This window comes from Musa acuminata, chromosome BXJ3-2 (genome assembly GCF_036884655.1).
Source record: "Musa acuminata AAA Group cultivar baxijiao chromosome BXJ3-2, Cavendish_Baxijiao_AAA, whole genome shotgun sequence".
Classification (NCBI taxonomy): domain Eukaryota; kingdom Viridiplantae; phylum Streptophyta; class Magnoliopsida; order Zingiberales; family Musaceae; genus Musa; species Musa acuminata.
Window position 1 is genome coordinate 28,393,630 of NC_088350.1, and position 225,285 is coordinate 28,618,914.

The 225,285-nt window shown below is 38.9% G+C and overlaps 26 protein-coding genes, 1 long non-coding RNA gene and 2 pseudogenes across 61 annotated transcripts; 17 read left to right on the top strand and 12 right to left on the bottom strand.

Annotated features, from left to right (window-relative positions):
* Positions 1-1,083: 1,083 nt before the first annotated feature.
* LOC103975763 (trihelix transcription factor GTL1) lies at positions 1,084-4,998 on the top strand. Of its 2 annotated transcripts, none has more exons than XM_009390841.3 (3): positions 1,084-2,038; positions 2,657-4,205; positions 4,300-4,436. In XM_009390841.3, exons 1-3 carry the CDS (start codon positions 1,662-1,664, stop codon positions 4,300-4,302), a joined length of 1,929 nt encoding a protein of 642 aa, XP_009389116.2. In that variant the 5' UTR covers positions 1,084-1,661; the 3' UTR covers positions 4,303-4,436. The 2 variants fall into 2 exon arrangements, with proteins under 2 accessions (XP_009389116.2, XP_009389115.2); XM_009390840.3 differs by having other exon boundaries at positions 1,088-2,038; positions 4,296-4,998.
* A 2,770-nt stretch (positions 4,999-7,768) lies between these two features.
* LOC135583038 (kinesin-like protein KIN-7F) lies at positions 7,769-14,881 on the top strand. Of its 4 annotated transcripts, none has more exons than XM_065139959.1 (14): positions 7,769-7,989; positions 8,098-8,747; positions 9,146-9,235; positions 9,312-9,412; positions 9,528-9,641; positions 9,720-9,801; positions 9,883-9,950; positions 10,045-10,110; positions 10,202-10,326; positions 11,436-11,763; positions 12,331-12,435; positions 12,508-13,374; positions 13,835-14,163; positions 14,259-14,881. In XM_065139959.1, exons 2-14 carry the CDS (start codon positions 8,501-8,503, stop codon positions 14,578-14,580), a joined length of 2,844 nt encoding a protein of 947 aa, XP_064996031.1. In that variant the 5' UTR covers positions 7,769-7,989; positions 8,098-8,500; the 3' UTR covers positions 14,581-14,881. The 4 variants fall into 4 exon arrangements, with proteins under 4 accessions (XP_064996031.1, XP_009389114.2, XP_064996034.1 ...); XM_009390839.3 differs by having other exon boundaries at positions 7,836-7,989; positions 8,475-8,747; XM_065139962.1 differs by lacking the exon at positions 8,098-8,747 and having other exon boundaries at positions 7,966-7,989.
* Positions 14,882-15,027: 146 nt separating this feature from the next.
* LOC103976299 (expansin-B18) lies at positions 15,028-17,016 on the top strand. Its single transcript, XM_009391499.3, has 6 exons — positions 15,028-15,209; positions 15,575-15,735; positions 15,818-16,021; positions 16,100-16,212; positions 16,277-16,470; positions 16,544-17,016. The coding sequence occupies exons 3-6, from the start codon at positions 15,841-15,843 to the stop codon at positions 16,872-16,874; spliced, it is 819 nt and encodes a 272-aa protein (XP_009389774.2). The 5' UTR covers positions 15,028-15,209; positions 15,575-15,735; positions 15,818-15,840; the 3' UTR covers positions 16,875-17,016.
* Positions 17,017-28,064: 11,048 nt separating this feature from the next.
* On the top strand, positions 28,065-29,105 carry LOC135631586 (expansin-B18-like). The gene is made up of 4 exons (XM_065139320.1): positions 28,065-28,224; positions 28,304-28,416; positions 28,509-28,702; positions 28,778-29,105. The coding sequence occupies exons 1-4, from the start codon at positions 28,065-28,067 to the stop codon at positions 29,103-29,105; spliced, it is 795 nt and encodes a 264-aa protein (XP_064995392.1).
* A 3,743-nt stretch (positions 29,106-32,848) lies between these two features.
* Positions 32,849-33,886, top strand: LOC135586280 (expansin-B15-like; annotated as a pseudogene).
* A 628-nt stretch (positions 33,887-34,514) lies between these two features.
* On the bottom strand, positions 34,515-35,812 carry LOC135630939 (squamosa promoter-binding-like protein 8). Its single transcript, XM_065138266.1, has 2 exons — positions 35,185-35,812; positions 34,515-35,106 (listed from the first exon to the last, which is right to left on the bottom strand). The coding sequence occupies exons 1-2, from the start codon at positions 35,685-35,687 to the stop codon at positions 34,653-34,655; spliced, it is 957 nt and encodes a 318-aa protein (XP_064994338.1). The 5' UTR covers positions 35,688-35,812; the 3' UTR covers positions 34,515-34,652.
* Positions 35,813-37,061: 1,249 nt separating this feature from the next.
* Positions 37,062-41,237, bottom strand: LOC103976298 (coatomer subunit alpha-3-like; annotated as a pseudogene).
* A 781-nt stretch (positions 41,238-42,018) lies between these two features.
* LOC103975760 (uncharacterized) lies at positions 42,019-50,085 on the top strand. Of its 4 annotated transcripts, none has more exons than XR_010494162.1 (5): positions 42,019-42,385; positions 42,515-42,629; positions 45,853-46,162; positions 46,402-46,460; positions 47,367-50,085. It is a non-coding gene; the product is annotated as an uncharacterized LOC103975760 (long non-coding RNA). The 4 variants fall into 4 exon arrangements; XR_010494163.1 differs by having other exon boundaries at positions 47,406-50,085; XR_010494160.1 differs by having other exon boundaries at positions 45,853-46,460.
* Positions 50,086-50,146: 61 nt separating this feature from the next.
* Positions 50,147-51,635, bottom strand: LOC103976297 (ethylene-responsive transcription factor ERF039-like). The gene has a single exon (XM_009391498.3). The coding sequence runs from the start codon at positions 51,447-51,449 to the stop codon at positions 50,802-50,804; it is 648 nt and encodes a 215-aa protein (XP_009389773.2). The 5' UTR covers positions 51,450-51,635; the 3' UTR covers positions 50,147-50,801.
* A 1,335-nt stretch (positions 51,636-52,970) lies between these two features.
* On the top strand, positions 52,971-60,402 carry LOC135631806 (putative lipase ROG1). The gene is made up of 10 exons (XM_065139726.1): positions 52,971-53,262; positions 54,152-54,219; positions 55,630-55,700; positions 55,787-56,029; positions 58,348-58,511; positions 58,621-58,676; positions 58,769-58,821; positions 58,899-59,019; positions 59,833-59,918; positions 60,056-60,402. Exons 1-10 carry the CDS (start codon positions 53,162-53,164, stop codon positions 60,125-60,127), a joined length of 1,035 nt encoding a protein of 344 aa, XP_064995798.1. The 5' UTR covers positions 52,971-53,161; the 3' UTR covers positions 60,128-60,402.
* A 379-nt stretch (positions 60,403-60,781) lies between these two features.
* On the top strand, positions 60,782-63,227 carry LOC103976296 (nuclear intron maturase 2, mitochondrial). The gene has a single exon (XM_018822495.2). It carries the CDS (start codon positions 60,832-60,834, stop codon positions 63,028-63,030), a length of 2,199 nt encoding a protein of 732 aa, XP_018678040.2. The 5' UTR covers positions 60,782-60,831; the 3' UTR covers positions 63,031-63,227.
* An 8,840-nt stretch (positions 63,228-72,067) lies between these two features.
* LOC135631587 (putative invertase inhibitor) lies at positions 72,068-72,604 on the bottom strand. The gene has a single exon (XM_065139321.1). It carries the CDS (start codon positions 72,602-72,604, stop codon positions 72,068-72,070), a length of 537 nt encoding a protein of 178 aa, XP_064995393.1.
* A 643-nt stretch (positions 72,605-73,247) lies between these two features.
* On the top strand, positions 73,248-82,824 carry LOC135583060 (BOI-related E3 ubiquitin-protein ligase 1-like). 8 transcript variants are annotated; one of them, XM_009390832.3, is made up of 8 exons: positions 73,250-73,459; positions 79,047-79,122; positions 79,399-79,481; positions 79,573-79,636; positions 80,754-81,349; positions 81,484-81,542; positions 81,618-81,967; positions 82,051-82,824. In XM_009390832.3, exons 5-8 carry the CDS (start codon positions 81,303-81,305, stop codon positions 82,546-82,548), a joined length of 954 nt encoding a protein of 317 aa, XP_009389107.2. In that variant the 5' UTR covers positions 73,250-73,459; positions 79,047-79,122; positions 79,399-79,481; positions 79,573-79,636; positions 80,754-81,302; the 3' UTR covers positions 82,549-82,824. The 8 variants fall into 8 exon arrangements, with proteins under 8 accessions (XP_064994319.1, XP_064994320.1, XP_064994323.1 ...); XM_009390833.3 differs by lacking the exon at positions 79,573-79,636 and having other exon boundaries at positions 80,754-81,120; positions 81,201-81,349; XM_009390834.3 differs by lacking the exon at positions 79,573-79,636 and having other exon boundaries at positions 80,754-81,112; positions 81,201-81,349.
* Positions 82,825-83,738: 914 nt separating this feature from the next.
* LOC103975757 (uncharacterized) lies at positions 83,739-87,194 on the top strand. Its single transcript, XM_009390830.3, has 6 exons — positions 83,739-83,988; positions 84,088-84,159; positions 84,281-84,376; positions 84,912-85,529; positions 86,053-86,124; positions 86,720-87,194. The coding sequence occupies exons 1-6, from the start codon at positions 83,863-83,865 to the stop codon at positions 86,954-86,956; spliced, it is 1,221 nt and encodes a 406-aa protein (XP_009389105.2). The 5' UTR covers positions 83,739-83,862; the 3' UTR covers positions 86,957-87,194.
* Positions 87,195-94,006: 6,812 nt separating this feature from the next.
* On the top strand, positions 94,007-105,781 carry LOC103975755 (heterogeneous nuclear ribonucleoprotein Q). 6 transcript variants are annotated; one of them, XR_010494595.1, is made up of 13 exons: positions 94,007-94,141; positions 94,287-94,584; positions 95,209-95,747; positions 95,827-95,916; positions 96,008-96,247; positions 96,440-96,968; positions 97,047-97,366; positions 97,466-97,569; positions 97,651-97,748; positions 97,832-97,908; positions 97,977-98,076; positions 98,266-99,127; positions 101,551-105,781. XR_010494595.1 is itself a non-coding variant. In XM_065140362.1 (12 exons), exons 2-11 carry the CDS (start codon positions 94,320-94,322, stop codon positions 98,073-98,075), a joined length of 2,361 nt encoding a protein of 786 aa, XP_064996434.1. In that variant the 5' UTR covers positions 94,007-94,141; positions 94,287-94,319; the 3' UTR covers position 98,076; positions 101,551-105,781. The 6 variants fall into 6 exon arrangements, 1 of the variants encoding a protein (XP_064996434.1); XR_010494594.1 differs by having other exon boundaries at positions 94,073-94,159; XR_010494593.1 differs by having other exon boundaries at positions 94,094-94,205.
* Positions 105,782-106,464: 683 nt separating this feature from the next.
* Positions 106,465-114,857, top strand: LOC103975754 (COP9 signalosome complex subunit 7). 4 transcript variants are annotated; one of them, XM_009390823.3, is made up of 9 exons: positions 106,465-106,787; positions 106,942-107,017; positions 107,724-107,812; positions 110,469-110,558; positions 110,759-110,803; positions 110,900-110,970; positions 113,483-113,615; positions 113,860-113,965; positions 114,557-114,857. In XM_009390823.3, the coding sequence occupies exons 1-8, from the start codon at positions 106,626-106,628 to the stop codon at positions 113,929-113,931; spliced, it is 738 nt and encodes a 245-aa protein (XP_009389098.2). In that variant the 5' UTR covers positions 106,465-106,625; the 3' UTR covers positions 113,932-113,965; positions 114,557-114,857. The 4 variants fall into 4 exon arrangements, with proteins under 4 accessions (XP_009389098.2, XP_009389096.2, XP_018678151.2 ...); XM_009390821.3 differs by having other exon boundaries at positions 113,874-113,965; XM_018822606.2 differs by having other exon boundaries at positions 106,467-106,787; positions 113,857-113,965.
* LOC103975753 (uncharacterized) lies at positions 113,960-120,209 on the bottom strand. Of its 2 annotated transcripts, none has more exons than XM_018822605.2 (10): positions 119,889-120,209; positions 118,734-118,861; positions 118,538-118,651; positions 118,287-118,432; positions 118,065-118,179; positions 117,909-117,989; positions 117,242-117,379; positions 116,787-116,874; positions 115,665-115,775; positions 113,960-114,100 (listed from the first exon to the last, which is right to left on the bottom strand). In XM_018822605.2, exons 1-10 carry the CDS (start codon positions 120,130-120,132, stop codon positions 114,084-114,086), a joined length of 1,182 nt encoding a protein of 393 aa, XP_018678150.2. In that variant the 5' UTR covers positions 120,133-120,209; the 3' UTR covers positions 113,960-114,083. The 2 variants fall into 2 exon arrangements, with proteins under 2 accessions (XP_018678150.2, XP_009389095.2); XM_009390820.3 differs by lacking the exon at positions 113,960-114,100 and adding an exon at positions 115,280-115,526 and having other exon boundaries at positions 118,580-118,651.
* A 1,054-nt stretch (positions 120,210-121,263) lies between these two features.
* LOC135631156 (ribose-phosphate pyrophosphokinase 1-like) lies at positions 121,264-126,484 on the bottom strand. The gene is made up of 8 exons (XM_065138600.1): positions 126,234-126,484; positions 125,916-126,092; positions 124,204-124,452; positions 123,861-124,004; positions 123,552-123,719; positions 123,085-123,154; positions 122,663-122,744; positions 121,264-121,536 (listed from the first exon to the last, which is right to left on the bottom strand). The coding sequence occupies exons 1-8, from the start codon at positions 126,363-126,365 to the stop codon at positions 121,356-121,358; spliced, it is 1,203 nt and encodes a 400-aa protein (XP_064994672.1). The 5' UTR covers positions 126,366-126,484; the 3' UTR covers positions 121,264-121,355.
* Positions 126,485-127,215: 731 nt separating this feature from the next.
* Positions 127,216-137,652, bottom strand: LOC135631780 (AP-2 complex subunit mu). Its single transcript, XM_065139659.1, has 13 exons — positions 137,296-137,652; positions 136,689-136,866; positions 135,479-135,569; positions 133,911-134,005; positions 133,645-133,734; positions 133,519-133,567; positions 133,270-133,408; positions 132,221-132,337; positions 130,596-130,686; positions 130,387-130,529; positions 128,339-128,453; positions 127,628-127,672; positions 127,216-127,547 (listed from the first exon to the last, which is right to left on the bottom strand). Exons 1-13 carry the CDS (start codon positions 137,376-137,378, stop codon positions 127,467-127,469), a joined length of 1,317 nt encoding a protein of 438 aa, XP_064995731.1. The 5' UTR covers positions 137,379-137,652; the 3' UTR covers positions 127,216-127,466.
* A 499-nt stretch (positions 137,653-138,151) lies between these two features.
* On the bottom strand, positions 138,152-141,897 carry LOC103975750 (uncharacterized). Of its 2 annotated transcripts, none has more exons than XM_009390815.3 (6): positions 141,703-141,869; positions 139,773-139,850; positions 139,588-139,663; positions 139,351-139,424; positions 139,171-139,238; positions 138,152-138,291 (listed from the first exon to the last, which is right to left on the bottom strand). In XM_009390815.3, coding segments are annotated over exons 1-6 (324 nt in total). In that variant the 5' UTR covers positions 141,730-141,869; the 3' UTR covers positions 138,152-138,290. The 2 variants fall into 2 exon arrangements, with proteins under 2 accessions (XP_009389090.1, XP_009389088.1); XM_009390813.3 differs by lacking the exon at positions 138,152-138,291 and adding an exon at positions 138,357-138,901 and having other exon boundaries at positions 141,703-141,897.
* A 651-nt stretch (positions 141,898-142,548) lies between these two features.
* On the bottom strand, positions 142,549-152,263 carry LOC135632147 (pentatricopeptide repeat-containing protein At5g13270, chloroplastic-like). Of its 2 annotated transcripts, XR_010494616.1 has the most exons (8): positions 152,070-152,263; positions 150,926-151,528; positions 149,416-149,531; positions 144,581-147,044; positions 144,403-144,468; positions 143,383-143,491; positions 143,205-143,306; positions 142,549-143,003 (listed from the first exon to the last, which is right to left on the bottom strand). XR_010494616.1 is itself a non-coding variant. In XM_065140611.1 (4 exons), the coding sequence occupies exons 2-4, from the start codon at positions 151,479-151,481 to the stop codon at positions 144,588-144,590; spliced, it is 3,129 nt and encodes a 1,042-aa protein (XP_064996683.1). In that variant the 5' UTR covers positions 151,482-151,528; positions 152,070-152,263; the 3' UTR covers positions 144,486-144,587. The 2 variants fall into 2 exon arrangements, 1 of the variants encoding a protein (XP_064996683.1); XM_065140611.1 differs by lacking the exons at positions 142,549-143,003; positions 143,205-143,306; positions 143,383-143,491; positions 144,403-144,468 and having other exon boundaries at positions 144,486-147,044.
* A 10,060-nt stretch (positions 152,264-162,323) lies between these two features.
* Positions 162,324-170,393, top strand: LOC108952209 (inositol-tetrakisphosphate 1-kinase 1-like). 2 transcript variants are annotated; one of them, XR_010494501.1, is made up of 4 exons: positions 162,324-162,478; positions 162,552-163,985; positions 166,545-168,460; positions 169,950-170,393. XR_010494501.1 is itself a non-coding variant. In XM_065139678.1 (2 exons), exon 2 carries the CDS (start codon positions 162,606-162,608, stop codon positions 163,647-163,649), a length of 1,044 nt encoding a protein of 347 aa, XP_064995750.1. In that variant the 5' UTR covers positions 162,324-162,478; positions 162,552-162,605; the 3' UTR covers positions 163,650-164,037. The 2 variants fall into 2 exon arrangements, 1 of the variants encoding a protein (XP_064995750.1); XM_065139678.1 differs by lacking the exons at positions 166,545-168,460; positions 169,950-170,393 and having other exon boundaries at positions 162,552-164,037.
* A 670-nt stretch (positions 170,394-171,063) lies between these two features.
* Positions 171,064-179,625, top strand: LOC103975746 (probable inactive shikimate kinase like 2, chloroplastic). Of its 3 annotated transcripts, XR_010494195.1 has the most exons (9): positions 171,065-171,355; positions 173,021-173,211; positions 173,312-173,506; positions 175,190-175,251; positions 176,618-176,684; positions 176,769-176,887; positions 177,953-178,129; positions 178,635-178,815; positions 179,488-179,625. XR_010494195.1 is itself a non-coding variant. In XM_065138303.1 (8 exons), the coding sequence occupies exons 1-8, from the start codon at positions 171,104-171,106 to the stop codon at positions 178,736-178,738; spliced, it is 1,155 nt and encodes a 384-aa protein (XP_064994375.1). In that variant the 5' UTR covers positions 171,064-171,103; the 3' UTR covers positions 178,739-178,942. The 3 variants fall into 3 exon arrangements, 2 of the variants coding, with proteins under 2 accessions (XP_064994375.1, XP_009389081.2); XM_065138303.1 differs by lacking the exon at positions 179,488-179,625 and having other exon boundaries at positions 171,064-171,355; positions 176,630-176,684; positions 178,635-178,942; XM_009390806.3 differs by lacking the exon at positions 179,488-179,625 and having other exon boundaries at positions 178,635-178,942.
* A 2,313-nt stretch (positions 179,626-181,938) lies between these two features.
* LOC103975744 (histone-lysine N-methyltransferase ASHH3) lies at positions 181,939-189,231 on the bottom strand. Of its 4 annotated transcripts, none has more exons than XM_065137874.1 (14): positions 189,041-189,231; positions 188,761-188,897; positions 188,441-188,533; positions 188,132-188,231; positions 186,693-186,771; positions 186,429-186,600; positions 186,271-186,351; positions 185,976-186,153; positions 184,741-184,768; positions 184,491-184,584; positions 183,112-183,163; positions 182,941-183,031; positions 182,259-182,297; positions 181,939-182,189 (listed from the first exon to the last, which is right to left on the bottom strand). In XM_065137874.1, exons 1-12 carry the CDS (start codon positions 189,050-189,052, stop codon positions 182,966-182,968), a joined length of 1,092 nt encoding a protein of 363 aa, XP_064993946.1. In that variant the 5' UTR covers positions 189,053-189,231; the 3' UTR covers positions 181,939-182,189; positions 182,259-182,297; positions 182,941-182,965. The 4 variants fall into 4 exon arrangements, with proteins under 4 accessions (XP_064993946.1, XP_064993944.1, XP_064993945.1 ...); XM_065137872.1 differs by having other exon boundaries at positions 188,441-188,552; positions 188,756-188,897; positions 189,041-189,228; XM_065137873.1 differs by having other exon boundaries at positions 182,259-182,341; positions 188,441-188,552; positions 188,756-188,897; positions 189,041-189,228.
* Positions 189,232-193,592: 4,361 nt separating this feature from the next.
* On the top strand, positions 193,593-197,402 carry LOC135631997 (low-specificity L-threonine aldolase 1-like). 3 transcript variants are annotated; one of them, XM_065140224.1, is made up of 10 exons: positions 193,593-193,752; positions 193,993-194,474; positions 195,280-195,391; positions 195,731-195,781; positions 195,952-196,023; positions 196,091-196,223; positions 196,406-196,464; positions 196,578-196,678; positions 196,987-197,053; positions 197,146-197,402. In XM_065140224.1, exons 2-10 carry the CDS (start codon positions 194,032-194,034, stop codon positions 197,185-197,187), a joined length of 1,080 nt encoding a protein of 359 aa, XP_064996296.1. In that variant the 5' UTR covers positions 193,593-193,752; positions 193,993-194,031; the 3' UTR covers positions 197,188-197,402. The 3 variants fall into 3 exon arrangements, with proteins under 3 accessions (XP_064996296.1, XP_064996298.1, XP_064996297.1); XM_065140225.1 differs by having other exon boundaries at positions 193,601-193,752; positions 193,999-194,474; XM_065140226.1 differs by lacking the exons at positions 196,987-197,053; positions 197,146-197,402 and adding an exon at positions 196,881-196,968.
* Positions 197,403-197,791: 389 nt separating this feature from the next.
* LOC103975742 (UPF0481 protein At3g47200-like) lies at positions 197,792-200,041 on the bottom strand. Its single transcript, XM_009390802.3, has one exon. It carries the CDS (start codon positions 199,604-199,606, stop codon positions 198,032-198,034), a length of 1,575 nt encoding a protein of 524 aa, XP_009389077.2. The 5' UTR covers positions 199,607-200,041; the 3' UTR covers positions 197,792-198,031.
* Positions 200,042-201,588: 1,547 nt separating this feature from the next.
* LOC135631996 (calcium-dependent lipid-binding protein-like) lies at positions 201,589-212,165 on the bottom strand. The gene is made up of 11 exons (XM_065140223.1): positions 211,801-212,165; positions 210,789-210,890; positions 209,873-209,923; positions 209,033-209,153; positions 208,026-208,144; positions 207,755-207,853; positions 206,404-206,484; positions 206,229-206,314; positions 205,061-205,286; positions 203,273-203,440; positions 201,589-202,267 (listed from the first exon to the last, which is right to left on the bottom strand). Exons 1-11 carry the CDS (start codon positions 211,903-211,905, stop codon positions 201,863-201,865), a joined length of 1,563 nt encoding a protein of 520 aa, XP_064996295.1. The 5' UTR covers positions 211,906-212,165; the 3' UTR covers positions 201,589-201,862.
* Positions 212,166-213,443: 1,278 nt separating this feature from the next.
* Positions 213,444-219,693, top strand: LOC135631931 (PGR5-like protein 1A, chloroplastic). Its single transcript, XM_065140087.1, has 11 exons — positions 213,444-213,682; positions 213,793-213,908; positions 214,015-214,111; positions 214,225-214,325; positions 215,014-215,070; positions 216,292-216,368; positions 217,094-217,145; positions 217,941-218,051; positions 218,145-218,242; positions 218,341-218,412; positions 219,423-219,693. The coding sequence occupies exons 1-10, from the start codon at positions 213,511-213,513 to the stop codon at positions 218,408-218,410; spliced, it is 951 nt and encodes a 316-aa protein (XP_064996159.1). The 5' UTR covers positions 213,444-213,510; the 3' UTR covers positions 218,411-218,412; positions 219,423-219,693.
* Positions 219,694-220,641: 948 nt separating this feature from the next.
* Positions 220,642-224,187, top strand: LOC135631932 (protein SPA, chloroplastic-like). Of its 2 annotated transcripts, XM_065140089.1 has the most exons (6): positions 220,642-220,893; positions 220,974-221,057; positions 221,132-221,183; positions 222,564-222,720; positions 223,909-223,956; positions 224,064-224,187. In XM_065140089.1, exons 1-5 carry the CDS (start codon positions 220,657-220,659, stop codon positions 223,928-223,930), a joined length of 552 nt encoding a protein of 183 aa, XP_064996161.1. In that variant the 5' UTR covers positions 220,642-220,656; the 3' UTR covers positions 223,931-223,956; positions 224,064-224,187. The 2 variants fall into 2 exon arrangements, with proteins under 2 accessions (XP_064996161.1, XP_064996160.1); XM_065140088.1 differs by having other exon boundaries at positions 223,909-224,187.
* Positions 224,188-225,285: the final 1,098 nt, after the last annotated feature.

The following is a 225,285-nucleotide window of genomic DNA, read 5'->3' on the forward strand; positions in this document are numbered from 1 at the left end:
GGATTCAACACGGTTTTATCCTTTGAAGATTTGAGTGTTGTTAATCCAATTGAGATGCCGTAAGCGTTGGGGATGACTCCTCCTTAATCATCAAATGGACAGCGAAAGAAACGCTTCAGGGGAAGAAAAGAACAGAGCACAAGTAGAAGACACGTCCGAAATGAATCGCGACAGCGACAGTAAATGGAGGAGGAGATGAAGGAGAAGGCTCCATTATTACTTGACCGGATCAGGGATGGGAGCACCTCGGGGGGCCGCGGGTCCCACCCTAATAACTCAGCCCTCGCCCCACCATCCACAGAAAACAAACACAGGTCACATCTCCCACGTAACATGGGATAAATCCATCACCCATCTTTTCTTCTTTTTTTATTTTTCTGAAGCTTTTTAGCAGTAATGTGTTCCGATTCCTACTTAAGATAGTCACACTTTTTTCCTCAAACATGCAGAGGGGATAGGAATTATTCGGACGCTACAACCTTTTGGCATGAAGGAGAAGGGTGCCATTAATTACATGGCTTACAGAGTGGTGTAACATGGCATGTTGTGGGTTCATTTTGTGTGGGATCCGCAATAATCGCCGGGCACGTTCTAACCCTAATCCTCCACAGCGAGGAGGCCCACAGCAACAGCTGTTGCACTGTGTTCTTGTCTCCCCCTTCCTCGCCTCCTCCTCCTCTTTTTCCTCCTTTTACGCCTGTGTTACGTATGATCTCAATAAGCTTTCCTTTCGAAGCTGGGCCATCGGGCAACCAGTTGTTCATTAGTGTCTCACTGCAGTCCAAGAAGCTACAGTGAAACTTGGGTTTGAGATGGTGTTCTTGGGGTAATATTATGACTTGTGGGGGAAGGGGAAGGGGAACTTGCATGCATGATGTTACCATGTAGGCCCAGGTGGGGACAGGACATGTGAGCGAGGGTTGGATTCACTCGATATCATATTCCATACTGACGGTGAAAGATTACTGGGCTTCTATTACAGTGCTGCTCTTTCTTGCACAGCTCTCTCTCTCTCTCTCTCTCTCTCTCTCTCATACACATCCATATTGCATGTCTTCTCTCTCATCTCTGTCCTTTGGGCTTCAACTATTATTAGGCACAAGGTAAGACCCCCCCTGACAGCGCAGCATCTGGTTTGTTCCATCGTTCGCCATCTCTTCTCTCTCACACATCAGCATCATCATCATCTGCAACCCCTATCTTTCTCCCTCGAACCCACTGTACATCTCTCTCTCTCTCTCTCGCTCTTCTTGGTCTTCATGGATCTTTCTCTCCCTATCTCCACCTTCTAACCTCTCGGCTTCAGCCTATCTTCTTCATAATTTGCTGAATTGCTAATTGTCTTAACACAGGAAGTCTTTTTGCTTTCTCTCCTGTTGTGTTTCCTCCTTTCTTCTTCACCCCTCCATGGACTGAACCCTTTGCCAGTTCTCCGACTGCCCCATCTCCCGTTTTCCTCCTCTCTTTCTTCTGACTGAGGTGAGCGAGCGAGAGAGAGAGAGAGAGAGAGAGAGAGAGGAAGGAGAGAATTCAGTCCAACCCTGAGGTTACAAGCTGTGGTAATAGAAAGTGGAATCATAACAGCTAGCAGATTTGTCACTGCTCCAAAGTGTTGAGGAAGGTCGAAAGGAGAGAGGAGAGAGGAGAATAGATCCAAAGGCATGCAGCAGCAAGGAGGGTCCAGATACGGAGTGCCGCCCTGCGAAATGACCCCGTTCTCGCCCGAGCCGCCCGCTTCCCGAGCACACCTGCTTGGAATTCCCGGTCCCGAGCCGCTCCAAGATCCGCCGCTGGCCGAGGCGCCGTCGCCCTTAAGCAGCCGCCCCCCGGCGGCGAATTTCGATGAACTAGCTCCCGGCGCCGCAGGAGGCAACTTTCCGGAGGACGATGGCGAGGGGGGTGAGAGAGGCGGCAGTGGCGCGACCGGAAACCGGTGGCCGCGCCAGGAGACGCTCGCCCTGCTGCAGATCCGCTCCGACATGGACTCCGCCTTCCGGGACGCCACCCTCAAGGGACCGCTTTGGGAGGAGGTCTCCAGGTAACGTCGCTCCGGCTTGCCAACACCATCACGGATCTCTGATGCAACCATTGAAATGTCTAACGGTTTCCTTGGGAATTGACCTCGCCACCAGCATCAGCGAGATTCCTTTTCTTCTTCGTTAGAGACCAAGTAACTATCTGGCGTGGGGTTCGTACCACGGACTCCACTGCTGGAATGGTTGCAGCCGCTGAACTCCCCTTTTTGGGGGGAAGGAACCAGTCCTCTAATCTCTTCTTCGAGCCCCTCAGATCTCTACCCCTCGTTTCCCAGTGCGTCATCCTATCTCTTTCCTACATCATTCCATTTTTCAGATCCCAACCAATCCTTATTCACCAAATTATATCTTTAGATCGCTGTTTAAGATTCCCAGATGCTAAATCTTGCATCCCTCGTGGACGACTTATTGCTTTCAACTTCTTGCTTTCTCCCTCGTCATCACCAGCTTCTTTGGGGGAGTTCGAGTCCGTGGGTGCGGGTCGAGGTCTTAATGCAATCATGACCGTCTCATTTTTCTTGCTTTGTGTTGTTGTTGCTGCTGCCGTCCTCTCTTTGCGTCCTGACTCTTTTATCCTCGTCTTCCGCGCCGTTGCATAATTGCTGCTGCCTTGTCTACAGGAAGCTGGCGGAGCTGGGCTACAAGAGGAGTGCCAAGAAGTGCAAGGAGAAGTTCGAGAACGTGCACAAGTACTACAAGCGCACCAAGGACGGCCGCGCCGGTCGCCAGGACGGCAAGAGCTACCGCTTCTTCAGCCAGCTCGAAGCTCTCCACGGCGGCAGCAGTGGTGGCGGAGGAGGCGCCACTGGCATGGTGGGCCCACCCGCCAGCAGAGCTCAGCCTATCTCTGCCGTAGCCCCATCGACGCTTACGGTGCCCACTAGGGCGGTCGTCCCGGAGCCAACCCCTCCCCTTGGCCCGCATGGAATCTCCAGCTCCGCCGCCGTAGGTATCAGCTTCTCGTCGAATTCTTCGTCTTCTGCGTCGTCTGAGTCCGACGACGAGGAGACCGAAGAGGCCGGGGAGAGCCAGGAAGGGAGGAAGCGGAAGCGCGGCGGCGGGGACTCGGGAAGTAGCAGGAAGATGATGGCATTCTTCGATCGGCTGATGAAGCAAGTGATGGAGCGGCAGGAGGCCATGCAGCAGCGGTTCTTGGATGCCATAGAGAAGAGAGAGCAGGACAGGATGATCCGAGACGAGGCGTGGCGGCGGCAGGAGATGACGCGGCTCAACCGCGAGCAGGAGCTCTTGGCGCAGGAGCGGGCCATGGCCGCGTCCAGAGACACCGCCATAATCTCCTACCTTCAGAAGCTAAGCGGCCAGACGATCCCGATGCCCACCATGCCTGCTACCCCTGTGTCGCATGCACCGCCGCCACAATCAGCCGCACCTCCACGAAAGCCACAGCCTCCACCGCCGCCGCCGACGACGCAGCAGCAGCAGCAGAGACCGCTCACTTCGGTACAATCACCTTCGAAGCAGCATGTGGTTCAGAGTGACCACCACATCACCGAGATGGCACGGCATCAGTCATCATCGGGGACAGAGCTCGTCCCCAATACGGAGCCTCAGGATGCAGAGGATGGCGCAAACCTGGAGCCCATGTCGTCGTCCTCGCGGTGGCCAAAGACGGAGGTGCATGCTTTGATCAACCTCCGGAGCGGTCTCGACTCGAAGTACCATGAGGCTGGACCGAAGGGACCACTGTGGGAGGAGATCTCAGCCGGAATGCAGCGCCTCGGCTACAACCGGAGCGCCAAGCGGTGTAAGGAGAAGTGGGAGAACATCAACAAGTACTTCAAGAAGGTGAAGGACAGCAACAAGCATCGACCCGATGACTCCAAGACCTGCCCTTACTTCCACCAATTGGATGCCCTCTACCGCAACAGGCTCCTCGGCAGTGGCAGCAACGTGGGCACTCAACGTCAGGAAGGCCAAGAAGTCAATCCCGCTTCCAATCAACAGCAGAGTGGCGCACCAATGAATCTGTCATCAACGCCCCCTCTTCATCAACCTGCCGCAGAGGCCGAAAGCAAGAACGAGAAGAACTGCAGCAATAACAGTGGATGCGATGGGAATTCTGAGGGTGGCGGCGGTTCAAATGCCATACAGGCACAAACTGGCAATGGAGGACTTCCATCGAGCTTCTTCGACGAAGGGTTGAAGAAGGTAAGCGCCACTCCACCTTTATCGCTCCCTACGAACCTTTGCATCTTTGCTGGAGATATCATAACGTGGTGGATTGATGCCGCATTGAAGACAGTAGTCATTGCGAAGGAGCCGATGGGGCAACAGCAAGCTGCGTTCAATGACTACGATAAGTTAAATGAAGCTGACAGCGACAACATGGACAAAGACGAGGAGGACGACGATGACGATGATGAGGACGGGAAAATGCAGTACGAGATACAGTTCCAGAGGCAGAACGTGAGCGCCGGCAGCGGAGGAAACACGTCCACGGCCACTGCGGGCTCCTACTTGGCAATAGCTCAATAGATTTGGTATACCGAAAGCTCTCGATCTTCTACCTTAACCACCACTGCAAGCATCAGAACTACTATAGCGTGTTGCATGCTCGACATCAAACAGTTGATCGATGACGACGACGTCGACACATATCATCTCCTCAATCCATCCATTGCTATTCGTTGATTTGTTTGTGGAATAAGAACCCTCTCAGGGTCAACGGTGGGGACAAAAATCAGCACGAAGGCACAGACAGCATTCACCAAGGGTAAAGAAGAGTCCATAAGAGAGAGAGAGAAGTAGAGACAGAGAGATGAGGTGAAATGTGTACATGGCCTGTACATTGAATTGCTGAAACCAGGGGAGTCTGAAGACGATCCTCACTGTCTCTACATCTCAATCTTTTCTCTTTCTCTTTTCCTTATTGACATTATTGAACCATTGTGAAGGTCTCCAGTATTGGTTTGTATATGGAATGTGACAGTGTAAATTCCTATTCCTCTTGCCACCAGTGTTTGGTCTTGAGAGTTCAGCGAGGTAGACAAAGAAGAAAGAGAAGCATGAGATGAAGGATTGGTGGGGGCAAAAGTATGATAGCAGCTTGTCCTGACCAAAAGAAATCTATAACAGAAGTCAGCATGTGTGTGATGGATTGGTGAGAGAAAAAGAGGAGTTGGATTGACTTTATGAGGGAAGACGGAGTTTGCAGGCCGCTGCTGATGCAAATGTGATGCCCAAAATCTTTCTCTCTCGCTTCTGTCACTCTCCCTCTCTCTCTCTCTCTCTCCCCCTTTTCCCTTTTTCTCTTCGAGCTCTCTGTTTCATGGCAACAGGAGGAGAAAAGAGAGAATTTGTCAGTGAGACCAGAGTGATTAGGTTTCCCAAAATGCCCGCTTTGAGATATCTTTTATGCGTCTGATTGTTTTCGCTTTATGAGCTAATATAATTTGTTTTCGGGAAAAAAACCAAAAGCTACATCGTTCCACGATAAGTGATGTGACTGTTCCCAACTCATTTCATCTCACTGAGTTCTATCTGCCTTCTTTCTTGCTCACTTCCGTGCTTGTCATGACTGACGCTCCAAAGTCAACATCTGAACACTGACCACCGTACACGTGTCATTCCAATAGGGGGTGACCCTCATCACAGTGGGACCCATAGGAAAACAAAAAATCCAAATGGGAGAGGGTCCCATCGCCCCTCTCAATTAAACCAATGAAAGTGTTTTTGATTTTTAATTTTTTATCAATTTAACGAAAATACCCTCCGTCCTTCACCAGCTGCATCCGACGGTCGTCATCGCGAGCGGCGTCGCCCGTAACCGCATCCCCCACATCCCTTCCCCATCGCCCGTCGGCTTCTCTTCTTCTCCCTTCCCCTTCCATCGTCGCCCGTCCCTCCCCGTCGCAATGGGAACAAAAGGGTAGAGCGGAGGCGGGCAGCGAAGAGGCGATGGAGGCACTCGTTCCTGCCTCTATGGAGGCGGCGGCCTCACTATGGGAGGGGGACAAAGCTATCGCTCCCGAGGGGCGCTGCACAAGCCGCGCGATTGTGAGACATCTCCTCCCGCTCGTCGTGATCCGCGTCGGAGACGCTGCCCCTCGGCAACGAGTCGAATGGCCAGGTCCACCCCTTGGTCATGTACATCCGTCGCCCCACCATCGTCATGTTGTACTATACCATCCCCCACCGTATCGTAACTATCGATGCCCACCGGTCCGCCCTCGTTTCATAGCACTCCACCGCAGAGTGGGCTATGCTATCTCACAATGGGACGGATGCGGTGAAGGCGACGACAAAGATGAGTAAGAGCATTTATTGGATTGCAAAAAAAAAGATGTACTATCGATGAAAAACAAAAAAAAATCACCTAAAAAACAAAAAAATGATTTTAAGAAAATTTACATATATATATACATTATTTCAAGATGATATATTAGGATACATTCTCATTTAAATCCTTTCCTTTTTTGTATTTTAAAAAAAGATTGTTTTCATTTTGATAGTGGCATCTCAACTGTTTTCTTTGAAAAATAAAAATAAAAAACATACGAACAGATCTTTCCCTTTCTTCAACCTAACAAGTATTTTTATATAAACAATTATGAAAATAACGGTAACAAATTAATATATATGATCCCAAATAATCGAGATTTGTGACCTTATCATTTTTTATCTACGATTAAAAATAACGGTCACGAATTATTATTATTCTTTCCTAATAATTTAAACTTTATGGATCTACGATTACTAATTAATCATTTGAAATTGTACCATCTTTTTGAGTTTCATTCTAAAAAATAAATTGATTTACTGACGAAAGATGTCATTTTCTTAATCTTTAATGTGTCATTTTCTAAATCTTTAAGCGATCGGTTGAAACTAAGATACATCAATCCTGTGTGGCCATAGAAATAGACAATACCAAAGGGTCATTTAATCCTTCAATTTGTCTGTTTCTATCCATCATGTTCATAGACAAATGGACATCATTGTAACTTGCTACATACATAACAGTGTGTCCTACGCATCCCATGTTGTTCCATCAGCTATTAATTTATTCGTCCATAAAAAATAAAAATAAGGAGAGAGTGCACCAAACCAGAATCTATTTATTTATTTTTCGAAATAAATAAATAACCCAAAAAAATAAAAAAAAATATCATTTAATTCATTTTTATGTCAAATACTGACCGTTAGACAGGGTGTGCGAAGCACGTGCGCACGTACGCCGCCTTTCGCTCGTCTCGTCACGTACTGCGGAACCCCCGACACTTACCTTACCTCTCTATCGGAGAAAGTTATGGACCCCAAGCGGGACCCACTTTCCTTTGCGCTTCTCGGAGGCAGTGCGAAGCCCGTCCCGCTTTTGAAACCAACAGGGCGCGTCCCACGAGTTGCCACTTCCGCAATGCCATGTCGCCGTCCGTTACCCTACCCGACGTACCTGATCTTTAATTGGAGAGAGAGCGCGGGACCCACTTGGTACAAAACGTCGGACGTAGAATGCGTGACCGGGAAACGTGGTACTATTTTATTTTAGGTTAACCAACGAAAGAAACAACATCAAATGAGACAGAAACTAAAGCATTAACAAATTGAGTTCACATGTTCAAATCTTAGAGGTTTCTATAACGAATCATCTATTCATTTATATTATTAATACCTTTATCCAAGAGGTGAATTTAAATTAAATAAATGATCATTAAAGTCGTTTAGATATATGTATTTATTTTATTATGAATATATGAAGAAAATGGACAAAAGAACGACTCATCCAAAACTGACACAGTAATGTCCTGCTTTGAACAAAAGAAGAAGTGGCAGAGACAATCCCCCTCTCCCTCCCTCCCTCCCTCCCTCTTCAAAAGCCGAGCACAGCATGGGCGGTCTCCTTTTTAGATCTCAGAAAGAGAAACAGCCTGCTCTCATCCCACCAGAGATGGAAGAAGAATCTGGTCACAATGCCTAGGAATCCTCATCTCAGGTACCTCTCCGTCTCTCTCTCTCGCTCTGACACACGGTCTCAGAGGAAATGGTTGTTCCCAGTGAAAGCTACATCTCAGAGTAGTGTGATTGTGATTCTTTTGAGTAGGCTGCCTGCCCTTGTCACCGCTCAAACGCTGCTGCCAAACACCGTCTGATTCCCTTCTCTGGCCTAGCGAGCTATTTCCTTGTTACTCCTGTCATAGGGTTTCTTAATTCGGAGGCCGGCAACCCTCAACAGAGTTGATCAGAGGTTGTGGCCGGCATTCGTTGATGTAATCTCGGCCTCCTGTCAGCCTCATGTCTGACATTTGAACCACCGATCTGGTGTGTTCGAACATCACCCTCTAACGACCTGCCTCCTGCCTTCAACAGCAACTCATCGACGATCCTTCGCCTCTGAATTGAGGATCAGATTAGGTTAGGATGCGTCCTTTGTTCATGCTTCGGTTGGTTCTTGTTCCCTAAGTCGAGTGCTTGTTGCAGATGGTTGTGGATGTCTGAGGCGAGGAATGGGGGCGGGTGGCGGGGAGGAGATGGTGCCGTGGGAGAGGGCGGAGGAGAGCCTGGAGGTGGCGTCGGAGTTCGGCGGGGGTGGGAAGATGGAGAAGATAGTTGTTTCGGTGCGGCTGCGGCCCTTGAGCGAAAAGGAAGTGGCGGAGAACGATCCGTCGGATTGGGAGTGCATCAATGACACCACCGTTATTTTCAGGGAGAGCCTTTTGGAACGGTCCATAAATCCTACTGCTTATACGTTTGGTGTGTTTGCTGCATTCACAATTGCTTTCCTTTTCCCCTGTTCTCTACATCCAATTCATTTGCAAAATGAACTTGAGATGATTTTTCACTCTGTAAATGAAATAGGTATTCTAACTAGCACAATTAGATTCTCTAGTGGGGTTTGTTTTTGCTAGAATTTTTAGAGTGCAGCAAGAATTCCAGCCTCTTGTTTTGATTGCTTGAACATGGATTTTGTTCCATCAAATTGTCCGAAACTGCATCGTCTTAAACACTAACATATGACTTTTTGTGGCTTCGGAATCATCCTATCTTATAATGTTTGGTATTATCTCTTGGATGCTAAAGCCTAGCTTTTTCTTTCCAGAATGTCCGTATTGATATTCTTGATGTTGGGTTTTTTTAATTCTTGCTAACAGACAAAGTATTTCCAAGTGATTGCACCACAAAGCAAGTATACGAGGAAGGCGCTAAAGAAGTTGCTCTTTCTGTAGTTACTGGCATTAACTGTAAGTGTAGTTGCCTCAGTCTGCATTCTCAAGATATTTTAGAGAACATAGAAAGATTGATATATTTGATTTTCAGCTACTGTTTTTGCTTATGGGCAAACGTGCAGCGGGAAAACATACACAATGACTGGTATAACTGAGTATACCGCACAAGATATATATGAATACATACATAAGGTAATGTAGAATATTATGTGACTGTCCTAATATTCCAATTTGCATCTTATATGTGCCTGTGGCATAGAGAAAATTGTTTCTGTTTTCGCTGCTAGTCGTTTCATTCCTTTTGCAGCACGAGGAGAGAGCATTTGTGCTGAAGTTTTCAGCAATAGAGATATACAATGAAGCTGTGAAAGATCTACTCAGCACAGATTCTGCTCCCCTTAGACTTTTAGACGATCCAGAGGTGATGTGCCTCGCCTAGATGTTTAGTTAACCTTCCTTGCCTGTTTACTTGAAGGTGAAAAAATATGTCATTTGGCAGAAAGGAACTGTAATCGAAAAACTTACAGAGGAAACCTTAAGGGACTGGAACCACCTTAAGGCTCTCATTTCTGTGTGTGAAGGTGACCAACCAGAAGTTTGTTTAGAGAATAAGCATTTTGCTAATTGAGATGTACTTACCGGTGTCATTTTTCATTTTCTAGCTCAGAGAAAGATTGGGGAGACCTCTCTAAATGAAACAAGTTCCAGATCTCATCAAATTCTTAGATTGGTTTGTTCTTCTTTATCCTAATAATTGAATAATCTGCTGTACTATTTAGAAGAGAAACAATTTATATTTTTCTATGATTAATCGATTCTTGCAGACTATTGAAAGTTCTGCTAGGGAATTTTTGGGCAAGGACAACTCAAGCACACTTGTGGCTAGTGTGGTATGAAAATCTTCTTATGCTTTGTTTATAATAACTCTAAATACACTCAAGAGAGATTAGAGAAAAAACATATTCCATTCCCTGTTTGCAGAATTTTGTTGATCTGGGAGGGAGTGAACGTGCATCCCAGGCATTATCTGCTGGTACTAGGCTGAAAGAGGGTTGCCACATAAATCGAAGCTTACTAACCCTTGGAACTGTTATTCGCAAGTTGAGGTTGTTGAAAATTCCTTTTTCATCCTTTTGCTTCATTACTGATGTAACTAGATCTTGGTTTTCTTCCTTTGAAGCTAAATTGCTTATGCATGTAACATGCTTGATGCATTTTATTTGTACTGCAAGTTATTTCAGCAAGTTGAGATTTACTATGTTAGATTCCTTTACATATCAGTTTCTTACGATGTGGAGTGCTGGATTGATTTTCCTCAATATAATTAAATAGATCCATTGTCCCAACTTGAATACAAATCACTACATTTAAGCCTGCTGCTATGAGTTAAAAGTTCCTTTACTATTGTTTATTTTGACGCTTCTAGGAAATTTCATGCCATATTTAATCAGCCTGATAATGTTTTTATCTTAGATTTAATAAGTGAACAACTGTTAATGTGCTGATAATGATCTAGTGCTAACTGTTATCACTGAGAATAATTCTGAGTTCACTATTAATAACTTGACCCAGAAATGATATGTAGAAATATGCATGAACTTTAAAGTTTTTCTAAGACATCATCTTTATGCATGGAAAGGTTATTTGTTTCCATCCTTGTAAAGTTTGCTTTAAAAAAAAAAAAAAATTTCCTTTTCTCCTTGTTCTGTCCTTGCCTGATCAACCATGTCAGGATTATTTCTGGGTCACCAACTGTGTTATCTGTTCTAAATCACTTGTGCAATGTGCTGATTGAATAATATATTACTAGATAAACTCTATCCAAGCCAAAATCATAAAGTAGAGACGCTTACTTCCTATTTATTTGCAGCACACAAATTTGATATTTAATAACTACTGTCTGTATTTTCTGTAGTAGTATAAGTTAAAAAGTGAATGAATTTCCATGTGCATGTATAGTTTTGTTTCTGCCAAATCATCATAGTAAAATTTGTTTAGGAATGAAGGTAGAATCAATTACAATGAGGCTAACACTATAATATCACACACACAGATGTTTTTGTTAGCACTATATGATTTTGTGGATTGGTTTATGATCCACAACTTGGTCATCTTCTAGGATCTTGAAGTATGTAAGAAGTCTAATAGTATTATGATAATCGATATTAAACAATTTCTACTTCATTTACCAATATACTTGTCCAAATTGGCACAGCAAGGGAAGAAATGGGCACATTCCATATCGGGATTCAAAACTCACACGAATATTGCAACCATCCTTGGGGGGTAATGCAAGAACTGCTATTATTTGCACAATGAGCCCTGCAAGAAGCCATATTGAGCAATCCAGAAACACACTTCTATTTGCAAGCTGTGCAAAAGAAGTAGCTACTAATGCACAGGTAAATATAGTTATGTCTGATAAGGCATTGGTTAAGCAGTTGCAGAAAGAAGTTGCCAGATTGGAGTGCGAATTGAGATATCCAGGAATATCTCCAAGGGTGGAAGCCTTGTTGAGAGAGAAGGATGCTCAAATCAAAAAGGTACTGCATAATCATCTGAATTTAGCCTGATGTTTTAAATACACTCTTCTTATATGCATCTTCTATATTTTATTATAGTTTACATTCTCGCATCTACTTAGTTCTAATGTTGGTGCGACAACAAACCTGGAAATGTTGAGCAATATACTTTGTACCTGTTGATCTGGTTTTTGGTTCCTAGTCTGATTCTACTTATAGCCATGATTGGGACCTTGGTATTGACTATGCATTGAACTGCTCCGTTGTTCTCAACTTCTTGGGGTTGGCTGCACAGATATTTTTGTGGTTGTTGGGCTCTGTTTAGCTCACTAGTCAAACTAAGAGCATTAATTTTTTTTTTTAATTTGGAAATATAGTTTCTCTCAAACATTTTTTTGCTATTGTGACCTTAATGTATTTTGTGATATGCAAGTGATTGCATGTTGAGACATTCTATTTGCTCAAGAACAAGACATCTGTATTTAGAAAGGATGCATACTTTTAGAATAGTTTTGCTAATATTTTCAGTACTCACAGCTGCAAGAATCGAACATCACTGACAACTATTAGTTATAATTGACACGACAGATGGAGAATGAGATCAAGGAGTTGATCAAGCAACGTGATCTAGGTCAATCTCGACAGGAGGGTTTGCTGGAAGTTGTTGGCAAGGATCACTTCTCAAGCCAATGGGTATTTGCTCTTCCTTATGTTCACATTTTTTGTCAGTAGTGGGGCTCTTGATATCTCTTTGTTTCTCTCCAGGGTGACTTGAGCCAAACGTCATTACTCAATTTACCTCATTCATGTGATGATTTGCTTTTGGTGTCTGAGCCTTTAGACATTGCTGATCACAGTCTAGATTTTGCCTCCACACAATTTGTGACATCACACAATCAGCACTACCTGCAAACACACAACCAGGATGCTCTATCACCAAGGCACTCAGTGGCAAATCTCAAGTTTATTGGGTCAACTGAAGATCAAGGTGAGGAAGAGATTGATAAAAGCCTCTGTGAACGATTTGAGGAAAATTGTGAGGAAGTCATCTGTATTGAGATGAATGGGACATGTAGAAGTGAAGATTCAATTTCCTTGTTAACTGAAGGAAGAAATAGTCTTCAACACCCGAGTACAGTTTCCTCAGGACATATAGATGGAAATCATAAAGCTGGGGAACGGAGGGATCTGGGATCACCAAGTGCTGATCCCATCACATTGGAGCAACATCTTCACAATGTTAGGAAGACACTGATAAGTCTTGTCAAGGAATATCCTGATGAATCATCTCCATTGTCCTCATGGCAAGATTCAAGCTTTAGAAGTTTTCCATTGGGTAGAAGTAGAAGTTGTAGATCAACACTCATGAGCTCTTCATCTTGGCTTCAGGAAGATGGTACACCACCTAGCACATCTCTAAAAGAATTCCGTGGAAGGCCTGAAGGATTTCAAAACAAACTATTTTCTTCAAATTTTGGTGCCAAAATAAAAAAACTGTCAGCAAGAGTATTTCAAAATTCTGAAGATAGCAAATCTTTTGATGCACAGAGACAAACAACTAGCAGATTTGATGATTATGTAGAGCCAGAGATGGCTCAAGTTCATCACCGGAAACAATTTTTCATTGATCAGGTACATAACTGTGATAAATGATTTTCTTTTCTAGTCGTTCTTGCTAGCATTTTCATCTCGTTACATAATGATGCAAAGTATTACCCTATTTTAGTTTTTATGAGCTAACGTTTTCTTGAGGCAAAATGGGTTCTTAGTATTGCAACCTAGTATTTTCATGCTTGAATTATGTCCATCTTAATCTCTCGTACCAGGGTCCTCTACACAACAAATATGAACATGCTATCAGAATGTGCTGGCAAGTTGCCTTGCCATCACAAATATTCTGTCAACACAGAGAGAAAAAATAAGAAAAAAAGGAGGAAATTTTATTAAGAAAAGGAAAAAAAAACTCATTAATATATTCTCTTATATATTTAAAATTAATAATGAACATGAAATTCAAGTGTTTTCTTATCTGTTGGTATAACAACTATCTTCGATGATGTTGCATTTTCAGTAACGTATTGCTTGATGATAGGGGACTGAACAGAATGTATTTGAAGACTTTGGAAATGAGGGTACCACCAAGGATATTGGTCTGGAACCAACTCTAGATGTGCTGCAATCGCCTTCAGTATGGTCTCAGGAGTTTGAGAAGAAGCAGCAAGAGATAATTAAGCTCTGGCATGATTGTAATGTATCCTTGGTTCACAGGACTTACTTTTACATGCTCTTCAAAGGTGATCCAACAGACTCGATTTACATGGAAGTGGAACTAAGGAGGCTATCCTTTTTAAAGAGCAATTTATCTCTGGGAAATGCTGATAAAACAGCAGAACTCGGTCAGAGTTCCACATATGCGTCAAGGTTTTACCTTTCACTGTGCTACTCTTTCCTCATCTTATTTTCATGTGAACATCGCCGCAATTTATTACTGACACAGTTTATTTCCTGTTTGACAGTTTGAAATTGCTACGGCGTGAAAGAGACATGCTTTGCAGGGAGATGCAGAAGAGTTTGTGTGCTGCTGAAAGAGAGAGCCTGTACATAAAGTGGGGAATTGCATTGAGCTCGAAACAGAGAAGGCTACAGCTTGCTCGGCGCCTGTGGTCTGACCCCAAGGACCTGGAGCATGTAAGAGAGAGTGCGTCTGTTGTGGCAAGAGTGATAGGACTCTTTGAACAAGGGCAGGCCCTCAAGGAGATGTTTGGGCTTACATTCTCACCTCAACGATCTAACCGCAGGTTCCACAATTGGATACATGCGTTGTCTCATCGGAAGTAAAAGGAACGTGCACCTTGGCCACTCATTATCTTCTGCAACATGGAATCAACGGATAACATCTTCTTTTTCCTAACCTTTTTCACCACATCATGATTCTTTAGCTTTGATTTGATAGACGAGGCTTAGTTGCAGTTACCCAGCCATCTAATTATGATGTATGTTTAATGCTATTCTCTGCTGTTGCTTGTTCTTTCACCAGCAGCAGGTTTGTAATGGTGCCCTGAGAACCGTGAAAATGGTCTCCTTGTTTAGTTGTTGTTGTTGTTATTATTATTATTATTATTAGTCTGTCGAGATTCAATGGATTGACTCGTTCAATATTATCTGATTAAGCAAGTAAAGCTCTCGATGACATATTGGTATATGAAATGTGAAGGATAAGAAGCCTAAACTGGGCCTATGACTACGGGGCCTCCTACGTCCGGGCCACCACGACGAGCAGCCGTCCGATGGGGCGTTGATGTGATACGTGAGGTCGATTCAACGGCCAGCAATCCGCCATCATCGGCTCGGTTCGTGGGGCGGACGGCTCACTTTCGAGACCCCGGATTCAGCGGGGGTAACGTGTCCTCTTCCTCCATGCACACCATGCAGTTTTCACCTACGCTTCATTCTTCAATCATTTTCAGGTAAATTATTCTACAACATATTATTTCTAGTCTCTAAAAAATAAATCTACTGTAGTGGAATCTGTCTTTTTAATTTACTGGATATTCAAATGAAATTAAATGTTTTAAGAGATTGGGAAATAATAATAGAGTCGACTCAAAACGATTCGCCATTAATAGTAATAGATTAATGAATCTTCTAACATATCTAGGACAGCTGACGTGTCCTTCTATCATAGATACGAACAAGTTGGGAGAACATTTGCAGGAGGGAGAGGCATAAGTTCTTTAGGCTCTATTAACTGCATGTACAACAGGAAGTGCTTAAGAATAGAAGATTTGGTGATTTATGGGTATTCTTTACAGTAAACATTTTCTCTGACCAGATCGATTAGTGTGCATTGAAGTTGTCAAAGTCCATAATCACGGCAAAAGTTCATCCTCTTGCTGATCCACCAAGCCATGCATCGTTAGATGCTTACTTAGAAATGCCATTTAGTAGCCTTCAACTCAGAATTTGCGGCTGAGATACTGCGAATCAACTGAGGTAATACATCGATCCAAACTATAAATAGTCACAGACTTCTCATCTCGAACCACAACCAACCCTTCTCTTCTTCCTCCTCCAGCTCCAAGCATTTGCTTAGTAGCCATGGCCTTCTCACTTCCTCATCACTCTTCTCTTCTTGTCTTCGTCGCACTGCTAGCCTTCCTTTCCCTCCTTGGCCCATGCGCCTGCCGCAAACTCCTCAACTCGTCTGCCGTAGCCGGGGCCACCTGGTCCTCAGCCGGAGCCACCTGGTATGGAACAGCCAACGGCGCCGGAAGTGACGGTAATATTCTGGTGTTGCATTCTGAATTATACCCGAGATCACACGTGAAATCTTATGCATGTATGTGTGTATTCATAGGTGGCGCATGTGGATATGGTGGTGCAGTCGCTACGGCTCCGTTCTCGTCCATGATAGCAGCAGGAAGTCCTTCGATCTACAAGTCGGGCAAGGGATGCGGTGCTTGCTATCAGGTACACACGCTTAGCTTGCTATTTCATCTGCTTCATGGATGCGTTAATGATCTGATATGATCAGGTTCTGTGCACGACGAACGACGCGTGCTCCGGAGACCCGGTGACCGTCGTCATCACGGACGAGTGCCCCGGCGGGCCGTGTCTTGCCGAGCCCGTCCACTTCGACCTCAGCGGGACCGCCTTCGGGGCTATGGCGAAGCCTAGCCAAGGCGACCAGCTTCGCAACGCAGGCGTCCTTCAAGTACAGTACTCCAGGTGAGAACCCCAACCCTAACCAAGTACTGCAACACGAACACCGTACCCTTACACACTCCCTCCGGCATCGCAGAGTGCAGTGCAGCTACCCGGGCTTCGACGTCACCTTCAAGGTGGATGCGGGATCCAACCCAAACTACCTCGCCGTGCTCATCGTGTACGAAGGAGGGGACGGGGATCTGGCGGCCGTCGACATGCAGCAGGGGGCGTCGGGCTCGTGGATCCCCATGCAGCAGTCGTGGGGCGCGGTTTGGAAGCTGAACTCGGGGTCGGCGCTTCAGCCGCCTTTCTCGTTCCGGCTGACCTCGGGCCTCTCGGGGAAGACCCTAATCGCCACCAACGTCATCCCCGCCGGGTGGCAGGCAGGGAGCACCTACACCTCCACCGTCAACTACAACACCTAATACATCTAAAACAATGCACTAAGTTACTGCTTATATAAATATCCATATGTTGATGCTGAATGCTTCGTGTATGTGTGTGCGGCTGTTACAAGTATACGTTCTCGATCGTGTACGACTGTATGAAGCCCATAAATAAGAAGTGTGGAAGGAAGAGGAGATCAGTTCGTATGTTCTCCCTCCGTTATCCGAATCAAGAATTCGTGTAATGCATGCGTTTGTGTGTCTTCTTTCTTCGCTTGTTCACAATTAATAACAAAAAACAGCAATCGTTGAAGCTAAATATATTCTTGACAAAAAAATCTAAATCGTTGGAGATATTAGAAGAAAAGGATATTCAAAATCAACATAAAAATTTAGCAATCAGATCAAACACTACTAAGTAGCATTAGAAAATATTCATGTAAGAGATGAGATGAAATAAAAATGTATATCACACGTTACTAGTAATCGAAATTGTCAGGTTAAATATATTAAATTAGGTCCATAATTTAATGTTTAACTTTATATATGTCATCAAATATCAAATTTGTTGGTGAACATGTGTGCCGTGGCTGATGAGTCAGCACGGTCTGGTCCCCAGGCCAATGTCGAGAGTCGAAGGTCGGCTCGATGGGTCGTCGATGTTGATCGATCGCATGTCGGGGTATGGATGTTGGGACGATGGTCACTATCTCCTGGTAGGGACGGTAGCGACTCAGGATGTTCGCTCTCCTCGTCGAGAGTCCTTGGACGTCGGTCGGGTTGTCGGAGCTGCCTGGGGAAAGACGCCTTCTTGATCAGGATGATCACGTCTCGGGCGTAACTGCTTTCCTGCACAAAAGGCCCTCGTCGGGTAGTTCTCGACTTTGGCCCCTCAACGAGTAAGTTAGTGGTCTGATCTCTGTTTTTTCTTGCCTCTCCCCCTGGCCAGATGCCGGCCAGGGGATTTTATACCACCTCCTGGCGGTTGATCCTCGAGGGGGAAGTTATTACCTTTGTGCGATCGTCGTCCTAGAATGCTTGGATCAGCGGGATAGTACCTTTGCGCAGCTGCCGACCCAGGGCACGTGAAACAATGGGACAGTGCCTCAGTGCAACTATCGCCCTATAGCGTGTAGGACGGCGTCAGACGACGACGCTCTGGATTTTCCGAAGCTTACTGGTGGATGCCTTGGTACGACCTCTAGGTCGGCACACGAGAGCCCTCCTTTGTTGACCTGGTGATGGCGTGGCATGGCGTTGACTTGCAACAGTGGACTTGTATCCCAAAATTTACCTCATCACTTCTCTCCTCACCCCGCCCCACCCCACCCCCAGAGCGTGCCATGGGGTCATTGCGAGAGGGCGAAGGGCGCGCTTGGATCGGAGTGCTGTAGATGCATCAATTACTGGTGAGGGGAGTCGAGCTGGCTCGTCATGGAGCTGCTGGGTGGGAGTCGTAAGTTGAGAGCCGATCTGACATGACTCGGGCAAAGATTGGACTACCGGCTGAGTGACTGTTCTCGGGCTTAGGTTTAGGGCCGACTAGTCACAAGTCGGGAGCCGATCTGGCGTGACTCAAGCAAAGACTAGACTTGTTAGCCAAGTGACTATTCTCGGGCTTAGGTTTAGGGCTGGCGAGTCGCAAGTCAGGAGCCGATCTAGCGTGACTCAGGCCAGACTGGACCTATTGGTTGAGTGACTATTCTCGGGCTCAAGTTTAGGGCTAGTGAGTCACAAGTCGAGAGTCGATCTGGCGCGACTCGGGCCGAGACTCGACCTGTTGGTCGAGTGACTATTCCCGGGCTCAGGTTTAGGGCCGACGAGTTGCAAGTTGAGAGCCGATCTGGCACGACTCGGGCAAAGACTGGACCTGTTGGCGGAGTGACTGTTCTCGGGCTCAGGTTTAGGGCCAGTGAGTCGTAAGTCGGGAGCCGATCTGGCGCGACTCAAGCCGAGACTGGACTTGTTGGTCGAGTGACTGTTCTCGGGCTCAGGTCTAGGGCTGGTGAGTCATAAGTCGGGAGCCGATCTGGCATGACTTGGGCAAAGACTGGACCTATTGGCTGAGTGACTATTCTCGGGCTCAAGTTTAGGGCCGGCGAGACGCAAGTCGGGAGTCGATCTAGCACGACTCGGGCCGAGACTGGACCTATTGATCGAGTGATTGTTCTCGGGCTCAGGTTTAGGGCCGGCGAGTCGCAAGTCGAGAGTCGATCTGACGTGACTTGGACCGAGACTAGACCTGTTGGCCAAGTGATTGTTCTCGGGCTTAGGTTTAGGGCCAGTGAGATGTTCGGCGTCATGCCGGGTCACGTGTGTGCCATCGTACCACGTGGCGTGCCATGTGGAGCAACACAGGTTTTGGCAGGAAATTACTCGAGCTGCTTCTGGCAGGAGGCTCGTTGTCATGCGCGATCTCTTGGCGGGAGTTTCGAGGCTGGAGAATTTGGGGAAATCCCAAGAGTCACGGTGGGCTTTGAATGTCGCGCTTATCTCTCTCCTTGGGGGGCCAAAACGTCACTTCGTGGTGGGTTTGCTTCCCCTTTATAAGCTCCTCCCAGAACAATGGTTGCTACTTTGCTCATCCTTTCGTTCTGCGCCCCAGCTCATTCCAACCTTGAGAGGTTAGGATGTCTCCATCTTCCTCTTCCTCTTCTTCTTCCTCATCTTCTTCTTCTTCTTCCGGGGGTCCAGGGGTTGAGGTTGTCAGCTTATCTTTAGGTGGCGAGCCTTCGAAGGCCGCAGGGAGTTCTACCGCGCTTGGCAACCACAAGTTGTGGCATGATGTAGACTTGGTGGTGACCGAGGAACTTTTAGGGGCACTTCGAGATCGCTATTGCATCTCGAAGTGCTATGGTGTTTACGCCCCTCAGTCCGGTCAGCGTCCATACAATCAGTTTCCCGACGGATTTGGGCTGACTGTGGGTGCCCTCGAGGCAATACTGTGGTTCCCTTTGCATCCTGTTATCGAGGAGTGCCTCCGTAAGTGGGGGATATCGCCATCCCAGATAGCGCCGAACTCTTGGCACTATTTGGTGGCTTTTCTCGGGGAGTGTCGGGGAGCAAGGATTGAGCCGACCAGGACCCTCTTCCTGGCCAACCTCCGTTTGTGTAAGGGGCGAGGCGGGTATTACCTGACCGCCTGTAGCGGTTTTAAGATCAGCGATGCTCCTTCCAACAACAAGGGTTGTAAGAGTCGCTTCTTCTTCATCAGTTGTAGTCGGGGGTGGGGTTTCAATACCGGATGGACTTCCCAAACCATCAACAATGTCCCCCCGTTTCTTTCTATCGGAGAAACAACATACGTGAATCGATTAAGGGGCATTTTGTCCTCTTCTCAGGCAATCAAGGAGATGACCGAGGAGTGGTTGGTCAAGGCGGGGTTAAGCCCAACCACTAGGGGTATGGTCATTCGCATGTTATGGATCGTCCGTTCATCCCGAGCTAGCTGACCGATCGGGCTTTTGTTTGTAGAGATGGTGGACCTCCAGTTTGTCACGGACTTAGCTGGTTTTACCTAAGTCGTGTGGCACCCTTGCGTGTCCGTCCGTCCGTAAAGGTTAGCCTCCCCAAAACCTCTCACGGTCCCTTAGAACCTACAAAAGAGAAAACGGGTTAGAGAAAGTGCCTCACTCAGGATCTACAAGCAAACATTTTCAAGAAACACTTTATAGATAATGTAAATTATAAACAGACTTTATAAGCTCTAAACGGTTACACAACAAAGGGTTAAAATGATCCACTATAGACCAAATATCTCTCACAAGTGTCCACATGACACAAACTTTATTTATAAGCCTAAGAAGGCCACCAAACCCAACTAAAATGGGGTTGTTAAGCCTTCGACTGTCCCTCTACATGTTGTGCAAAGTATGAAAAAACCAAAAGACACGGACATACATAAGTATTACATTAAACACTATGTTTAAAACTTTGTCTGTGACAAGTCGGTGAAGAGGACGCCTAATGCCAAGGCCGTCGCACCACCGTCTTCGGGTGGATTCTAAGTCCGACCTTCGCGCAGGGCCAGCATTACACCATGGCACTGATTGATCACGTCCATGATGCTAAAAGGATGATCGAGCGCCTTCGGACTCTAACTCCGCTCTTCGCATGGAGATCTTGGAGCTAAAGGTCGGATTGGGCTTGGAGGCCGTCGCCGCAGCCGAACAGCGTGCCTCGGCCTTGGGCGAGGAGGTGACTCTTCTGAAGGCCGAGCTGGAGGAAAGTCAAGTGTGTGTTCGGACACTTGATGATGAGTTGCTGACCCTCTCACGGGACGTCGAATCTGCCAGATCTTTTGCCTGGGCCATTGAGGAGATTATGAAGGAGGAGCGCTTGGTGCTACCCGAGAAGATCAATGGGGTGATCGCTGACTACAAGTCGTCCCCCGGGTTCGAGCGCGGCCTGGTTAGGTCGGGGCATGTGACATATGAGTTCGGGTACCGGGTGGCTTATGCTCGCTTTCGGGCGAGGTACCTGGACCTAGAACCGGAGTCAGACCCGTTTGCTGACCAACCGGAGGATTAGAGCGTCGACATGCCAGCGAACGTCCCTTTCGACGACGGGCCCGAGACTCCTCCTCCGAACTAAGAGTTGTACCCCCTTTTTATTTTTTGGCTTTGGTCGGGTCAAAATTTGAGATTGTATTGCCCGACCACAATGTATATTTCTTTTCATCAATGAAAAACCATCATTTCGGCATCCTGACTTCTTGTCCTGCCCAATCGCGGATGTGTATGCTTCTTTTGATTAATGAAGCATGTCTTTTCGGCACCATGACCTTTTGTCTTTATGGATAGAATCTCTTCAAATTTGTCGCATTCCATGTCCTTGGTAAAGGGTTTCCCTCCATAGTCTCGAGGCGATAGGTCCCTTCTCAGACCACGTCGTAGACTCGATAAGGGCCTTCCTAGTTTGGCGCTAGTTTTCCCCTCGCTCGAGTCGGGTCGCTCACCTCAACCTTTCGAAGGACGAGGTCTCTGACCTTGATCGGTCGCGGGCGAATTTTACGGTTATATATCTGAGTCGTAGTCTTTTTGTATACCAAGGTATGTAGGTGTGTTCAGAGGTAGAGGTGGGGGCCTCGGAAGTGATATCTCGGGTCGGTCGGGTCTTCTGCAAGGCTGTGTTGGTGGCGCTAAAGCCGCTCCTCGGACCGGCTCTATCCTTGACCTCTTTATTATCTTTGTGCCTTCCTATCATTAGGGCTTCGACAGCGATGTATTGGTTGGTGTGATGTAGCATCTCGGGGATGGTCACATGCAGCTTCTCAATCAGTGACCAGAAGAACCTCGAGGGTCTCAGACTCATTAGAAACGCATCCATGATTAAAGAAGCATGAGCGTTCGGAAATCCCCAAATTTCAGCGGCAAAACATGCCACGAATTGGGAGAGCGATTCATCTTTGCATTAGGATATCGTGAGTAGGGTGGCGATAGAAGGCTTGGGTCACACGCTAGCCAGGAAGTTTTGCTCAAACTCCCTTCCCAACTGATCAAAGGATGAGATCGAGAATGGGCCTAGTTGGCTAAACCATGCACGTGCCGGTCCCCTGAAGGTGGTCGAGAATGCCCGACACATCAGCGCATTGGAGGTGCCGTAGAGGGCCATCTGAGCCCGAAACGCGGTGACATATTTCGCAGGGTCGGAGCCGCCGTCGTATGTTTCTAATGCTGGTAGCTTGAAGTTGAGCAGTACAGGCTTGTCCTATACTTCCTGAGTGAAAGGAGATCCACCCAAGCTACCATCGCCCATCTCGCCCCTTGACTTCTAGAACTCACGCTAGAACTCATCCAAGCGCCGATTGACCATGGATAGTTGGGTCCTGAACGAGTCATCCGTCGAATCGGACGATATGGTGTCAGACTTGGGGTGGGGCGGAGCGATCTGACAGGGCACGAGCGTGCTTTGCTCGAGTAGGCCTCTCGGGCTTCTCCCATTTCGAGTCACTCCCTGCTTGGCCTTTGTTGCATCGGGTCGGTCGGGGGAGCTGTTAGTTGTACAATCTATGGCATGAGCAGGACGATCGTCTGCATCATTCTTGCCAAGGCTTGCACTTGCTTGGCTAGGCCAAGGAATGCCTCGGGCAACACGACCGAGAGTCTTGCGGTATATCCGGGGGGACAAAATCCCGGATCATTGAGCAGTCACCAATAGCGATCTGGCGTCGAGGTTGAGATCCCCCCATCTCTGCGGGCAGGGAGGGGCTGATCCCCAAGGCCGAAAGGGGGGTGATCGACCAATGGTTCTTCCTCAGGGAGAACTCTTGTGGGATACTCCTGCAACATGGCCCTCCTTGTAGTACCAAAAATATTGGTGAATATGTGTACCGTGACTGATGAGTCAGCACGGCCTGGTCCCTAGGCCAATGTCAAGAGTCGAAGGTCGGCTTGATGGGTCGCTGATGTTGCTCGATCGCAAGTCGGGGTATGGATGTTGGGACGATGGTCACTATCTCCTGGTAGGGATGATAGCGGCTCAAGATGCCCGCTCTCCTCGTTGAGAGTCCTTGGACGTCGACCGGGTTGTCAAAGCCGCCTGGGGAAAGATGCCTTCTTGATCAGGATGATCATGTCTCGGGTGTAATCGCTTTCCTGTACAGAAGGCCCTCGTCGGGTGGTTCCCGACTTTGGCCCCTCAACGAGTAAGTTAGTGGTCTGATCTCTATTTTTTCTTGCCTCTCCCCCTGGCCAGATGTCGACCAGGGGATTTTATGCCACCTCTTGGTGGTTGATCCTTGAGGGGGAAGTTATTACCATTGTATGGTCGCTGTCCTAGAACGCTCGAATCGACGGGATAGTACCTTTGCGCGATCGTCGTCCCAGGATGAGTGAAATAATGGGATAGTACCTTTGCGCGACCGTCGTCTCAGTGCAGTTGTCACCCTGTGAAGCATAAGACGATGTCAGACGACGTCGCTTTTGGTTTTAGACGTATCGAAGTATGCCTTGTACGGACTTTGGGTCGGTGCACTAGAGCCTTCCTTTGTTGACCTGGTGATCACATGGCATGGCGTTGACTTACAGCAGCCGACTTGAATCCTAAAATTTACCTCATCAAAATTCACACATTGCGTCAAATTGGCTAAGTGGGTGTGATGCATAAAGTTGGAGATGATGCAATGTAGCAATCCAAATAAGTTTCCTTATAGGAATGCAAGGTTTGAACATGAACATTTAATTGTTGTAGAATATTTATTACATAAATAATTTTCTTTAAAATAAATTTATTTAATTTATTTAAAATAATTTCCATAATTTATTTAATAAATTCAATAATTTCTTTAAAATTCATAACATTCCCTCCAATATATATATATATATATATATATATATATATATATATATATATATATATATATATATATATATATATATATATATATATATATATATATATATATATATATATATATATATATATATATATATATATATATACAAAACAATATCAATGTACAATGATACCCTGAGATTCTTAAATCGTTCTTCCTACCATATCCAAAAATGAGCTACTCCTCAACTCTAAAAAAAGAAGGAATAATATATGAATAAATCACATCTTATTAATATACTAGCAAGATTTATTGTAAATGAATATTCAATAATGCTTTCTAAATATGTACAAATAACAAATGCTTTCTTTATATTGATATAATTTATAAAATACATATACTTTACATGTGTTTTAAATCATGACTTATGAACATAAAAGGAATGTGATATATTCAAATCAAGATATATTTAAATGTATTTTCATAATCAAAGTGTAAGCATAACTAATGTCATATATCAAATCGTAAATAATTATAGTGCAAAATACTATAATTGATAATTCATAAATATATTTAAGAGTTCATGAGTATAAATATAGCTAATATATCATAACAGAAGACATAATAATATTAATGACTACGATCAAAGTTATATGTTCCAATGTATAACTCAATCCATATCATAGTTATACTAACCGGACAAATTTCATGTCACAAGAAATAATATACCAATTACTTTTTACAAAACTAAGGGTTTTAATTTTTTTTTTGCTTATAATTTCAAATTTAATAAAACAATATATCATTTAAGACCAACAATATTAAGATATTTTTAATTATTTTTAAATATAATATTGAACATATACTTTTGTATAAATTCAGATAACATAAATTAATAAATGCTTATAAAATAATATATAACAATTTAAATCATATTTTTTTTAAAAAAATCAATGTATAAATTCTTTTGTAATATTTTAAATAACAAAATGACTTGTAAATTGCATTAATCATGTTCATTTACAAATTTCAAATATATGCATTATTATTTTCGAAAATCGATTAGATGAAATCATCAACACTTACTTGAATTGTATATCCTCAACAGAAACATATAATTTTGATACTTCCTTTCATATCCTTTGTTTCTAAAATAATAATTTTTCTTTCTTTTATTTCTTTCACAACATAAATATCAAATCAACTAATCAATCTATAAACCTATAGACTAATATAATTAAGAGAGTAAGCGAATTCAAAAACGTACCTAACACAATTTTTTCTGAACTTGATTTGAATTTATTTGATATCAAATCAGGTCTTCAATAAAGTTTTTCTTATTTTTCTTCTATTTTTTTCCTATTGTTCTCATTCTTTCTTTCTTTTGGCAGTCGACCACTCATCTCTTCCTTGTCCCTTCTTTTTACTCTTTTCTTCCTTCCCTCGTTAGCTTCTTCTTTCTTTTTTTCCTTCTTTTCTTTCAAATTTTTCTATAATTGCTTTTCTTCCTTTCTTTCCTCTCCTCTCTCACCCTTCTGTGGTCTCTTCTTCTCTCCCTTCCCTCCCGCTTCTTTCTACTTTTGTTCCTCTGAGGCGAGTGATAGAGACGATTAAATGGAAACTTTTATAATTTAATTCTTGGTAATTTATATATTTATAATTAGGTCATTGGATAAAATTAGACATATTACATCCCCTCTTGTTGTTTGGCTAAGCCTTCATATTTTCTTTAAACCCTCTAGCCTTTTGCTTTGACTCTCTCACCACAAAGGTTCAAAATGGCTTTCTCTTCCTTTTTTTTGAGGTCGAGTACTTCCCTTAAGAGGGTCGCAAGTTCAGTCATCCAATCCTTGATGCATTTGTCCCCCCTCTCTTTCATCAGTCTCACTGTTTTCTCCTCAAAAGAGGTTAGGGTTATCGAGTCAGAGAACACTACTCCTTGGAGGGTAGATTCTTTGAGCGATGGAGCGTCATTTATCATAACATGCTTCATTGAATTTGACTTCACGATCAACTTTGAAGGCCTCATCAATCTTAGATCTCGATTCTTCATTCCATTCAAATTCGATCTTATAGTTACACAGCCTAGTGATCAATCATATATATTAAATCACTATCTCCATAGTTAAACATATGTATTGGAAATGGCTTCGGCTTCCTTTTCACTTGTTCTTCTTCGTAGAGGCAAGATCCTACGTACATAGTTAATAACCAACTGATGATGTTATCTCGTAGTCTTTCTCACATTGTCAAATATTATCCCAGTGTTATCCATATTTGGGAGAGTGATTTTTTAGATTTGCCTAAACCACTCGGAAGTTTGCTAATGCCCCTCGAGCAAATTGGTAGCAACTCTCCCAAATTACTTGTGCTTTATCGAATTTTGTGTGTACCTCTCATACAGGTGAATTGAACATCCAGGGGTGATAGGATGTCGATGGCCCAATAGGATCCCCTACTACTGAGAAGAAAAAGGTTGTTGTCCCAAGCAATAAGTGTGTGGCGAGCGAATCAGCACCACCCGTTCCTTGTGCCAATGAGCCCGAGGTCCTAAGAATGTTGAATGTTGAATGTTGAGGCTCAATAAGAACACAGCCACAAAAATAAGTCTTAGGCATCAAGGTGAGCAATTCAGTACCAGTCGTGCCTCATGCTAGATCAGCAACACCGACGATTCTTCTCAAAGAGTGGGTAGGCTTGAAAAGAAACTAGCCAATGCCAATTCGAGCTTGGTATAGAGGTCGCTTGACTCCAAGCTCAATTCAAAGAGGGATCAAGTCATAGCATCAAGAAATCAACAAGAAGTTGCTCCTGACACCCGAACACACAAGCTGTGCCTCGATAAGGGGTCACCTCAGAAGACGAGATCAACGCGGAGGCCAACTGAGATATAGGAGATTGGGAAGGTCCCAACCGACGTAGTCTGTAACAGTTCCTGAGATGGTCGTAGTAAATACTGTGTCTTTTCACACACACACACACACTCTCTCTCTCTCTCTCTTAGTTTCGGAGCTATTATTCATCAATCAAACATGTAAAAGTCCAGACAACAACTATTCTGGAAAACTAATCGATAAAAGCTTCTCCAATGCTTGATTTGGTAGAGCTAAAGAAAATGTACTATAGAATTCTGAGGGTTCAAAGAACTCTAATCGAGTAGCACACTTAGGACCCTTTATAGAAGGCTTCGGTGATCATAGGGATCAATCGAGAGAGTTAATTCACCGAGTGAGACGCAAACATGAGGAGTCATCTGGCTGAATTGTTGGGTGTCGCAGTTAGCACAGTCATGTTGACGACGTGGGTCGCTCGGCTGACGCATCATACTAGACTTACAAGACGTCTGAATAGACGTAGTGTTTGATTGTCTACGTGTTAAATCCCTTACCATATATAAATTTTTATATAAATATAAAGTCATGTATTATTATTATTAATTTTTATCTAATATCTACGATTATGAAATATCAAGCAACTATACAATAGATACCAATTTCGACTGACGGTTAAACTAAAAGCAAAAGCGGAAAACCCATCTCCAAAAATGGCAATATTTATCCATTTCTCTCTCGTGGTGGGATCCCTTCAACGCACATAATGAGATGAAACGGGAGGAGAATTCAGTTGTTTCTTTGGTAAATGAGAAAATAAATCTTAATTAATATGAGGAGAATTATATAAAGGTTTAAAAGCATCGATTTTTTTGTAGGGAATAAGAAATTTGTTAATTAATATGGGGAGATTTATTTCATACTATTTTTATCCTTAAATATGAATTAGAAAATGTTAAAATGTGCTCCATATAAAATATGCAACATTATATGGTTTTTGGACAACAAAATTATGCGGGACTGAATACTACGAATTAGCTGAGGTTAATGTATTCATCCCGTCTATAAATAGTATCACCATTTCTTCTTCGTTCTCGAGCTCGAAGCACTTGCTTAGCAGCCATGGCGACCTCCTCCTCCTCCTTTCGTCGTCTCTCTTCTCTTCTTCTTTTCGTTGGTTTCCTTTCCCTGATCCGCCCCTGCGCTTGCTACAGACGCATTTTTCTGAACTCGTCCGCCGTAGCCACCTGGTACGGGAGCCCCGGAGGCGCCGGAAGTGATGGTAATGTCTGCAATATTCCGGCGTTACGTTCTGAAGTATACATGAGAGCATACGTGAAATAGTCGATCGGCATGTACAGGTGGTGCATGTGGATATGGTGATGCGGTTTCTAAGCCTCCGTTCTCATCCTTCATAGCAGCAGGCGGTCCTTCGCTGTTCAAATCAGGCATGGGATGTGGTGCTTGCTATCAGGTATACACGCTTCAGCTAAGTAGCTATAATTGTTTCGTCCGCTACGTAGATAATGTTGGGAGACAGAATGACGATGGCACTGATCGGATCAGGTCTCGTGCACCTCGAACGGTGCATGCTCCGGGAACCCGGTGACCGTGGTCATCACGGACGAGTGCCCCGGCGGCCCGTGTGCTTCCGACCCCGTCCATTTTGACCTCAGCGGGACTGCCTTCGGGGCCATGGCGAAGCCTGGCCAAGCCGATGCGCTTCGCAACGTGGGCTCCCTTCAGATACAATACTCCAGGTGACAACCCCAACCCGGAACGCAACTGCCACTATAACACCCTTATCCTTACATACTTCTCCTGTGGCTTCCTAGAGTGCACTGCAAGTACTCGAGCGTCAACATCAGCTTCAAGATGGACGCCGGATCCAACCCATACTACTTCGCCGTGGTCATCGAGTTCGAAGACGGGGACGGTGATCTCTCGGCCGTCGACGTAAAGCAGGCGGGGTCGGGCTCCTGGATACCCACGCAGCAGTCGTGGGGCGCCGTTTGGAAGCTGAACTCGGGGTGGCCACTGCAGGCTCCATTATCGATCCGGCTGACCTCCGGCCTTTCGGGGAAGACCCTCGTTGCCACCAACGTCATCCCCGTGGATTGGAAACCGGGGGCCACGTACAACTCCACCGTCAACTTCCCATAAGTCTAAAACAATGCACCGAATTGCTACTTATGTAAGATTCTGTTGGATACTTTGTGTGTGTGCGGCTGTTCCAAGTATATATATACATACTTGACTTGGGTACTGCATGAAGCTCGTAGAAGAGAACCGTGGAAGCTCTGAACCAAGGTTTCGCGTAATGCATTGCTAATAAGATAATTAATAATCATCTATGTTTTGCGTTGTTAATGAGATAGTGAATGAATTTGCGTGGAAAAAAGAAAAAGAAGATCAACGTGACACTGTTTATCGATAGTCTTTGTTTTCTTGTATAATAGCTTTTGAGTGGTTTTCAAGCCCAAACTGTTTGTAAGGCGGCAGAGTATGGAAATGACAGCCGGTTGATGCCAAATAAGTTTATGACAGCACGTCGAGGCCAAAGGCCAACCTCAACAAGCACCGACGATTTCTAGAGAGGAGACACATCCTCGCTGAAATCTATAAGGGTATTGCGAAGGTGACAACCCATTATTTTTCGGTCAAGTCTTTCTGATTGACCGAGTCAGCTGCGCCGACGATCCTTTTTGAAGAGACGAAGGACATGACGAAGAAACTGATCGAGGCGACTGAAGCGGCATTATGAAACCCACTAGCATTTGCTCAGAGACACTCGGATTCGGAAGTGGCATCTTGCCGACAAAGCCCTACGTCTCTAGTCTCCCAATGCCGACCTCGTTCGTCAGGTCGAGGACATAGTGAACCACCACTGGCTGGAAGAGTTCCTCCGACAACAATATGGACTCGAAGGGATCGCCAGATACCAGCGTCGACAAGATTCCAGATGGGACTCGGTAGGCAGAACTACAACTCCTTCGAGTATGGCTATCGTTCGGTGATTGTGCGAGTCTCAGGCGTCATCGTCGGTGATTGTGCGACTCATCAAGACACAAGGAGGTTGAAGGGTTGCTCAGTAGAAGGGGCTGATGCTGAGGCCAAGGAATAGAGGCCTTGGCAAGGTCCCAACCATGGCAATCGCGAGAACGGCAGTGGTTCCCCTCGAGTGGTTGTGGTAGATGATGCCAAGCCCGAGCAAGAATAACCCTTTGTTGCCAAATAAATAGTGTATCTTTTTCTTTTGGTGTTACGACTAATTCTCATCAATCATACATGCAATGGTCCCAACAGTAACTATGCAAAATTTCCACGTCGATTAAATGTGTATTTCCAGAAAGATAGTACTGAGTGCGTTATTCTGTGTTGGGTGATATTTGATTAACTCTACTTTTAGCCTTCTCTAACATGTCGAACCACGGAGCCAACATCGGTTCAAATTTAAATCTTTTGTAAGTTTCGCATCGAAGGATAAGTGGGTTCGGAAAGGTTATCCAAAACTAAGTCGAGTGTTTGCTTGATTGATGGTTTGATGGTGTGATTGTCGGTGATATCTCTATTAGCTCGACTCAACTTTAGGCTATGTACAAGAGTTGGAAGATGATTGAGTGGGTGACTCAAATATTAGAAGTCGACCAATATAAAGACTAGAGTTAGGTGGGATGCTCAATCTGATCTATTCGACCCTCGAGTTAGAATTGAGGTGAAGAGTAAAGACATAAGTGAATAGTAACTAACCTTAGCAACAATTAAAATTAGTAGGTTTTATAGTGGGATGAGTCCAAGAGAATGCTAACTCATCTTCCCAAAAATGACTTAATTAACTTTAATTAGTTTAAATAATAATTTAATAAATTTAAATAAGTAAGAATAAAATAATCAAGTGGGGTTAGAAGGTACGAAAATAAAATGTGTAAGACAAATCCTCTATGGGCATTTGGCCCATGTGGCTCTGATGTAGCGAGATAAAGCTCTCCATATTCTATTATATCACTATAATAGTATGGTTATATTTGTTGGAAAATCTGGGGCATCATCATATGTGCAACGGAAGAATAGAAAATAAAATTCTAAAATTTCTCGTAGAGAAAGAAGGTTTCATCGTTGTGCAAAGATTGGTGTGCAAAAACCTGTAAAATCGAAAACTACGCGTATATGAAAAATGTGTTACTTAGGAAGATCATATATCCCTAAAAATCTACAAATCTGTGGGAAAGAATGAAGGAGGTCAACTTTTCTCCTCTCTAGCGATGATCCACACGGTAGAGGTAGCGAAGATGCTCCTCAAATCATTTTATAATCCTCATTTTCACGTGCACCACATGATCAAGAAGTGGCCAATCTATCTTGCTGTCCACACACCCAAAACAGGGACTGCTAGCTAAAGAAAGGAGGGAGAAAGGAGTATATGAGATATAGTCAAAAATGGTTTAGCCTATGACCTTTTGGTTCCCTCTTATTTATAGAGGCTCCATCTCAACTTAATCCTAATAGATCATACTTTATTATGTACTAGATCTTCATCCAATTACCCAAGCATATTTGATTAATGAATCTCTACCCAATAATCTCTCATTGGCTCTTATTGAATCTCATCTATAGAATCTACTAATTCAATGGTTTATTATCCAATAAGATAGGGGCTCCAGCGGATATCTTATATCCGAACCTCTACTCGTGGCAACACCTACCATATGTGTGTGACCCTCCAGGCCCAATATCGAGCTGGCCGTGAGTTGTACCTATCAGAATTCTTTCTCGCTCAGTGAATTATTATCTCCATGATAATTTACTTGACTCATTGACTGCAAACGTAATAGGCCACTATGCCGTAGTCCCCAAACAATACATGGATTGTATATCAGGTATGGTGCTATCAAACTTATACAGAATCTGCTCGAGTCTCGCTCTAATTAGATTATTTCGGAAAACTCTTTCTCTTTCAATCCGAATGACCATAACAAGAGATTTACATAAGTAAAAATACATGTGATATTCCTCTCATGACATCAAGAGCGGATGATTCTTTGTCGACACTCAATAACTATTATAAGGTTAGTTGTCACTCCCGATGACCAGTTGTGCTATATATGAAACTTTCAAGCCTATAAGTCTCGTATAAGCAGATCAATCAGTAAACTCATTCTCCAATGAGCACCTGTACTATATCCCTAGTGTTCTTACATGAGCAACTATGAGACCAGCATCCTCCATCATATAAATGAGTATACAACACACTAGTCTATCCAGTTATCTCGATGTCCCTCTTGAGTAACCTATAATCGAGATTATTTAAGGTTTATATTTAACAGCGAATCGATTTTATTATCATGATCTCATCACGATTCGATTCTCATTACACAAATCTATAGATATTTCAATGTATGCAATATTCAATATAAAATAAAAAAAAACCTAATATATAATAAACAAAAAAGAGTGTGTATTATATTATGCATATCATCTGATTGACTTGCAAGATATCTATGACTAGTAGAATATGCTTATCGCACATTCTTTCGTGCATTTTAACTGGAACACATTTAGACTCTAAATTTCCTAAACACGTCGGTGATTGAAGGAGTTACCATGTAATTCAGTGTGATTTATTTCAACTTACTTTATTCTTAAATAAGATGAAAAAAAAAGTCTTGCCCATATTTCTTTAGGAAATGAAGAAAATTTTAATTAATATGGAAATATTTATTTCATATTATCTCTAAATAGGAATTGAAAAGGTTTTATTGTTTGTCAGGTATTCAAAACTTGGAAACAATGCGAGGGTACAAAAAATTGGAAGTAAAAGATAAATACATGCTACGAATAAACTGATCGATCCGAGCAACCAACCATCTCTTCTTCCTCGTCGAGCTCGAAGCATTTGCTAAGTAGCCATGGCCTTCTCGCTTCGCCATCCCTCTTCTCTTCTTGTCTTCATTGCACTGCTTGGTTTCCTTTCCCTGTTTCGTCCCTGCGCTTGCTCCAGCCGCAATTTCCTGAACACGTCCGCCGTAGTGTTGGGCACGTCGCCGGCCGAAGCCACCTGGTACGGAAACGCCCATGGCGCTGGAAGTGAGGGTAATGTCAGCAACATTCCGGTGTTACGTTCTGAAGCATTTGTGAGATCATACGTGAAATATTCTGCATGTATGTATATCCATACAGGTGGTGCAGTTGCTACGGCCCCGTTCTCATCCACGACAGCAGCAGGAGGTCCTTTGCTGTACAAATCAGGCAAGGGATGTGGTGCTTGTTATCAGGTACACACGCGTAGCTAGCAATTGCGTCATCTGCTACGTAGATATGTTGGGAGAAAGAATGATCATGGCACTGATTGGATCAGGTTTCGTGCACGTCGAACGCTGCATGCTCCGGAAACCCGGTGACTCTCGTCATCACGGATGAGTGCCCCGGCGGTCCGTGTGCTTCCGGCGCCGTCCATTTTGACCTCAGCTGGAGTGCCTTCGGGGCCATGTCGAAGCCCGGTCAAGAAGACACGCTTCGGGCCGCAGGAGCCATTCAAGTACAGTACTCCACAGGTGAGAACCCCAACCCGGAACAACTGCCACTCGAACACCCGACCCTAACACACTCCCTGTGGCTTCGCAGAGTGCCGTGCAGCTACCCAGGCGTCAACGTCGCCTTCAAGGTGGATGCCGGATCCAACGCAAACTACCGCGCCGTGCTCATCATAAACAAAGCGGAGGACCGGGATCTTGCGACCGTTGACGTGTAGCAAGGGTCGGGCTCGTGGAACTCCAATGCAGCAGTCGTCGGGCGCCATCTAGAAGCTGAACTAGGGGTCGCCGCTGCAGGCGCCGTTCTCTTTGCGGTTGACACCCGGCTTGTCGGGAAAGACCCTCGTCGCCTCCAACGTCATCCCCGCCGATTGGACACCAGGGAGCACTTACAACTCCAACGTCAACTTCTAATTAGTCTAAAACAATGCACTAAACCACTACTTATATAGGATAATGTTAAATACTTTGTGTGTGTGTGGGGGGGGGGGGGGGGGGGGGTTATTGCAATATGAAACTCATAAATAAGAAGTGTGGAAGACGATATCAGCTCTTCTGTTCTCAATCGAAACTTTATGTAATGCATGTGTTTGTGTTGAGTCCTCTTTCTCCCCTCGTTCACGAATCCTGATTGCGATCTAAATAAAAACTTTTCCCTTTTTACCGTATACGTCTGAGAAGATCTAAGTGTGTAAAGATTTAGATTGACCTTTAAGGGTCTTAGATCATAGTGTATTGAACTAGTGGTTCAAATTAGCTGATAGAAGGCCAATTATCCTATCAAATCGAGTCTGATTCCATGTTTTTGTTTATAAAAACAAGAAGAAAAGAGAGAGTTACTTAGTAGAATTGGGATACGTCTTATTATTATTTTCTTTTGGCGCCATGATTTCTTCATTAGGGATATATAATAGCAAGTGGGATATTTTCGATATCCAATCTATTCAAGAATTTGAAGTGTCAGTACTTGTTATGTGTCTCATACTTCCTTACCGTGCGAAGTTGATAGAAATAGTGTTTACATAGTTTGAAGCAGCTAAAATAAAGGAGAAAAACTCTTTTGATTTATTAGAAGAAAAGGGTGCCTGAAACCAACATAGAAATCAACCAACGAGAGAAAGCACTACTACGTAGTACTACTCCTACTGCTTGTTATTGCTGCTTGATCCGACCATGCCCTCTAGTTAATGCTGCTGCGATCCTCCTCCTCGTCCCCCCAAGCCGTAAACCTCTCCTCGCGGACTCGGAACTCCCCCAGTTGCACCAGGAATGGCGCACCCGGCGGCGAGTTCTCAGCGGACGATGACAACGCCATCCCGGTCCCAGCGACACCGCTGCCGCAGCCGAGCCCCAGCCCTGTCCTCGTTGTGGCCGTGTGGGTCAGCGGCATCGGCAACAGCGGCTGTGCCTGAGGTGGTGACATGTGCGCCACCGGTGAATCGCTTTCCGGTTTGCACCCGGTAAATGACGTTGGAGCCTTGGCATCGGCGGATGCGTCGCTGCTACTGTTGTTGTTGTGCTGGTTTACAGTACTCGTCGCCAGGTCCTGAGACTTCCTCCGGCGGCGGTTGTGATCAGCCAGCCGCTTCCGGCAGCTCCGTTTCCCCTGATCGAATTCTGTGAGCGCGTGAAACCTATACGTACTTGAACGTCATCTCAGTGGATCTGAGCTTTAAAGCACGAAATAGTGAGGAGTGGGATGGATACAGGACCTGCTGCATTGTTGGCAGAAACGCTGAGAAAGGCCGGCGACGATGGCGATCGAAGCTTTCGAGTGGAACTCACACACCTTGTGGCGGCGGTGGTAGTGCTTCGCATGTGTGAGGTCGATCCCACATCCCTCTGCCTGGCACCGAGCTATGCGGGTCCTCCGCCGGCACACTCGCCCAACCACGACGCTGGCCTCCTCGGCCGGCGAGAAGTAGGTGCGTACCCCGAGGTTGAGCCCGATCCTCGCCGGCAACGGCGGCAGTGCCATCCCATACCGCTGGTGGCACGTCGAAGGCGGCGATGGCGGGAAGAGTGCCGCAGCCGTCAACGGCTGAGGCTGCGGGAAGAAGTCAGCGAAACCGCTGCCGCCAAGGCCATGGCCGCCAAAGTGGTCGAACAGGGTTGCATGCTGCTGCCCGCCGTCGTGGCCGCCGTTCTCCTCGCCAAACAGCAGCATGGCTGCTGCTGCCGCAGCGGGATTCCCCCACTCGTAATCCAACATCATCTTTATGTCGGCTTCAGTCTACAAATGTAAATCATTAAGAGGAGAGTGGAGAAGGCCAAAGAAGATTCCAGTGATGAATCTTGAACGAAGAAAATAAGCAAGTGAAACCCTAAGAGCTCGCTATCTTTCACCTTGGCTGCACCAGGCGAGCGTAAACTGCAGCTTAAATAGGTGCAATATTTACTGAGATGATTACACAGCGTTATCCACGTTTACTGGACTGCGTTCATCGCCTTTGTCTGGTTGCTGCAAGTTTGGAGAATTAGACCTAAGGAATCATCCCTCGTCGGTCCCCCTTCATCGGATTCTGGGGACGACACGAACGCACGAGCTCTGACATAAGGAAGCTCGTATGAAGTTTCATTCCCGCGTCGCGTCGTGGTCCGTGGCCACCCCGCTGGCTTTGTTTTGCTCCCCGGCCATCGGAACTGCTGCCCTCCGATTTTGGAGTACGAGATCACGGGGCTGATCCGCCGATGACTTGTCCTCGTTGCATCCGACGGCCGGAAGAGCGGCGGGGAGGGATGAGGACAGCGGAAGAGGACGGGACGGAGCACTTCTCTGCACGTGTCAACATCGTGTCTACGTCCGCAAAAACGTGTTGTATCGTGCCGCGTATGGTCGTGATGGGAAGGGCTGCTCGTGCCGTTGATACATGTTTCAGGAATCCCAACGAATCAGCAGCTTACGCGTGTCTTCGTTCCTGCTTCAAGAATGCACCGATCGGATTAGCCCATACTTTCCCCCTAATGACGTTGGGATCTGTAGTATTGCATGTTAACACTGCATTATCTTGTATCATGTTAATATATACTATCCTAATCTCAATATGTACAACACTCCATCCATGGGAAGATTCGATCAACACGACATTCAAAAATTAAATGTTTATTCAAAAAGATGGATGATTAAGACTTAAAAGCAAGATAAGATTAATAATTTTCCTATAGATGGGGGTTTATAGAATTTGCATCCCTAGCAAAGGGTTGTGATGGAAGAGTTTGCACAACAAAAGACATCTTGGGTATATATATGATCAAACCAAAATTTAATAGACTTGCCAACTAAAAGAATCATTCACATTGCTAACCAAGCACATATGCGAAGGGTTCGTTACCGCATCTTTGAAGCAAAAGGACTTCCTAAATTGATTTTCTTTTCCAAAATAATCTGTAAAAATTGATCAAAGCCTTGAACTCCAGCACTTACCTAATGGCGAAAAGAAACAAGGAACAATGCGCAAAAGCAACTCTCTTGATATGTGCTTTAACATTCAAACAATCAATACATTCGAAGCAAGATATAGTACGATAGATTCAAGCACTCTACAGAAAGAAAAGGAAATGTCATATGTAAGAGATTACCTAGTCCCAATTATCTTAGCTTGTGTAAGAAACATGAGGCATCTACTCGAACCACTGCAAGCTCACAGACAGAACGGAGCTACCCTTCAATGGCAGGACGAACCGAGCTCCACAATAAGGGCAGGATACATCTTTCTGCCCACGACAGATTGAAGCAAAAGTTGCCCCACGAACCACAAATGGGATTCCTGTAAGTATAATTGAGCTTATTAGCATCCTTTTTATCACCAGCATGTGGTAGCACCTGCCTACCCTTCTTTGCTTAGATATCAGTTGGACTGTTTTCCAAAAGCAACCTGGCAAACTTAGCTGCTGTAGCATGGTTCCCTCCCTAGTAGCAGACAGTCATAGCATTATGGAGGACAAGCCTCGTAAGAATCTTCGGAAGCTTACAGTTGCCAGCTCCTGCTGTTAAACTGAATTGTCCTTGATTTCTTTGCTCTGAACTTACATTGTCAAGCCCAGGAGACTAGCAATCTCAATTAGCTCCTTCACCTCATCAGCTTCCCTCATCGAGTCCACTGCAACAAACGGGATAGTGAACAGAATGTTGAGAAATTGGCAAAGCCTCTGGAAATTTTCTCTGTTGTGGCTTGATAAGCCGCCTTTAGCATCTCATCCATCTGCACAAAGTTGTACACAAGTGCTGTTGAGCCCCTTGTATTAGGACTGGTAGACTCATTCCATCCTTTCGCAACAGCAATTGATATAGCTGGAACAAACAGGAAAGGCACACATCTAGGTGTGACAGGCCACAAGAAGATCCGGGAACAATGGCTTCATAGGTGCAAAGTTCTTTATACCCAATTGCCGGCTAAGCAAACGCATGGCAGTGTCATAATTTCCAGCTGCCACATGCTCCCCAGCAAAATAGATGACTTCTGAATCCAGATTTGGCTGACAGGCATACCAGGTGTAGGGGCAACAGATAAGGAACTTCCAGCATCTATTGATGTATCCACATCAAGCGGCAATTCCAAATCCTCAATGTCCCATCCTCCTTCATCATTAACTTCATTTGTTACCTCATCCTCAATTTATGCTACTATATTTTGCATCATTCCCTCCTTGTTAACAATGTCCAATTCCTCATCACCGCTTCAACACCAGTAGCTTCTTCCTCTTCCTCATTTTCTACCCTCCCAGTGTCCAAGCCGTCATTGAAGATACCCCTCATTACCCCTAACAGTAGCCAATCACCACTGCACATGAGCGGTAGAGGTGGCATCAGAAGAGAATTCAGCAGCAAGCCAGTTGAAGTTCTCTGAGAACAACCCTCTGTTTTAGATAAAAAATGGGCATCCTATCCTCAGCTCTGGATGACAGGTTACCAGTGCCATCATAAAATATGGCATCCGTACCAATTGCAAGAAGTCTCTTCTTTACAACCTCATTTTTAAGGTTTTTCACAATAGCATGATTGCTAATCTTGTCAAGAACAGCAAACCTATTACGAGCTACAAAAACAATTGATGCTCCAGCTCCCTTGCTTGCAATCCAGCATATAGTCACCCGTTCCAAAAATGCCCTTAAGAACAATATAAAGCTCATAAGATCCACCTCCACATCAGAAGAGATCAAAACAGCATTCTCACTGGGACTAAAAGAATGTTCTAAGACCCTGCTTCAAGCTGACAGAGCCAGATCTTCTTATAGGAGCTACCTTATAGAAACACAAGAAACAATTTTACACATAGCATAGAGTATCTCCACTGACAGAGAAAGCTGGACATTCCCTTTCCAATATGACAACAATCATGCCATTATCATGACTAGCAACAGAAGGTTCATTTCTGGATGTGCAGCGAGAATTTAGAAGTCATGTTCCTGACTAAATATTCATACCTGTCAATTTCTGGATGTGCAGCAAGAAACATTATTCATGTGACCTCTCAACGTGTTCACCTCCAAAGCTTTTCAATCTGTTACAATGAGATTAACATTAGTGGACTCGCTTTCGTTTAAGCTAACAAGTTACATCAATATTTTCCTTCTTAGACTCATGTCATAAAGGAAATAAATAAAATTTTCAGACATTTCTCACATTAAAATGATATGATAGAAACACAAAAAACAATCTCTAGAACTCTATTAGATCAGTTTCTGTAAATTGCAATTTCATTTTTCTCAACATCAGACAAAATAACAATTTCAGTTTGCACTCCTAAAGAAGGATAAGGATGTTAGCAGAGATGTTTATATCAGGTTACCATTCATTCTCCACAGTTTCAATCGTCGATCATCTGCCCCTGAAACAATTAGAGGCAAGGTAGGATGGAAAGATACCCAATTGACTCCATGATCAATGGCCTTCCAACACATACTTGACAACAGCATCAACACCCCCAAATACGCATTTATCCGACCCGGATGCAGGACATCATCAACCAGAGAAACCTTTTTCCTCAGTGAACTGATATCCCATAACGGACTGGCTGATCCAGAGAGGCAGACAGAAGTAGGTCTTTCATCGGATGGAATGAGGCACACATGACATGATGGTTATGCCCGGTCAACACAGAAATGCAGGTCTGAGATTGCTAGTTCTGAGTCCTCATGGTTTGATCTGCTCTAACAATCCATGGGTTCTCGTCAATGAATCGAACAGTGCAGATGTAATCAAGATGTCCAAGAAGTGTAAACAAGCACCAGTGGGTCTTATAATTCCACACCTTAATCTCGTAGTTATCTCCTGCAATTACAACTTTGCTTTCAGCATCAAATGCACAAACAATTTGGATCCTTCGAAGTGCGTTCTAAAGGAAGAATCTCAAACAAGAGATTCATGCTTTGAATGAATGAGGATGTCTTATCATTGATGACCTAATCAATTTTAAGATAGTCAACCTAAAGCACGAACCAAGGGATATCGTGTTCCAATCCTATATATGCACAACATTATAGTTTTGTATCAACAAAATGCAATGGTAGCAAATTCAGGCACTCCAAAAGTAATTTGAGACCACAATCTTTTTGAAGGACCGAGATAACAAGCGACATAGGACGACATCAGAATCAATTAGGATCGAACGAACATTGCGCATCAAGGACGCGCGTCATTACAACGACAGAGAGAGGGATGGCAGTCACCTCCGGAGACGAAAAGAGGCTCAAGCTTGTGGAAGAGGACGCCGCGGAAAGCGATCGATAAGCGTGCCCATCGGATAGTCCCACAGCTGTATGACGCCGCTATGGAGGCTAGCAAGAATCCACGGCCGCTTGCGGTGGAAGCCAGAGCCTTCACCTGGTTGCTCTTCGTCTCAAACTTGGTCAGCGTCACATCCACGCCCAACTGAGCGATCGAAAGCAATGCAAAACAACCCAGATCAGAGGGACGGGTCACTCGCCGCTCTTCTTCAGCGGTTGCTCGTTTGGGCAATTTAGCGAAAAAGCCCCTACTAATTAGTTTTTCGCCCCTTCAGGACTCATTTTGATCTCTGTATATTTTCCTTAAAGCCCCTGCATAACATTAATCTGTTATAATAAATTAGAAATACCTTCTTAATGGCAAAAGGAAAATAAATATTGTTTTATCAATTGCATCAGTGCTCCCTAAATGCAACAACTTTATTGTATTTCTTACTCTGAATCATTCGACTCTTTTAATTTAAGCATTAAAGATTTATTTTATGAAGCATATATATATAAACACTTCCTTGAATCTCTTGATTGCTTGCAACAAGCTCGAACAATTGGATTCTCAACCAGAATTTATGGTGACATAACTCAACTTGCCTGAAGACTTAGTCTTACGTTTGTATACAAAGCTCAACCATCGGATATATGAGGTTTCACAACTATTACAACAATCAGACTCCATAGTTTCTCTAAACGATGGCGGATTTATAAAAGCAAAGTTTATAAATTTTAAAAAAAATATAATTATTTATATAAATAAAATAATATTAAATATATAAAATAGATAAATTTTCTTTTTAAAAAATCTATTTTTTTCACTTTTTCTCGCACGACAATAAGCCTCTGTCTTCGTCTTTGCGTAGTCACTTCCGTCTCCGGTGCGCCCTCGCCTACACCCACCACCTCCACCCTTGCGTGCACCTTTACTCTTGTCTATTGCTACCACCCCATCTCTTGTTCGTCGTCACCTCCACTCTTACCCTTATCCATCGCCCTTGAGCATCCTCTCATCATCGTCCACCACTATTGTCATGCCCTTGTTTGCCATTGTCGAGACGCCACTAAGGCCTTATTGTGATCCCCTCGCCCTCCATCTCTGCTACAACTTGCACTATTGTTGTTGTTTTGCCCCCTCACCTCTAGTCATGCCGATAGCACACTTGACACTTTTCTTCTACCTCTTAGATTTTGAGTCTCTCATATTGAAGGAGTACAGCCTTCATTCACTTATGCCCCTCATCGTCGCTTGATTAGAGAAGCAAAGCAACTCAGGAAGGGGGTATGGATGACGCATAATGTGATGGGCTATACGGAGAGAAGGGACAAGAAGCTCTGTCGTGGCTATCTTCTTCCCCTCGATCAAGGTCAATGACTGTGATGCATGAGGAGAATTCAACAAATGAGGCTTTACGGTAGGACGAAGATGACAAGGCAAAGACGACGAACAAGAGCAGAGACGACATATGTGGGCGCAATGATATTTATGGACAAGAGCGACGACAATAACCAGTGAAGGTGAGGACATACTCGAGACAAAGAGCAGAGCTTTACGACGAGGTAACGGGGCAAAAGCAATGGGTAAAGAGGTAGTGAGGTAAGTGAGGCTATCGATGGAACAAAAAATATGGGTAATATATTTTTTAGAAAAAAATTGATGCTTTATAGGAAATTAAAAAAATACTCTACGACAAAAAACCATTTTTTTTAGAATTTACCTAAAAATAATATAAGTTCCTGATAATATAGATGATGGCATATAAAATAATTCCGAACTTTTAAGGATGTATATATAACCCTTTGATTAACCATCAAGAACGAGGTCGGTTACTACTGCATTTCAATGAACGTCTCGCACATTCACGTCGTCTTTTCCGCTTTGGTTCTCCTCTCGGGAGCAGAAGAATGGAATCCGTGGCCTCCCTTACGTTTCCAGATCTCATCTCGATTAGGGTTTTCTTGCTCTCGATCTTAACGTCTGACCTAATGGAACGCGAGTCTAGTCCTTTTTCTTGCCCGTGATTCATCGGAACTTGGTAACTTCTTCGTCTTTCTCCAGATCGTCTTTGTGTTGCTGCTTGTTCAATGATGTCGTACGAACCCGTACGATCGAGGTACGTGAAGCTCACCAAGGACCAGGATGCGCCGTTAGAGGAGATCCGCCCAGGAGAGCTCAATCAACCCGTTCGCGTTCCCCAGGTTAGGGCTCCAATATGGGACTCAGTCTTTGATGTCCTTTTGTTTTGGATCTTCCATATGATCGAAGATGGATTCAAGTTTAGGAAGAAAGGTTTCTACTCTATGTTGATACTTCCTTTTCTCTTTCAGTTGGGGGTCCGCCGGTGTCCCGAGTGCGGGCAACCTTTGCCTGAAAGCTATGAGCCACCTGCTGATGAATCTTGAACTACTGCAATTGGTGGCTGTGCTAAGGATCCTGAGAGCTGTAAGATCTCTTCTTCGTTCATGTGTCTGCATTGAAAAGCCGAAACTGTAATTTGTACTTACATTGGATGCATTTGAAATTCTAGAACGATATTTTTTGTTTATAATTAATTAGTCCCCCCAATGGCTGGGCTGTTCGATGAAATGGTAGGCCTAATTTTATAAGAGTTGACAATTTAAACAAAATGTCTGATGGATGGGATATCGAATGAATCTCCATCATCAATTATTTAACCGTGAGATTGCTTGTGCTCAGCAAAGAATAAAGGATATGAATCTTCCCTAATATGTTGACTGTGGAGGTTGTAGGAAACAGAAAAAAGGATAAGAGAAGTTCTGATGGAATTGTGGAGACCTATAGACAATAAACAGAGCAAGTCTAATGCATGCCAACTTAATCACTGTACGATCTGAGGAAAGTTCAGGCTGCTTGTCGAACTGGCTTTCAGATACATTTATAACTCCAAGATTCAATGGACCATAACTGATAGCACATTAGCATGTCTTCATGAACTTTGAGCTTGCCATAGGTCACTTAGAATAACAGAGAACACAGGAAACATTGAAGACAGAAGAATGGTAGAAGATGGAATAGTTGTATGTGTTATCGTCATGCTTGGTACCCAAACCACTTATAGAAGCCAATACGGCATTACTCTTTCTACAATGTCAAAATAGTTACAAGATTTTAAATGTAAAGAAATAACTGCTCATCTGTAGTAGCAAAATTTGAATATAAACATTTCACACATTGAATTAGGTCCATTTCAAAACCTTAATGTAAATATTTTAAAAACTAAAATACCATAAATAAATTTAAACATTTAGCATAATAGATTCATAATGGTTAAGGATCTCAATTAACTCACTCATTTATCCTTTAACATTGCTCATCTGTGAGTTGGGTGACTAGGATAGGAGTCATGGAAACAACATCTCTTATTGTCGTCATACATACATTGACTCTCCATAGATACCATGCGTTAGGTTCACTATAACAATAACTCATAACCTATAGCCTCTTAACATTCAAATTGGAGAATGAAAATTTAAATAAAGATAAAGGATTTACTTATGCTGTATCCAATAGCTCATGGCCTGTAGTTTTTGTCTCAAGGCATGCAAGTTGTGCCTTTGCCTATGATCGATCCAACTGGGATTGGCATAAGCTGGACAGGATCACTGGGCACATATTTTAAAATAGTCGAATTACCATTGTTATATACCATATATTTAACCTGGATATAATTTTCTTATGTCATCCTGTACCATGGCTTGAAATCCTTGATATAGAATTGAAATGGTAACATAACATGAAAGGTGATGAAAAACTTGATAACAACATCTGCAGATGGAGTTTGGTTTGCATCATTTGTATCTTGTCTTGGTTGTTCTAAAGCAAGATTTATTTTTTACTGGCACACATGTTGTTCACAGCATGATAGCCTCATCAATATTATTCTGATGACACACATCAACAGTATCCAAAAATGTGTATTGCCATTATCTTGGCATGGTATGTAATAATGGATTATATGCCAACTACAACACAGATGGAAACTCAAAGTTACACCGAATTTTATATGCATTCTTGCTATTATCTTTTCAGGGACTCAACCTTTAGATAGCCCATTTTACACATGTTATTAGGATTGTTAGTCTTGAATATAGTCATAAGGGATTCTTAAACTTGCAAAATTTTGGATTTGATGCATTCTTAAGATCGATGAAGACATTATTCATAGAATAAAGACAAAATGATTAAGATGTATAAAAGCATAGGAAATTTTATATAATCCTCCTGGGACTCTTATATAAACGGAAAATTCTATAAATAGTAGAAGGATAATATCATAGTTATGAATTGAAATATTGGGCAATTGGTAAACAATGTGTACAAAGAGTTAGTATACCTGATATGAGGATGTGAAGGTGAATGTATTAAGTTACTAGAAAAGATATAATAAGAATTATTTTAATTTATGAAATAATTAGATATAATCCATTGGAAGATAAATGAGTAACGTTGGTTTAACATGGTTCGAATATGTTTCAAAAGAACTATAGATGTCTTGGTTAGATGATGTGAATTGATTTATTAGTGGTCTGAGAAGAAGTAGAGAGGCCTAAGAAATTTTTATATAAAATCATATGAAGCTATGTGATTGCTAATAGATAGCTAGGGATATTGCTCTACATAGAGCTCAATTATGGGAAATGATTCATGTTCCCCAAATTTTTGGGACATTATGGTTTGTAGTTGTTGCCACGGATGCATATTTGTTGGTTATGTTGATCTAAGTAAACTTATGTGTTTGTTTCACTTTTAAGTATACTTATGAACTCAGTTAATGCTTGATCAATTAGTATTATTTTACACAGGCAAATAATCTCTCAGGTATGACCTCATCACTGTTTACAATGTTCCTAGAGTGTCCTTAATCTTCAGAAGACATTATTTAAGCAAAATGGGAGATGCCCCCCCGAGAATTACATGTATCCAGCAAAATATTTATGTCCTCCATTTGAAAGTGCCAGCTTCATTAGGCATGCATGTGAATTTCTCCAGGAGTAGATGTAAGAAGGTCCATTAAAATATTCTCTTGTAGAGATTTATTTTCTTTGAGAATAAATCCTGCAGAAGTGTTATCATTACTCTTTTGTCATTGCTTGCCAGATCTGGATCTCAGCGAGATATGTTTATCCTAGATGATTTTTACCTAATTCAACCACAATAGTAGCATTTTTCTGACTGTACAAAGTTTAGTTATTCTCTGATCCGTAGTCCTTAAGACATTTATGGTCAATGTATCATCAAGGAATGAAGGTAAGTGATGGTTCATATACTTTAAAGATGTAACTAGCTATTATCAGTAAGAGAAGCCAAGGCTGATGCCTTTCTGCTGTCATATGTATTATGCCTATGTTATATCCCATGTTTTATCATTAAAAAGTGCCACATCATTTTTTATTCTGTTGTGATTAAACAGTTTCTTGAATATCCCATATGAAACAAATCTTAACATGTGCAAAAGGTCCATAAATTATAAAAAATGGGGCCATCCTTTGTGTCTTTCATTATGTCTGTGCTATTGGGCATTTTTTATTGCCAGAATGCTGCTTTTTTGTATGTTGTACTTCCACTTAGTTATGTCCCTTCTCTGTTTGTCTCTAGCTTTGACTGTGTGATATTTGATTATTTTAGTGTATTATTATCATTGCAGAACTCTCCATGTCAACCTTGTATGGTCCATTGCTGCATGCATTGGTGTGCCATCTGTCAGGAGCATTGAGAAATGAAAGGTCAGTTATCCGGTGATCTTGTGCAGATTACAGTTGTCAATCCACCGGCGGTGCAAGAAATAAGCAACCATAGTTCGAGCCTACATGCTGAATTGGAGATGAAAGCATTTTGGTTCATCTGATTTCCAGCACACATCGAGAACGTCTAGCAGAAGAAAGAAGGCTGAAAGATCAATTCTTTTATGTTTTTTTTTTTAACAAACGTTAATGACATCTCAAGGAAAATTGCTGGTATTTTTACCATCCGACTAGTTTACTTTTTTTTCTTTGCATTACTATTTTGATGCTTCTAGCTGATTTAGGGGATAATTTCATGGTTTCCTGTCCTTTAACCATGTGGCCACCATTTATAAAACGTGGCAACTTTACAGACTACTTCTGATCTGTCTCTCTGATTTGGCTGTTAGAACTACATGATTCTGCATTCTTCAATTTTAATTGAGTATGAGAGGATGCTGGTTTTTTTCTAGGACAACAAGGTGCTCAGATCTAGGCATTTTCTGTAAATGAAGATTCGATGCTTGTTCAGGTATGGAAGTACTTCTACCGCTCGTTCTGTATTTATAGGCTCTTTTATGGTCGTCAATGTTACATAGCTTGTGATTCCTTTTCTGATATCATTTTTTTAGATAGTATTAGTACTAATTTTTCCCCTGTCTTTCCTGGTCCAGTCGTGGTTCGTTTTTGTTCGATAATGTTAACTTCTGGTGGAAAAGATATTAAATTCTCACTACTGATTCTATTAGGTACAGAACAAAATATACAGATTCTTACCTTTTAAAGTATCATAGTAAACATTTATTTGACAGCTGAGATTTGGCAGAACATGGTTTTCTCTCTTCTTAGTCATTTGAGTTCCATCTGAAATGAACCGATGAACAGTGGATAGCAGATTTATAAATTATCTCCAGGTCAAGATTGTGACATTTTAACAAACCCAATGCTTCCAGATGCTGCTGTGTCGGTAAGGTTGGGGTGGGGTGCCTCCCGGGGATTTGTCGTGTGCAAAGTAATAGTAGCTCCCTGTAAACATACATGCTTCTGCTTCTGTGTTTTGATCTCGTCCACATACTAATCTGAATGGAGAACTATGTGATGATGGTGAATGACACTGTGAACCTGTAAAGCACTATGAAATCAGTGTAGTAGTTGGGACTTCGTTTTGCAGATACTATTGATGGAATCATAAAGTAGGTTGGAATCACGGGGTTAAAATGCATAAATTTTAAGTTGAAGTCAATGTAAATTCACATTCTCCTGACAAAATATTGTTACGTGTGTTCATTTTCATTTATGGTATTCTTTCTTTTTATTCAGACCTATCATCATGTTTTCTATTTGATTTTTTCATCATTCATAGTTTTAAGCTGTTTTGATATCAATTATTGTAATAGGATGATTTAATTATATATATTTACATTTATTTTTTCATTAGATAAAGAGAGTCTGATGGATTTGCTTCGTCGAACTTTAGTGCGCGGTTGCTGCAATCAAGTGATGGTACCAACTCATAGAGCCCGAGACGTCGGGAGCATATTAACTTCAACCATGGCGGGCGACGTCCTTTCACGGCCATAAACCATCTCCTTGGATTCGCCACGTTTTCCTTGCACGCCCACGAGACGAAATCTCGGCTCCCTCCCCTCTTGACTGTGAGTATTCTCTTTTTGATTGATATAACAGCCTTTCACATCAACGTCATGCTCACCTTATCACCAACTTCGCTCTACTTTTGTTGCTCACAATACTTGAGATAGACTGCTGCAAACCCTTGTTCGCGATACTTACTTTTCTTGCTTTTCGTTGGAGTAATATATAGATTATAAGGAATCCTTTTAGCGTCAGGAGGATCGCAAGCTGACAAGATCTGTAGGGTTTGGATTTTCGCGAAACATGCACCGTAGATTCTTCGATAGCCTTGTAAAGCATATTCGATAGATTTTATACCACGTTTTTTTTTTTTTTTTATATATGATATCGTTTCTCACAATGTAATATGATAAACTGCTTCATCTTTTAGTATATGATAAAAATGATAGAAGATAAGAATAATTATTGAATAAATTTTATTGAAGTAACTTTAGCTTGAATACGAATCTTGGATCGATGCAAAGAATGATTTATGAGCCAAGGCTTCGTGAGTAGGGCAAGAGCGGATCGTTGCTGTTGTTGTTGTTGTTGCAGCTGCGACAGCGACGACTGTAGTAAAGGAGAAAGCTACAGTAATAGAAAAAGCTATAGCAATGCTGTAGCAGAGGAATAAGCTGCAGTAGAAGAGGAAGTTGCAACGATGTTATAGCAGAGGAGGAAGCTACAACAGAGGTGCAGCAGAGGAGAAAGCTGCAATAGAGGTACAACAGAGGAGGAAGCTGCAAAAGAGGAGGAAGCTGCAACGATGCCATAATAGAGAAGAAGGCTACAACAAAGGAGGAAAGGTGGGGCAGTGCTAGTGAGCGTAGCACTAGAGACGCCACAGCGGAAGGGAACGGACGTTGGTGCAGAGTGGAAGTGGAGAAGACAGTTGTCGTTCATCGAGAAGGAAAGATTTATCGCACCGATGGCCTGACGACGGAAAAACAATAGTAGAAAGCTTTTTCTTTTGTCACCGGAGGTGGAGAAGCAACAGATAAGTCGACATCGAGAAGAGAGCTTGCTTTAGGCAAGTGGCTCTGATACCATGATAAAAATGATAGAAAATAAGAATAATTATTGAAGAAGCTTTATTGAATTAACTTTAGCTTGAATACATTAACATGTCCCTCTCAATCTTATCTTACCTTCACCCTTTGATACGAATTATTAGTTCTAAATGTTTAAGTTCAACCTATCAACTAATTCGACTTTCCCCTTATGATTCAAATATAGTCTAAAATTAAAATCTTTTCAGGTATAGTGCTTCTGTCATCCTCGTAAGGCTCAAATATTATTCGCACTTGATGTTCAGCACAGAATTAGTTGATTTACTGTGATAACTAGTTCTTTAGCTTGATAAATCTAAACAACTAGCTCAAAACATTTAATCCAAATTAATGATAGTAGAATCATTAATTTAATATGATGAAAATGAATCATTAGCCAAAATATATAGGTGTTAATACATGAAAGTCAAGATTGCAATGCATCATCTCTATTGAAACATTCTCTCAGTTAGCATACTATTATACCGTTGGCAGGACTTAAGTTTGAGTTCGAATAAGAATTTAATATAATACAAATTTCAATGCATAAAACCTTATATAATTTGATGTCTTGTTAAAAAATAAGTTATAATAAAAATATTCTGAAAATGTTATTGCAGCCTCAGTCAATTTGAGATTAAGTTCTGATAAGGGTACTCCAAAAGTTCATCCACATGTATCCAAACTGTAGTGAACCCTGTGGAGCTTGTGCATGAAGTTTATCTTTGATCACCACCATGCGTGTTTACTTTCTTTTATCTTATTTATTTTTCTTTTGTGTTTGTCTTCCTTCTCTCACTCACCTCTTTTGTTTTCCCACCTGTCTTCTTGTTTACAAAAGAAAAGGTATTTATTTCATCATCAATAAGCATAGTATCCACTTTGCAGCAGGACAGTGGGATGGAATTTTCCCTGTAAGTTTAATGTCAGAGCAGTTCATTGTCATCTTTTGAAACATGATGTACACATGGATTGCATATGTTGAGATTACACAGTGCAAAAAATGTTGACTATTGTGTACTTTGGAATCCCTTCCAAGAAGAGAATCTGGGATGCCTCCTCCTTTCATGTCCCCATGATTGATGGAGGAGAGAAGTGGTAAGACAGCCTAGCTTCAGTAATACCCATGCATTCTCCTCGTGAAACAACGAGGGACCTTATCTTTGCTTGTGCTGACCTTTGGCCCAGCTTCCAATGAGGACCATCCTTAGTTCTTTAATCAAGCAGAAAATGATGCATCTTTGGTCTCCTTAGCTGCTCTTGGATTCATTCTGGAGGCTGGGACACTGTCCCTAGTACCATTCTGATGACACCAGTGTGACATTTTACTGTAATTACTCCCTCATCTCTGATGGTATATCTAAAGGAAGCAAACTAAAGAAGTAGTAGAGTGCTCTTTGGATCTGATCAACCATTTCCCTTGTTTGCAGTATCCAACTAACTGCTTGTGTTTGAGTTATGACCTAGGTTACTGAACAGGAGTTTTTATACGAACTCTCTTTGTACCCACAAATGTCTCTCTGAGCATGGTCTGCCCATACGTTAACGTAGATGATTCATCTCTGTCTCTCTGTCTCTCTTTCTCTCTCGATATATCTATCTATCTCTATCTGTCTACATTTCTTTTTGGATGCTACTTGGTCGATTGTCTGAATGCTAATAAAATTGTGAATGTAGATTTACTCAGCTTGCATGTACCGACATTACATCGACCTCCAACCACACGTCACTGTCAGCATATAACAGATACATGGCTGGTTGATAGAACTGAGTTAAAGATGGAGAATGATCTCCATGACTGTCAGAGACGAGAAAAATAGTGTTTTTGCCACTAGGTAAAGCAAGACACAGGTCTTCCTTGTCATCCCACCAAATGACATCGTAATCATCATGTAGGGCCGGCGTACCGATTCCTCAACAGAAAGGGAGACCAAATCATGGATAGCGATGTACTCAATTATTTCCATGCCGAGTTCTTGATCCAAAGAGAAGCAAATCTTTCCATGTGCAGCAAAGAAACAGGGGTAGTAAAATCCACCTACGTGGATTCCATTTCGTATCTCAAACATCAGAATTCGATGCCTACATCACACTCGCTTGTATTGTTCTTATTGAGCTGTGTTTGAGATGTCCATTGAGACCCTTAATGGAACAACCGAAGGCTAGGTCTTCAGTATAACTCGAGAAGTGAGCTATTCCCACGAGAATGGCTCCTCGAACTTTAGCTCGAAGCCATCCTCCGCTATCGAAGCCTCCCATGACGAGAAGTAGCAGAAGTCTTCTCTCAGATCGAGCAAGAGATCAGGCAGGTCGAAGAGCGCGCCGTCGTCGTCGTCGCTGGGCGTCGGCGTAGCAGCAGGCGAATGCGACGATAAGGTCTCGGTCTTCGAGCTGTGGTCGCCGGCCGCGGTGGCGGCTGCCAGCGCCGCCGCCGCTTGGATGTCCTTGGGCGTTGACGACGCCGGGCGCGGCAGCTGGGAAGCCAGTTCGGGGAAGTTGAGGTACGCAGACCGCCCCTTGATGGCCAGCGCCGCCACGTCGTGCGCCCGGGCGGCCATCTCAGCGGTGGGGAACGTTCCGAGCCAGATCCTCGAGTTCTTCTTCGGCTCACGGATCTCCGACACCCATTTACCCCAGGCACGCATCCGAACGCCACGGTAAGATGAGTGCTTGCCGCCGCTGCCTTGCTCCTTCTTCTCCTTGCCACCAATTGCCTCAGCTTCTCTCTTGATGGTGGAGGAAAAGCCGGTGGACGACGAAGAGCAGCAGCGAGAGGAGGAGGAGAAGGAAGAAGAAGAAGAAGAAGCAGAGCAGGGATTATTAGCTCCTGCGGCTTTCATGATGAAGATGAGAAGCGGGAAGTGAAGGCACGGAGACGGTGGTAACGTGATGGGGTTTTATGCACGATCAGTGCTGTACTGGCCACAGATCGATGAATTCGACGGGAAGGTCCCATGCACAAAAGCATGCATTTGTGATGTCACTCAATCGAAGCTGATTGATTAGTTTGTATTCTACATATAACTACTGGGTTCTAAATTATGGTAGAATATTGTGGTGATCAAATCTATAATTTCTCTATTCATTATCTACCTATTAATGTCATTCTACCTAAACATAAACCCCAGATTACACAAGTATGACTGAACAAACCACTTTGTTTACTTGCATGTAAATCCGCTAAGCCATTATCCTTATGTGCACATGATTTTTTGCATTGTCTATAGTGCTTTTTGTTAGCTTAAATCATTGGTGGCACATCACATTGGAGTGGTTGAGAGTATGGCTCCTGTTAGAGAGGAAGAATATTATCAATTTTGTCTGAACTGTATTTAGAGAAAAATGCATCAAACTCACTTGATAAATATTGAGAGTTCTAAAAATAATTTTTGTCTAAAATAGTACTCTGTTAATAGTATGACAAATCTACTTGGTAAATATTGAGGGTACATAAATTTTCATACATGAAACATTAGTAATGGTGGTGACATACCAAACTCGTTTAAAAAAAAAAAATAAAGATTTAAAATCTTATTTGATTTATTTTCAAGACTTCAACTAGCTTAACTAGTAAAATTTTGGGATTAAAACTTGTTTTCATAACTGACCATTTAAAATAATAATAATGATTAACAATTTACTAAAAAATATTTTAATTCACAAATCATTTCATAAAAAATAAATACCAAGAATTTGGGTTCCAAGAATAAAATAGTTGTTTTGTCTTAAAACACCTAACACTTTGTTAATTTTTAAGTAATTAATTATTAATAATAATAAATAGAAGAATAACTAAATCTTTATAGAAATATACAGAACATAGTTTACTCTTTTATTCCTACCAAGGATATATATATATATATATATATATATATATATATATATATATATATATATATATATACTGATTTATTTATCACTATGTTCCTTAGGATAAAGAACATATGTTTACTTCTCCCAATCACAAACACCGGTATAGAGTGGGCTCCTTTGCTTGCGCGGCTTGATGGGATAATCGACGCCGTCCACATCCGAATCGGTAACGGAGACGATCATGATGGGCGGCTCTGATTATATTACAGGCGAGGCAAGAACCGTTACGACGATACCATCACCATCGTGTCGCACGTTACGACGTCATAACGGGGACGAGCCACCGAGACCCGACGTCAAACGGAAATTTCGCCGTTATAACGTCCGTAACGCCATACCTACCGCGAGTTCTCTGGTCGTATACGCCGGGCGGACCCTTTCGGTAAGCGCACCGACGATATCTTAAACCGCACGCGGACGATGCAATAAATACTGTTTCTGTCTCTCTAATTTCCCCCTTTTTTTTTTCCAATTATCTAATATTTATATTTATTCGATCCTTGGACCTCGTCCGCTGCACTGTCCCCCAACGACTTTGCCTCTTGCGGACTCTGCTCGATCCATTCCCCCTTCTCCCTCTCTCTCTCTCTCTCTCTCTCTCTCTCTGTCTTATTTTTATCGGAGGGTTTTGATTTGATCGTGATCGATCTTGGTATGGTCGCGTGAGAGAAGCGGAGCGATGGGCGACGTCGGAGGCGGGACCGACGTCTGGAACTCATCCGGCCCCGATGCGGCGTCCGCGGATCACTTGGTGGTGATGGTCCACGGCATCCTCGGGAGGTGGGTGGTTTTATCTTGATTCCGGCTGTTCTCGTCTTGCTGTTTGTTCTTGGGACCGTCTCTCAGCTGCGTTTCTATTCGGATTTCGAGTGAAATTGAATCGATCGAACGGGAATTGTGGTTTCTTTTGGATAATGGCACGCGTTTGAGAATCGAGCTGGCGTTTAGCCTTAAGCTTTTTATGCACACGTATATCGAATTCATACTGCACATTGTTTCTTTGCCTCTTTCAGAATTTTGGACAGGGAATCAAGGTTGGAATTTTTTTTTTGTCATGATTTTTTCTTTCGGCTAAATTGTTTTGAATTCTTTTTTTGAAACTTTTGTCGAGTTCTTGTGTGCTAAGAAGCGTCATCCATTTGGCGGGTGTCCTCGTTCGAATTACGTGCAGGTGTTGTCCTAATTGATGAATGATCAAGGAATACACGTAAGTTAAGAAACAAAGTGATTGAAATTTAGGAATATGACTCCTTTAGCTTGATACGGTAGAAATTGAGGGAAGGGGGTTTTCAAGATGCTAATTTTAGGGCTTTTGAACTCATGTCTCCTATATATAGTCTTTCTCCTTCTTTGTGCAAGTTATAATCTTCTTCCAGTGCAAAATGATGCCTTATTAGAGTTCATAAATGTTTTCTTATATAATTCTGAAGATAAACCACAAATAAAAATAACTTGATTCCTCTGTGATGACTCTTGTTCAAGGAATGTTACTTGCAACCATGTCTTATCAGATTTGTTTAGTTAACGTGATGATCAGTTCGTTTCCAACTAAAATATCTGTTACATTTGTAGTCATCATTGGCTGGAATAATATAAGTGGTGGTTTTTGGTCTGCTTTACTACATGTTCTGTTCTGTCTTAAGCAAAGCTTTTCAATTATGGGTTGCAGCACTGCTGACTGGAAGTTTGCGGCTGACCAGTTTGTTAAGATGCTTCCAGATAAAGTGATAGTTCATTGTAAGTGTTTTTTTCGTCAACTTCTTTTTCTTAATGATGCTTATCTATTATCTGGTGATAGTAAATCTATTTTTCCTCTCATCCTCTCAAAATCATAGTTTCAGTGACATGAGGAAAAAGTGTTGTCCTACTTCTTTCAGAAAAAAATGATATCATCAACATCAAATGATTGGAAAATTTTTGGTAATATTAGATCCTTATAGCCTGACAAGAAAAAGTCAAAAAGTATTTCCTGGCCATTGTGATTGATCCTGCCTGACTTAGTATGGTTCTGCATAAATGAACAGTAAGTCAGGCAGAGTCATGCCTGACTTAGTCTTCAATATGATGAGAAGACTTCCTCAGGCCCAATATATTTGACTAGATTGCCAGCTTTAAATAACCTGAAATAACCAATGGGTTTGATTCCAAGAACCAACCTGACTTTGATGCCCTAAAACGTGAAAAACTTGTTTAATGCTCTTCTCTTCTCATAGATGAGTACATATTTGTAGACTATAATCATTTTAACCTACTGAATGGACTATCATATCTATTGGCATTTTTGTTTTATTAGGAACATTTTCCAACTATAAAATTCTAGCTAGTCTATTTATCCTTTCAAGAATTCTTTCCTAAAACTCTGGTCCTTAGGTAAAACTTCTCTTTCACTCTTTTTTGTTTTTCAAAAAAACTTCTCTTCACTCTTAAATCACTAAAGGTGGACAGAAAATATGGGTTTTGATCATTCTCTGTTGTCAAGATTTTTTGGTTTATATCTCATCCTCTAGTGGTAGTTGCCATATAATAGCCTTCAAACCTGATTTTTATCTTGCAACGTAACACATTAAAAATCTTAGTTGTCTCACCATTAGATCTATTGTTGATGTATTGCTGCTTCAAATATACCTTGTCCTTAGTGTTGCTATATCCGTTGCTTTTGTTGACGATTATTCACTTTTACATGAAAGTGTTGTAAAGCTTTGATTTTGCTAACTCAAAGATTCAATAAAAAACATGAATATTGTCTGTTGGACAATCAAGAAGGTCATCATAAGAAATTTTGGGGTTCTATATTATACTTAGAGAATGGAAAATTTGGCATGGTTGCTAACTCAAAGATTCAATGCCAACATGAATGTTGTCTGTTGGACAGTCAATAAGTTTATCAGAAGAAATTTTGTATTCTATATTATATTGAGAGTGGAGAATTTGGCACGGCTTTGGTGACACTCACCATGTTTTATGTTTCTAGAATTCCATATTTGTCTTTCTTGTTCTTTGACGTCCACTCTGGTGTATGTTGGATTAGCTGACCAAACAATATGGTTTCTTATTTTTTTTTTATGCTGTACACATGCATTAAACTCTGATGAAGTTTTCATTGTTGTGTTATCATCCAGGCTATTTACATGCTTGTTTTTCCTGTAGGTAGTCAAAGAAACATGTACAAACTAACATTAGATGGTGTTGATGTTATGGGTGAGAGACTAGCGGAAGAGGTTAGTTTCTCTCTTACATAACATGAACATTGATTTCTAAAGTTCTTGTTCATTGTATAGTCTTTTGACACAACCTACTTCACAAGGTAACTGAAGTAATCAACAAAAGGCCAAATCTTCGAAAGATTTCGTTTATTGCACACTCAGTTGGAGGATTAGTAGCAAGATATGCAATTGGAAGACTATACAAATCTCCTAAATGGAAATCTCTGGACAACCCTCTGTGTACTGTCTGTGATGACAATCAAACAGGCAGTATCTGTGGTTTGCTAGCAATGAATTTCATCACAGTAGCGACACCTCATCTTGGTTCTAGGGGAAACAAACAGGTATCCTTTCATATCTTTTACCTAGTTTATGCAAGTCTTATTCATATGCTTGTAAATATTTAGCTGGATGGAAATTGTAATCGAATTTAAATCAAATGCTCTGTTGCAAGATAGGGCAAGGGCAGGAGATAATACTAACTTGGCCGATTGAAGTTAAATGTGGCTTGGCAACAGGTTAGACAAAAGACCATGAGGGTCCCAATAATGGTGGGTCAGTCAGGAGGAAATTGCTTAAGAATGATAATCTACTTGAGCTTAATAAATAGTATTACCTAGATTATCTGGACCGCATTATGGATTGTGTCAGATTTGTATTTACATATTGGACATGTATTGGTGACTTATCAAATACAACATCAACAACAAGTTGTAATGTCCCAACATTATGATCCAATAGAATGTGATTTGCAGTGATGGTGTGTCCACCCACAACCAAAAAATAGGTCATATTTTTCTATTAAAAGATGAATAATAGGGCAATCATATATATGAAAAGATACCAATTTTTGTTTAGGAAAACTCAACTAATATTAGAGCCTGTTCTCTGTAATCTAGATCCTTATATTGTTAAGCAAGGGATGAATGATGATCGAGAGGAGTATAGAATTTATTCTTGATATTCATCACATACCAATATACATATCGAAAATTCATTTTATGGTTTGACAAATTCAATAGTTAGCTGACAATTTGCTTTTAGAACCTGGAGCAAGCATTATTATTTGATGACCTACCAAATGCAGCTCTTAAAAGCCATGACAAACTAACCTTCAACTTCAGAAGACCCAATTGTTTAGCTTAGTTCTAGATTGATAATTGGCAAGGTAAACAAATGGAGCAAGGGCAACTTTGTGGGGCATTCTGTGTTGTCTTCTATTTATGTTTGCTTGATTCAGATAAATTTTTTTAACCATAAAAAAAAGAGAATATGTGCCGTTAGGATCACAGTACAAAGGTTTATCCTCAATTCTTGTTGAACAGTTAAGGATTAAGTAGGAGTTTCTTTCAAGCAGTCACAGCACTCAACTCTTGGATGTCTTGGATTTCTAGAGTGAGAATCTCTATCATCTAATTGAGCATATTGCAGAATGAATATGAATTACAGAGAGATTAGGAAATTTTATAAGTCATCAGACTCATATTTTTTTGTCATCATCTAAATTAGATTGTTGCTACTATGTTCAGAAAATATATTATCAAACATCCAGGTACCACATTTCAGCAATGTGTCCTGTCAAAGTTTTACTGTTAAATGTGCACGCATGGAATAAACATCTAAAAAAATAAAGATATTTTCTCTAAACTGGAATGGGTTATTTAAGTAAAAAATCTCCACTTTACATCAGGTTTTGTAAGTCTCACACACTAGTATTGGTAAAAATATTCTCTCTGCCCATATGTCAAATAATGTACATGTGTATTGGTCTACCAATTATTCGTGTGTTGATGATAGTTATATGGGTGTTGACAAGAGACTTAAGGGTGTTCTTCGAGTGATTATGTCCATGTGTTGCTGATTTCTCTTTAAAATCACAAGCATTAGAGGTTTTGGAGATGTTTCAATGAAAATCAGAGGGAATCAAGTCCTTTACAGAATTAAATCGCATCAGGTATTTTCTTACATGCAGGACTTGATCATTTTGGGATGCAATTCTCCTTTCAGTATACCCATTTTGATTGATCTAAATCCACAACTTTTACCTTTATTTGGATTACCCCCCCTTTTTCCTCACAAATTTAGTTTATACTTGGCCTCAAAACTTCCATTCTCTAATATTCTGGAACTTATGACTTTTTGGTGAACTTCTAATCAAGGTTTGCAATACCGCTTGGTAGGATTCATTACGAGCGGTAAATACTGGTCTGACAACTTATTGGTACATAGACTAGAGTGCCACATCCAATACAAGGTGATGTAGGTCTTGTACTGGACAGTTTTTTTTTACAGTTCTTTTTTAGACTTTTTTTTTCTGAGACTTAGTATGTACCAGCATACTGACACTCGGTAGATCGGTATGGACCAGTATATTTGCTTCTAACATTGTCTAGCATCACTCATAGTAGGTAATTCGTTATCTCCACCTTTAGGTGGCTTTATGTTGTAATGTCAATGTGTTTTCTCTGTTGAGTGAGAGTTGTCCTGTAAATCATCTCAATGACATGATGCGTAATGTTAGTCTGAGTAAAGGTTAAAGGTTGTTCCATATGTTAAACTTATTATTTATCAGAAATTGTGTTTCATGGCTGTCATCATACATATGATACTATGCTTTATTGTATTACTGCATTCTAGTTTTTCACATGGGGATCATTCACAGGTTCCATTTCTTTTTGGTGTCACTGCTATTGAAAAACTTGCTTCTTGTGTCATACACTGGATATTTAGAAGAACCGGCAAGCATCTTTTTCTAACCGATGATGACAAAGGAATGCCTCCATTGCTGCAACGGATGGTGGATGATTGCGATGATCTTCATTTTATGTATTTTCCATCTTTGCTTTGTTTTTTTGCTTTGGTTGGGTTCATCAAATATGAGATGATATTTCTGGGTAGCATGATCACGTTACAAAATGAAAAACCATGAATCCAGGTCTGCCCTGCAAGCATTTAAACGCCGAGTGGCTTATTCCAATGTTGACTATGATCGTATCCTTTTGCTGACTTCTGGTCATTTCCATTCCTGTAGTTTTTGAGACATCTAATTAGCTGTCTAGTTGTTTTCCAACATAAATGACAAGACATCGTTGGATGGAGGACATCATCAATCAGACGTAAGTCTGATCTGCCTGAGGTAAATTGTTTTGTTTCCAATAGCTCTGCGGGTATCAGTAAGTCCATATGTGTGTTTCATGTATCTGTTTTCTCCAGTGGGAAGATTCTTTGAACGAGAGATACCCACATATTGTATACGAAGAATACTCAGCAGGAAGCAGAAATGATAAGTGCGTTACTGATTCGCTTACGAATGGTGACTGTGATATGATAGAAGGTAAACATCATTCTTTCCTGTAGTTTTAGGGTAAATTGAATAAATTGCATATGTGAAGCTTTTTTTTTTGTGCCTTAAAGTCTTTCACTCCTGAAAAGTTTGTTCATTCTTCTTGACTTGCTATTTTTACCATGTTCTTCTATTTGGTGTTTCGACTCCCTGGTGAACCCATTAATTATTTCGATATGTATTATTACAAAGATTCTCTTCAATCTCTATTTCATTTATTTTTCTTGTATGTATAAATGGTGCTTTGTGTAGAAACTGTAGTATGAAAAAACTTTACAGACAAGAGATTGTTATTGGATACAGTTATGCAAAGACAGTTCAGTAAATGCACAATTGTATTGTAATGTTGAAATCTAATGTCTATTAGATGTGTAATGTACTGATAGAACCATACCGTGTATGTGAAGTAATGATGGTTAACTGACAGTATGACCCTAAAAAAAAGGTGGCTGAAGAGTATTGCAGCTAAGTTGCCGACACTAACAGATCAGATAAAAGCACTCTCATACCAGTGAAATACAAGTGCATACCTCATACAAGTCATTGGCAAACAATTATCATCATCTTCTTGTGTGGTGAAGACCAATAGTGTTTTCCAGGATTGGTAAGTTGCCATTTTAGGACAATGATACGAACCATCATGCAGGCAACGCACACCCTCATTCAATAGTTGCTATGAGACTTCTGCATAACACATGCATAAATTGCTTATGTTCAGTTTAAACTTAAAGCAAAAAAATTGTTTCTGGTTGTATTGACAAGAGAAACTGCAGTCATTAGAACACCTAGATGTTTGTTTTGCAGAAATGCTAGTAATGGGCCTCACACGCTTATCTTGGGAAAGAGTGGATGTCAGCATCCAGAGGTTCGGGGCACACAGTGTCATTCAGGTCCTTACCTCCAACCACTTCTGCTAGCATTTCTCACACTCATGCTTCTGGTTCGTCCCCTTTTATTGTGAGCATTCTTTGGCAACAGTAGTTAATCTTATCAGTGTTGTTTTCTTTGCTTGTTGGTTATCGGACAGGTTAAGGATCCCTTGGAGCATTCAGAAGGCGCAGATGTTATACAACATATGATTGATCACTTTCTCACTTGAGAGAGCTAATGATATATAGAGATGGAACTGTACCTATATTGCCAGGAACTACTCAAATCATCAGGAAACTGTTATAGAGTACATGAGTACTCAATGCCATAGGGCAACACAAGATGCAAATCTAGTTAAGTCAGCAGCCTCACAGTCTACTTGAATTAGATCCTCAGATTCTCAAATATTTTTTTTTACTTTCATCAGTGGCAAATGTATTATATTGCATGAAAACATAAGTTGCAACATCATATAATAGTAATTCTATCTACCCTTATTTTTCTTTTTCTACTGTGCCATTTATATGATCATATCAGCTCAGGTGGATGTTACCATGGTTTAATCATTCCGCCATAACTTGGGTTGGCTCGCTCTTGTGTAACCTCTCATCTTTTATTGTTAGGAGATTTAGTTTTCGATTTAAACTCATCGTCTAAGTGGATTGTAGTAAATACTAATAGCTTGACATTATAAATGTAAATTAAAATAACTCAAATTCAGTTAAAAGATATCAATTTGTTTTTAGATACTAAAAAATAGCCGATCTGTTGAACAGAAATAAGTCTCGTCTTCAACTCGCATAAATAAACAATTTTAAAAAAGAAAATAAATAAATAAATAAAAACCAGATTTGTCTCCTCCTTTAAACCCATGAAGGGTTTGCAGATGGCCTGATTCCATCTTCCGGTTAGGGTTCCACCCGCTTATCTTCGATGTACCGCCACCTCTCCCTCCCCTTCCTCCGTCGCCACCGCCGCTTCCTCTCCTACGCTGCCTCCGCATTGCCCCGAGTCCCTCCTTATTCCCCTCGCCCGCCGCCGCCGCCGCCGCAGGTGCATCCCGCTCTCCTTCCCGGCCATCGCAGCCGCCACCCCACGGACCCGCTCTCGACGGCCTACGACGACCCTTCCTCCCTCCTACGCGACGACCCCATTTCCATCTGCTCCGCTCTATGGGTCGACAGCTTCCGCGACCCCTCCGCCACTGCCTCCAGCCTCACCCCCCTCCTTCGCCGCCTCGAGCTCTGGGTCCTCGCGTACCAGAAGGCATATGCCGACGAAACCGGCTCCTACCTCCCCAAGTCCTCCGTCCCCAGCTCCGCCCTCCACTCGCTCCTCGCCCTCCGCAACGCCGTCCTCGATGGCCGCTTCCGCTGGGGCGTCCGCCTGGACGTCCTCCTTCGCTCCCCACGCGACACCACCGACCCCGCCACCCTCTCCAAGCGCAAGCTCCGCGCCCTCCTCACCTCTGCCCAGCCGCCGCCTTTCCAGGACCGCGTGGTCCAGGAAGTCCTCCTCATGATCCTTGAGCCCATTTTTGAAGCCCGCTTTTCACAGAAGTCTTTCGCCTTCCGCCCCGGCCGCAACGCCCACACCGTCATCCGGACCATCCGGAGGAGCTTCGCCGGCTACTTGTGGTACATAAAAGGCGACCTCAGCACCATTCTTGATGGCCTTCCGACTGGATTGATCATCAACGGGTTGATCCGGGATGTTAGGGACAAGAAAGTCGTCGACTTGATCAAATCTGCCCTTACCACCCCTGTGATCACTGGTCGCCCCGTGGACAAGGAGGCTGCTAAGAAGAAGAAAACGAAGAGGAAGTATCAGAAAAAGAGGGTCTTGGCCGAAGATGAGCCAAAGCCTGATCCATACTGGCTTCAGACCTTCTTTGGCTTTGCACCGGAGGAGGCTGAGAAGCAGCCAAATTGGGGGCATTGCGGGGCCTTAAGCCCTTTGCTCGCCAATGTGTGTCTCGATGAACTTGACAAATGGATGGAGGGGAAGATTAAGGAGTTCTATCGGCCATCAAAGTCCGACGCAATATGGACTGGGGATGATGTTGAGCAGGGGAACACCTCATGGCCAGAGTTTGTTCCAACAAGTGGGCCTGACAAGACCAGAAAGATGGACTATGTTCGGTATGGTGGTCATTTCTTAATTGGTGTTAGAGGTCCGCGTGCAGATGCTGCAGTGCTAAGGAAACAGCTAATTGAATTCTGTGACCAAAGGTACCAGCTCAAGCTTGACAATGAGAGTCTCCCAATCGAGCACATCACCAAGGGGATCATGTTTCTGGATCATGTACTTTGCCGCAGGGTGGTATACCCTACGCTAAGGTATACAGCGACTGGGGGGAAAATCATCAGTGAGAAAGGTGTAGGTACACTTCTGTCAGTCACAGCAAGTCTAAAACAATGCATCAAACAGTTCAGGAAGCTGGAGTTCCTTAAAGGAGATCGGGATCCTGATCCACAGCCTTGTTTCAGAATGTTTCATGCAACACAGGCACACACCAATGCCCAGATGAATAAGTTCTTGCAAACTATGGCAGAGTGGTACCGATACGCTGATAACCGCAAGAAGGTCGTGAACTTTTGTTCTTATATCGTTAGGGGATCACTGGCCAAGCTGTATGCTGCGAAGTACAAGCTTCGGTCTAGGGCAAAGGTCTACAAGATTGGGTCAAGGAATCTTAGCCGTCCGTTGAAGGATAAAAAAGGGCAGTCACCTGAGTATCAAAACCTTCTGAGGATGGGTCTTCTGGACTCGATTGATGGTCTTCATTATACCCGGATGTCTCTGGTTCCTGAAGCAGACTATACCCCATTTCCAAGTGGGTGGAGGCCAGATCATGAGAAATTTCTTTTGGAATACATAAGACTGTTGGATCCCAAAACCCTAGAGGAGCAGCGATGTTGCCTTAGGGAAGAGGGGCTTATAACACCACAAGATTATGTTTCCTTACTAGTCTGGAACTACAAAAAGAACACCCTTATGTTGGCCCCTCTAGGGGAGAGTAATTTATTTAAAGTTAAAGAAGAGCTTCCGGGATCAGTCAGTAATGAAACTAAGGATGGGATGGGTGATGACGAAGCGAGCGTAGATGCTTTGCAGGCTGCACATATGTGAGATATTAAGTGCCACCATTAGAGTTGCTTCATGTTTTTATACTGTTTAATATGCAAGAACTGAAAGAAGTATGAAAACAGTTCTTTGTATGACCAGGTTAGAAAGGGTAAATTGAAATGTATTTTTCACTAAATTGTTTGAGAAGATTATTATTATTTCCAGGAAACGAAAAAGAAAGTATATGCATCTTGGAGTCAGGCTACTTGGTTACTCTAAGGAAGACAAAATTTCATGTCCATATTATGCTTTTGACAGGTCAAGGGTTGTTAACTGCTGTCAATCACCTCTAACCATTGCTGAATCCTTCAGATTGCCTATCTAAGAAAAGTTCGGCTGCAGATGTTTTATCTGGGTTAAGCACAGAGGAAAACCATTCATTAGTATTTTGTTCTGTCACTTCTTTCTTGACATGCATTTGTGCTTCAAATTGGTAAGTTTAAATTTATTATTCAAACATTGTGAAAAAAGAAATCTTAGTGATTGTTGTTACTTGATGTTATGGTGCTTATATTATCATTGAACCTTTATTATGTTTATATTCTATAAAGTGTACTGTCACTACCGACATACTAATAGGCATAACTACTGATGCATTGAAGTGGTCCGTTTTAGTGGATATGAGAAAACCATTCGAAGGTAGAAGTCAATGTTTTTCTTCGGTTGCAAGCATCAATCTTACTCTTTATGAGTTACCCACTACAACTTATGTACCTGGTAAGATATGCTTGTCTTTTAAGCCTAGAATCATAATATGATTTCAGTAAATGAGCAGAGATCTGCCCCAAAATCAGCTGATCCCAGCCAATGTTATCCAATTATGACTTGGAAGGTTGCTATCCGACAGGTCATCCCTGACAAAAATCAGATTCCAGTTAAGTGTTGAAAACAGAAAAAAAGAGAAAGGAAGAGATAGGGAAGTGGAGGAAGGAGGTGGACCAGATTGATTTGAGAAAATAGGAGACTAGATCTGATTCCAGGCGAGGAACATGGGAGCGGAGGAGGGTAGATCTGTACTGTCAGTCTTTTTCCGATCACTGTTCTCTGGTCTGCGGAGGTGGAGGGCAAATCTAATTACACGAGCATTGTTCGCCAATAGTCGGAATCCAGATTCACCCTAAGAGCTTTGTTTGTCGGTTGTCTTTAGATCTATCAGCTGTTTTCTTTTTCTTATGGAAGTGTGTAGGTGTAATCGGGAAGTGACCACTGTCAGCACTTTTCACTTTTTGCCAATTCAGCCATTGGCTGTGCACCTTGTCACTCTGGGTATGGCCCTAGGCTGAGCTCAAGTCTTGAGAGGTCTCAATTAGGAGGTAAGATTTAGTTGATAATACGTGTTTAGTTATATACATCCATTTAAGTATATATATATATATATATATATATATATATATATATATATATATATATATATATATATAATGTATATCTTCTATACATTATACTATATGATTATATAACTTACTGATCTATAAAACACATTATAATTTTATATAGCATATAATTATAGAATAGATTGAAGAAGACATATAACAATGTAGTGTCTATATAATATATATAATCTTAAATGTCAAGGAGAATTATAATGGTGCAAAAAAATTAATTAAGAATATTCTATAGAATTTTTTAACATATTAAAAATAATATTACATGAATAGAAAATAAATTTTTTTTGGAAAAAGTATCAAAGGTAACAAAACAAGAACGTTTAAAATAGTTCCCCATTTCATTATTATTTTTTTATAATTTAATTGTTTTGTTGGCCTATCCGATCTGATAAGCTAGATCTTCATGCACGATGTTCATCTTCTAATTCTCATGATTTGTTGATCACATTTCCTTATATTACCTTTCTCAGAGGTAACCACTGTAGTTCTTTATATGGCCCTTGCATAATTTCAGTCAACATAACAAACTTGAACCAAATGAGTACTTATAAGAAGGAATTATGTATATTCTTGAGATGATTTTTCTGTTATTTTTTATCTTTGTGCAGAATGGTTTTGTCTCATTTAGCTTGGTTGGTCTGGTGTTTGATTTCTGTACTTTTAACTTTTTATAATATTTATGCAATATTTCTTGAATATTTTAATCTCACATCTAATTTGATATATGTTTGAGATATTATGGTTTTTTTATGACCAAGGATTTAATCAATGAGCAGTGGCATTGCTACATTCTTGTGTACATAACTCTCATTTAATTTGCTTGCCTTAGGAGAGCTAGTCAATTTGCTGGTAGATCTTTTGATTCCAAGACCCAGTTGAGATTTCCAAAAGTTCATCTCTGGAGAGATGTTCCGGGAATACATACATACATATATCTGATGACAAAGCAGAAACTAATCAAGCTTGTGATTGATTATTTCCCCTTTGCTGAAGTAGGGGGAACATCCTAGTCTGCTACAAAAATAAGATCGGCTGAATGCTCAGAGAAGTGGCTCTACATAGCGTTTGCAAAATTTACAAAGTGGCTTGTTCTTGGTAAAACTAAATTTGATGGAAAAATAGTAGGTGAGCAGATCTAATGGAAACTGTAGTGTCATAATTAAGGAAAAATGTCTTAGAAACTTGTAAAATAAGATCAAACTACCTATGAGGTTCATTTCTAGATTCTCAGAGATATTTTGTACATTATTAATAATCTTGATAGGTAGTTGTTAATTCAACTGAATATTTTTGGTATTGTACTACAAGTCTTAATTTAAATGTGCAGTTGCACTGGCTTGAGCAGCTTTGCATCTCCAGAACATAAAATGAGTAATGCACCATGCGATGCAAATGGATAATGATTGTTGTAGTGCCTGTTTCCTTCCGAAGCGTCTTCTTGGCAGAAAGGAGGATTCTATTCATGTTGTGTTATTATTGTTTCCCTTTTACATAGAAGACTAATGGTCATAGCTACATCATCTTGGCAGACAAATAGTTTATGTTACATTGTGTTTAGTGTGTTAGCATCTGCTTCTGTGAGATTATGTCTGCTTAGTTAAAAGTGCATATGATGTAATTTTGGAGTTGAAATACTGGAATTTAAGAAATTTTTAGTGGACACCTTTAAAGTTAGGCTTCATTCCATCTTTCTCGATCATATACACTTGAGTTGGTCTTTGTTGCATTCAGGTGGGTTCTGTTGCCCAGATGCAGTACAGAACAAAAATTTTATTATTATTAATTTTTGTTTCAACTTTCAACAAGGTTTTTTTTTTGTTTATTTATCCATTTACACCATTTAGACATGACTAACGTGGTTGTGTCATAATGCAGATAGACTGATGCAAACATGAGTATCATCAATTCTGACACTAACCATTACAGGTTTGTTCTTTTTAACTCTGGTTATTATTTTATCATATTCATAAGTTTGGTAATCATGCTAACAACTTATAGAGATGATTGACCAAGATGAACATGCATTAGTTTTGCAAGTTAAGATGTGCATCATGTACCTTAGTATGCAATTGGCCACACCTCTACTTCCAGGTTGTGACTAATTTTTGTGCCTCTTTTAGCTATGAAACATAACATCGGCATGTTATCATCTATGCAAAAAACTCAGTGTCAACCATGATTAATTGTATTTAACATTAGCTGGTTTGAGTTAAAAAGAGATATGCAAATGTAAAATATTTGAAATGCTCGAAATTTTTTTTATAATCATAATAATCTTTTTGAGCATTAAATCAATCAGGGTTTTGACTAACAATTAAATGTTAACAATGGAGATTGACCATGATGACATATACTCAAGTTTTAAGATTTTGCAAAGGTATACATATACATATATGTTTATAAGCATAACTAAAATTTAGAGGAATAAATACGAAAATCATTCACTTTGGAGGGATGTATGTGTAATCTTTTTTCAGTTAGACAGAAAATTTATTAGATTCGTGCATAATATGGGCGATAATATCATGCATAGATAGAGGATCACTGCAACTTAGCGACTATGTGTTGAGCAATGCTCGCCAGGTTCGTACAGTCATTGTCCTCCTTTGTTAGCAGATAGTTCTTTCCGGCCTCAAATAGAAGATTATCACAGTCCTGAGGATTGTCGCTGGCCTCGGTCAGTTGCTTCTTTGCATCACCCATGCTCCCTGAACTGATGGCTTTAATGGCGCCCGAAGCTGCCGTGACCACATCCTTGTAGAAGCTCAAGCATTGGTTCAACAAACCCTTTGTCTCTGAATCAATTTTGCTGTCTCCTACCAGCTTCTCAATCTTGGACAGAGTGCTCGTGGCATTGGCCACCGTCAAGTTGGCAGCGATGATGGCCAGCTCCTTCGCGTCGGCTGATCCACTCCTCGGATCGGCCTGGAGAGACGTTACACAGAAGTTGTAGTCCACGTTCGGATCTGCAGCTGCCACAATCTTGCATTCGTCTTTGACAGAGGCATCAGCAAGTTCTAAACTTTGGAGGAGGATTGCAAGGGAAATGAGAATCAAAAGGACCTTCGAGGTATCCATCCTGTTTGATTGTTAGCACAGTTCGAAGAACATAACCCTCTTTATATAGCCATCAAGGTTCTTGTTTCTGCAAGTTCTTAATGTGAAATTTTCTGAATAATTCGTCTAGCTAAATCTCTGGATTTTGTGACATGCCATTTATAGACAAACATTGAATCTGGAGGAACATTTTTGGTAGATGTTAACTCGATCAAATCAATTATTTACATTTTGTAGAATGCCTCCCAAGAGGATAATAATTTTTTTTGCATCACCATTGGCATTGGGGTATAGTATAGACATGTCTCCTTGGGAAAAACGTGTGACTTGCAAATGTTTATAGGAACGCCACCAATTTCGCAAAATATCGAATCTTAAATTAGATGTTAATATGGATGAACATGCTCAAGTTATATTCATTTACCCAATTGAGTTCTCAAGTTTTGGATATTTTTCTGATGCTAATTTAAATTTTGGCCTACTTATTTCTTTTTTTAACCAATCATCATTAATATTGGCATATCGACCTTTTAATTGCATCATTTTGACCTTTGTGTTATTTCATGATTTCTTAGATGAATTCTTTTAAAAACCTATGGATGTCTAATTCATTATATTGAATAAAATATAAAAGATAGTGGATCTCAATGATTCATAGATCATTTGACACTAATTTATATGTTTTATTCATCATCATTCTTACACTCACATAGAAATCAACCACCCTATTTTGACTAGTAGTGTTCCAACTTAATTTCCACTTAAATAAGATAATTTAATATTATTTTAATTCTAAAATTAAATAGAATTTAATTTTGTAGGTTTTTTCCGTATATACAGTACATAGAAAAAATATTTTTCTGGTCAAAGTTTAAATTATATTCATTTCCTGAAAAATGAACTTTAGTTTTATGGCAACACTTACCATCTTAATTACAACTATTATTATTATCATCATCATCGTCATCAAGATTACAAAAACAAATCCGCTCGTTCCATTAGTACATTTCTTCACGACACTTGTCCTCCATCTTCATCTCGGGGGATAATTTTAGTTTACCCCTTGTAGTTAAACCTCTTTTTGCATTCTGATCTCAAGACTTAAAAAATTTACATTGAAATTCATATAGTTATGAAAGTGAAACATTAAGCCCATTTATCCTAAAATTGTTTTTACCTACAGAAGATACAACACGTGATAGCATGTGCATAAATGACACCAAAACGATGAGAAAAAGGTAATTTCAATGGTTGTGATGGACAGTGACGTTGTGGGAGATTGTTATGGTAGTGGTCGACGAGAACGACACGGTAGTTGGCCTTACCAATGTCGATCCAAACATCGAGGACGAGGAGGCAGAGTGGTAAGGCATCTACGTTGGTGCCAGAGGAGGAAGATGAGGGAGGTGAGGTATTTGCGTCTACGTCGGTGTTGCACCACTCTGCTTCCTCTTCCTCCTCTGGCGTTGCTTTGCATTTGCGTCATCGCTGGAGGAGGAAGAGGAGGCAGGTGAGGCATCTGCATCGTTGATGTCGAGGAGGGAGAAGGAAGAGAAGGTAGGTGAGGTAGAGCAGTGCGATGCCGACACAGATGATTGTGATGATCTTCATTTTATGTATTTTCCATCTTTGCTTTGTTTTCGTTGCTTTGGTTGGGTTCTTAAAATATGAGATGATATTTGTGGGTAGCATGATCATGTTACAAAATGAAAAACCATGAATCCAGGTCTGCCCTGCAAGCATTTAAATGCTGAGTGGCTTATTCCAATGTTGACTTGACTATAATCGTATCCTTTTGCTGACTTCTGGGCATTTCCATTCCTATAGTTTTTGAGACATCTAATTAGCTGTCTAGTTGTTTTCCAACATAAATGACAAGACATAGTTGGATGGAGGACATCATCAATCAGACATAACTCTGATATGCCTGAGGTAATATTGTTTTGTTTCCAATACCTCCGTGGGTATCAGGAAGTCCATATCTGTGCTTTCATATATCAGTTTTCTCCGGTGGGAAGATTCTTTGAATGAGAGATACCCACATATTGTATACGAAGAAGACTCAGCAGGAAGCATAAATGATAAGTGCGTTACTGATTCGCTTACCAAGTGTGACTGTGATATGATAGAAGGTAAATATCATTCTTTCCTCTAGTTTTAGGGTAAATTGAATAAATTGCATATGTGAAGCTTTTTTTTTTGTGCCTTAAAGTCTTTCACTCCTGATAAGTTTGTCCATTCTTCTTGACTTGCTATTTTTACCATGTTCTTCTATTTGGTGTTGCAACTCCCTGGTGAACCCATTAATTATTTCGATATATATTATTACAAAGATTCTCTTCAATCTCTATTTCATTTCATTTTCTTGTATGTATAAATGGTGCTTTGTGTAGAAACTGTAGTATGAAAAAGCTTTATAAACAAGAGATTGTTATTGGATACAGTTATGCGAAGACAGTGCAGTAAATGGACAATTGTATTGTAATGTTGAAATTTAATATCTATTAGATGTGTAATGAACCGATAGAACCATACCATGTATGTGAAGTAATGATGGTTAACTGACAGTATGACCCTAAAAATAAAAGTGAGTGAAGAGAATTGCAGCTAAGCTGCCAACACTAACAGATCAGATAAAAGCACTCTCATACCAGTGAAATAAGAGTGCATACCTTATACAAGTCATTGGCAAACAATTATCATCCTCTTCTTGTGGGCCATTTAAAAAATGTGTTGAAGACCAATAGTGTTTTCTAGGATCGGTAAATTGACATTTTAGGACAACGATATGAACAATTGTGCACGCAACACACACCCTCATTCAGTAGTTGCTATTAGACTTCTGCATAACACATGCATGAATTGCTTATGTTCAGTTTAAACTTAAAGCAAAAAATTTGTTTCTGGTTGTATTGACAAAAGAAACTGCAGTCATTAGAACACCTTGATGTTTGTTTTGCAGAAATGCTAGTAATGGGCCTCACACGCTTATCTTGGGAAAGAGTGGATGTCAGCATCCAGAGATTCACTGCACACAGTGTCATTCAGGTCCTTGCCTCCAACCACTTCTGCTACCATTTCTCACCCTTATGCTTCTGGTTCTTCCTCTTTTATTGTGAGCATTCTTTGGCGACAGTAGTTAATCTTATCATTGTTGTTTTCTTTGCTTGTTGGTTATCGGACAGGTTAAGGATCCTTTCGAGCATTCAGAAGGTGCAGATGTTATACAACATATGATTGATCACTTTCTCATTTGAGAGAGCCAATGGCATTTTGGGATTAAGCTGTAATTATATTGCCATGAACTGATAAAGAGCACATGAGTATTCAATGCCATTGGGTAACACAAGATGCAAATCTAGTTAAGTCAGCAGCCTCACAGTCTACTTGAATTAGATCCTCAGGTTCTCAAATATTTTTATACTTTTATCAGTGGCAAATGTATTATGTTACATGAAAACATAAGTTCCAACATCATATAATAGTAATTATTATCTTCCCTCGATTATTTCCCCTTTGCTGAAGTAGGGGGAAACGTCCTATAGTCTCCAACAGAAAAAAGATTAGCTGAATGCTCAGAGAAGTGGCTCTACACAGCGTTTGCAAAATTTACAGAGGTTTGTTCTAGGTTAAAACTAAATTTGATGGACAAAAAGTAGGTGAGCTGATCCTAAGGAAACTGTGGTGTCAAAAAAAAGGAAAAATGCCTTAGAAACTTGTAAACAAGATCGAACTACTTATGATGTCCGTTTCTAGATTCTCAGAGATATTTTGTACATTATTAATAATCTTGATAGGTAGTTGTTAATTCAAGTGAATATTTTTGGTATTGTACTGCAAGTCTTAATTTAAATGTGCAGTTGCACTGGCTTGAGCAGCTTTGCATCTCTGGAACATAAAATGAGTAATGCACCTTGCGATGCAAATGGATAATGATTGTTGTAGTGCCTGTTTCCTACCGAAGTGTCTTCTTGGCACAAAGGAGGATTCTATTCATGTTGTGTTATTATTGTTTCCCTCTAACATAGAAGACTAATGTTCACAGCTACATCATCTTGGCAGACAACTAGTTTATGTTACATAGTGTTTAGTGTGTTAGCATCTGCTTCTATGAGATTATGCCTGCTTAGTTAAAAGTGCATATAATGTAATTTTGGAGTTGAAATATTGGAATTTAAGATATTTTTAGTGGATACCTTTAAAGTTAGTCTTCATTCCATCTTTATATATCATTATACACTTGAGTTGGTCTTTGTTGCGTTCAGGTTGTTTCTGTTGCCCATATGCACACAGTTATATATATGTTTATTTTTCCATTTACACAATTTAGACATGACTAACTTGGTTCTGTTGACTAACATTTAAATGTTAACAATGGGGATTGACCATGATGACATATATACTCAAGTTTTAAGATTTTGCAAAGGTAATACATATACATATATGTTTATAAGCATAACTAAAATTTATAGGAATAAATACAAAAATCATTCACTTTGGAGGGATGTATGTGTAATCTTTTCTCAGTTGGACAGTAAATTTATTAGATTCGTCCATTTTATAGGCGATAAAATCATGCATAGATAAAGGAAGGATCACTGCAACTTAGCGACTATGTGTTGAGCAATGCTCGCCAGGTTCGTACAGTCATTGTCCTCCTTTGTCAGCAGATCGTTCTTCCCGGCCTCAAATAGAAGATTATCACAGTCCTGAGGCTTGTCGCCGGCCTCGGTCAGTTGCTTCTTCGCATCGCCCATGCTCCCTGAACCGATGGCTTTAACGGCGCCCGAAGCTGCCGTGACCGCATCCTTGTAGAAGCTCGAGCATTGGTTCAGCAAACCCTTCGTCGGTGAATCAATTTTGCTGTCTCCCACCAGCTTCTCGATCTTGGACAGGGTGCTCGTGGCACTGGCCACCGTCAAGTCGGCAGCGATGATTGCCAGCCCCTTCGCGTCGGCTGATCCACTCCTCGGATCGTCCTGGAGCGACGTTACACAGAAGTTGTAGTCCACGTTCGGATCTGCAGCCGCCACAATCTTGCATTCGTCTTGGACAGAGGCATCAGCAAGTTCTAAACTTTGGAGGAGGATCGCAAGGGAAATGAGAATCAAAAGGACCTTCGAGGTATCCATCCTGTTTGATTGTTAGCACAGTTTGAAGAACATAACCCTGTTTATATAGCCATTGCTGGGTTCCATTTGGCAACAAGGTTCTCGTTTCTGCAAGTTCTTAACGTGAATTATTTTTCTGAATAATTTGCCCTGCTAAATCCCTGGATTTTGTGACAAGCCATGTATAGACGAAGATTGAATCTGGAGGAATAATTTTGGTAGATGTATGGTCATCATGTCTCGTTGGAATCTTAAATTAGATGTTAATATGGATATGAGTTTGCTCCACTTATATTCATTTACCCAATCGAGTATGCAGGTTTTAAATTTAAATTTTGACACCAATTTAAAGGTTTTCTTGGTCATCATCCTTACACTCATAAAATATAAACTATCTTATTTTCATTAGTAGCGTTCCAACACAATTTCCACTTAAATAGGATAAATTAATCTTATTTCAATTCTAAAATTAAATATAAATTAATTTGGTAGGTTTTTTATTTCGTATATAACAGTCCATAGAATAAATATTTTTCTGGTCAAATCTTAAATTATATTCATTTCCTGAAAAATGAACTTTACTTATAAGCCAACACTTATTACCCTCTTAATTACAACTATTATTATCATCATCATCATCAAGATTACAAGATCAAATCCGCTCAGCCCATGAGCACAGTTCTTCACGACGCCTGTCCTCCATCTCCATCTCGGTCTAGCCTCGTCTCCGCCTAATGTGCGGGGCGAGCAATTGGAGATGCTAACCGTAAACCTTGCCGCTCCCGATAGGTGGTGAATAACCTCTGCGGCGCCTTCCTCGACTTCGACGCCCAAATGAAATGATGCAGACGAAAGAGGAAAATCCAGTAGCAACTTGTAAGTCTTTCTCGGACGTAACCAAATTCTAGGTCATATGTTCAGCAGTTATTATCAGTGGTGAGAGATTCTTTTTGTTGTGGATCACTGGTTAATGACTTCAAGCTTAGAGACTCCCATGTTTCTTGACGTAAATTAGTGACAATGATGAATGGTGGAAGTTGTGAATCGAATCCCCTTCACGGAGGAATGAGATTTCGTTGATTAATGAGCTCCATTTTTGGGGAAAAGATCCATGGCTTTGTAAGGTGGAAACATTTGATATTAGGGGCAGGTATAAAGGTATATTATCTTGGTGAGTTTGGCTGCCATGGGCCAAATTGGATAGGGAAAACCAAAAACTTTAATTGGATGAGCAATGTACCGTGTGCATGGAATTTGTTGCTATAGCTGGATGTTTGCTCATACACTGAATGAAAAAGTATCTTGACTTATCCAGATAGGGACTAGGCACAAAATAGATTGTTTTTCTCTGTTTGTTGAAGTCAATATTAAATTTTACTGCACTCTTGGAGGAGTTAAGGTTTCGTGCAGTGAACATATCCTTGTGACCTCTTTTTGGTATCATCAATTTGGTAGTAGACTGAAAGTTTGGAAATTCAGCCACGAGCAAACTCTACTTTCCTTCTTGGTGGAGAATTGGAACAGACCCTTTTTTTTTATTGCTATAGAGTGTTTTCGATCTGATCTTTTCCAAAAGATTCAATAGTCAAATTTGTACCAAAGCAACGATAAGGGCCACAATCCTTAAGATCCTGAACTGTTTAATGCCGGGTACATGCATCTTTTTCCACCAACGAGTTGACCTTGAGAAAGAGTTGGACTAGTTAACCTGGTGTTTGTTGGATGAATCAAAATTTTTTGTCATGTTTCAATTAGTGATGATGGAGGAGAAGCAACTCAAGGTGGTTAAAAAGGTATATTATCTCTATGAAGTTAGGGACAGCCGAACCCTAGGAGCACTTGTCTTCACTTTGCCTTCACTTTACCTTTTTTCCTTTCAACTTCTATTTTTCTTGCACATCAAACCCAACTCACAATCAAAAGTGGTGGTCTCATGCACATGAAAGCTATCTCACAATCAAAGTGGTCCTGGCTCTCAGCAGTCTCTAGTTGGTGACGGACTCAACAGGGGAATATAAAAAAGCTGTTAAAGGAGTAATTTTGATGAAGAGAAATATAAACTTCATCTTCCCAACTAGCTTCAAAGTGATCATTAGACACCATTTAGCTTGCTGGTGGATCTTCTCATGTGAGTCTCTGTTCTCCCACATGTTGCTGCCTCACCATTTTCTCCTCTCGAGCCTTTATACTTCCCCATTCAATCAAATAATGCTTAAGTTCTACAATACATATACAAGGTTGTCATACAATTGCAGCATTTTTTAGAAGGTTTTGTTTCAGAGTGATTAGCAACTTGCATCACAGTAGAAACTCTTGGTGTCATTAAATCTTGAATCTGCTACAGTGTGATGAGCACTACAAGAAGGAATTATGTGGTGTGCATGAATTCTCTATAGATCAAAAGTCTCATTGTCTCCATGTGATTTCTCACTTTCTATGGGAAAAGCATGTCGATTCAGCAGAAAATTATGCACATCAACATCAAACGCACTTCAGCAGCAGATTCTTCAGTGGAAATCAGCCAACAAGATAAAACTTATTTACCTTGAATATCACTCAGATCATATTATATTAACAAAGAAAAAACAGTTTGTCACTGCATCCAGTAGTTTCTTGTGTTGTATGTTACATCTCAGATTTCTGTTCTCATCTGTCAGTGTAGTGTTGGTTGCTGATTGTCCACTGAGCAACTTCTGAGTCACAAACAACTTAGGTTGTTCTTGTCTTTGGCTATGTCTCAAAATCTCAACCTTGAAAGCTTTTGACGAATTGATGTTTCTGGGTGGGAGTAATGGAGTGGTTTTGGTCTCATCTAAATATCAGGAAGAATACAAAATTACAAGGTTTTGCTGACAGATGGACGGAGAGAAGCTTGAGATGAACATGCAATTAGAGTGAATGGTTGGCTTTATGTTGTATTCCTCATACCAATCAATAATGGGAGAATAATTTGCTTGGCAGAAGAAAGCAATCGTAGACTGGCATGCTATATGCACAACAAAAAGACAGGCATGCTATATGCACAACAAAAAGATGAGGATGAAGGTGGGAAGATAACAAGTGCTTTCCCATCCAAACACATACAAGTAAAGCCAGTTTTATGCTTGGATCTAGTGGAATTGTTTGATCTTGGGAAGATTAAATCAAGAAAGAAGGTAATGGGAGACAAAAGACAACATCTGACTTGGCCTAGTGCCAAATGCAGGCAAGATTAGGGTTCCTCATCTCCGTTCTCCAACCACCAACTAGTAGGCATGTAAAAAAAGAGAGCTTGAGATCTAAGGGATGAAAGAGCCATTTGATCCGACATTCAACAAGGGTTTCTATTTAGTATAACCTACTTCAACAGTGATTTGGTCTTGAAGGTGATCATTGTTTCTTATTTCCATGGCTTGTTTTGCACTTCAACACATAATATTGTAAAAAGTAACAAATATCTTAATTAGGCTATATGCAAATAAAACAAGAAGGATGCCATGCTGTGTATAAACATCAAGAGCCATTGCGAGCGAATGAAGAGATGATAAGATTATGTAGATCTAGTTGAGAGAAAAAGAGGAACTCTCTTTGGAGCATATATCTGAAGGATGAGAGAATGGCATGCATATTGCATCCCCCTTCTGAGACAATTTTGAATGAAGGCATACTTGCAACTGTTGATGTCTGGACCACTCTCTATTAGCACAATGTCCCCTTTGTTGCTGTGTGATCCTGTCTTCTTCTCGCAGTTTGAATACTGGTAATGGGCCATAGGACATCAAATGTCAAAGATGAGAGATTGATGGATGTACCAGCTGATGAAATCCAAGTTCCAATAGCATTACATTAGTACATATTTAGAATCAAAACTGGCAAATTCTATCCCAGCTCTTAATAACTGTGAACTCACTCAGGATCCAAATTCTGTATCTTTTCTGAAACAGAAAGCTATGCATAAAGTCTGTCGATTATTTTAATATATCAGTACACTTTTTTAAAGGCTTATCTTAAATTAGAAGGTCTAACAGGTACACAAGCTCATTAGGGGTGCCTGTCTCAACTCCTGATAACTCTGATTCAATCTTACAGATTAACCTTTGTACATAAGTGGTCAGCTAGATCCCAATGCACATGCTTTGAGGATCCCAAGGCTAATTACAGGCATTCAAAGGTTTTAAGTAGTACTGCTAGATAGCAACACAATGGCTTATCAATCATAACTACAAACAAGTCATTCTGCTTCTATCCAGATGCAGACATATCTGAGTCACTGGTCATCCTCAGCCAAATGGAGCAGGTCCCTTCATCAGTTCAATCAGTCAGTCATTTTACACTTTCAAAAGGTTAAATTGCCTTAAAGATGCCATCTTCAGATGCTGTTAGACTGATAGGAACTGGTTGGAGAGAGCCAAGGAAAGATAGGTAATGACCTTATAAAGGTTTCCTGCCCACACAGTCACATGTACCCTTCACTTAACTGCACTAATAAAGAAGAGGCCACATGTTATAGGTAAGACTTCTCCGCATCACTTCAAATATTGGAAAGATTAAAGCTGGTTCCCATCATTCCAACTCTTCAAAACATCCAAGAGGAAGCCAATAGAAGTTGAGGTAGACGGAGAGGAGTGAATGATAGCATTAACTTGGGAGATGGCAACCACAGCTGAAGCTTCATAGTGGCAAAGGAAAGGATTTCTGACTTGCACTTTTTTAATGTTTGTACAACTAAGAAAAGACTAAAGATTTTTTAGAGCCTCTCAGTGATGTTCGGTTGTATTGATGAGCATGGAAGTGTTGAGAGAAGGTGTATATGACAAGGAATTTAAACAATTGACACCTATCCATTAAAAAGAAATATCATATGCCAGCCCCTTTCTGGGGGAGTACATTTTCTTCTGTCAAGGGAATAGATTTTCTAAGATCTATTTGGTATCTTATTTTATTTTGAAATCTGAGAAAATTTAGATAAGAAATGTATGAACAACATGCACATCAAATGGTGGACAAAGTAGAAGCTACAAACATCAACAACTCCCAAACAAATACGTATATTTTTATGTTGAGATGTCAAGATATTAGCATATACTTTCATCTGAGCAGTGCTTTTTTCTGTCCTCCTTTCATCAACTTCAGTAATGTGGGCACTTTGGTACTCAAGAATTGTCACATGAGGCTTGTGTATCAGGAGAGATCAAGACAGTTTTGTTGGGATGTCTGACTATTATGCAAAAAGTATTAGTGAAAAGTGAAAACAAACTGTTTACTTCTTATACACAAAGAAGGCTGCTTCCATGAAGTACAACTTTAATGTCACATGATTTTGGTGGCTGAGGAGCTGGATGCAGTGCTTAGATTATGGTGGAAGAGAATGCATCAGAAGTTATCCTCTTCCTTCTCCAGTGTCCAAAGCCATGTGAGTGCCTGATTCAATCTGTGGCAGTCTGCAACAAGGAAGTCAGTGGCACTGCCAAAATCTCTTTTCCTTTTTCTCCCTAAACCTTTTATGTTGGTTGAGTAATGAGTCTCTCTATCCAAAAACTCCAATGCCTAAAAAGTTTATGTTGTTTCTCTGTCACGATTCACTTCCTCCTGAAGTCAAAGTGATACTGCATTGCTGGAAATAATTTTGAAACTGATTCTGCCTCAAATCTCTATCTTCATATTACATCTTATCTTAAAGACCTACAATCTTTGAAGTTTCGTCAAGATGGAAAGTCACAGGCAGACCAGGATGCATTGTTCCAAGTGAATGCAAATATAGCAATCAGTCTCAGATAAATGAACCCCTCATCCTATATAGTATGGTTGGATTTATGCAAGACATTAGAAAAGCTAGGTAAATATCAATCTTCTTTTTTTCTCAGAAAAAGTCAAAAAAGAAGAATTTAATGATCATTATAGACAATTTTTGTTCCTTCTTCTGTTCCTTTCATACCTAGACAATGCTGTCAAGCTCCATACTCATCCACCCATGTTGAGGTTGCCATTTGTTTTCCTTCAAGGCCCACCATGTTTCATTTAACTTTCTCTCAACTGGAAGCTTGGCCAACCCCACCTTGGCATTATAGTGAGGTAGCAATTTGTTGGGACAAGCAATGCATGGTGCTAAACAGCTGCTCTGCAATGGGAGTAGAGTTGTAATATGAGACTTGAATGGTGATGACTGCTGCTGCCAGTACACGTTGTTGGGAAAAATAAGCTGGCAAACACACAAACACACACAAACCAAAGAAAGATTGTTGTCTGGATGTCATACCTCTTTGTTTCCATAACTAGTTTGTCTTTTGCGTCATCTTAAAAAAGAAGCAAGCCTTGTCTTTGGCTTAGCATAGGCATCCAAACATGAGGTCATGGCCTAATTATTTTCTTGTTAGATATCAAGAATATATTGTGCAGTATGACATGTCTCTGTACCGAAGAGTCTAAATTATTGGTTTGCCTCATCATGTACCATGAATCACAATACATGTTTTCTTTCAAACAGGTAACATATTTGTGTCAGATTTGTGTGTGTGTGTACAAGAAAACTACATTCTGCTATTCGGAATTATTACATTCAGGTATGTGATCTCCCTCAATTCCCTTCAGTTTTTGCTTCCTTCACACAATCATTTTTTATTCAATAGAGACAAACAGGATAACTATGTATTCCAAGAAGAGGGGATGCCAACATCTCATGTTTATCATGGTTCATTTTTGCTCTACTGGACCATTAAATGTACTTATCTTTTTATCCTTATATTTGTGAATCATTTTAAGATGCTACCTCCCCCATCCATCAACCTATTTAATCATTGAGAATATCCAGTCACTGAAATAATTGTTCGTCTATGAAGGAGACCATGATATCAACATTGAGCTAGTTGAAGAGATGTTAATGAGAGATCACCGCTCGATTACCATCTACTTCAGTATTCAGGTATTATTCTTTTCTCTGAGAGAATGTTCGATTAAAAGGATCAATACTATGTCATATGATTAGCATAATCTCAACCTTATCCTTGATGTAGTGATTCATGGAGTGACTGCTAGCTTCGCTTTAACATGCTTTCAAGTGTACTCAACATCTAAGATGTAAGAATCCAAAGTACATATTGCTCCAGAATTAAGCAATGCATCTTTGAATTAAGAAATATATAACCAGTCATTTTCACCCTTCATTACTATTGTTTCACATATCTATCATCGCTAGTTGTTCAAAATATTGAAATCTAAGTTAATAATTGCCTTCAAAATTAACTTGAATCTCTTTTATTGCTCTTGATCTAGTTTAAGTTAATAATAGTACACTCGTTCTAACCTTATACATCAATTCAAATCTCCTCCCATTGAACTAAAGTGAGATGTTAAGAAGTTTCTTCATCCAAAGACTTATTGAAGTGAAAACAAATGTCAGGGTGGGAGATTACAATATATTGAGATCATTAAGCTTTGATTTCATTGGATCGGATATGGAGATATAGTCTCCTCTATCCACATAAATAATAAGGTCCCCAGACATTGCTTATGACAGCTATACATGGCAGAGATACTTTGACATAGAAACAAAAAAAAGAAGAACACAATAGAAAAAGGATAATTAATTGGAGAAGCCATCCTCACAAAGTCCACATCTTCTAAGAAATTGTTTCCCCCATGGTTGTCAATATTCCTCCATGAAACATGCATCTCTTTGCATTCTTTGCCATTTCCTTCTCTCCTCTGCTAAATTATTGAGTGCACACATATCGAAAGGTTATATTTCCTTTTCTTCAATATGATTTATTTTTATAAAATAAGTGACTATGTCCTAAACTATAGACTCCTTGATAAAACCTTAATTAAACTATTCCTCACATTATTTCACAAAACTTTTAAAAAAAATCTTAGAAAATGATGTTTAAAAATAAAAGAGTGTATTTGTGAGTGCAGGTATTTGCATGCTTGTATGTGTATGTATGGACACTTGTGCATATGTGTGCATTCATATTGTTACGTACTTGGAAAGGAAGTATAAAGTAGGAAATAATTCACCTAAAAGAAATTGATCTGCAAAACAATTTTTAAATTAGTTTAATGTCAATTTCTTGTAATTTCTTTGTCATAATTTACAAAAGCTACTGGTTTGCATATTTGATCAAGAAATCAGTACCCATCACTCAGGCAGTCAAAATTAGGTTTAATCCCACAGCTTTTTCTTTTATGTTCCAAGATGAGGAAAGAGGAAGGGAGCAGTTGTTGATTTAAAGCTTGCAAGCAAAGCAGGGGAAAGAGCGAAGAAAGGGGAAAAGCCAGCAACCAAACAAGCAGCAGCACCAGTGCACCCCAACCCATGCCTCTCTCTCTCTCTCTCCCCCCCTCCTCCATATGCTATCAAGATGCCATAAAGGAGATTTTGAACTAAATGTTAGCAGGAGAGTGGATTAAGATTTGTAAAGCACGTTGCTCCCTCTTTCTCTCTCTCTCTCTCTCTCTCTCACTGCGTTGTATGGCGGGTTTGCAAGAAGTGCATGTGAGAGAAGCAGGGAGGACATAAAAAGCCCGCCTTTGCATGACTGACTGATTCATCGGGTTCAAGCGTCTCTCCATCTCTCTCTTTCTCTCCTGTGTTCTTTTGTTTCCTTACTGTTCGACATTGAGAAACGTTGGTGATGAGCAGGCAGAAGAGAAGGGGCTATTAAGGAAGCAAAGTTTCCGTTGATTCTTGCCGTCGACTCCGCCACCGTTTCTTCTGCCCGCCTTGTTTTGCTCCTCTCTCGGAATGGCAGTTCAAGCCCACTACGGATCCAACATTTTGCTTCTGAATAGGTGCTCTCTTGTTTTCCTCCCGTTCGATGAATTCCTTCGGCACGTTTCGATCTTTGCAGAATACTTTTGGGCGAATTTTGTCTTGATATGCAAATTTGTGATCTTGATGATCTGTGGCTTGTGGTTCGATGCAGAAGCGAGCAGGAGAAGAAGGAGATGGACTCCTCTCCCCAGGCCGCGACGCGGGACGGAGGTGAGACAAAGTTGACTCCTTCCTGGTGCTTCCATTTGTTTTCTTTGAGATGGAGATGGGTCTGCTGTTGGGCAGTGAATAAGGAAGCGCGGAAGAGAGGGAGGGAGGCCGCCGGCGTACCAATGGCGCCGTCGCCGCCGCCGCAGCAGCAGCAGCAGAGCCGCCTTTTAAGCTTCCTCTCGATGAAACCACAACCTTGTTCGCCGGCACCTGTGAGCATCGCCGAGCTCCAAATGCACCCGCCGTCCCAGGTTTCTCCTGGCCTCCGTCTCACCGCCGAAGAGAAGCGACGCCACAGGAGAGAGACGCAATCCAATCCCCTTCTCTCCTCCGCTTCCTCTTCCTCTTCCACTGTCTTACATGAAGAACTTGTCGCACTTGTTAACCATCAGAGGGACGAAATCGAGACGCTTCTCCTTGCTCAGGTACTCTTCTTGTTCTTTTCCTCCTCCGCTTGTCCCGGAGAGAGCAAACCAAGAAAAATCGCTCCTTTTTTCCGCTTGGGTAGGAGGAGCAGCTGCGGCGGGCATTGGCGGAGCGACGGCAGAGGCACTACCGTGCTTTGTTGAATGCGGCGGAGGAGTCAGCGGCGCGGCGGTTGCGGGAGAAGGAAGCGGAGGTGGGGCGGTTAGCCCGGCGTCGCGGCGAGCTCGAAAACCGCCTCGCCCTCCTCCGGACCGAGACGATGGCGTGGCAGGCCAAGGCCATGGCAGACCAGGTGACGGCGGCCGCCCTCAACGCCCAGCTCGAGAAGGCAGCTGCGGCCCCGGAGAGGAAAGAGATTTCCGGCGATTCGCCGCTAGCGGAGGACGCCGAGTCGGGCTTCGAGGACCCGGACCGGGTCGAGCGGGAGCGGGCGTGCCGGTCGTGCCAGTATCGCCGGGCGTCAGTCGTGCTCCTCCCCTGCCGCCACCTCTGCCTCTGCGACGCCTGCGACGCGGCCTCAGACTCATGCCCGGTTTGCCGCTGTGTCACAACTGGTAGCGTCCGAGTCCTCCTCTCCTAAGCTCCTCCAGGCCAAGCCGTCGCCTCCACCCACGAGCAGCTCCATCACCAATCCCTCCAAACTCCGACTCCGAAAGAAGGGAAAAAAAAGAAGAAGAAGAAGAAGAATTAAACCCCGTCCCAAAAAAAATAAAAATAACTCTTTTTATTTCGGAGAATTCTTTGTTACTGGATTCAGGTGGACAGCATTTAGTTCAAGATTTGCAAAGATGTGTCCTTTAATCGGCATGAAATATGTACCCTTCTTTATGTACTAATTATCTTCCCTGCTCTATCATTCCTTCCTATCCTTCAAGTACAGTTCGTAGACAACACGATAGAGTTATGAACTCGAGAAAGATACCGAGGAAAGGATAACCAGCAGACATGAGTAGGATTCGATCCTTCTTCCGTCGTCTAAAGAGCCAATAGAAAGAAAATTACAGGTGTATTTAAAATGCTACTCATAATTCTCTCACAAAAATGGAGACAACGAAGAACACGTAAAGATATTCCACCCAAAAACAAAAAAGGAGTGGATTTGAATTTGAATTAGACAATCATAGCTAATAAGTAAATGCTTGATTTTTATATCATATGAAAAAGTAAGTGTATCTATTTTGCTCTAAATTATTTTCAGAAAGCTACCCACATATTACATCTCCCTACTACTGCACACGAAGTTGGCCCCCACATATTTTATTTCCGTCCACGTCCTTGCCTTACTTGGCCCATGACACCGACCTCTATCCACCTTCTCCCACCCGCCGTGGTCATCACCTTCCATCAAATCAAGTCAAGCCTACAACTATTGCCACCTCTGCTAACTACATGCATATATAATATTTATAATTAACCCTTTTTTAAATTAAATTTTTTTTTGTTTTTTATACAATTTTCCCTTCTTATTTTATCTCATCTTTTATTTTCTAAAAGATGATATTATATAAAATTTAAAATTAAAAAAATAAAAAGAATTAGCAATTTATACGTAAAATATATTAAATTTTGATGCGACCTTAATTTAATTCGAGATTAGATCTGTCTTGGGACGATACCGACAGCATCATCATTATCCAGAAAATTAAGAAAATAGTAAATAAAAGGAAAAATAAACGTAATCTAACTAAAAATCTAATGAGGCTCTGTACCACTTACCCGCCATGTTCTAACCATCGACCTCCGCTTCTTTATGTCCCCATCCATTCACCCACTCACACGCCTCATTCAATAGAAAACGAGCTCGATTTCAACGGCGACTTCACCTCCACTCGTCTTCATCCACTTTCTCCTTATCCAACTCCATCCCAAAGAAGAGCAGGAGAAGGGAGAAGAGATGGAAGGCCTCGTGAAGGGGTTGATGAAGGTAGCGCTGGACGCGGTTGCCGGCGACGACGACGATGACTCCCGAAGGTCACACTCCCCTTCCCGCGAGGAACGGTCCAGATCCACTTGGGCTCAGGTCCTCTCTTATTCTCGATTCACTGTCCTCGGTCCTCCTACTCAATCTTGCTTGCTGCATCTGGATCCGTGTGCTGAATGCGGTGCTGGTGCGAGGCAGGTGGTTTCGTCGGGGCATGAGGAGGATGCCGAACCCGAGGCGGGAGGCCGAAACCGGTGGAGCTCGAGAAAGGTGAGGTTTTTCTGTCCTTGTGTTCCATTGGCTGTCTTGTTCCCGGTAAAGATCGGATTTTGATGAGGGGATTTGGTGGTAATCGACAAATGCTGGGCTTCTTATGTGTTGCATCGTAAAGGAGGAGAACGACAATGAAGGGAACGAAGGAGGCTGGGAGACCGTCGGCAGCGGAAAGACCCACGAGCAGCATGGTCAGCGCAGGAGGCCGCAAAAGGTTTTGTCTTTTCATATGGTGTTTGATTCTGTAGTGCCATTTTCTTTTCTGTAGTTGTTCTTAGGATTATTATTGTGGGTTCTCTAGTAATAATAGATGGGACTATATGGCTAGCAATTGGAACTCGGTTAATTCTCCTTGAAATCTGCTTGTCTGAAGTTGTCGATCAAGTCTATCCCAATGTAATTTCTGCTGTCACTGAAGTTGGCTTGATTAACATTGGACTGTTGGCAGTTTGATTGACTATATTTCGGTAAAGTGAAACTTGATCAGATCTATGGTATCAGAACCTCATAATTTTAGTTTGCTATAACCACAAATAGTTCTTCTCTCCAGTATGATTTAGTTCGTAAGAGAAATGGCACATTGCAACAGCAAACATGGAATAGCCAATTCAGAACAAATAATTTATGCTACCCATGCATAGAAAGATTAGGAGCTCATGCTTGATTTCTTATGTTGTATGAGATGCAAATTGCAAGGAATTGTTTGATTATCTGATTTAACATGATTAGTTTCTTGTTGGACTCTTCAGAGTTGGCAGGCACCAGCAGAGACCTGGAGTGCATTTAAGAGGCATCCCGATGAACAGCAGTATATGGGTCATGCTAAGAATGCTGTGAATGTAGAACCAACCAGAGAAGAGCTCGATGACTTGTCGAAAGCATGCAGCAGGCTGTGGGAACTCGATCTGAATCGTTTGGTGCCTGGAAAAGACTATGAAATTGACTGTGGTGGAGGGAAGAAGGTCTATCAAAAGGGGGACATGGCATCCGAGTGCCTGTTCAGCTGGCTCAGTGATGATATACTTAGACGGCCTACGTATTCTCGATTTTGCTCTCTTCTGGACAATTACAATCCTGATGAAGGATGCAAAGAAGTGGTCACTTCAGAAGAGAAACACGAACAAACTGCATTTATCGAGGAAATAAGCAGGACTGCACCAGTGAAATATCTTTATCACTATTTAGTTTCCAAGGAGATCGTATCTGATAACTATGAACACTTCAAGAGAATGATGTGTGGTTTGTGGTTCGATTTATATGGCCGAGGTGGTGTTTCTGGTTCTTCTTCTGCTTTTGAGCATGTATTTGTAGGAGAGATCAAAAGGCGCGAAGAGAAAGAGGTCTCTGGGTTTCACAACTGGATTCAGGCAGGTTTCTTTCAAGTTTTGTGCATTTTGTTTGTTCTATGAGGTTAAAATGTCTTTCTTTGTTGACTGTTTGGTGCTGTGAGTTGTCTTATATGTTTGTTCATGTGAGATTTTAGTCCATACTTAGCCGCAGACATAGATTTTTTAGGAGGATAAGACTGATCGAAGTTGTTATTATCAATCTTTTTGTGTTAGAATTTCATGTGGAAGAAATAAGATTGGTGTAGATTTCTGCTATTAACTCCTGCTTATTTATGAAAAGCTGAACATATTCTGGTAAGCAGTTCATAAACCGATAACCATGATACAGTATCAACAGCTGCTCATGCAACATACATTTTTCACAACACTAGTAATGTTACTCAAAGCATGTAAAATTTGCCAACCCAACCCTTTCTTTTCTGGTATTGCATTATTTCCAATTAATGCACCTTTTTCACATTTTAAACAGGACAAAAAATTATACTATGTTGCAATATGTTCTTGAGAAAAAATCTTGTTTACTTGCAACTTTCTTTTGCAGTTTTATCTAGAAGAGGCTAAAGGAAGAGTAGACTACCAAGGTTACATTTTACCAAGAAGAAGAGGACCGTATGTGAGTACATTGAGAACTGTTCTTTGTTAATATCTTCTCATTCATTCCTTAGCACTAGATTTCATCTTGAATCACAACTAGAATAAGTCCATCTGCCATTGGCTCTCATCATTCTTAAAACTATAATTCCAACTCACTTCATATGCATACAAAGAGCTTTTTGTTTCGATGCACATAATGAACATGGTGCCTGCAGCACTAGTCTATATCCTACAGAGTAGAGTATCAGATTCAGAATAGATGTCAAGAAAATTGCCTAAGGCCTGCCTGCTAATTCTATTAATCACTATCTCTCTGCCGAACTTTTGAGGCAGTGCAAGAAAAATACAATCTAAAAGATAAATGAATATATCAACAGAAAATGTAATACAAATTTACTCAAAGAAAATGTGAAGTGTACTGCTAGTGGTATAATCTATAGAGAGCAAACTATTTCACTATAATTTTCCTTGTAGTCTTTCCTAGAGATAAATTTTGCTTTCTGAGTCCATTTACAAAGTCATAATCAATACTCTTTGCATTGGTTCAACCTGATTCCTTGAAGCATATATTAAGTAATAACATGCTGACATTATTTCCATCATGCAACCTGCAGCCAGATTCCGAAACCCAGGTCCTAACAATTCAGTTTGAATGGAATGGCATTCTGAAATCTGTCTCTACTACTCTTCTTGGAGTGAGCCCAGAATTTGAAATTGCCCTTTATACTCTTTGTTTCTTTGTTGGTGGTGAAGACAACCATGTTAATCTAGGTCCATATTCTGTCAATTTAAAGTGTTATCGGCTCGGAAACGACAAAATCGGATCGGTGTTTCCTATAGCTGAATGTTAATTCTAAGATCTTCTTGTATAAAATGGAGATGCTGCTATCAGATACAGCACAGTTCTTTCCCTAAACACTATATTGGAATTTATTTGTGAACTACATGTAGTTGCTCTCAGAACGCCGAACTATAAGATCGTCCATTGTGGAGAGACATTAGAGTTCTATTAGTTGTGTTGTGATTCATCTGGACACGGTTTTGAAATATTTGATTAAATTATAATCCTATGCTTTCTTCTTTGTTCTTTGATAATTGAGCAGTGGAGAGTCTCTTCTCAATCTCATGAAACAACACAATGATGATGTTACACCTAATAAATAACTCAGCTGAAAAGGTGCCTAAAAAGATCAGCTCATAGTCATTCTTTTACTTGGATAAATAGTTGTATCCTGAAATTGGTCATTTGTTCTTAAATCGGACATCTACTTAATGATCAAATAGTGTTAGTCTTAGAAATGGTCATCAACCTCATGGGATGAAATCGAGTCAATCAAATGATCTCTAGATGCATTTGAGATGGTTGACTCTTCATCTCCTCGAGAGTAGATCTTTCTGAGTCAAAGGATCTGGCAAAACTACACGAAGATACATCCAACAAGGTTTCTATAATGCTTAAGTTAAGACAAAGCTCAAGAATGACAATTCGGAGTGTTATGAGACAATGCATGTTTGAGGGGCCTTACTTCTATAAACCTTTGGGTTGGGGCATCGGTAGGGTATATTCTCTTTTAGATATGTGCTTGCATGGTGACACATCATCATTTGGCTGTTTAGGTGGGCTTAAGTGTTGTCACGTCATCGCTTAGCTAAATGGATCCTGATGGTTAAAATGGGTGTTGTATGTCTAGTCTTATTTAGCAACTTATGATTTCATTCAATGGCACATTATGCTTCGAGAAAAAGGCTTATATGTAGATGCTTGAGATGTTTGAACATCAATTACACATGAAGGCATCGGGACATGTTAACTTTAACCATTTGTGCAATGGGTGTCAGACGTAGGAGATGTATAAGGGCATCACATCATGTGCATTTGAAACACTTGGATAGAGGGTGTCGAACACTATAGACACATAAGGCCATCGAGGTGTATCGACCTAAATTATCCGTACAAGCCATGTAGGAGATATATTAAGACATGAGATATATCAAGTTGGATTGTCAACGTAGTAGAGGTTAAACAAATAAAACACGTAAGAACATCATGACATAAAGGGTGTTAGACGTAAGAGATGTGTGAGGGTATAGCTGACTAACTTGAACCGTCATGGTAAGGAATATGCCATCAAGGTTGCTCAAATAGAGACACATGACACGAGTTGCATGCTTTGTAAATATGGGTATGTCATAGTCGTCTCGAGATCGCCATAAACTCAGATTGCTACGATCACATTGGAGATGCAACGGACTTGGAATTTTACGACCGATGACGATCGCTTCTTTCATGACGGTTGTCTTCCTCGTAGCGGTGGCGTCCCTCTTACCTACGAGAAGCAACCAGCCTACCCAATCGACGTCGATCAACCTTCTTCCTAGTAGATTGGCATCCTCCATCCACGGTTGCGGTGCCTCGTCGGTAAGTAACGTGGACGACCCGATTTGGGCTCAACGGCAGTCGGTTGATCTGCACCAAATGGTGGTTGTTCCTCCTCCAACGCTGACGACGACATCCAAATCGGCAACCTCTCTTCCTAGCGTTGTCCATTACCAAGTGATGGCATATCGATCATGGCCGATCAAATGGCCTCTAGCAAATCAGTTGCAGGGTTTTTTCCCTTCATATGTAACGGTGACTGCATAGTGGCTGACTTGGTAGGCCTCCATGGGTCACGTCATCGTCCAAGTATGCCAACCCTTATGTTTGGATTGGATGCCACGTGTAACATTCTAATTGCCTGTCAAATATAGTTATGTCATTTGTCCCGAACAAATTTATATATAGGATGTTTGATACAATATTTGTATGGATATGTATTTTTTAATTTTGTTCATACTTATAGTAGGTTTTACAATCAAATTTTGATTGATTTTTATGATCATTTTAGTTCCGTAAAATAAGTTATGTAGTTTTTGCATAAAGATAAAACTACACAAAAATATATTATCCAAGTAATTATTTTAGATATTTTTTATCTCTGCATAGGGGTAGAGTGTTAACTAATATAACATCTTGAAGCTACTTGGGTGACATATAATTGGATGGACCTTTATAGTATTATTTAGAGTTGGTTCATTGTTTATTCCACAACAATATTATGTGGGCACTTATTGAGACTTTTGGCTACGATAGATCATATATAACCTTTTGTTGTGTGACAATTCAATGCTTGTGAAATCTATATTTATAATTTGTAATATCCATCAAGTGTTTATTGAAATGTTTCCTTATGGGATTCTGAGTTAAATGCTTTTTTTAGTTTGTCTTTTCTTTTGTAATCCCTTAAAAGACCATAAGAGATTTTTGGGATGACTAATCCTTTACGGACAGACACGCAATGGTGACATATGACTTAGGTAAAACTAGTTATATTCATAATATATGATATCAGAGTAAGACAATTATACTTAGAAATATTTGGTATGCAAATGTGAGGGACCTAGTAGGGCTACATACATACAACCAACATGTCTGACCATTTGAGAGAAAGGGCATAAAGATGTAAGGAAAAAAGTCGCTTAAAGGAGTAAGCATCCAAGATTGGCATTTAGAGGAATAACTGACCTTTCATGCAAGAGGCGCCATGAGGACAACTGAGCTAGGAAAAACGTATAGTCAACAAAAATTAGGATAGCTGAGTTCGAGTTATAACTTAACGTTGACAACCAAACTTGATAGTGTTCAAAGCAAGCATGGTGCTTAACCAAGAATGAGAGCATGCAAGGAGGAATGGGTTGCTCGATGATTGAAATAGCTATGTAAATCTCATAAAGGTGAGAGAAATTGCAACTCGAAGAATTTAATACTCATGCAAGGGCTTGCATATAGACGATGGACTGTTTGTAACCATCCTAAAGTAATCGAAACTCAATGTCATGGAGTATGAAAATTTTTTCTTCGATATGGGAAGGATACATTCACAGGAAGTTTAGTATATTGCTAGGTATTGAGGGGCACAGTAGGGGCTATATTGACAAATAGTCACAATCTAACAATTACGTTCGTGGTAACAAAATAGTACATATTTTGTTCAACAAGGCGGAGAAGTCCAAGGGAATGGTGGCATCCAACACTTCCAAAAGGAATAATGCAAAGAGAAAAGTTGCTTCAATATGACAGATATCCAGGAGGAATAAGTACTGGTTCTCCAGAAAGAGAATCATGTGTAATGTACTGCATATGTTAAGGGCAGTACCTCAAGACGATAGCTTCATAAAGCTTAATGGATTTGGCAAGCGACGAGAAGTTATCACATGATCTTGCATGAGTGACTCTCGATAATACCAAACGAATATACACTTAGAGCTTATACGAAGATTAGACTCAACGGAGGGTTAACCCTTGGAATGGTGGGCATAAGAGCCACTATCAGCTCGATACAAATCGAGGAGTGAAACAACTTGGGTGGAACTTAGTGAAGTGCCCAAGCAGCATGAAGAGGGTCGATATAGAAGACAGAACATAGAGTAGATGCATGAATCTTTTATTAAACATAGGTCAAGGATATGAACTCTTACAAAGGCAATAGCAAGATCATGTTATTCCATAGGTCCCCCATTCTGATGAAGCAGAGTCACCTTATAGGATACCAAAGTCAAAGAGAGTTTCGAAGTACATGCACATTATCTTAACGAAACAATTAACGGATGGACCAAGACAACTCAACTTACAAAGGCGAAGTTAGAGTCAAAAGAACCTAGCACGAGCAAGATAATGCAGAATATGGTACTCTTGAAAAATATACTATATTGTTAATATTTAAATTACCACAAAGGAAGCTATGCGCAATGGTGATTATACTGGGGACAGGAGCATAGGATCCAAACAATGATGTATCAATTTTAGTAAAATCGATGGACTACGAGAGCTGTTGGGTGACAGATTATCATAGAGTTGTATTTTATCTATGTGTAACTTGAGAGCGAGTGGACAAAGATTGATTGCTAAAAGAACGAACACAATTAGATATGACAAAGACCCTATCATGTGCTAGCAAAAGTCACATATGGAGATCACAATTCGAGTTCATCACACAAAGATTATAATAAATGGAGGTATCACTAAGAGAAGACATAATGCAATGAATCGTGATGAAACAGTTCAAGGCAATGCAACATACATGAGGTCATACTGTAAGCTCTACCTCTATGAGCGACATGACGATAAAAAAGCTATGAATTTAAGAAGTGAATTCTTTAGTATTATAGAGGCGGGTCTGTTGTGCATGCATCAAATTTTACATTGATTGAAAGCCTTAGTTATCAATATATAGGGATTGTATACCAATAAGGGAGATTTCAAGTATAAGTACCAATGAATCCCATGGGGAGATTTGATTATACAAAGGTATGATTGGAGGTGTTGGAGAGTTGTATTGGTCTAGAACTTATATTCGCTTGAAGGAGCCCAATAAATCATAAGACAAGGCTGAGCAAGCGAACGTTGCTACCAATAAAATCAGCATAAGCCTTGTAACTATTAAATCTCGGATTTTGATGATGAAACCAATTAATATAGTTTATGATCTAATCTGCGTTTTGAGTGACGTAGGATTAGCTTCGATTATGAAGAGACAATTAAAATAAGAAGAATCAATATTGGGCCGGAGTAGAATATGTCAGAAGATTGGACGTTGAGCCGAAGGATTGGTCGACGTGTTGGCAGAATGCTTTGTGCCATGAATTCGAGCATCGGGCTTAGAAGAGTGAACATTGCACTAAGGAGATCGAAGTTGCAGAGGTCAACATGCTGATTCGGCAAAAGGTCGCAAAAGAGGATGATACACAGAAGGATTGGATGAAGCGCCGATGAACCAATGATATGTCGGACAACATATGATTAATGCTTTGTAATAATTGTCTAGATCGAAGTGGTTTTAGTTGTAATTGAGTTGGTTTAGAATATAATTAGGTCAACTCAATTAGGGGTCAATTGAGCTTATGTTGTGGTTGTTTTGCGCCAAGAGAAAAGCTCATTCAGTGACCCAAAAGTTGGGTCAAGCAGTGGCACCGCCAAAGGCTCAGTCTCCAAGACACAATCTCCAAGACTGTGTTAGGCGGTAGTACCACAAGACTGGGTGATAGTACCACCCAATGTCAGGTAGTGGTATCGCCAGTTTGGGCGATGGTACCGCTTAGACACATTCTCCCAGACTATGTCGGGCAATGGTACCACTAGATTGGGCAATGATACTACATAATGTTAGGTGGTGGTACCACGAGTCTGGACGGTGGTGTCGCCTAGACATGATCTCCCAGACCGTGTCAAGCGGTGGTACCACCTAGTGTCAATGTTGTAGGCAGTAGTATCGCCCATCACAGGTGATGGTACCGCTAGGACTCGAGAAATTCAAGATGAGATCTTTCTTGACTCTATTTTTAAAGTCAATTGTCGTCTATAAATACCTCAGTTATTCTGGAGACACACAAATTAGAGCATAAAGGGGTTGCTATTATGGGTTGTAAAATTGCTAAGTGTCTAGTTTTGAGATCATTCTAAGAGAGGTACGAGGTTTGTAAGGGTTGTCTCCTAAACCCATGAAAAGGAGAAAGAGTATAAAAGGGTAGTTGGTTTTTATCCATTGAAGGAAGACCGGTAGTGTAAGCTGGTGGTCTTGAGTTAAGAGGAATCAGGAGTGAATGTAGGTCACGATGACCGAACCATTATAAATCTGGTGTGTTCTTTTCTTACTACTTACTTCCATTACTTAGATGCCATTTCACTTTATATTTACTCTAAGTCATTACATTCATTACTTTCCGATATAGGCTTGAAACGATTTTATTGAACGAAATTTTCTAAATCGACATAATTTAACGTAAGCACTAATTCACCCCCCAATGTGTCTTATTGATCCTAACAACAATATGATGATATAAGTGAAACATAAGAGTTGTAGTTTGTTTTTCATTGATTGAGAGGAATTGCTCAAAGAATATAGCGGTATTGATGCAAGTAATTAAAAGAGGTGAGGAAGCAACGATAAATCTAGAGGGTCTAAACGTTGGTTAGGAAGAATGTGAACTAGTGTCATAGTACTGTAAAAATAAATCTATCAATCATGAAAATAGCATCGAATAATATTAGTATGAGATATAAGAATATTTATTTATTTATTCATGTCTATATAATCAACGATGATTACAAAATGAAAGAGTGACTTCTCTTGCGAAGCTTGGTTAGCTTGGTTAACTTAAATATGATAATACACCAACTAGACATGTCATATCAATATTACATCTAAAGAGAATATTTTCTTATTAAAGCACTTAATCTTTCATAATCAACCAATAAATAATATAAAAGAGGTTTTTTCTTACACTTATTAAACTAATATTAAACACTAAAACTCCTTACAAAATTTTCTTATCTACGATGAATAAACACTAACTTGATTAATGAAACTATTTTTGCATTCAAACAATTAATCTTTTGTATCCAAACATCCTGATGATTAAAAACAAATATTATATAAGGGTTTCTCCATGCATATTTTAGTTATAAATTCACTAAACTAATACTGAACACTCGAACTCCTTACGAGATTTTTTTTAGGTATAATAAATCATTACTAACTTAAACACCAAAATATTTTTTTTAAATCACCCCTAATGCAATTTTTGAACTAGAAATTTTTTTTTTGACTTATAAAGAAATTATCTCTTGATCGAGTTGTGCCCCTTTACGGCATCCCTCAAAATATTTTTTCTCTCTTTTAGACATAATAATATTAAATCATCGGTTTGCGGTGTTAGCGAGAGATCATAGCCTGCCGAATAATTCGATGGACCCGAATCCGAGTCCAACACAAACCCAATCCGACCTGCTACTGTAATGACGAAAGTATTCTTACGACTCTATCGGATGGATTGGCGGTCAGTAGAACCACTCGACGAGGGTAATGTAGTCAAATCAGTCGTGCGTCGCGCCGTAGCATTCTATTTCTTTAGGGTTTCGTTGGCCGTGCGTGTTTTTAACTTGTTTTGTTCCCCTAAAGATCTTCCGCGCTGGGGTTTCTCCATTGCCGGCTTCATCGGTAGGTTTTGCTTCCAAGGTCGGTTCATCTGGTCATCTCTGAAGGGCTTTGATCTCACCACAAGGTTGCGGATGTCGCTGCCGCGTTTGTTCGTTGCGGTTGTTTGACCTTTCTTTGATCTTGTTCTTGGGTATCGATTCTTTAGGGTTGGACTTCTGTTTAGATTTTTGGACCGGAGATGCCTCCTCGACCGGCGAAGAAGGGTTCGGGAGGGTCAACGGGGGCGAGAAAGACGGCGGCTAGGACGGCTAAGGGGACCCTGAAGGCCAAGAACCAGGCCGAGGTGAGCGAGGATCCCCCCAAGGCGGAAGAGACCCGCGCTCCCGTTGAGGAGGTGAAGGAGGAGAGCAAGGTCGAGGAAGTCGTCGTGGAGAAGACCGTCCAGGAGAAGCCGGTCGTGTTAGATTCCAGTCAGAATGACCCTGAATCGGTGGATGTTGAATGTATGGTGTTCCGTCCTTTTAGTTACCTTGTTTTCTTTTATTTATTATTAATTCTCTATTCTAACTTGAGAAAAGTTGTTTTGCGACTGTTTTAAGGTCTTTTACTAATCTAGATCTCGTTAAGCTGTTCTCGTATTCGAGCATCTGTTCCAACTGTTTGTTTAATCTTCTGATAGAAAATTTATGATTCGTAATTGTCTATAAAGTAGTTTATGTTGACTTTAAGATACTTTTATCTTTCTTCTTGCTACAAATTTTGCAAATTCCATTTAAGCTGATTACTTGCGCCTGGTGTTTGCTATTGGCTATTAGAATTCTTTAGGCGCCCATCATCTTGTACATGTATATCTTTGCTTCTGTAAATAGTTGTTCATTATATCTTATACGTCGTTCAATGCCACTTGCTGTGTGATGTCCCTGCTTTTTGGAGGGATCATTATGGTTTATGATATATGGAGCTTTGCTTCAAGAGGAATCAACATGGCTTCTTTACTCGATAACTGTTTGATAAATCTCTATAGTGGGCATCGATTTGATACATACTGCTATGATCAAAATGTCAAGATAGAATATGTTAGTAATTTTTTGTTGAAGTTGAATTTATTTTTGTGTTTTGTACTGCAGATGAAGAAGATGTGAAGGAGGTTTACTCGGAAGAAGATAAAAATGAAAGGTTAGAGTTGGAGGACAATGAACCAGAGTATGAACCTGAAGAAGATACTGCTGTAGATTATGATGAGAAGTATCCGGAGAATGAAATAATAGAAGATGATGTTGATGAAGGTCAGGAGGGTGACGAGGGTGATATGGTCGAAGAGGAAGAAGTTGACGTGGGTGATGAGGAGATTGAGGATGGTGGAGAAGATTTAGAAGGTGAAGAGGAATTTGAAAATGCGGAGGAAGACCGGATTGATGCTGAAGAAGATCACCATGAAGTTGTTGAAGAGCATAGAAAGCGCAAGGAGTTTGAAGTATTTGTTGGTGGCCTAGATAAAGATGCTAATGAAAACGATCTCAAGAAAGTTTTTTCTCAAGTTGGTGAAATTACTGAAATCCGGCTTATGATGAACCCGATAACAAAGAAGAACAAAGGGTTTGCATTCCTGCGTTTTGCTACTGTGGAGCAGGCAAAGCGTGCTGTTTCAGAGCTCAAGAATCCTGTGGTTTGTTTTCATCTCCCTTTTTAAAATTTTGTTTCAATTTTTCTTGTCTCATGAGAACTTGGGCAATCATCTTCTGTAGGTGAGAGGTAAGCAGTGTGGTGTTGCTCCAAGTCAAGACAGTGACACACTCTTTGTGGGTAATATCTGCAAGTCATGGACAAGGGAACATGTAATATGCTGGGTTATTGTTTTATTTTCTGATTTTTAATGTAATTTTCTAATACCTATTTATTTGAATTTTGTTTGGGTTTAATATGCAGTTTAAGGAGAAACTAAAAAGCTATGGAGTTGAAAATATGGAAGATTTGACGTTGGTTGAAGATACCAACAATGCAGGAATGAACCGTGGTTTTGCGTTTCTGGAGTTCTCATCACGCTCTGAAGCAATGGATGCTTATAGGTGCTTGCAGAAGAGAGATGTAGTATTTGGAGTTGATAGGACTGCTAAGATTGCCTTTGCAGATTCTTTTATTGAGCCAGATGATGAAATCATGGCACAGGTACAATTTGATTCCGTTATATGAATGCTGTTTTCCACTGTTTGGTTCAGTGGTAAAAAGGAACGCCAAAAAGTAAATCAGTCTGCATTTTGTTTGAACTTGAAATTAAAAAGTTGGCTATAGACCTTTTTTTGCATTTCCATGATGCAGAGAACTTTTTTGGGTTCATATAATTTGGCTATTCAATGTCAGGTTAAAACTGTTTTTATTGATGGGTTGCCTGCCGTATGGGATGAGGACCGTGTAAAGGATTACCTGAAGAAATATGGCATAATCGAGAAAGTAGAGCTTGCTCGCAATATGCCAGCTGCAAAGAGGAAAGATTTTGGATTTGTTACTTTTGACTCCCATGATAATGCTGTTGCGTGCGCTGAAGGCATCAATAATGCTGAACTCGGGGAAGGTAATGACAAGGTTAAAGTTAGAGCTAGATTGTCAAGACCACATCAAAGAGGTAGAGTGAAACACGATCCTCGGGGAATTTTTAGGGTTGGCAGGGGAGCTCCTCGAGGTGGCCGTGTGCCTTATGGTCGCCCTCCACCTCGTAGATTCCCAAGTTATGCCCCTAGATCAATTATTGCTCGTGGTATGCCAATTGGTGGTCGTGGATTGAGGAGACCTTTTGGATATAGAGATAGACATTCTGTGATGGCAGTAGCAGAGAGGGCAAGACGATTGCCGCCACCTGAGAGGTCCTATGACAGAAGACCACCTGCACCAGGTAAATATCTCTACCTCTTTCATGGCCATCCTGTTAACTATCTGGTCCACTAAAGCGTTTCTTAATATCTTTGATTAGTTGCTCCATACCCAAAGTTCAGTGCTAGGAGGGACTACGGTAGGCGTGATGAGCTGCCACCTCCTAGAAACAGAGCCATTGCTGAATATGCGTCCAGAGTTCCCACAGAGAGACACTTGTCTTACAGAGATGATTACTCCCCCCGAGGGCCTGGTTATATGGATATTCCAGCACGCAATGCTTCTCGCCCTGGTGATAGACGAACTTTCATTGATGATGGTTATGAGCGAAAACTTGAAAGGCCTGTCACTACTTATCGAGAAGGACGTAGCCGAGACTATGATTCAATTTCTGGATCAAAACGTCCTTACTCAGATCTGGTTGGTGCCGTTAATTGATTTTCTTTTTTCAATTTCATATGCATGTTTTTCTTTCTTCTCCTATTTAACTTCTGCCTTTTGGTTCGTCTACTTCTTTAGGATGACACTCGTTATGCTGATGTAAGTCTACGTCAGTCAAGGGCTCGCTTGGATTATGCTGTTAGTGGCAGTGGTTCTCAGTATGGAGATGCTTATAGTGATAGGTTTGATATGTATTTTCTAGTCATTTGTGAAATATGTTGATTGACAGTTCTTCCAATTATCTAAATTATTATGATAAGCAGGCTTGGTCGGTCTCATATGGGGTATAGTGGTAGTCGGTCTTCAGTTTCTGATCATGATAGTTTATATGGGAACCGTCAGGGAATGACTTATGGTGGAGGTAGGCACATTTAGTTTCAACTACTTATTGAATTGCTATATGTTGGTGCTTGTCATTGTTATTAATTTCTGATTTCCATATAGGCTCAGTCAGCGGCAGTGGTGCTGGTGGAATGTACTCGTCAAGCTTCAATGGTGGCTATATGTCCCGTGGTTCTGATGTAAGCACTTTCTCGTGTCATTATATTGTAGCCATCAGGTTGCATTTTTAATATGCTGCTTTGTGCAGATTGGTGGTGGCTCTTCTTCATCTGCATCCTTCTATTCTGGCCGTAATGTAAGCGGAAGTGGATATGTAGGTGGTGGTGGGTCTAGTTCGTACTACTAAGGTGCTCTCACTTTTTCACTAAATGCTATTATTTGTTCTATTTTTTCTGTTTTTGCATGATAAACTGTCATCACTGGCCGTCATGCTTCCCTTTTATTGATTTCACTGCAGAAGGTATTACTTTTGTTTTTAAGCACAGCTTGCTTGGTTGTGTCTAGTGATCACGTATAGATTTGTCTTCATGGCACAGATTTGACATTAAAGAGGACTGGTGTAGGCTGTGGATTATAAGAAGCTTCTCAGTATGATGCCTACATGCTTGGAAAGGGGAGTTAATACCAAGCATGCTTAGCTTGATTCTCTATGAGAGAACACCTCATGAACTCGAGTTAAGAAGCAGAGGGCAGTAAGGTTTGGTCAGAAGAGTTATTTGCTTATTGACCTTTAGCTAATAATATTCGATGTATGGAATTTAAAGTACTGTGGGTGAGAAACAGGAACACCAAGAAATATATGGTGTGGTATGTATGAAGCATGTTTTCTTCTGCTATTAAGATATTATCGGATGAGAAAAGGTTTTAGCAGCTTAGTTCTTAATGAGCAATATTTGTATGATAAATTGAAGTTGAGGTGTACCTGGATACTTTACTTTATCATCAATGCTTGATCCAAGGCATTTTAACTTAACCAGCTTGAAGTATATCTTGTATTTGTACTGTGACAAAGATATCCCAGTGGCACATGATCTCAGTGGCACGATAATCTTTGAAGGGTCTGATAAAATAAAATTGAGAAGGCTCTGAAATGTTTTGGACTAGTGAAAATTTCTGTTTCTCTTGCTAATACAGCTTGTTGGATATATTTCCCTTGCTAATACGGCTCGCTGGATATGTTCTCTGTTTTTGCACTCTGGGATTGGCAAGTTGGTCTTTGTTGTAGACCTTCCAAAATTGGTCCCTGAAGTTATGGGAATCAGAGTTTTGTGCATGTAGCACATATGGATATGTGATAGTTACATGGCTGCTTATTATCTGGAGCAAACTAATTATTAGACAAAGAAGCACTGTTAACGATTTTGAGGACTACACTTATGTTTCTATTATAGATTTCAGGTAACAGTACGTGCTTCCACATCTATTCTGTATAGGTTCTTTTTCAGCATGCAGTCTTCAGAAATCGCGACTGTTAATTGCAGAAAGACATGCAACTTCTTCTCCATGTTTGGTTTGAAATGTGTGGAGCAAGAGCATGAGTGATGTACTATTGGAGTTTTAACTACCACACTAATGATTCACACATTATTATTTTATTCGGACAAGCCATTTAGATAATTTTTAGAACTAGAAGTACTTTGCTGCACTTATAAGATTAAAACTGGAATCACATGCAACTGAGTATGAGAAATAGTTTGTTGATTGTCATAGGAAAGACCAGACAGAAGCCTGATGAAATGGAATCTCCAGTTTCAGTGTTGATATGAATTTTCATTTGATAAGTGGATACTTATAAGGCAATTATTTAATGATGCAAATTTATCTACCTATGATTAATAACTAAATCTACTACCAGATTGTGGTATTTGATAAAAGAAGGGAAGGAAATTTTTTTTGGGTAATTCTGCATGACCAGAAAGCGTTCCCTTCCAACTTGATTATTTTCCATTTGGATCGTCAATTTCAAGGTTATCAGTTTCTCAAGGAAATGAATTGGTCCTTGACTGAATGTCTTAAGCCTATAGTTTCTGTACTTGACCATGAGAGGTGCCATTGATTGACTGCTTAAGATGAGGAATTTATCTATATCCGTTTTTTACTTTTGACACGTGATGTCAGGATAGTTCATTATACATTCTTTTTACTATTTAACAATCGACTAAATGACCAATCCATTATGAATTGGTCCTTGATTAAATGTCTTAAGCCTATAGTTTTCGTGCTTGACCATGAGAGGTGCCATTGATTGGCCGCTTAAGATGAGAAATTTAGCAATATCTGTTTTTACTTTTGACATAGTTGTTATGTCAGGATAGTTCATTATACATTCTTTTTACTATTTAACAATCCACTAAATGATTGACACTACATTATACAAAATGTTCCATGTTTTTTCTCTCTTAATATTGTCTTTTAGTTAAGGTTCTTAATCTTGTACCGTATTGGTGTACCGAGCTTTGCTCGATATGGTACGGTACGACTAATGTAAATTAGGTAAGAATAGTGTCCCAAAGCTCGGTACATCGATACGGTACGAGATTAAGAACCTTAACTCAAAGACAATATTAAGAGAAAAAAACATGGAACATTTTGTAAAAAATACCTGAAAAATAAAAAATGTTAGGATAGGGTTTTTAAGTTAGAAATAACTATACATTTAGTATAGTTTTAGTAAAACTAATGTAAATTAGGTAAGAATAGTGCCACATGTTTTTTTCGGGCTTTGAGGAGTAGCCTTGTGCAAGGTTCACAATTTCGGTTCGTTTTGGATCGTCCTTCCGTTAATATTGAATTATTTATAGCAAATTATTTGAATTATTAGATTATTTTATATATAATTTAAACTTTAAGATTCAAATGAATTTAGTAATCATATGTGTAGATATACCTGGTTCTATTACCAAAACGAACGACGAACCTCCACGGGTGGTGGATCGGGGTCATCGATCTTATATATCTGTATATCAATATGATATATTTGTCGGATCCAATCCTGAAATTGATTTTACGACATAGTGTATTGATACACCATATGCTATTGGTGCATAAATGTGGTGATGGTCGTACGTTGATCGTCGTGAATCCACAAATTGTTGCTTTGTTGAGTTTACGAGAGAAAATGTGAGAATAAGATAGAGATTGTGAGTAAAAATGAACTTGAGAGAGTTTAAGAGTGTGAGAGGTGAAATGGATTGAAAGAGAGGGGAGAAAAGTGTTTAAAAACCCTTTAGGATGCCTCCCGGTCAAATTGACCGTTTGAAAACCATTAATCGGTAACGGTCAGTTTCGATCAGTACCGACCAGTATAGGTCGATAACGATCAAAATTTCGATCATTACCATCTGGTACAGTTCTGTATCGCCCGATACAAGGCCAAATGCTTGATACCGTCCGATGGCGAGCGGTCCACGTGCTGGTCTGTTGGCTCACTGGTACGTATCGCCTGTACCGGGCGGCACAGTACGGTATTGCAAACCCTGCTTCCAGTTTTTTTAGTTTGAAATGCAATATTGTTGATTTGTCAAATTAGTAATTATTTGCCTCCCTTGGTTGCATTCTCGGTCTTTGATTTTGTATCTTTGCACTATGCTTTTAATTAGAGAGTGCATCTGTCCATACCATATACCATATTCAAGTTTCCAGTATGCTCAATTATGCATGCCTTACAACTCATAGAACAGCTGAATTGAGCAAATCTTTTGTTTGCCTGTATTAACTGAATTCTTTGTTGTAAGCGATCTTGTACTGTACCACTACTTTAGTAAACATGACATTTAGTAGACATTTTTTGGGTAAAAATCATCATGTTCTTTGTTTTGTAGTTGGATTAGTTATGTTTATCATCTGATCTGAAGTAGTTATCTTCTATATGGAGCTTTATGACCCAGGTGTTCTTGTTTAGATTGAAAATGGCAGGTAATGACTTTGATTCACATCCTATTATTTTTTATTTTTTATCCATCTTATTTTGGTAAAATTGACTTTTGTGCAATTTGGAGTAATTTTATTCAGGTTATTTAGACCTAGAGGACCTTGTTCTGTCTTTAAGTAGCAATGAACTTGGTTTCCATCTGATTTTGCAGCACCATACATATTTTATATCTACCGTGTTCAGTTCCCTTGTATAGCCACTTATTAGTGTAAATTTGTTGGCATTTTGAAGCACTCCCAGGTACTTCATAGTTTGTAATGAATTGTGTTCAAAAAACTTAGATGGTTTACACCATGTGGATACCAAAACCGACACTAGTGTCGATACTCTGAGACTGCTACACCACTGATCTATAGGGTGGTATACTGACCTGTTGCCATTGTGACAAAGAGAATGTGTATATGGTAGTACAAAACTGGTATAGTACTTATATTCGATAAATATCGGTTTTTATGTTCTGGTCTGACCAATAATTTAAACCATTGTTTACAGAATTATAATAATGATTCTAAAATTTAAGAACCTAATCAATATCTATGTAAATTACTAAATTTTACAAGATGATCGACATCACAATTTATGTTTTTGATGTATTGATTTCTTTATACTCTACTATTGTTCCAAACGGGATTCTCAGATAATGTGTTTTAACTGCTAACAGTGAAATGTCCTGTGAATGGGAAATGCCATTATTGGGTAGTGGGATGAACAGTCTGAAAGGCTCATTAATAGACTAACTTGAGTAATTTTGATGGTTGATGAAGATGGGAATGAATTATTTTGCAAGTATTTTGGAGAGTATCTTTTGGCAGAATGCAGTTGTTTAGGAATAACCTTTGTGAAGTTATAACTATTTAGGACAAGAATAAATGGTCACCATTCAATTGGTATCTTCGGCTGGGGTGTCTTATTTCGGTGCACTGTATAATTTAATCTTTCCATTGAAAACCCACTTCTTGAGAAGCTTATGCAATGGTTGAAGTTTTGATGGGTTGATGGAGATGTTGGTAAGGATGAACAAGTTACTTATGGTTTTCCTCATTGCGAACCATATCTTCAGGATTTTTGTATTCTATTGTCCCTTGTGCTGGAACTTTACAATTATGATGTTAGCTGAATTAATGTGCAAATGACTGGTAATGGCTTGGAATGGTTTTTGTTTATTTTTTATTTATTTCTTTTTTTGAAATTTGTGTTTTGGTTATCACAGAATGACAGCCAAATGATTTTGATTCTGAAGCTTTCTCCAGCTTGTCGCCTTCTTAAGTCTATTAATTTCGACTACTGGAATCATACCTGTTCTCATCCAGATCGATACAGGTTTAGTACATGTTGTGTAGCAATACATGGTTTTGGGTGGCATGATGGGTGGTAAGTAGTAGATACCTAGATCCATGGATGAAACCATCCCTCATCCACTGAATACAGTAGCGGAGAAACCTTAGCTTATCAGTTTTTTCTATTTAACATTGTTTCCTGCTGCTTTGAATCTGTTTTATCATGCTAGAGTAGACTATTGGGTTTGCTTGATATTTAGCTTCTTCCAATTTTTTTGGATGGAATTCATTTGTTACTGTCAACCATAGAGCAGTTATGTCATTCTTGTCAACAGTTGCTGTAGCCCAAGTGTTTCTTGTTGTCATACCTGCATCTTTTTTCTTCTTTCTGGTATCACTCTTGAGTCTAAATTCTCTGCTTAGTCCAAGCTCTTATGGGTTCTGTTCATGATTCCTGCCTCTAGAGGCCAATGGTTTCGTCTTTTCTTTTTCTTGATTGATTATCTTCAGTTTTAAGGATGGATAACAGAAGACTGTAAGCTTATTGTATAGTTGTAAGCTTTCATTACTCGCTTTGACAGCTGCACATGCTATTGTATTGTGTGGATCGTGCATCTGGATTTGATTGCAAAAGCAAGTGATGTATCATATTGTTTCTCTCTTTCCTAAATTTAGTTTGTGCAGCTCCACCATCCTTGTGGTGACAGGCATTCATGGTCCTCTTTTGGATGCACTGTTTGAAAATTTAGCGGTATTTTTTTTTTCCATTTACTGATGGTTATTTGTATTTGTGCATGATAGACTGATCAAGGATTTATTTCTTTTTTTTTTCCGCTTGACTTATCCCCTGTAAGTTTGTGACTAAAATGGTAGTCAGTAAATTTTGTTGACCTTGCCCTTTGTAATTGTAATTATCCAAGTACATGTTATGTTCCGATCAATAGTGTTTGCCCTACAATGTGAATAAAATGTTGCTGTGGATGACATGAAAAACTTGGATACTGTGAATCCTGCTCAAATGTTGTGGTGCTTCTCTACTCTATTTTCCATCTATGCGGAGAAGCAACTGCTTTATGACATGAAGTTCATAATGAACATGTAAAAGATGGGGTGTTGGTATCAACAAAAGCATTGGTTATTTGCATTTAGTCATTGGGTTCCCTAGTTATGTCACTGGTTGTGGTTTAATTTAATATCTTGTTTCTCCTTGGTTGAGGATGTTGACTCATATTGGATCAATTGTATTAGCAAAGCCCAGAAAAAAATTATATCACATTTTCTAATCAGGTTGGATAGTTAATTAACTGGATGAGGTTGATTCATTTATGATGCTTTTATTAATTTCAAAATCTAGTTGAATTGGAAATCAAAAGATGGGAATATTATATGATATTGACGGAGGCTGTTGCACTGGCGCTTGGTATACTCGCGAAAGGTCTGCATCTTTATCGTCTGTCCGAACTGTTCAATGATTTGTGAAGAGTGTGGGGTTTTTCACAGGACCCAACTCACTGAATTGCAATGCGGAGCTCGGTCATTGGCAGAAAATGGTGCACCATGTGACCGCCCAGAGTAAGCTTCTCCTCGCACTCATCGTGAGAATTTTTTTTGTTTCAAGATATTGTCATGGAATCTTTTTTATCATCTTAAGTTGAATAGAGAGTGATGTAAGTAGATCTTGAAAATATGGAATCGACTCATCATGTCACAACACAATCAGATCCATCAAGTTGAATAGAAAAACGTTGTGATATTGGCAATTGGAAGAAAAAAAAGGATAGTGGATATAATGGATGGGATGAATGAAAAAGTCCCTCGACTTTTATGTTGAATGCAATGGTTTTTTTTTTAGCAAGTTTATGTTTTTCCTACATGACATATTTGAACTCCATTGTGAAGTCCTCGACTTCAATAGCAAGTATTTTATTTTATTTTTCCTTTGATGGGTTAGCGAAAATATGGAATTACTTATACTGTAAACTTTTGTTGTTCAGTGTCTAGTAAAAGGGGGGTTGTATCTGATGTACAGTGGTCTGCCTGGCTAATACTAATGTTGGCAAGTAAGCTTATAGTTTGTTGTTTTAAGTGGAAATCTTGCATGTCAGAAATTTGGAGATGCTAATTCTGATGCTTATTATATTCTTTTTCTCCTAAGAGTGGTAATCTCCAAATTATAGAGTTCAATTATGAACTGTGTTGGTCCAGAATGCATTGATGAAATTGTTGTCCTACTCATTCGGAGGATACATTATGTCCTAGTTCATTCGGTGCATGCCTATTCTAGGATGCTTGATATGCTTCCATTATATTGTGAAAACTAACTGTTGAATTAATTTTTTACTGGAGGATTGGTAGTCCAATTTCTATGTGACAATATAAATTGAGATTTCTGGGAGACATTGAACAAAGAAGCTTCCCAGAGAGCTCTGTTTGCTTTGGGGAAGAGGAGGTGCTCGACATGCAAGATGTGACTCTTCTCTAGCTTTCCAGGTGGCCTCACTGGAGATGTCAATGTAAATGAAGATGGCATCGCTATTCGTGTTGGTAGGTACTCAGATGAAGGTATTAACCTTGTTATGGATAGAGACCAATGGTATGGATGGAAAGCTCAAAGATGCGAGGTGGAAATTTGAGGTCCAGAAAAGATGGCAAGAGCAATTCTTCTTATGAAATGCACTAGTCCAGGATGAGTAGCGCTCAAGATGGCTAGAGTACAAGAGGTGTTGAACTTTCTGATCAAGCATTTGTGGAATCGACGTATGTGCTCATGAAATGCAGCCATAGAATTGTGCTGATTCAGTTTTAACATGTTGATAATATGCTTTTAGTGTTTCCTGTGTGCCATCTCTTTTCTGGTGTCTATCAACGTATGTTTATGTGCATTTTCTGGAATCGAAATGAATAGAGATAAAAGGTCAGCAGTGACATTGAGCATAGTTGTGTGTGCATCACATGTAGATCCTCCATGGCCATCGTGATGGTCTCCAACTTGATCTAAAACCGCTACCAAATCTTTTTTTGTATTTTTTCCAACACAAGGATGTTTTTAAGAGATTATTTATTTAGACAAGTTTTATTAAGATTTCTTCTACGGTATGCAAGAGGGGGTTAATTATATATTATCTTCTGTATTCCTATTCCTATTAGTATTGTGGTTTTGTATTTAGAAAATTTATATTGAGATTTTTATAATTTTAAAAATAAAATAAATAGGTATATTTATTTTAATGTTATATTAACGAAAAATATAGCACGTGATATTAGATAAAAAAAAGATAATTTAAAATTTTTATTTTTAATATGGAATATAATAAAATTATTTTTTTATCAGTAAATTTGTGAAATAAAATATATCTATTATTTCTATATGAAATCAACACATGTATTGTGTGTTATGTATTACAGGACGACGAGTGTCTGGACACCGGTATCAGGACAAATGGAAAATGAGGAAAGATGCATTGTATTTGATTCAGCATTTGAAAGGAAAATATTATTATGGAAAAATATAAAAGTAACCATCGCGATCACCAGGAAATCGAATGGTTGCACCCGACACACCACACCATAAAGGGAAATCGAATCGGCGAAAGAAACCCCAGCAACCGAGCCGAAACCGGGGCAGCGAAGAACACAAAACCTAGTAGGTTAACCCCACGGTCCCCCTTCGATCTCCCGCACGAGAAGGATGGACATGGAGCGGAAGCAATCCGAGCTCATCGATCACTTCGTGAAGCGAGCGACCGCACTGGACGCAGCCGCTCCCCTCGCCGACCTAATTCTTGAGGCCACTGCTCATCCTTCGCTCTTTGCCTTCTCCGAGATCCTCTCTGTCCCCGACCTTGCGAAGGTTACATCCCTCGATCCCCCACCGTCCCTTCTCTAACCCTAGTTTGGTTTCGCTAACTAGTCAATGCCCGATTTATTATTATTATTATTATTATTATTATTACTACTACTACTACTACTTTTGAATCTTGAGACTGGTTTGATCTTCCGTGCAGCTGAAGGGAACGCAGTATGCGTCGTCTTTGTATGTGCTTCGCTTGTTCGCCTGCGGCACATGGAGCGACTACAAATGTAAGCGTTTTGCCATTAGCTTGGCGTCCCGTCAGACAGATTTAAGGTGTTGCATTAATTTTTTAGGGCTTCTTGGAATTCCTCTTAACGGTGGATGCATTTATACTATACAGGATTCGTGTATCACGTCAAAATGATTTTGTTGGGCTTAATTACTATGCAAACCTAGAGAATGTCATAAATCATCTATTCTTTTTTTGTCCTTTCTTGTGTGTAGAAACATTTCCTCTATGTATAGTTGATATGAAGACATTGTGAGCGTAACTATTCCAAGGTGGTTATCATTTCTGAAGGAAACGTCATTAAATAGTATGAAACCTATTTATTTATGATATAGCATCCAGTTTAATTATACTTAGGCATATGTAACAGTACAAGTTTCTTGACATGCATGCTGCATTTTGTTTTTGGGGACTGTAATTGACAACATTGATGAATTGTTGCTTTAATCATGTGCACCCACCTTGAGGTGAGGATGTGGGTATATTGAATTTAGATATACTTAATTCGGATCTATGATGTATTGAGCACATGACAACTTGTCGTCCTGTTGTTAATGAGAGCTCTATTTATGCTGTCTGCCTGAATATCATTTCCATGTTAAAAAAGGATGACACTAATCATAGTTGTACTTTTGTATAATGCACAATGTTGTATAAAAAAAAATATTCCCAATTTAAGTTGGAGTAATGTGCCCTTATTTTAGGTAATGCTGGTAGCCTTCCAGCACTAGTCCCTGATCAAGTTCGTAAGCTGAAGCAGCTAACTGTGTTGACATTGGCTGAGACAGAAAAGGTACTTGTGACTTATGAGCTTGTTGTTTTTTTTATCTTGTTATACTTCAATGAGGACAATTTCTTGCATGATAGAGATAGGCTATACGTCAGACTTTGTATTTCACCTCACAAGATCCTTTTGTTGGCATCTTCTCACCTTTTGTTGGTTCTGTTGCTGTTTAATTTTTGGTTATTTTACTGCACTGTCAATAGATGTTTTTCCATGGGTAGTATAGGTTATTCTTAATGAGAAACTCCTGGTTGATTCTTTAGTTTTCTCTATATGCATGATCTATTAGTTGATCATATTTGACATTATGCAGGCATTATTTGGTAGTATATATTTGTAAATCCATCAATAACTTGTAGCTATAAAGAATTTATTTTTTTAAAAACACTTTTTGACCTTACAAAGGTAATTCCTAGTGATAGTTGCAAAAAACACAAATAAAAGTGATTAACAATGCTAATACATGATAGATAATCACACTCATAATAGGTCAAGATACTAAAAATATTCACCCAACATATGATACAAACTCAAGCCAGTTACTGATATAAATATGTACCATTATTATAATGGCATAATGAAAGATTTATACTTAATATTTCGAAGGCCTAATTAACTCACCATCTGTCGAATGGCCTAAAATAAAATAGAGCCATATGTGGGCAAGTGAAGTTAAGGTTATAGGTGTGTGCATCATTTAACATAATGACCATACTAGTCTCCTGTAATGCAATGGCAGTATATTTTATAATATAATCTAATAAAATATGCCACACTGGTGGTCAACAATTCATAGATCAATTTGGGGGGTATATACACATATGATGTATGGACATATATCCACAGACGAATACAAATCAGTCTACATGGATTCTATATTGGGATTGTACAAAGGCCCCAGCATGGATGCATCTACAGACAAGAACAAATCAGTCTACATGGATTTTGTATAGGGATTGTACAAGGTCTCAGCTCATCGACATTGACGTGCTCCTTCAGTTGGTGGTCTCCGTAATTCATAGCGGTAGAAAAATATGGATCATGTCAGATATGGTCGACCTTGCATTCGAAGCCATAGACAACCTTTCAGTTCCTCCACCCCTTTCCCTTTTGCTGCCTTTGGTATAAGCTGCCACTAGAAGGTTGCCTTTGTTTATGATCGGCATCCTGAATGGCATGAGTGAAATACTGTGTTTTGATGATGTCTCTATAAGTGCCCAAATTAAGGGACGTGGGACCATCACAATGTCCTTCATCAGTACTGCCATCACTATTGTAATTGTGAATTTGATGGAGCATAAGGCCAAGATCAGAAGACGTCTCATGACTTTCCTCAAATTGCTACTCATTAGTGACATCTGTTGGTTGGCTGTGATGACTGACCTTTAATCGTTGCCTTGGAGAATTGATTGGCATCCTAATGACACAAGTGAAGTGCTGCCCCTTTGTTTGCATGACGTCCCTATAACTGCCCAAATTAAGGGATGTGGAACTATCACAATGTCCATCATTACTTCCATCACTGTTATGAATTTGATGGAGCATAAGGACAAGATCAGCAGGATAAGTCTCATGACCTTCCACAAATTGCTACTCATCATTGATATCTAAATTGTTGGTTGGCTGTGATGACTGACCTTTAATCCTTGCCTTGGATGATTGCCTCTTTGGGCCCCCCTAATGCTAGGCAGTCAACTGTTGCATCATGATCTTATTCATGTCTTGTCTCACATGCTGAGAAGTTCAAGTATTTAGTTCAAAGCATCCTATAATGTTGATATGTGACGTCATCAAGTAGTAGATCCTTTAGTTTTGCTGCTGCTTCATGGCCAATCATCGTGAGATTTGCCTCGCCTTATATAATTCATTAATTGGATGGCACTTGCCTTCGTCCTCTTGATGCTCTTAATTTCCATATACACTGATGTACAATATAATATATACACTAACTACATTCATCTTATGAAATGCAAACATTCTATAGATTAGGGCAAAAGTTGACCAATATCGCTCACACCTCAGGAAAAGGTGACTTTTGGTCCGATCTACATGGTAAATATCTTCCATTGAGGTGCAGATCCTCCATACTATGGTTACTGACTTGTACTTTTTGGTTCCAACTTGAATAATAAAATAGCTAGTAGTATTTATGTTGACCCATCAGTGGTTTTACCGAAGTTGGTAATGTATCATCCATTAATTTTAGTTAACTCACTAAGGTCACTCGGGCAATGTGTTCCTGTTTGTAGCCATAGTTTGTGATGTTTTCCAATTCTGATATGACAAACCCAATTGGTATTGGTATCATCCAAGGCTGATTTTGCTGATTTTTGGATCATATACTGGAACTTATTTTGAGTCAGTTAAACTTAACCATAGTTGGCTGATTGTGGCTAATCTTAACCAAGTTGAGAGGCACAAAAGCAGAAAAAAAAGTGGGGAGCATGGTGACTTTTGGTCAATTCTAGCCAATTTGATGACCGCCTCATCTGCTGGTCATCATTTGTTAGCAATTTGTTCCGTCGTCAAAGATCACAGTCGCCAATGCCTCAAAGTTATTGGATATACATATATCATATTATTTACTATCAAAAGTTACATGCTGAATCTCTTAATGTAATTGTGGTGTTAGTATGCTGATATCTATTGTTTTGGTGGTTGTTAGGTATTGCCTTATGACCAACTCATGGAAGAACTTGATGTTTCAAATGTTAGGGAGCTTGAAGACTTCCTCATCAATGAGTGCATGTATGCGGTATGTTTTTGCAGGATGCGTTGATCGAATGAAACTTTATGGTTTTTAGATGTACCATTGTTCCTATCAATTCATGGACTTTAGCAAGTATTTTGGAAATATTATTTCAGACATAAATATAATTATATCTTTAAATTGTGAGGTTTTAGAAAATGTTGTTGTTAAGCCATATGCTTATGCTATTTTTGTGGTTCTTGAAGGGTATTGTAAGAGGAAAACTTGATCAGTTGCGCCGGTGCTTCGAGGTTGGAAAATGTGTTGTTTTGTCAATCTTTATGATCTTTTGTTAGAAAACAAATTTAATGCTTAACCCAATCTGGTTCCTTTTCTGTTTTATACAGGTGCAGTTTGCAGCTGGAAGGGATCTTAGACCTGAACAGCTAGACAACATGATTCAGACATTAAGTGACTGGTAATTTTCTACATAATTATATACATTTTATTATTTTAATATTGAACATTCAACTATGAAAAGTGCTACATGCGCTCTTTGAAGGACAAATCTCACTCTTAGCAAGAATGGCATTGATTTTGAGAGATGAGAGGAAGACTAAGGAGCTATTTTTTATGGCGGTTATCGGTTGGGCTAATTTGTTTGAATCAAACATTACATTTTAGTCTCTCTCTCTCTCTCTCTCTCTCTCTCTCTCTCTCTCTATATATATATATATATATATATATATATATATATATCTGTGTGTGTATGTATATGTATATGTATATGTATATATATATGCATATGTATATGCATATGCATATGTGTATATATGTGTGTGTGTGTGTGTTGACATTGATGGGCTTTATGGGTTAAAGGGTACCATGAAAGATGTAGACTGTATTTCCATCAAACTAAAATTATGTCAGTTGTTTAAATAGTTGGCTCATAATTGGGCAATAATCAATTTGAAGTTTGAAATTGATCATGCGCCTTTTGTTCATCTTGCCAAAAATGGATGTTTGACAAACAAGCACCATCTCAGACTCGTTATGTAGAATGCCTCATTGAAGCTTGGGGTTCCTATTTGCAAGAATGCATTGATGAGGCATTAGAAATAAGAGTTCATGCACTATTTGTATAAGTTCATTTATATCTTGCATTATTGTACGGTTTGACGGACTTAATGGGCTGGCAGTGATGATTGACATCCCCAATGTGTGAGAAATGGCTTATTAATTTGATGAGGTTGGCCCATTAATGACTTGATTAGATCAAAATTAATAATTGAGGTGGCTAGTTAATGTTGCCAGTAATGCTTAAGTGCCTGACCTGTGGCATCCTAGAGTGATTGGTCAAGTAGGTTTTTCTTCTGATGGTTCCCATCTGAAATAAAGATGACTTTGGTTTCCTAACATAGTGCTAAAAATTTAGGGATTTGTTCTAAGAGGTCTTGTTTAATTAACAAATGTTGAATGGTCTTGTTACTACAAGAATTAGGTAAAAGCTTCTCTTTTGAATATTTTCCATGCTTAAGGAAAGGGATGGTCTGGTTATGTTATCAACTGAAGACTTGAGAATGTGATCTGCATACCATGAATAACTACAACCTTTGGAGTTATCACACATTGGCTTGTAAAAAATGCTCTTAGTGCATTTGTCATTTTCTTTTAATTTTAGCCTGCCCACTACATACGAGAACATCTAGGTTCTTTGATTTTGCATGAAAAATTTGGGACCATACACGTTTTGGGTTTTTCACTTGATTTTTAATGAAACAGTTAAAACTTTTACTGGGAACTTATCTAAAGATGCACTTTTCTTATTTGTTTATGTCAAATTATTTGTGAATGTAAAGATGCAAATAATTTAAGTGGAATATGGTTTCCATTTGATGAACATTCTGAAGCTATGGATTATTATATAGGTTGTATTTGCTTAAAGTTTATTAGGGTATATGATAGTGTTTTGTTCCCTGAAAGGAGGTATGTTATTTTTGAAAGTATTTAGTGTGTTTATACTATCTCTCTTGAGTTGTGCCAGCTGGATGATAATTTTTTTCTGCATATCAACCATTGATTTCAGTTTGTTGTAGATCATTGCATCGCCAAATTGATGATTCATTTTGATGACGTAATGTCTTAAGATCAAGCTCAAAAAACAAAGGTCCTTTTCTGGATGGATAAAGAAATAAACTTCCATCCCATAATAACATGTTTTCATCCCATAAAGAAATAAAGCTACTTGGGGTTAGATAAGATCCAAAGTTGTTTTATGTTTTGGTAATTTTTACATCAATACAAAATAAAATGTTTTTATATCAGGTAGTTTTTGGTGATTAATAGTAGCTTTTAATGTTTTGTTTCTGACTTGCTTATATCACTACACTTAATGGAAAAGACCATCTTGAAAACTCAAACAAAAGGTATATAGAAGGATCTAAAATGATTCACTATCAACCATCCTGAGCGGCAGGTGTTGATACATTATTAACAGGTATGCTGTTCTTCTGTGAGGAATATAGTTAGTCTTTCACGTAGAGCTATCTTTAAGCTAAATTTCTACAAGAAAATTAATAACTTTTCAATATTTATAATGGAATATTTTTCTGCTGCAAAACTATTGCAATTAGAACAGTATATACATTTTGGGTAAATTGATAGGTAATTTATTCTGTTAACGCTGAATATTTACGCTGTGAAATTCTTTCTATATTTATTTTATATCCTCTTTGCCTGTCAATCTTTCAGCCCATTGTACATGAAAATCCCTGTCATGGCTTGGTAACATGATCCATTGCAATGTCTTTATAACAAACACTGCAAAAAAAATCATCGTACATATTTACATGATTGTTAATGACTATTACATCTTGAAAATATAACATTTGGTGGTCCAGTGAGTGAACACACTCGAAGGATGCATAGCTTATGTAACAAATATTTTCGTGCATTGTATTTCGCTTACATCTTGGAGATATATCCTACAGGTTGGGCACATCGGACAGTTTGCTTCATCTGATCCAAGAAAAAATCAAGTGGGCTGATATAATGAGCGAGACGAACAAGAAGCATAAGAAGGAAATTGAGGACAAGGTGGAAGAAGTGAAGAAATCTCTCAAGGTGAGCTTGATGGATTAAAAGTACTTAAAAATTTTCTGAAAAAAATAATCTGATGTTAGCTTGAATGCCATTGTAAATCAGGTTTTGTTTACGTTATGCATGATGGCTGTCATAATGTGTATTAGCTCTGTTATTTCTATAAGAAAATCATATGATGGCTATATACACAAGCATGAAAATAATTGAATTATGCATCAAACATGGCATTGCTTGTCGATGTGAAATACTTACTTGGTGGCAGAAGTTAAACACTTTAAGCAGGCCGACTTGGACTTACGAGGCCACGAAGAGAGCTTTTCTGAATCTGGAGGAATGATGGATTATGAAGAGGACCGTATCCGGCCTAAGAGGTAATTACTTTATATGCGTGCAACTTGTTTATTTTGAGCTGGGCATTCATGTCCCAAGCATGTTGGTGCCAGCAAAAGAAAGCATGCCAATCTGAAAGATGTTGCGAGAATAGCTGTCCTATTCCTTGTCTGTACCTGAAAATGGAATTTCCATATCAAGATAAATCAAATATGATACGAACTTCATTTTAAGAAATGATGATTGTTGTCTTGTTATATTTTCAACTTTTGTATGTATATGACCACACATAGTAAGTGGCAATGGCATATGCGATGCCCATTGGGGTGCACCAAATGTTATAATTTGAATATGTGCATTTACTATGATCTGCCTTTCCTGCTAGTTTTAATTTCTCAAGCATAATGACATTGTTTTCATCCTGTCACTTCCTGTCAAATGTCCTGGTTTTCATCTCAGCTACATCTTTAGCTGCTACTCTTGCCCAAATACCCAGGTGGTTGGCCCAGATTCTCTGCAAACTCTTGATTCCAAATTCTGTTCATCCTGCTTGCATGTTTTGTGGGCCGTTTATTTTATTCAACTTCCTGTAGCTTTTAATTGGGTGAATCTTTTGCAAATTACCATTGCAGGAGGCGGCAGCCAATGCACAAAGAAGGTTGATCGCTTGGTGTTAATTCATATTAGCCGAGGCTGACTCTCAGTTTGCTGACAGCATTTTGGAGTCGAATACCTGCTCGCAATTTGTTCTAATCTGATATCGGTGTCCATATTTGCGTCCGGTGAACTTGTTCTACTGTATTATCACCTTGTTCAAACTCGATCATCAACCTATAATCATGTTTTGCATTCATTAACATGATGGATTCTGTGTACAAGAGTTGTACTTACTACTCATCAACCTATAATCATGTTTTGCATTCATTAACATGATGGATTCTGTGTACAAGAGTTGTACTTGCTAGTTCGGTAGTTCCTCAGAAAACCCCGAATTGTATTTGTGATGCTTCCTTCTGCGGCTGCATTTGTATTTGTGTAAAAAGATATAGTAGGTAAATGTTAAGACTAGCAAGCAACACAGCAAGAAACCATGAAGAGGACTTGTCCAAGCTCTTCATTCAATAAACAAAAATATGAATGGATTTCATGATACGTTCTGCTACTCCATAGTTTAAAAGCTTGAAATGGATTGGTTTAGGACTCAAGATGGGAATCTAGGCATATATAATAGCCAAGTCTCTCTTCCGAACTATCATAAACACCTGACCCATTAAACATCGACCATGTAACCATGAAAGAAGTTGGGCTTGATGCCTGATGAGAATGAATCACATCTTCACAGAGAAGAAAAAAAATAAAACGAGAGGAAATATTAGAAAACAAAGTGACAAAACAATTTTTGAAGCTGATAAATCAAATGAATAACAAGGACAAGCAGTCATGTCATAACTAGATCAAATATTATAGCTTCACTTTGTCAGGCATTTGGCATTTGGCATTTGGTCCATGCTGGTGGAATAAGCTTTGTCAGATCTTGTAACAGGCAGACACCAGCCCTTGACACCTCAACATATGATGGATTCTTAGTAAAACGACCACCAGCTTAGCATATGATAAAGCGGAAAAATGGAAACCATGCGTTACAATACTTGAGTACATAAATTTACAAATCATATCTTCAAAGTTGATAAAGTGGTCGTTTGGGCAGAATGACATCTATAAACAAAGATGGTTAGTTACCTATTACAGGCTTCTTTTCTTCATTACCAAAAGACCCATCAACTTTGGCAAATGCTTTTGTCTTGCTTGCAGATTCCTTATTCTTCAACATTGAAGTAAGTGGACCATCAACTGCAATAAATATCATGTTTCAATCACTCCGAGTTCGTATGACAATTGAATATAAACTGTTAATATGAATTCTAAATAGTCAACAGCGAGATGATGATAGCTTACAGACCACATTGTTCACCATACCACATGAAAATTTCTGGGATATGTTTAAAATGAATTCCAAATTAGACAAACCCATCACGTATCACCATGTACAGCAGCAATATGCAGCTAACCCACATATTCGAACTGCATATGACATGCAGTTGCAAAAGACTGAATAAGATCACATATGACTGCGCATCAATAATTTAAATTTTGCTTCAGTTATGTTTCTATTTAAAATCACTTCAAAAGTTCAATCCTTAGGACTTTCGCCAATTTTGTGTATCCATATTATCTTCTAATTATGGCCTTCTATGTTATTCGAGTTCATTGTCGACCACTTGTGTGGTAAAGAAACAATTTGTTCTTTAGATCAGTCATAGTTCTTCGATATAATTTGATATATATATATATATATGTGTGTGTGTGTGTGTGTGTGTGTGTGAAACTTGCTTTCCTATGCCTAAGTATGTTACGATGTGTTGACATCAAATCATGATCTTTAATTATATTACATGAAATATATTTCATTAGATATTTTTACATGTTTGCAATGCTGATGCTAATATTTATATATTCTAAAATGGATACTTCATATGCATTCGCATATGAGCTACAATCCCCATGTCTAGAGTGAACACCTTGTGACAGTCACTGTTTGCAACACCAAAAGACCTAAGTTATTTGACTTTCATTTATAAAAGTCAAAAATTTTTCATAAGCCAAGTTGCTATTTCATTGTTTGAAGATATATGGTATTATGTTATGCTTCATTTGAAATTTCAGCTGACTCATACTTCCAATTGTATTTTACTTTATTGACTATCTATACTTGTTTTAAAAAACAAAAAAGAAAATCTTGCAATCTGCTATTCTATTCACTATACTTTTAAAGAGGAGAATAAAATGGAAAAAAGAAAACACCTTGCCACTCCAACACAACTTTAGACTCTCCCTTGATCATCTTCGGATACTGATCTATACGAGAATCTTCAAGAATCATTTCTTCAACCTAATACAGATGGAATTCAATAAACAGTACTGATAATACAAATCTTAATATAGCACATAAATAAAATTTCTTATCATAAAAACACAAATTCTACATTGTCTACTACCTGACTAAGTTATGCTACATGCATATTTCTTCATGCACCGTGTATAAACTATCATCTTAACTTAAGAACAATGTCGAACCACAGCAAAATATATAAAACATACTATTGATAGCATGAAAGAAAATATGGGGAAATAACATAAGCTGTTTAAGATTACGAAAACCTTCTACAACCCTCATTTGTTGGCCGCTTCATAAATAAAGATAACTAACAACAATGAAGCAGTAAAATCACGTGGAATTAGTTATTAATAAAATGCACCTTCTTCCATAACATAGCATGCTTCCTCTCCCTTGGTCGAAGTAGCTGATCCCTTAGCCAAGAAGCAACTAACCAAGGTTCGCCTTCACGGTTCCCACATCTAATTCTCATGGCATTGTCTTGGAGAATTTCACATACCTGTTGAACCAACATTGTTTAGCAACAGAGATATAATAGCAAACTACAGTAATGATAAATGGACTAGCAAAATATATCATGTGGACATAAACAATGTGATATGGTTATTGCGAATGTCAATACTAGATTGTATGGAGTTATATACCTTATCTTTACAATAATCATATATTGACAATATATTATGATTCGAAAATGACAGAATAAAGTGCTTGAGAAAAAGTTATCTAAGAAATTTTGAAGATATAGCCTTCATATTAGGGGATGTAGACAAACTAAGTGGATAAGAGGCATATAGACAACTCCTGCCAATGACTCATCAGCTTTCAAAATCTGAGAAAAAACACAACCACAGATCGAAGGAACTATGCCAAATTGGCAGACAGCAATCTTGAGAACTAGGATGCTGTCTTATATCTACCTGGCTAAAAATGCATGCATGATTTAGTTTGCATGAGAATTACAATAGAACCATAAAAGGAGATACAGAAATGACCACAGAAAAGAACAATTCCATGATAAATAAATAGACCTGCTCGTATAGTTGCTCAGCTCGAGTTGTGAGATTCTTTTTTTGATGTATACTCCATGTAATTTTGGTTAAACCAACAAGCTGTAGAATCATTATAAAATCAGAATGGATTTAATAAATATATTTATTCATGAAGACTGAGATGCAATCACATACTAAACCCAAAATTGCCACCATAATGCCAACATGCTTGTAAATCCACTGGTTGACACGACATTGAAGAGGCTTACAAAGTTCAGCTAGCAAGTCTGGACATTTGAACTCTTTGCTTCTACATAAATCAAGAATGTGCAAACCTCAGATTTGATTGACTGGCAGATCAAACCAAACCAGAGCGACATAGCGTTTTAATGCTGAAACATAGAGTTAGAAAAGAACCCATTCAGTGCCACCCTCGTTTCCAAGATAGACTCCACAATGTCCATAACCTTACGTTTTACAAACGTAGAAGTGTCATTTTCTGAGACAATATTCTTCTGTGGCATATGTTCGTCAATTATCTCCCTCACATCAGCCTCTTGAAACTGAAAAGCCGACTCAAACAACAGAGGTCATAGTGGTTGTTAATCAGAATGCAACTATTCATTTAACTCCACAAATAGAAGTCCTTCTATACCAGAAATCCCTACACAAGTTGCATGAAAACCATGAGGTTGGTCATGATAACAGACCCAGATTTTCCCAGGTTCATTGCACAGAACTTGCCCATATGCATTGCAAACATGCTGTTGTAGCAGCTCTGACTGCATTGCAGGATAATAATAAGTCATAAAAAAACAATATTTATTTGCATTATCCAAAATATTTAAAGCACAAAAAACATACCAGTTTCTTTGCGGTCTGATTAATGGTTCCGTCTTCGACGCATTTCCTTCCCTGTTTCTTATAACCATGAAAGCACTCCAGCTTTCCATTGGAGCACCATCCATGGGAAGGGCAAGGTTCACACAAGTCTGTGGTTATATTTGATGCTAAAAAAGATTAATTTATAGTATGTAGAATAAAACTAGAACAAGCAACAAATTGTATTTAAAGGGTAATTGGAAAGGCTCCTTATAAATATAGATCTAAATATGGAGAGATTATTTCCATGACTTGAACCCTCTCCAAAGTCACAAAGGAGCACAAAACATAGCATAGTTAAAATAAATATTCTAGAGAAAACAAGTTAAAGGTTCTGTTTATAACACTTATGAACTCTAGTATCCCTATAGATTGGCATGCTTGCAAGAATTTAAGCTTGGATGTTTTCTTTATTTTCTACACAATGAATTAGTTTACTTAAATATTATAATCCTCCAGCTGATAGTTGCTTTATCCCTCTTGAATTGGAGAAAGGCCTCTCCACTTCTAACATCTACATCAATGGATCCATAGCCATTAGGCATGTGCCCTACAACTAAATAACGACTAAATGATTTATAAGATCAATCAAGAACATGTAACATTTGCACTAAAAACTAAATCCAAAACAAGGCCTGTTTAGAACTCTAAAAGCAACAACCCAAGAATTATAATTCGGAATCCAATAACCACTAAAGTGTACCACTTCGCCTGTGATAACAAAAGCCAGCTAATGCAACAGAACTATGACCATAAATGTTCCTTTCCTCGTTTAAGAATAGTGATGCAAGCACTAGTATTTCTCATTGAATTACCTAGATTTGATGGTCCAGATGTGCCTTGTTCTTGTATTAATAAAAAAAATAATATTTTAGGTAATACTGACATTTTTAATTTCTGCTCTTGATTATGCGTGAAAAAGTAATTGCCTCAAACCGTATTACTAAACTCTCAAGAAACCCAAAAATTCATCAGGATCAAAGGAAAATGTTATCCTACTGAAGAAAATAAAAAAAAATGAATATAACAACCTAGATTAAATCATAAGACTAGGTCAGCTCACGAAATTTGGAAAAAAAAAATATCAAGGAAAAAGAGATCAATTGAGGGGACAAAAAAAGAAAAGACGAAGATCACCAGTGTCGGTGTCGTAAGCCACTTTGCTGCTGTCGCAGAATGACTTGGCCTGACGATTGAAGAAGCAAACGGCGTAGTTGCAAGCAGCGGCGACCGAAGCAGCGATCCCGATGACGGCGAAGAGCTTGAGGACCTCATTCTTGGATGGGAAGAGGGTTGCAGAGGGCTCCCTCCCCAAGAACTGAAGCGGCGGGGCTGCGCCTGGAGCCCTTTGTTTCGGCCGCTTCTTCGCGGTGGCGGACATCACCGGGGCTGTGTCCCTCCGCCCTAACACGTCGCTCTTAGGAACACAAAGAAGTGAGTCGCGAGTCTTAACCCGAGTTGGCCGATCACATATTACGCATAATCAGCATGTGCTACTCACGTGAAAGGGACTCCACCCAAAGGACCACCTGAAACGCACGAGTTTTAAACTTCCACGTGCAACTCACGTGAAAGGCACTCCACTTCAAGGCCCACTTGAGACGCATGAGCACGGAATGGGTCAGATGGGGGTCGGAACGGTAGATAAGTTTAAGACCGAACCCAAACCAGAACCGACACAAATCAGGTCAAGCATCACATGATTCGGGCTCAACCCACGTAGCAAGCCGGCAAGCCCGTATCAGGGACATCATCACAAATATGGTATTGTATAGTTTCTACTATCAGTTACATTCTAAATAATTTTAAAACTAATACGATATTAAAGCATTATTATATCTGTATTTAATTTTAAAAAATTAAAATATATTTTTATTATATATATATATATATATATATATATATATATATATATATATATATATATATATATATATATATATATATATATATATATATATATATATATATATATATATATATATATATATATATATATATATATATATATATATATATATATCACTCGTTTGTACAACAAACTAATCAGTTCGAATATCTCAACAGCGACTAATATCAATACTTGTAATAGAGTCCATCATAATCAATTCTAATTACATTACAATATTTCAATCTTATTTTGTCTGTATTCATTGAACATTTCAAATATACTGAAGGATATGAAATTTATGTGTTGCTTCCTCGGAACAGCATGATGAATTAGAGAAATCAAAATTTCACTTCAGTTGTAATAAAAAAGGCATCACAGGTGATGAAGAGCACTATGGTTGCGTCAAAAAAATGACAATCGTGCAATTAAATTAACCATCACAGAGATTGATATTTAACTGGAATATGGTTCATATTCCGAAGCTTTAATCAATATTACACAAGGATAGAGATAAAATATATTTGTGAGAAAAGTGCACGAAGCTCCTGCTAATGCAGCATCTAAGAACAGTAGAAACTTAGCTTTATGTAAAAGCAAGAGAGGTAGAAATAAGAACAAGAATGAAACTAACAATGATTTCATCAAGTGGCTCGTAGTTAAGAAACATGACAAAGTTTAAAAGAAATAAAAGAACATTTTTCACTATAATCAAATCACTGAAAGATGCTACTTAATGAACAATCATCATGAACTCGCCAGATTGTTTCGCCCAATATATTTGCCACAGAAAGAACTGTTAGCTGTGGGAAACTGTTCTGCTCGGGCACCGGGATGGTGTTTGTGACGATGACTTCTTGAAATAAGTCACTTGATAACCTCTCAACTGCAGGAGGGCTGTTACAAACAATAAGAAGTAATAAGGTTGTCACAACAAGCAGAGTTGGAAGTAGTATTCCAATTTTAGGGAAATACCATGCAAAACACAATTTGCAACACGGGGCGTGAAACAAGATAAAAAACTACATATGGTCATGTCTACCGACCACAATGTTTGGCTAAGAATCAGAAGAACAAAGAAAACTATTCTCAGATTAAGATGAAAAGAAATAAGTGGTTAACGTTTGGATGGATTTTGTGAGTGGTAAAGAGAAATGGACAAGTATTAGGGTAAATGAGAAGTGAAATAACAAAAAAGGTGAAGGTAACAGGTAATCTGACCATCTTTTAGAATGGAATGTTGTTTTTATTTCTTCGTTTCACTGAATAAATATTTCCCTTAACCAATCGGAATAAGTCCAAAAGTAAGATTGTTTGGCTAATTACTACATGGAAATGTCCCCCTTCCCTAAATGACTCAACCGAACAGCCATCAAAAGATCCCATAGAAATGAACTAGGACTTGAAAAAGAAAAAGATGAATTTTGCAATTAACAGGTATGACTCCACTTCCACATGCATAAGATTCTGTCATTTCATGCTCTCAAGCCATGAAAAATGAGGAGAATCACGTTAAGCAAAAAAATGAAAAAAGGATCTGCTGTAAAACTTCACCAGAATAAACACAAACAAACTTCAACATTTCCATATCTAAGTATTTCACTTAGATGGTTGGTGTTTTAAATTAACAAAACATGATGTCAAGTATTGGTTGTGGTTGATACAGTTCGTCCCAACCGGTATTGACTGGTCCGACCATGGGATGGTACCATATTGTCAATACCTGTCAGTATTATTTTTACAGACAATGCCAGGATGTATGGGTTGAAATATTGGACCACACAGATCCTGTAAATTACCAAAAATCCCTAAAAAATCCCAAACTAGGACAACAGAGAGAGATTTTAGGATCAAGTAAACTCAAATGTTACCAATGAAAATGAACATAGCAATATGCGAGTACTCTCAAATATTTTAAACAGCAGGGCAGAATGACTAGCAGCTGTATATGACCATGCAATAAACAAAGAATTCACAAACACAATATTTGAATTCCGATAATCTTCAAAGGACATAAGGATACCTAAAAACTGCATGTGTGCTGCAAGCGAAAACTTCTTTAGCTCCCTCTTGATGTAGTAAAGTTGCACCCTTTACAATAGTTCCTGAGTCCAGCACAATAGAGTCATGGAAATTTTCCACTATGGAACAAAAATAAATAAAAATAAACAAATCATCTAATAAATGTGCCAAATCTTGTACAGAAAAGTGTGATGCTTCATAAATAACTGCAATGCATACCTTTATTTCAACCACTCAAACACTGAGGAGCTATGAACAAGTTAAGAAGATGAAAAAGAGAAAAGTATTTATTACTAAACATAAAAGTTGCTGTGTTTCCACTTATTTGGTTGTGCCAAGAGATGAAAAACGTGTTCCAGATGTCAAATCTGTTAAATGCAGTAAGCAGAGTAGCAATCGCTTTTCTTCTCAGAAGCAACTCACCAGCAGTATCGATCATATCATCCAACATTATAGCAACCTTTCCTTTAACATCTCCAATCAGATTAAGTACCTGCATGCACAACAATTAGATTGCATTAAGTATAACACTATCATTTAATATCAGATACCTGAGGAATAATAAGACTTCAATAAGAAAGCATTAGCAGGCGAATGTAACTTCAATCAATAATAGGATAAGAAGGCCTGGTACATGTCCAATTATCAAGTTAATTGCCTAAAATAACCAAACTTCAAAAAAGAAGAAACAACTCTCACTAGGAAAACTGTTCGTTAAAATTACACATTGAAACAATAATGTGCCCTTCATTTCTCATGCATGCCAATGTGGACAAAAGAAATATCCCTAACAAATATAAGCATGAGATATAATAAGTCCACATTAAATAGAAGAGTATGACATTGATTAACATTATACTTAACAATCTGGTAGCATCTATTCATATCACCTCAGCAGCATTGTGTCCATGACGCCTTTTATCCACAATTGCAAGAGGTGCATCTGATAACTTCTTGGCAAAAGCACGTGCTCTTGCCACACCACCAACATCGGGAGACACCACTACCAAATCATCTGAACTAATCGTTTTGCTGGAGAGGTAATCAAGAATGACAGGCTTGACATGCATTAAGAAAAGATAAAAAGATCAACCAGAAATAGTTTATATATTCCAGAAAAAATTCACGAACTACAAAATTTCTAGGTAAATTTCCATGTAAAATAGAAGGAACGAACATCATGGCCTAGGGCATATTACTTGAGCATAAACATGATCCACTGGGATATCAAAGTATCCCATGGACTGTCCAGAATGCAGATCGCACGCAAGTACACGGTTTGCACCAGCTTTTGTAATTAAGTTCGCGACAAGTTTGGCTCCAATTGATTCTCGCTCTTGAGTCTGAAGTGCAAAAAGGATGAAATTTACTACTGCTCATAAGACATGCAGAAAATGACCATCTGAGCATTTAAATAAATAACAGTTCTAGATGTAACAAGGTGATTCTAATTTCTAAAGGCTAAGAATTATCAACAAAAATCCTTACAAACTTAATTCTCATAAACTAACAGATTTGATTAGTTTACTCAAATATACTTACTTTTCTGTCAGCTCTAGAATAACCAAAATATGGTATAACTGCAGTAATGTTTTTAGCAGATGCTCTGCGGCATGCATCAATCATGATCAGAAGCTCCATAAGGTTCTCATTTGCTGGGGGGCATGTTGGTTGGACTAAAAACACGTCACATCCCCTCACACTCTCCTGCAATTGGACGTATATTTCACCATCTGCAAACCTCTTTATCTTGATTTTCCCGAGTTGAAGGCCCAAGTAGTTTGCAATTTCCTACAAGCAATATCATCTCCGGTTACCTAAGGCTTCATCTAGCAATGAAAAGTATCAAAATGGAACTCCACCAGAAAAGCTTATAATTTAAAGCAAATACAGTGTAGTAAAAGGAACTTATTAAATAGGTATAGCAAATGGTTTAAAATCATATTGCAGGGTGTATTTAGAGTATGCAAAAATCATATGTAATTCAATAAATTGATATGAATGTATCTTATTAATTTTCATGTTAACACTAAACAAACAAGGAGCACAACAAAATTTGTGCAAATATGCAGCTAAGGGAGTTCAACATACAGCAGAATGACCCTCATATATATTCATCAGCAGAAAATAATGGCTTTACAAGAAAACAAAATCCTTCTATCTTTCAAAGGGAGGGATCAAAACAGACTTCCATTAGTAGAAAAAGAAAATGACAAACATCAGCAAAGACTGTTAGACAGGTAATAAAAAGACAACTTATTCCATTAGGCTTCTGCAAACAGAAAGACAGATTTGATGCCACGAACCTTGATCACCCAAATTGTAGAGAAGAAAACTTACTGTAGCATCAAAACTCACAATGTGTGATAGAAGAGAAATTTCAACAATGTTCATGAATATCCACATGTAGTTTGATCAGAGTTACTTTGGTAATTTGATTCAAAGTCATCCAAGCTCTATTTAATTTTGTGCCAACCCAAAACTGAGACCTTAGGCATTGTTACAGTCGCATTCCAATTCGAAATGTAGTTCCTCGCCCCTATATGGTCCATGATTTAAAAAATCATGTCTCAGGGTTTATCGACTTTATGTTAAAAAGAAGTCTTGCATGCAATAATGAGAGAGACAATAATTCCCTGGTGCCTAAGTTATGCATCAACGTCGTTGCAACTTTAGACATCTAACGATGGTCGCTCACCACATAGCATCTAGAAGCCGACTAGTTGTTTTACTAATGCAATCTAACATCTTTTTGGTAGGGATTTCAAGTAATGCGGCAAGTGGGTTAAATGTGACACTTTAAACCAGGGGTTGGCAAGTTCAACGAGACCAAGCAAGACACAACTATCTTATAATTAATAACTCACAACAGAATAGACAAGATAGACTAAAAATAACTAACCTGATTGCAGGACTAAAGTGTGTACAGCCGCTGAGCCAATCATCAGCGTCAGACCATTTATAGCATTAACCAATTAATACATCAAAAAATTGCGGCACCTGTCTGCAAGAGAATTCTCAGCACTAAAGCGACATCTACTAGTTGCAACAAGACGGGTGACAACTAAAAACGAATGGTATAGTGTGTAGCTGGATGTAGCTTTATCGTACAAGCAGAGTAGAAATCATCTCGTATTTATCGGGAATCACAAAGCAGGGGCTACTTCATCATATATAAAAATAGAACAGGTTTTCAACCATAGATCAACAAGAAAAGAAGAAGACACGGCTGGGATGTGACCACGAAGACGCACCTGAGCGAGTGCCGGATTAGCGTTTCCGGAGAAAATCCGAAGCCTGGAGTCATGGTTCCCGCCCGTTCCTCGGGTTTGCGGCGGCACCAGTAATCCCGGCGACATCTTATCATTGAGGATCGGGATGAAGGGCCGGGATCCATTACCGAATTCCAGCGGCTCCATCATTCCGCATCGCTGCATCCAAAAAGATGGGAAAGAAAAGAAACTAATCAAATCAAGATTCCACTTCATTCTGACACGGAAAAAATATTTGATGGAACGGGTGAACATAACAGATTGAATGAAGAACCAGAAGAGGAGGAAGCAAGGATCAACCAGAGGGCTCGGGGCGAATGAGGAAGAGTCGAGGCGGCGGCGAAGGGGCTTGGCGCGAACTCTAAGGTTGATCGAGGAGGAGGAAGATGATGAGCGGAGAAAGAAGGTGGGGGAGACCACCACGGAGGCCATAATCGTGTAGGCAGGTCGACAGCTAGGTCAGTGCTACGAGTCCACGATCGGCCGGTGGTAGTTGAACGGACCGGGGCTATCGTGAAATTTGAGGGATGGAAATTACGTGTGTGCGGCGAGGCTTATCTAAATATTCAAACGCTATAAATATTCTTTTTCTAAAACTACAAAAAGAATAAAGAATTAAATTTTGTATACATACCCGTCCACACGAGGAATTGCGTCTACGTCTCTTTGAGTTCTTATAGCCTCAAAAACTGCAAGTATTTTGCATTATATTTATATATATATATATATATATATAGAGAGAGAGAGAGAGAGAGAGAGAGAGAGAGAGAGAGAGTGTGTGTGTGTGTGTGATTGCGAGGCTAACATGTACGTTAAAATTTTTGAAACAAAACCAGTCTCTCTCAACATATTACATTAGAAAAGAAATGCCATTCGGGGGGTTTCCGTCTTAAAAAAATTCTGTAAATTTCTCAGTCACTACACACACCTATAACTTTTTTAATTTTATTTCAATTAAAATTTTAAAAAATGTAAACACTTCCTCACTTTTCTCTTTACTTTCACGGCACACATTTCAATCCGAAGATAAACGTTTTAGAGATCACAAGTAATATTACAATAAGAGGGAAACACCCAATCTGATGGTATTTATGAAGTTCCAAGTTTCTCTTGCTCATATTAACTACAATTGTACATTATTGAGTTTTGAAAGAGTATATATGTAATAAACTTTGTTGCCGTATTTACAGCAATATCTTTGGAGGCATGTAAATATATATTAAAAACTTGGGCATATTACTATATGGTGTCAGCTTATATTATGCTTTGATCTCCATGCCACTTGACTAAAAACAAATATTTCTAATAAACTGGAATCAATGCTGTTACAACAAACACATCTGACAATCAACTAGAAAGGAGACCTCAAAGAACAACTTTTTTCTATAAACGCACAGACGATCATTCAATTACGAATTCATTAAACAATTTCACTGCACTCCGACCTCATGGTCGGAGATTGATCCACTGGAAACAACACACCTCACACCCTGCGGAATATGTGCTAATACCTGTTTGGAATCAGATCATGAACTAGCATCTTATCTCATATGATCCAGCTTTTGTAATGTAACGAACCCATTCTACTGTGTTGTACCCGCTCTTCTCCCACACCTACAAAAAGATTTGAGCTAGTACTAGGAAAATTCAATAAAGTGGCTTAATTATGGCAATAGTGTAACTCCATTTTATACCTTGAGAAAGCGGACACGTAGACCTGATGCGGTGAACATTGGAACCTGAGGAATCACAAAATCAACACAAGGACATACATATGTAGCATCCAGTTCTAGAGATTAAATCAACAAATAAAACCAAGAGTGCCTATTTTAAGAAACCACAAAAAATTCCGATACAGAACACCTATTAGCCTGACCTAATCTGTATAAATAAGAGGCTATTGAGGGAATATTTTGCACAATTTTCTGCCATAGAACCAGTCCAGGTTTTAGAAACGAAAACATACACAAGGACAGAAATACGAAAATTTTATGGTCTTGAAAAAAAAATTAGGGTCTTATTTAAACCATCAAGCAACCTATATGTGAATTTTACACCTCTCGATCAGAAGGTTCAATAAAAAATAGTCTAAATAGCATGTCTGACAAGTTTCACATGGTGAGCTTGTGTGATTAAATTACCATCCTGGAGATATCTAGTATCCTCCTGGTTCCTACTTATATAGTATGCCTCCATCCCCCAAAACACCCACAAACTAAGTGCCTTTACCAGAAAATCTACTATTCAAGGATCAAAAAGATATTAGTCTGCCTTGATCTGGCATGTCTGGTCTGTTTATGGGGAGAAGGAAACAGTGAAAAAATTATGGCTTAACTGAAAACTCTAGCATCTTCCAAAGCAGAAATAAACATTGGCATGCATAAAATAAGGAAAAGAATGAATACCTGGAATTCCATTTGAATAGGTGGCCGGGTCCATGATTTCTTTTCTGCCATTGTCGAAATCAACTCAACCTCTGCACTCATGGTTGACTCAGTTTGCCCCGGAAATTTTCTAATCCTGCAAGTTTAATGTTTTATTGAGTAATTAACTACTACAGAATCCAGAAACATCACATTAAAGGGAAGGATAAAATTAGTCACAAAATGATAATTGAAATAACAAAATACAAGCAACCAATTATGACTTTCAAAATACTAGTTAAAGGATTTTGCCAGAATGATTTTGAGTGATTATACCGAAATAGAATTACCAAGTGGATAATAAGATACTTTCTTTAGGTGTTACTTCCAAACAGACACGCCAACATCTTTAGCCTCAAAAGTCTGCACAACAGCATAACACTGTTCTATGACCCGAAACAATGTCTAGATGAGCAAGCAACAGCTTGATAGCATGACAATTCAATAGACAAAGTAATGAACCATATATATCATAAATTGTTGAATTTTAAGATTAACCGCATTGGTCATAATGTTACTACAACCTAGCCATGGCAAATTTAGGCAAGATAAGAGTTGCAGTGAAACTAATGCTACTTACCAGCCAGAGATCTGCTTCTTTTTAGCTATACAGATCCTTTCCCCTCACTAACCTCTGTTGAGGGCAATATCGCTAGAAATACTAATGGTCATTAAGTATGTTGTTTCTGGTGCAGTCTTCTTAACGATTCACTAATTCTCCCTGCACCCCTTATCTGAATCAACTCATCTTGCCAAATTAGTGCATTACAAATTATTTTAAACAATAACATCTATCTAAGATCTACCACCACGACCCGGACTTAGTAATAAGCTAGCTCATGCATACACAACATCAGCAACAACAACAATATCAAAGCTGTAAATTCCCAACTATTTGAGGCTGACCATATGGGTCGCTTGCCGCCATTAAGATATATAAAAAGCTATATCTTTAAATAAGTTAAAAATATTTAAATTTTTATTTATAGTTTTTATTGAGTTATTTTTAGGACTGCACATCTTCTCGTAACACATGATAATTTTTTCACATCTTCTAACGGACATGATAATGATTCTCCTTCATTTTATTTGATCTTTTGAAATGACGCCTAATTGCTAACAAATGGAAACATTTCTTTTCCTATCTTTCTAAATATCTCCACGTATCCATCTCAGCATTCTCATTTTACCAACACAAATGTTTCATATATATATTATTTCTTCACTCCCAACACTTAAAGATCCATTAAGTATTGTTGGTCTATTTTAAACTTTTCTTTTAATCTCAAAAAAATCCCATGATCATGTCCCTTGCCAATTTTAATCATATTATTTTTACTCTATGAATAATATCATTATCAATATCACAATTTTGTTGAAGATAATATCAGATAGGGTCAATGTACACAGTCTGTAATCCAAATATAGATACAAGGAATGAATTAAGGTGCAATAAAGAAGTTACTTGCGACTCTTCAAACATGTCAAAGGGAAGTTAACCAGCCACATAACAAATGTTTGTGCCACTAGGATTTGAATTTTGAAATAGCATAATGCCAAGCATCACAAATGGTCTGGACAACTAGAATATGCCATGGCACCGAAACAGGTTATGGTAAACCACTAGAAGAAAATATCCCTTTCCAAGATTAATAAAAAAATGCACTTGGAAGTAAATCAAAGGCAGTAAATGTATTCCAGTTATTTTCATGAAACATTGGGCCATCACTTTTTAGTTATATGTTAATGGCTTAAAATAAATAAAGCCTGAGATATTTTTGTACTAAATACCAAACCTAAATAGTTCAGATTTACAATTTGTATTGTTGTAAATCTAACATACAAGTAGAAGAAAGAAAAGCATCACAGAGTTTGAACGTTCTCCTTAAAAAACATTATCTGCATGTTCTACATCAGTTTATAGTTCAAGATAAAAAAATCTAGTCAATTACAAACAGAAACACACATAAAGCTTATCATGACACAAAAGGAACATGAAACACCAAAAAAGAGTAATAAATAAAACTTACTTCCACACCAAGCAGTCTATGGAAGCATTATATTTGGCCCGACCAGATGTCACTTGGAAACTTGTTTTTGCAGTTTGCTTAGGAACTGGAACTTTTACCACAACACCAAGCGCGAACATTTTTGCACCAAAGACGCTTTTAACCTGAATATCATGGTTTAGAATACATGAAAAATACAAGTGTACACCTATAATATGTATCAGACTAACCTTGACGTTTACTTCCATCCTTGTTCTACCTAATTCCTTGATTGTTGGCAACACACGAAATGGTAGATTTACACCCTCAGTTATGCGATACCTAGAAAACAAGTCAACCTTGAGAACGACTTCCAAAGAAAGTTGGCCTCTACAATTCCTAGGCCACAGTACGACAACAACATATTTACATGTATCAGATTGCAAAAGAACAAGATACTTCGCTTGTCATTATTTATTAATTTACAAAATCTTAAGCTAAAACAGACAACTAAAAGCTTGTACCAACCAATAATACCATACTACCATTCTATTATACTTTACTGTTGAAACATTTTATGCCTTTATTCTAATACACATTATACGACATAACAAATTATAATTACAGGGCAAGCCTTTCTTTTTCTCGTCCTACATCAAACAATCATTGATATGCAGCCATATCATATAACGAAAACACTAGAAGCTTCCTGTATGTTCTTTATCTGCGAAATTAACGAGTTTCCTAAACAAAAAATCATTAGATCTCTTGACTATGATTTAAATCAAAACATTTAAAGCTTCCTAAAAGATTAAATCATTGCAAATATATGGCTAGCATTCAACATTAAAACTGAACCTGCCAACTATTTTGCTGATCAATTGCTTTAGTAATTCAAGTAAATTGTTTAAAATCAACAACCATGACAATTACTTGAATACAGTTATTGAATCATAACAAAAGATTTTTTACGTACTTCCGGATCCTATAATTACAAGGTATTTATACATGTTATTAGCTTCCATCAAAAGCTTCACATACTGAACATATGGTAATTGGCACAAAAATCCCTGATTGTACTGTATACCAGCATGAAGCATGTACTAAATAATAAAGGAAGTTTTAAATCAAATCAATATGAAATTTACAGAAAATTCAATGGATAAAGAGACGATATTGAAGGATTAGAATTTGTACTACCTTTAATCAGGAGTAAAAGCTTTCTGAAGAATCATTATATGTCTAAAGTCTGCAAAATTACATAACAGTTCTACTTTTAAAAGCTCTAAGAGCCATCCACTCTTAAACTTTTGGAACTTCTACAGCTTCGGCATCTAGTGAAGATCATTTCTAACTCATTTATAAATTTAAGCTTACAAATAAAAGTCCAAATAATCTCATTTTAAACATCAAGCAAATTTCATGTATCTGTTAACATGTGATCCCTTCTAATTAAACATTGCTTTGCTGCTTGTAACATTAAAAATTTTGAACATGGCAAATCAATACAATGCTTATTCAAGAAAAATTCAGCCAAACATAACATATATAATGTGTGAATGTACTTATCACAATCATTCGGGTCTCGCGTGTAATGCTTAGACACTCAACTGATTAAAAGTTTATATACAGCACATCAGTTCAAACCCTACTATATGAGATTGATAATTGAGCTAAGTTAAAAAACAAAAATATAAATGTTATGAGCATGATTCAAATTGATGATTATAGAGGACAGACATTATAGACCATTTCCGCACATTGACAAGGAAATAAACAGCAGATAAATTCAAGAATTTACTGAACCAAAAAGTCATGTTGCCAATATAAAAACTGAACAAAGGCATCCCCAGCAATAACCGCATAGAAAAATTACTTCATCAGTTCAAATTCACCATCAGGCGGCACAAAACTGACTGTCTTTTCTGAGTTGAACCTCGTCAAGTTTACACATTGGTGGAAAGTGACATCATCAAGTTCTATGGTTTTCCCACTGGAAAAAGAAAAGGACTATTGTTAGTTCCAGATATTAATTCAATTTACATGACACCAAGTTATGATGACAATATATTGCATAAAGGATAGCACAGGTGACTAGAACTGGGGTGCAAAAAAAGATGCATGCCGTTCAAGGACTTGATTTTGAGAAAAAGTTGAACTTGAGTAGATATGTATGCAGCCTAAATTCTGCAGGGTGTTTTCTATGGTTTGGACCTGACACTGAAAAATGAAGCTGCGCAGATAGCAACCATGATGCAAATGCATCTTTTCACATCAGACCTAGCTGCCAGCCTGACCCTACATTTATAGTTTACTTGCCCAGTTTTGGCTTGTCTTGGTTAATTTTTGTCCTTTTTTTTAGGCTTGACCCTGATGAATTTTACAAATTCTAAACCATCCAACTCACTGTCATAATTATTTACAATGCTTCTAAAATGTCAAAAAAGTCCACAAATGGGGCCTTGAATCCCAGACCTTCCCTGAGAAGTAGTTCTGACAATAACAGTACTCGTTTTATTTGAAACACTATACTCTTTTTATTTGTTTGCTCAGCCAAGCCTAAACTTGACCTGGCCAACCCAAGCCTGGCCCTATTTGATTATTCACCTATCTGACGTCACCTAACAATGGGCTTGGAGGCCATGCTTGAGCCAATGGTTGCGTCCGTTAACAGGTCCAAGTGGCAACATAGTAAGATTGCTCCTTCTTTGGTGGCATCTTGGAATGCAGATGTTTAAAAAATCCAATGGCTACCTATCTTCCTCCAAACAGTTTCTTAAGATGTTCCCCACTTTCAAATATTAATATATGATGGTATATTTTGCAGCGAAGCTTGGCCATCGTTTCTAAGCAAAATGAACAATGAGATATTTGATGTATGATCAAAACAGTTTCTCAACAAAGTAACAATTCTAGCTTATTTACCTTTTTATAGGTCTGGATTTGAGTTGTGACTCCTTTTCAAGACCAATCTTATCATTTAAGCCTAGCTTTAGATCAGGCATCCCAGAGAGGAAGCATTTCATGAGAATCTTTCCCGTCACATCACAACGTAGAACACTTCCTATGAACAATATTCAAGTAACATAAAGATATTTTAAGGAAAACAAACTAAGTTGGAGACTTGGAGTAATGAAAGAGCTTTTTAGACACAAAAAAACAAATTGAACAAACCTTTGGAGGACATAAGAAGATTAACACTTTCGACGATGTCCAGAAAGACCTAAAAAATACTATCATTAGAACAGAGTTTCTCACACTAATAGTTATACATATGGAAACAAACTCCAGTAAAGTCACCTCATTCTTTTTATATACAAGACCCTCACGTCGCCAACCAACGGCACCTGTAACTTGTAGAGTTGCATTGGGAACGGGCTTGTCTGAGGGCTAATATTGCATAAACAAAATTAGAAAAATGTGGTTAATGTATAAAAATTTCTATTAATTCAAGCATGGTTTAACTGTAAAGTTGAAATTTATGGTTGTGAATGATAATACAAATGGTAATATGTCAACCACTTGGTTCTTCTTTGTTAAGAGAAATAAAACCCTGTACATCTAACCTTGGAGGAGAATGGTGACCGAACACCTTCCTGAGTTATGTAAAGCTTCAAAATTTCAGGTGAAAGATTTTGAGGGTACCCAAAATCCATAATCTCTGCAAATTAACAAAAAAATATCATGGTCATTATACCAAAACTTCTGATCTCTCTCTCTCTCTCTCTCTCTCTCTCTCTCTCTCTACACACACACACACACATGAGAGAATGATAAAGTTAATATAATCAAGGAACACAAATGGTATCATGATATAAAAACTAATACTACAACTTGTATGTGATGCTGGCTTCTATGAATATTTTTACAGTATGGATATTGTTTGCTAATAATTTCTCATCTTAAGTTTTCTCATTTTGGGTACCAAGCCCATAGTGATCCATGGGTGGTGCAGTATGGATCCATTATGCATCAGCATACCAACACGGTCTGATGGTATATATCATGGTAGAAGAAGAATAAGAGTATGGAGAAGACCAATGGGCCGCTAACAACTGGCGATGAGCAGACGGCAATGGGTAGTGCGAGTATAGGTCCAAACAACCCGAAATGTGGCAATCCACATCCTACCTCATACCCAAACCAGCAAATACCTGCTGCTGTATGCCGGTTCACAGAAAAAGGCAAAACCTTACCTCATCTTTGTAATAAGATAAACCAAAACTCAAGTTGCATAAAGATTCTCAATCCTCATGCTAGTTCCTAAGCATCCTACCACAGTTTAATGCTAGTTCCTAATTTCAGCAAACTCTAAAATTATTTCCATTAAGTTGTCTATAAATAACAGGAAAACTTATGAGTCCCAAAACACACCTTTAATTGCTTGCTTTGTTTCTATTTTTTGGCAATTTTTAGCAATTAATTACTCGGTTTTCTTTAATTTAATCTTTGAGAGGCTTCTAATCTTCCTCAAACTAAAGAAGCACCAAGTAGGAAGTGTATTCAACACACAATCATTCCTAAAAATGATTAAACCACCTTAAACAATTCCCTCCATCTTATCATGAATTGGTGCTACCACCAGCTTATGCTAATACAATCAGTTTGAAGTCTTATTGTGGTACATTTACCTTGTATGATATCATGACAAACAAGATGTCAAGATCTAACCCTCCAATTCAACCAACCATTACTACTATATTAAAAACATCTCTTCAATCTCCTTAGAAGTTTCCAAGACTAAACCAGCGCTTCAAGCAAAATCAATGAACATGATCACCATTATTTACTCGCCACAATTAATGTTGCTACACCAAGAACACTAATTACTAGGAAATGCTAATCACAGAAATCAACTAAAACCTCCAACTTCCTCACCCTTAAAATGCACGTGCTCATAGATCCTTCTTTTTTATGACATAATAATTTCTTTTGAATATCATAAACATGTAGATAATCATAACAATAGGCAGCATGGTACTAGCAATATAGGTAGAGTATGAAAAGCATATATGGTTTAAAAATTATGCTCAACAAAACTACAAAAATTTAATACAATAATATCATAAATAATAAAAAAATAAACAAAATGCAAGCCATAAGAACTGCACCAAATAAGACAAGCAGTACATACCATCAAGAAGCTCATAAATTAAAACGAAATTATTCCTAATGGCATCTTCATCAAATGCACCACCAAAATACGATTTAAATAATGCAACAGCCTGTTCATGTTAAAAGAAGAATGAATGTTAACAAAAGAAATAGGAGTCAAGAAAAAGAATATTACACTTCATAACAGATAATGTGATAACTTTTCTAACAGTTGTTTATTACCAGCTTCAAGTAGTAAGACAGAGTTCACATACTATCATTTACTTGCACTATGTATAAATAACACTAAAAATTCCTGATGCAGGCATAAATGATCAATGAGCAAATCATGAAAGTATCCTTTATTATGTAGAACAGCAAAACAATGATTAAATAAATGATGTGACTAGTGATAGGATCCCAAACAGACAATGCTGACAGTAAAGCAGAAGAAATATCACATACACACACACACACATTCCAATTAGGGTTGCAGAGCAGGGACATGCAATGTCTCACACTAGCGATGAGACCCACAGCTGCTCGCACTCACTGATCTGCCATTCGCCAGCCCCCATCCACCACAGTACTCCTTCAACTCTTCTCCTCCTCTTCTCCTCTTCTTCCTTCCTCTTCCTCCAACTCCTCCGTTTTTTCCTTCCTCGTCCTCCTACTTCCTCCACTGACTCCTCTTCTTCCTTGCTCTTCCTCCTGTTTCTTCATTGACTCTTCTTCCTTCCTCTTCTCTCTTTGGTACATATCAATCCAACAAGGGACCTCCCTCCCTCGCTCTCTGTCCCTTCCAAGTAATTCTCACTCTTTAAGTTGTTATTCATAGCAGCCTACTGGTAACAATTTCCAATACTGGATAACAGTTATACTTGATGGAGAACTAAGAGAAACAACAAGACTTCAGACAAGGAAAGACAGCTTGACATTCCCAGTATCTAAGTTAACCAGGAACCAACTGCATTAACTAGCATAACATGATATCTGAATTAGAAAATTGATGTAGCAGAAAATTAGAGAAAATTCCTTCTAAAATATCTAGCAATCAGACATTACCATATTTAGGTTATTAACCAGAAACCAAACTGCAATAACCAGAATAGCATCAATCCAGGATAGCGAAATGATGTACCAACAACTCAATAATTCTATAGCATACTCCTTCCAAACTATCTAGCAAGCATATGTAACTCCAAGTTGTTCACAAGAACAGCACCCAAGTGGTTACCAAGGCAACTTACCTCGACGACAAACTTGAATGCACAGGCAACATTGGCATTGCTGCTAACGACGATCACAATGTACACATTGCTAATTCTCATGTAAAGAAAGGAGCAGCCTCCAATTTGCCGAACAGGGCAAGTACCTAGTTCTTTTGTCTGCATTATATGCATCCGAAATGCATCCACCATATTGCCACTGAGACAAACACCGAATTTTAAGACATGGAATTTTCAAGAAAAATCAAGTAATTCGACTAGTAATTTAAATAAATTTCAGAGTCAAAATATATGCTCAAGGGCGAGGTGGTTCAAGGCATCAAGAAGCAAATAGAAAAAGAAATGAAACAAGATTCTTCAGAGTCAATTTCCAGTTGACGCCAGTAAAACAAATCCGGACTTGTACTCTTCAAGATATTACCGGTGGCATATCACCCAATCAAGTGCACAATTGACCAGACATGCTAAAAATTCAAACAAACTTTTGTTCGAATTAACCGCTCCTCCAAAATCTCGAACCTCATACACGTCCGTTCCAGCCAAAATCTTCAGCCGAAATAATCAAGATCTGGCAGGGAAAATGAAACAAGCGATTCGAAAGCCATAACAAGCAAAGAAAGGCGCGTACCCAACATCGTCGCGGTAGAGGCGATTGATGAGCACATCGCCGCGGAGATTCAAAAAGTATATGGCCGATGCCGCCACAGGCATCTCTTCCACGGCAGAGACTCCGGTCCCAGAAGGATCACGGCGGATCGAGATCCGTCGGCAAGCCAAAATCGCCGAGCCAAGAAACGCGGGGAGGAGCTCCTCCCGCAGGACCCACGCAGGCCAAGACCTAGGGATCCTCCTCGAGGGATCACGGATCTGAGATGCAGGGGTTCTAAAGGTCAAGATTTGAGGAGGACGACGAGGAAGAGAAGGGAAGAGGGTTTGGGGCCTTCCGAGAGGGATCCGGTTGTTCTTGTTTCTTTTATGGGTTCTTTTTCTTGTGTTATTTCTTATTCGGTTGCGTTTAATCTTCCAACAAAACATTCAACGCCGTCGTTGCCCGAGAAAGCCCAGCATCACGAGAGGCGCACGTGATGGCAGCGCAGCTGCGAAAACCATGCGCCAATTTCGTTGCAAGACATTTATTTTCCGTGGATATTATTGTTTTATAAACCTTTGACATTACAATCTTTAGTGTAAGGCGTCACGAGAGGCAAATCTCAATGCTTTCCTACACATTGGTAATTTTTTCTTATATATGCATTCACATTTATACTATATTACAAAATGGATGGTATACGATCCATAAATATACAATAAACTTCATAAGATAAAAAAAAAGAGCTTTTAGATACAAAGTGTTGTATATAATTAGTAATAGGTCTTTGAAAATATCAAAGGCTAGACAAAATTTAACATCAATTACACTAATTTGGAATTATGTTATATTAATAATAAAAAATATATACAACATTTCATTTTAATCACGGCTATACAAATTCCAAAACAGTGAAGTACAATAGGGTAATAAATACTAGGAACTAGAAAGTACCAAAATAATAGTCTGGAAAGGAGGACATGATCAAGGCCATGCAAGTTTGATTAGTAGAACATGCTCTGCATAGAAAAACATCTGCAAAACAAAACAACAATAATTATATCTCTGGTTGAAGTGATCCATCAGACTGCGGTAACCTATGCAGGAAGATTTTGAAAGGTATTTCTTAGTCATCAAGAAGGGGAATACAAAACATGGGATATGCATGACCCATCCACAGATTGGGCAAGACAATCATTGGTATTTCTTAGTCATCAAGAAGGGGAATACAAAGCATAGGATATGCATGACCCATCCACAGCTTGAACAAGACAATCATTGACTAGTGTTTCCCAACAGATCAAGTGTACACAGTATAAGAAGTGATCAAGAACATCGGCGATGATAACAGCAGAACTTCACTGGTCTGAACCAACTTGAGGAATTTCAATTGAAGTAAAGTAGAAGAACAAGTAAATTGAAGTCCCTTAGTTGCCCATCGATCTCCATTTAAATTTTCACTTGGAGAATTCCTTGCCATTTTGTTGGTATCACTTGGAGAATAAATTGACAGTAGTGATGATTCTCGGTTTCAAGACAATAAGAAAGGGCATATCTGAATAAAAAAGAGGGGAAAAACAAATGACAACAATGAGAAATCCAGTCCTATTGATCAATGGGTTCAGTTTCCATCAGCTGCTGTGACCTGAAAACATAGTAACCAAATCATCAAAATAGTAATCAATACATAACTCATTTTCTTGATGTCATTCTTGACATTAGCGGAAAGACCAGGTACATGACATTTACTATGGAACGTTTCTATTTAGGTGGACTGAATCAGCCCCTGTTAACTGTCAGGGACAATGTCACTTCTACACAGACATGGTGACTAGGTCTCAAAATTTTCCAAGGGTGATTTATTCACCTAAATAGCATTTCTTGTGGGCGAGGAGATCTACAAGTAGTAATTACCATGATGGAGGGTTGATACCAAGACCATTGCAGGTAAGTATCATTCCTTTGAATCTGGAAAGATATTCCTGGATCAAGGGAAAACAATGATAAGATATATATGTTATTTTGGCAGATCAACATTATTAAACAGTATGCTGTAATAAAATCCAATTCATAAGTAGCTGGCTGAAAACATACCCGTAAACTGTACCTATCAATCTCATAACTACCCGATATGTCATATTCAAGTCGCTTATCTGGATCACTTAGTACTGCGAACATTCACAAACCATAGAAATTCGTTAGTTCTTGTCTCATCCTTTTTTGAGTTGATTTTATGATTTCTTCACCATGACTCATTGAGATTCCAGAATAACAAGATGGAACTGAACAAAATATTTACACGGAAGCTTTAAACAGAATTTGTAAGATCACCTTGGTAAGCTTCATTAATCTCCTGAAACTTTGCAGTGACATCACTATTTCCCTTATGCTTGTCAGGATGCCACCTCTAGTAATAGATGGACATGAAATTCTTAGTGAACATTTGCCAAACAAGAGATGTTTCTGCTGAGTAACGGTCTGTCAAGAGAAGATTATAGAGAACAGAGATAACTTACTAATGCAAGTCTTCGGTAGCTTAATCTGATAGTCTCATCTGTTGCATCATAGTCAACCTCCAGAACTTTGTAATAGTCCTGAGTAAAAAAATATAGTTCCCAATCACAAACTGATTATTATAACTAAGTTGGATGTTATTTCCAGAGAAAAATGTCAAACTACGTCGAAAAATCTCAAACTATGTACTGTTTAGTAAATTAAATAAATTATCATTTCATGGAAACCAAATATGGTGATAAATCAGCAAGGTTTTTGTCAACTGGACAAAGATATCTGGGTGTGGTTATTATTTGTTAGTACTTACTCAACTATGAAAAAACAAATAAATGAAATTCCTTATTGAATAAGCATGAGTTTCATAAAATTTCATGACCAACCATGAAAGAAATAAACTAAAGAAAGTAACTAAATGCTCTTACACCTTTAATATCTACTCAATCTAGCATAAATATTAATGAAGGTTTTTCGCAAAGATGTAATGACAAGTATTCAACATGTTAAAATCTACATTTCATTACTTATTAAGGCTATGATTTCTGGGTCCCAGTAAATGAGAACCTAAGACATACGAGAAGTTGAATGCAGCACGATGACGTAATCTGAGAAGCCATGCTAATCTCATTCAAGATAAAACACTAAATATAATAAACTTTTATCATTTAAAATTACAGATATACAACAACAAGAAGAACAATGCATGGTGGAGGTTCTTTCACATATTTTTTTCACGGCTAAAAGTTAGTCTTACTTAGTTCTAAATCACAACCTCAAGAGGGACAACTGGGTTTCCAAATATAGGCAAAACCTTTGACTGTCCTCCAAGATTAAATAGAAATCAATCGAGACTGATGACATCAATTGAAAATTTGATTAGCAATTAAATGAGATCAACAAGATTAATTGAAACCAACAAATGTTTGCTTCACTACTAAGGAATTAGCTGGCACTGAGATTATATAAAAGTCAGCCTGGGCTGATAATTAATCTGAGGATTTTCTAAAAATGTTAGGTGTTTCTGAATACAATTGATCTTTGCTCAATCAATTCCAAAAGAGATAGAATGGATTTAGTCTATTTTGCACATCATATTTTTATCTTCACATGTTGTCATACAACTGAGATTTGATTCCCCCATCTCTTCGTGTCAATTATGTATTTGACATTCAACCTACTAACTTGTGTGCTGCTTATCGGGCCTTCCAACTCGATAGGACATGACCCTCCTATCGGGAATTGCAACAATTCAGGAGAAAAGGTATCCCAAGGGAGGACAAGATGGAAGAAAGTGAGATTACTGCTAAAGTAACAATTATTTTGCACAAAAGAAATGGTAAATTTCCAATTATGGCTTCAAGTTCTTACAAAGCATCTATATAGCAGATGTGCTCTATAAAATTCTACCAAAGGAGTGACCTAAAACTCTGAAAATATGATTCCCATTAGCTACAGAACTTGAACCTTCAATTATATCAAAACTCTTAGATGTCAAAAAAGACTCAAAACAAGACTTTTAATGCACAAAAGTAGATAACAAAAACTTCTAGAGCTGATCTCTCCATATGCAGGAAGAAAGAAACAACAGATGAGAAAAGAAGTGGAATGGCAGAATCTGTTGAGAAACGCGCCGTATGTATGGTTAGGTTCAATTGTCAGCAAATAGAGAACCATAAAACTTAAAAGACACAAGTAGGTCGACGAAATATGCCTCTAAGCTAAACATGTCTCTAAAACTAACAAAAGACCATCAAATTACCAATGCGTTGACCCGATCAAAAACCATAAATTACCACAATCGCCCACCCGATCACAAGCACGTCTTGTTCTCATCAAGCATGCACGGCGACGATCCACCCACAAGCAGCACAACGACAACCTAGCGATGACAATAACAACAGACCCGGGCAGCGATGGGGCGCGGAAGAGGCTTACCTTCTGGGGCTCTGCGCCGCTCTCCATCCAATGCTGTGCTCGAAGGATCCCTTCACATCCTTCATCACGAGGAACCCTTCAACTCTTAATCACCGATAAGATCAAACGAGAAGGGGGGATCGGATGATGAGAGAGGGACGGAGAGGGGAGGCGGCGGTGGGCGTATTACGCCGGGAGAGGGTCGGGACCGGTTCTGTTCAGATTGGATGCGGTGGTTTCGGATAAGAACGTCCGACTAATAATTGGGCCCAACGGACCGTTAAGCCCAACGCCTGAAAGCAATCTTTATTGGGCCCCGTTGTGGAACCACATCCGAGTGGTAGCATTTGATGTCCGAAACGCAGAATTTGTTTTCGGAATCATTTCCTTCACTTGTTTTTAATCGACACTTACGGAAGACTTCAACAATGTGACAGAAATAAATCAAAGCTTGCATTTGACATAAGTTTGCTAACAAATGAGCAAACGAAGAAGCAAAAAGAAAACAGCAAGAGCCACTTTTTCGTTTTTCACAACAAAAACATATATTAAGCCACAAAGAAATGCAGATGACTATACCATTATAGCATGCAAGCATAAGTCAAAGCTTCCATTTGACATAAGTTTGCTAACAAATGAGCAAACGAAGAAGCAAAAAAGAAAACAGCAAGAGCCACTTTTTTTATTTTCACAACAAAAACATATATTAAGCCTCAAACAAATGCAGATGACCACCATTATAGCATGCATAAATGCAACCCATAGTCTGAGAAGCAGCAAAAACTGTGTGATGACTAAAAACACCAGCAGAATTTTAGTCTGCAAAACAGCAGAAACTGTGCATGATGACTTCAAACACCAGCAGACTTTGGCAATTGCCAGGTTCATACATACAAACCAAACATTTTGAGCATTTATACAACTACAATCAAGATAGACAAACTTCTGTTCATCAATATATATATATATATATATATAACTGCATAATAGATTGAATGTGAATAGGAAATGTACAATAATATCTTCAGGAGGAAAGAATTAAGCTGTGCTTTTAAAGCTTATAACTTGAGATGTTCAAACTAATCTGTGTGGATGAGCAGCCAGCCATTGATACTGCATGTCGACCAGATCCTATGCAACACACTTGAGGGATTGTGTCTTCGACAGCATTGATAAGGATGGAAGCTGGAGATCCAGCTATGTTCTTTAGGGAGGATGTATCCTGTGCTGCCTAGAAATGCAAGTGGCACCCAAGGTAATTCTTATGGATGAGAACATATCTTGCAAAACACTGGCAGTACATTTCTAAATATGCAGAGACCCTGAAAGTAAATCAACATAATGTGATTCTCGTAAAAAAAAGTTGAAGAATTCTCGTAGCAAATGTTAGGAAAGCTCTCTCCCTGTATAAATCATTCTTTTGGATATTCATGAAATTCCTCTAAGATATATTCCTGATCTAAATTAATATTGAAAAATAATTAGTCAGAAAATTGAATTACATATCACTTTCAAAAATGAACCTGGAAAGAGATATGGTTGATGATGTCAGCAGCAGTCATGATCAGCCCAGGGTCTTCTGTACTGTGACCAAACAGATCGGCACTTGGAATGGATTTTGAGCCCTACATAAGAAAAAAAAGCCCATCTTATTGCAAACAATGTAGTTATTGATGGCAGTATAATGATATCATTTAATACCTGATTGAAAAGATGAGACAAATCTTTTCAAATCATGGCTGCAGAATACCTTGTTCTCTTCTGTAATCTCCTTGAGCAATTCGACAAGTTCTCTGATCTCCCATGGAAGCTGTCAATGACAAGTCTTACTTAAACATGGGACATCATAACAAATTCATGGAAAATAAAACCTAACCTAAACATGGTGAAGCCTAAAATGAAACCCACCTTCTTCAATCGAGTCAATTGCTTTATTAGGGTGGTAGGAGTCATTGAAGAAAGAGGATCAGTAATAACTAATAAGGGGGATAAAGAATATTATTCTGGTATATAATCTAGGGAAACTTCTTTATTGCAGGTGACTGACACATGACAGGCTATTGCAAATCCTTGTCAACACACAAATGCAATGAATCCTTAAAAATACTTAGTTATTTCACTTATTGGATCCAGAATTAATAAAAGAAACAAAATACTTACAATAAAGCTAGTTTAACTGTTTAAGATATTTCAACTAAGCAAAAGAGAAAGACATGCTTTAAGCATTCATTATGTGGAAAAGACTTTGCAATTAGGTAAAGAACAAAGAATATCCACCAGTTCAATTAAATTAATTATTAAAGATATTTTTAAGAAGAATATTTCATCACGACAATGATGACTGTAAAGATAGTGTCAGCGGTGTCCTTCGTTGTGGTTGAAAATGATGGTAGCTGTTATTGCATTGTGAACAGCAATTTAGTTGTGATAATGACAAACCAAACAATGACTAGGAAGATGGCTACTTTGATGACAGTGGTGGAATTGGTACATTCATTGGTAATAATGATGAATCCAGGAAAGAAAGAACATCAGTTATTTGAAGCCTTTCCGGCAAGACCACTGGAAGAGGACTGATGGGAAAATATCTAGAACCAAATTCAACTTTCCAAGGATATGATTTCACTGGCAAAGATTAGAAGTCTAATCTCACGACACCAAGAACTGAAACCAGTTATAACTAGCTGAAGAATTTCAAGGACAAAACTGATGTGAAGTTACCTCGAGGCGTCCCCATTTTGGTCAAAACACCTTCCAGTATTTTCATCTCCTATACTGATAATTTTTCTGTTGATGTTTGCATATGGACAAAAATTGAAGATTTGATTCAGTTGGTATAGTGCTTCAGTCAAACAAAAGACATTTTCTGACCTCAATGAGCTTAGTAATTTACACCTACACTGTGGTCACCAAAAGTCATTACAAGAACACCTTCCATTTTTAAAATGATGGAATCGACTTGAGTCCCTTACAATTATCTCACGCCCAGTTACTTTGGACACCATCTTTGTAAAAGAATGACACTCATTACAAACACGAAGATTTTTGAAGACCAAAATTGGGCAACATGTTGGTACCGATATAAGCCCAAAGGCAATTGCTAGCCTCTCACTGTGGTCAAGAAGCTGCTCCATACGCTCTTTGTGCAAGACATTCGAGTTTCTGTCTGTTGTGACATTGGATTCAGATACCATTATTTGTCTGTCCAATTCATCTAATTTGCAATATATTTGTTTGGTTAAAGGATGATGTTTATCTCCCACAATGAATCTATGAACACTACCCTTAACTGTTATCCAACTGCAACTAACTTCCTTCTTAATACGTCTTCCATTCATCATCCTTCTAACGGAGGCCGCCTCCACCCACCTACCTCCTGCAGCATACATGTTAAATATGAGGATATAGGCTGCAGCATCATTGGGATCCATACTAAGAAGATTCTCCCCTGCAACCTTCCCAAGATCCACATTTTGATAAGTGGTGCATCCACTCAACAACATCTTCCAACTTAGAGCATCAGGTTGGAAGGAACCAGATCTGATTAATTCATACGCCCTTTCCAAATAGCCAGCACGACAGTAAACATCAATCATACAGTTAAAATGATCAGAAGTTGCTTCCACACCATAAACCCTATACATTGAATCTAAATATTCTCTTGCCAAAGAAACCAATCCAGTATGACTACATGCATTCAAAATACCAGTAAATGTGATGGAATTTGGCTTAACCTGACAACTGAGCATCTTATTGAAAAGATCCAGAGCTTCCAAAGCCTGACCATGATAAGAACATCCTGCAATAATAGCTGTCCAAGCGACAGTATCAGGTTCAGCAATCAACTCAAAAGCCCTACGTGCATAATCCAAATTACCACATCTTGCATACATGGTAACCAAAGCACTATCACCAACAAGGTTGGAGACGAGCCCTCTCTTTATTGCATCAGCATGCAATTGACTACCAGAACTGGAATCAGTTAATGCAGAAGACGCTTGAAAAAGGCTAGAATATATGAATGAATTTCGTGTCATTTTTCTACTCCTCAAGTATCTGAACATCCGGAAGCACTCCTCATATCTACCCACTTGGGAATAACCAGCAATAATAGCACTCCATGAAACCTCATTAGGTTGACAGATCCTATCAAAGGCATTTTGAGCTTCAAATATATTCCCACACTTGACATAAAAGTTAACAATAGGTGTTCCTGCTGAGACATCAGAATCCATCCCCAATTTGATAATGCACCCATGAACTTGCCTCCCTGCCTCCCAATTCTCCATCTCAGAACATGCCTTGAGGATGATTGAGAACACAAACTGATCTAACTCTGTGCCTTCCCACATCATCCGCTTAAACAAGACCAACGCCTCATACTGCCTCTCAACCTGGGTATAGCCAACCATCAGACTAGTCCAAGACACAGCATTCCTCTCCACCATGCGATCTAAAAGAAGAGCTGAGGTATCCAAGCACCCACATTTAGCATACATATTAACAAGCTCTGTATCAGAGAAGACATCAGATACGAACCCAATTCTTATCATGTACGAATGAATCTGTTTGCCAAGCTCGAACTCTAAGTCATTCGAGCATGTACGCAACAAGTTGGCAAAAACTGTCATATCCGGGTCAAGTCCTTCAATTTTCATTTTAGAGAAAAGTTGAATGGCTTCTTGAAGATACCCACTGCGAGCAAAACCACATATCATAATGCTCCAACTACTCAACATCCTACTAGACATTTCCTTGAAAACTTTACAAGCATCATCAAGACCTGAACAGTCAAAGTACATCTTAAGGAGGCAATCAGCAAGGGAAGCATCCAGGTTTCTATTTCTGATCCTCTTCAGCATGTGACGGTGGAAGAACCGTCCATCATCCAGGGATTTCCAGGTGCCGCAAGCTGTAAAGAGTGATTGGTAAACATGGGGCTTTATGCAGATGCCTGAGGAGTCCATGAAACCAAGGAACTCCCGTGCTTCATGAAATCTGCCCTGGTTGGTAAGGGAAAGAATGTGGAGGCTCTCAAGGAGGCCATTCTCCTGTTGGGCTTGGAAAGAGGGAGAAGGGGCGAGGGAGGAACGCAATGACACCCATGAAGGGATTTTGGTGAAGGAAGAAGGGATTTTATGGGTTTGGATGTTGTGGCTTATGAAGTGGTCAGACTCTTTGTGCATGACATTCTCCACAGAAAGTTCGGTCCAAGAAGATGCAGTTTGCTTCATGTCCGCTTCTGTCACAACTAGATCTGAAGAAACTGCCTTAATCTTTACTTGGTTTCTCTCTTTTTCCTTGTCAACTAGAGAAGTTATCTGAGCTTTTAGCTTTGTATCCTGGCTCCATAATTCACAAACCTGTAATAGAATAAGTTTGTAAGTCTTGCAGAAGTTATTTAAATATTAGCATATAACACATTGCACACTTGCACACACAAAAGTACTTGTTTATTTTTGCATACTGTCCAGATAAAGATCATTATTTGCAATGGATCAGAATGCTTGTTTATTTTATTTTGAGGAGTCTGTTCATAACAAGGTTTAAAATTGTAACACCTCTGATTTAGCTCACATAGTCACATTGGAAGTGAACTAAAACTTTGATTAGCTAATAAGGATATGATATGTGGCTTATAAGAGCCTGATAAGTGTACTACTATTGACTTCAGCTTAAACATTTTGAGCCAGTGGTTTTGATTCAACGAAGTTAATAGGTCAACTATCTTGTCAGGGCAGGTAATAACAATTGACATCAAACTTAGTTTAGTATTGGGACATGGTGAGAAGTTCGAGTAGGAAAAGGCTACCCGTGAACGGGACCGGAAGATATGTCGGAACCACCATTGGGTTATGCCTCACATGCACCATGTTAGGATTTGATCTAGGTTATATTAGACCGTGTCGAGGACGTTAAGCCCTTAAGTGGTGGGGGAGATTATAACACTCCCGATTTAGTCTCACATCGGAAGTAGACTAAGACTTTGACTGGCATATATAGGTTTGATGGGTGTAGTACTGTTAACTTCAGCCTAAACATTTTGGGCCAGTGATTTAAGTTTAACAAAGTCAATAGGCCAGTTATTCCATCGAACTCAATCATGATAGAAACATCTAAACTCAGTTTGGTGCCCCTTGAATATGAATGGCCAAGTCAACTGAGTTGACTTGGACGAGTCAACACTTTTGTTCTAAGAGCTCCAACAACAGAATAAAAGAAAAGAAAATTGTTGCATATCATGTATGTCATGTAATTGATTCTTTGCTATCAAACAACAACAACAAGCTGTCCATCCCAAATAATCCATCAGCTATCCATATTATATATTCTGAGAATAACAAAAACTGCGCTTAAATCTAGAAGTTCAAACTCTGATGTGCCATACCAAGTACACCAAAATTCCCCATTATTAATAACAATGAAAAGATATAGTACCAGCAAGTTACTTTACATTAACCTGGATGCCCAACAGTTTAAATCATCCTTTAACCAAACAAAAGACAGTATGGGACTATGAAACATCAAACAAAAGGCAAAATAACAAAAGAATGAAACAAAAAAAGACAAAGGCAAATATAAGATGAAGAAAAGAAGGAAAAAGGAAGGAGAACTATAAGATACTGACACATCTCTTACTCAAAAATGTTCCCTCGTGTCTCATTCCCCAAGTGCTCTTTTCTTTTATTTTTCTTTTTTAACTCTTGAAAAATAGAAAGCAATGATGTGTAGAGGCAAAAAGGCAGAACAGAACTTTCCATCTTGCTGTTCCTTTGATTCTTTTAATTTCAATTGCTGTATTCCTCATATTTGGTTGTGTCTTTGTGACTTATAAAAAAATCACAGCTATTGACTTGGTGACCTTCAATAAAGCTTGGGCTGACTCAGCCGAGTTAACAAATGGCACAGAAAACAGACATGGTCAGGCTCTTTGCCAAAGAACCAGGGTCTGAAGGCCTTTTTGACTTGGTTGTTCCTTTAAACCTGTGGCTCAGCCAAGTTCCAACATTGCTTACTAATCTAATGATAAAATCAAGTGATGGGTCAGAATTGGCTACAAGAAATAGCTCTAGTACAAACCAACACTATGCGAAGAAGCACAGCAAGGTTAAGTGGCTCAATTGACAAAATCGTAAAGGTCTTCATATTTTTTTGTTCAAAAGAATCGTACATGCTGAAATGATTCAACTGACCATATAAAATCTCAATCAACTTAACCCGTAGAATATAGAAAATGAATATTAATATATATGTAAGACGATCAGTTATTACTCCATTTCTAAATTAATCAATCTTTTGTAGCAAAAAATAATTAGTGATTAATCATGGACCAACAATTTCGTACTTCCACCAACCATTATATAACCTATTAACACAGTTTTGTTCAAATATAACCGTCATAGATACTATCACAGCAATGTAGATCAAGGTCCAAATCAAGGGGCTTTCCTTCATATGTATCCCTGCACAAGTTGAAAACTTTTGCCCATTAGGAAGTTCATATATATCTCTTTTGTAACTTAGTTTATCAGATACCTTTAGAAATCAATCAATATACCCATTTCTGGTGTGCATCAAGATAAGAATGTACAAATGGAAGTTTCCAGATAAAGATCTAAAAGGTGTGTATCATGTAAATCTTTTTATTTTGAGAGAAATACATTAAAAATCGCTACAAATTTATAGAGTTTGTTAGAAGCACATATGCAGCTTTTCTTAAGATTTAAGGCTTGCCTGAGTATTTATGTTGCTTGGATCAACTCCATAATTCTCAAGCACATAAGTAGCTATACCTTCAACCCCACGAAGTAACCCAATAAGCAAGTGCTCCAATCCTATATAGTTATGACCTGAAAATTCAACAAATTATAGTTCAACTCCCACCTCCATCCCACTAAAAAATGTGCCAACAAACAAAAGTTCATGTGGTTGTCCTTGTTGATTGTGTATGCATGTTGTCTTGTTATAGACATGTTGATGAAAAGATTTGGAAACCAAATATCCAAAAAGCTAAGAGAGTTGCTACACATGCTGTCTGGACAAGCATAACAATAGATATCGCAATCATAGCTTGTAGTGTTGGTCAATTCCACTACACTCAATCTATATCAATATCGTCAAAGACCGATCATATTTTAGCTAAGTCCTCGGCCTTATACCCGACAAATTACTTTAAAATTACAAGAACTGATAAAGATCAATTAAAATTAGTCGATTTTGACCAATTCTAGTTGACTTGACAGACTCAAAAGAAGAGAAAAGGAAGGACAGGCAGGAGGGAATGGGCAAGAGGAAAGTCTAGAGGGAGAAAAGTCAAAAAAGAAACTGAAACATAAGAGATGCTGCTACCATTATGTTTGTTAGTCATTTAAACTCTTGCATTTGCCATTTATCATCATTCACCATCCACTACCACATTAGATATAGAGGCAGGGGGAGACTAGAGACAACTTTTAACCTCTTGTGGAAATAGGAATATCATCACAAAGCAGGGAGATGTCATCAGATTTGGAACTGATGTCAAATTTATGAGCACTCCTTACACTTTAATGGCTTTGTGTTTGGTAATATTTAATTTATTTTTTGTATTGAGAATAGATGAGAGACTCTCGTTAAAGGCGACTGCTTAAGCGCTTATTCGGTAAATAAGATGCAGGATGCCTAAGTTATTCATCAGGAACATCAGATATAGACAATTAAAACCATATATAACATATGTGTAGAAAAAATAAATACATATGTGAAAATATTGAACATAACAATGCACACAACATATATTATTAGTGGCAGTTAAGGTACATCCAAATGCTAATAATAACAACTTTCAAGACATGTATGCTTAAGTTAACTCCAAAATCAATAATATCACATATAGAAATGTGGGTTCAAGGGGACTACTCTTCCCCTTGACTGGTAGTGAGTGCAAGCGAGAATCACAATGATGCTAAATATATGTACACTCACTAACACAAAAACACAAGTGATAGACTATATCAATAAGATAATTGCACCTCAAGAATTACAAGAAGTGAAAATTTAAGAAATGTGATAAAAACAAGAATCGAAGGTAAGAAAATAGGAAACCAGAAATTGCCATATGGGTCAACTAATAGCAAATGGAAGATCAGAAACTAGTACTAAATAATAGCACTTGAAATCAACAAATAAGATACAAAGAAGTTACAGTTGAAAAAGTCCGATCTACAATAAAAGCTCCATTCCTAGGAAGTTCAGTAGAAAATACCAAGTTGACGAGCTTCCTTCAACGAAAGTTCTAAGACATGCTTTGCTTGCGGTGAAAATGGCATATCGGCTACAAATTTCCTTCCCCCTCGAATAACCTTTTGAACATGTGCATCTTTAGGATTGTTTCTCACTGATTTTAAATCATTTACAGTGACATCAGTGCCTTCACCAATAAGAGCATCCAATATTTGTTCTGTCCCAACATATTTATGGCCTAGCCGTCTTGCTTCTTCTTGGGCAAGGATGATAACCTTGATTGCCTTCTCTGTGAAGAGGTCAAGCATGGCTGCAGTAACTCCCTGCCTAGCTTTTCCCAGTTGGTTATAGACATACCCTGAGACCACACAATGAAGACCACACACAGATCTTGATAAAAATTTCAAATTATCCGTTATTTGCAAGCCCATAAAGCCTCTCAAACTTGGAAAATATGGTTGCAGATGGCACATCTTATTGCAAGGCCTTCTAGCCTTCCCAGATCTCTGAAGCTGCCATTGGCTCCTACAAGCACCTACAACGGGAAGGGTGGTGGGCTGAACCGAAGCACTGGCCATTCTTTTTAACGATCAGGAACAGCTATATTAATGAATACTCATGATACCTGCATGAAAGAGATCGTTAACCACATAGAAATCATCATGATAAAAGGGTTACAGTGCTTACAGACATAAGGCGGCAGACAGTTGTTTCATAAAAAGAAATCACTTGAATGTTTCAACATGTTTAAAATGGTAAATGTACAGAAGCTTCCTAAATCACCAAAGAAATATCTCAAATCAAGAACATCAGGCCCTCAATTTTTCCCCTACGAAGTTTAAGGAGCTAGATGACACTCATGCATCAAAGCAAATACCATGGTCCTATGTCTGTTGTCCAATTGGTTGATAAATGCAATCAAAATACAGCAACTTAGCTCAGTCTCAGCAGATCAAATAAATGTTCCCAATCCTAACTGAGCAATTAATCTCTCCAAACCAAGATGAATTGCGTTCAAATCAATCAGAGAAACTGTCATGTAGAAAATTCATCAGAACAGTCAGTCACCAACTCGATTCTCACCAGCACTACATGCTTGCGAAGGAACGGAGCAACAGAGAACGAGCAAAATAATAGTGGAATTGGGCGAGCAGAGGAATAAGTACCTCCAATCTGGTGAAGTTGGATTTGAACTCGGACGGCAGGCCCCTGGGACTTGCAAACAAGAAGGCTAGGGCAGCGACAGATACTGCGTACGGCAGTTATGTGAAGGAAGAGGACGAGGGGGCGGCAGCGGCAGCGGCGTTGGCGTCGGAATGATCGAATGAAGGCAAGCCCTACTCGCCGTTGCATTTGACGGCATCACAGAGTAAAGCATATTGTTTAATTTAATTTTACATAAGACATTATCTTTTTAAAAAAAATTATCTTTTTAAGACAATTATCTAAATTCTAAAACTGATATCCCAAAATATTTCAAATAAGGAATATGAATTTTCTAATAATTTATATTTTTAAAGGATGTTATATAAATTATAAATTTATTTAGAATTTTAAGTTATAATATTATAAATTATTATTTAAAAATAAAATATAATTAGATAATAAAATATATGAAGGATTAATTGTGAGACACAAACTATTCTTTGTTGAGATGTAATAACTTGTATTTCTCCTTTAAAAGAAGATAAAATATGGGCCTTATATACAAAAAGTGAGATAGGAGATGTGATTGATTAATAAGGCATATTTTGGACCAAAGATACGTGACATCCGATGCCACACACCAGGTCAAAATCCGTACAAAGGCGTTGTTCGACCCATGTACCACCACGCCAGCTCGAGAATCAGTAAGGGGAACACCCCCACATGCCAAGTCAGAATCTGTACCGAGACGCTGTTTGACATGTCCCATCCCGGGAACCTGAGGCAGCATCGTCTGACGCTGCTCCACGCGTCCCGAGACGGTGACCGGTCAGAAGTGTCGTGAGTTAAGACGAACCAGTGTGCAACCGACCCTCGTACAATAGTATAAAAGCCCATGACTGGCATCCGCCCTAGGGAGAGGTAAAAAAAAAAATTAATTCAACCCACAACTGACTTGCTCGTCGGAGGGGCCAAAGTCGGGAATCACCCGACGAAGATCATTTTTGTCGGAAAACAGCCACCTACGACCCACGAGCGTCCCAACCTTGGAAGTCGCCGACCGATGTCCCCAAGGTGAGCCATCAACCGGTACCCGGACCGAGAGACACCGATCAAGACCCCGTCGCGAGGGTCCGGTCGATCTCAGCATCCAGCTCGGCAAACAAAAGACTCCTGACATCAACCCGTGGATCAGGCTGTGCTGACTCACCAGCCACGACATGTTTGTTCTCACCAACGATCATCATGATATAGTATGCACCGAGGAGGATCTTGGGATCTTTTAGTAAAATGGACAAATGAGAGGAAATTAGTCTTTACATAAATGTCGGAAACGTTCATGTTCTTCATCATATAGTGAACAGCATTAACTTCAATAAGGATGGAAAGTGTACTAGCAAGACGGCTTCCCCAACTCCGACGGCAGATAGGTGCATGGACCGTGAAACAAATTCATAGCTACCGTAGGGTAAGAAGATATGATTGTGGGTGCTCGAATCTAATTAAAAATTTAAATTGAATCAAAATTAAATAGTATAAATTAATTTGGCCCGAATCGATCCATCATTAATTAATTTGATTTTGAAGACTATAAATTATTCTGACTCTACGGAGTATTCTTCTTTCGTCTATAAATCGGTTTGAATCGTATTATCCCAATTTCGTCTATAAACCCTTAATCAATTTAATTTGATTAATCTAATCGATCTAAATGATATTATCCCAATTTCAATATCATGATTTCACAAATGGCATGAGCCCAATTGTACAAATATTATCGTGTCCACCCAATTGACTAAAGACTTCGATTTGATTCAATTAAATTAAATCAGTTTATCAAAATTTTATATTATATATATTAATCGATTAACTGTATTAGATCAATCAGTTTTTAATTAGTTCAATTAGGTGGATCTGAAAATGGTTTCAGTTCAACATATTTTATCGAATCAAAAAATTAATTTGATTCAATTTTTTTATAAAATCGAATTGACTAAAGACTTCGATTCAACTCAAATTGGTTTGAACACCCACATGAATGCATCATAAAATAAAAATTTAAGATAAAATCTTACCTTATCTTTGCTTCAAGTGCTACGCTCCTCTCTCTCTCTCTCTCTAGAAACATAAAGAGGAGAATCAGTTAAATAACAATCATTAAAGATTTTGATTGAGGATTGTTTGTCAACATCATCGCTTTCCATAAGCAATACTCCAAGATGCGACTCTTTAAAAAGTTCTAATTGAAGAATGTTTCAAAATAAAAAGGCATCATGACACGAGAAGAAAACATCAGAAAACGAATCAGAATCCAGTTTGCACCGGAAACAATGATCAACTTAACACTAAATGATTTTTGAAAGCTAAAAGAAAATACCAAAAAGAACTTGCGGATGAAGAGTTTGACTTTAGATACCAATCTTATTGTTGGGTCCAGCCCATATGTGGGCTTGGATAAATTGGGCCTATTGAGCCCAAATCACTAATTAAGATGAAGTAAGGCAAATTAGGGCATGCAGGAAAAATGCAGAGCAGGGTGCAGCGTGCAGGGTGCAGCGTACGTGCACAGTGAACAGCAACGACGTGCAGAGAGAAAAGAGGAGAGAGAAATAGAGAGAGAAAGTAAGGTTTCTGAGTTTTCTGCTTGACGATCGGTGGCCAAACGTTGTCAGTTTCGGCCCAAATTTTATGTGGAGAATCCTTGCAGCAAACTCTACAATCCTAACGGTGTTGATCTGCGGTTTACCCTCTCTAAGGTACTTTCCTGCGATATCCACTCTGTGAGACCTAGAAATCTCTTTGGAGGAGATTCACCTATGTGATGAAGATATGATATTCTTGAGCCAAGATCTATGTTCTTGATGTTATTCTGATCCTCTAGTTATTCTAGAGAAGACTTACTGTAAACCTGTTATCATCATTATTGATAGTGGAAGTTTGAGGTGGACTACGGTCCCGTGGTTTTTCCCACATTGGGTTTTCCACGTTAAAAAGATTTGGTCTCACTGTGTGATTGATTTATTGCTCTATTGTTTATGCTGTGCTGATTGATATTTTCATTTGGATATCAAGTTGGTATTTTGATGAGGAACCTATTTTGATACACAAAGAGGGAAAGAATTATTCCGCATTAACAGGTTTCTTCCCAACAAGTGGTATCAGAGCATCAGGTTGTTTGGTGCTAGTTTTCTTGTGTGATTGAAATGGAGCAGTCAGATGGTATGATTAAATTGAACTCATCAAATTATTCCACTTGGAGGCGTCTGATGGAAGATTTGCTCTATTGCAAAGATTTGTATAAGCCTATCAAGGTTAAAGATAAACCTTCTATTATGGACGATGAAGAATGGGAAGTTCAACATAGAAAAGCTATTGCCTATATTAGAAGATGGATGGATATAAACTTGCATGAGCATATTTCAGATGAAACCAGAGCTGATGTTGTTTGACAAAGGTTAGAAAATCTTTTTGCGAAAAAGACAGTGGGAAATAGAATTTCTCTCCTCAGAAGGTTTGTAAATTTGAAGTATAAAGATGGTGGTAACATTATTGAGCACATAAGCCTATTTCAGAGTCTTGCAAACAAGTTGGTTGCTATGAAAATGAATATAGATGATGAGATGCAGGGATTATTACTTCTCAGCTCTTTACCAGAAAGTTGGGAAACGTATGTGGTGACTATTTGTAACTCCACGCCAGAGGGGACTCTAACCATAGATATGGTTAAAGACAGTTTGCTAAATGAAGATGCAAGAAGGAAAGAACAGGGTGAATCTTCTTCTGGTGCATTTGTTACTGAAAAACAAGAAAGACGTGGAAGAAGTCATAGCAGAAATCCATATGGTTATAGAGGAAGATCCAAGTCTAGAAGAGATATCAAATGTTTTCACTGTAACAGACTAGGTCACATGAAGAAAGAGTGTAGGTTTTGGAAGCGAGAACAGAATGAAATGAAGAAAAATGAGAAAGAGACCAATACAGTTGCTGCTGAAGGTAATATCACTATTGTCTGTGATGAAGGTTGTGTTAGCCTTGTAGCTCAGGACAGTAATTGGGTAATTGACTCTGGTGCTTCATTTCATGTTACTTCTCATGGTGATTTCTTTAGATCTTACACTGTTGGTGATTTTGGTAATGTCAGAATGGGAAACAATGGTACATCTAAGATTGTGGGTATTGGAGATATTTGCTTGGAGACCAGTATTGGGAGCAAATTGATACTCAAAGATGTAAGGCATGTTCCAGATATTCGTCTTAACTTGATATCTACAGGTAGACTTGATGATGAGGGCTTTGCACATTATTTTGGTGAAAGTAAATGGAAACTCACTAAAGGTTCTCTAATTGTGGCAAAAGGAAAGAAGATTAACTCTTTTTATGTCATGGAAGCTAAGCTACACAAAGGAGAGATTAATGCAATTCGAAAAGGTGAAAGTATAGATCTTTGGCATAAGAGGCTTGGACATATCAGCGAGAAGGGACTTCAAACTCTTGCTAGAAAGCAGTTCTTACCAGAGTTGCAAGGCACATCTCTTAAATCTTGTGATCATTGCTTAGCTGGAAAAACACATAGAGTTGCATTTCAGACATATCCATCATCTAGAAGATCTGATGTTATTGATTTAGTTCATACTGATGTTTGTACTATGCAAACTAGAACTCTTGGAGGTGCTCTTTATTTTGTTACTTTTATTGATGACCATTCTAGAAAAGTTTGGGCTTTTGCTTTAAAATCTAAAGACCAGGTACTCGATGTTTTCAAGGAGTTTCATGTCAATGTTGAAAGGGAAACTGGCAGAAAGCTAAAGTGTGTTCGATCAGATAATGGTGGCGAGTACAGGGGTCCTTTTGAGAATTATTGCAGGTTCCATGGTATCAGGCTTGAGAAAACAGTTCCTAAAACTCCTCAGCAGAACGGTGTGGCAGAAAGGATGAACAGAACCATTGAAGAAAGGATTAGGTGTATGCTTTCCCATGCCAAGTTACCAAAGTCATTTTGGGGGGAGGCTATGAGAACTACAGTTGATCTGATAAATCTTTCTCCATCAGTTCCTCTGCAAGGTGATGTTCCAGAGAGAGTATGGAGAGGAAAAGATATATCTTATAATCATTTGAGAGTCTTTGGGTGTAAAGCATTTGTTCATATTCCCAAAGATGAGAGGTCCAAGCTTGATAATAAGGCAAAAGCATGTATCTTCTTGGGATATGGTCATGAAGAGTTTGGGTACAGATTATGGGATCCAGTGAACAAGAAGATTATTAGAAGCAGAGATGTTGTGTTTCTTGAAGACCAATTGTTTGATGATGGTGATAATGTTGAGAAGCCAGAAACCTCTGTTTATATTCCTTGGAGTTTGGGTCCAGTTCCTTCACCTGTAGTTCATGATGATCATGGGGGAGATGAACAAGAAGATAGTGGTGAGAATACCAGTGATGATACACCTACAGTTGATGATGCTGAACCAACTGAACAGGCACCTCCACCACCAGTTGAGATTCCATTAAGAAGATCCACTAGAGAGCGACAACCCTCTACCAGATATCCTCCACATGAGTATGTTATGCTTACTGACGGGGGAGAGCCAGAAACTTACCAAGAAGCTATTCTACATGAGAATAAGAATGAGTGGGTTAATGCCATGCAAGAAGAGATGAGATCCTTGCTTGAGAACCACACCTATGACTTGGTAAAGTTGCCTAAAGAGAAGAAAGCTCTCAAGAATAAGTGGGTTTACAAATTGAAGACCGAAAGCAATAGCTCACAACAGAGATACAAGGCACGACTAGTTGTGAAAGGATTCAGTCAGAAGAAAGGTATTGACTTTGAAGAAATATTTTCTCCGGTTGTGAAAATGTCCTCTATCCGAGTTATTCTTGGTTTGGCTGCCCGCTTGAATTTAGAAGTTGAGCAACTTGATGTAAAAACAGCATTTCTTCATGGTGACTTAGAAGAAGAAATTTACATGGAGCAACCAGAAGGTTTCAAAGTCAAGGGAAAAGAAAATCTGGTATGTAAGCTTAGGAAAAGCTTATATGGACTCAAACAGGCACCTAGACAGTGGTACAAGAAGTTTGATTCCTTTATGATGAGCCAAGGGTATGATAGAACCACATCTGATCATTGTGTGTTTATGAAGAAATTTTCAGATGATGATTTTATTATTTTACTGCTATATGTTGATGATATGTTGATTGCTGGCCATGATGTTGGAAAAATTGAAAAGTTGAAAAGAGAGCTAAGTAAGTCTTTTGCGATGAAAGACTTGGGATCGGTGAGACAAATACTTGGCATGAAGATTCTTCGTGATAGGAAGAAAAGGAAGATTTGGCTATCTCAGGAGACTTACATTGAAAAGGTTCTTGAAAGATTCAACATGAGTAAAGCCAAAGCAGTTTGTTCTCCACTTGCAGGTCATTTCAAGCTGAGTTCAAAACAATGTCCTACAAGTGAGAAAGAAAAAGAAGAAATATCCAAAGTGCCTTACTCATCTGCAGTAGGCAGTTTGATGTATGCTATGGTTTGTACTAGGCCAGATATAGCTCATGCAGTTGGAGTTGTTAGCCGATTTCTCTCAAATCCTGGAAAGGAACATTGGGCAGTAGTGAAATGGATATTAAGATATCTAAGAGGTACTTCCAGGTTGTGTTTATGTTTTGGTGATGATGAACCTGTGTTAGAAGGGTACACAGATGCAGACATGGCAGGTGATACTGATTCCAGGAAGTCCACTTCGGGATTCTTGATGAAATTTGCAGGAGGAGCAGTCTCTTGGCAGTCTAAGTTACAGAAGTGTGTTGCTCTATCAACCACAGAAGCAGAATACATAGCAGTTACTAAAGCCTGCAAGGAAGCTTTATGGATGAAAAAGTTTCTACAGGAATTGGGCTTGAAACAGGAAGTATATACTGTTTACTGTGACAGTCAGAGCGCCATTCACCTCTCCAAGAATTCAACATACCATTCTAGATCCAAGCATATTGATGTGAGATATCACTGGATTCGTGATGTGCTTGAGATGAAAGAATTACAGTTGGAAAAAGTACATACCAGTGAGAATGGTTCAGATATGTTGACAAAGTCTTTGCCTAAGGAGAAGCTTGAAGCATGTAGGCGAAGAGCGGGCTTGGTACAGCCCACCATATGAGCTGGAGGGGGAGAATTGTTGGGTCCAGCCCATATGTGGGCTTGGACAAATTGGGCCTATTGAGCCCAAATCACTAATTAAGATGAAGTAAGGCAAATTAGGGCATGCAGGAAAAATGCAGAGCAGGGTGCAGCGTACGTGCACAGTGAACAGCAACGACGTGCAGAGAGAAAAGAGGAGAGAGAAATAGAGAGAGAAAGTAAGGTTTCTGAGTTTTCTGCTTGACGATCGGTGGCCAAACGTTGTCAGTTTCGGCCCAAATTTTATGTGGAGAATCCTTGCAGCAAACTCTACAATCCTAACGGTGTTGATCTGCGGTTTACCCTCTCTAAGGTACTTTCCTGCGATATCCACTCTGTGAGACCTAGAAATCTCTTTGGAGGAGATTCACCTATGTGATGAAGATATGATATTCTTGAGCCAAGATCTATGTTCTTGATGTTATTCTGATCCTCTAGTTATTCTAGAGAAGACCTACTGTAAACCTGTTATCATCATTATTGATAGTGGAAGTTTGAGGTGGACTACGGTCCCGTGGTTTTTCCCACATTGGGTTTTCCACGTTAAAAAGATTTGGTCTCACTGTGTGATTGATTTATTGCTCTATTGTTTATGCTGTGCTGATTGATATTTTCATTTGGATATCAAGTTGGTATTTTGATGAGGAACCTATTTTGATACACAAAGAGGGAAAGAATTATTCCGCATTAACAGGTTTCTTCCCAACACTTATATCAAGCCACCTTCCAACCATATCAGCCTTTTCCCTTTTTTTTTTCTTTTTTTTTTTAATGCTTGAGAGAATTCAATCTCCTACTTAACAAGTGATAAGACATATTTTGGACTCCATAACTCAAGTGATAAGACATATTTGAGAGATTTTCATGCACCAAGACAGAAGCCATGTCGAGGCACCCCTTAGTACGTCCCGTCTCAGAAAGTTTAGGACGATGTCGCCTGGTACTGTTCCATGCATTCCGGGACGACGATCGTATGAAGGTACTACCTTGCTTCTCAGGGATCGATTGGCATGCCAAACCCACGTACAATCGATCCTTGCATAGTAATATAAAAGTCCATGACCGACATCTGACTAAGGGAGGCAAACAAAGAGAAAAAAGAAGTCAATCACTAACTTAATCATCGAGAGGCCAAAGTCGGGAACCCCCGACGAGAGCCTTTCGTGTAGGAGTGTAGCCGCTCTCGAAAGTACGATCGCCTCGATCGAGAAATGCCCTCCTCGAAGACGACACCAGAATCCCGACCGAAGGCTGCCTTCACTCAGACGACGTCAGCATCCCGACATGTCGTACCTCAATGCGCCTCGCCCTCACCGATCATGAACTCCCGACATCAACCCGTGGACCAGGTCATGCTGATCCACCAACCCCGATGCATAAGTTCCTCAATAACAAGATAAGACACTATTTATCGAAGTGCTTATCGAACTAGAGTCTAACCCATTTGTTATCATTGATCTATTAAAGAAAAAGATAAACTTAGATCCTATTAATTAAAGAAGGGTGAAACATAATTGAAAGTGAAGCCATCCATAAAATGATAAGAAACGAAGGTAAAAAAGGAAAAAAAGATGGGTAGCGCGAACATCAACGAAGGAAAGGTATTAAGAGAAAGGGGTTTTAATGAATAAGCCTCTTAAATCGACTCGGTCAGGCTAAAGATAGTGGGCGTTCTAAAATACGAGTAACTTAGAAATACTATAAAGATTGCAGCATTCAACCGTGTAAATTAAGCTTGGGTTCGATCACAAGTCCTCGCACCATCACTTGGATAATTCCACCCAAGCATTAGAATATGGAATTTTCCCTCCGGTGTATGGATGATATTTTTTATTACTAATTTTAATAGGTGAAATCTAATCAATAATAATAATAATTATTATTATTATTTAAAAATAAAAGTAATAACAATACAGTCAATCTTACCCGACATGTGAACTGAATAAAGTAAATGACATCGTAAGCACATATAGAAAATCACATTTGAAGTGTTAATCCATGAGAATTGTCAACTTCAAATTCATTTTTGAAATTTAATAATCAGAAAATGACAGATAATAAGTTATTTGCGTCGCATCAAGGATCAATTCTGATATTAATATATTTAATTATACACAAAATGCTCGATCCGTCAACTTGTAATAATAATACCAAGCTATCTCTTTCCTCGGATCCTCACCGGCCATACCTCAAGACTTTTCTGCCTTCCCAGGGATAATTCTTTATATATATACACATAAAGCCATGACATGATTCTGTGTACCGGAGACCCACCCTTTCCAATGGAATCCTGTACCTTGCGTAAGAATCTTTTCCCCGCTTTTATATGTACCGCATCCCAACTCTTGCCGCGTCAACGAGTCATTTGCCTCCTCATCCATCGCCGCGCACCGATTCCACCATCTTTATTGGTGGGCCTCGATTCCGCAATGAAGGCGCATCGCACGCCTCTCAAAGCATGATGAGCGTAGATCAAACGTGTCTACGGTCCAAATCCCTCCCTCGTGCGATTTAGCAGCCCATCGTATTCCTCTTCCCACCTATCAGCGTTTTCATTCGACATGCACCCGTCAGTTTACTATTAGGCAAGTCAACACCTTCCTCTCCCTGTTGGCTTTAAGAAATCAGATTAAATGTCCGAATTGACAGCTACAGTCGTTGATTCTTTATTGCCTCTTGATAATTGTATATTTAAATACGGATAATTATTTTTAAATTTGGTTTGATCAAGTAAGATGGGACGATGGAGATTCTCCCACACGTGCTTCTTTGACGCCCGTTAAAGGGCCAACGGATGGCTCCGCGGCGGCCACGTTGCGCCACTGGTCAGCCACTCGTCGCATCGAGCTTGCGGGCCATGAGCCGTTGGTTCGCCAGCAGGAGATCGGGGCCGTCGGATGGGGAGCTAACCTTGCGTGTTGGGGTTCGCGACGCTGGTAGTGGCCCGTCGTGCCACGTGGCTGATCGCCGCATTCTGCGACAGCTCCTCCCCTCTCGCTCCCCGCCTCTCATCACCGCCCGTGGAGAAATATCCCCGCCGCGTCGTTTCGTTATCAGGGAGAGTGAAACGACCGCGAGTGACTGCACCTCACTTTCGTTGAGCTATAAAAGAAGCCCCAACCTCGGTTCGTCGCCCTCCTCCCCTTTAGTATAGCTCCCTCACTGTCTAACTGCTTCCGTGCTTCTCATCTCTTTGGTGTTGGGTGCGCGAGAACAGAGAAAGAACCCTAATCGTTCGTCGCTTCTCTTCATGTTCTGCTCTTGGTAATCGATGATTTCGGTTCAAGAACCCTAGATTCGAATCGACCTGTGCTCTTAAATGCGGTTTGTTTGGCAGGCAATCGGAGATCGAGGAGGAATTCGACGAGTTTGCTGAGATTCCGAGATAACCATGGCGGGAAACCCTCGGAGGTTCACTGTAGGTTACGCTCTCGCTCCCAAGAAGCAGCAGAGCTTCATCCAGCCCTCGCTTGTCGAACTCGCACGCCGGCGAGGCATCGATCTCGTCCCCATCGACGGCACCCGGCCCCTCGCCGAACAGGGACCCTTTGATTGCTTGCTCCACAAACTCTACGGCGAGGATTGGAAGGCCCAGCTTGACGATTTCGCCACCAGGAACCCTGGCGTCCCCATTGTCGACCCTCCCCTCGCCATCGAGCGCCTCCACAACCGCATCTCCATGCTTCAGGTCGTCTCCGAGCTCGAGATTCCCCAGAACAGGGAGACCTTCGGGATCCCAAGCCAGGTCGTGATCTATGATTCCGGCACCCTCTCCAACTCCGGCGTCGTCGGGGCCCTCCGTTTCCCCGTCATTGCTAAGCCCCTGGTGGCCGATGGCAGTGCTAAGTCTCATAAGATGTCCCTTGTTTTCCACCGGGATGCCCTCCTAAAACTCAAACCGCCGCTGGTGCTGCAGGAGTTTGTGAACCATGGCGGGGTTATCTTCAAGGTGTATGTAGTGGGGGATTACGTTCAGTGCGTGAAGAGGAAGTCTCTTCCGGATGTCTCCGAAGAGAAGTTGGAGTGTTCCGAGGGGTCGGTCACCTTTTCGCAGGTGTCAAACATGACGACACAGGACCCAACGGAGGTAGAGTATTACATGCATCTGGATGAGGCAGAGATGCCTCCGTTGAGCTTTGTCACCGAGATAGCGAAGGGTTTGAGGCAGGCGATGGGACTGTGCCTTTTCAATTTTGACGTGATCAGGGATGTGAAGGTCGGAAACCATTACGTTGTGATCGACATTAATTATTTTCCCGGGTATGCGAAGATGCCATGTTATGAAAACGTCTTAACGGATTTCTTCTGGAATATCGTTCATGAGAACAAAGGACAAGATGCTGAAGTCTCGGCCATCAGCAGCAACGACAAAGATAGTAAGCTTTTGGTTGGCAATCACTGCAAGATGGCAGAAGATATGGAGAACGATGGATGAGGTTCGCGAAGCTGCCTTTCTTTTAGAAATCTGATTTTACTTGAGTACTTGAAAGGTACAATTTGCACTTCTCTGCAAACTAAGATGATCTAAGCATTATGAATATGGCTGCATGCTGTGGACTTGGCTGAATAAGTAGGTTGGGCATAGGCGTTTCTAACTTTGTGACGAGTTTATTTGGTTCTTACATTGACAATGTACATCCTTCATTTTGTGGCAATAATTAGTCACACATCCTTCTAACATGCGTCAACTGGACAATTAGAAGTGTATGGTCTGTGGTTTTTTCAAAAGGATTACATTCTGATTCCAATCAATCAGGCATCTGTAGTACATGTAAGTTTGCAATTTGCCAACCTTATAAACCTACCGTTGAACTTCAGTTTTACTTGATGTTCCTTCTACTGAAATGATACGTTATTATTATCTTTCCTTTGTTTTCATTTGGTTGATATTTGTTGTGCACTACATTTTATACTTCCAATCATATAACTTTCTTTTGGATATTGCAGTCAGCAACTTGCAGGATATTAGGGTAACAACTATTTATAGGTTTTAATGGATAATATCTCAAAGAATGGCTTGAAACCTGTAGGACATATAAAATAGTATGATGATGAATTGTATGGGGTATCCTATGCTAGGTTCTATCTGCTGGCAGATGGCACAGTTTTCTTTTGGCCAGCACTTGGATGAATAGGCACTTGCAGCTGTAGCCCAAAAAAAAGCGAAAAGATTGACAATCACATGAAAAAATGAATGAAGGATTCTTCTGCATCATACCTAATTAATCTTTTTTTTTCATGTAAAGGACTTATTTGATTCCTTATTTGTTGACACATAAGGTTTGTTGCTAGTCCATAGACACTAAGAGCATGGATTGCCTATGCTGTCTGCATGCATTTATTTGAAAAGACCCTTTGTAACATGGGTGTTCGTATTTTTAGGGAGAGAATCCTTTGGGACTCTGTTTCTAAAGGTCGAGAGATAAGAATGCCCTTTCCTTGGCTAGTGAAGCCTAAACCTTAACTACAGTTAACTATGTTACAACTCACTCGTATAGGCTAACTAACCTACAGTTGACTATGTTACAACTCATTCGTATAGGCTAACTAACCTACCCATTTGGAATTAACATTGCCTAAAACCGCATAACACACAATAATTAAGTCAACGTTATCATTAGTAAATCCATCTAAATCATATACACTAAAATAACTCATGATCAAGAATTGATATGAGATTCTTTGGTTACCACAACATAGTCATTTGGATATAACATTTCCTGGGACTACCATGACACAAAATACTTAAAGTCAGTAAAGATCTATGTACTTGCATATAGGAGTCATTTGGAAATAACATTGCCTATAACTACACAACGCAGATTACTTGAGTTGATGTCTTAATTGGTAGGTCCATCTGATAGAACTCACCATCAATTCTTGATATGAGACTATTGGGGTATTACAAACTAGTCATTGGATATAACATTGCCTATGAGTATGTCCATCTAATCGTATAATACTATTAAGGTATATAATATATCACAATCTTTTCCACTTAAAATATTAATTCCCTCATAGAGACCTAATAATATATATGGTCTATAATTCACCTTTGGGGTTCCAATGTGAGTTTGACCGTCCAAGAAAGTCTTCATTTTATTGTGTATCAAGTAGGCCCATTTCTCGGCACATGTCACCCATACTCGGTGGCCCGCTGATTTGTTTTGACACCAATCATCATGATATGGTCTGGTATCTGACAGATTTGGTGACTCGGGTATAATGAGTCTAGCAGTATATGATGCATGGTAAGCACAAGCTTTTGGTAGAGATGACATTGGTCTTTGGCCTGCATCTTTGGGCACTGGGGCAACTAGTGTTGCACTAAATTTGCTTAAAGCAACCAAAGAAAATGCAAGTTGAAGAAGGAACTAGCGTTTTATGCCAAAGCAGCAAGCACAACAATGTGGAGCATACATCTAGTTATACCTGTAATGTTTGAGATTGAGTCATGACAAATGAAACATTTTCTTGATTCTTCCTAGTCTCCAGAGAAAGATTGTCAGTGACTTGCCAACACATTTTCCAGAAGAGGAAAATAGCAATATGGCGTTGAGATTGGGATGATTCAATTCAACCATGGGATGACAGCAGACTGGTGTCTGGATAATGGTGGAGTGGCAGCATGTTGATGGACTAGACCTATGAAGCCCAAACCCTGGCTAGAACTGACTAGACAAGTCATCACTGATATAGTGCTGCATACATGTTAGTATGGTTGAATACCTTTATGAGATAGATTATCTTTGAGGTGAGACATTTGACCAAACCTGTTTGACAATGGAGTGTCTTCTACTCTTTCTTGTGTTTTAATTAATTGTCTTACTACGCCCAAGATTCTAATTGACTTTCGTGGGTATTGATCAGAAAAGCCCTGGGTTTTGATTGGGTAGGACTTTTGAGTCATTCCAGGACAATAGGCCCTAGAATCAGCACATTTCCAATGCTGTTATGCAATTCAAGGGATCCAGAGGCATAGGTGAGTCGCATGTCTTGCAAAGAGGGTGGCCTATGATGCTTGTTCTTTTGCTGGAATTGAGTGTGTAGAAACTCACGGTTGCTAGGCACTGTTCTGTTTGTAGTATCCATATCAAAGCTGTAGTAGCAGTGGTCTGCTGCTTTATAATCCCAGCAGCTGATAAGAACCCATGTTGTATATTCTGAAGAGAAGATTATAAGGACGAAGATGACAGAGACAACAAAAGTGATTTCCTTTTTATCTGCAGTAGTATTTTGCACAACGAAAACTTTTAGGAAGTGGAACCTGTGTTGGTGGCTATAATTACACTTGGTGCATATATGATAACTAATGCATGGATGCTTACAGAAAAAGCAAAGGCTGCCAAACCAAGGAGCCACTTCGGATGGTGAAATGCTTGATGGTTAAATAGTGAAGTACCAACCATTGATCGATGAAGCAGCCAAAGCAATGCTAAGGCAGATACTAAAGATGACTATGCTAGAATCTTTGATCAATTTGGATAATCATTTGATAGAGAACTTCCAGTCTCTGTCTGAAACATTTGAAAGGTACTTCAAGTCAGAGTTCTCACATTAAACTAATCAGAAGTCCCTACAAATTCTGGAATTTGGTCTTGTGCCTGCAAGCTCTGGTTTTTCAGCTGTTCCCTCAGATTCAGCTGAATTTGGTGAGTCTACTGCAGCGGTAGCAGAAATGATTGGAACAGTTAAATTGAGCAACATAGGAGTGTTATCTGCAGTTCCAGGGTACATTGCCCCATCTACGATACTATTGACATTCCAGTTGGGAATCTGGTGGTGGATTTGCCATAGAATTTGTATGTTGGTGCATGTGTCAGAGAATTTGTATGTCAATCCACTGACATTAGATGAGGCAATGCGTCTTGAGATAGATGATTTTTTGGCACATACCGATATTAACTTTCATGATGATGAAGAGAAACTCCCTGACATTATGTATGCATTTTGATAGTGGTTATTCACGTCTAGCCCTCTGTCAAGTCCAGCTTACAGGGAGCAATGTGCAGAAGCCTCATTGAATGATACTCTAACATATGGATCATCTTACACATAGATGGGGCTTCTTTCATCAGACACCAATATTTAGTATGGTATTTGCCTCTCTCTCGTTGCCTCTAGTTACTCTGGGAGCACCCTTGACAGCAGTCTATTTTGCTACCAAATGTCCTGCCTCCTTTAATATTCTATATAGTTCTAAAAAATTCGTCACTAGCTTGTCTGATTGATGCCTCTGTGTTTTCACATGAAGCTTTTTTAGAGTGGAACTTTTGCTTGAGATGGCTTTCATATATCTGGTTTGTGTAAAAGTCCATTGCTTGAGCACCAGGTTGATTTTTTGTTCCTACTGTTCTAATCTCTTGAGTCTAATTAAGAGGACGATCTGGAGTTTGGTTTACGATAAAATGTAATCAGAAACTAGTGAAATTGCCCACTTCGATTTGGTTCAATACACCACATATTGAACACGATGTGGTACATGTTTAGTTGAACTTTGGTTGACTGGTTTGTTGCTATATTCAAAGACCTCAGTGTTCTCGTGATATGATAAATTGATTTGATTCAAGCATGGGTTTCGATTTGAGAGCGTTTAGTTCTTCTCGAATTGATTGTTGTAGACTACACCGTACATAAGATCGATAATCGACATATAGCTTTTATATGGTACGGTGAAAGCGAGAAGGCTGATTCCTACTATCCTTTACGTTATTAATGGTGAATCTAAGTTAGTATTTATTATCTATATTATCTCTCAGCATTATATAAAATCATTGGTAGTTGCTACTAATTGCTGGTAAATTGTAATACTAATGAAGATTATTTTGAGCCCAGAGAAAAAATTTCAGCCTAGTAAGGTTAGATCGAGTATAACAGTTTTGGGCTTTTTTTTTTTGTTATTAAAGTCGCGATCTGGACCGTAGGTTCGCCCGATGTATGGCTCAGATCAAGCTTGACGAGCCGGGCTCATCACTAAACCGGGTTGCTTATCGGCTCGGGTCGACTCGGGTAAACTGCCGACTCTAGTTTCCGAGTCGATTCTAGCGGGTTCTTATAAAAGGTCAAAAAAAAAAAAAACATAAAGAAAAAGAAAAGGCCTCCACACGCGACGCGACTCGACCGGCGTTTTTGGCTGCCGTCGGACGAGACGGCTCCCCTCTGCAACTGCGAAGGTCGCTTCCCCTCTGCCGCTGACGAAGGCGACCATCTATCCTCTGCCACTGTCCCGGGCACCTCATCCATCTGGTACCTCGTCTCTCCTCCCCTTTTCTCTTCTATTCTTTCGTCTGCGGTTCTCTCTCTTGTTCTCATTTCTCTTCCCCTTCTCTTAAAAGATATATTAGATTGAACCATAAGCTCTTGTAACAATTATTGATGTTCCTTACATGGTTTTCTTGATATGTAAGTATATTACATGAGATATTGAGATTGTTTATGTTCCTGTTGAGTGTTTGCCTGTTTCATGAAAATAGAGATATTAGCATGAACCATCAGCTCTTGTACCAATTGTTGATGTTCTTTACATAGTTTTCTATATTGAGTGTATATTACATGAGAAATTTATAATGTTTATGTTCCTGTTGATGGCCTGTTTCATGATAAAAAGATTCGAGTCGATACATTTATGAGAATATATTCACTATGACATTTTAACAAATAGATTGGTTGCATCGATCAAAGCTAATTCAAACTTAAGTCTAAGACTATCAATGTGATCAGAAAGCGAAAGCAATGACAACGTGTCAACCCTAACCCTAAATTGGAGAAAGGGGGAGCTATGCCGGTAACAGCAAATGGTTCCTAACCTCATCCAAATCAGAGTACAGTATATCCTACTATCCGGCTACATGATAGAACCGGATTGGTCTATCTACAAGCGAGAGACTTAGCTAACTTGGGTTTTAGGATTCACTTAATATATATACTAGGTAGTCCTCTTGTAAAAACATTTATCATCTAATATGAAGGGGGCTAGGGTTATGACAACTATATAAAGAGTTCTTTTAAAGATCAAAAGATTCAACAACAATTATTACAATAGATAACAGAAGCAAGGATCTGGATAGCGTGTGACTTACGATTGGGATGTTATTTAGACTAGGTCGAGCAAATTTATTTATGGAAGTAGCAAGCTTCGGCAGAGTGCATCTATTAATTACCACGTGCTCAGTATCTTATGAAACCTTGTGTTTTTATTTCAACAAAGCTTTTCCTTTGAAAGAGATCTTTTCTGCATTAGATTCAACAATTAAGTTTGCATGTAAGTGTCCATTGAACTGGACTAATGTATATTTCTCATCAAATCTCCTTCTTTGTTGGATTCTGTTGGATTTGTAAGCACTTCCCCATCCATCATTGGAAATAGGAATGTTTGCAAATGTAACTTCAATCTAAATCCTGCCCATAAGGGACATCATGGTTGTGACTTTGCTTAGGAATTTAATTTAGCAACTTTCACCAATCCATCACTTGTCTCTTACTACATTAGTTTGCACTGGGAGTGGGTTCTCGAGTTGGTTGGTTTCCATTTGTTTATTTTTTCTGCATGTTTATTTTTTTCTGTGCAGTATATATATATCCTAAATGGTTGCGTGTTGTTGTGTCAATTATTAATCACTGTGGATTTCTTCTCCGAAACTTTTTTCTTGTTGTATTATTTTGTAGGGCTTCAGTGAGCCTATAATTAAGTTGGTTTTGGGATTTGTAATTTTCTTCTTACTTGTTCTCCTTGTAGAGGGCATTTGTACAATTAGAATGGCAAAAGGATTAGTATGGCAACTACTGAAGACTTGGCAAGGAACCTAGCAAAGGTTTTGTCATTGTACCATCAAATCTTGAGAAGCCTCAACCCCCCAGAACTCCTACTTACCCATGCTGCTCGTCTTGCCAAGAAAGCAGAGGTCCACAGCATCTTCTTGTTCGGAGCTGAAGAACGTTCTCTTCGCAACATTGCTGACCTCATTGATGCTGCTAATTACTCCCTTTCCATCCTTAAGCAGGGTCGCCTCCCATAGTATACAAATGTTGATAGGAACTCTTGTTTGCCCTCTCACACTAATCCTTGGAACTGTCTATCGTATTGCTTCATTGTATTATGACCTTTGAAGTGAAACTTGTTAAAATATGCACTTTAGTGAGGATTGTTAACCTGGATATCATTTATGCTTTGTTGCAGATCTATCGGAGTTCTATGGAGCAAGATCATTTTTATTAAAAGATATACATAGAAATTTGTAGCATTTTGACTAGATTAAATCTGAGATTGCTAAACTGGTCATCCATCAGTTTCCTGTCTCTGATACTCTCATGTCACTCCTGGACTTGTTTCCAAACTATTTTCACATCTGACATTTTGATGTTTTGTTCAAGTACTGTATACTTTCATATTTCTAAATGCTCTTTAATGTTGATTCATATCTTTTTGGAAATGATGATAGGAGGCCACTTATAGGTTATGCCTCCACCTTTGGAGATTCTGCAGTTTAATGTGAAGTTCGCTGTGTGCAATTGAAGCAGAGTTTGATCAATATTCCTAAAGCGCGCGCACGGGGGCGTGCGCGCGCACACACACACGATATTTGAATTTTGGGGAATTATGTGTGTGGACTCGAATACGATATTTGAATTCTCGAGTCAAATGGATTCGGTGTTTTGGGGAATTAAATGCCAAGAGATACTGTAAAAGAAATGCAGTTTATATTTCTTACAAATTTCAATTACGTAGATGAAAATTTTTTTTTGGTTATCTGCGGGTTTGCTTCCCTCGTTTCACGTAATTCTGTAAATTATAAAGGGTAGATACGTAATCGGACTTGTCTCCCTCTTATCCGACGGCTTCTTATCCTCCTACTTCACTTGTTCGGTTCTCTTCCTTTACTCGACGCGCCGATGGCCGCTGCTCTCCTTAACTCCCCGCTCTCAATCTCTACGCACAACCCCAAGAAAACACTAGGGATTCCTCGGCAAGATTTCCCTCTTCTCAACCCTCGCTTTTCCCGCTTTGATCGCAGAAAGCTGCTATCGTCGCCGTTCTCCTTCTCATCTCTTATCCTCTCTAAAAGAAATGGCGTCTTGAACCGGCTGCAATCAGTTTCTGGCGGCCATGTTTCCGCGATTCCTGTTGAATCGAAAAACTATGAGGTCTGGAATATGATTCTACTTTTCCAAATCGAATTCGTTGTTCTTTTGTCGGAGTACCTTGATCTGCGGATCATCACGATCCTAACAGTTGATGCGCGGAAGAGATTTTCGTTTGATTCATGGATGAGACTTGGAGGATAACTGGTTCATTACATAGGAACCCGTAACCTTTTTGCTTTCGTTCTTTGGTACGGTCATTATAATTTCTGCAATTGGACGATCATACAGAAATATGGCTAATTATATATTACCTTGTAATTAGACCTCTTTAGCATCCCAATTTTTAGACTTAAAAAATTTATATTAAAATCCCTAATGAAAGTGAAACGTGTAACTTCATTTATCCAAACGTCGTTGGTTTTACCAATAGAAGTACGAAAATGATAGGCAAAAAAAATAATTTTAATGTTTCAATTATGTTTTTGGTGGTGGTGGACAATGTCGCCGATGAAGTCCGCAGGTCATTGTTGTGGATGAAAAGGAAGAGCAGCGATAAAAGGTGAGACAAAAGGCGAGGAGGAAGAAGACGACGTAGATGCCGACGCTTTACATCTGCATTGACACCACTCGGCAACTACGTCGATGCCGATAATGATGCGAGGAAGGGTGGTGTCGCTCCGCATCTGCATCGTTGTCGATGTCGATATAGACGTCGAGTGGTCCTTTTGTCGCTATGCATCTATGTTGGTGCTGACGTAGTTGTCGAGCGTCACTGATGCAGATGCAAAGAGTCGACATCTATGTCATCCTCTTCTTCCTCTCCTTTTGCCTCATCTCTCATCGTCGCTCTCTCTTCTCATCCACAACAGTCACCCACGGCCCTCAGCATCTATCACCACCAAAAACATAACTGAGATATTGAAATTACCTTTTTACCGATTGTTTTCGTGCTTCTATTGGTAACACCGACAACGTTAAGGTAAATGGAGCTAGATGTTTTACTGTCATAACTATAAAGATTTGAATATAATTTTTTTTTAACTCTAGGGACCGGGATGCTAAAGAGGTCTAACTACAGGGTGTAATATGTAATTAGCTCCACGGAAATACAGGGCTAAAGTGGAAGTGTGGGTACAGAAACAATCTAACAAAACACGTTTTGGTTATATCTTTTATAGATTTTTTTTTAGGAGCTATCATCTCGGACCAGGGGTTATCATTATGAGAGAATTGTAATGCCACATTTTAGGGAGGGAAACTGGCATAACATAAGTTTTGGGACCTAGTGTGGGGTGATCTAAGAGTTATTATTTAGATTAAAACAACAATATAGGGTGTAATAGAATTTAAGTTTCACTTAATTTTTATGAGGAGAATCACTCATCGCTGAGTTGCTAATTTTATATTTAATTCATACCTCAATGTTACATTTTTTAGAACATTTTGTTTTCGAGCATGATAGAATGTCATCTATTCTTGAAGTGTCATCAAATTTGTTGTCAGTTGTGTAAAAGAAAATTGTATGTTATTAATTTTGTTGTGTCTAACGTCATGGATGATTTCTCTTTCTGATGGTCCTATGGTTAAATGTCACAAAACAATCTTGTCAATGTTCGTTTTAGCTTGTAAATGCAACTTTATGCATGCACTTTATAGTATCTGAGAAAGTTATGTTATGTCGCTGTGGCTCATTGACTCACATCCTATATGTAATATTTTGTGCAGTTCTCCGATGGTGATGCAGAGGTAGAACTGAGACTTGATATTAGTAAATTAGATATCATGAGCCCCAGTGATATTTTTGTGGACATGGATGAGACTTCGTTATTAGTTAGAGTAAAAGCTTCTGGGACTCTCATAACTCTTATGGAAGCAAATTGTTTGTTTGAGAGGATAAAGCCTTCTGAAACTATATGGTTGGTACAGATGGAAATGCTGAAAGTATAGGAAATTCTTACAATATAAATGCACCTTTGTTCTTAGATACCACTTTATGAAACTCACTTTTCCTATCAGGTATATAGATGAGGATCAGCTAGTAGTTAACCTGAAAAAATGTGACAGAGATTTAAAGTGGCCTGATGTGATGGAATCCTGGGAGTCTCTTACAAAAGGAATCCTGCAATTGCTGAAAGGAACTTCAATCTACATTGTTGGAGATTCCACAGAGATAAATGAAAAAGTTGGCAGTGAACTTGCAACTGGAATTGGGTATGGTTCTTCTATTTTGATTTTCTTCTGTTCCATACAAGTCAGCTATCCATATATAAAATTACCTCATGGTAATCAACGTGTTGCTGAAGCACTGAATTAGTTCTTTAATTTGTTTCCTGCTGGGTGCTAAGTGAAACTGCTCTGTTGATGACTAAGTCGTATCGTTCCTGCATCAGTCGATTAATTCAGGCGAATATATACATTTACAAAAAGCCATTTTATTTTTCATGTATGTGATAAGAAGATAGAAGGCTGGAAGTTCCTCTCCCATTGGCATCTCATGCTTATCTTCGAGAGACATATGTCCTTCCAAATTTCAATGATTTTCCTTGCTGTTCTTCTGTTGCATCATTAGTGTCCTTGTTTGGTAGCCATGTAGTTGCGATATGCACATGGAAAGTTTTGATGAAATTGAGATAGAAACAATAATGAACTGAGATAGCAATCTTTGAAACTGCATGATAAGCAAAACATTCCATGTATTTTGATTTTCCTCTATACCATCTACTCAGGACCTAAAAACTAGTGTGTCCATGTAACAAAAATAAAATACTGTAAATGAATGTGAACAATCTGCCTATAAGAACAATAACTGCAGTACCTTGGACTTCATCTTTAAGCTTAGCACATTCATCAATGATGAATGCTATTCTGGCAAGTAAATAAAATTTTTTTTTTATTAGAAGCTGTTCCAGAAACATTACCAAGGAATATACAGGAAGCCCTTCAACTTCAGTACTCACACCGAAATCCTCTCTATGACTACACACAACTGCTTGATACTTCAATTATTCAATTATTTGTTATTATTAAAATGATTGAATAATTAAGAATACTTGGATAATACTTAATCGATACTTCTTGAGAGAATGTTTTATTTTCAATGTTTGATCATTCGATCACAGATGAGACAGTTATTGTAACATCCCTGGTTAGTCCCACATCGAAAGTGGGCAAGACTAAGATTGACTTATAAGGGTCTGATGAGTGTACTACTATCAACTTCAGTTTAAGCATTTTGGTCAGTGGTTTAGACTAAACGAAGTTGATAGGCCAGTTAGCCCATCAGGCCCAAGTCATTATAGTTATCTGTTGTTTGTGTTTGAAGTCACATTGTGATTTATGAAATCTAAATGATATTAACACATTTATTATAAGTTCCTCTCAGCTTCTCTATATGATTTCAAGATATGACTTTATATTCAGATGCTGTAATTGAATATCAAGTGCTTTCATACCTAATGCATTGGTTTTTGCAGTATCCACACCATATGGTATCCTAAATTTTCAAGATTTGACAAATTGGCATTCCCGTATTGTGTTGTATCTGTATCCTATGTTGGTTTCCACTATTCAAAGACTAGCATAAACTATGCCACTAATCTTTACACTAATTTGGCTTGATTTTCTTAACTTTCTTATTTTTACAAATTTAGATATCTTTTCATTAGATTAATTCACATTTCGGTACTAGATATTTATACTATTTACTTTCTTTTATTGGATATGCTGCAAGGTATCCAGTAACCAATGTATTTTGTCTAGTTTGCATCCTGCAAGTTATCCAGTAAATGCATATGATATATTTACTTGTATGCTCTGATGTGACAAAAAGAGTTGATTGGAAATGGTCTCTTACATTTTAAGGTCCTCAAGGTCAATATTATCATGATTTTGCAGATACATTCCATTTAGTACAAGTGACTTGCTGGAGAGATATGCTCAACAATCTATTGAGTCATGTAAGTTTTCTTTAGTAATTATCAAATACTCATTCATGCTAAAGTAGTTAGAAGGCATACATAGATCATGAACATTATTTCCGGAATTTCTAGTTCTTTATCGTATATATTGCTTCCTTCTCCACGGAAGTTCTCATGTTGAATAAAAGATAAAGCCTATATAAATTTGGATAAAGGAATATTATTCTAGGCAGAGAAAATATATGACTGACTTGATTGTCTATTGATATTAATATCTTAGAAATATCTAATAATCATGTTATATACTTGGCTAGCAAGTGTTGTATTATCTTGCACTTGTTTCTGGACATAAAAATGAAATGGCTTTACAGTTAGGAGATCATATCATAAAGGTTTTAATTGACTAGCTTTTGTTTACTTTGTCACTGTGGGTAATCTACTTCAATAAGTACACCACGTTAGGTCACTTTCGGAAAGATAATTGTCATGCTTGTTTGGAACTTGTAATCTCAATACTGATTTCGCAACTGGTGGGACTTGTACAATACTGGTATACCAACCTATGCTGCATGGTGTCATAAAAAAAAGTAATAAAAATTGGATACCAATCAGTTCCAACCTTTGTGGTCCGCTTTGTCTTTGCTAAACAGTAAATACTGGTAGATATGTACCAATCAGGCTGGTATTTGAAACATTGCTTGCAAAACTTTTTGTTTTCGTATTTGTTGATAAATGGTTTCATGATACAAATATATGATATAAATTATGGATAAGAATTTCTAAAACAAGAAATCGATAGAACTTGTTGGTATAAATAAACAATGAAAAGAGCGCATGAATGTGGCAAACGTATGCTCATGGATCCAAGCCGCCATTGATATGTTCAGTCGATAGGAGTAATAAAGTAAGTTATTGTATAAACAAGTTTGATTCGATTCTAGGTTTGATCGTGAAGCATGAATAATACCTGAGCTGTTTATGTTATTCATGTTCATACTTCTTTGCAAGTGTAAGGCTGACATCCAATTGCATGATCTGGTGATAATTGGTCCCAAAGTTTAAATATGTTCTACAAATCTTATAGTGGGCGAAGAGCAGCTCTACACATTTGCTTTATTCTTCAAGTCCCACATCGACTTCTTTGGATTTTCTTTTTTTTGTTCCATTAAGATGCTCAAAAAACAAAGCACATGATGAATATGAAAGTTTGATCATGATAGTTCATGAAATACATTAGTCTTAGCTTTGTAAAATATCTATCAACTCTTCCAGTTTAGTTATGCTAGAACTTGTTCATGCAGCAACTAAGTGTTATGAAGTTTATATCTCTGAATCATTCATAAATGCAAGATTGGAGACCCTTTGGTGCTCCAAAGTCTTCACTTTTTAATGTTATGCATTTCAGGGGTTGTTTCAGACGGAGCAGATTCTGTTGCTGAAGCTGAAGGTTCTATATTGCAAAGTCTTAGTAGGTACACTTTATAATTTTGTTCTTTTAGTAGTTTTGACTCCATTGTGGAGAGTGAAAGATCAATCCAAGTTCAGTATGCTTTTAGCCATGCCCGAAGCGTTGTTGCGACTCTAGGAGGAGAGCATGGAGCTGCTAGAACACATGATAAGTGGCGATACCTTCATGCAGGATTCACTGTTTGGTTGTCCATATCTGAAGCAGCAGGCAACCCCTTCTTTTACCATTATATGTTTGTTATGCTCATAAACATTGCATTTTTCATTCTGTAACTAACAATTTATCTTGAAATTTCTGAATCCTGATATGATCTCAGTTTTATAACAAGTGAATCTAGAAGGGTCTTCGTTTTGAGCAGAACAGATAATTTGTATGATGTTTCTTATATTATACCATTACTGTATCCTGGGTTCAGATTGTTGACTATGGAATTTAAGGATCCTTATAGTTTCATCCAAGGAAAAGCAAAATAATAGTTGAGAAAACAAGTTTCTTGATTGACATGTAGCATCTCAGTTGTTTAGTTTTCTCTTTGAAAGTGCAGTTAGTCTTGATCATGGGATTAGGATACATGTACATAATATGGATGGAAGATTTTCATCTCTTTTCTCTGTTTAAACATCTTCCTTTGTCCTTTTGGTGGATGTCATGGTTGAAAGATGATGATGCATTGTATCTAAAATTTCAGGACCACTTTAATCTAATTTGACAGAGGTAATTTCTTGTTTGGTTTAATATTTAAGCAAATAGTAAGCTAGAAACAATTATAAAAAAAAATATGAATTAATAAGCTATATTGGAGGGATGTTTAGGCATTGGACCCAAGAACAAACAACTTTCAAATTTGCAATATCAAAGCCATTAATTGACTGAAGGTTATAATGGGCCAGCCAACAAAACATTGGCATGGGTCTGGCCTACCTATAACAGGCATTTTTTATTGGTTCCAGCCTCCAGGTGGAAAGGATAGTATATGGTGTCTACTTGTTTTATTGCTCAGGTCAAGACAGCTCGATGTAGCTGACCTGATCAGGGCAAACTTTGTTACATGTAGCATTGCTACAATACTAGAGACATTAAGTACCATTTCTGTTCTTATGCATGAGACATTATTTTTTCATATCAACTGCTGCAATTCATGATATATTTGGACACTGAATGGAAAGAAGTAAGCGGTATCTATTTTCAATTTAGAGTGCCAACTGCTAACCTAGTCACTATCATATTGAGATAATTTATTTCATGATGATCGATGTTGGTTTGCTGATGCAGACGAAGCTTCTGCTAAGGAGGAGGCCAGAAGGCATGTACAAGACGGAAGGCTTGCTTATTCAAATGCTGATATAGTTATGAAGCTTGGTGGATGGGAACCAGATCAGTCGCGAGTTGTTGCTCAGGCTTGTTTAAGTGCACTGAAACAATTAACCCTGTCAGACAAGCAGCTTACAGGTATGGAGATATCACTTTGTCGGTTGTTATTATGTTCGAAGTTATACAAATTGGGATCTGCCGTAAAGCAAATTCTTTTATGCCAACCATGTTCAAGATAGAATTTCATTGATGTCCTCATTTGCAACCTCACTGCTCCAAGGAGCTTCCCGCACTAGCAATCGTTAAGATGCACATATGGGTCGTGTAACTTGAATCTGTAGCATTAATTAAAATAGAATAGCTGATCTGAAAAGGACTGCTGTTACTTTTTCTAACTTTTGCACTTCATCGCAAGCTTGAGCATGTATTTCGTTGTATCGAAACCAAATTATGTTATATATAATGGTGGAAGTACAACATTAATGCTGCATCTTAGCATCCTTAAGAATTAGAACATTGTTAATCCAAATTAGTTTTTATCTGTATTAAAACCACTCAATAGTGGTACACACTTGAGTTGTGTGGTACTGTGGTCCTAGTGCTGCTGATTTTTAATCAGGTTGTAACTGGATACATCTCACAGGGAAGAAGAGTCTTTACGTCAGATTAGGATGTCGTGGAGATTGGCCAGACATCAAGCCCCCAGGATGGGATCCATCAAGTGGAGTAGACCCTCCTGAGTCCTAAAGAAGCAATCACGGGATCTTGTGATCTCTTCTCGTTAAGAGAAAAGTCGAAGTTCCAACGAGACCGTGCATCGAGAGGTTTGTTTGCCTTGAACCGTCCTTTTTCATGTGTTTATCTGCCATTATTATTATTATTATTATTTTTACGTGTTTATATGTATTTACGCAGCAGATATTTCAATAATTAAAATGTTTTATTCTCTCCTGACTTCGCCCATGTACAGATTCATATTTGTTTGTCACGTATTTATAACATGAAGTTGATTTCTAATCATATGCCCCCAGTCACATGAACCAACCATATCTCTCTGATCATGTATTGTAGACCTGCTTCTATGCATTGTAGACCTGTTTACAGTGTTATGATTAAAGATGTATTTTTTACAAGGAGGAAAAAGAGAGCATGATTCCATTACTAGAACATCTAAAAGGAGGTCCGAACTAGGAAATCAGGTCTCTAGCTGTGTTAAAATCAGATTCCTAGGTAAATAATGTTGAAAAATGTCTAAATACTTTTTTCTATCGTACCCTTTACAAATGCTAGAATGTCACAAAGGATCATAACCCAGCAAACTGAGGGTTGAGTGAATTGACAATGACTATTAAGTCGATTTCTAGGAAGACAACCTTATAGCAGTTTCTGCATAAAATCACAAATAAAAAGAATTTTGATTATTTCTACATAAGATGCTTACTTACTATTTTGATTATTTTGATCATAACCCAAAGTAGTTTGTGCCTATGTTTCAGATCGTTCCCCAGAAGTAAATACAAGAAGAATAGACACTCGGGCAGCATTATTATGCTGTCATCGCCTTAGTGGTCGGGTGAGTGGAAACCACAAAGGGTTGTTCCAACTTTTTATCTTTTTCTCATTCTTCCATGCTTATTTATACACGAAGATTGTAGAATTGCGGCCATCAAGCAGTGTCTCGGCTGTGCTTGATGGTGTGTGGTTGACACCTTTCCCAGGCGATCACACGACAATTTTATTTGAGGGATGATACCCACGAGACGTGGACTGTGCCCTCCACTTGATCGACTATTGTCCCCACTTCAAAGAGTTACAACCAAAGAAGAAATATCAGATAGCATAGGTCGAGATCTATGAATTTACCAACCGACTACATTTCGCCGAAATGGAATGTTGTTCTCAGGCACACATCAGATTGTGTCTGAAACCACAAACCGCATTCGAGAAAGGCTAGTCCGAGACGGATGATGATAGATAGGCTCAATCTAAACAAATCACATCCATGAATAATTAGTCAGTGCATTTTTAACTGATGTCCCTTTTTCTTCAGGACCATGCGAGGATTATTTGCATATTGCACTACAAACAAAATGCCACTAGAATTTTCTTTTATTAAGAAGCCAAGCAAACGAACTGTTCGAGCTTGAAAGTGAGCAAGTGCCACAGCTACTGCTGGTACAGATCCGCCAAGGCGCTGTACCAATCGCTGCGATTCCACGTACTCAAGTGTCCCCGTCATGGATGGATCAACCGCCCTCTCCGAGAGAAGAGATCGATGCGACTCTGCCAAAATCCTAAACCCTAGACTTCGGCCTCCTTGGCTTCGTGTCCTTAGGTGTTGCCTTCGACGAATACGAAATGAAGGCGGCGTTCCAACGGTCTAGTGACATAGTACTCGCTTGTAGTTAGGTCTTATGCATTTTTAGACTTACAAAATTTATATTAATATTATTATAATTATAAAAATAAAATATTTAATATCACTTATCTTAATATTATCGATTTTATTGATGAAAGATAGCACCACCTCGAGTCATCTTGCTTCCACCGCCTTAGAAAGTCTATCGGCCTCGCATATCTCGTTGTTGCCCTTGTCCAGTCACAATTCATCTTTCCCCGATAATAACCTTCTCTATCTCTCCTAGTTTTCTATCTCTCGCTCTTCCAGTTGGCCATCGATGCCTATACCTCGGTACCATTGATCTTCGATCGCTCCCACAATGTTCTGCTCTATTGCCAGTTGGCCATCGTCAAGAGGGAACTTGTGATGGTCGACGAATTGGGCCGCTACTCCTGGGCCTTTGTCGATGATGTTCACATCTATGATGTGGTGTCATGAGTCCGATACCATGGGGCCCCCATCTCTAGCTTGCCATAATCCTCCTTTGCGTGCATTGGGTTGAAGGAGCGTTGAATGATGTTTGTGGTTGGTAGGCACAACGAGAGAAAAAACGTGCTACGATCCACGCTGCAGCCATAGTTCTTGCGTACCACGAAGGCCTTCAACATGACTGCTTAGAGGTGGAGTGTAGTAGAGGAGGGGAAGCTAACGAAGGCGGGATATTAATGTATGTGTGTGGTCGACGGTGATGAGAGAATGTGCATGTGCCAGTAAGGGAGAGTATATGGAGGTGCTACTAGAGGAGGACGACAGGACATGACAATCACTAGCGAATGTACCCGATGACGTGAAGGCATTGTTGCATATGGCAAAATCGATAGTACCTTAAATGACCACTTTGTGATTGGTAAAATCAATATGCTATCTCGTAAGAAAACTGATAACATTAGGATAAATAAAATTAAATATCTCATTTTCATACCCATAAGACATCATTATAAATTTTCAAATATAAGGATAGGAATTGTAAGAGGCTCTAATTATATAAGGTAACCTATAATTAACCCATAATCTGCTTATATAATTTCTGATAATTATTGTACTATAATCATAAAGAATAACTTTACCATCCGATTGAGATTCAACTGTCCAGATACAATCAGGGGTTGTCGTCCCACAAGCATCTCAAAGCTGCGAGCTATAGAGGCTACTAGCTTCGTGAGAGATTCTAATTTCCAAAAGGCAATTGAGTCGGCCCGAGTTGGGTGGGTTGGAGTCAGATTGGGTTGACATGACTGTTATTACATAAAACATATCATCCCAACCGTGTCCTTCTTAATAAATACGTAAAGGACGCCATTTCTAACTCTCTATTTTTTGGGTCAATTTACATTACTATTCTTTAAAAAAAATACAAAATTAAATAAAAATATATTTTTGTATAAAATGATAATTCTACCATTATGGTTAATCTCCATCAACTAACATTCCATTTGAAGGTGACAACTACATAAGACTGTTTTACTTGTAATCCACATGCTGCACATTTAAGATCATGACATGGATTCTCCAACATGCAAGAGTGATGAAAAATGCAGTTGAGGTCTGATAAAAGCATAATTAAGGTTATGTTATATTTTTATTTAATCACATACCTCAGATCCAGTAGCTAGAAGAGTCATGCATGCTTTCCGGTTTCATATGTACATTAACATTAGGACAAGGCATCTCTTCTGGTCCACATTGAAAAGTGCCTGAACAATATCTGCTTTGAAAGGTGAATTCATGAGCATGCCATCGACATGATCATCAAGCCTTGGAATGTTTACATCACTTCAAATCCATCGATTTCCAGACCTGTGGATCACTATATGTACTCAGAATACATCTGATCTTGTTCATTCAGGAGAAAGAACCTTACCATACCTGCCACATGTTATGCCTAGCCATGCCTCAATCCATTTCCTGAACAAAGCATTATACCAGTAAGCCATACATAAGACTTGCATCTGGATACAGATTGAGAACTGTAAGTACTTAAAAAATGCTTGGCTAACTTTGTTGAGTATATAAGCACAGTTTAATAAGAGGTTATGGTAGAGTGTCAGTTCTTGATGATAATAATACACATAAACGAACTTAAAAATTGAAGACACTCGAGGTCAGTTAAGTGCAGCGGGAAGAAGGAAGGCAACAGGTTTTGTGTATTGATCAGCAATCTGATGCAGTTCACAACAGAGTCATTCGGATAGCTTCTGCATACCATGTGAGCATGAATCTTGATTTACACAAAAGATTTTACCTGCAGATCCTCAGTAACATTTCAACATCATACCCAGCCAACGGTAACCTTTCATTAGTGTTCAAGAGCATGATAATGCACCCGAACACCTTTATACAGTTTCAAGATCGCAAACTTCTACTGTTCAACAAGGTAGCGGTATTGTTCTACTGTAATGTGTTCACTAGAAAAAAGAAACTTCAAGAGCAAAATTGAGCCTAGCATTCTGATTATGCACTTATTAAAGGGTTTATATAACATGACAATCATATCAAGTAGAAAATAGATGCTCGAGTCCACCTCAAAACTAATCAGATTTCAGAGTACCTTCAGATGAGATGACACCCAGAGATCATAAAAAATCCCAATCTTCCTTCGACAGATCAATGTTTTCAACCCTCTCATCCTCCGTGATTATCTGGTGAAAAGATATAGGGTCAACTATACAAGAACATCTCATATCATTAGAAATAATCTATGAACAACAGAATTCCTTACAGTGTGTTTTCTAGAATAGCAATCAAATTCCAGTATAACTCCTCCATAATACCTGCAATACTTGATACTTGACCTTTGTACATTAACAAAAAAATAAAAAAATTCAAGGAAAATGAATAACATTTGAAAATGAGCACAAATGTGATACCATAGAACACAACCAGAATAACTGGCTCTATAAGGCTCTACTTGGATCCAATGACTTCTAACATAGTGGTGCAAGTTTTTCGATATACTGCATGTCCCTCGGATGCCAATGTTCAATAGTGTATGCTTACTGGCAAAGGTTAGCACAAGCCCAATGTCAGCCACACATCGCATTGAGCTTCACTACCTCAATTATTACTATAGCTAGGAGCCCTATAGATTTGTTCTGCTTAATTTGGCCATTCGGGATACAGACCTAGGACATCGTGATCAAGCAATCAAACCCAGTTCGACATAAGCTAGTATATGTCTTGACATTTTCGTATATACGGCACAGTATCTTTTTTTCGTTCTTAGATGATCTCATTGTTGACACCGTTCATCATCTTCAATACTTCATAGGAATTGGTTGTCAAATAACAATTGGTCCAGACAAGATCATGTGGCCAGGCTCTCATGAGTCTACATGTATAAAAATGAACTGAATTTCAAATATGAAGACAAATAAATTGGTGCCATACACATATTTGATGCAAGAAACATTTGAAGCTCTAGCGTCAATCATAAAGGGATCTAGGATGGACTCTCACAGCCAAGAATTATCAAGCAAAAGAAGATAAAAGGACGGAGAACAAGACTGATTTTATTCATTTATCTGATCATTAAGAATCATTTTAGACCTCATGACTCTCTAGTCAAAACCCCCATAAACTCCCAAATAACTTCCATAGGGTCCTAGTCATATAATCCTCTTTTTCGTCTGTCACCACTCATTTTTCCATTACCACTCACCATTCATTATCTCGTCAAATTTTAACATCTTAAAAATTAGCTTTACCCATCAAATGGGATTCTAACTTGGTGCCTAGTTATAGAGATTTCTTCTTATGCTGCATGTCAATTACCACAGGAGTTAGAATTGATGTGTTGTCAAAAGCTCTAGTTCAGGGGATATGTAACCGGTGAATTTGGACTAAAATTTTTTCCAACTATTAATAATGCTAACTTCTTATCTGTGACATGTGACATGACAAGCACCACAAGCTGTAAAGTAATTGGAGCCCAACCAACATATGGAGCATTCATATTTTGTTATGGTTAGTCATCCCTAAATTCCATAAAAAGAAATGAGAAAAACCAGTAAAAAGTATATACAGTTTGCAGCTTTACCTCATACAGGTTATCAAAAGATGATGTCTCAAAGCATGTAGTTAGAAAGAGACATTTGGTACCTTTTATACTGAGGAGACCAGATTCGTACAACTTCATAGATGCAATTATGGAACTCACTCTTTCTTTTGCGAGCAACAAAAGATTGTGATCCTTCTGGTTGAACAAGAAAGAATGCATCAATCATATGAGTAAAGCATACACACGAAACACAGTATATACACGACTTTCTTATCCTAAAATGCTATGATTTTATGTAGATAAAACTACACTAATCAAAAGCATGATTTAATGAACTGGATTCTTCCTTACCCATATTTGATCTCCCACTTTCCAGATTCTGTCAAACAGCATTTCTGAAAGTTAATTATTTAATCATCATAGTATAGACAAACTAGCATGAAAACTGAACAATAAAAATGCAGTTGTACCAACTTATAATGATCACAATTAAGATGTTAAAAAAATCACAGTGCTACTCTAGATTAAATCTTGCAAAATTTATTAATAAAAATGTGACAAATCACACAGAACATAAACTGAGTAAGAAACAAATAAAGGCAAATTTCTATTTATATAGATCAACAACGGTGTTTGAACATAATATAAGAGAAATATCAACAGTGGCATCTAAGTAAGATATAGACACAAGCAAGGCACACAATTTGGTCGGGAAAACCTTTTTTGCATGCTAAGGACCTAACCCATTATAAAGATCTTAAGTTCAGCTCCCATCCAATATCATAGATTGATCAGTTAACCATAAGCCCTATTCCAGTTAGGATCAAACTTAAGGTCAGATCTGAAATGATAAAATGTAGATTTCTCTTCACATGACCTCAGGTTGCCTTGGCAATTAATGAGGCTGGTACATAGTAGCTGAGACTTTTTGATATAGCAAGTTTGTAATTATTCTTTTAAGTCTTTGTATCTTGGTCTGGTGTTACACCATTTATTTCATCCTAATCCCGCTTATGCCAATGCTCTTAACTTTAACATCCATTTCCAATATTCTGTCCTAGGGTTATCCCACTTTACCCTCATTAATCAAAACAATATCAGCAAAGATTTACATTATTAAGGAATAGCTTCTAAAATGAAGTAGTACCAAGTAACAGTAATGATAGACTGACATTTATATTACCCGGCAATGTCTCTTTGACTATAAACATAAAAAATATGCTTCCAACAATAAAAAAGAAAGTACATAGTCATGATCTCTAAAGCATGGAATTGTTCTCTGATTAAGGAATTAACTCAGTCAGTGTTGAAAGCCTTTCATTTTTTATCTGAACACTCATAAGTTCCGCCTGTTTAAAAAATACATAACCTGTTGGATATTTTCTTGCTCATGATGGAGTTTTCCATGTATAATAGTAAGCATCTCTTTAGATTAGAATACCATTTGCAACCCATGAGTAATAAGAGCATCAAGTTTTTGGTTAAGAGAAAACATTGGTCTCCATGCTTGATAATGTTATCTTTAGATCTTTAAACCAATGATAATCTGGAGCTTGACAAATGAAATTGTAGCATAAGAAACTTACGGCTTTTCCATACAGAAGTGCTTTTGAATTGGGAGAGGAAGCTGCAATCTCACAAAGAACTAGTTGCAAAGCAGTGTCTGAAGAAGAAAATTTCAGCTTGCTAGGCTTGTTTCCCAATTTCTTCCTGCAACCTACAGAACCACAGTAGCAATCTTGATCTGCTCCAAATTGTACAAACCTGCAAATCTAATCGCACTGGTTATTTAATTCAGAAAACACCAGGCATAAGCATTATCTATAAGAAAATGTTTTTGTGACAAAAACCATGACAAACACAGTATGTAAAAGAGCATACTGATAATCGTATGTTAACTCCTCTCCCTTCTTTATATCACGAGTTGCAAATATACCAATGCGTATTTCACCATCAATTGTCCTATAAAAGGAATAATATGAGACAGTTTTTTTACTTTTTAGTTCAACTGACTGCATGAGAGAAGTATAGAAGATAACCATTTCTGCATCTCAGTATTCGGCTGGCAGCTATGATTTATAAATCTAGACTTGTTTCCCTTGTATGTAGCGTCAATGACCATGTCCCTGTTGATCTCACACAGGTAAAAATTCGTCTCACCACAATGCTTCATTTTCCACAGCCTTTCTTCACAAGTTTTGTCATCAATTACTGAGAAGATTTAGAAAAGGAAAGAACATTTAAACTATAGAACTATGAATATCTCTAATTTGATAATATAGTGATCCTTGTCATGTATTTACCATCACCAACATATTCTATCACAAAGTCTCCTTGTCTTATATCCTCCTCGGTTACTACCCCAGATCCACATTTTTCTGTCTATAAATTATAGATCAGATTAATATGGTACAATATTTATATATTTAATCTGAAGAGATTACTTCAAAAGAACAAAAGAAATAACAAATTGAGAGAAGCTGCAATTGTCAAGCTCATTATTTGTTCTTTCAATTAAAGGAAAAGATAAAATCATAAAACAAAGAATTCTGATTTTCTCAACTCTAATATAGATGCAGATAATAATTAGGATTTAGAGGTAATTAGTACTTCCAAGCTAAGCAAAGAAAAGGTTGCATGAATTATCATAAAACTTAAGTTACATGTCCTAGCAAAGAACCTTGAGATTGAGTTAAACAATGTGGGATTGAGATTTGTTGTAATACTAAGGACATGACCAAAGCGTGTTATTTTACATTAGTAATAGAAGAAGGCCAAGGAGGAGAGGAGAACCCTACAACAACTTTATCCTTTTAAAGAAAGGGCTATTGAACACGTATGCTATGGCAAATATATGAGAGGATAGAATTTGCTGAAAAACCTACATGTCGTGGACAAGTGAACTCCTACCTATAATTGGCATACACTAACAGCCAGCTTTAAGTCTTAGATATAAACGGACAGTATACTCCATGTATTGTTTGCTAAAAATATCATTTTAATTTACAAATGTAAATTACAGTTCGTTATTGATAAGATTTAGGGAGATCGGTTTGCAAGCCAAGACCTAGAATAAGTAGGAATTGAGATGACAGACAAGAAATGTAACTACGATACCAAGTTACCAGTAACCAAGGATAATTGAAATAAGTGGTCAAGAAATAAAGATGAAGTGAATATCCTTAAGAATAATAAACAAATTAGAATGCGTATCAGGTGTGTTGCTCAACCATTAAATATATATTCCAAAGAAATTTTTTGTTAACTACAGAAGGAACTATGCTTTCTAGTTGACATACTCAATGTTTATAAAAAACCAAAAGTTAATATAACTTAGAGAAGAATGACGGATGCTTGGTACAAGAAGTTCAATTGTTTGATCTCATTGGAAGTAAGACAAAGGCAGAAAGAATAGCATGATCATATTTGAAGTTGAAATGTCTGAGTGAATCATAATTACCATACTTGAACAGTTGGAGGATCCACGTAATCCAAGCAATCATTGAACAAATTTGGAATAAGGGTAACAGTAAAGATGGATAGAAAATGGTATTAGAAAGGATGGACAGGAAACAGATCCAGCCACTGGTTTTCTTGCCCAACCATTTCCCGTGTGAACTATGGAAGAGCACACTTCATACAAAATAATTCCCTATTAGTCACAAAATGCCATAGAGATGAATCCTCCAAAGAGAATCTCAAGCAAAAGGGGAGAACAATTCCATCTGATCGAGATTTGTACCTCAATTAACTTCATTTTCTTCACTGGCCGATACTGGAACGGTTTGTTCACACATAGATTTCCACACTTGCAACTTTGAGAACAACAAGACAAAAGCATCCTGTGGAACCAAAGAGAGCTTCTTCTGAGTGAATCTAAAGCTAGTAATGGAAAATGATAAAAATAAAACGCACACAAATGCAAACTCATTACCATATGGCTAAGTTGTAAGAAGATTGGTAAGTACATGGAAAAGGAGAGAATGGAGTATATATGCAGCCCAATTCAAAAAAGCATCCAAGTTGACATATGCTCCACCATAAAACTTACCCACAGAGGCAATCTCTGCCGCAAACAACCGAATTTCCCGGTGATGGGCTGCAGGAGCAGAAGATGCCATCATCTGCCGCACGCCTTTTTATCCTTTTAGTGAGATAAACATCTACTTTAGTCAAGAGAAGAAACATTTGTCCATCAATACAAGATAAATATCTCCATTCTTAATCTTTTCCCTCCTGACTTCTCTTAGCTTATTGTTTCTATCACTCGGATTCGATGCCATACAGGACATGCATAAACATTTAAACTGGTGCATGGCAAGGGGAAAAGGGATCAGCGAGGGGGATTCGGGTATGGGAAGGATACTGCGCCTTATGAAGTTGTAGGGCGCTGATTTCTGCTTCTTCGACCAGTCCGGCAGCTGGAAATCCACGGGCTCCTCGTCTCCGAGCTGTTGCATCAGCTGTTGGAATACCGTTCCGCCACTGCCGCCGCCGCCGCAAAAGATCTGCCCTCTCGCGCAGGAGGGTGTAAGAAGGATCAATAATATACATGAATTCGTCAATCTCAGGCAAAACAAACACACCAGGAAAGGAAAGATGAAACGATTCGCCCATCGAAGAAGAAGATCGCATTCGGAGGACAAAATACCTTGTTCTTCATGACCGAGATGATCAGATCGCAGTTAAGGGCGTGTGCTCAAGGGAATCGAAGCCGACGCCATTGCTGCGGTAGAAATGGAGAGTGTGGGATCGAAGAGAGACGCCGCGGCGAAGTCGTTCGGATCGCCTTTGCCTTGCACGCCCGTTTCACTTCGGTGATGATCACTCGTTCCGTTCCGAAACAACGAGGACTCCATATGTGGATCGAATATGATTGAAGCCCAATGGGCTTAACCTTTTCACTGCATAAATTTCTTTAATTATTTAATATTTATATTCAAATATTACATCGTGTATATATATATATATATATATATATATATATATATATATATATATATATATATATATATATATATGTGTGTGTGTGTATATATTACAGTAAAAGAATAATATGCTGATCTAAGTATGTATATAGAATGTTGATCGTCTTAGATAAAATATATATAATATAACTAATTAGATTTTGATGGAATCTGTTAGTCAATAGGAAAAAAACTCACTTAAAATATGATTCTTTTTGAAAGCAGGAATTTTCCTAAATACTTATACTATGCCCTCTGCTCTCGTCTATAAATAAATAGGACCCGAAGAAGAAATAGAGAGATTATCTCAATTGAGGAATTACAGTCTTTCCCTCAACTCTTCTCCTTAACAATCAATCTAGATGATCCTGTAAAAAGATAGGAAGAGAAAAGAATGATCTAATTCCATTCATAACAATTTTAGATTATAGACGGTAGTCAGATATCTTTTTTCATATGACATTAAAATGTATGAATCGTTGAATCAAATCTAGTTATTTGATTTCAATACATAAAAGATTACGAAATTATGCCTACAGATTGGACATACCATCACTTGTGTTTGAAAAGAAATTGAAGAAATATTTTCTCACAGCAATGCTCAAAAGGATTTATCATTTAAAATGATGCATTGTTGCTCTTCCTCGAGAATATCAATCTCTAGCTTTTTAGTGCACTACTATTCTCAAAAATCAATGTGTGCATCGCATTTGTTAATGGTGGGTCATTTTTTACCATCATGGATATATATGATAACATAAGAAGAAGGATTTCATAGTAGTCGCGAGTCTGATGGAGGTTGGGTTTGGGTCTCGGAGTGTGCACCTCTGGGTTCGTAAGACAGAAATAAGTGTGAGTCTCGTTCAAAGATCAAGTCAAAGGATGGGAGGATGCTCAACAAAGAATGTAGAGAATGTACAATGGTCTTTTAACTCCTTTAAAAAGGAGATAAGATGACAGGATGCAAGCACTATAATAGCCATTATAGTTATTCAAGAAGGCACAAAGATTTTTGAATGATTATCTCGAAGCTATGTAGTCTAAATGATCATTAAGAACTCATCTTATATATTGTTTATTTTCTAATTAAATTATGACATATGTGTATTGAATTTTGAACTTAAATTTATATGGGTCATCATCATAAAAATATTGTAAATCTCACATTTTGGATGAATGAAAAATTGAGAGCTTGTAATATCTAAAGGAGGAGAGAGTTCTTAAGGATAAAATGAAAGGTCATATCCTACTTATTCTTTCCCGTTCAATCTTCCCATCATCGTCTTTCTATTTCATCTTCAATTATCACCACTAATATCAGCAACAACATCAGCCATTAGCCATTAATTATCATCAAAGCATCTCTCGTTGACAATCATAACTTTACGTGCCATCTCTTAGAGGTCAACGATCATTTCATATGTCAAGAACAGCAATTTTTTTCTATTATATTAAGAACTATTTGCAGGAGGAATGTTTCTTACTTTGAAAGCTTAACTGATGGTATATTAATTCAAAAAATATGATTGATCCAACCCTTCAATTATATCTTGTTTAGAACTAATTCTTACATACTTCATGTTTTACTCTTTGGTTCAAAATGAGCCTCTAACCTTTTTTGTTTTTCTTTACTTAGTTATTTTATACTTATTTTATATTTATCAAAATTATTATTTAAATTAATTAAAAAAAATTAATCAAGTCATAATTAAAAAGATGCGTTAACTTTTTGACTTTTAGTAACTTTCACTATATCATTTCTTTTTGCTCACCCTATACAACATCACTCACCCCAACATCACAAGTGATTGAGGTACGAAGCAAATTATGGACGTATGATCATAGGACCAATGCAACTCATACTTTTTTTTTACTTGAAGCAATTGTGATGATAGAGTGACCTTATGATAGAAAAATGATAGTTAATCCTATCTAGCGTTGTCGATCATACTTTGAAATCATGTAGATTAAAAAAGTGTGAATTCAATCTTATTGAGCACTATGGTATATCATATCTAACATACGAAGAACATGTATCGACGGATGTGATTCTCAAGATGATACCAAAAATATGAAAATCGAGGTAGAGACTTAGAAAACTAATATGAAAAATTAAAAATTAATATCATATAAAATAATTTTTATTAATAATAAAAAAAATAATATATAAGAAATGACATGATAGACATATGATCGTTGCATGATAACACATGACTACACAAATTGAATATCCTAAGATCATATTGGTCGTACGTGACCAACATGTGATGGTCATATATGAAAACACGTGATCACCATGAGCAATACATAACCAAACGATCAACTATTCGAATCTCATGATTAAGATAGTTTGCTAATATGAGAAAGATTAGGTGAGGCGATCATCAACAATTCCGAGTATAACTGTTTGTTGGGTCATCTATAAAAAGGACCTTAAGTACGTTCTTCTAATATAATTTTCATCATCAACTCTGATCGACAAATTCGACTAGTTTGATCAATCCAAACCCTTAAAAAAATTTTTGATCGTCAAAAGGAGGGGGCATTTATTAAGAACACCATTGACTTAGTTTTTATAATTTCGATGTATCGTGAAACATGAGATAGACTTGGAACGAATCTCGATTATCCAAATCATCTCTCCGATTTGAATAATCAAAATTTATACTAACATAAAAGGTATTTAATTGAATGAGAAATTTGGTGGCATCCGAACTATAATTGTTGTATTAAATATATCATCACAAACCAAATTATCTTCAAAATCAAGAATCAAAGGAACTCTTTTTATAAAGTTTAGTTACGGTTGTCATTTAAAGGTGTTCTTAATCGGATCAAAGTGCCTCCACGGACATCGTAGGAACTTTTATTTAGGTAAAGATCAAAGTTTAGTTGTCTTTATGAGCAACGGTGAGCCTTCTTTCCCCTACTGTGGAAACATCAACTCCCTGTCATTGGGACGGTGGGATGAGGATGACACCGATTGATAAGATCACCAGAGTGGACCGGCGTTGGCCCCTTCCGCTCCTCCCACTTCGTGTTCATCCATATCCATGCCTGTGGTGGGAACCAACAGATCGAAGCAATGGTGCAAGTTCTTAAAAGTAATGAGTGCACAACACGCGAGTGACGATGGCGAGGTCTCGCCACAGTCGTGTGTCGATAGAACACGTCTCAGTTGCACTCTCGAGGACGACCAGCCTTCCATCGCTGATGCGGCGACGAGGTGGCAGGGAAGCTTCGTTGACTCCGTTTCAAACTTGCCCGCATGGCTTTTATGGCTGGAGAGCAGACTTTTGTTGACTTTGCCTCCGACTTGGTCTCGCTTTAATTACTTATCTCTTAATATAAGTGGCAACATAATATATAATTTATATCAACAAAATAATAAATAACCATATAAAAAATAACATCTTCTAGTTAAATTAAGACCTGCATATGATACAATTAGAAGAAATAAAATAATTAGTACAAATAATTATTTCTTTTTTTGAAGATGAGACAGAGAGGATGGTATGATTAAAGCTGATCAAATTGGATTTGATGGAATCAGATGCAGTGTATTTGGATAGAGATAAGTCATTTCTAGTCCTAATCAGACACACTCGATTAAAGTCAGTGATTTTCTCATTTATATCTCTACAAATCTAAAAATTTCTGCTATTTTTCTGGCATTTTACTTTCTAGATAAATATTTTTTGCATTTTTTACGTGGTATATTTATTTACAGGGATAAATAAGTCATTTTGAATTTACAAGGATAGATAAGTAAAAGCACCCAACTTCACGTGTTTCTGTAAATACCTACCCACACTTTTTGGAGGAGACGACTGTCGTCAGTGATTTGAGGTTTCCGCAACACTTTTCGTCTTACGTGTCGGCAGCAGACAGCTTTAAAATCGACTCCATCCAAAGGGGTTTCTTATTCGCGTTTCCCTTATAAACAACAATAAAAAGCATTTTCGCGATTTATTGATTTTTTACTTATTAAAAATGATAATAAACGAAAAACAAAAAAAAGGACTAATCCGGATGCGTTTCTTGGTGAAACGTTTCGTTCCATTGGACCCGCGAAAGAGAATCGATTTCTTGATTCGTTTTGTTTCTGTTTCTGGCGGCTTTTCGAAAACCGCGAGCAGCCGCGATGAATCGAGCCAAAAAGGAATCCTCGCGAAGGAATCTGATCGGTGACGTGGCCGCTTGAGGATCCTTGAGGCGGGTGCACCTCGTGCTAAGGTGATTCGCTTTACGCAGTACAAAAACCACTTGCCGTAGCCCTTTGCCTGTGTCCAAATGCTCCCGAAAAATAGCAGAGGATTGCTTGCTTTGCGCTTCTGTGGTTGAGACTTGAGAGAGTGGTTCGGCCGAGTCCTGGGGTTGGATATCCGAGCGCGGGGTAAGCGTCGAGATTCTTGATTTGGTGTTGAATTTTTCGTTTGCCGGATTGATGTGGAATTGCAACGTTTTCGAAGACGAGAAGGTCGGCATGAATTTGACGAGATTTGATCGTTTTGCTGAGGCAAAATGGGGTCGATCGTGGGTTTTCAGTCCCGAACGGTGTCGATTTCACCGATGACGGAGAAATCGACGTTGTTAGTTTAGCGATGATGATTGGGTGTGACATCTTGATTTTTAGACGCAGGAGGAAGATCAGGAAGACGCAGGAGGTGAAGAGATGGTGACGAGGACAGTAGACCTGCGTTCCGACACGGTCACGAAGCCGACCGAGGCAATGCGAGCCGCCATGGCCAGCGCCGACGTGGACGACGACGTCCTGAGCGGAGACCCCACGGCGCAGCGGTTCGAGGAGGAGGTCGCGAGGATTATGGGGAAGGAAGCGGCGGTTTTCGTTCCCTCGGGCACCATGGGCAACCTTATCTCGGTTCTCGTCCATTGCGAGGTCCGCGGCAGCGAGGTCATCCTGGGGGACAACTCCCACATACACATCTACGAGAACGGAGGCATCTCGTCCATCGGAGGCGTGCACCCCAGGACGGTGAAGAACAATCCTGATGGCACCATGGATATCGATCGGATCGAAGCAGCTATTAGGCATCCCGACGGAGCGCTCTACTACCCAACCACCAGTCTGATTTGCCTGGAGAACACACATGCAAAGTTAGCTACCCCTCTCTCTCTCTCTCTGTTTCCACTTGGATTCTTGTTCTATGTTCATCATGCATTATCCTGAATACTTGCCGGCCTTGATCCACTGTTCTTATTTTTTTTATGATAATTAGCTGATATTTTTGTGGGTATTTATTTGTGATGGCTGCTGTTGATAACCCTTTAGTTTTATATTAGTATTCTTATGACCTCAGTCTTTCCTTATCTGATTATTATGTCATACGCCCAAGATGGACTTAGATCATCATCATTCTCGATGAGATGTCCTCACTGGAGATTTACCAAATAAACTGTTATCACTGGCTGCTTATGGGGAATAGGAATCAATTTATGAATCAAAAGCAGATCTTGAGTGCCTCTGTTGATGAAAACAGATATTACTGTTAAGTCTTCAGGTAATTGAATCATTAACCTCATGGGTTGATCTTTTTCAGAAGTGAATAAATCAGAATTTTTATTTATCACTGATTTCTCAGATCACAAGAGCAGGTTATTCTCATGTACTATTTTGTGTATTAATTGCTTGTATTTGAGTCTTGTTTTATAAATCTGTTTCTGCTGCATATAATGGAAGCAGTTGTCTTAGAATCATAATTACTCTGCCATCTCCAAAATCTTGACTTGTTTTGACTTGTCTTTATGCGCAATCCTGTTACCTGTAGGATGATTAAACATAAGCACACGTAGTTTCTGTTTAAATTTAAACTACATCACTTGTTTGATATATCAACCTAAACTATGTAACTTGTTTCATTTCTTAGTCCACTGAGTTAAAACTGCATCGAATTTTCTACAGTTGTGGTGGAAGATGCATATCTGCAGAATACACAGATAGGGTGGGGGAGCTGGCTCGGAAGCATGGCCTGAAGCTTCATATTGATGGAGCACGCATTTTTAATGCTTCTGCAGTAAGTATCACTTACCTTTTTACTGCTAAATATCATATTATATGTTATGCAATATTGCTAGTAAATCTGTAAAAGCATATCTAGCGAGTATGTATGTATTCAGTTGTTCATATACGCATATCAAACACGTTATCTTATCTTTTCCATTCCATTTTAGCACTTTTATAAAGCTATAATGTGTCTTTAAAACCCCTGGTCGCACTAATGGATAGCATCTAAGATTTGTCCTAGAGAGTTTTAGATCAGTGGTATTTTAACTTGCACCATTGTACTGTGCATTATTGTAACCTCTGTGGACTGCAAACACAATTCTTTGAACTTACTAGTATAATATTGCAGGCTCTGGGTGTTCCTGTTCATAGACTCGTACGAGCTGCTGATTCTGTTTCGGTATGTTTGTGTTAGTTCAATTCCTTCTAGTTCTGGGTATTTCAGTAACTCTATGCTAGTCTGATCCCTGCTAATTCTGGGTATCCTACTGTTAGTTTATCTAACTGCAATCGAATTGAACTTTCTGCTTGCATTACTTTTCATTGAGGATTTGGTTATGGATGCTTCAGGTCTGCCTGTCAAAAGGTTTGGGTGCTCCAGTTGGATCTGTCATTGTCGGAACCAAGGATTTCATTACAAAGGTTATTATAAAAGAAATGCAAAATAACATGTTTCCAGAGTCGCATATAATAAATGTTTTTTTCTCAGGCAAGACGTCTTAGGAAAACCTTGGGTGGAGGGATGAGACAAATTGGAGTCCTTTGTGCAGCAGCTTATGTTGCTTTGCAGGATAATGTGGTAAAGCTAGAGGATGATCACAGAAAAGCTAAAATCTTTGCAGGTCTTTTTTATGTCCCTCTTCTTTTAATACCGGCTAATTGTATTATCAATATACAGTTCATTTGAAAAATATTCCTGCTTCATGATATATATACTCAAAATAAGTTGCATACATTATTCCTTAATGGACTCCAACAGGAACATTCATCCTTTTTTCTTAAACAATCTGTCCAATATTTTCAGATGGGCTGAAAGAAATCAAACAATTAAGGGTGGATGCAAGTTCAGTGGAGACTAACATGGTTGATACAACTTCCTATCCAATAAGCATATTATTTCAAACTTGTATACCTTTACTTCTTAATTCTTTAAAGAACTAACATTTTTAGGTTCTCAATTTTCTCTTTGTGATCAGGTCTTTTTCAATATAAACGAAAGTTCAATGATATCACCTATAAGTCTATGTGAAGCTCTGGAAAAGTTTGGTGTACTTGCAATGCCAGCTAGTTCAACCAGGTGCAACCTGATTCTTTTTCTGGTTACTATGCTTCATTTCTTTGTTATCCTTCATTCTGCCTTTTCAGTATGGAAATCTTGATAATTTTAGTTGATTTAATGTGGATTTGTTAAAACATTGGAATTAAAGTGGATTTTTTCAGTCCTATGATGGTGTGCATAATTTTTAAGACTGACATATGTTATGATGATAATCAAGCAGAAAAAATGGTTTGACTGCTCTGATTAATCAAAATCAGGAACACACATTGTCAAGGTTAGTTGCATTAATCTGATACTCGTGTCACATTCTCTTGCATTTTTCTCAGCGTCAGGGTAGTCATCCATTACCAGATTTCGGAGAGCGATGTCCATTATGCACTAACCTCTATCAAGGTTGCACTACTTTTACTTCTTGAAGGCCTGAAATATCTTTTGATTTCCTTTGTTATCTAAAACTGGTTTTACTTGCTTTTGCTTTTGTCCAGCAAGCTATTCAAGAAATACTAGCTGTTGGAACCACAAAATGAGGACGGAGCAGTAATTCATCATTTTACCTGTTCTTAAATGAAAAGCAGCTGAAACTTGTAGCTCTGTCCAACGGCTGTCCTTTCTATTGAAACATCTTTGTGTGTTAATTATTGAAAAGACCAAAGAAATCTTGTGGTCTGAATTTTGTGGAGTCTTCTAATTCGATGAAGGATACATAATATCGGTAATGATATTTCATCCAAATTAAAATCGAGTTTCTTTCCCTAAATAAAGTTGTGCAGATAAAGTGTTGTAGGTAAAATTATGCTGCTGGAACCATATGGCCTCTGCCATCCATTGATAGTATCAGATTGGGTATTAGATTAGGTCAAACGTTCATGTAGGGCCAACTTTTCGTGTGTGACAGAAGAGATATAAATTGAAGTTTCCATCAAGAGTTGCAAGGAGAAGAGATATAACAGTTAAGTCAGATGTCTAATATGCTCGGGAAAAGCATTAGAAATCCACAGAAGCTACAAAGAGGATTCCTTGGACAAGAAGAAGCAACATCAACTTGTGTAAATTATCCTCAAGACTATTAGTATGTTCGTGATGAAGGCCAAAGAGAATGTACCAAAGGTGCAGCCTCAAACGACCAAGATGTCCAATCAAACATATTCTGTATTCGAAATGCACTGACCACTCCCTCTGTTTCCTGACAATTGTCAGATGAACAGAGTAATGCCATGTTCTCAGGAATGAGATACATAAAAAAAGATGTGCTATTGTTCCTTCTCCTTCACTCGACAATCTTAAACACAGTAAAAACGATCACTTGCGAACCGAGAAAGATGATGGGAATGACTGCTGCAAATTGAGTCGATCTGCGACTCTGCTGCGGCCTCATTGAGGCGGCCAGTAATAGGCGTAGACAGAGTAGAAGGTCTGCGCACAGGTCAACACCAGCAGGACGACGGCGGCCACCAAGGAGATGATAGCCCAGGGATTGCCGAAGTACCTGTGCTTCAAGCTTGCCCCCCAGGTGTTCCACCGGTGGTTGTAGTACTTGTTCACCCTCTCCGACAATCCCGACAAGTAGCTGTCGTCGAAGTCGAAGACCACTTCCAGGCAGAGCTTGTTGAAGAGGTCGGCGACCTCGCCGTCGTTTCCCAGCCAGTGCTCGATGATGCCGCGGTAGTGGAGGTAGCTGACGTCCTCCTCCGAGTTGATCAGGTTGTCCATGAAGATGACGTAGGAGGTGATGTCCTTGGTGCAGTCGGAGTGGCACTGCTCGAAGGCGATGAGGTTGAGGAAGAGAGACTTGGTGCCGTCGTGGATCAGCAAGCGGGGGATCTTGAGCACCCCGTCCTTGAACTCGATGTCCCAGAAGCGGTCCGTCCTGCGGTGGCGGAACTTGATGCCGGCCTCCCGCAGCTCCGTGACGCAGTGGATCAGCTGCAGCCGGCGGCGGTCGGCCACGCGGCGAGCGTTCGACCAGCGCTTGATCCAGAGGCCGGGCGTGGGCTTGGGGCCGATGCGGAGGAGGCTGCGCCGGAACACGTCGAGGCAGTGGAGGCCGGTCTCGGTGAGCGGGTCGAAGGCGTCGGCGCGGGTGGTGGAAGAAGACTCGGACATGGCGCGGTGGTTCTTGCGAAGGGGCTCGTCGGTGGGCATGAGGGGGTCGAAGAAGCAGATGGCTAGGCGGGCGACGAGGCCGTGCTGCTCCGGCTGGCCGATCTGGAGACCGAGGAGGCGGTCGAGGACGAAGAGGGGGATCTGGTTCTCGAGCATGATCATGTCGCGCTGGATGCCGTGCATCGTGCCGCGCATGGCGAACACGGGATCGTTGCGGGCGTAGCCCAGCTCCTTGAACCCCTTCCCGGCGGCGCCCACCCCCCGGAAGAGCTCGAGGACGAAGGTGCCATCGAGGACCATCATCTCCACGAACTCGTTGTCGTTGAAGGCGACGGGGCCCTCGTAGCAGGCGCGGGCGCGCTCCTCGAGGGCGCCCACGGCGTCGAGGTACACCCGGACGTCACCGCCGGTGCGGCGGAGCATGCGGTGGAGGGCGCGCCACTTGTGCCGCTCCATGTCGCGCAGCCTGCGCTTGCCGTGGTGGTAGGGGCCGATGGACACCACCTGGGGCACGTACGCCTTCTCGTCCCCCTCGCGCAGCGACTTGGGCACGCGGTAGATGGAGTACCTCGCCCACGGCACGCCCGCCTCGTCGTTCCAGGCCTGCTTCAGCTTCTCCCGGATGGAGATCACCCACTCCGATTCCGGCGGAGCGGCGTCCGCGGTGGCGGCCTCATCCTCCTCCTGGATGGGCTCACCCCGTGTGAGGAGAAGCGGCGGAGGCCTGGACGGCGTGCCGGGGGTGCTGGGCTGCGATCTGGGAAGGTTGGCCTGCACGGTCTCGTTGAGCTTGAGGGTCACCAGATACCATCCCAGCAACTCTTTGTTGAAGACTGCAACCATGGGTGACGACGCCGACGGTGATCTCTCTCTCTCTCTCTCTCTCTCAAAAGGCTCTCTTTGGTCTCCTTAACTTGCTTTCTTAATGCTACTGCTACTAGTACAAGAAGATGATGGCCTGCAAGTGCTATTAGATTACAGTGTGATCTAAGATCATGGAGGGTGATGACCTGCTTGTGGCTGCAACACCAGCTCAAATCTTTTGGACTTTGGATTCAGATTGATTGTTACAGGAGTAATTGACTGCTGGTGTCGTAGATCATGTTCCAAAGGTATCAAATTAGGAATGTTAGGTGCCAAAGCTCAATGTTCAATGGTAATTGATAGAGGACGATGATTGGACATTTCCATCGCTCTTTCAATTTGGATCAAATTGCTTTCGTAAAACCTTTCTATGTTGACTGCTGTTTTAATACAGTTTGTACCAAATTGGGTTTCAGAACAGTCCTATCATACCAACCAAATGGTTCTATTAATTAATTCAGTAATTTGACTACGAACACATTCGTATTTTTCATTAATTGATATTTTGTGATAAAAAGATTTCACGGAACAATAATTAAAAAGTCTCATTTGACATGGAAAATGTTTGAGTCAATTATAATCGTTTGCTTGTCGTCTACTCAATGAAGACGCATCACGAAACCGATGTGTGGGGTCCATGTGGGACTCACCGGCTGAGCATTTGTGGGGCTGACACAAACTTGGTGTGGTAATTTTAGGGGCAACCATCGGGAACAATAAAGTGTGATACAGCTACTTGTGATGATGAGATGGAACGTTCACACAGCTGGAAGGAGACTTATAGCATGTAGTGTGAAACCTTTCCTTTTCCTAAATATTTGCAGGTAACAGTGCGCACTAAAACCTCAGCCTGCGGTGAACTTGTAGGATCAGTTCCAAAACTATCGGATTGGTTTTCCTAGTCAAATATTGTTATTTTAATTGTACCCCCTCGTATACATTTAAAATACAAGGGAAGAAGTGAATTATTGTTGTCGATCAATCAAAGTATACATGATATGATGCAGTGCAATTTCCCAACTATCACACCAAGGCAAGCAGCAATAATTTTAAGATGGATACACAAACGCAACATCATTGAAGACACAAAAGGACGGTCACTACAACATTATTGAAATCCTCATGTAGGTGGGGCAATCGTCGTCTATTTTATATATTACCCTGTTTGTGGCATGTGGGATTGAACTCACATTTAGATAAATATGAACGACTAAAACAAGACGCTCGGTACCATTTGGTGGTGGTTGAACAGCCTCTTCCTATCCAAATTCCCACCTCTTCGTTCGACACAAAGCATTTGAACCACTATATATAATATCTGTTAGAAAACCCTCCCTCTTTCTCTAATTATATATGATAACAAGTTCCGCATGCGCAAGCATTATGTTTTAAGAGAAGGCAGTCAGGTGATTAAGATATTGTATGTGCAGTTAGAAGGTCAAGATTTCCAGGTGAAGTCTCGTGATTCACGAGGACTCAAAAACTGTGGGCCTATCCAACAAATATGGGGTCTACTAAGAATTAGGGTTGACCCAATCTAATTATTGGGCTCTAGCTTCAGTATAATCTTTTAGGATAGTATCATTTATGGTGAGGAAAAACTCTTTATACCACGCAAATTAATGATTTGGCATGAAATCCTACATCGAGTGATATATAATATAGAGCAGGATTCGTACCTTAAGAAACCCTCATCCATTTAGTGAGGCAGCATCGCTTGAACTTATTTGGTTTCTCATGACCTACATATGAGAGTAACATTAGTAATAAAAGTAATACAACTCTATAAATAGTAAATTATTCTGAAAAAGAACTAGTACAACTCCAGAAATAGTAAACTATTGGCAAATATGTAGCACACAATAATTACCTGCTCTTTTTCAATGATATCAAGACACTTTAACATGGTCTGATTCTGGTCTTTTCTGTGGAGTAACATTCTCATGGAATGGCACCACAGAGCACACAATAATTACCTGCTCTTTTTCAATGATATCAAGACACTTTAACATGGTCTGATTCTGGTCTTTTCTGTGGTGTAACATTCTCATGGAATGGCACCACAGAGCACACAATGATACATTCTTCTTATGAGTTCCATCTCAAGGATAGACGTAACAAACTGAAGTAGATGACATACTTAACACTCTCACAAGCTCGAACAATTAATTATATGCGATGATGCAAACCATGCAAATGCACACTATGAGCTATTTAAGCTTACAGCTGCTCAGGCTAGCTTGCATTTCCGTCACCTGGCACGACGGGAGAGCTGCTACCGTTCTTCTTCGAGCTACTGAACTGGCTTGTCACACTTTTACCCATGAACTTCCCAGCTTTGCTCAGACCACCGCCAACAGCACCAAGGCCACTTCCTACCAACCCAACACCAGCGCCGAGCCCTGATCCAACTAGACCGACGCCTGCTCCAATGCCCGTGCCGACCAAGCCCACACCTGCTCCAAGGCCTGTACCGACCAACCCGACCCCTGAGCCAACCAAGGAGGCCGCCCCACCAAGCGCGTCCATTGTGCTCCCAATAAGCCCAGCTTCCTTCATCTTCCTCCTCTCCTCCAAAATCCTCTTCTCTGCTTCCAGTGCTGCTTGCTGTTCCTCTTCGGTGAATGGATGGTATAGTACCTGAGGATCATCAGAAACATCATCACAGATGACCCAGGGTCACAAACAAGTACAAGGAGATTATTAGAATGCTTTATGTAGCATAATTATTTTTTTCTTCAAAAGACTAATGAACATAGTATGTCTGATCAGACAAAGGAAGATATTAAAACAAACCAGTAATACTACAGATGGCACAAAATTCTGCACATGATATAATTATAACTGTTTGTTTCAGATTTTAATAAAATTGTAAAGTTCTTTTTTGTAATTTCTTTTTGACCTACAAGGGATATAGAACAGTATGGTTAGGTTATAATTTGTTCGAAAAGAAGAGTTGAAAAATGCATGTTATGGAAGCAAAAAATGCAGTCCAGTAAAATTCTCATCCTTTGATCCAACCAACCTATTTGAGGTTCACCATAAAGACCCAACTCTTTTACCTGAATGTCATAATCCTGCAACTGACGGATATAAATGATACTAATATGCTCACCCAACATAAGCAATATACAAACACTAAACTATGCTGTTCTCCCCGTGTACCGTACTGCGTTCATGTTATGGAAGCAAAAATTGTGGTGGCATGGTTGAAATATATCATGTCACCAAGTTGTCCATGCACACCACACTTAACCATGATGGAGGTGCCAACATATGCTTCAGCTAAATTTCGGCGTATGTGCACAAGGGCATGCCCACAGGCACAGCATGAATTGCATCAACAAGTGCAGCACAGAATCATACCAACCACCACCGTGTGCATGCCAAAAAGGCATCAGCATACTCCCTCCCATGAAATGAAAATCCTGAATCCCAAAAGCCATTGCATAACGACATACAATTCATAAATTCATTCTTCAATTGGACTTGTTTAGCCTGAAGTTTCCTGGACAACACATAATACTAAAATCTCTTTTCTTACATGGTAACAAACGCTTATGATATGAAGAATATAATATCATGACATTGATTGTCATAATTGAAGAGAGCAACAAATGGAAAAGCATCTAAAAATTCACTGACCTTTATTGTAAGGGACCCTCTGTCCTTCTTATCCTTAACCTTTAGTGTATCTAGTGATGCAAGCAAACTTAGCTCAATTTCCTTTGAGATTTCAGGTTCCAATTCATTCAAAGATAACTTTGCAATGCCCATTTTCTTATCCTGCTGAATTTTGTCTTCATCATAAACCTGTAAAATGATCCAGTAACCATTAATCTAAATTGGTTTCTACTACAAAGAGGAAAGTGTTTCTTTTAGTACAAGAAAGTGCTGACTCATGAAGGATTATCAAGAATAGCTAAATTAAAGCAAATTGGAAAAGCCGATAAGGTCCATTTATAGGCATTATGGAAGATTAATTACTCTTGTTCGCTTTGACTTTTCTAAGATTGATGATTGTACAGTTGTAACTTGATTTGGCTGTTCCAGAACTTGACCATCACATCCTAACCAGAACTAGTGGCTTGGGGCTAAGGATGTTGGTAGTTGGTACATCACATCTTGGGCAGCAGGTCAGGATGGGGAGGATTGACCTACAACCCAAACTGAGCCAAAAATATTACATTTGAACTAGCAGCACCAAGATTAATCCATGGTTGTCAACTGAGTCATATCAATTCAAAGAGTCATTTTATATTGAAAAAACTGAGGTCCACTAATGCTAAGTAATTTTCAGTGTAAAAATAATGCAGCTACCACACAAATCAACCAAGAAACTGATCCTTTTCCTTTTCAAATACAATTATACATACTGCAACAGAGGGTAGGACAACAATAAGATTAAAGCCAGAGATGAGAGGTAACAAACTGTCTCACACTAGTGGATAATTCTAATGATAAATGCATTTGAGGATTAGAAAGATATCATGAAATTGTCAAGTGGGATGAATGCCAATGTGAAGCAATAAGCCGAGTTTACAAAAACATTCCACAGAACACCAAAGGACATGTTGGATACTTCAAAATGTATATCATTTTAGTTGTTTCTTTTAAGTCAAAATTAAACTGTTTTGCCCTATAGGAAAAAAAAAATCTAATTTTAATATATTCAAGATGCATCAGTCATGGGTTCAAAAGTCCAAATAAATAGTAAGGATTTACTTTCAAATTTTATTTATATATTTTTCTATTATAGATCATATTAACAAAACAACAACATTCATTACTATGCAAAACCACTTTGACATATTTTAAAAAAATTGAAACACATTATTAATCAAATCATTCATGTTTAGAACAAAAAGAAAAGGAAAAGGAAAACGATCTCCAAAAAGAATCAATTATGAAGGCTTATTCAAAAAAATCTCCAAAATTTTCTTGACCATTAAAAAAAATGAAAGACTTCTGCTATAAAATGATGACATATAATAGCTAAAACAGAAGAAAGATTATCATCACCTCAATACAGCATCCAACCCTACAATCTGTGATAGGATATTTATCCATGTAGTAGGTACATATCCATAAACTGGATGATTTGGAACTTTTGACCATAGGTTTTGAATATTAAGTAGCATTCAAATTTCCACAATAAGGGCGACTTACAATGTGAACATTAAAAGTGAACCTTTTCTTTATTGACGCTTTTGAACACATCTTCTGTTATTCATGTTGTCACAAATTGCTGCATAATGTATTCTATACTATCTACCAGAAATTATTATTTTTTCTACTAAACATGTCCATTTCTCCTTTTCACCTCCTTGAGGAATTGGAGCTCAGATGTGCATCTGTATCAAATGCTCTCTTCTGTACTTTGCAATGAGCTAAAATCTTAAAATTAAAGAAACGAGAGATTCAACAATGTACCTCAAAGATAATAGATTGTGTTTCCTTGTCTTCAGCAATCAGTTCAACAGTTTCATTCCATACAGGACTAAGATTGTCATCAACAACCTTTGTTTTAACCTTGAACATGGGGCGGACATATAAAACCACATATGGATCAGATTTTCCAACTAATTCCAGATTCTTTAGATTATTTGCTTTCACTACGGTCACTGTGAGCTTTCCCTGTGGTTTAAGCTCTAGTTCACTGCACAACAGAGCAAGCAAATTACAAGATCATTCCAACAGGGAGCTTAATAAGCATAAAATGTTAAAAGAGGTAAAAACATAGCAAAACAAAAGGATAGCCCAGTTCTCTGTACAAACTTAGAAAATGTGCCATTCATGTGTAGGTTGTCTTATAAAAAAAAAACAAGCAACCATGTGGAGATCCCTTAGGTATAAAGGGTCTAAAGGATGAGAATTTAAAAAGAATCACTTCAAGGAGTAATATTTGCCTAAGTAGAGGTTAAAGAGTCAATAATACCGCCACACGTGATATGATTAGTGATTTAGCTTAGCTAGTAAATGTTAGCAAAATGAAAAAATAAAATAAAACTTTTAAAGCAAAATACCAAATTATATACTTGATTCATCATTCTATAAATACATGTTATAGATGGTCGATAGACAGTAACTCTCGTACTCAAACTTTATAGATATTGATACAATTAGCAAACCAAAATTCCAGCAACACAATTGTTTCAATCTTTAATAAATTTCACAAGATAATAAATTTGACTGATAATACCATAGATAGAACATTCATATATTAAACTGAATTTACAAAAGAAAATTCGACAAGCAATTGTTGAAAGTTCAGTTTAACAAAATCCGATTAGTTGTGTGCCTCCAAAGAAGAATCTTGATAAAAGCCTGGAAGGTAGCATGAAATAAGCTTTAAAATGTACCCCAAAAATCATTTAATATCATAGTAATTCCAGTCTCTTGAGTTCATAGCAACCAAATAACCCTAAAGGCCTAAATAGTCCCTCCAAAGGAAATAATATACTCTGAAAGACAGAAGACATTTGAAGATGGTAAGAAAAACTTTGTAAGATCAGCTTAAATGATGTTTGAAACATATAAACCATTCACTGTATTCAAACTGAAATAGCATGATTAAAGTAGGAAGAACATAAATAGTTACCTAGTATTGACATCTACACCACCGAGTGGAACAACAATTCTGTGGGGCCATTCAAGCATGTCGGAAACTATTGAGTTCACAGTATCCTACATAACAAGGTTCAAAGTAATTTAGATAGTCATTGAACACAAACTTGCAAATGAAACTTTTACAGCTATGATCAGTTTAAACTTACATCAATCATGTCTGAAAGCCCCGGAATAGCAGTAAGACTCCCTCCCACAGCCTTCAATGTATAATCTATTCTGGGCTTTGGCTGAAAGGAAAAGATTGTAGTTGTTGTAGGTATTGAAGGCCAAAAAGCTCGAAGCATCATTGCTTTCCAGAAAAGTTTCCAGACAAACAATTGAAAATTTATGTAAACTTATTGCAGATGCCAGAGACAAAGATCGAAACCTGCTAGTTGAGCATATAAGTTATTCTGAAACATTAGTTAGTCATATACGATGAGAAAGGGCTTAAAATATGACGATCCTTTTGTAACAATGACCACCTATTATAGCCGAATATCTTTTGCATATGTCCAGTCATCTACCTAACATCAATAATCTACCAATTTCTTTCTTGTGTAAGACCAACTCTAACATCACGCATTGAACCTACTTCTACACTAATTTCTTCATCGTATAAGATCAGCCCTGACAACATATATTGAACTTCCCTAGGCCACAGGTCAGTAGGAGCCTCATGCAGTGGAATATCTTTAATTACACAATCAGCATTAACAGTATTAGCATTCCTGATGTAAATTTTAAGTTTAAGAATGAAATTTAGGGGGACAAATGACCATTTCAATAAAGTAACATGGATTTCTGAAATGGGACATCGTCTAAATGCTAATAAATAGTATAGTCACTGTCTGCAACTTTTTCAATGTTTACATAGATACTAGCACTGGAGGTACTAAAAATGTTTTGCAACCTACAAAGATAACAAAGATCATTTAAAAGTGGCCAAAAACTATAGCTGATTCAAAACATCATGATTGCACAGCTTTTCTTGGTATGTCACAGCATGTATTGGGAAAAACTATGCGACTTTAAGCTATGACATCAACAATCAATAGATGTATTAATGATTCATCTGAATAGCAGATAAGCAAAAGTAGAAATTGAATGGCATTTTAGTGGCTTCAAGATGGTATAGTTTGATTCCATAGTTAATGATTAAATTTCAAAATTTCAAATTACAGCAGTGAATTGGTATTATGACTCCTTTGCACAGAACAAGATTTACCATACAAAAAATTCTGTCTCCTCTTTGCTTAACTCATTCTAATCAACTAATGAAATCACAATGAACTGAAGAATTTAAAAGAAAATTTTGTTTGATACTCACATTATATGTGAATGTATCCCTTATCGATTGATGCATATTAAAAGCTTTGAGCAATTGAGCATATACCAAACTTTCATAAAAACTTGGTTTTCTTCATTCATAAGAAGTTTATAAAAAAATAAGGGAAAACATATAAGTCGATATCAGTAAAAATTTGAATAACTAAAAGCCAATAATTCTAAACATACCTCAGCAAGAAGTGCTACAACAACAGCAGAAATGCAGGGTATCTCTTCAGAAAGTTGAAAAATGACACGTATTACAGTAAAGACCTGAAGATCCTTCAACTACAACCATAAAAATTAAGTAGAATGTAAATCTCATCTGCACCAAACTGTCAATCAAGCACAACACAATTTCTACTAGAACACATGAATATCAAGTAATGGAAATTCAATAAAACCAAAACATAATACAATTCTAGGTTTTTGCTTCTATATTACAACCAAACAAACTAACCTGAATAGGCAGGGAAGCAACAAGTGCTTCAACTGCAAGAATTATGCTCAGATCTCCACCCCATCGGAAATCAATATCCATTATAATTTGTCCTTTCTTGAGGCTTTGAACTCGGATGCCTTTGGAAAATATAAATACATCAAATACACCGTAAAATATGATAGGCAAACCAGCTATTCTATAAAAACTATAGTCATGACAGAATCATAGTTTTCTCATTCATAATTAAAACAGAAAACATCACAGTAGTTACATGTGAGAAAAAAAGAGAATACATATTCTAGAACTCCGAACTAATTCAATGAAACAACAACATTATAATTGATGTCACTAAATGCAAACCAAGAAGTAACAAACAGGCAAAAGATACTGATTTCCTGCACCAAGAAGAGGCAGATAGGCAAAAGACACTGACTCTGTAGCTAGTTAGCTGAACCAAGAAGCTTAAAAACAGTAAAAGCATATCCCATAAATCTCGGATCTTCCATAAGAAAAAACTAAAACAAGAAGCATAAATCACAAACATTATAAGCCAGTGGGAGATAGTAATTTAAGATAAGAGCATTCTACTAAAGCTGAATTAATGTATTAGCAATAGCCATACGTATGCTAGGAACCAAGCTTAAATGGACAGATTGCTACACTCCTGCAAGGGTTGCAATTTTCAACATGTGCTCTTGAAGCCTAGAAAACAGTCATATATACCCTTTCAAGCATGCATAAAACCATTTTTAACCTATGACATTATTTCATATCACTTCTTTGTGAAGAGAAGAATCTTAACGGTTTGCCAAAACATAAACAATATATAATATTTCATTGCAGAAGTCAACAAAAATAACAATATGAACATCATATTTTGAGTAATCAGACAAAGACACAATGCAATAAGATCATTTTAACCTATTAAGCACCAGCAAAGTTATATCAGTGAACAATCACAGACACAATTCGTTGAAGTTACACCAGTCAAGGACTGCATACTCGGTACTGCTTCCTATACGAACCTTCAATTTTTGGTGGCACATTTCCAAGTGATAGCTTGCTGAACTTTAGCGAAGATATTCCTGGTGGTCGATAGTCATCCAGTAATGGTTCGACTGTATCCTTGATTACCATTGTTGCTGCCTAAGACCATATAAAATTTACAAAGTTAGCTTGCAAGCAGAATTGTTAGATCAATTTAACTTACTATTGGCTCAAAAATAAGGATAAATGTGCAAAGACCGCATCACTTATAGCTTACTGGCATGAAGAAACTGCCTCAAACCTATCATAAACTGATCCACACCTAAAGAGCAATTAGACTAAGTTCACATTAACTCCAAAATTTTGAACCTTGTTTAGCACCAAGGATAACAATATAATGAAGTTAAAGAATGAAAGCTGTAAGAGTTTAAATACTGCATGTTTGTGGTTGGTTCTATGCACTTATATTTGTTTCTTTGTGAACATATACTCCCTTGGCAATACCATTTAAAAATTTATTTGCTCACACAACAATTTAACTGGCACTATAATATGGACATGAACTCATTAATGTGTTTCTCTTTCATATCTATTTCCATGTTTCCAAATTCCCGGATTTTAAGTCAATAGTCATCAGGCATATACATATACAAGTGCCAACATACAGAGAGCAAGTTTCGATTTCACATACAAAATTTTCTTGTTTCAGCCCTCAGAAAAAAAAGTAAATAATTAGATAATAAGTGCATATAGAAAGAATGAGAATGGAGGTTGCTAACCTCCAAATAACCTCTCATAAATAGAAAGCAAAATAGGTTGATGAATTCAGAGCTTACAACAGAGGTACAATAATAACTAGGAAATGTAGCTTAGCTTACATCTGCAATAAAAGGCCACAGTTTAGCCAACATCTTGTTTAGCCATTTCACCTGTAGGAGCCATAAACAAGAAAAAGTCATTATCAAAGTCAATAAACGAGAAAAAACAAACCAGATAATATGTACAATGGGATGATGTGTGAGAAAATACACATACTTTACAAGGACTCTTTTCTGCAATAAGTAACCCCCTTTTCAAGGCAAGGCTAGAAATACCAGTTTATTTTATTCAAATAATGAAATAATTGCAAGTAAGAAGAAAAATAACAAGTGAAAAATAGGGGAGGAAGAAAAGGATATAGGAATAGAAAAGCAGACAATCCTGATGTGGCAAAGACAGATGCAAGGAATGCCAAAATCCTCAAAGGTCGGTCAATTCTTTACACAAATTCTAGTTTTCAGAAGGGAGAATTCACTGGCATCTTCTTTTGATACAGATAATTTTTTTAAAAAAAATTCATGCCTACTGTATCAAATAGTCCAACCTCCCTTCAAGCTGATGAATGAGATACAACGTGTACATATAACAGCCATTGTTTTGAGTTAGCCCGTGTCAAGAGAATTTAAAGTATCAATCTATCTAATTATATTGTGGCATCAAAAAGTTAAATCCATCCTTTACGATCAAAATTACAAAAAAAAATTCTTTTGTCTATACTTATTCTGTGAGCTACTTCTCACTGTTGTTGTAATTTAGCATCCCATGTATACTCTAGTTTTCAATTTCATCTGTTTTACCCTTATAATCTGCAAACATTATATATTCCAGAGACCATTCAAACCTTTTATGAATAGATTGCTTGACTATTTCAGAATACTATTACAAACCTATCCTTAGATACCTAAAATGACTAAAACTATCCATGCCACATAAAAAAATCAGCGAAATACAGAGTGAGGATCACATTGCACTAACCTGTTCGTATAAAGGGAATGAAACCCATTCAGGATAATTGTCACCACAAAGTTTCTTCAGATCATCTCTGCTCAAAGACCCTAGAAGCTTTATATCAGCAGCCTGAAGAGAAGGAAATGTAAGAAACAGCATATACCCAACCTTTTCAATTCCTAGACTATTTTATGTTAAGAAGCATAATGGTCTTTATGTAAACGATCATAACACCGATACAGAGCTACAATATGTATACAAATCTATATCAAGATACCATATAGTCATATTCCAATGTAGACATAACATAGACACACCTATGAGCGCAAATATAAATCTATACCAATATATCAAATATTCATACCCAGATGGAGACATAACATAGACACCTATGGGTGCAAACCAGGGGTAAAAGTTAGGCTGCTTTCCATAACCAAGTTGTGGCATCTAAGTGACCCAAAGAACTAGGTGAAGAAATAGAATGTTTGATCAAGAGGATTTTGTCAAATTAGGGTATGGTCAGTAATAAAACTTTATTTGTGTTAAACAAAAAACAAATTTAACCAGAAATTGCAATCAAAATAAAAGTTCGATGTTATTGTTAGGGTGCTATTAAACCATTTCTAAGCTCCTTTCATTCTAAATTATACCACACTTGAATTGCATGGAATTTACAGAAATAAGCTGCAAAGAGTCACAACCAAAAGATCATAATAAAAAATCGTAACCTTCAATTTCATTTGACTTATGTACAGTTGGATTGTTGCCAGAAAACAATTCAGGTCAAACGCACACTCGTTCAGTCAAAAAAGTTCCAAGTTATAATCCTAGTCAACCTGCAAGCCCTAATTCCAGTGTCAATCTTAGTTCAATTGGCAACCATCTAAACTAGATCCGAAAGAGCCTGATCAGAACATCGCGCAAATCAAGCATCCCAACAGTAGTATGGCAACTTCCCATGCAAACTTTAGGTCAATAAAATGGGCAAACAAGAACCGACCAAGAAAAGTAAATGTCAAAAATAAAAGAAATCTCGCACCTTAAGGATGCGTTTAGTGCTGCGGCGTCTCATCATGCGACTCCAACCGGCCATCAACGCAATCCCCACCAGCGCCCCCATGACCAAACCAGAGATCAGCCCCATGTCGCCTCCGGCCCTCTTTCCGCTCCTCTCTTCTCCTGCAACACTGATCCCGGTCGCAAGAAAGCTGCCTCTCAAACGAGAAAGGATTCCATTCAGCACTACTGGCGCATCCGATCCCGCGCTAAGAAGAAACCGAACGGAATCGGAGGTTACAAATCGACCCAAGCAAAGAGAGAGTGACGGAGAAGAAGAAGAAGAAAAGAAGCAAGAAATCCGAGAGGGTCACAAGAACGAGGGAGACGAGACGACTGTGTGTGAGTTGTACGGGACCCACCTCAGAAAACGAGAGGTCACGCACTCATGCTATTATCCTTCCAAATTAATCGAATTTTGTATTTATTATCACATATTTCCTTCTACAAGTAAAAAACTTACATATATATACACACACACATTAATGTGGTTAATTTGTATCAATTAATCAATTAAAACTATTAGTCAATATTAACAACGGAAGCGCTAATTTAAAGTTATTAAATATTTTTAAATATCCGTAATTATATATTTAATTGTATTTATATATATATATAACTCAAATTTAGACAGATAAATACAAAAATCATATATAAGATCTTACTAAAGGAATAGATCGCTTCAATCAGCCAATGAGAAGGTGCCAAAGATGGGCTCCTCCGATGAAATTGGATCAATGTCTGCAAAAGAGGCAACGGATGTCCTAATCCATCACTTAGATATATATCCTAACTTTTAAATATGATTAAATATTTTACTTTTATAAATATATAAAAGTAAGGGATGACAATCATGTTGAATAAACCATCTCTTATATATCATCGAAAAATTGATTTTGAATTGGGTGATTATAATTACTATCGAAATTTTATCATGTGTTATTTAACATGGATAAATTTTTTATATTTATAATATTTTTTGATATTATGATTTTTAATATTTTAAACTTTTTACTATATATTCTTAATATATTTGTAAGAACTAAACTTTACGGAACACCATAATGCTCGTCGCCAGCATCATATCCATATCTAAAGAGCAAATTGAGAGGATGAGTTTACTATGATATCAGTTTTAATAAGGATAATTATAGATTATTTTTATAATTAGTTATCTTTAATATTTCGATTTCTATATCCTCAAAAATTATATTTAGATTCTTATATTTATGAAATAAAATAATTAATTTTATTTATCTTCGCATTGATGGAAGTATCGTATAGTATTTTCATTAGTAGAATCAACAAAATAAGAAAAAATAAGATTAAATATTTTACTTTTATAATTATATATATCCGAACTTTTAAATATGCATAAGACTGAGATGCTAAAGGGCTAATCTATAATTAGCCTACCTTAATATGATCAAATTAATTTTCGATATATAATTTTATTAAAAATATCGACGGTCGAGATTGAAAGATAACAAGGATGGACGGTTGGAGGTGCGCGGGAAGAGAGCGTCAAAACAAGAGCAGATTCGCAACCAAATACGGTATCAGTGAGCCTCTCGTCCTCCACAGGTTGCGTCCACCCCACACTCCTTATCTCTCCCGGTAATCCCCTCGACGCCCAGATGGACGCCCTCATCGTCGCATCGCCCACAAAGCACCCGAGATCGCTCGAGCCGAGATGGCCTGCCTGTCGTCGCTCCTCTCCCCTCGCCGCCCTGTTCTCCCTTCCCCCTCCCCTCCCCTCTCCTCCGCTCGCGGCCGTCGTGCCTTCGCGCCCCCGCTTCGGTCCCGCTGCAATCGCGGCCTCGAAAGGCTCTCGCTGAGATTTAGGGCGACAGCCGACCAGCAAGGTTAGTGCTCTTGAGTGGATAAAGAAGTGGATATCACCATTTCTTGATTTTTTTATACAATAAGTCGATGAATAGGTTCCGTGATTTCTCACATTCAGATCTGGTTGCAGGTCAGGTTCAGGATGATGAGACCGTTGACGGCAAAATCCTACAGTATTGCAGCATAGACAGGAAAGACAAGAAGACACTAGGAGAGCTTGAACAAGAATTCCTGCAAGCTCTACAAGTACTTCTACATCGTTATACACATCATCATACGATCGATCAACTTCTGTAATTGTTGTGCATCGACTAGTTTTATTTTGGTAACCTTTTCCTTCTCCTGGACACAGTCATTCTACTATGATAAGAAGGCGATCATGTCAAATGAGGAATTCGATAATCTTAAGGAAGAGCTAATGTGGGAAGGAAGCAGTGTGGTCATGCTGAGTATGTCATTCGTCTTCTATCTCGTTCTGCAAGTCTTTTCACTCTTTTGGTTGCTGGTTATCTCTGTTCGGCTTGAAGAATGCGGTGGCTTTTGCTTTAATGATTGTTAACAGGTCCAGATGAACAGAAGCTTTTGGAAGCTTCGATGGCTTACGTGTCTGGAAACCCCATAATGACAGATGCTGAATTCGATGAGTTGAAGCTGCGATTGAAGGTTCACTTGCATAATCTTATGTTCTATCCATTTTAGATGCAATAGAACTAACAAATGGAAATTTTAAATTTTAAATAACATCAAGATATTAAAGGGCTTCCCAACACATGAACCTCTCACTAATGCAATTGTTTGAACTCTTTGCTTGTGTTTTGGAAAAAAAATTGCTACACTCGACTTCTTTACATTTTTACTCTTCGCTAAATGTGTTCTCATTCATAGTTAGTGCACTCTAGCTGTCATAACTTAAGAAAAACTTTAGAAGACACTGATTATTTTAATTTTAGTAGTGGTACTTGTATCAGAATCTTACATGATCAGTATCTACCTAGCTATATTGTATGCTACACTTTGTTCCACCAATGAAAATGATATGTTGATACTGACACATATGTAAGATGGTCTAGTATGCTGTTGGATTGTCATTGTACAGTCATTGTGGTCAGTATGCCTTGATATTCAAAATCATGAATTGAATTTTTTTTATAAAGTTATGATAACAGCTATTTCAAAGAAATCAAAGAGCTCTAGTATATCGACCGAGTCAACTGCAGTTATGCATACCATATTTTTATGTTTGAATTCACTCTATGAATTTTACAACAAAAAAATATCTTTGTTGTACAGAAATTTGTCTTCCTCTTCTCTTGTTTCTTATACTTCGTAATTAATTTCTCATGTCTTATAGAAAGAAGGGAGTGATATTGTACAAGAGGGTCCACGATGCAGTCTTCGTAGCAGAAAGGTATATTCAGTTTTTCCTTTGTAATCAGATAATAGTTTTGTTAATCACCAAATCCTGTATATTTTTAGTTGTTATAGAATACAATTTGTTCCCTGGTTTCTTTTATTTTGAATGTGTAGATTGTTGCAGGTCCTTTCATGTTTCATCATAAGCTTGATATACAGCAAGCGTTGAGTGTTCAGTTATTTCTTTAAACAATAATGAATAGTGGCACTGATATGGCTCCTTAAGTGGATCCCACAAATTTCATTTCATCTTAATTTCTTATTTTCTTCTTTTTTCTTCTACATATGTTGGTGAGATCATAATCTTAAGAATCCTATACATTAAACCATGGTTTAAATTTTGGTATTGGTACCTGGCTGGATTGGTATGAGCAGCAGCAAGCAGCAAGTGGCACGAGAGAGAGAGAGGTATTAAAAGCTAAGAAGACAGCAATAGCTGTCAAATTATGAAAAAGAACTAGAACAATGTGTGGGCTTATCATCTAGTTTCTGCAGTTATTGAGTAGTAACCTACAAACTGGACCAGACTAGGTGAAAAGCACCGGTTCATATGCCAGTACCACTTGGTATATACAAAGCCACAGTGAGATTCTGAACCATGCATTCAATGTTGATTAACAATCCACCAGAGGTGGTAGTTTGTTCTATAAAGGATTGTGTAGCTGCAACATCTTTTAAAGAAATTATATAAAAGAATAGCTATTTTGCTTATGATTTCATTCAAGGGAAAACTGGAGTTCTAATGGGGTTATAATTAAGAAGAACAACCTTAGACATCGATGATTGCTATTAAGTTGAAATACATCAATTTTAATGATCATATGCAGTTAGCATTTATAAAGTAGTTGTGGTTAATTGGTTATATATGCTGCCTTGAAATCAATTTGGTGGAAAAGAGAATTAGTGGTGGAAGTAATTTTATCCTTGCTACAGAATTCTCTTTTCTTGCATCTAGCCTTTCGAGGACCATCAAATAGTTGAGGAAGACAGCTTTTGGTCCTCCATTGAACTATCAAATAAGATATAATAAGAAGATAACAAATAAGATTTTTACTGCTAATATCTAAATTCTTGTACAATATGCAATGGACAACCTAGAGAAATGGTGTTGGGCTCAGAAATGTTGAGATCAGCTAGATTTATAGTGGTTTGTGATCTTCACTGTTAACTAGCAGTGAATAAATTTCATGAAGGATATATCTTGTTATTCGTGCAGGTTTATAGTGACTTGAGTGTTGACTACTTCAAGATGTTCCTGCTGAATGTTCCTGCAGCTGTTATTGCTCTTACACTGTGAGTGATAACTGTCCACATAGTGTATGTCAGTTTATAATAACTGAGTGTACCCATATCTCGAAAGTGCTTGAAGATATTATTTTTATATGATTGTCATAATTTGTATTCTGTCATCTTTCATGCATTTATTATTTTAACTTAATCAAACTTTTGCATTGCAATTATTTCTTTAAAGACAAAAATTGAATTTAATTCCTTTAAAGTTTGTTATTTCATATTTATCCTTCTAAGTTTAACTTTAGCTTATATCTTTGCATACATCAAAAGTACATATATGCACTTGTAGATAATCGCCGTCAATTGACTTTAACTTGATTGTTAGAGTAGAGATGTTGAACTTTTAATTGACATTGCTACACTTTCAAAACTTTGTTATGATAGCAAGAGTTTTAGGACATTTTAAGGCATCTTTAATACCTTACTATCATAAAGAAGAAAAAAATAGAAAAGATATCTTAGCATGTGTTTCAAACAGGAACACATGTAAAAAGAACAGAATCAATATTGGCTTGTGTTGCTTGTGGAAAAATTCATCCTCTGATTTATGTTGCATTTTGTTGTTTCAACCTGAAATGTATAAGATTTAACAAATACAGCATGATATATCATTGTTTCAAACATAAACCTGACACAAATTTATAATTATCAAGAACCAGTAGTAAGACTTTACTTACCAGGTGCCTGCAATGGTACTTCTAACTTGTCTGCTTTTGTTCAAACAGGTTTTTCTTTTTAGATGATTTGACAGGCTTTGAAATCACATATCTTTTAGAGGTAAATATCCTCCATGCCTTCGATGTGTCTTTTTGGTGGAACATTACACACAAGCTTAGGGAGACAACCTGCTGATGTGACTTAATGTCTATTTTGCGAACTGATCTAAATAGCATGCCATACTTGCGAACTCTGTCCAAAGATTTTAGAACTGCTAATATAAAAATGGTGAGACTGGAGACTCTCTGTTATCCCAGAGCACATCATCATTGTGTGTGGTGACAAATTGCTAAAGAAAAAAGGTGGCCTAGTCTATGATACCACTATGATTATACAATAAGTTGCTATACACTCTTAGTCAAGCACTTGAGCCCTAGTTGATCCCAACATCTTTTGTTTGGACACACACACATATATATAATGGCCCTCTAGTCTTTTTTATTAAATTCCATATAATTATAATTATTTTGGACTTTTTGAAATAAATATAGTGTTGTTATATGTGTATCTCATTTTTAAGACAATATCACTTCAAAACAATTACATGGATTTTAACATTTAAATTAATTGAATCATCTCAAAACTGGCACAATTAATCTTTCATTTGATTTTGATTGCTTGAGTTATTAATTTTGAGCTTCTATTCATCTTGATTGATCATAAAAAATATATATTTTCTGCTGTGCTCTCAAATGGCTTTAGTAATTTATAATACTGGTCCATGCACAATCATAAGTCACTCGGACACCATGTAATCATCCTGGAGAATCTTCACTTAAACCATCAATTATTTTGAGCAAACATTAGATAAAGTCTTAGCAGCTTTTTGTCCTTTTTCTTATTGTCATGATGCAGTTGCCAGAGCCCTTTGGTTTCATCTTTACGTGGTTTGCTGCTTTACCACTAATATTTGTGTTATCACAAGCAATCACAAATGCCATCGTGAAAGATTTTCTCATCTTGAAGGTACATCTATCATCACTATGCTCTTCAGTTTTTAAGAGTTTTGAATAATTATCAATTCTATCATGAAACTAAACTATATAATTCTATACATAGGGTGCTTGCCCAAACTGTGGTACAGAAAACGTTTCTTTCTTTGGGACTCTATTATCAGTGCCTAGTGGTGGTTCCACAAACACAGTCAAATGCTCAAAGTGAGTTTAACTTGTAGTTTTGTCCAGAACTTGTGTCTGACACTAGGAGGTTTTCTCATTTACTTGATTTTATTAATAACACTGATTTTATGTATCAGCTGTGGCACAGCATTGGTGTATGATTCAAATTCACGATTGATTACACTCCCAGAGCCAAGTGAAGCATGAAGGTAAGCCTTAAAGCTTTCTGATTTTAATATCTCATTAAGAAGGCATCAAGATTTAGGATAGGTAACTTGCTGCTGCCATTTCTAAAGTAGAACATTATGTTAATACTATATACTTGTGTAACAGAAAATAATACTAGAAAACTGGATCCAATATATCCAGAAGATGATCTCTTCATGTCCCTCTTGCAAGTATCATAGTACATCCCACCTCAAGAACATTACCAAGCATTCTCTCTGAGGCGAACATAATATAGTGGGAGGGAGATGGTGACTCATCACTGTTGCGATAGAAATTTGAAAAACAAAAACTACAGCAGTGGAGAAGAAGAAGAAAGAATGTAAATCGAAACAATCCTAGAAACCTAAATGTTGCATAGCTCCATGATATATGGCCAATGGTTCATGCCCACGACCAAACCCTTTACTCCGACCCAAATTTGCCTCAACATGTGTGTGTTCCTTGACTAACATTCGAGGCCAATTTTCTTCCCAAGCTCCCAACAGACTGAAGTGAAAGAGATGCATATTAAATCAAGAATCAACCAGTCCCTTTCACGTTTGGCAGTTAAAGAACCCAATGAGATAAAAGATGTTGCACGGGCTTTAGTTTAGAGGTGGCAGCAACAGGAATTTTGAGTTTTCCCTCTTATATATACTTTGGCAACTTGTCCTAGAGGAATGAGAATGAGACACTTCTCCTTCATTCCTATTAAACTATATACCCCCGCATTTGTGACGCATTTTTTTTCAATGGTCTAAAGAAAAACTTAATGCTTCCATCAAGTGTCCTTCAGCATATTATCTTTTAGCAGTTTCACACCAGTGGTGTTGTCGGAAACTAGCACGATTGCCATATCAGAACCTTGATTCTTCTGTCTTACTGATCTTTTGGTGTATATACTATTTTTAGCACGATTTTTTTGCAGTTTCAAGAGTAACTTTGCAGTTAAATAACTTGATGGCATTATCTGCTAGGTGTAGCTATTGTTTATACAAAAATTATTTTGCAGCTTCAAGAACAGCCTTGCTGATAAGCAACTTCAGAGTAAAAGCATGTTGAACTCCAATTTCCCATATGTACAGTCTTGGTGAGATTGATGTATTGCTAATGAATGGAAGGTTGTTCAGTGTAAGAATAATTGTATATGTATCAACGCTGTCATAATCTATCTTCAGTACTGTAGTTGCTTCGGTAGACAGATCAGGTGTAAATTCGGCAAATTTACTGATGATCTTTATCATATAATAGGATGAAAAGAAGAAAAGCTTACTGTCTGCCTACACCAATGCTTCCTCTCTTTTCTGAACCTTTGGACCATCAATAGTTTGGCTATTGGAGGCTCAGTAGTGCAGGTATCTGAAATTACTGAGTTGTGCAATAAGATTAAGAACCATGCTTAGAAAAGGGCTAGAGTTTGCTTTCCTGATTAAGCAATATGTAGCCACATGATTTGTCTTTTGCTTTATTTTATTAATCTCTGCATACGCTTGATCGTCAGCAGCCCTCCCAATTTAATGTAATTTTAATCTCTTATCAATCGGATAGAAGCAGTTTTTTTTTTCCCTGTCTTTGTGAGAAAATTTGACATCTATTTTTGAAACTTTTAGGATAAATGAGTTGGACATTGTGTTCGGCTGTACTTTTTCTTTTTTCTTTTCAAAGCAATTGTACTGTGAATGGTAAAAACAGAGAATTTGTAGAGAATATTAATGGTTTTTTTTGGGGTTTATCTTACTATTTAACATATGGTAACATCTAATTTCCAACTCTGATAAATCTTCACAGTTTGATTCGGACTCAAATATCGAAGAAAGAGATCTTTACATGTGCTGAACAAGAGCAGAAAAGTTCGTACCAAAGAAAGTATCAAAGATGTTTTTCCTTTTTCATAGTCATATGGTATATATGTGTCAAGGAATCAATCATACATGTTTAGTGGAACATACGCTACAAAAAAATATAGTGATAATTTTGAGGAGATATATATATCTCCGAAGGGATTCATAAACCACAAGTCTATTTAAACCTATACAACGTAGGGATAGTAGTCATCACACGGAGCACGGTAATTAACGTCCACGCGTCACTTCAGGAAGTGCAATACTCCAAGTTTACGATCAAGCCAGTCATATTTGGACTAGATCATAAGCGGTCCAATTTTGACTCTAACGGCCTCGTTTCTAGTGATGCAACGCGCGCGCCCAAATCCTCATCTAAAACATGTGGCTCGAATCCATTTCTCCATGCCGAGGGCCACAAATCGAAGACGACCACCAAGGCCACTGCGGTTGCGTCTCCGAACCCTTTCGCTCTCCATCGACGACTCCATGGCCGTGGCGCCCGCTGCTTCCACCCTCCGCTCCTCCTTCCTCTCCTCTCCTCGCCATCCCAAGCTCTCCCTCTCCAGCAAACTCCCGGTAAGCCGTCGCCTGCCCGCCTCGTACCCTCGCGTCCGAGCACTCGACCTGGACCAGAACACGGTGCGTTCTTCTCCTCCTCCGCTTCGTCTAGGGCTGCACGATGGCCGGTGGCTTTTGACACAGCAGTTTCTATGTTTCAGCTTGTCGCCATCTCCGTGGGGGTCGTAAGCGTTGCGGTCGGCATCGGTATCCCCGTGTTCTACGAGACTCAGATCGACAATGCTGTAAGTTCCGTTACAGATATCTGGTGGAGTGGGCGGCATGCTGTTGTGCTGAAGCTTTTCTGTCGCATATGCAGGCTAAGCGGGAGAATTCGCAGCCTTGCTTCCCGTGTAAGGGATCCGGTGCTCGTAAGCCCTTATATCCTGAGCTTAGAAATTGATGAAGTTATGCGTAGAGATGACTTAGTGTCTAGATTTAATCTTCATCAGTTGCCTTTTCTGTTTGTGCTTTTGCTAATCATATGGAAAAAAAAATGAAAAAATTGAAGGGAATTTTGTTAAGCTCAGGAGACAATTTGAAGATTGTCAAATCAATTTTGTCATGCTTGCATTAGGGGATTGAATGATAGTCAACTCTAAGGAAGTTACACTTCTGATTATGAATTTTGTTTGATAATAAAATGCTCGATTGAACCTGTATAACTTGCGATTTTGGAGGGCTCTGCAGAAGGCTAGCATCCAATTAGTAAAGGTTCATCATTCATGAATACTTTCCAAGTAGCATTAATTAGTAAAGCAAAGTGATCCTAATAATAGGATTTAATGCAAGTTTCTGGCATATTACTTTCCATGATGCCAGCAAGTGATATCTAAAAGTTCCTTCAATTTAATTGCTTATAGTCACTACAAGTCTGTAGTTTTTCCCCTTAAAAGAACATGTAAATCTCTAACTTGTTAAAGGTTTTCTTCAACTGGTTCAATTATTGATGTTTTTTATACAATATAGTATGTTCTTATATTGACTTCCACCAAGGGATATTCTTGCTTCCCATGTTGAAATCCAAGCAAAACTAATAGTGCATCAGATAAATTCTATATTGATTATAGTAACTTGCCAAGGCAATGTAGAATATATGGTTTCCTTGATCACCTACCTTCAATTAATGATAGTACCGATATAAGTTTAGTTCATTCCCACCGGGCTGAGTGGGAGATGTAGGATAGATAACCAAAGAGATGTTTTGTCGCAATAGAAGTATTGGTTTCATCAAACTGAGACACTTATGGGCTTGAGACTCGTCCATCCTCTTCATATAGATGTTGGGGTGACTAATCTCCTTAATCACAGTGTTTTCTCTCTTCTCAATCGCTGGATTGTCTGTCCGTCATATGTGTGGCAGCTGAGGATTGATGTTTGATAACTCATTGATCAAAATGTTCTAGTGAACTTTCAATTTTCTTTCTTCTTAAACAGAAGTTCGAAAAATCAATGTGTTCGATCAATGCAGCTGCTCTAACATGAGCAAGTTCTCTGTCATATGCTGTTCATATTTATTCTTGCGTTGATCTCTTACACCAGCAATGAATATGGTGAAAAATGTGTTAATAAATCATTTTATCATTAATGTTCATAGGCAAAACTGTTTAGCTGACAATACAACTCAACATATTTATTTAATAAAGAGATGCACACATAGATTATTAATTTCTCAAAATGTCCAAATTGTTGGTATTTTATTCCTATTTTTCGAGTGAATTAGAAATTTAATGGAATTGGTGCTTTTTCAGAGCAATGCAGATTTTGCACAGGAAGTGGTAAGATCACTGTAGTGCTTGGAGGTGGTGAAACAGATGTCTCACAGTGCATCAACTGTGAAGGTGTTGGTACATTAACATGCACTACATGCCAAGGCTCTGGAATCCAACCACGATATCTTGATCGAAGGTAATAAATCATCCAATAAAATTGCAATCAATCAAAGATGAAAAACAATTTCTTAAGACTTTTTGTGTCACTTTATGTTATTACTATGCAAATGACTCCACTAAGAACAGCATGCTGTCAACAGAGCACCAAGACCTCATGAAATTTATATAGGGACTTGTATAATACCATGTCCTTTGCATGCCAACAGAGACGAATGTCGATGAAAAGAAGTAGTAATGGATTAGAACTTCAGAATGAATGGTTAAAACTAGATAAAACTCATTTTATATTGCTTGATGGGAGAGTTATGTAAAACTACATGGCTAAAACTATGAGGCATGATTTATTAGTCCAAGAGATTTAGGATGCTTAAAATTAACTTGGACTTAAGCTTGCACATGCTGGTTGTGCCGGTTGGCACTCCCTTGCCCTGCACCAGGATTGTCTCAGCATGGACCTGTGCTGGAACAGTATCTTCTTGTGTTGGACACACATAGATAGTTTCATCGAAGAGCTTTTAGTTGTATGCTTAGCTACATTTAGAATTTCTTCAGCAAACAAATCAAATTTACATACTAGGTAGCAGAGAAAAACATTAGCATGTTGATCACAACATATAAATTATGATCATATGATCATTCTGGTAGAAAAGTTAGACTACAATTGTAACACAGCTCCACATCTGAAATGTGCAAAAAATTAAGTTGACTTATAAAGGTCTGATGTGCACAATTATTATTAGTGATTTAGGCTTGATAAGTTATCCTATGATTGTGAACACAATTCCTACATTAATGAGAGAGAGTATTTTTCTCAATATTATTTTGTCTTTTCTTGATATATTTGTTTGTCTCAATATTATTTAGAAACATGACACTGTGATTAAGTGCATCATCAGTTCAAGAGTTTCTATACAAGATTACCATTTCTAATGAAATAGTATTAATGGTTGATGCATATTGCAGCATAAGGAATCATGAATTAACTGTTGTCGAAGAGCTATTCCTCTAAACTTGCATGTCTTTCTGGAAAATTTAGATGCAAAAAATAATTCTAAGTTTTCTCGATTATAAATGCTAAATGAGTTAAAATTCGTGCTTGAGGAATGATAGTAATGCAACTTTCTCGATCTACATGATGCATATGTTAAAGATTCTGCTAATTGCATGCATAAAGACTTCTGACATGCTTATTCCTGTTCATCAGGGAGTTCAAGGATGATGACTGAAACCTTTCTCTCCAAGTGATGAGAGAGTGAGGAGATGTTTTACCTTTTAAGTTCAACTCTAAAATTGCAAGGAATGCTCATTGTGTTAATCTTTTCATGCAACGACTAATACATTTCATTTCTATCCGTGCAGGTTCTGATGTAATAGTCCTCTGGTTCTTTTTATCTATGTATATTGTATTCTCTAATCAGATTATTCGTATGCCAAATAACATTTACATTTTTTTAATCTTTAATCATGGGATATGTTCTGTGCATCCTCCCTTCGCTAATTCTTGACATGGATTCTTTATTTTCTAATATCACTCAATCAAATCATCCTTTCCCTAATCTAAATTGTTTAAAGGTGTAATTTGGAAGGCAATAATTAACAGAGAAAATGAAGAGTTGCATCAGAAGATATCTTGGAACAAGATTTGGGAGTTGACTGTTAGGGAAGCAGATGCTCTGCATGACTGCATTTGGTCACTCATAACTTGGCAACAGTTTAGAAAAGCCTTTTATGATCGGTATGTCCCTGAGATAATTGGCAAAGAAATTTTTTTACTATTCGATACTCTGATGAAATATGATAGATTTTTTTTGTGAAGCCCAGCATATGGAGCAGCAGAGGGCTCGTCACCTTGAGGGGGTCTTTATCCACCCCTCAGAAGAGCAGTGGCTAACAAAGCCCTAACAGTTGAAAGATATGATAATAGCATGTAGCAAATCAAGGATCAGAAATGACCTTTTAGCTTTTCACCATATGCAAAGGGAAGATCATCCTTTGGGCCTGTGAGGAAAATTATAAAAAAAGAAAAGAAAAAAAGAAACCAAGCAGGGCGCTCTGATCAATCGAATAATTGTGATGTGTTATTTCTACGGAAAAACCAATCTTGTATCTTGCCCCATTGGCCAGTGAGTGTGTTTTTATAGTCAGCAGTCAAGGCAAGATGCAAATATGTGATCAATCTTTCCGTATAAATAACACATCATAATTACTTGACTGGTCGAAGCTTCCTACTACTGTTAGTTTCTGCCTTTCCTTGCAGACTCGACGGATGATCCCTCCTTTTGCAAAAGATGCAGAGCTGAAGGATCGTTTCTGATCATCGATCTATGCATGTCATTATCATGCTTTTCAAGTGCTAGGATCTCTTAATCACTTCGGTATAAGTTGGTAAGGCCAAAACAATTACTACTATTCTACATGATCTTTCTATAATTGATAGTAATCATCCAAATCCTCATATTATATTAAACTCATATCATTAGGAATGGTGCTACCACATATATCCATCAATTTAGAAATTATTAAACAATATCAATATAAAAAAATTATACTATAATTAACTTTTAATTGGTTTGAACCCTAG

What these genes read in the sequence shown, in the direction of transcription:
- LOC103975763 (XM_009390840.3), top strand. Translation starts at nt 1,662, where the DNA reads ATGCAGCAGCAAGGAGGGTCCAGATACGGAGTGCCGCCCTGCGAAATG. An exon ending in CTTTGGGAGGAGGTCTCCAG is followed by an intron (nt 2,039 to 2,656) that starts GTAACGTCGCTC and finishes CCTTGTCTACAG; the next exon opens with GAAGCTGGCGGAGCTGGGCT. An exon ending in TCGACGAAGGGTTGAAGAAG is followed by an intron (nt 4,206 to 4,295) that starts GTAAGCGCCACT and finishes GCCGCATTGAAG; the next exon opens with ACAGTAGTCATTGCGAAGGA.
- LOC135583038 (XM_065139959.1), top strand. Translation starts at nt 8,501, where the DNA reads ATGGGGGCGGGTGGCGGGGAGGAGATGGTGCCGTGGGAGAGGGCGGAG. An exon ending in TCTCATTTCTGTGTGTGAAG is followed by an intron (nt 9,802 to 9,882) that starts GTGACCAACCAG and finishes TTCATTTTCTAG; the next exon opens with CTCAGAGAAAGATTGGGGAG. An exon ending in CTCATCAAATTCTTAGATTG is followed by an intron (nt 9,951 to 10,044) that starts GTTTGTTCTTCT and finishes CGATTCTTGCAG; the next exon opens with ACTATTGAAAGTTCTGCTAG.
- LOC103976299 (XM_009391499.3), top strand. Translation starts at nt 15,841, where the DNA reads ATGGCCTTCTCACTTCCTCATCACTCTTCTCTTCTTGTCTTCGTCGCA. An exon ending in GATGCGGTGCTTGCTATCAG is followed by an intron (nt 16,213 to 16,276) that starts GTACACACGCTT and finishes TGATATGATCAG; the next exon opens with GTTCTGTGCACGACGAACGA. An exon ending in CTTCAAGTACAGTACTCCAG is followed by an intron (nt 16,471 to 16,543) that starts GTGAGAACCCCA and finishes CCGGCATCGCAG; the next exon opens with AGTGCAGTGCAGCTACCCGG.
- LOC135631586 (XM_065139320.1), top strand. Translation starts at nt 28,065, where the DNA reads ATGGCGACCTCCTCCTCCTCCTTTCGTCGTCTCTCTTCTCTTCTTCTT. An exon ending in CGGAGGCGCCGGAAGTGATG is followed by an intron (nt 28,225 to 28,303) that starts GTAATGTCTGCA and finishes CGGCATGTACAG; the next exon opens with GTGGTGCATGTGGATATGGT. An exon ending in GATGTGGTGCTTGCTATCAG is followed by an intron (nt 28,417 to 28,508) that starts GTATACACGCTT and finishes TGATCGGATCAG; the next exon opens with GTCTCGTGCACCTCGAACGG.
- LOC135630939 (XM_065138266.1), bottom strand. Translation starts at nt 35,687, where the DNA reads ATGATGTTGGATTACGAGTGGGGGAATCCCGCTGCGGCAGCAGCAGCC. An exon ending in TTCTGCCAACAATGCAGCAG is followed by an intron (nt 35,107 to 35,184) that starts GTCCTGTATCCA and finishes AAGTACGTATAG; the next exon opens with GTTTCACGCGCTCACAGAAT.
- LOC103976297 (XM_009391498.3), bottom strand. Translation starts at nt 51,449, where the DNA reads ATGAAAGCCGCAGGAGCTAATAATCCCTGCTCTGCTTCTTCTTCTTCT.
- LOC135631806 (XM_065139726.1), top strand. Translation starts at nt 53,162, where the DNA reads ATGGGCGACGTCGGAGGCGGGACCGACGTCTGGAACTCATCCGGCCCC. An exon ending in GTGAGAGACTAGCGGAAGAG is followed by an intron (nt 55,701 to 55,786) that starts GTTAGTTTCTCT and finishes CTACTTCACAAG; the next exon opens with GTAACTGAAGTAATCAACAA. An exon ending in GTTCTAGGGGAAACAAACAG is followed by an intron (nt 56,030 to 58,347) that starts GTATCCTTTCAT and finishes GATCATTCACAG; the next exon opens with GTTCCATTTCTTTTTGGTGT.
- LOC103976296 (XM_018822495.2), top strand. Translation starts at nt 60,832, where the DNA reads ATGTACCGCCACCTCTCCCTCCCCTTCCTCCGTCGCCACCGCCGCTTC.
- LOC135631587 (XM_065139321.1), bottom strand. Translation starts at nt 72,604, where the DNA reads ATGGATACCTCGAAGGTCCTTTTGATTCTCATTTCCCTTGCGATCCTC.
- LOC135583060 (XM_065138247.1), top strand. Translation starts at nt 81,303, where the DNA reads ATGGCAGTTCAAGCCCACTACGGATCCAACATTTTGCTTCTGAATAG. An exon ending in AACATTTTGCTTCTGAATAG is followed by an intron (nt 81,350 to 81,483) that starts GTGCTCTCTTGT and finishes GGTTCGATGCAG; the next exon opens with AAGCGAGCAGGAGAAGAAGG. An exon ending in AGACGCTTCTCCTTGCTCAG is followed by an intron (nt 81,968 to 82,050) that starts GTACTCTTCTTG and finishes CCGCTTGGGTAG; the next exon opens with GAGGAGCAGCTGCGGCGGGC.
- LOC103975757 (XM_009390830.3), top strand. Translation starts at nt 83,863, where the DNA reads ATGGAAGGCCTCGTGAAGGGGTTGATGAAGGTAGCGCTGGACGCGGTT. An exon ending in CCAGATCCACTTGGGCTCAG is followed by an intron (nt 83,989 to 84,087) that starts GTCCTCTCTTAT and finishes GGTGCGAGGCAG; the next exon opens with GTGGTTTCGTCGGGGCATGA. An exon ending in CAAGAAGAAGAGGACCGTAT is followed by an intron (nt 86,125 to 86,719) that starts GTGAGTACATTG and finishes TGCAACCTGCAG; the next exon opens with CCAGATTCCGAAACCCAGGT.
- LOC103975755 (XM_065140362.1), top strand. Translation starts at nt 94,320, where the DNA reads ATGCCTCCTCGACCGGCGAAGAAGGGTTCGGGAGGGTCAACGGGGGCG. An exon ending in TGAATCGGTGGATGTTGAAT is followed by an intron (nt 94,585 to 95,208) that starts GTATGGTGTTCC and finishes TTTGTACTGCAG; the next exon opens with ATGAAGAAGATGTGAAGGAG. An exon ending in GGGAATGACTTATGGTGGAG is followed by an intron (nt 97,749 to 97,831) that starts GTAGGCACATTT and finishes ATTTCCATATAG; the next exon opens with GCTCAGTCAGCGGCAGTGGT.
- LOC103975754 (XM_009390821.3), top strand. Translation starts at nt 106,626, where the DNA reads ATGGACATGGAGCGGAAGCAATCCGAGCTCATCGATCACTTCGTGAAG. An exon ending in CATTGGCTGAGACAGAAAAG is followed by an intron (nt 107,813 to 110,468) that starts GTACTTGTGACT and finishes GGTGGTTGTTAG; the next exon opens with GTATTGCCTTATGACCAACT. An exon ending in AAGTGAAGAAATCTCTCAAG is followed by an intron (nt 113,616 to 113,873) that starts GTGAGCTTGATG and finishes AAACACTTTAAG; the next exon opens with CAGGCCGACTTGGACTTACG.
- LOC103975753 (XM_009390820.3), bottom strand. Translation starts at nt 120,132, where the DNA reads ATGTCCGCCACCGCGAAGAAGCGGCCGAAACAAAGGGCTCCAGGCGCA. An exon ending in GGCTTACGACACCGACACTG is followed by an intron (nt 118,862 to 119,888) that starts GTGATCTTCGTC and finishes ATATAACCACAG; the next exon opens with ACTTGTGTGAACCTTGCCCT. An exon ending in ATCAGACCGCAAAGAAACTG is followed by an intron (nt 118,652 to 118,733) that starts GTATGTTTTTTG and finishes CCTGCAATGCAG; the next exon opens with TCAGAGCTGCTACAACAGCA.
- LOC135631156 (XM_065138600.1), bottom strand. Translation starts at nt 126,365, where the DNA reads ATGGCCTCCGTGGTGGTCTCCCCCACCTTCTTTCTCCGCTCATCATCT. An exon ending in ATGGACACAATGCTGCTGAG is followed by an intron (nt 123,155 to 123,551) that starts GTGATATGAATA and finishes TTGTGCATGCAG; the next exon opens with GTACTTAATCTGATTGGAGA. An exon ending in AGCACACATGCAGTTTTTAG is followed by an intron (nt 121,537 to 122,662) that starts GTATCCTTATGT and finishes TGTTTGTAACAG; the next exon opens with CCCTCCTGCAGTTGAGAGGT.
- LOC135631780 (XM_065139659.1), bottom strand. Translation starts at nt 137,378, where the DNA reads ATGCCTGTGGCGGCATCGGCCATATACTTTTTGAATCTCCGCGGCGAT. An exon ending in GGTCACCATTCTCCTCCAAG is followed by an intron (nt 133,735 to 133,910) that starts GTTAGATGTACA and finishes ATGCAATATTAG; the next exon opens with CCCTCAGACAAGCCCGTTCC. An exon ending in ATAGACTGCTTGGTGTGGAA is followed by an intron (nt 128,454 to 130,386) that starts GTAAGTTTTATT and finishes TTAAACTTGCAG; the next exon opens with GATTAGAAAATTTCCGGGGC.
- LOC103975750 (XM_009390813.3), bottom strand. Translation starts at nt 141,729, where the DNA reads ATGGAGAGCGGCGCAGAGCCCCAGAAG. An exon ending in GCGGCGCAGAGCCCCAGAAG is followed by an intron (nt 139,851 to 141,702) that starts GTAAGCCTCTTC and finishes TTTTTTACTCAG; the next exon opens with GACTATTACAAAGTTCTGGA. An exon ending in GGTATCAACCCTCCATCATG is followed by an intron (nt 138,902 to 139,170) that starts GTAATTACTACT and finishes CTATGTTTTCAG; the next exon opens with GTCACAGCAGCTGATGGAAA.
- LOC135632147 (XM_065140611.1), bottom strand. Translation starts at nt 151,481, where the DNA reads ATGGCCAGTGCTTCGGTTCAGCCCACCACCCTTCCCGTTGTAGGTGCT. An exon ending in GAAGGAAGCTCGTCAACTTG is followed by an intron (nt 149,532 to 150,925) that starts GTATTTTCTACT and finishes TTGAATTTTCAG; the next exon opens with GTCATAACTATATAGGATTG. An exon ending in CAAGCAACATAAATACTCAG is followed by an intron (nt 147,045 to 149,415) that starts GCAAGCCTTAAA and finishes ATTCTATTACAG; the next exon opens with GTTTGTGAATTATGGAGCCA.
- LOC108952209 (XM_065139678.1), top strand. Translation starts at nt 162,606, where the DNA reads ATGGCGGGAAACCCTCGGAGGTTCACTGTAGGTTACGCTCTCGCTCCC.
- LOC103975746 (XM_009390806.3), top strand. Translation starts at nt 171,104, where the DNA reads ATGGCCGCTGCTCTCCTTAACTCCCCGCTCTCAATCTCTACGCACAAC. An exon ending in GTCCATATCTGAAGCAGCAG is followed by an intron (nt 176,888 to 177,952) that starts GCAACCCCTTCT and finishes TTGCTGATGCAG; the next exon opens with ACGAAGCTTCTGCTAAGGAG. An exon ending in GTCAGACAAGCAGCTTACAG is followed by an intron (nt 178,130 to 178,634) that starts GTATGGAGATAT and finishes TACATCTCACAG; the next exon opens with GGAAGAAGAGTCTTTACGTC.
- LOC103975744 (XM_065137872.1), bottom strand. An exon ending in GGCAGAGATTGCCTCTGTGG is followed by an intron (nt 188,232 to 188,440) that starts GTAAGTTTTATG and finishes TTGGTTCCACAG; the next exon opens with GATGCTTTTGTCTTGTTGTT. An exon ending in AGAAAATGAAGTTAATTGAG is followed by an intron (nt 186,772 to 188,131) that starts GTACAAATCTCG and finishes TATAATTTATAG; the next exon opens with ACAGAAAAATGTGGATCTGG.
- LOC135631997 (XM_065140224.1), top strand. Translation starts at nt 194,032, where the DNA reads ATGGTGACGAGGACAGTAGACCTGCGTTCCGACACGGTCACGAAGCCG. An exon ending in GCATTTTTAATGCTTCTGCA is followed by an intron (nt 195,392 to 195,730) that starts GTAAGTATCACT and finishes ATAATATTGCAG; the next exon opens with GCTCTGGGTGTTCCTGTTCA. An exon ending in AAAAGCTAAAATCTTTGCAG is followed by an intron (nt 196,224 to 196,405) that starts GTCTTTTTTATG and finishes CAATATTTTCAG; the next exon opens with ATGGGCTGAAAGAAATCAAA.
- LOC103975742 (XM_009390802.3), bottom strand. Translation starts at nt 199,606, where the DNA reads ATGGTTGCAGTCTTCAACAAAGAGTTGCTGGGATGGTATCTGGTGACC.
- LOC135631996 (XM_065140223.1), bottom strand. Translation starts at nt 211,905, where the DNA reads ATGGGGCTGATCTCTGGTTTGGTCATGGGGGCGCTGGTGGGGATTGCG. An exon ending in GCACTAAACGCATCCTTAAG is followed by an intron (nt 210,891 to 211,800) that starts GTGCGAGATTTC and finishes CCTTCTCTTCAG; the next exon opens with GCTGCTGATATAAAGCTTCT. An exon ending in CATTCCCTTTATACGAACAG is followed by an intron (nt 209,924 to 210,788) that starts GTTAGTGCAATG and finishes TGGCTCCTACAG; the next exon opens with GTGAAATGGCTAAACAAGAT.
- LOC135631931 (XM_065140087.1), top strand. Translation starts at nt 213,511, where the DNA reads ATGGCCTGCCTGTCGTCGCTCCTCTCCCCTCGCCGCCCTGTTCTCCCT. An exon ending in AATTCCTGCAAGCTCTACAA is followed by an intron (nt 213,909 to 214,014) that starts GTACTTCTACAT and finishes TCCTGGACACAG; the next exon opens with TCATTCTACTATGATAAGAA. An exon ending in AAGATTTTCTCATCTTGAAG is followed by an intron (nt 218,052 to 218,144) that starts GTACATCTATCA and finishes TTCTATACATAG; the next exon opens with GGTGCTTGCCCAAACTGTGG.
- LOC135631932 (XM_065140088.1), top strand. Translation starts at nt 220,657, where the DNA reads ATGCCGAGGGCCACAAATCGAAGACGACCACCAAGGCCACTGCGGTTG. An exon ending in TCGACCTGGACCAGAACACG is followed by an intron (nt 220,894 to 220,973) that starts GTGCGTTCTTCT and finishes TCTATGTTTCAG; the next exon opens with CTTGTCGCCATCTCCGTGGG. An exon ending in GTGTAAGGGATCCGGTGCTC is followed by an intron (nt 221,184 to 222,563) that starts GTAAGCCCTTAT and finishes GTGCTTTTTCAG; the next exon opens with AGCAATGCAGATTTTGCACA.